The sequence below is a fragment of the Nicotiana tabacum genome, chromosome 6, assembly GCF_000715075.1.
Source record: "Nicotiana tabacum cultivar K326 chromosome 6, ASM71507v2, whole genome shotgun sequence".
Lineage (NCBI taxonomy): Eukaryota > Viridiplantae > Streptophyta > Magnoliopsida > Solanales > Solanaceae > Nicotiana > Nicotiana tabacum.
In genome coordinates, this window is record NC_134085.1 from 111193644 (window position 1) to 111482001 (window position 288358).

The 288358-nt window shown below is 40.9% G+C and overlaps 1 protein-coding gene across 2 annotated transcripts; it reads left to right on the forward strand.

Moving 5' to 3' along the window:
- Positions 1-192704: 192704 nt before the first annotated feature.
- LOC107829077 (uncharacterized) lies at positions 192705-197791 on the forward strand. 2 transcript variants are annotated; one of them, XM_075255158.1, is made up of 8 exons: positions 192705-193110; positions 194557-194696; positions 194820-194919; positions 195143-195241; positions 195571-195918; positions 196501-196593; positions 196705-196911; positions 197176-197791. In XM_075255158.1, exons 1-8 carry the CDS (start codon positions 192793-192795, stop codon positions 197437-197439), a joined length of 1569 nt encoding a protein of 522 aa, XP_075111259.1. In that variant the 5' UTR covers positions 192705-192792; the 3' UTR covers positions 197440-197791. The 2 variants fall into 2 exon arrangements, with proteins under 2 accessions (XP_075111259.1, XP_075111260.1); XM_075255159.1 differs by lacking the exon at positions 192705-193110 and adding an exon at positions 194187-194435 and having other exon boundaries at positions 194806-194919.
- The last annotated feature ends 90567 nt before the right edge of the window (positions 197792-288358 follow it).

Below are 288358 nucleotides of genomic sequence, written 5' to 3' on the forward strand. Positions count from 1 at the left end.
ATTATGGAAAGATGGGGAGTTCCCAAGGCGCACAACTAGGGCTGATTGTCACGACCCTAACTCCAGACCCGGTCGTGATGGCGCCTATCGTGAAACAAGGCCAGCCGATACAACACCCAATTCAATTTTAGCAGTTATAATAATACAAATTAAGTCATTAACATACTATAAATCCCAAAATAAAAGTGAGACAAAACATTTGCGGAAATAAACACAGCCCGACATCGGGGTGTCACCAGTCATGAGCATCTAACATAAGTCTAAGAGTATGGAAAAAGGACTACATTGTCTATTACAGAATCCAGTACAAGGAAAAATAAAGATAAGAGGGAGAAACACTGGATTGCGAACGCCGAGCAGCTACCTAGTGATCTCCAAATAGCCCGCTGGAAGCAATCAACCCTCGCTAGCAGGACCCGAGGCTCCTATATTTGCACATAGGGTGCAAAGAGTAATATGAGTACTCCAACTCAGTGAGTAATAAAAGTAAAAGCAGCTAAGAGATAAGAAATCACGTAAAACACAACAACATGCTATAAAGAGGTAGTATAAAATCAATACTATGAAATAAAATAGTGAAAACTTGTAAAAACACCTCAATTCAGTAGATACCTCTTTAAAACATCTTTTAACAATTAAACAAGTGAATGAAAAGCAGCGATAAAAGATAAACACATAAAATCAGCCCCTCAGACACAATACCAACAGAAATCAGCCCCCCGGGTAATAACATGGAACAACTTCAGCCCCTCGGGCTATATCACATATCACACTAGGTACCCGTGCTCACTGGGGGTGTACAGACTCCGGGAGGGGCCCCTTATGGCCCAAGCGCAATATCAAGTCATTTCGTGGCATAATCAATAGGCTCTCGGCCTCATATCAAGCCACCTCGTGGCATAGCAACTCGGGCCCTCGGCCTTATAATCATAAATCAGTACAACACTGCTGCGGCATGCAGCCCGATCCCACAATAACCTCATAACACAGGCCCTCGGCCATACTCAGTCAGAAATCTCTAAAAGCCACTTGGGGCACAGTAAAATATGATGCTCAGCTCAAAATATCATTTAAGATGTAAAAACAGAGTAAACATGGCTGAGTTGTAAAAATAGTGGAATATAGCATGACTGAGTACAAATAAAAAGTCAAAACAGTGAGGAATAGGAGTAAAAATCCCCTAAGGGTCCAAAATAGTTGGCACGAGGCCCAAATATGTTATTCAGCCCAAAACATGATGATAGCAAACAGTTTTCAATCAAATACGCAGTAAAACAGTCATTCAGGACAGACTAAGTCACAATTCCCAACAGTGCACGACCCCACGCTCGTCATCTAGCATGTGCGTCATCTCAATATAACACAACGATGTGAAATTCGGGGTTTCATACCCTCAGGACAACATTTACAATCATTACTCACCTCTATCCGGTCCAAACTCTAGCCCGCGATGCCTTTGCCTCTCGAATCGGCCTCTGGATGCTCCAAATCTAACCAAAATTAGTGCAAAACCATCAAAATATGCTAAGGGAACATAGCCTACTCGAAAGAAATCAAATTACAACACAAATCCCGAAATTGGCCAAACCCGACCACCGGGCCCACGTCTTGGAATCCGATAAAATTTACATCAATAGACTCCTTATCACCCCCAAGTTCATTCATATCAAAAGCACCAAAATTCAACCACAAACGACCCCTCAAATCTCAAATTTTAGGTCTCCAATTACAAGCCCTAGTTCTTCAATATTTAGGCTTAAATTCTACAAATTCCATGATTAATTAGGTAGGAATCACATTAGGATTGAATATTAAGTCCATAAATCTTACCTCCAAGTGTTCCCCCTTGATTCCCTCTTCAATCCTCTTCAAAAAGCTTCAAAATCGCAAGAAAAATGAGGAACTTAGACCCAAAATCGCTGAAATGAGTCTTTTAAACATTCTGCCCAGCACTTAAAAATCCTTCATTGCGAACGCAATCAACGCCTCGCATTCGCGAAGCACAAATTTGAGTTGACCGATTTTCCCTTCATCGCGAACAAGACCCAACGCATGCAAATGCGAACCTTTAGCTTCACAACTCCTCGCGAACGTGGCCACCTATTCGCGAACGCGAAGACTAATCTGACCTGGACCCAGCTGCTGGCTTTTCCTCTACGCGAACACGACTAAACACACGTGAACGCGATGACCATTGAGCTCAACCCTTTGCGATCGCAGGACCTCCTTCGCGAACGTGAAGGCCAACTTCACAGCCTCCCATCTTAACCCTTTGCAAATGCGAAGGCCAAAAGTCTGCAACACTCACAACAGATTTTCTACAATTTTTCTCAACTTGAAATGATCCGTTTAACCATCCGAAACTCACCCGAGGCCCTCGGGACCTCAACCAAACCTATCCCACAACATCATTCAAACTTGTTCCAACATTTGGAACGCTTAAAACAACATCAAACCACCAAATTTCCATCGGATTCAAGCCTAAGAATTCGAAAATCTTCCAAATTCTGCTTTCGATCAAAAAGTCTATAAAACAACGTCCGAATGAACTAAAATTTTGCACACACATCCCAAATGACAAAACGAACCTACTGCAACTCCCGGAATTCCATTCCGACCACTATAACAAAATCTCACATACCAACCGGGAAACGCTAAAATTCCAATTTCGCCAATTCAAGCCTAAATCTACTCCGCACATCCAAAACATATTCTGATCACGCTCCTTAGAGCCCGTTTGGATTAGCTGATTTGAAGTAGCTGATAAGCATTAGGTGTTGAAAAGAACTTTTAAGTGCTGAAACCGATTTAATAAATAAGCAGTTACATGTTTGGGTACAAGTGCTGAAATTGATAATATATTGCTGCAGTATTTAATAAAAAAGTGCTTATAAGCTCCTTTTTTGTTAAAATGACTTAAATGACCTTAGAACTATTTACACTTATAAGGGCGTATATTATTTCAAAATTTTAGATTCCAGATCGATTCAAATACAAAATATTCTTTTTATCATTTTATTTTAAATATAACTGTGCTTAGATAAGATAATTTTTCTGATAAATATAATTTATTTTATGATAAGCATATAATCATAAGTTATAATAATTAATAAATTGACAAAAATTTCTCAATAAAAAATAAACCTAAATAGGATAAAATATTTGGAGAGAAACAAACATTGTCTTCATCACCACAACACTTAGAAAGCAATACAACAAAAATTTGATGTCCTCATTTATTACATACAGTTCAAAGATTAATACACTATCACATAGATATAAATATGCAAAGGAATAGAGAATTTGCTTATCTTAAATAATCAATGAGAATTGCAGACTCGAAGGAGGGGGGGGGGGGGGGAGGGGGGAGTTTAGGTTGAATACTTGAGGCAGTGAGTATCGATGCAGGAGTTTTGTTCTAAAAAAGAATATTTTAAGGATAAAATGTAAAAATCTTGGTCAAACTTAAAGTGATTATAAGCTAAAAATCCATAAGCTGGGGGTGACCAGCTTATGACTTTTGCCTTATTTTTGACTTATAAGCACTTTTAACTTTACAAACGCGTAGATAAGCTGAAAAGTGCTTACTACTAGTTTGACCTGCTTATAAGCTTAGCCAAACACACTCTAATCCCAAATCACCTCCCGAAGCTATCCGAACCATCAGAACTCACATCCGATCCCTTTAACACATAAGTCAACATCCGGTTGACTTTTCCAACTTAAGCTTACTCAAAAGAGACTAAGTGTCTCAAACCTTACCAAAACCTCTCCGAACAGGGGCCAACCAACCCAATAACATATAGTACCGATAAACAAAGCAATAAGAAGCAGAAATTGGGAAAACAGAGTGGTAACTCATGAAACAACTGGTTGGGTCGTTACATCCTCCCCCTCTTAAACAAACATTCGTCCTCGAACGGGTCAAGAAACATACCTGAAGCCTCAAATAGGTGAGGATATCTGCTTTGCATCTCCCCCTCGGTCTCCCAGGTAGCCTCCTCCACGGGCCGACCGCTCCATTGCACTTTCACTGAAGCTATATCCTTTGACCTCAACTTTCAAACCTGACGCTCCAAGATGGCTACTGGCTCCACATCATAAGTCAAATCCTCATCTAACTGAACCGTGCTGAAATCCAAAACATGAGACGGATCGCCAATATACTTCCGGAGCATAAAAACATGAAATACCGGATGCATACTCGACAAGTTGGGTGGCAAAGCAAGCTCATAAGCTACCTTCTCAATCCTCTGAAGCACCTCAAAAGGCCCAATGAACCGAGGACTAAATTTACCCTTCTTCCCAAATCTCATAACTCCCTTCATGGGTGAAACCTTCAACAGAACCTTTTCACCAACCATATAGGACACATCCCGAACCTTCCTGTCAGCATAACTCTTTTGTCTCGACTACGCTGTACGAAGCCTCTCCTGAATTACCTTCACCTTTTCTAATGCATCCTGTACCAAGTCTGTCCCCAATGGCCTAGCCTCACCCGGCTCAAACCAACCAACTGGAGATCTACACCGCCTCTCATACAAAGCCTCATATGGAGCCATCTGAATACTCGACTGGTAGCTGTTGTTATAAGCAAACTCTGCGAGTGGTAGAAATTGATCCTATGTCCCTCCGAAATCAATGACACAAGCGCGCAACATGTCCTCCAATGTCTGAATAGTACGCTCGGACTGCCCCTCCCTCTAAGGGTGAAAAGCTGTGCTCAACTCAACCTGAGTACCTAACTCTCGCTGCACAGACCTCCAAAACTATGAAGTAAACTGAGTGCCCCTATTTAAAATGATGGAAACTGGGACACCATGCAAACGAACAGTCTCCCGGATATAGATCTCTGCCAACCGCTCTGAAGAATAGGTAGTACACACAGGAAATAAGTGTGCGGACTAGGTCAGCCGATCCACAATCACCCAAATAGCATCGAACTTCTTCAAAGTCCATGGGAGCCCAACTACAAAGTCCATGGTGATCCGCTCCCACTTCCACTCTGGAATGCTGAAGCAAGCCACCCGGTCTCTAATGCTCATATTTCATCTGCTAACAATTGAGACACCGAGCTACAAATCCCACAATGTCCTTCTTTATTCTCCTCCACCAATAATGCTGTTTTAGATCCTGATACATCTTCGCGGCACCCGAATGAATGGAATACCACGAGCTATGGGCCTCCTCCAGAATCAACTCACGAAGCCCATCTACATTGGGCACACATATCCGGTCCTGCATCCTCGACACCCTATCATCACCAATAGTCGTACCTCTAGCATCATCGTGCTGAACTCTGTCCTTAAGGACAAGCAAATGAGGATCATCATACTGGCGCTCTCTGATGCGATCATATAAGGAAGACCGAGAAATCGCACAGGCCAATACCCGACTGGGCTCCGAAATATCCAACCTCACAAACTGATTGGCCAAGGCCTGAACATCAACTGCAAGAGGTCTCTCACCAACTGGAATATATGCCAAACAACCCATACTCACCGTTTTCCTACTCAAGGCATCAGTCACTACATTGGCCTTCCCCGGATGGTACAAGATAGTAATATCATAATCCTTTAACAACTCCAACCATCTCCACTGCCTCAAATTGAGATCCTTCTGTTTGAACAAGTGTTGGAGGCTACGATGATCAGTAAACACCTCACAAGATACAACATATAAATAATGACTCCAAATCTTCAACGCGTGAACAATGGCAGCTAACTCCAAATCATGAATAGGGTAGTTCTTCTCATGGGGCTTCAACTGACGAGAAGCGTAAGCAATAACTCTACACTCCTGCATCAATACACACCCAATACCAACTCTCGAAGCATCACAATACACGGTATATGAACCTGAAACTGATGGCAAAACTAACACTGTAGATGTGGTCAAGGCGGTATTGAGCTTCTGAAAGCTCTCCTCACACTCATCCGACTACCTAAATAGAGCACTCCTTTGAGTCAACTTGGTCAAGGGCGATGCGATAGATGAGAATCCCTGAACAAACCGGCGGTAATAACCCACCAAACCAAGAAAGGTGCAAATCTCTATGGCTGAGGACGGTCTGGGACAACTCTGAACCACCTTTATCTTCTTCGGATCAACCTGAATACCCTCGCTGGACACCACATGCCCCAAGAAGGCCACTGAACTGAGTCAAAACTCACACTTGGAGAACTTTGCATAAAGCTTCTCCTCCCTCAATCTCTACAACACAACTCTCAAATGCTCTGCGTGCTCCTCTTGACTACACGAATACACCAGAATATCATCAATGAAAACTATGACAAACGAGTCGAGATAAGGCCGAAACACGTTGTTCATCAAATGCATGAACGTTGCTGGGGCATTGGTCAGCCCAAAAGACATCACCAAGAACTCATAATGACCTTATCGGGTCCTGAAAGCCATCTTAAGAATATCCGAGTCCCTGATCTTCAACTGGTGATAACCTGAACGAAGATCAATCTTGGAGAACATCCTCGCTCCTTGAAGCTGGTCAAATAAATCATCAATACGAAGCAGAGGATACTTGTTCTTAATTGTTACTTTGTTCAACTGCCTATAATCAATGCACATCCTCATAATGCCATCCTTCTTCTTCTTCACAAATAGAACAAGCGCACCCCAAGGTGACACACTAGGCCGAATGAACCCCTTATCAAGGAGTTCTTGAAGCTGCTCCTTTAACTCCTTCAACTTTGCTAGTGACATACGATACAGTGGAATAGAGATGGGTTGAGTTCCCGGCACCTGGTCAATACCGAAATTAATATCCCTGTCCGGTGGCATGCCTGACAGGTCTACAGGAAAAATATCGGGAAAATCTCTCACAACAGGAAATGAATCAATACTAGGAGTCTCTCCACCGATATCCCTCACAAAGGCTAAGTAAGAAAGACAACCCTTCCCAACCATACGCTGGGTCTTCAAGAATGAAATCACCCTACTGGGAACATAATCAATCGAACCTCGCCACTCAATCTGTGGCACACCCGACATAGCCAATGTCACTATCTTAGCGTGATAGTCCAAAATAGCACGACACGGAGATAGCCAATCCATGCCCAATATAACATCGAAGTCTGCCATACATAACAACAGAAAGTCCACTCGGGTCTCCAGACCCCTAATAGTCACCACACATGAGCGGTATACACGGTCTACAACAACAGTATCGCCCACCAAAGTAGATACACGAATAGGCAAAATAAGAGACTCACGGGGCGTATCCAAATAACGAGCAAAGTATGATGACACATAAAAATAAGTGGAACCGGGATCAAATAATACAGAGGCATATCTGTGGCAGACTGAGACAATACTTGTGATCACGTCGTCTGAAGCAATAGCATCGGGTCTAGCTGGAAGTGCATAGAAACAAGCCTAACCGCCACCTAATCGACCTCCCCCTCTAGGGCGACCCCTAGCTGACTGACCCCACCCCTAGCTGGGTGGGTGGGTCGTGGTAAAGTAACTGGCGCTGAAGCCGATGGCTGACTCCTCTGCTGAGATGAACCCTCAAGACGATGAGGACACTGCCTCCACATATGACCCATCTCTCCACACTCATAGCAACTCCCGGGTGCTGGAGACAGGGACTGAAGGGAACCCCTAGCACCGGAATGACTAGTAGATACACCTGGCATAAGAACAACCCTGAACTGATGGAGCACATGACGAACTCTAAGCTGGAAGGGCACTAAGTGATGACTGGCCCTGATGAGAACTGTGAGAACCATGACCTGATGATGCCCCACGATAACTTGGGTGAGCTGGCTGAGCATGCCTGAATGAACAACCTCTACTGTGCTGAAACTGACCTCTCGAAAGAGCACCACCATAACTACCAAATTCTCGAAGCCTCTTGGCCTCTCTCTCATCTCGCTCCTGGCGACGAACTGACTCAATCTCATAGGCGATGTCAACAACCTCCTCAAAAGTAGCACCAGACACCCTCTCCGTGGTCATGATAATCCGAAGCTGATACATAAGGCCATTAAAGAACCTCCTAATCCTCTCTCTCTCTCCGTAGGAACCAACCAAACAACATGACGAGCTAACTTCGAAAACCTCATCTCATACTCTGTCATAGTCATCTCTCCCTGAAGCAACCACTCGAACTGCCTACGCAGCTCCTCTCTGCAAGACTATGGCACATACTTCTCCAAAAAGAGAACGGAGAACTGCTGCCAGGTAAGGGGTGCTGCATCAACAGGCCTACGCCTTTCATAATACTCCCACCAAGTGAAGGCAGCTCTAGAAAACTAAAAAGTAGTAAAAGCGACCTCGCTGGTCTCTAGAATACCCGTTGTATGAAGAATTATCTGACATTTATCCAAGAAACCTTGGGCATCCTCGCCTTCTGCACCACTGAAAGTCAGAGGCAGAAGTCTACCAAACCTCTCCAACCTGCACTGCTCGTCCTCTGGCATGACAGGAGCTACATAGTCCTGAGCAGCTGCAACCGGATGGGCTGGATGTTCCCTCGGTGTCTGAAGTCCCTGCACGACCTGCTCAGGTGTACGAACGGCGGGAGTCTGAGTGCCTCCCCCCGCCTGAGAAGTAGCTACGGCTGTAGTAACTGAGACCGCCTAAGCTAGGCCAGTGCATACTGATAGAATCGGAGCCAGGGCCTCCTGAAGACCCGAAATCACAATGGGCATAGCTAGTGCCTAAGCTGGTGCTACTGGAGCGTCCACAACTGGGACTTGATCCTGAACTGGGGCGGCTGGTGGATCTGCAGGTGCTACCCTAGCTACTGTGCGAGCTACACCCCTGCCCCTACTGTGACCTCGACCGTGTCCTTGGCCTCTAGTGGCCACAGTTGGGGGTACTAGTGGTCGTCCATCCTGACCAGTCGCTCGTGTCCTCACCATCTGTTAGAGAATAGAATAATAGAAGTTTAGTACACAGACCAATAGATTCACACGACAAGAATTCCAAGAATATGAAGTTTTTCCTAAAGGTTTTACCGCCTCTCAAGGATAAATATAGACGTCTCTATACCGATCCGCGAGACTCTACTAAACCTACTAATGACTCGTGAGACCTATGTAACCTAGGCTCTGATACCAACTTGTCATGACCCGAACTCCGAACCCGGACATGATGGCGCCTATCATGAAACAAGGCCAGCCGACACAACACCCAATTTAGTTTTAGCAGTATAATAATACAAATTAAGTCATTAACATACTATAAATCCCAAAATAAAAGTGAGATAAAACATTTGCGAAAATAAACACAGCCCAACATCGGGGTGTCACCAGTCATGAGCATCTGACATAAGTCTAAGAGTATGGAAAAAGGGACTACACAGTCTATTACAGAATCCAGTATAAGGAAAAATAAAGATAAGAGGGAGAAACACTGGGCTACGAACGCCGAGCAGCTACCTAGTGATCTCCAAATAGCCTGCTGGAAGCAATCAGCCATCGCTAGTAGGACCCGAGGATCCTATATTTGCACATAGAGTGCAGGGAGTAATGTGAGTACTCCAACTCAGTGAGTAATAAAAGTAAAAGCAGCTGAGAGATAAGAAATAACGTAAAACACAACAACATGCTATAAAGAGGCAGTATAAAATCAATACAATCCAATAAAACAGTGAAAACTTGTAAAAACACCTCATTTCAGTAGATACCTCTTTAAAACATCTTTTAACAGTTAAACAAGTGAATGAAAAGCAGCGAGAAAATATAAACACATAAAATCAGCCCCTCGGACACAATACCAACAGAAATCAGCCCCTCAGGCAATAATGTGGAACAACTTCAGCCCCTCACACTATATCACATATCACACTGGGTACCTGCGCTCACTAGGGGGTGTACAGACTCCGGGAGGGGACCCTTACGATCCAAGTGCAATATCAAGCCATCTCGTGGCATAATCAATAGGCTCTCGGCCTCATATTAATCCACCTCGTGGCATAACAACTCGGGCCCTCGGCCTTATAATCATAAATCAGTACAACACTGCTGCGGCATGCAGCCCGATCCTATTATAAACTCACAATACAGGCCTAGGGGTGTGCATTTGATTTATCGATTCGATTTTGACCCTTATCGATAATTACTTATCGATTATCAATTTGTACATATGCTTATCGTTAACGTTTCAATAAGGTTTCGATTTTTTCCATTTCGATTTATCGATTTTTGGGGCTTATCGATTCAGTTATCGATTACACCAATAAGAAAATTTGCGGGATTCTACGGAAAGTATATCGCTATAAACACGCCTAACTAATACGGACAAAAAGAAGCTAAAATAAAATGAACACCGTTTATAACATAAAAATTGTGTCAAGAAGCACATGCAACGAAACTAAAGTAAGGGATCAAATGTATGCCACCAATACTCCAACGGTATAAAAAACAAAACAAAATACATCATCACGGCTAATTCTGTTTTCCATTAATTTGAACTTCATTCCCTTGAGCTTTAAATATGATCATTCCTTAAATGTGGTAGAGGAAATAATAGGGTTAGGAATTTAGGGTAAAGGAAAGGGTATTATAGAATAAGGGTAATTTTTTTTGTCTTTTTAGTATATCTTATCGGTTTATTGATAAACCGATAACCGAAGAGGACAAAATCGAAATCAAAATCGATAACTCAATAAGGAAAATTTCGTAATCGAAACCAATAAATCAATAAACCGATAACAAATAATCGATTCGATTTATCGATAAAACCATTCGAATGTATACCCCTACACAGGCCCTCGGCCCTACTCAGTCAGAAATCTCTAAAAGTCACCCGGGCACAGTAAAATATGATGGTCAACTCAAAATATCATTTAAGATGTCAAAACAGAGTAAACATGGTTGAGTTATAAAAACACTAGAATATAGCATGACTGAGTACACGTATAAAGTCAAAACAGTGAGGAATAGTAATAAAAATCCCCTAAAGGTCCAAAATAGTTGGCACGAGGCCCAAATATGGCATTCAACCCAAAACATGATGATAGAAAATAATTTTCAATCAAATATGTAGTAAAACAGTAATTTGGGACGGACTAAGTCACAATCCCCAATAGTGAATGACCCCACACTCGTCATCTACCGTGTGCGTCATCTCAATACAATACAACGATGTGAACTCCGGGGTTTCATACCCTTAGGACAACATTTACAATCATTACTCACCTCTATCCGGTCCAAACTCTAGCCCGCGATGTCTTTGCCTCTCGAATCAGCTTCTGGATGCTCCAAATCTAACCAAAATCAGTGCAAAACCATCAAAATATGCTAAAGGAACAAAGCTCACTCAAAAGAAATCAAATTACAACACAAATCCCGGAATTGGCCAAACCCGACCCCCGGGCCCACGTCTCGGAATCCGATAAAATTTACATCAATAGACTCCTTATAACTCCCCGAGTTCATTCATATCAAAAACACCAAAATCCAACCACAAATGACCACTCAAATACCAAATTCTAGGTCTCCAATTACAAGCCCTAGTTCTTCAATATTTAGGCTTAAATTCTACAAATTCCATGATTAATTAGGTAGGAATCACGTTAGGATTGAGTATTAAGTCCATAAATCTTACCTCCAAGTGTTCCCCCTTGATTCCCTCTTCAATCCTCTTCAAAAACCTTCAAAGTCGCCCAAAAATGGAGGAACTTAGACCCAAAATCGCGAAAATGAGTCTTTTAAACATTCTGCCCATCACTTAAAAATCCTTCATCATGAACGCGGTCAATGCCTCGCGTTCGCGAAGCAAATATTTGAGTTGACCAATCTTCCCTTGATCGCGAATGCGACCCAACGCATGCGAACATAAACCTTTAGCTTCACAACTCCTCGCGAACGCGGCCACCCATTCGCAAACGCGAAGACTAATCTGACCTAGACCTAGCTACTAGCTTTTCCTCTACGCGAACACGACTAAACACACGCGAACGCGATAAACATTGAGCTCAACCCTTCATGAACACGAGAACTCCTTCTTGAATGCGAATGCCAACTTCACAGCTTCCCATCTTAACCCTTCACGAACGCGAGGGCCCACTCGCGAACACGAAGGCCAAAAGTCTACAACACTCACAACAGATTTGCTGCAATTTTTCTCAACTTGAAATGATCCGTTTAACCACCCGAAACTCACCCGAGGCCCTAAGGACCTCAACAAAACATGCCAACCTATCACATAACATCATTCAAACTTGTTCCATCTTTTGGAACGCTCAAAACAACATCAAAACACCAAATTTGCATCGGATTTAAGCCTAAGAATTCCAAAGTCTTCCAAATTCAGCTTTCGATCAAAAAGTCTATCAAACCACGTACGAATGACCTAAAATTTTGCACACACATCCCAAATGACACAGCGGACCTACTGCGACTCCCGGAATTCCATTCTGACCCCTATATCAAAATCTCACTTACCAACCGGAAAACGCCAAAATTACAATTTCGCCAATTCAAGCCTAAATCTACTCCGTACCTCCAAAACACATTCCGATCACACTCCTAAGTTCTCACCCGAATCATGGTGTCAACTAGCTGTCCCATTCTCATATCTTTGTAATTAATGCCATTGTACTATGTTGGGATTCCCCCTCTTATATAAAGGGGATCCTTGTTATTTTGGAGGGTTCTGTTGCTCCACACTAGACATACAAAAACATTCTCTCTTCTCTCTAACACTTTCTCTTGGTCTCGTTATCTCATTTATTGCTCATATTTATTGTGTTCTATTTATTGTTCATCATTTATTGCTTATTATTGGCCATAAAGAGCCTCCTTTGATCTATTTATAACTATTATTCATCATCGACTGCCTTCGATTACTCCCAGTCGAATTTCAGGCTCGACCCCGTGGCCCTCGAATAGGCAAGCTTGAGACCCCAATTGACAGCGATTCGGTTTGATTAACACCTCGTTCTTAAGCTATTATTTCGTTTCTTAGTCTTTCACATAGCATTTACTACCTAACGATTAGCATATAAATAGATCACGTATTTTTAGAACCACTAAATCAAATTTAATTGTTATTACCATTTTTACGGTAAACAGTTTGGCGCCCACCGTGGGGCTAAAAATAATAGTGATTATTTTCTTGCTGGTTTAACTACATAACACAAGTTATCTTTCACGCTTTTTATTGCCCAAGATCTTTGATTTCCGGTTAAAATGTCTGACTCAGTAAACAACAATCTTGAGAACCACAGAGAAAATGGTGTAGATGTTCCAGGTGCTGGTGTGCCACCACGAAAACCCTGAGAACACACCGGAGCCGATTCCCAAGGATACGACCTCGTGCGCCGCCCGAGACGTTATCGCCAATCCTCACATTAACCAGGAAGCGCGCCGAGAAGCTCAACGGGAAACTCGAAAACACCCATCCTGGGCAAAAAGAAAGATTCCTCGGCATGTCGTTCATATGATTTTTGGCGGGACCAACATTCCCTAAGGACCCGTGATCAAACGGCCAAAACTATCCACTACAATCGAGGGGCCGATCCGAGACCGCATGACCGAAGACACCCTCACATTCAGCGAGGAGGACCTCGAGACCTTGGCAGAACCACATAATGACGCACTAGTAATTTCATTCCTTTTAAGCAACGTTCAAATTAAACATGTACTCGTGGATCCAGGCAGCTCGACCAACGTAATCAGGTCAAAGGTAGTGGAACAGCTCGGGTTGCTCAACCAAGTGATACCCGCCTCCTAGGTCCTCCACGGCTTCAACATGGCTGGCGAAATAACAAAGGGAGAGATCATCCTCTCGGTTGATGTGTCCGGTACAGTTCAGAATACCAAGTTCCACATCATTATTGGTGACATAAGGTACAACGCATTGCCTGGCAGGCCGTGGATACACAACATGAGGGCGGTGCTGTCAACTCTACATCAGATGATAAAATTTCCAACGAAAGATTGCATAACAACCATATATGGTGAACAACATGCGGTAAAAGAAATGTTCGAAGTTTACCAGGAGGCACCAAGCCCCATACACTCCGCCTCGGGTAAGTCTAGGAGCATACAAACCCCCGAGGATGATGAAGAAGATTTCCTCGCCCCTCAAACTTTCGTCGCCCCCAAAGAATCGGATGCAACAAAATCGACAATTGAAGAACTGGAGCAAGATGTTTTGATTGAGCATCTCCCAGATCGGATGGTATACCTGGGAATGGGATTAACCCTCAAACTCAAGGAAAAACTCATTCAATTCCTTATTAACAACATCGACTGTTTTGCTTGGTCCCATTTAGACATGACAGGAATCCCACTGGAAATAACCATCCACCGATTGAGTGTCGACCCCAGGTTTAAATCAGTGAAGTATAAAAGAAGACCCCAGTCCGAGTAAAACACGCATTCATCAAAGACGAGGTATCAAAACTCCTTAAAATAGGGTCTATCAGAGAGGTAAAGTATCCCGAATGGCTGGCCAACGTAGTGGTCGTGCCCAAAAAGGGAAATAAGTTAAGAATGTGCGTAGATTATAAATATTTCAATAAGGCGTGCCCAAAGGATTCTTTCACATTGCCTAACATCGACCGTTTGATCGATTCTACGGCCGGCCATGAGACCCTCACCTTTCTCGATGCCTACTCGAGGTATAACCAAATTAAGATGAACCCCGAGGATAGGGAAAAGACTTCGTTCATCACGAAGTATGGTACCTACTATTACAATGTAATGCCCTTCAGGGTGAAAAATGCAGGGGCCACGTACCAACGTCTAGTTAATAAAATGTTCGAGCATCAAATAGGTAAATCCATGGAATTTTATATTGATGACATTCTAGTTAAATCCCTACGCGTAGAGGAGCATTTGACTCATTTGCAAGAATCATTCGACATTCTCAGAAGTTACAACATGAAGCTTAACCCCGAGAAATGTGCCTTCACAGTGGGTTCAGGCAAATTCTTAGGCTTAATGGTATCAAATAGGGGATCGAGATCAACCCCGATAAAATCAAGGCCATCGAAGAAATCACGGTGGTAAATAATGTAAAAACCGTGCAACGGCTAATGGGGAAAATAACGGCTCTAGGCAGATTCATATCAAGGTTGTCGGACAGGAGTCACCATTTCTTCTCCTTACTCAAAAAGAAAAACAACTTCGAGTGGACTCCAGAATGCCAACATGCCTTAGAGGAACTGAAGAGGTATCTGACTAGTCCGCCTTTGCTCCACACGCCAAAATAGGATAAAATGCTATATCTATACCTACCCGTATCCGAAATAGTGGTAAGTGGTGTGCTGGTTCGAGAAGAGCAATGTACGCAATTTCCTATTTATTATGTAAGTCGGACCCTAGGGGAAGCCGAAACCATGTATCCGAATCTAGAAAAATTAGCTTTTGCATTGATAAGCGCATTGCGAAAGCTGAAACCCTATTTTCAATGCAACCATATCTGTGTTTTAACAACGTACCCTCTCCGAAGCATATTGCATAAGCCCAAACTAGCGGGCCGACTGGCCAAATGGGCCATCGAACTCGGGGGTATGATATCAAATATCAACCCCGAACGTCCATCAAGTCCTAGATTCTAGCGGACTTCATGGCCGACTTCTCACCCTCCCTCGTGCCCGAGGTAGAAAAGGAACTCTTGCTAAAATCAAGCTCGTCTTCTGGGGTATGGATCCTATTCACCAACATTGCCACAAATGTAAGAGGATCCGGGCTTGGTATAGTCCTGAAGCCGCCCACAGGTGGCATAATAAGGCAATCTATAAAAACTGCAAAATTGACTAACAATGAAGCCGAGTATGCGGCTATGATTGCAGGTTTGGAATTGGCCAAAAGCCTGGGAGCTGAGTCTGTCGAAGCGAAATGCGATTCACTCCTGGTAGTAAACCAAGTAAATGGGAGCTACGATGTCCGAGAAGACAGGTTGCAAAGGTATTTGGACAAAATCCAAATCACATTACGCCATTTCAAAGAATGGACCCTGGTCCACATACCTCGTGAGCAGAACAGCGAGGCCGATGCCCTCGCAAATCTGGGATCATCTGTTGAAGAAGATGATCTACTCCCCGGGGCTGTTATTCAGCTCTCCCAAACAGTGGTCGATGATGGACATGCCGAGATTAATTCCACTAGCCTAACATGGGATTGGAGAAATGAATACATTGACTATCTGAAAGACGGAAAATTACTCGCGGACCCAAAGGAATCAACGGCCCTACGAACTAAAGTAGTCCGGTTTTCACTCAATGAAAGCGGGACTTTATACAGAAGAAACTTCGATGGCCCCCTAGCAGTATGTCTAGGGCCGGGGGACACAGACTATGTTTTCCGACAAATCTATGAGGGTACTTGTGAAAATCACTCCGGTGCCGATTCCTTGATCCGAAAGGTGATCAGGGCAGACTACTACTGGGACAATATGGAAAAGGACACTAAGGAATTCATCCGAAAGTGAAACAAATGCCAGAGATTTGCCCTCATGATTCACCAGCCTGACGAACAACTATATTCGGTCTTATCGCCATGTCCATTCATGAAATAGGGAATGGACATCGTCCGACCCCTACCAACGGTGCCAGGTAAAGCTAAATTCATTTTATTTATGACTGACTATTTCTCAAAATGGGTAGAAGCGTAGGCCTTCGAGAAGATAAGAGAAAAAGAAGTCATTGACTTTATCTGGGATCACATTATGTGCCGATTCGGGATTTCTTCCGAGATAACATGCGATAATGGGAGGCAGTTCATCGGAAGCAAAGTAACACAGTTCCTTGAGGATCACAAAATCAAGAGAATTCGATCATCGCCTTACCACCCGTGTGCAAACGTCCAGGACGAATACACAAACAAAACCATCATCCAAAACTTAAAAAAGAAGTTGGAAAGCGCTCAAGGAAAATGGAGAGAAATATTGCCCAAAGTGCTATGGGCATATCGAACAACTTCAAAGTCAAGCACGGGGGAAACGCCCTTCGCTCTAGTGTATGGCACCGAGGCCTTGATACCAATGGAGGTCGGGGATCCAAGCTCCAGATTCCAACACACCACTGAGAGCTCGAACAACAAGGCTATGACCACGACCGTCGAACTATTAGATAAAAAGCGAGAAACCTCGCTAGTCCGAATGGCCACACAAAAGCAAAGGATTGAAAGGTATTACAACAGGAGAACAAACCTTCAACATCTCGGAATCGGGGACTTGGTCCTAAAGAAAGTCACCCTCAACACCTGAAACCCTAATAAAGGAAAGATAGGCCAGAATTGGGAAGGACCGTACCGCGTCTTCGGAGTAATCGACAAAGGGTCCTACAAGCTCGGCACCATAGAAGGCGAGCGACTTCCAAGCAATTGGAACATATCGATGATGAAACGATACTACTGCTAAGGCATGCATTGCACTCTTTTCCTTCAACTGAATTTTATCCCAAAAAGGGTTTTACTGACAAGGTTTTTAACGAGGCAACATCTACATGCTACTTAAGGAAGATCTAAAAAGTATTCAAGGCTTCTTTTGCAATCAACCTCAAATATTGGGGGGCACCTCCTGGAAAGTCACCTACTCGGAGAAGCCAAGATACGCCAAATGGGGGCTCAACAGGAAAGTAATGTACCAGGCCAAACGGTCGAACGAACTGTGTCCGCATAGAACAACCGAACCCACAACATCAAAAACATCTATACTTGTACCAAGTAATCAAAGAATACTTCCCAAAAGCATTTTGCATTTCAAGGAAGCTCGATATTTTTGCAAAAAATGGCTCCAAAGCAGAAAGGTGCCCCAAATACTCGGGGGTTGGCGTCAACAACTCGAAACAATGCGACCCCCGGGTCGGAGATCCTAACTCGTAAGACCTCGATGAAGCAACAACGAGATCACAAAACAATCCCAGAGCCATAAAACTTCCCGAACACTCGGGACTGGCATCGAAAACTCAAGGCTACACGACCTCCGGGTCGGAAACTCCAAAATCATAAGCCCTCAATGAGGCAACACCAAGTTCACAAGTAATGGCTCCCGAGCCAAGAAACCTTCGATGACTCGGGGACTGCCGTCAATCGCCATCTCCATCGACTTATCAAAAAGGCTGTAAGGCCACATGCGGGCAACCTCGGTCTCATAAGACCTATATAAGGCAACAACAATATCTGTAAGACCTCAAGCAAGGCATGAACCATATTTGTACCAAGTATCCAAAACCGTAAGACCTTAAAGACATGTAAAACTTGTAAGACCTTACTAAAGGCATAAACTCGATGTTTCGGCTATATATCGAACTTGTAAGACCCCTAAAAAGGCATACCCTCGATATAGACGCCGAAACTACTTCACTCAAAACTTAAAGGCTCTGGCCAAACACAAATGACTCTGGTCACAAGGCTGTACCAGCTAAACTAGTGCGACTCAGGGACGCCTGACCATCGCTACAAATCATAAGCCTTCAAATACTTTGAATATACTTCGGAAAGAACCGGTTAAAACATGCTACCCTTGACACAAGCAAAAGAGCTTCGACCATGTCAGCTCCTAAACAACTGGCTTCGAGATACTCAGCCTCCGAGCCAAACCTTCCGATGTGCTCGATCATCGACAAAATAACAACTCACAATCGAGGTTTTTTATTATGCCATCGAAGAGTCAGGAAAACATTATTTCAAAAAGTCCTTAACAAGGGAAAATCAAAGTGTATATAAAAGGTCACATCGACCCAAGGCATAAGAGCCATTATCGCCAGCCTTTATAAAAGGTCTCATCGACCCAAGGCATAAGAGCCATTGTCGCCAGCCCACATAAAAGGTCGCATCGACCCAAGGCATAAGAGCCATTGTTGCTAGCCCACATAAAAGGTCGCATCAACCCAAGGCGTATGAGCCATTATCGCTAGCCCATATAAAAGGTCGCATCGACCCAAGGCTTAAGAGCCATTGTTGCCAGCCCACATAAAAGGTCGCACCGACCCAACACATAAGAGCCTAAGGGCCAGGTTGCAATTCAAAAAATTGAGGGCCGAATGAGCTCGAGTCGTAACCCGATTCAGAGACTGAACCCAAAACAGTTTACTGAATATGCCCCAGAGCAAACGCGTAAGAGCCATTGTCGCCATCACTAAAAATTAAAGGTTGCACCGACCAAACGCTTAAGAGACACTGTCGCCAACACTAAAATCGTAGGTCATAGTGACCCAACGTATAAAAGACAGTTCTAAACTGAGAACACTCGGGGATCGACTTTCGACCATCACGGGCCGCTCAAAAATAGTAAAAACCCAAGGTCATAACCCAAGGGCTAAGATCTCGAGTCAATTGTCAAAAGTATCGCTTATTATTCTCAAAAGCCAAAGGGGAAAGAAATGATAAAAGGTGAAAATCCTATTATACATATCCCTCGCGGAGGTACGCTTACAAGGCTTTTGAAAAATCCATACAAAAAAGGGACAAAGAGAACACCAACCTATCATCAAGCCTGCATCTTCGACCACTCCGCCAGAGATTGTGCCCCGACGGCTCCGGCTATAGCCCCAGGACCTTCAATGGCCTCCTCCCCTAGGGGAGTCCCGCTTCCATTCTCGTCATCTTCTAAGACACTACCCAACACATCTCCAGAAGAAAACAGGGCAGATCTCTCTCCTCTAGGGTCTTCACCCTCTCGGCCCCCTCAAACACTCTCCCGGTGTAGGCGTTTATTACAACGGCATCCTCTTTGTGCGCAGAAATAAGTGCCTCAGCTTCAGTTTTGATCCTGGATAGTACAACCACTAACTCGGAGTGAAGACCTCTGTATTTGTAATTGTCTTCCCTCGTATCTTAAAGTTGACGACCGACTGAGGCCATATTTTGCTAAAGAGTATCCCTCTCAGAGGTTATCTCTCTCACATGTCGTTTGAGTTCGAGGATTTCAGAATCTCTGGCTCGGAGCCTCTCCCTCAGTAGGGCACCTTCCTTCTCAAATTGCATGGATCAAATCCGGGACATTAAAACATTAGGATCCGGCAAACATTCAGACAATAGCGAGACAGAAACTACGTAACCTATTTAATAAGGTGAGCCTTATCATGCTCATAAAGCATCAACTCAGCCTGAAACCGGGCAAAAGTCTGGTTGTAAAGCGCCTTGGCCTAAAGCCATGAAAAAGACAAGTTAAAAAGACAAAGACCATCGTGACAAAAATCATTCCGAAGTCAGACCACGACGACATCAAGCTTTGGCTAAAGAGCCATCGTCTTTACGGCCCGAGGATCGGTTAGGTTTTCCCCTCCCTCGAGCACTATCGAGAAATTATTTTCCCCCTCGCCTTCAACTCGGGGACTTCCAGCTTCTCCCAGATTTGGGCTACCGGGCTGGCCTTAGTTTCTTCCACTTTGATCTTCTTGGATTCAGAAGTCTCATTTGATGGCTCCCTTTACCTTTCTTCCCTTCATCGGGACCCAAAGTACTCTATTCACCAAGCAATGTTCCCTTCATCAAAGGGATCTCCCCCAGACCTACACAAATGAGAAAAGTACGCACAAGGAATGAGGGCGCTATAAGTAGCGATTCAGGTCGAAATGTACGGCTGCAACAGGGGCAAAAGCTCACGCGGTCCTTAGCTTCCCACCGAGCTCGAGACAGGTCACGCTACACTCGTTCGGCGTATAGGCGAATTGAGTCCAGCCGACCAACCAACCCAACCCAAGAGGCCCGTGACCCCGCAAGGGTAAATTTCCACGGCTACATCAACGGAGAGAATTAAGCGCATGAAAAGATGTACCTAAAAAGAAGCAAGTAAATGCTAGATAGTGTGTCTACTTACGTCCAATATTACACCTTTCGGGGAACGACATCCTTTCCACCGAGATCAGGTCCGAAGTCCTTACTCGGACAAAGCGGCTCATCCATCCTCCGTTCCCAGCTTCTTCGATACAAGCATAGAGGGCCCTCGGAGTTCGAAATTGGAGCTTAATCAGCCCCCCACGGAAGAGATGGGGGTTGTACATCCTGATCAGGTGATCGAGGGTGAAGGGAATCTCCTCAATCATGTTCACATAGTACCTGATCATGTAGACAATGCGCCAAAATGAAGGGTGAATTTGGCCGAGGGTCACTTGATACCATTGGCAGAAGTCGAGAATCACGGGGTCTATCAGAGGCAAGGATGGCCCCACCAGCCCAAGGGTAAATGGGTAAGTATACACACTGAGGAACGTTTTGTCCTCCTGGATAGGGATATCCACAAGCACCGCGTCCCCCCAACGGCAATCAGTCCTCACCCTTTCGATGTATGATACCGAGCTAATATATTGAGACACGGGTTCGCGACGCCCATGTTTCAAAGAAGGTCTCTCGACCTTGAAATCGGAAGCCTTTGAAAAAAATTCAAGAACACATTCCTCAGCACGAGGAGGCATTGACGTTTTGCCTTTAGATAGAAGCGAAGAGGGGGAGGTCATGCTCTCCTGAGAAATAGAGGAGGAAGTTTTCGCCATTCCTAAAAGATTCCGAAAGAGAAAGGGGAGTTAAGTTTCTAAGAAATAACAAAAGTAAAGAAAGAAAGAACCTTTTTTGAGGGCTTAGTGGTACAGTGAGTTGTAAGGAACGAGAAGAGAAGTATTTATAGAGGCCTCACACGCGCTCTGAAGGATGCTAAGGGACAGCCAACCACCATAATCAATGCGAATGCTTCAGGGGTTGTATGTACGTCGTCTTTTGGCACCTTACGACTACCGTCATTACGGGAATACCCGAAGGGTAGGAGCTCAAGATCGTTTCTTATCACTTTCACTCTAAGAAACGTGGAGACTATCTGTATACGGTAAAATCGGAGGGTCCAATCTTTCGTCATTATAATGGTTCGTAAACATATTTCACAAGGTTCGAGACTAGGGTTGAGGCCCACCCTCGAGGGCTACCGACGCTCAATATCGGGGCAATACAGACCAACGACTATTATGGAAAGGTGGGGAGTTCTCAAGGCACACAACTAGGGCTGATGAAGTCTAGTAAGCTAAGTTCAGACCCGAATCATGGTGTCAACAAGCTGTCTCATTCCCATATCTTTGTAATTAATGCACTTGTACTATATTGGGATTCCCCCTCTTATATAAAAGGGATCCTTGTTATTTTGGAGGGTTCTGTTGCTCCACACTAGATATACAAGAACATTCTCTCTGCTCTCTAACACTTTCTCTTGGTCTCGTTATCTCATTTATTGCTCATATTTATTGTGTTCTATTTATTGTTCATCATTTATTACTTATTATTGGTTATAAAGAGCCGTCTTTGATCTATTTATAACTGTTATTCACCATCGTCCGCCTTCGATTACTCCCAGTCGAGCTTCAGGCTCGACCCCGAGGCCCTTGAATAGGCAAGCTCGAGGCCCCGATTGACAGCGATTCGGTTTGATTAACACCTCGTTCTTAAGCTCTTATTTTGTTTCTAAGTCTTTCACATAGCATTTACTGCCTAATGACTAGCATAAAAATAGATCACGTATTTTTAGAACCACTAAATCAAATTTAATTGTTATTACCATTTTCACGTTAAACAATTATACTATTAATCACATGATTTGTTGGACTCCGTTCAATATAAAAATCACTCTGTTATAAGAAGAGAAAATGAAAAAACATATAAACTCTTACTCTAATTAAAACAATTGAAACTCTCACTCCACTGATTTCAAAAAATAATTGCATACCTTACATATATTTAATTTTGAAATTACTGTCGACTTAATTAAAAATAGAATACAATAAAAAAAAAATCACATAAATAATATATACTAGTCAGAAATATATTTTAGACTTATTAGAAAACTATTATAATGTTATTATTATTTTATTTAATCTATACTATATTAAAAGCATGAAGCCCCTTAGCAAAATATCGTTCGTCTTTTTTATCCTCTAAAAATAAAGTTCACATTGGACAAGATCGTAATTAACTAATTTCTCTAATATTTAGGACAAAAAAATCAAGTAAATTATTATTATTATTATTATTATTAAATTTTTCCCTATTTGAATTATATAGTAACTCCTAATTAATATATGTAATATTTAAGATCAATTACAATTTTCCTTATATATTTCCTTTTATTATTTAAACTACATAACACAATCTTCCTTTTACCCTACAAAATCAAATACGAAGAGGCAGTCGTCTTTTTCTTTTCATATTGCCATACAATTCAGTTTTTAGGAATAAAAAGTTATACCATTGATTCATCAAAGCACCATCGTTTGTTACTTATAAAAAATTTTCTCCAACCACAACATCAAGGAACTCCTCGAGGTATGCTTCGGTACTTTTTCTACTTATCTTTTGTGATATATATATATATATTATTGTAACTATACAAGTCTATAGAATAAGAGAGAGAGAGTACTGAATAGGATTTTTACAACCTAAGAGTTTAATCACAAAAAATGATTTTATTGTTAATGTCCATTAATCGTAATAATTATACCCATCCAGAAAGCTTTGCTAGGAGCCTTACCCAAAGTTTAGAAGAATTTATTTTAGACATAGAAACCGGATTCTATTCGATAGTAGATTTGGCCGTATATTTTATATACCTACAATACAATAGTAGTATCTATTCAGATCTATATAGAAAACAACTGCATCTAATGTTGTTAATATTATCATACCATCAATCAAATCATCTATATCATCTAAGAAGAAGATTTTAACCCTACTAAAGACAGACACTACCAAGACTTTAATTTTTATCAAACCCTTAATTTTTAGATACCAAGACTTTAATTTTTATCAAACCCTTAATTTTTATCAAACCCTCTTATATGATATAGATGATTTGATTGATGGTATGATAATATCTTTTTCTTTAGTAGGGTTAAAATCTTCTTCTTAACAATAGTAGTGCCTGTCTTTAGTAGGGTTAAAATCTTCTTCTTAGATGATATAGATGATTTGATTGATGATATGATAATATTAACAATATCAGATGCAGTTGTTTTCTATATAGATCTGAATAGATACTACTATTGTATTGTAGGTATATAAAATATACGGCCAAATCTACTATCGAATAGAATCCGGTTTCTATGTCTAAAATAAATTCTTCTAAACTTTGGGTAAGGCTCCTAGCAAAGCTTTCTGGATGGGTATAATTATTACGATTAATGGACATTAACAATAAAATCATTTTTTGTGATTAAACTCTTAGGTTGTAAAAATCCTATTCAGTACTCTCTCTCTCTTATTCTATAGACTTGTATAGTTACAATATTATCCAAATTATGAACTGAGATTACCTTTTTTTAATTCACTCTGTTCATCTCTTCTTCCCAATCTTTTAAAGATTTAAATCTTTTCTTAACTCTTATTTCTTTAACCTCACCCCGGCCACGGTTAAACACTTATGCCCTTCTTTTTATTTTCGGGTTTTACTTAACCGATTTCTCTTAGGAATTTACAGGTTAATCTATCATAATTGTTTAGAAATTAGGAAGCTAACCATATACTAAGAGTGATATCTGGTTATTATCAATCGAACATATGATAAAATTATACAGAATAACATAAAACTGTAAAAAAAACAGGGGTAATATCTAGTAGAAACATAATTTAGATAAAGATGAGTAACTTACATGCTTATAGGAGAGAGATTTCTCTTTCGGGAATACGGAAAAGTCTACTGGGCTTTGAGAATTAAAAACGATCACACATAAGCATAAGGATTTATTTATTTTACAAATTTTGAGGAGGAATTACTAAAGTAGTAATAAGGGAATATTTTACAAAGTGTTTTGGAGGATGGTTGGTGATGAAGAGGATGTTGGGATGAGTTTCCTTCTGAGTGTTTTTTCTCTTACTTGTATCTTGTTTTTCTTCTGCTTTCTTCTTCTTTTTGTAGCTAAATTTTGGAACGGAATTGAAAAATGGATTCCAAACTCTTTAGAAATCTATCTTGTCCAGCCGTGCAGGGTACTTCATTGGGCTCCATCTTCACATGGCTTGGTCGGAGATTCCCTTAGTGTTTGTAACTTTTTCTTCCACTCAAAATTTTAGCTTGTCTTTTAGCACAGCTAACATTACCTCTTGTCACATCTTTTCTACTTTATGTCATTTGTCACGCCTGTCATTTAGCACAACTAGCATTTCTTCCTGTCACATCTTCTTTACTTTCTTGTTTTTCTCATTGGCACGCCATCGTTATTGCTTTGTCTTTTACACCAGCATTATTACTCTTCTTTGTCTTTGGTTCTCTTTAATTGTTGTTTAACTGAGACCTTGCTTTTATGTGTCTAAATTATGTATAGCTATTGAATCAAAACTCATTTCTGACTCATCTTCATATGGATCTTGAGCATCTTGATAATTTAGGTTGTCTTGGTTGTCTTCATAGTTATCATCTTCTCCTGAACTTTGGGTCCTTTCTGGATTTGGACTTGGACTTGGACTTGGATTCTTAACCATATGTTTGTCTTGTTCTTCTTTTTCTTGAAAGAAATTTTCTAATGTCTATTTGATTATATTTTCTATTTTTTCATTTTTTTTCTTTTTTGAAATTATACCCTTCTTTTTTAACGCTTCTCCCTGTGTTAATGTTCTGAGTAGTCTTCTTCTCGATGGACCTTCATCTTCACTTTTTGGCAAAGTGACATCCATAAACAGATTTGATGTGTCTTTACCGGTCACCATTTGAAACGGACTAGCTGTATCATTATCCGATACAGTAGATCTTGCTGCATTCATTGGATAATGCACACCCTTCTCATCCATTTTTTCTTGAGATGGAGAACTCTGTTTTGAAATGTTCATTTCTGTGTCCTGTTGAGAAATAACTTGAGTCTGGGATTGTACCAATTCAAATCTCAACGCTTGTATCCTGTGTTCTAATACCTTCACTTGCTCCATAAGTTTTGTCTTTTCTTGTTCCAAGATTTCATTTTTTTGGTTTATTCGTTTAAAGGCTTCTGTCATTGATGAGCAATGGTCACAGAATATTATCTTGTTGTTGTCTTTTCGGATGCTGTATTGGGGGGTTTTTTCTGGGTTTTGTCTAAGTGCTGGGGAGATATAGTAGTTTGGTCCTAGTATTCCTCTGGCATCTAATGCTTCAGTAAAGTCATTAAAACCTTTGAAAAGCGGTTTTTCTATATTTTTAATAGAGTCTAGTACTTCTAACCATGTCGGAAAAATACCATTTGTCTTACCATGTATAACTACATAGTACTTAAATCTTTTGTCTTGGTTTTTATCTGTAAATATTGTCCTAAGGCGTTAAGAGCCGCTATAAAATATTTAGCGTCTTTCTTATTATATGCTATCCATAAGTTATCAATTAGACACTTTGAGGTCTGTCTATGACATATTCTGGTAGAACGCTAAACGACATGTTTGATGGTGGAAAGAATATTAAATTATGTTTTCCAAAACTTATTCTTTCCATATTAGTCTGTTCTGCAAAAGGGTGTGGCTTAAAATGAAGATTACCTAATACTGTCTGCAAGTATCTGTCTGAGGGCGAGGCTTGAATGCCCTTCCCTTTGTCTTCAGTATTGGAAACTGTTGGTCTCATGCTGTACATGTAAAATACTTTTTTATTAATTTACAATAATTTTAAGCCTACTTAACTGATATGCTAAATTATTATCTTGTCCTTTAATATGTTCAAAAACCAAATTATATATTGATATAGTATCAATAAAATTTAACCAACTTCTTCTACTACTATTCTTTGCGTTTATCTTTTGGTAAAACTTAACTATGGCTTCACAATCAGTTCTAATTGTTACTTCTTGTTTATTTAATATATATAATTTAAAACTATTTAATCTGTAAATTACAGCTAGTATCTTTGCATCTATACTACTCATATTTCTTTTTTTCTTTATATTTACCACTTTGATAAGCACATATTTTTTCTATGTTCTTATCACTATATTTATTTGGTTTCGCTTCTAAAACTGCTCCCCATCCTTCACAACTACCGTCTGTTTCTATTACTATTATCAAGTATTCTGTTTCTAGTGGCATGTTTAAATCAGGAATATTTTTTATTTTTTCTTTAACCTTTTGTACTAATTTAATGTCTTCTGTGTTCAAATGTTTTTGTCCTGTAGAGCCTGTCTTAGCATATAATGGTCCTGCTATTTTTTCTAAGTCTTTTATAAAATTTCTCGCATAATTTACTATTCTCAAAAACTTTTGTAGCTCTTTGGTATTATATAATTTATCTAGCATTTCTAGAGCCTTTCTAGCTATATGAGGTTGTAATTTAATTTTCTCATCCCCTAAAATTAGTCCTAGAAAATTTATATAATTTTTACATAGTTCCATTTCTTTTTCCTAATTATTATTCCATTGTCTACAAATAATCTAAATACTGTCTGTAGATGTCCTAAATGTTCCTTAATATCTTTACTAAATACTAATATATCATCTACATATACTAAAACAAATCTCTTATATTCTCCAAATATACTATCCATTTTTCGTTGAAAAATTGGTGGAGCTATTTTTAGTCCGAACGGCATTACTAACCATTCGAAATGTCTTTCTGGACAAGTAAATGCAGTCCACTCAATACTTTCTTCATGCATTTTTACTTGCCAATATCCTGATTTACAGTCAAACTTACTGAATATCCTTTTTCCTTGTATTCTATTTATTAGTTTTGTTTTATCAGGTAACTTATATCCATCTGTTTTAGTGTTATCATTATGTCTTTTGTAGTTTATTACCATTCTTGCTTTTCCTCTTACTATCTCACTATGGTTTCTAACCATAAAGGCTGCTGACCTGTGTTTAGAAGTGGATCTTCTTATTACTCCTAAATTCATAAGTTCTTTAATTTGAATTTTGAAGTCTTCTAAATCCTGATTTGTAGCTTCTATTGAAACTGTTTTAATTATATATTCTGGATTAATTATATCTAATTTACACATAACTTTATTTTTTTCCCTATGTTTTAAAGGTTTTTCTCCTATTATTTCTATTTCATCTAATATTTTTATTATATTATCTAGATCCTTTTCGTTCTTTATTATTCCTATTTTTTGTAATCCTGTTTTAAAAATTGTATAATTCTGTTTCGATATCTATTAAAGTAGTGTTTTTCTAATATATCTCTATCTTCATTTTCTTCTAGTATTAAAGTTTTAGATTATTCTTTAATCTTACACCATGTATTTTTATCTTTACACTCTTTACAACATTCCTTTTGATTTTCTTGCAGGTTTTTCAGGCTTGCCTTCAGTCGTGTCCTTATCCTGGTTGCAGTTTCTATTGTTTGTACTAGCGTTTGTGTAATATTTTTAAAGAATATTATTCCATCTCTACTGAGTAGGCAGCTACCATTATTATGTAATATAAAACTTAATCCTAATACAAAGTCTACATTTATGTTTAAGTCTTTTACCCAGATTTTGTCTACCTTGTAGCTAGGTTTATAGAAATCTAAACATGTATTTATAAAGCTAATATGTGATTTATCTACATAATGTCTGTATATATTATGGGTTCCATCCATTTGCATTGCTGCAACTGGCTTATCTATGGTTTTGTTTAGATTTGGAGGAACTATCTTTTTAGTTATTATACATCTTGTGCATCCGGAATCTACTAGAGCTAATGTTTATATTTCGTAATCTTTTATTTTGATTCTTGCTAAAATCTTTATTGTACTTAATTTTTTATCTTCATTACATATCAGTGTATCATAATTTTCTATACTCATTAGTTCTTCTTCTACTGCTATTATGTTTTCTTTTATATCTTCTAATTTCTCCTTTCCCTTTTCAATTTTTCTGTATTAGAATTCCCTTTTTCATTTTCTGTATTCTTTTTTCTAGTTCATTTATTCTAGCTTCTAATGTCATTATTCTCAAATTCATAGTATGATCATTTATTTCTTGGTATTTTTCTTCTTTATTTATTTTTGTTTCCAAATCTTTTTCTATACATGAAATACATCATTCTAGATAGCATAATTTACATTTAGCTCTTTCATTTCTACTAGGATACCATTTTCATATGAAACACTAATTACTATCTAACCCTTTATTTCTTTCAAAATTATGGGTACATTCCTCCGATATGTTTACAAAAGTATTTTCTTCTAAGTCTAATTTTTCTAATCCTATCTCATTTATTAATTCTTCTTCTTCTGATTCTGATTCTGAGGTATCTATTTGAGTTTTTTCTTCTATATCTACGCTTACTATAGAGTATATACTTTCACTATCTGACATATATTCGTCTACATTTATTAAAGTTTCTTGAAAATCTTCTATTAACTGTGAATTTCTTGTTTTATTATTAATTCTTTTTGGGAACGTATTTGCTAAGTGTTCTAAACTACCACAAGTAGAACATTCTAGTTTATTTTTATAGTTTCTATCTGTTCTATACTTTCTAACATGTCTATCTCTATCCAGTATGGTTTTCTAACTGATGATTTTCTAAGATAATAATTTTTTCGGTTGTATCCCTTATTGTATTTAGGTTTATATTTTCAATATTTCTTCTTTTTATATTGTTCACTTGTTTTAAAAACGAAACTTCTGTGTTCTGAGGCCTTGAAAACCTCATTTAGAGTCAACTCGATTTGCGTGCCCACTCCGGGCGCGTAACCGGAAAGCTTAAATATGAAATTTTGTGAAAAATGAGAAGTTTTGACTGTAAAATGAATACATTTGACTTCGGTCAACATTTTGGGTAAATGGACCCGGATTCGTGATTTGACGGTCTCGGAGGGTCTGTAGGGAAATATGAGACTTGGGCGTATGCCCAGAATAGAATTCCGAGGTCCCGAGCCCGAGAAATAAATTTTTAAAGGAAAATGTTTTATGAAAATTTGTAAGGAAATTTGAAATGAAGTTTGATTAGAAAGAGATGGTATCGGGCCCGTATTTTAGTTTCAGTGCCCGGTACAGGTCTTATATATGGTTTAAGTCATTTCTGTAAAGTTTGGTTGAAAAGGGATGTCGTTTGATGTGATTCAGACCTAAATTGCTAAATTTGATACTTGATGAAGTTTGAGAAAAAGTTCTTGATTTTGAGGTTTGATTCATTGTTATTGAGGTTATTTTGGCGATTTGATCGCACGGATAAGTTCATATGATGTTGTTGAGTTAGTACGTGTGTTTGGTTAGGAGCCCCGAGGGATCGAATGTGTTTCGGCAAGTTTTGAACTTAGGAAAAAGTTGCAGATTCAAAGAAGTTGCAGGTCTCTGAAGCCAGGTTCCGCGGTAGAAACATCATGGTCGTAGTGGGGACTCCACGACCGCGGTGGGATTTGTGCGGTACGTGGTGAGCAAGGCCAAGCCTCCGCAGCCGCACTCGATTTCTTGCGGTCTGCGGTGGAGCTCCACGGTCGCAGTCCGTTTCATGCAGTCCACGGAGAGGGTCTGAGAGGAGTATATTTAAACGGACTTTTCAGTTAGTTTTCACTTTTCAAAACCTCAAAAAACATAAGAGGCGATTTTTCAAATAACCTCTCTTCTCCAAATCAATTGTAAGTCATTTTAAACTAGTTTTCTTCAATCATTAATATCTTTTAACATGATTTCAACTTCAAATCAATTATTTTTCATAGGGAAAATTGGGGGTTTTGGGTAGAACCTAGGTTTTCACAAAAGTGGGGATTGGGACCTCGATTTGAGGTCCGATTTCAAAACAAATTATATATTTGAGCTCGTGGGGGAATGGGTAATCGGGTTTTGATCCGAATTTCGGGTTTGGACCAAGCGGTCCCGGGGTTGATTTTTTGACTTTTTGGGGAAATTTTTATAAAACCTATTTTCATGCATTAGAATTGATTCATTTATCATTTATTGATATCGTTAAGCAAATTGTGGCTAGATACAAGCGAGTTGGTGGTGGAAACAAGAGGTAAAGCGGTAATTGAGGCTTGAATTGTGCTTGTTGCATCGAGGTAAGTGTTTGGTCTAACCTTAGCTTGAGGGATTAGGAGTTGTGTCCTATTTGCTATTTGCTTCCTGTGGAGTACGACGTTTAGGCATGGTGAAAAGTATCTATACGCTAGTGTCAATCATGACTGTGGGTCTTATATTGTGATTTTCATGATTTCGTTGTATTATTCATGCCTTGGTGAAGATTTCTAATTGTTGTATAAAGTTTGTGGAACGAATTGTGACCTATGAATATTGAGGAGCATTGGCTCAGGTTGTATAGCGAAATTGTGAAAGTATAAGTGACTATTGAAATTTTAGAGCTTTGGCTCGAGATGTGAAATGAGTTGTGAAAGTATAAGCGATAATCGAACCTTTAGAGCATTGGCTCGAGTTGTGAAGTGAATTGTGAAGTAAAATTGAGAAAGAGAAGAGATCATTATGTTGTCACCCTTGCCGGGGTATTGTTGATTTATTTGTTGTTCCCTTGCCGAGATTTAATTGGTGACTTGTTCCCTTGCCGGGATTTAATTGGTGACTTGTTCCCTTGCCGAGATTTAATTGTTTAATTGTTGTTCTCTTGCCGGGATTTAATTGGTGACTTGTTGTTCCCTTGCTGGGATTCCTATTGCAAAATTTCCTTTATTTCCTTACCCTATTGCTTTTGATTATTGTTTGGGTGAGGAACAGAGTTAAAGCACGAAGGGTGATGTTGTGCATTGTTATTATTGCGAGGAAATAGAGTAAAATCACGAAGGGCGATGTCGTGAACATTTTTATTTTATGATTGCTTTGGTGAGGACGAGAGTAAAAGCATGAAGGGTGATGCCGTGTATTTGTTGATTTCTGATTCTTTGTTGATATCCGAGTTATGCTGTTTCTTTCATTACTTGTTGTTATTTGATTTACTTCGAGGTTATTGATTCCCTTACCCTATTTGGCTTGTGATTGTTGTTTGGGTGAGGAAGAACGTAAAGCACGAAGGGTGATTCCATGCAAATTATTGATTTCTGCTTCCTTGTTGATATTCTAGTTGTGTTGTTTCTTTCCTTATTTGATATCTTTCTATTCGGAATTATTATCTCCCCCACAGCATGTTTCCCCCTCCCACATTGACTGGCTATTTCTATGTTTCTTTCCCGCTGTATATATATATATGAACTGCCCAGGTTTATTTGGTAGTCTGGTCCTAGTCTCGTCACTACTTCGCCGAGGTTAGGCTAGACACTTACCAGCACATGGGGCCAGTTGTGCTGATACTACACTCTGCACTGTGTGCAGATCCTGGAGCAACTTTCAGACAGTAGTTGGAGGGCTTCCTTTAGTCCACTCGGAGACCCAAGGTAGACCTGCAGGCGTCCGCAAGCCATGACGTCTCCCTCTATCTCTATTTCTTGTTTCATTTCCTTTGTTCAGAAATAGTGTATTGTATTTCTTCAGACATTGTATGTAGTAACTCTTAGACAGTCTGTGACACTATGACACCAGGTTTTGGGGTATTTGAGGTTTCTAAAAGTTGTAATAGACGTAGCCTTAAGATATATAATTGTTGACTTCTGCTTATTTACTTAAAATTCTGCTTTTATCATATTATCGTCTTGTGTTTGTTAAAAGAGGCAAGAAAATGAAAGTGTAGCAAGTAGTTAAGGGTTGGCTTGCCTAGCTCACGTTAGTAGGCACCATCACGACTCCCGAGGGTGGGAAATTCGGGTCGTGACAAGTTGGTATCAGACCTCTAGGTTGCATAGGTCTCACAGTTCACAGACAAGCTTAGTAGAGTCTGAGGGATCGATATGGAGACGTCTGTATTTATCCCCCAAAGGCTACAGAGTTAGGAAAAACTTCACATTTAATCCTTCTTATCGTGCGGTTTTGTTTCTCAATGATAATTGAACTTCTACTCTATTCTTTCGCAGATGGCGAGAACACGCGCTTCCTCATCCTCCGCTCAGTAGCCCGAGCCCCGAGCAGCCACTCCCACGAGGGGTAGAGGGTGAGGCAGAGGCCATGTTAGAGGCTGAGGTAGGGGCAGATCTCAGGCCCGAGTAGCAGCCCCAGTGATGGAGCCTCAAGTTGATTTTGATGAGGAGGTTTCGGCTCAAGCAGTTCTGGTGGGCCCAGCTTAGGTCCCAAAGGGGTTTATTACTATCCTAGTTCTTTAGGATGCTCTGGTCCGATTAGTGGACCTCATGGAGAGTGTAATCCGAGCAGGCTTGCTTCCTGTAGCACCAGCCGTCTCTTAGGCTGGAGGAGGGGCCCAGACTCCTGCTACTCGCACTCCAGAGCAGGTAGCTCCTCAGATTCAGACTCCAGCAGTTCAGCCAGTTGGAGCAGTACTGCCGGGTGTGGTAGCTCAGACCGGTGATGGAGTAGCTATGTCCGCCGATGCTTTGTAGAGACTTGATAGGTTCACCAAGCTCTTCACTTCTACTTTCAGCGGTGCATCTACTGAGGATACCCAGGATTATCTAGACAGTTTCCACGAGATTCTCAAGAACATGGGCATTATTGAGACCAACGGGGTTGATTTTTCTACATTTTGCTTGTCTGGATCCGCCAAGACTTGGTGGAGGGATTATTGCTTAGAGAGACCAGCCGGATCGCCGGCCTTGACTTGGGAGCAGTTCACGAGGCTATTCCTGGAGAAGTTTCTCCCCGTTACTCAGCGAAAGGCTTATCAGAGGCAGTTCGAGCGCCTCCAACATGGTTCCATAATTTTTACCCAGTATGAGACTAGGTTCATCGACTTAGCTTGCCATGCTCTCATTATACTCTCCACTGAGAGAAAGAGGGTGAGGAGGTTTATTGAATGTCTTATCCAGCCGATTCGTCTTCAGATGGCTAGAGAGGCTGGGAGTGAGATTATTTTCAGGAGGCGGCCAATGTGGCCCGTAGAAGTTGAGATAGTTCTGTCATAACGAGGCGGACATGGGTCAGACAAGAGGCCCCATCATTCAGGCCGATTCAGTGGTACCTCATCCGGAGGTTGAGATTCGTATGGTAGAGGCCATCCTCCTAGGCCCTTTCAGTCAGCGCTCCAGTTTCTCATGGTACTTTAGGTGGTCGTGGTCCCCAGATGCAATATCCCGATCAGCAGTCCTACAGAGCACCACCTGCTCCTATCAGTGCATCGCTGCTTAAGAATTTTCGGGGTGGTCATTTAGGCCATCAGGGCCAATAGTCTCAGCAACCGAGGACTTGTTACACTTGTGGTGATACAGGTCACATTGCCAGGTTTTTCCCTCGAGCACTGAGTAGCTCTCAGCATCAGGGTTCTTGTGCTATGGTACAAGCACCAAGTGTTCCACAGCCCACCCAGCCAGCTAGAGGTGGGGGTAGAGGTGCTAGAGTTAGAGATAGAGGTACTAGAGGTGGAGCTCAGGTCGCTAGAGGTGGAAGCCAGCTAGCTGCAGGCCATCCCAGATATATAGTTCAAGGTGGTGGGGCCTAGCTCAATGTTACGCCCTTCCAGCTAGGCCCGAGGCTGAGGCTTCAGATGCAGTCATTACAGGTACTATTCTGGTTTGTGATAGAGATGCTTCAGTATTATTTGATCCAGGGTCTACCTACTCGTATGTGTCATCTTATTTTGCACCGTATCTGGTTATGCCTATTGACTCATTGAGTATTCCTGTTTATGTGTCTACACCGATGGGTGATTCTATTATGGTAGATCGAGTTCATCGTTCTTGTATTGTGGTGATTGGGGGTCTTGAGACTCGTGTGGATTTGTTGCTTCTAGACATGGTCGATTTTGATGTTATATTGGGGATGGACTGGTTATCACCTTACCACGCTATCTTGGACTGTCATGCCAAGACTGTGACCTTAGCCTTACCGAATTTGCTCCATTTAGAGTAGAGAGGAACTCCTGGTCATTCTACCCGCAGTGTAATCTCGTATGTGAAGGCTCGACGTATGGTAGGGAAGGGGTGTTTGGCCTATTTGGCATATTTTCATGATTCTAGTGCTGAGGTCCCTTCTATTGATTCTATGCCCGTTGTTCGAGAGTTTCCTGATGTTTTCCCTTCAGACCTGCCAGGTATGCCACCCGACAGGGATATTGACTTTTGCATTGATTTGGCTCCGGGCACTCAGCCCATTTCTATCCCGCCATATCGTATGGCCCCGCTGGAGTTGAAAGAGTTGAAGGAACAGTTGCAAAACTTGCTTGAGAAGGGTTTCATTAGATCTAGTGTTTATCCTTAGGGTGCGCCAATGTTGTTTGTTAAGAAGAAGGATGGATCGATGAGAATATGTATTGATTACCGGTAGTTGAACAAGGTTACAATCAAGAATAATTATCCATTGCCGAGGATCGATGATTTGTTTGATTAGCTTCAGGGTGCCAAGGTGTTCTCAAAGATTGATTTGAGATCTGGCTATCATCAGTTGAGGATTAGGGCATCCGATGTCCCTAAGACAGCTTTCTGCACTCGGTACGAGCATTATGAGTTCCTGGTCATGTCATTTGGGTTGACCAATGCCCCAGTAGCTTTTATGGATTTGATGAACTGAGTGTTCAGGCCTTATTTGGAGTCATTCGTGATAGTCTCATTGATGATATTTTGATATATTCCTGCAGCCCGGAGGGGTACGAGCAGCATATTAGAGTGGTTTTTCAGACCTTAAGGGATAGTTAGTTATATGCTAAATTCTTGAAGTGTGAGTTCTAGTTGAGTTCAGTTGCATTCTTGGGTCATGTTGTGTAAGCAGAGGGTATTCAGGTTGATCCGAAGAAGATTGAGGCAGTCAAGAACTGGCCTAGACCAGCATCACCTACAGATATTTGGAGTTTCTTGGGATTGGCAGGCTACTACTATCGGTTCGTGGAGGGGTTCTCATATATTGCAGCCCCGATGACCAGGTTGACCCAGAAGGGTGCCCAGTTCAGATAGTCGGACGAGTGTGAGGCGAGCTTTCAGAAGCTCAAGACAGCTCTGACTATGGCACCGGTGTTGGTTTTGCCCACAGGTTCAGGGCCTTATACAGTTTATTGTGATGCATCTCGTATTGAGCTTGGTTCAGTGTTGATGCAGGATGGCAAGGTCATTGCCTATGCTTCGCGGCAATTGAAGATTCATGAGAAGAACTATTCAATTCATGACTTGAAGTTGGCAGCCATTGTTCACGCATTGAAGATTTGGAGGCATTATTTGTATGACATGGCATGTGAGGTGTTCACAGATCACAAGAGTCTTCAATATTTGTTCAAGCAAAAGAAGTTGAATTTGAGACAGAGGAGGTGGTTGGAGTTGTTGAAAGATTATGATATCACTATCTTGTATTATCCAGGAAAGGACAATGTGGTGGCCGATGCGTTGAGTAGAAAGTCAGCCAGTATGGGCAGTCTTGCTTATATTTTGGGCGGTGAGAGACCGCTTGCTTTGGCCGTTCAGGCTTTGGACAATCAGTTTGTGAGGTTAGATATTTCTGAGCCTATTCGTGTACTGGCCTGCACGGTCGCTCGTTCTCTTTATTGGAGCGTATCTGTGATCGGCAGTATGATGATCCCCATTTGTGTGTCCTTAGAGACACGGTGCAACACAGAGGTGCCAAGCAGGCTACCTTAGATGATGATGGAGTTTTAAGATTGCAGGGTCGAGTGTGTGTGCCAAATGTGGATGGGCTCCGAGAGTTGATTTTAGAGGAGGCCCATAGTTCCCGATACTCTATTCATCCTGGTGCCACAAAGATGTATCAGGATTTGCGACAACATTATTGGTGGCGGAGAATGAAGAAGGAAATCGTAGCATATGTGGCTCGTTGTTTGAATTGTCAGCAGGTCAAGTATGAGCAACAGAGCCCTGGTGGTTTATTTTAGAGGATTGAGCTTCCCGAGTGGAAGTGGGAGCAGATCACTATGGATTTCGTTGTTGGACTCCCATAGACTCGGATGAAGTTTGACGTAGTATGGCTTATTGTTGACAGGATGACTAAGTCAGCACATTTCATTCCTGTGGCAGTCTCCTATTCATCCGAGAGGTTAGCTGAGATCTATATCCGGGAGATTATTCGTCTTCATGGTGTTCCTGTATCTATCATTTTGAACCAAGGTACGTAGTTTACCTCGCATTTCTGGAGAGCATTTCAGTAAGAGTTGGGCACCCAGGTTGAGTTGAGTACAATATTTCATCCTCAGACAGACGGGCAGTCCGAGCGGACTATTCAGATTTTGGAGGATATGCTCTGAACTTGTGTCATTGACTTTGGAGGCTCGTGGGATCAGTTTTTGCCTCTACCAGAGTTTGCCTACAACAATAGTTACCAGTCAAGTATCCAGATGGCTCCTTATGAGGCTTTATATGGTAGGCAGTGTCGATCTCCGGTTGGATGGTTTGAGCTGGGAGAGGCTCGATTGTTGGGTATGGATCTAGTTCAGGAGGCTTTGGACAAGGTCAGGATTATTCAGGATAGGCTTCGTACAACTCAGTTTAGGCAAAAGAGTTATGCAGACCGCAAGGTTCGAGATGTGGCTTTTATGGTAGAGAGCGGGTATTGCTCCGAGTGTCGCCGATAAAGGGCGTGATGAGATTTGGGAAGAAGGGCAAGCTTAGCCCTAGGTTCATTGGACCGTTTGAGATTCTTGATCGAGTGGGAGATGTGGCTTATAGACTTGCATTGCCGCCGAGCTTATCAGCCGTGCACCCAGTGTTTCATGTGTCCATGCTCCGGAAATATTACGGCGATCCATCCCACGTGGTAGATTTCAGCACTGTCCAATTAATAAGGACTTGTCTTATGAGGAGGAGCCGGTAGCTATTCTAGACCGGTAGGTTCGTCAGTTGAGGTCGAAGAGTTTTCCTTCTGTTCGTATTCAGTGGAGAGGTCAGCCTCCTGAGGCATCGACCTGGGAATCTGAGTCCGATATGCGGAGCCGTTATCCCCATCTTTTCCCCGACTCAGGTACTTCCTTCTTCTGTCCGTTCGAGGACGAACAACTGTTTTAGAGGTGGAGAATGTGATGACCCAAAAGGTCATCACTTGTTTTAAAAACAAAACTTCCATGTTCTGAGGCCTTGAAAACCACATGTAGAGTCACATCGATTTGCGTGCGCAGTCCATCCGCATAGCTCTTCTGTCGCGACTGCGCTGTACGAAGCCTCTCCTGAATCACCTTCACCTTCTCTAAGGCATCCTGAACCAAATCTGTCCCCAATAGCCTAGCCTCGCCGGGCTCGAACCAACCAACTGGAGATCTACACCGCCTCCCATACAAAGCCTCATATGGGGCCATCTGAATACTCGACTGGTAGTTGTTGTTGTAAGCAAACTCTACAAGCACTAGAAACTTATCCCATGAACCTCCGAAATCAATAACACAAGAACGCAACATGTCCTCCAATATCTGAATAGTACGCTCAGACTGCTCGTCCGTCTAATGGTGAAAAGATGTGCTCAACTCCACCTGAGTACCCAACTCTCGCTTAATAGACTTCCAAAACTGGGAAGTAAACTGAGTACCCCGATCTGAAATGATAGAAACTTGAACACCATGCAGCCGAACAATCTCTCGGATATATAACTCTGCTAACCGCTCTAAAGAATAGGTAGTACAGATAGGAATGAAGTGCGTGGACTTGGTCAGCCGATCCACAATCACCCAAATAGCATCGAATTTCTTGAAAGTCCGTGGAAGTCCAACAATAAAGTCTATAGTGATCCTCTCCCACTTCCACTCAGGAATAACCATCTGCTAAAGTAAGCCACCCGGTCTTTGATGCTCATATTTTACCTGCTGACAATTGAGTCATCGAGCTACAAATCCCACTATATCTTTCTTCATTATTATCTACCAATAGTACTGCCTCAAATCCTGATACATCTTCGCGGCACCCGGATGAATGGAATACTGCGAGCTATGGGCCTCTTCTAGAATCAACTCCCGAAGCCCATCCACATTGGGCACAAAAATCCGGCCTTGCATCCTCAACACCCCATCATCACCGATGGTCACATCTCTGGCATCATCATGCTGAACTCTGTCCTTAAGGACAAGCAAATGCGGATCATCATACTGGAACTCTCTGATGCGATCATATAAGGAAGACCGAAAAACCATACATGCCAACACCCGATTGGGCTCCGAAATATCCAATCTCACAAACCGATTGGCCAAGGCTTGAACATCAACTGCAAGAGGTCTCTCCCCAACTGGGATGTATGCCAAACTCCCCACACTCACTGCCTTTCGACTCAAAGCATCGGCCACCACATTGGCCTTTCCCGGATGGTACAATATAGTGATATCATAATTCTTAAGCAACTCTAACCATCTTCGCTGTCTCAAATTAAGATCTTTCTACTTGAACAAATGCTGAAGACTGCGATGATCAGTGAATACCTCACAAGATACGCCATACAAGTAATGCCTCCAAATCTCCAATGCATGAACTATGGCGGCCAACAAATTATGAACAGGGTAGTTCTTCTCATGGGGCTTCAACTGACGAGAAGCATAAGCGATAACTCTACCCTCCTGCATCAATACACAACCAATCCCAACTCTCGAAGCATCACAATATACAGTATATGAACCTGAAGCTGATGACAAAATCAATATTGGAGCTGTGGTCAAAGCTCTCTTGAGCCTCCGAAAGCTCTCCTCACACTCGTCCGACCATACGAATGGAGTACCCTTCTGAGTCAACTTGGTCAATTGCGATGCAACGGATGAGAATCCCCGAACAAACCAACAATAATAGCCTGCCAACCCAAGAAAGCTACGAATCTCTATGGCTGAGGACGGTCTGGGACAACTCTGAACTGCCTCTATCTTCTTTGGATCAACCTGAATACCCTCGCTAGACACCACGTGCCCCAAGAAAGCCACTGATCTGAACCAAAACTCACACTTGGAGAATTTTGCATAAAGTTTCTTCTCCCTGAGTCTCTGCAATACAACCCTCAAATGCTCTGCATGCTCTTTCGAACTACGAGAGTACACCAGAATATCATCAATGAAGACTATAACGAACGAATCAAGATAAGGCCGGAACACGCTATTCATCAAATGTATGAACGCTGCTGGGGTATTGGTTAGCCCGAAAGACATCACAAGGAACTTATAATGACCATATCTGGTCTTGAAAGTAGTCTTAAGAATATCTGAATCCCTGATATTCGATTGGTGATAACACGAACGAAGATCAATCTTGGAGAACACCCTTGCTCCCCGAAGCTGATAAAATAAATCATCAATGTGAGGCAAAGGATACTTGTTCTTAATTGTTACTTTGTTCAATTGCCTATAATCAATGCATATTCTCATCGTGCCATCCTTCTTCTTCACAAACAAAACCGGTGCACCCCAAGGTGAACACTAGGTCGAATGAACCCCTTATCTAGGAGTTCCTAAAGTTGTTCCTTCAATTCTTTCAACTCCGCTGGTGCCATACGATACGGAGGAATAGAAATGGGCTGAGTGCCCGGCACCAAGCCAATACCAAAATTAATATCCCTGTCCGGTGGCATGCCCGGCAGGTCTGCAGGAAACACATCGAGAAAATCCCTTACAATTGGGACAGAATCAATGCTAGGAGTCTCAGCTCCCACATCCCTTACAGACGCTAAATATGATTGGCAACCCTTCCCGACCATATGCTGGGCCTTCAAGAAATATATCACCCTACTAGGAACATAATCAGTCACACCACGCCACTCGATCTGCGGTACACCCGACATAGCCAAAGTGACTATCTTAGCATGACAGTCTAGAATAGCACGACACGGAGATTGCCAATCCATGCCCAAAACGACATCAAAATCCACCATGCTCAATAGCAGTAGATCTACTCAGGTCTCCAGATCCCCAATAGTCACCACACATGATCGGTACACATGGTCTACAACAACAGTATCACCCACCGGGGTAGATACATGAACAGGTAAAGCAAGAAACTCACGGGGCGTACCCAAATAACGAGCAAAGTATGATGACACATAGGAAAAGGTGGAACCGGGATCAAATAATATAAAGGCATCTCTGTGGCAGACTGAATCAATACCTATAATGACAGCATCTGAAGCAATAACATCTGTCCTACCTGGAATAGCATAAAGACGAGCTTGGCCACCGCCTGATCGACCTCCCCCTCTGGGGCGACCCCTGGCTGCCTGACCCCCACCCTTAGCTGGATGGGCGGGTGGTGAAGTAACTGGAGCAGAAGTCGAGGGCTGACCCCTCTGCTGAAGTTGACCATCACGAAGTCGAGGGCACTGCCTCCTCATATGTTCAAACTCTCCACACTCATAACAACTACCCGTTGCTGGAGATGGGGACTGAAGGGAACCTCTCACATCGGAGTGACCAGCTAATGCACTCGGCATAGCAGAACCCTGAGCTGACGGGGCACGAAATGAACTCTGGGCTGGAAGGGCATTGAGTGAAGGCTGAACCTGTTGTGACCCATGATAACCACGACCTGAAGATGCCCCACGATACTCTGCAGGCCTAAAAGAACGATCTCTACCATACTGAAACTGGCCCCTCAAAAGAGAACCACTGTAACTGCCAGATCCTCGAGGCCTCTTGGCCTCCCTCTTCTCCCGATCCTGACTCCGAACCGTCTCAATCTCGTGAGAGATATCAATCACCTCCTCGAACGTAGCACCCAACACTCTCTCTCTATTCATCAGAATACGGAGATGGTAGTTAAGACCATCAACAAATCTCTTAATCCTCTCACGATCTGTCTAAACCATCCAAACGGCATGACGAGCCAACTCAGAAAACCTTGACTAATACTATGACACAGTCATATCCCCCTATTGCAACCACTCAAACTGTCTACGCAGCTCCTCTCTGCGAGACTGAGGTATGTATTTCTTCAAGAAAAGAGTGGAGAACTCATGCCAAGTAAGGGGCGCTGCTCCAACCGGCCTATGCCTCTCATACGCCTCCCACCAAGTGAAGGCAGTCCCAGTAAACTGAAAGGTGGTAAATGCCACACCACTAGTCTCAAGAATCCCTGTTGTACGGAGCATCCGCTGACACTTATCAAGAAAATCCTGGGCATTCTCGCCCTCAGCACCACTGAATGATGGAGGCTGAAGTCTACCAAACCTCTCAAGAAGTAGCTGAGCTGGAGATGCCCCCAGTGTCTGTAGTCCCTGCACTACCTGCTCAGGTGTGCGAGTAGTGGGGGTCTGATTGCCTCCCTTGGCCTGTGAAGTAGCTGTTGCTGTAGTGGCTGAAACTTCTTGAGTCAGGCCGGTGCAAACGGATAAGATCTTTGCCAAGTCCTCCTGAAGACCCGAAATCACGATGGGCAGAGCTGATGCCTGAACTGGTGCTACTAGAGCATCTATAGCTGGAGCCTGATCCGAAGCTAGGGCAGCTGATGGATCTACAGGTGCTGCGCTCCTTGCTCTACCTCTTCCACGACCACGACCGCGTCCACGGCCTTTGGTGGTCTCAGCTGGTGGTACTGGTGGTCATCCACCTCGTCCGGTAGCTCGCGTCCTCACCATCTGTGAGAGAATGGAATAACAGAAGTTTAGTACTCGGACCACAAGTTCGCACGACAAGAATTTCAAGAATATGAAGTTTTTCCTAAAGGTTCTGCAGCCTCTCGAGGATAAATACAGATGTCTCCGTACCGATCCGCGAGACTCTACTAAACCTGCTCATGACTCGTGAGACCTATGTAACCTAAGCTCTGATACCAACTTGTCACGACCCTAACCCCGAACCCGATCGTGATGGCTCCTTTCGTGAAGACAAGGCCAGCCAAACCAAAGCAGAACACCTCATTTAAACAGCTAAATACAATAAAAGGCCCTTTGTGTCTCACGATGTCATAGACTATCTAAGAGTTACTACATATAGGGTTTGAAGAAATACAATACACTATTTCTAAACGAAAGAAAATGAAACAGAGAAAAAGGGATTGAGGGGGATGCCAGGGCCTGCGGTCTCCCATAGGTCTGGTCTCCTGTAGGTCTACCTTGGGTCTCCGGGTGGACTGAAGGAAGCCCTCCAACTACTGTCCGAAAGTTGCTCCTGGATCTGCACACAGTGTAGAGTGTAGTATCAGCACAACCGACCCCATGTGTTGGTAAGTGTCTAGCCTAACCTCCGCGAAGTAGTGACGAGGCTAGGACCAGACTCCAAATAAACTTGTGCAATTCATATATATATATACAGCGGAAAAAAGGGATAAAGAAATAACCAGTCAATATGAAAGGGGGAAACATGCTGCGGGGGAGATAATAGGTCCGAATAGAAAGGCATCAAGCAAGGAAAGAAACAACATAACTAGAATATCAACAAGGAAGCAGAAATTAACAATTTGCACGGCATCACCCTTTGTGCTTTTACTCTCGTTCTCACCAAAACAATACACGGCATTACACTTCGTGCTTTACGCTCTTCCTCACCCAAACAACAACCACAAGGAAAATAGGGTAAGGGAATCTATAACCTCGAAGTAAATCAAATAACAACAAGTCATGAAAGAAACAACATAACTCGGATATAAACAAGAATTAGAAATCAACAAATGCACGACATCACCCTTCATGCTTTTACTCTCATCCTCACTAAAGCAATCATATGATAAAAATGTGCACGGCATCACCCTTGGTGCTTTTACTCTCTTTCCTCATGATATAATCAATAAAGTCGGCACGGAATGGTACATCGTGCGGCACGTCATCACCCTTCGTACTTTACACTCTTTCCTCACAATAACAAACAATGCACAATATCACCCTTCGTGCTTTAACTCTCTTCCTCACCCAAACAATAATCACAAACAATAGGGTAAGGAAATAAAGGAAATTTTTCAATAAGAATCCCGGCAAGGGAACAACAAGTCACCAATTAAATCCCGGCAAGAGAATAACAATTAAATAATTAAATCCATGCAAGGGAAAAACAAATAAATCAACAATAGCCCGGCAAGGGTGACAACATAATGATCTCTTCTCTTTCTCAATTTTACTTCACAATTCACTTCACAACTCGAGTCAATGCTCTAGAGGTTCGATTATCACTAATACTTTCACAACTCGAGCCAAAGCTCTAAAAGTTCAATTGTCACTTATAATTTCACAATTTCGCCATACAACCTGAGCCAACGCTCCTTAATGTTCATAGGTCACAATTCCTTCCTCAAACTTTATACAACAATTAGAAATCTTCATCAAGGCATGAATAATACAAAGAAATCATGAAAATCACAATATAAGACCCACGATCATGCTTGACACCAATGTATAGATACTCGTCACCATGCCTATACGTCGTATTTGACAAGAAGCAATTAGCAAATAGGACACAAATCCTAATCCCTTAGGCTAAGGTTAGACCAAACACTTACTTCGATACAACGAACACAATTCAAGCCTCAATTACCGTTTTACCTCTTGTTTCCACCACCAACTCGCTTGTATCTAGCCACAATTTGCTTAACGATATCAATAAATGCTAAATGAATCAATTCTAATGCATGAAAATAGGTTTTATAAAGATTTCACCAAAAAGTTAAAAATCGACCCCGGGCCCGCTTGGTCCAAACTCGAAATACGGACCAAAATCCGATTACACATTCCCCCACGAGCTCAAATATATAATTTGTTTTGAAATCGGACCTCAAATCGAGGTCCAAATCCCCATTTTTGTGAAAACCTAGGTTCTACCCAAAACACTCAATTTCCCCCATGAAAATAATTGATTTGAAGTTGAAATCATGTTAAAAGATGTTAAAGATTGAAGAAAACTAGTTAAAAATGACTTACAATTGATTTGGGGAAGAAAGGTTATTTGAAAAATCGCCTCTTATATTTTTGGGATTTTGAAAAGTGAAAAATAACTGAAAAGTCCGTTTAAAAATACTCCTCTCAGACCCTCTCCGCGAACCGCATAAAAAGGACTGCGGCCGCGATGCTCCACCGCGGACCGCATAAAATGGACTGCGGACGTGGAGCTCCATCACAGACCGCAAGAAATCGAGCGCGGCCGCGGAGGCTAGGCCTTGCTCACCGCGGACCGCACAAATCCCACCGCGGACGCGGAGTCCCCACCACGGCCGCGAAGTTTCCACCGCGGACCGCAAGACCTAGCTTCAGAGACCTGCAACTTCTCTGAATCTGCAACTTTTTCCTAAGTTCAAAACTTGCCGAAACACATCCAAAACACACTCGAGCCCTCGGGGCTACTAACCAAACACACGTACTAACTCAACAACATCCTATGAACTTATCTGTGCGATCAAATCGCCAAAATAACCTCAATGTCAAACGGCGTCCGTTTTCAACCAAACTTTACAGAAATGACTTAAACCATATATAAGACATGTATCGGGTGCCGGAACCAAAATACGGGCCCGATACCATCTCTTTCTAATCAAACTTCATTTTAAATTTCCATAAAAACTTTCAGAAAATAATTTCCTTTAAAAATTCATTTCTCGGGCTCGGGACCTCGGAATTTGATTACGGGCATACGCCCAAGTCCCATATTTTCCTACAAACCCTCCGGGATCGTCAAATCACGGATTCAGGTCTGTTTAGCCAAAATGTTGACCGAAGTCAACTTTATTCATTTTACTGTCAAAACTTATCATTTTTCATAAATTTCATATTTAAGCTTTCCGGCTACGCACCCGGACTGTGCACGCAAATCGAGGTGACTCTAAATGATGTTTCAAGGTCTCAGAACACGGAAAATTTGTTTTAAAACATATCAATAAATTATTTCCATTATTCATTTCTTCATACCCTTTAGTCTGTATTCCTATTTTAATATTTTTTCCAAATTCTGCTAGATTTATCATGAAATCTAGGCTAATGGAAAATATTCCTCCATTATTGGTCATGTCTACTTCTGTTAAACCTATTATAGATTTCTTTTGACCTGACCATCTGTCATCATATACTACTACTAGTACTTTAGTTCCTATGTTCTTTCTAGTTAGTCATTTTAATCCGATTACTATTAATCACATATGCATTAAATTCTTTTATAATTTTTTATTTGTCATACTGATTCTAGGTTAATTAAATTTAATGTTGCAACTTTATTTCCTATGGCTAATAATTGCTCTTCTCTATAATGTCTATATAGTTGACAATTATTTAAAAAATATCCTGTATTATATAATATTCTCGGATTGAGTAACCTTAGTTGATTTTGTTGAAAAATTTGTATATCTTTGTCTATATCTATTATTTTGTCTAATTTTTGATTTTCTTCTTGTCTTTTTCTAGTAAAAATTCTTACTAACATATTATTACCTATTCTATTATCTGAAAAACTTATTCGTGATCTTTCTTCGTTTGTTGTTCTTGACACACCTGGAAAAAGGTCCATTTTTGTGGTTTTCTTATTTTTGCTTTATCTTTTTGCGGTGTAAATTCAACTCTTTTTAATTGTTCTATTAAATCGTCTACTTTTGGAATTTCAGTCTTTATCTCCTTTCTAGCTTCTTATTAATTTCTAAAAGTAATACTATTAAAATATTATTCTGTTTTATTATTGTTTGATCCGCTTTCCCTTGAGGAGTATAACTAGTCAGTCCCTCTGGATTGGGTTAAATTCTTTCTGTGAATTTTAATGCTTCCTCATATACTATATCTAGTTCTAGTTGTAAATCACTCATGAAAGAGCGATTTCTTTTATTGTGTCTATCTTTCCTTTTAAGGTACTTATCTAACTTTTTAATACTTCTACTTGATGTATTATTATTTCTACTAATCTGGTTGTTTGTATTTCTAATTCTTTAGGCTTTCTATAATAGTTTTAATTAATTTTTCTATTTCATTTTTCGTAGGTATTTTTTCTAGATTAAACTTATTGTTCAGAAATTGTATTTTTCTGTCTATTTCTAGTTCTTGTGATTTTAGGAAATCCAAATTTTGTTTTAATTTTTCTAAAGTCTTTCTATATTTAGTATGTAATGCTTCTACTAGTTCTAGCGTTCTTATTATGTTTTTATTCTTTTCCTGGGTTTTTTCTCCAAAATTGATTATTAAATCTACTAAAGTATTGTATTGTTTATCTTCGGTATGTAATATATGTTCTCCAATACTAAAATTACACTTAATTACTGTATTATCTTTTAATATTCTATACATGTGATTACCTTTTACTTGTTTTAAAATGAAACTTCCGTGTTCCGAGGCCTTGAAAACCTCATTTTTGAGTTACCTCGATTTGTGTGCACAGTCCGGGCGCATAGCCAGAAAGCTTAAATACGATAATCTGTGAAAAATGATAAGTTTTGATTCTAAAATGAGCTAATTTGACTTCGGTCAACATTTTAGGTAAACGGACCCGGACCCGTAATTTGACGGTCCCGGAGGGTCCGTAGGAAAATATGGGACTTGGGCATATGACCGGAATCAAATTCTGAGGTCCCGAGCCCGAGAAATGAATTTTCAAAGAAAATTGTTTTGTGAAACTTTGTAAAGAAATTTGAAATGAAATTTGATTAGAACATGATGATATCGTGCCCGTATTTTGGTTCCGGCACCCGGTACAGGTCTTATATATGATTTAAGATATTTCTGTGGAATTTGGTGAAAAGCAAATGTCATGTGACGTGATTCGGACTTAAATTGCAAAATTTATGTTTAAAGAAGTTTAGAGAAAATATCATCTATCTCAGGATTTAATTTGATGTTCATGCGGTTATTTTGATGATTTGATTATACGAGTAAGTCCATATGATGTTTTTGAGTTATTATGGCATTTGGTTTTGAGCCCCGAGGGCTCGGGTGAGTTTTAGGATGTTTTTACACTTATGAAAAAAAGTTTCAGATTCAGAGAAGTTGCAGGTCTCTGAAGCTAGGCTTCGAGGTCCACGGTGGAAGCTCCGCGGCCGCGGAGAGGGCTCCGCGACCACGGTGGGAATTTTGCGGTTCGCGGTGAGCAAGGCCAAGACTTCGTGGCCGCGCTCGATTTCTTGCGGTCCGTGGTGGAGCTCCACGCCCGCAGTCCTTTTTATGCGGTCCGCGGAGAGGGCCTGAGTGGAGTATAATTAAACGAACTTTCCAGTTATTTTTCACTTTTCAAAACCCTAAAACATAAGAGGCGATTTTTCAAACAACCTTTCTTCTCCAAATCAATTGTAAGTCATTTTTAACTAGGTTTCTTCAATCATTAACATCTTTTAACATGATTTCAACTTCAAATCAACGATTTTCATGGGGGAAATTGGGTGTTTTGGGTAGAACCTAGGTTTTTCAAAAATTGGGGATTTGGACCTCGATTTGAGGTCCGATTTCAAAATAAATTACATATTTGGGCTCGTGGGGGAATGCGTAATCGGGTTTTGGTTCGAACCACGGGTTTTGACCATGTAGGTTCGGGGGCGATTTTGACTTTTTGGGTAAAACTTTGGAAAACTCATTTTCATGCATTCAAATTGATTCATTTAGAGTTTATTGATGTAATTAAGTAACTTGTGGCTAGATACGAGCGAATTGGCAGAGGAATCGAGGGGTAAAGCTATAATTGAAGCTTGAGTTGTGTTCGTGGCATCGAGGTAAGTGTTTGGTCTAACCTTAGCTTGAGGGATTAGGAGTTGTGTCCTATTTGCTATTTGCTTCTTGTCGAGTACGATGTATAGGCATGGTGACGAGTATCTATACGTTGGTGTCAAACATGACCGTGAGTCTTATCTTTTGATTTTCATGATCTCGTTGTATTATTCATGCCTTGGTGAAGATTTTTATTTATTGTGTAAAGTTGTGGAAAGAATTGTGACCAATGAACATTGAGGAGAGTTGGCTCCGGTTGTACAACAAATTGTGAAAGTATAAGTGTGTCACGACCCCAAACGGGCCCGGTCGTGATGGCGCCTCTCATGAAGACAAGGTCAGCCGATACAACACTCACCTTAACCCTTTAAGCATTAAGAGTCACTTTTAAGTCTTTAAATTAAACAATGTTTCATAATAAAATCCTGGAATAACAGTGCGAAATAAAATACCAGCCCGACATCGGGGTGTCACTAGTCATGAGCAACTATCAAGGTCTGAATACAACAAAAGTCTAAAAATGTAATAAATAAAGTAACAACAATGAGGAGAAGGAAGCGGTGCTGCGAACGTCATGCAGCCACCTTGCTAACTCTGATGACTCCGCGGCTGAGCTATCAACACCCGCTACCGGGTTCTGATATACCTGAATCTGCACACGAGGTGCAGGGAGTAATGTGAGTACTCCAACCCAGTAAGTAATAAGAGTAAATAAAGGCTGAGCAGTAGGAAACAATGAATCCACATTTCCGTTGGGTTCAATAAACACAACAGGCTTTCAAATCATAATACGAGTCAATCTTCCCTTTTAAAATCCAGCTTTTAGTAAAAATCATCTTTGAAATACCTTCCAACAGTTTCAGTAGGGGTTCAATACCATTTAAAATAATAATAGAGATTAAAGTCATAATCGGCCCCTCGGGCAAAGCATAGTTCGTAAAACAGCCCTCGAGCAAAACAGTAATCACAAACACTTCATAACTTGAAAATCTTAGTGGAAATAACCAATGTCAAATCAGTGATTAATTTCTGAACATCTCATAAACCCCAGTTTAAATAAAAGTTGTTTTAAAACATTTGTGCAACTTTCCGACAGAGGCTCAATATAAAAATGAGTGAAAACAGTCAATAAATCAACATATTCGATAGAAACTCATTTTAAGAGGAGTGAAATCAATAAGTCCATAATCAGGCCTCTCAGGCAAAACACCACTCATATGCATGTATATATCTATCGCCCCTCGGGATAGCCTCTCTGTCACTCGTGACTCAACTCTTACCAATCAGTACTCGCACTCAGCATTCACGCTCAATTGGTACCATATAGTAACCGCTGCGGCCTGCAGCCCGATCCGTATATCTCTCACAATAACTAAAATCAAAGTAAACGTTGCGGCGTGCAGCCCGATCCATGCATCGCTGTGGCGCACAACCCGATCCATATAAATAGTCGACTGCTCTCACTGTGGGTGTGCAGACTCCGGAGGGGCTCCTACAGCCCAAGCGCTATATTGCTATGGCGCACAGCCCGATCCATATAAGTATCGCTGCGGCGTGCAGCCCATTCCATATACATATATAACTCGTATACATATATATATCGATGCGGCGTGCAGCCCGATCCATATATATATATACAACCCGATCCATATATGTATCGTTGCAGCGTGCAACCCGATCCATATATATATATATTGTTGCGGCGTGCAGCCCGATCCATAGATATATAATCCTCACAACTAGGCCCTCGGCCTCTCTCAGTCATTAACCTCACCATCAGACTCTCAGTCTATCTCAATCATCAATCTCACAATCAGACCCTCTGTCTATCTCAGTAAAACAAGGAACTTAGCCCAAAACAATTTCCACATGTTAAGAATATAGTGATAAAGCCAGATTTGAGCAATAAACAGGTAAAACATGACTGAGAATATGCTTTCAAACAAATAGAGTGAGGAAAGATAGTAAAAATGCCCCTAAGGGTCTCAACAAGTCGGCACAAGGCCCCAAACATGGCATACAACCCAAAAATATAATAATGTCAAACAATTAACTATCAAATACGCATTAAAATATTCGTTCGGGATGGACTAGGTCACAATCCCCAGCGGTGCTCTACCCCACGCTCGTCATCCAGCGTGCAAGTCACCTCAAAGTAACACAACGACGTATAATCCGGGGTTTCAAACCCTCAAGACAGTATTTACAATCATTACTTACCTCGAACCGGCTAATCCTCTAGCTCGCGATGCCTTTGTATCTCAAATTGACCTCCGAATGCCTCGAATCTAGCCACAATAATTTGATTCAGTTAATAAAAATTATAGGAATTAATTCCATATGAAATTCTACATTTTCCATTAAAAATCCAAAATTGCACTCAAAATTCGCCCGTGGGGCCCACATCTCGAAACCCGACAAAAGTTTCGGAATATAAAACCTCATCCAACCACGAGTCCAACCATACCAATTTTACTAAAATCTGACATCAACTCGACCCTCAAATCTTCAAATTAAACCAAGAGAGTTTTCAAGATTTTCCCAACTAAAATCACCAATTAAATGCCAAAACTAGTAATAGATTCGGGTAATCTAACCAAAATTAAGTTAAGAACACTTACCCCATTGTTTTCTCTGAAAATATCCCGAAAATCGCCTCCCCGAGCTCCAATTTGGTAAAAATGGAAAATGGGATTCGTCCTATTTTCCAATACTTAACATTCTGTCCGGTACTGTTCACACTGTTCACGGGGTACTGTTCATGGGGTACTGTTCACGGGGTACTGTACACGGTACTGTTCACGCAGGTGCGGTCACTGTTCACACGTGCGAAAAAATGCAGAAACTGCCCAGAAAATTGCAACAACTTTTCTTTTCACTAAAAAGGCTCTAACTCCATCATACTAACTCGGAATTCAATGATTCTTGTTCCTATGAGTCACAAATAATAATACGAACATAGTTCTTCATTCGAAACTCATCGCAGAGCTCATTTGCTCAGTTCAATACCCATTTCGCTCGTTAAACAATTAACTCATGTTTCGTGTCAAAAACCCAATCGCGACTTGATGAAATTAGACCAAACTTTCCTGATCAGTCCTATAATTCATTATCAAAATTTCAGAAGTCTCAAAATCAAATTTCGACCTCTAGAACTAAAAATGGATCTTTGGATCATTACATGTTTATGCTCAAAACGGCAAAATCTTCCAAAAACTCTTCCAAAACTTATCCGATACTCATGGGTGTGAGCACGTGATTTTTGTTTTACGCGACAATCACTCCAAAAGAAATAAAAATAATAGCAAATGGTCTTACTGTACAATTTTTGGATTTTTACGTGGTATTTTGTTAGTTATTTGTGATTTTGTCCATTTTTATTTTTATCTAACAAAATACAAAAATGTGTGTCGAGTGTAGTTTGAACCGTGATCCGGTCATTAAAAGGAAAATCACAAAGAAATGCAGCTTTTATTCTATTTTTCGCCATGGTGTGATTTTTACCTATTTAAATATGTTAATGTGAGTGATTAATTGTCGCTTGAGTATCAATTAATATTGGTATGATTTTATCTTGATTTCATAATTTAGTTAGGAATTTTATTTTTTATATACCAAAAATTAAAAGAAGGAAAAAAGAGAATAAGTTAAAAAACGGAATTGGGCCAGTAAGTTGGACCAAAAAATCAGGCCCAAACTCACTAACCCAGTCTGGCCCCAGGCATAAGGGAAAACGACGCCGTTTTCAGGCACCCCTATCTGAACCGTTGGTCAAACGGTTCCAACGGTCCATCTCGGGCCAGTCATTAATCCAAACGGTGTCGTCTCTGTAAGGCAAGAGATCATGGCCGTTGATCGCCAATGATCCAACGGCCAGCAATTCAACCCTTGTCCCGTATATAAACCTTTCCCCTTTACCCCGCGCCCTAAACCAAAGACCCCCCCCCCCCCCCTTCGAGTCGTCTCCTTCACAGACCCAAAACCCCGGAACCCTAGAGCCGCCCCCTTTCCCCTCACCAAAACCCTGGCGGCATGGACGTCGGTGACCCCCACCTTAACACCATAGATGCACCTCACCACCCTGAATCCAAATCCACCAACCGCTTAGTTCGAATCAGCCCCCAGGTTCTCGAATCTTAATTTGAAGATTCGAGCAGAATTCTGATCTACACCGATCTACCCCAGGTTCATACCAGACACTCCCCTGACCTCCCTCGTGACCAAACCATGCTTGGTTTGGTCCGAATCTAACCAAGGAAACACAAATCCCAAATCTTCCCCTTAGGAACCCTAGACACCCTGGGCCCGGTCTGTGTCCGTTTGAACCAGATGATTAGGGTCTAATAGACCTTAATCGAAGTGTTCTCAATTGAGAACACTTCGATTAAAGTCCGTTTAACCCCAAGAAAGGTCGATTCAAATCCGAGTCAGGGTTTGCTGGTTTTCCAAGACTTTAAGGTATTTTTGCTTTCCCTTTTTCTTTATCAGTTCGTGTGTTTGTTGTAGTTAAATGTTTGTTCATTGCCCCAAATGTTTGGTTGATTTTATTTTTGAATTTTGGTCGACTGTCCTGTCCACCTTGCTCGGACCTCTGTACTTGGTCGAGTCCTTCTTCATTCACTGATAATGTGTGTGTATGTAAACTGTATAATCGACTGAATTCGAAATTGGTCGATTAATTAGTTCCCAGGGTCATTCCTGTGTTGACAGTGCAAATCTAAATCCCCTGTTCAATTTTGTTCGATTCCGATCATTGGCTATTGGTTGTATATGTTATAACTAGTATAGTCGATTCGATACGTGTCGTCGATTGGTTTCAACTGTTTGAACGATAAAAATTTGATTTGTTTTCTGCTGAAGTCCTACTTAAATCAAATTAGGAATTGAGTATAGCTACTTATAATTGGTGTATTTGAATCAGAAATCTAAGGATTGGTTTGTTAGCTGCAGTCTGAATTGATGGCATGTGCACTTGTGCACGCACAGCATGTGCATTAAGGCCTTTTTAGAGATTAAAATAACTTGACAGCATGTGCTGTCAGGTTATATTCTTGCTGCCCATGTCTGTTTTTAGTTTAATAAGGTGATTAAAAAGGTTGTCAGGGAATCTCGTGGGAAGGGTTCTACTTTTAAAAGATGAGTGGAAAAACAGCAGAAAAGGGGGGGGGGGGTTCTGATTGTGTTTTACAGACTGTAAAGGGCTGATGCTAGGCTATAAAAAGGGCATAACTTCGATTAGTTAAAGGGGATTGGAAAAAAGAGATAGAAAAGATTTTCAGAGGGATAAGAAGAGTAGGAGATATATACACTAATTTTTGGACACACATACATAGAGAGAGATACCACAAAGACAGGCATATACAGACATACACTGAGTGAGAAAAACACAGATAGAGAGAAAGCAAGAAATAGAAAACATACAGACAAAAATCAGAAACTGTTTCTTCCTATTTTTGTTTGGATTTCACTTGTTTTCAACCTGTTTAATCAATACTTATTCTTCCAAGTCTTTAACTGAGGTTACTGGTTGTGTATTGCATTAGTTTATTCCTAGATTTGGTCTGTTTGGAGTTTCTGTTTCTACTACACTGCTTGCTGCTGTCATTTTGCTACTTTTCCATCGGCTATAGTTGCATCTTGCACTGGGATTTGTTCTGTTGTTACTTGCTGTTACTGCTATTGTTTGGTGTATGCTACTACTGCTCTACTGACTTTCCTGCTTCTTCAATTGTAAGCACTTTCCAGGTACACACTCGAATCTCATACTGATGTAACACTAAAGGCATGAAATGAAAGATGCAAAGGAACCTGGTCATCTGCTGCACTTACAACTTTTAAATGTGTTTGGGTTTGTGTAACTTTCAGTTTGTAGCTCCATAAAAAATATACATTTGTGCAATGTGTACTTAATAGAAGTTTAGTCTATTTAACACTATTTGGTTTCAAGCTGTTAAGTCGTCTGTTTGACGAGGAGTGCGCGTGTGTTTAGTACATTGGCAGTTAAATCTCAGCTTCTATCTTTATTCCTAAACATGTAAGGCAGGATGCTTTTAATTCGACAAAAGTCGCATCATAATTCTGAGTCATTTAAACTAACTCTATCAAATTGGGTTTCGTTAGGCAGTTTATAGGACCACGTCCGAACCCCATTGGTAGTAGCTTATAGTAGTCAATGCTATTAATCTGGTTAAAAGGTCAGCTTAAATAAAAAGGGGACAGATGTCTAGGGTGAGTTTAGCATGCTATTTGTCTTGTATGCAGTTTCTTTTATCAAACTGAAAGCATGTCCAATAAGGTACAAAAATTTCCCGCCTCGCAGAGAATTAATCCAATAACTAATAAGAGGTCAAATTGGCCAAGCATGCAATTTAATTAGCACGTATTTTTTTTCTTCATTTATTTTAGAAAAACAAAAAAAAATAGAAATGTAGTCATGCTAAGATTATCCTTTTAAAAATAATGAGACGAGCCTCGCCAAATAAAAATGCAAATTGCGGGGCCCTCAATAATTGGTCATAATAAATACTTAGAATTTGGGATGGACTGTTTAGTGAATTTTACTGTCTTCCCCAAAGATAATAACGCGTTAGACTCTTTAGGCGCGACTTAATTAAATTACATTCTTAAATTCGGGTGCGCATTTATGTGACCCAAATTCAAATCTCAACGGAGTCGAAATGTGTTAACAACTACGGGTGCATTGATTGTGACGTGGTTCGAGATGCATTATTTACGACGTTGCAATTCTATAAAAATAAATGATAATAAAAGCGGTTTAAACTTAATAAAAGCACATAAGTCACAACATGTATTTAAATCAGATATTTAGCCATTATAACAATTTAAGCGACCGTGCTAGAACCACGGGATTCGAGGGTGCCTAACACCTTCCCTCGGGTCAACAGAATTCCTTACTTAGAATTTCTGGTTCGCAGACTTCATTTGGAAAGTCGAATATTTTCCTCGATTTGGGATTCAAGATAAACCGGTGACTTGGGACACCAAAAGCCAAACCTTTCCCAAGTGGCGACTCTGAATTAAATAAATAATCCCATTTCAAATATTGTCACTTAAATTGGAAAAACTCCCTCGCGCATTTAACCCTTCAGGGCTGGGCGCGCAAAAAGGAGGTGTGACAGCTCTGGCAATTCTGCTGGGGAAATTGTAACCCAGAACCACTGGTTCAGGGTTCAAGAATTCGAGCTTAGAATAATTGTTATATTTCGCTTTATTATCTGATATTTATTACATGTTTTGACATAACGTGCTAAATGTTGTCTTTTACCGCTTTGATATTATCTGAACTGTATATAAACTGTGCTGAAACCCTTCTCTCTTCACCTCCGGGGATGTGCTTACTGGTTGAGACTCCCTATTCTGTTAGTGTCAATACCTGAAATAAGAAAGAGGACGGACAAGTTACGAAGCCGGATGGCCTTTTGGTTCCCGGTAAGTTGCCCCCTCCTCGACTCGAGTCGTCCGCTCGGGTACACAGTCTAGAACATATACTTAGGTTATAAACCTAGTATAACAAAATCTCATGCCGGATCCCTAGTAGGAACGTTTATTTGCATCATGTTGCATTCGACCTAGGGGACTCAACACAGGGGTTGGGTCCGTCTAGGACAGGCAACCTGAAATGAAAAGACCATCATGCTGCATCCCGTTTGTTTTGCGCATCTATTTGCTTCGGGTCTGCATGCTGACCGGTTTCCAAAAGTTTCAAAAAAAAAAAGAATAGCAGCATAGGGAGATAATTACTTATTTTTGGAAAAATAAAACCAATGTCCAAGTAATATTGAAACCTCGCCGGAATTTTCTTTAAAAAAAAAGAGAAAAATGAAAACAAAGTTTGTCTTTAGTTTGATTTATTCCTTTTAATAACTTTCAAAATCCAAAATATATATATAAATAAAAAAAAATTCAAAAAAAAGTTATGGTTTCATTTGTAGTATCTCTTTAAAAGATTTTCGAAATTTCAAAAAAAAAAAAAAGAAGTTTAAATGTATAAATATTTCCTTAGTCTCTTTTCAAAAAAAATAAAAATAAAAAATAAAAAATAAAAAATAAAAATATATATATAATTCCAGAAAAATAGTTATTCCTCTTTTCTTTTAAAAGATTTTATTTGTTTCCCCTATTTCTGATCCGACCGAACTACGCCGGTTTGATTCTCACCGGATGTGAGATACGTAGGCAACCCCCATCGGGTTCAACCCCAACTTTTGCTATGATAGCCGAAACCAATAAAACAAAAAAAAATGACAAAATGCCGCCACTTGTATAAAGAGTCGGGTGAGGCCTTTTTTTTTTTTTTGTAAAAACAGCCGAATGTTCCCAAGCGGGACGCCGGAAGGCTGACATTGCATAAACGGCCATCTTCGGTCATCATTTTTGATCGGTTGGTCCTCGCAGCTTTAAAGTCTTTATTCGAAGTACTAAAAGGCCGCATTTTGGAAATCGAGTTCGTCGTTTTGGAAAAATAATAATAATAAAAAATAAAAATAAAAAATCTTAAAAAAAAAATCTAGATAGTTTTATTTTGAGTCTAATAAAAGTCTTTTCATTAGCATAATCACCCTAATAAATGTGCAGGATGAGCACGATACAAAACGAACCCTTTTCAATAATGACCAAGATCCCTTTTGAGTTGCGATTATGGTGGAACGACTTAGGCAAGGAGGGGCAAGACAAAGTAAGGAAATATCTGAAAAATCTCCCGGATTTACTAGACATTCAGCCTCGGGGTGATATTATCAGATCATTGGTCACTTGCTGGGATTCAGCGCACAATGTATTTCATTTCTTAGACTTTGAGCTCACCCCGACGTTGGAAGAAATAGCGGGATACATTGGAGGTGATGAAGCTCTGTTAAGGTTCAAATACTTGATTGCACCTAGAGCCGTCACGGTACACCAATTTCTGGATTTCTTAAAAATACCCCGAACATTTCACCATCCAGATCTTGCCAAAGGTTTCTGCAGTCTCCACCTCATGTATGCTAGATACAGCCACAAGAGCGGGTTCAATAAGCCGGATTTCAAACTATGTAGTAGAGGCAACCGACGAAAGTGGGACGAACACAGGCTGTTAGCTTTTATGACAGCCTTTTTGGGTCTTATAGTGTTCCCAAGGAAAGACGGAAACATCGATTTAAAAGTAGCTGGGGTCGTCAGTACTTTGCTCACCCAAGATAAAAGTACTCTGGCACCTATGATTATGGCTGACATTTTCCGGGCTCTCACTGCTTGCTGAGTCAGGGCCGACTTTTTCGAAGGATGTAACCTATTGTTGCAAATGTGGATGACCGATCATTTATGCCACCGCTCCCCGCTTTTGGGTTACGGTTCGCCCGAAAAAACTTGTATTGGAGAATTCCACACAAGAATCAAAGGGTTCAGTCTACCAGAGGGAGTCACAGCATGGACCTCATTCCTCCGAACTCTCACTGCCAACCAAATCCAGTGGACGCTCGGATGGTTGCCCGTCGAGGAGATCATATACATGCCGGCAACCAGGCCCCACTTTTTGTTAATGGGACTTAAAAGCATCCAACCCTATGCACCATATCGGGTTTTGAGGGAACTTGGGAGGTATCAAGTAGTACCAAAAGATTAAGATCTGAGTACTCAAGTGATTGAAATCAGCCCGGACGGTCATTTCCCCGAAGAGGAAGTTCGCCAAATCTGGAGCGAGTGCCAACATCTGACAGCAAACACTTGTGTGATGGATACAACAAAAGGGGAAGTAGCCCTAGGGTATCACGCTTGGTTCAGAGGTGACCTGTCATGCGAGAGACCAGCTAAGAGACCTCATCTCAAAGATTTCCTTGAGTCGTCCCAAGGGCAATGGAACTGGTTAGCAAAAGAAAAGGGGTATCGGGCAGAGATCGGTGATTTGAAGCTACAAATTGACAGTTTGAAATTCAATAACAGCATACACATCGCTGCGGATCGAGGCAAAAGGAATAGATTGATCCAAGAGAATGAAGAACTTAAGGCCCAAATCTAGGAATTGATATTGGCTCTTGATGAACAGCCCAGAAGTCGATCAGACAAGCAGTTGATAAAAGGTTTGAAAAGAGAAGTCAGGGAATGGCGAGATGGTTTAGAAGAATCTGAAAATGTCATGGCAGAACTCAAAGCACAGTGGGGTACAAGAACAAATAAGCATCGTCGATACTTGAACCAACTGAAACGTGACCACGAGAAAACTGTTGCTAAAATGAAGAGAGAGATGGCTACACTTGAGGTTAAAGCAGCTAAACGGGCCGAGGATTTCCAATTTGAGAGCAGATACTGTTACGACCTGTTGGCCCAAATGAAGACAGAAGTGCGGCAACTGAAGAATCGGCATATACAAGATTCTCAGGTTTTAAAAACGTGCAGTGATCAGATGAAACGCCTGCTCATAGAAAAGAAACAAACCAGAGATAGGATCAGGACCATTGCCCACGCCATCATCAGACGATGTCTACGTTGTGAGAACATGCCCAGCGTTACCATTCTCTCGGAAGTGATGAGTTATGTCAAGCAGACCATGCATGAGTTGGAGCAACTTGAAAGGGATCTCACACCTAGGACCGCGGCGAGGCCGAACGATGCCCCGCGGGCACCAATTTTAAAAACCATACTGTATTCATAGGTCGAGTCTGTATCTTAACATCTTCTGTCTATCTTTTCGCATCAGGGTGTTTTAGTCTGTTTGAGTCTATGTTTATTTTCAAGTTTTGTTTTTCCTTTTTCGAAATATTTCTTGTAACAGATCATTTCAGTAATAAAATGTGTGTTTCTTTTACATTCATCTGTTTTTGAACTACATAATGATCTGATTCGCGTGGCATCGTGATACGTAGGTAATCCTCATCGGATCCGGTCGCATTTTAACCACAAAAATTGAAAACAATAACAAAAGGAGAAAGAAAGAAAGAAAAACATAATAAAAAATAATAAAAAGAAAAAAGGAAAAAAAGGGGGGAATCCTAAAAGGAAGCTGGAATGACGCATGCTTTCATCGCAAACATGTAGGAATCCACTTAACTGTATAGGTGCATCATTCCCCAACGTGAGATTGCCTATCTGTTATTTGTTTCGAATTAACAGTTCGTTTGTCGTTGAGTTCCTCCAGGCTTTTGGAAAAGGCGGTTGGTTTGGTGAAAGTCTGGCCTCGCACTCATACTTCACGAGGTCGAAAGGGAGTGTTCAATTACCTGTTATTAAGTCAGGAGGCAGTGCTCACACTTATTTCACAAGGTCAAAAGGAAGCATAGAAATATCTGCAGAAATTCCTTTACCAACAGTTCCTGTTTCCGAGGAGAGTTCGATCTCGGCCGTCCTCACGCCCGAGTCCGCAACTGCGGAGGAAAATAGAATCCTGCGGCTCCGCATGTTGGAAATGTTGGACGATTGGAATAACGGAAAAGAGCCACCAAGTGTCGTCCCTGGATTCCCTGAGTTATTCTCCAGGACAAGCGGGACTTCTAATGTCCCCATAAGCTATCCGGCTACCCCGTTTGGATACCCAGCCATTTCGGCCTTCTCTGCTGGATCGCCCTCTGAGTCTCATCCCCGGATATCAACAACAGATGCAAACACAAATATCTTTACTGCACCGCCCTGCCCGATCGCGGCACAACCTGCTACATACAAGCCAAATTTTGACTCATCCTTGTTTACATTCCAAGCACCGTCTTTCTCAATGGAACCAACTCGGTTCGTCACGAGCACTCACCCTCCACAGCCTCAGTGCGAGTTTGCACCTATGCAGGATCAGAACCCCAAAATGGCTGAACAAGAAGAGATGGCCAAAAGAATGAGAAGCCTTGAGCAGAGTTTGAAGAACATGCAAGGTTTGAGCGGACAGAAGAGCGTCTCCTACACCGATCTATGCATGTTCCCTCATGTGCACCTACCAGTGGGTTTCAAGACCCCAAAGTTTGAGAAGTATGACGGGCACGGTGACCCCATTGCTCATCTCAAGAAATATTGCAACCAATTGCGGGGAGCCGGCGAAAAAGAGGAATTGCTAATGGCATATTTCGGGGAAGGTCTGGTAGGAATAGCCTCGGAATAGTACATGGACCAGGACATATCCCGTTGGCATATATGGGATGATCTCGCTTGAGATTTTGTGAGACAATTCCAGTATAACATCGACATTGCACCTGACCAAAATTCTCTGTCAAACTTGAAGAAGAAACCTTCAGATAGCTTCAGAGAATATGCTATTAAGTGGCGCGAGCAGGCGTCAAGGGTGAAGCCTCCCAAGGACGAGATAGAAATGGTCACCACTTTTCTCCAGGCTTAAGAGTCCGACTATTTCCAAAATATGATGTCAGCCATGGGAAAGCCTTTCGCAGAAGCGATTAAGATTGGAGAGATGGTGGAGAATGGGCTGAAAACGGGTTGGATTTTGAGTCAAGCAGCCATAAGGGCAACCTCCCAAGCCGTCCAAAGCGGGTCCAGAGGAATTGCAAGAGGGAAGAAAAAGGAAGAAACGGCCATGGCAACATCAGAAGCAAGAGAATATCGTAATCCCAGGCCCCGTTTTCCAGAAAGGACCCCACAACACTACTACCCCCACCAAAACATGGCATATGCTCCTCAACCCTACATGGTCATGAACACCCAGCCTTATGTCCATCCGCCACAACAAGCCAACCGAGTCCAAGCTCCACCTCCCAGAAATCAGCCTCCATACCGCAACCACTATAACCCACAGCCTCCTCAAAATAATTTCCACCCTCAGGAACCACCTAGAAGGCGGACTTTCACGCCTATCGGTGAGCCATACTCTACTTTGTTCCCGAAGCTAGTCCAATTGGGTTTCCTGCAGCCGGTCCCTCAAACAAGGCACAATTCGGCATCACCTTCTTACAAAGCCGGTGTTAGATGCGCCTATCATTCAGGAGCAGAAGGGCACGATACAAATGACTGCTGGGCTTTGAGAAGGGTAGTCGAGAATTTAATAGAGCAAGGGAAAATAGTGCTAAGGGACGAGGAGGTCCCAAATGTGACTAACAATCCATTACCTGCTCACAACAACGGGCCGTTGATCGGAATGATTTGCGAAGACAAAGAATTTGACCCTGCTTTGAAAGCTATAATCGCCTTTGTCGACGCAGGGAAAAGGCCTGAAACACCCCAGAAACCAGAAAAATGGGAAAAGGCCAGTACTGTAAAGTGCGAGCCCGAAAAGAAGGTGGAGAAGAAGGCGGTGCCTGTGAAGAATGGAGTTCTTTACATCCCACGAGGTCGAGCAGAGAAGCCGCAGAGCTTCGAGGTCAAAAGGGCAAAACCTATATACGTACCAAAGGGGGCCTATGTAGTCCGGGGGATGATTCAACCACCTCGGCTGAATGAGCCAGTGGTTATCGGACGCGTGCCACAAAAGCCGATGACAAACCCGTCCACAGTACCGTGGAACTATCAGAGGACGTTGGTAACGTACAAAGGTAAAGAAGTCACGGGAGAACTTCCGGAAAATACTTTCATTGGAAGGTATTCGAACACCCAAGAGCTAAACAACGCCACACGGAGACGCTTCCCACCAAAGAAGCCTGTAAGCGTTGAAGAAGCGGAAGTTTTCTTCCAACAGATGAAAATGTCGGACTACGAAGTGGTAGATCAACTGCGCAAGTGCCCCGAGCAAGTGTCCATGCTATCATTGCTGATGAGGTCGGTCGAGCATCAAAAGATCTTACTCAAGACCCTGAACGAAGCATACGTGCCAGTTGAAACCTCAGTCGAACAACTGGAACGAATGACAGAAAGGTTCTTCGCCGTTAACCAGGTCTCTTTCAGTAAGAACGATTTACCCCCAGAGGGAGCGGCACACAACAAATCCTTGCATCTAACAGTTAAATGCGAAGACTACTACGTCAAGCGGGTAATGTTGGATGGGGGTTCAGGTGTTGACATTTGTCCGCTCTCCACGCTACAGAGAATGGAAATTGGGACCGGAAGAATCCGCCCCAATAATGTCTGCGTAAGGGCTTTTGACGGCATCAAGAGAGACACCCTTGGGGAAATAGATTTGGTGTTGACCATAGGGCCAGTGGAGTTTGAGGTAACTTTCCAAGTACTTGACATGGATACGTCCTACAATTTCCTCCTCGGCAGACCTTGTATTCATGCGGCAGGAGCTGTGCCTTCCACTCTTCACCAGATGGTGAAGTTTGAGTACGAAGACCGAGAGATTGTGGTCCATGGAGAAGACGAGCATGCTATTTATCGGGACCTATCCATCCCATATCTTGAACCAAGAGAACAAAGAGAACACACGGTCTATCAAGCTTTCGAGATTGTATTAGCAGAGCAGTACGAAGAGGGAAGACCTTGCCCCCAACCTTTCTTGTCTAACGCCTCGGTTATGGTGGCTAAAGAGATGATCCGGCACGGATTCTGGCCAGGGAAAGGGCTCGGGCGAACATTGCAAGGAATAACGGAACCCATCACCTTGCCTTCCGCCAAGAAACTTTTTGGGATAGGCTTTCAACCCACTCCAGAAGATGAAGAATGGGCGAAGAAGAGGAAGAATGCGGGTTGGAAACTGCCTCGGCCACTGCCGAATTTATATGAAACCTTCGTCAGACCAAGATACACTGAAGAAGAAGACGATAAGGTTTTCACGGCTGAGGAAATCGAGGAGATATGTGGGGCAATGAGAGAAATGCTCTATGAGGCTCACATGGTTCAACCAGGAGAAGGCACCAGCACCGCCGAGATGATATATATGGGGCCAAACGCCAAACTTCAAAACTGGGAGGCCACGCCATTCCCGACTAGGCAGAAGTCCGGGTAGACCTGTCCTGCCACCTTTCCTACATCACGAGTCATCCCCAGGATATAACTTGGATATTTTCTTCCCTTCAATTGTTGTTTTGAATTCCTGAGTTGTAAACATTGTTGTCTTCCAAATTCCAAGAAAAATAAAAAAGAAATCATCATTGTTTTCTCATTTTTTCCTTCGTTCTGATTTTCGTTATTTTTTTCCTTTATCTTTTCTTTCAGTTATAATAATGCGGCTTTAAATATGACATGCTTGCGGACTTCACGCCCAGATCACAACGAGCTATTTAATTGTGAAATAATGAACCCAGAACCAGAATATGATGAAAAAGAGGCTTTTAGGGAAATAAACCGAGAGTTGGAACATTTTGAGAATAAACCTAAGCCAAATCTGAATGACACCGAAACGGTTAATTAGGAACTCCTGAAGAAATATGGGAGACCAAAATAAGCATTCATACGGACAAGAAAACGTGAGACGCAATAATTCAACTTCTTTTTGATTCAAAGATGTGTTTGCTTGGTCATACGATGACATGCCGGGACTAGGTGTTGATCTAGTGGTTCATAAATTGCCAATTCACCCTGATTGTCCTCCAATTCAACAAAAGCAACGAAAGTTCAAAACTGAGGTCAATGACAAGATTAAAGAGGAGATCACCAAGCAGCTGAAAACGGGAGTGATTCGGGTAGTCCAGTATACAACATGGTTGGAAAATGTGGTTCCGGTGCCGAAAAAAGATGGGAAGACTCGGGTGTGCGTGGACTATCGAGACCTAAATAGAGCGAGTCCCAAAGATAATTTCCCATTGCCCAACATCCACATCCTTGTTGATAATTGCACCAAACATGAGATCCAGTCTTTCGTAGATTGTTACGCTGGGTATCATCAGGTATTGATGGATGAAGAAGACGCCGAGAAGACTGCCTTCACCACGCCTTGGGGCACTTACTGTTATCGGGTTATGCCATTTGGTCTGAAGAATGCTGGGGCAACTTACATGAGAGCCATGACTGCCATTTTTCATGACATGATGCATCAAGAAATAGAGGTGTACGTGGACGATGTGATAATCAAATCCAGGACGCAGGATAATCACATCCAAGACTTTAGGAAATTCTTCGAAAGACTGAGGAAGTACGACTTGAAGCTGAACCCAGCCAAATGTGCTTTCGGAGTCCCATCGGGCAAGATTTTGGGATTCATAGTGAGCAGGAGAGGTATCGAATTAGATCCAACAAAGATAAAATCTATCAGGTATCTACCTCCCCCAAGAACGAAGAAGGACGTGATGAGTTTGTTGGGCAGGTTGAACTATATCAGTCGATTCATTGCCCAGCTAACTAGCACGTGTGAGCCCATATTTAAGCTATTGAGAAAAGATGCGGCGATCAAATGGACGGCTGAGTGTCAAGAAGCTTTTGACAAAATTAAAGAATATCTTTCAAATCCCCCAGTTTTGGTCCCACCAGAGCCAGAAAGACCACTGTTCTTGTATCTGACAGTCTTGGAAAATTCTTTCGGTTGCGTCCTCGGGCAACATGACATAACCGGAAAGAAAGAACAAGCAATCTACTACTTGAGCAAGAAATTCACCGGCTACGAGGCCAAGTACACTCTGCTGGAAAGAACATGTTGCGCTCTGACGTGGGTCGCTCAAAAGCTGAGACATTATCTCCAAGCCCACACTACTTTCCTCATAAGCAGGCTGGATCCTTTGAAGTATATATTTCAGAAACTGATGCCTACTGGAAGACAGGCCAAGTGGCAAATCTTGCTTACTGAATTCGACATAGTCTATGTCACTCGCACGGCAATGAAAGCCCAGGCGCTAGCAGATCATTTGGCCGAAAATCCAGTCGATGAGGAATACCAGCCATTGAGTACCTATTTTCCAGATGAAGAAATAAACACTGTAGAAGTGGTCTCGGAGAACGCTCATGTTTGGAAGATGTTCATTGATGGAGCCGTAAACGCCAATGGCGTAGGAATCGGGGCAATTTTGATTTCGCCTTCCGGTCAGCATTATCCCGCCACAGCTAGACTGCGTTTCTTTTGCACAAACAATACAGCTGAGTATGAAGCCTGCATCATGGGCATGCATATGGCGATCGATCAGGATGTTGAAGACTTACTAATTATGGGAGATTCTGACCTGATTATCCGGCAAGCCCAAGGTGAATGGGAAACTCGGGATGTCAAGCTTATTCCTTAGCAACAGCATGTGGAGGATCTCGGCAAGCGTTTTAAATCAATAGAGTTCAGGTATATCCCGCGATGTCACAATGAATTAGCGGATGCACTTGCTACCCTAGCTTCAATGCTACCCTACCCAGGCAACGCCCATGTCGATCCCTTGGAAATCCAAATCAGGGAGAGACACGGTTACTGTAACGTAATCGAGGAAGGATCGTGTACACAGCCGTGGTACCATGATATCAAGAGGTTTTTGAAAACGCAAGAATACCCCGAGCATGCTACCGGAGATCAAAAGAGAACCATCAGGCGGCATGCAAGTGGTTTCTTTTTGAGCGGTGAGTTGTTGTATAAGAGGACCCCGGACCTCAATCTACTAAGATGTGTTGACGCCGAGGAGGCAAGAAAGATCATGCACGAAGTACATGCAGGAATGTGCGGACCTCACATGAGCGGGTATGTCTTGGCAAAGAAAATCCTTCGAGCAGGTTATTAATGGATGACCATGGAAAAGGACTGTTTTGGCTTCGTTCGGAAGTGTCATCAGTGTCAGGTGCACGGTGATTTGATTCATGCACCTCCCATGGAATTGCATCCCATGTCTGCACCTTGGCCATTTGTTGCATGGGGCATGGACGTCATTGGACCAATCGAGCCAAAGGCTTCAAATGGACATAAATTTATATTGGTTGCCATCGACTACTTCACAAAATGGGTAGAGGTTGTCACTCTCAAGTCGGTCACCAAAAAAGCTGTAGTGAATTTTGTACATTCAAATCTTATCTGTCGTTTCGGTATTCCTGCAACTATCATCACAGATAATGCAACGAACTTGAATAGTCACTTGATGGGAGATGTATGCGAGCAGTTCAAAATAACGCATAGGAATTCTACTCCTTATCGGCCCAAGGCCAATGGCGCTGTGGAAGCAACAAACAAGAACATCAAGAAGATTTTGAGGAAGACGATCCAGAGTTCCCGACAGTGGCATGAATAGCTACCCTTTGCATTATTGGGATATCGCACTACGGTACGCACGTCAGTAGGGGCAACCCCTTATCTTTTGGTTTATGGGACCGAGGCTGTGATACCAGCAGAGGTAGAAATTCCTTCGCTTTGAACCATTGTCGAAGCAGAAATCGAAGACAGCGAGTGGGTTAAAACTCGATTGGAGTAGCTGACTTTGATTGACGAGAAACGAATGGCTGCGGTTTGCCACGGGCAGTTGTACCAACGAATAATGGCTCGTGCTTACAACAAGAAAGTCCGACCCAGGAATTTCGAAGTGGGTCAACTGGTACTGAGGCGCATTCTGCCACATCACCAGGAAGCAAAAGGGAAATTCTCTCCAAACTGGAAAGGCCCATACATCATCAGGAAGATATTGCCGAGAGGAGCATTGTACCTAGGTGATATTGAAGGAAATGACCCCGAAACAGCAGTAAATGCGGATGCAGTCAAAAGATACTATGTCTGAGTGACACCCCAGCGATCCTGACACATTTGAAATGATGGAGGTTTGATTCCCACTACCCCAAACACTATCAACTCTCTCTACAAGCCTTTGAGCCAGTTACAGTTCTTTGGTTACCAATCAAAAAAAAAAACAAACAAAACAAAGCATTGATCGAGGCCTGAACTACATCTGACTTGATTCCGAAAGGATACGTAGGCAGCCTCTCTCTAAGGTTCAGTCACACCAACAATAAAATCCCATTTACCCTGAAATTGAAGTCGGGGCACGCTAAACGGTTTAAAAGTCATAGTATCATCTACTTCTCTTTGCCAAGCACAAGCATTTCAGGTCAATTACCAAAGGTAGCGGGAAGCCAAGAAGCGTCACGAATGGAGACCGGTACACTGTAAATTGAGAGAAATAAAATGAGAGAGTCTCGTCGGTGAAAACCCTCAGGCACCGCGAGGCGACGGGAGTAGAGAAACCAAAATGAGAGAGCTTGTTTAGTAAAAACTCGCAAAGAGTGCTATCAAGTGACGACAGGAAGAGAAATGAGAGAGGTCAGCCAGCGAAAATCCGCAAAGGGCGTTGTTGGCCGAAAAAATGACTCCACCCCAAGGAGGTCTCGGCAAAGTTCCACCGGTTTGGAAAACACAGATCCATTTTGGATCGGGAGGAAATGCAAGTTCATTGAAGGTCAGGCGTCCAGTCCAAAGAGCATGTCATGTCCATTTAAAGTCTGCATTGTCTTCCTCAGATAAGTCTTTCTCGTCCCGAAAGGGACACTTCTTTTCTGAAGTTTGCTTTCTCCTCTCTTTGTTTTCTTCGAATCCCTTTCATTTTTAACCCTAAGTTCCAGATATATCGGAAAGGACAGGCTGCAGGGTTGGTTTCACGGAATTCCGTTTCACGAAGGAAAACACCTCGTTTCGTTGGTACGTTTGTTCAAACCTGATGAATCATGATATTTGACTGCGTTTAAAGTAAAGTGAAAAAAAAGAGAGAAATTTCCCCAGCAAGTCCGCCTTGTACAAATCCCCACAGAACTTCCCTTTGTGCAAATCCCCACAGAGCCTCCCTTCATAAAAATTCCCCAGTGAGCTTGCCCCAACAAATCCTGGCAAGTCCGCTTTGCAACAAATCCCCAGCAAGTCCGCCTTGTACAAATCCCCACAGAACTTCCCCTTGTACAAATCCCCACAGAGTCTCCCCAATAAAATCCCCGTTGAAAAATCCCCAAGCAAAACCGGATGGAAAAACCAAAGCCTTACAAGGCAAATCATCACAGAATCTGGAAACGCAGGCCTGAGCAGTCTAAAGGGTTTTGCCATTTGAATCCAATCAATGGCAGAGTTTCTCAACAGAAATAAGGACGCAGCAAAGCAACTGGAACAATCAGGGTCACCGAACCAACCGCCATTTCCGAGCTAACAATTGTTCTTTGTTTGAAAAGTTGAAACAGGTATAATCCGAGACAACCGTGCAAGAAGCAGGTGTCACCCAAAGAAGAAAGTACATGAGTACAAGAAACAGTTTGGCAATAAGGAATCCACTCGAAAGGTAAGTTTCCACGAAATTCTCTTTTACCTTTTACTAAAACAAGAAAATTCAAAAAAGGGGGTCAACCCTAAACTGAACTTTTCCCTTTAGTCAGCATTAGGGCTCCAACCCTAAACTGAACTTTTCCCTTTAGTCAGCATTAGGGCTCCAACCCTAAACTGAACTTTTCCCCAGCTAGTCAGCATTAGGGCTCCAACCCTAAACTGAACTTTCCTCCAGTTAGTCAGCATTAGGGCTCCAACCCTGAACCGAGCATTATTCTGTTAGTCAGTATTAGGGCTCCAACCCTAAACTGAACTTTTCCATTTAGTCATCAGGGCTTCAACCCTGAACTGAACTCTTTCCATTTAGCCAGCATTAGGGCTTCAATCCTGAACTGAGCATTGTCTGCTAGTCAGCATTGGGGTTCCAACCCTGAACTAAACTTTTCCATTTAGTCAGCATTAGGGCTCCAACCCTAAACTGAACTTTTCCGTTTAGTCAGCATTAGGGCTCCAACCCTGAACTGAACTTTTTTCCGCCAGCATTAGGGCTCCAACCCTGAACTGAGCATTATTCTGTTAGTCAGCATTAGGGCTCCAACCCTAAACTTAACTTTTCCATTTAGTCAGCATCAGGGCTTCAACCCTGAACTAAACTCTTTCCATTTAGCCAGCATTAGGGCTTCAACCCTGAGCTGAGCATTGTCTGTTAGTCAGCATTGGGGTTCCAACCCTAAACTGAACTTTTCCATTTAGTCAGCATTAGGGCTCCAACCCTAAACTGAACTTTTCCCCAGCTAGTCAGCATTAGGGCTCCAACCCTAAACTAAACTTTTCCATTCAGTCAGCATCAGGGCTTCAACCCTGAACTGAACTCTTTCCATTTAGCCAGCATTAGGGCTTCAACCCTGAACTGAGCATTATCTGTTAGTGAGCATTAGGGCTCCGACCCTAAACTAAACTTTTCCATTTAGTCAGCATTAGGGCTCCAACCCTAAACTGAACTTTTCCCTCTAGTCAGCATTAGGGCTCCAACCCTAAACTGAACTTTCCCCTTTAGTCAGCATTAGGGCTCCAACCCTGAACTGAACTTTTTCCATTCCGCCAGTATTGGGGCTCCAACCCTGAACTGAGCATTGTCTGTTAGTCAGCATTAGGGCTCCAACCCTAAACTGAACTTTCCCTTTAGTCAGCATTAGGGTTCCAACCCTAAACTGAACTTTTCCATTTAGTCAGCATCAGGGCTCCAATCCTGAACTGAACTTTTTCCATTTAGTCAGCATTAGGGCTCCAACCCTGAACTGAACTTTTTCCATTTAGCTAGCATTAGGGATCCGACCCTGAACTGAGCATTTTTTACCTTATGGCAATATTAGGGATCCAATCCCGGAGTTGCATTTTTGTAGACTGAAATTTTCCAATCCCTTCATCAATTCTATAAACTGCCCGGCAATTAACTCGCGAAACTTTCCTAGTGAAACTAGGGCAGAAATTTCATTCGTTTATTTTTTCCCGCAGGTCTAACTTCGAGACGCATGGATTGAGACGACCTACGAGATGAGTCTCGACCCAGAATAAAGAAAAGAAGAAAAAGAAAAAAAAGAGATGTTCCGAGATACTTGGAAAACGAAGGACGGATCGCCCCAAGATTCGATCAAGATCCCGAGTTCTACCTATTTCCTCTCACTCAATATCGCAGAAATAAACAGGCGCCTACAACTTGCAAGCATCAAGATTCGGATCGAAGTCTACAAGCAAAATCAGCTAAGACCCAAGATCAAGTTGCAAAAGAATCATAGATAGGAATCTTGTAACTAGCAATTGACAAGCATAAGTAGTTAGTTCAGTTTCAATTTTCCTTTGGTTGTAATAAGGCGGTCAAGTAAAGCAACAATGACAACAGCAACAGCAGTAACGGCAAGCATTGCAACCCCATGGTAGTCCCAGCTACCAAAGTTTTCCCGAACTACATTGACCTGATTCCTGTTTAGCCCAGGATATGTAGGAAATCTTCGAAGCAAAGATTCGGTCAAATCTTTCAAAACATGCTTCACACGGAGTAGTCCAATAGGCAAAAGTCGCTCATATCCGCTCACTTTATCTTTGCACGAAAACTCTTCGTGTTTCCGAACAAAGAGGGGCAGCTATGAGCACGTGATTTTTGTTTTACGCGACAATCACTCCAAAAGAAATAAAAATAATAGCAAATGGTCTTGCTGTACAATTTTTGGATTTTTACGTGGCGTTTTGTTAGTTATTTGTGATTTTGTCCATTTTTATTTTTATCAAACAAAATACAAAAATGTGTGTCGTGTATAGTTTGAACCGTGATCCGGTCATTAAAAGGAAAATCACAAAGAAATGCATCTTTTATTCTATTTTTCGCCATGGTGTGATTTTTACCTATTTAAATATGTTAATGTGAATGATTAATTGTCGCTTGAGTATCAATTAATATTGGTATGATTTTATCTTGATTTCACAATTTAGTTAGGAATTTTATTTTTTATATACCAAAAATTAAAAGAAGGAAAAAAGAGAATAAATTAAAAAATGGAATTGGGCCAGTAAGTTGGACCAAAAAATCAGGCCCAAACTCACTAACCCAGTCCGGCCCAAGGCATAAGGGAAAACGATGCCGTTTTCAGGCACCCCTATCTGAACCGTTGGTCAAACGGATCCAACGGTCCAACTCGGGCCAGTCATTAATCCAAACGGTGTCGTCTCTGTAAGGCAAGAGATCATGGCCGTTGATCGCCAATGATCCAACGGCCAGCAATTCAACCCCTGTCCCGTATATAAACCCTTCCCCTTTACCCCGCGCCCTACACCAAAGACCCCCCCCCCCCCCCTTCGAGTCGTCTCCTTCACAGACCCAAAACCCCGGAACCCTATAGCCGCCCCCTTTCCCCTCACCAACAACCCAGCGGCATGGACACCGGTGACCCCCACCTTAACACCATAGATGCACCTCACCACCCTGAACCCAAATCCATCAACCGCTTAGATCGAATCAGCCCCCAGGTTCTCGAATCTTCATTTTAAGATTCGAGCAGAATTCCGATCTACACCGATCTACCCCAGGTTCATACCAGACACTCCCCTGACCTCCCTCATGACCAAACCATCCTTGGTTTGGTCCGAATCTAACCAAGGAAACACAAATCCCAAATCTGCCCCTTAGGAACCCTAGAAACCCTGGGCCCGGTCTGTGTCCGTTTGAACTAGATGATTAGGGTCTAATGGACCTTAATCGAAGTGTTGTCAGTTGAGAACACTTCGATTAAAGTCCGTTTAACCCCAAGAAAGGTCGATTCAAATCCGAGTCAGGGTTTGCTGATTTTCCAAGACTTTAAGGTATTTTTGCTTTCCCTTTTTCTTTATCAGTTCGTGTGTTTGTTGTAGTTAAATGTTTGTTCATTGCCCCAAATGTTTGGTTGATTTTATTTTTGAATTTTGGTCGACTGTCCTGTCCACCTTGCTCGGACCTTTGTACTTGGTCGAGTCCTTCTTCATTCACTAATAATGTGTGTGTATGTAAACTGTATAATTGACTGAATTCAAAATTAGTCGATTATTAGTTCCCAGGGTCATTCCTGTGTTGACAGTGCAAATCTGAATCCCCTGTTCAATACTGTTTGATTCCGATCATTGGCTATTGGTTGTATATGTTATAACTAGTATAGTCGATTCGATACGTGTCATCGATTGGTTTCAACTGTTTGAACGATAACAATTTGATTTGTTTTCTGCTGAAGTCTTACTTAAATCAAATTAGGAATTGAGTATAGCTACTTATAATTGGTGTATTTGAATCAGAAATCTAAGGATTGGTTTGTTAGCTGCAGTCTGAATTGATGGCATGTGCACTTGTGCACAGCATGTGCATTAAGGCCTTTTTAGAGATTAAAATAACTTGACAGCATGTGCTGTCAGGTTATATTCTTGCTACCCATGTCTGCTTTTAGTTTAATAAGGTGATTAAAAGGGTTGTCAGGGAATCTCGTGGGAAGGGTTCTACTTTTAAAAGATGAGTGGAAAAATAGCAGAAAAGGGGGGGAGGGGTCTGATTGTGTTTTGCAGATTGTAAAGGGCTGATGCTAGGCTATAAAAAGGACAGAACTTCCATTAGTTAAAGGGGATTGGAAAAAAGAGATAGAAAAGATTTTCAGAGAGATAAGAAGAGTAGGAGATATATACACTGATTTTTGGACACACATACACAGAGAGAGATACCACAAAGACAGGCATATACAGACATACACTGAGTGAGAAAAACACAGATAGAGAGAGAGCAAGAAATAGAAAACATACAGATAAAAATCAGAATCTATTTCTTCCTATTTTTGTTTGGATTTCACTTGTTTTCAACCTGTTTAATCAATACTGATTCTTCCAAGTCTTTAACTGAGGTTACTAGTTGTGTGTTGCATTAGTTTATTCCTGGATTTGGTCTGTTTGGAGTTTCTGTTTATACTACACTGCTTGCTGCTGTCATTTTGCTACTTTTCCATCGGCTATAGTTGCATCTTGCACTGGGATTTATTCTGTTGTTACCTGCTGTTACTGCTACTATTTGGTGTATGCTACTACTGCTCTACTGACTTTCCTGCTTCTTCAATTGTAAGCACTTTCCAGGTACACACTCGAATCTCATACTGATGTAACACTAAAGGCATGAAATGAAAGATGCAAAGGAACCTGGTCATCTGCTGCACTTACAACTTTTAAATGTGTTTGGGTTTGTGTAACTTTCAGTTTGTAGCTCCATAAAAAATATACATTTGTGCAATGTGTACTTAATAGAAGTTTAGTCTATTTAACACTATTTGGTTTCAAGCTGTTAAGTCGTCTGTATGACGAGGAGTGCGCGTGTGTTTAGTACATTGGCAGTTAAATCTCAGCTTCTATCTTTATTCCTAAACATGTAAGGCATGATGCTTTTAATTCGACAAAATTCACATCATAATTCTGAGTCATTTAAACTAACTCTATCAAATTGGGTTTCGTTAGGCAGTTTATAGGACCACGTCCGAACCCCATTGGTAGTAGCTTATAGTAGTCAATGCTATTAATCTGGTTAAAAGGTCAGCTTAAATAAAAATGGGACAGACGTCTAGGGTGAGTTTAGCATGCTATTTGTCTTGTATGCAGTTTCTTTTATCAAACTGAAAGCATGTCCAATAAGGTACAAAAATTTCCCGCCTCGCAGAGAATTAATCCAATAACTAATAAGAGGTCAAATTGGCCAAGCATGCAATTTAATTAGCACGTATTTTTTTTCTTCATTTATTTTAGAAAAACAAAAAAAAATAGAAATGTAGTCATGCTAAGATTATCCTTTTAAAAATAATGAGACGAGCCTCGCCAAATAAAAATGCAAATTGCGGGGCCCTCAATAATTGGTCATAATAAATACTTAGAATTTGGTTTGGACTGTTTAGTGAATTTCACTGTCTTCCCCAAAGATAATAACGCGTTAGACTCTTTAGGCGCGACTTAATTAAATTACATTCTTAAATTCGGGTGCGCATTTATGTGACCCAAATTCAAATCTCAACGGAGTCGAAATGTGTTAACAACTACGGGTGCATTGATTGTGACGTGGTTCGAGATGCATTATTTACGACGTTGCAATTCTAAAAAAAATGATAATAATAAAAGCGGTTTAAACTTAATAAAAGCACATAAAGTCACAACATGTATTTAAATCAGATATTTAGCCATTATAACAATTTAAGCGACCGTGCTAGAACCACGGGATTCGAGGGTGCCTAACACCTTCCCTCGGGTCAACAGAATTCCTTACTTAGAATTTCTGGTTCGCAGACTTCATTTGGAAAGTCGAATATTTTCCTCGATTTGGGATTCAAGATAAACCGGTGACTTGGGACACCAAAAGCCAAACCTTTCCCAAGTGGCGACTCTGAATTAAATAAATAATCTCATTTCGAATATTGTCACTTAAATTGGAAAAACTCCCTCGCGCATTTAACCATTCGGGGCTGGGCGCGCAAAAAGGAGGTGTGACAATGGGACCCCGACCAAACATGCCAACACACCCCATAACATAATTCAAACTTGTTCCAACCTTCGTAACGCTCAAAACAACATCAGAACATCAAATCACCCTCGGATTCAAGCCTAAGAATTCCAAAACTTCTGAAATCCGAATTCGATCAAAAAGTCGACCAAACGACGTCCAAATGACCTGAAATTTTGCACACACATCACAAATGACATAACAAAGCTACAACAACTCTCGGAATTCCATTCCGACCCTCGGATCAAAATCTCACCTATCAACTGGAATTCGCCAAAATATTAACTTTGCCAATTCAAGCCAAATCCTTCCACAGACTTCCAAAATGCATTCCGATAGTGCTCCTAAGTCATAAATCAACCAACGAAGCTATCCAAATCATAAAATTTCCGATCCGAGCTCATATACAAATAAGTCAACTCTTAGTCAAACCTTTCAAATTCAAAGCTTTCAACTGAGACTGTTCCTTCAAATTCATTCCGATTTTTCCTGAAAACCAAAACCAATGATCTACATTAGTCATAATACGTTACACGGGGCAAGTCATGCCCGGGAACTAGCGATCAAAGTGCAAAAGTTCAAAACGACCGGTCGGGTCGTTACATCCTCCCCCACTTAAACACACGTTCGTCCTCGAACGTGCCCAGAGTTGTTCCAGAAGCCAACGAATTGCTGAATAACTTTACCATGCATATACCCGGGGGTGATCCCACGATACCCTACCTCATATAGGTTCGATAACATAATATAACTGAAATTTCACAATCCATCCTAGTCCATAAACCATAGAACCACATTTCTGCTTCTAAAATCCTCAATACAATCAGAACCTCATACCTATACTTTGAATAGACCCGAACTAGATGTAGTAACCCATGCTTGCAACCTCAAGTGTAGTTATCTGATATACCACGTAACTCAAACACATGTAGCGATAACTTCCATTCACAGCAGCTGCACACAACACCCGAATACCGGTAGAAACCTCTTATCAACTAAAGTCTCATTCCAACACTTCCATATACTGCCAATGATAAATGAAACACGCAATAAATCATAACCATCTCTCAGATCCGTCATCCATAAGGTTACTTCTCCTTTGGCAAGGACCATAGCAAATTTCTGAACAAAACCTCGATATTTACCCATCAAACATGCTGAAATCGAATCCGTTTGTATTTATTAATGATCCCCAACGATCTCCGCTAATCCAACACATTACTCTGGTGACATGACACATCCATACAGACCTAAGCCACAACTTGCACAATACACGCATCAATACGCAACAATCCGAACATACTCAAATCATGAAAATGACTCAAATGAAAGAGCTGAACCTCAATTTCACTAGTACCACCACAACACAAGACTGAGAACCCTTCTCACATCATAGGAATAGAACACACGAATCTAACCTGCAAGGTCATACCTCTACATATATTCACTGCAATGCGCAACCTTATTTAAACACTGCTCCACATGGAACCACCTTAAGTCACTATGCTCGAAATCGACAACCACGCACAATTTGATATCTGGAACCAAACCAATTCATCATACTCACGATGAAGCAAATAACATACACCACGCACACCCGATAGGACATGACTGATACGCCGTTCACCAAGCAACACCAAATTACTCTTCCCGCTCGACTTCCATTGTGAAACTCCGATAGAACCGCACCATAGGTGCCTATAACCAACAGATCGTATCATCTCACAACCTCTAATACCCAATCATTCCACTATAGATACTCTAAAATTTCCCTGTGCCACAAAGTGAACCCGAATATCACCAGTCGATCTAAAAAGAAGGTGCCGCAATACTACCGAAGTGTTATCAACTTAACAACATTGCCTTTTTACTAAAACATAGACTCTCGTCAAATCATTTCCAATTAGCAGTACTATTTCCTTAATCATCTGAGGCTACCCGCTGCCTAAGAGTTTTATGAACTTCCTTTCAGAACTGAACTGTAACTCATCTAGCCAAGAACTTCCATTGATACCATCTAGAAGAAAAATCATTACATATCCTATGTTTCTCACACTCGGAGAAATTGCACCTCTCCAACCTCGGTAGAAATCAATAAGAACTCTCCCAATTCCATTTGCACAAATTCAACTACCAGGACTGAATCCTTCTAACTAGACCAAGCTAAGCAAGCCATCAAAACCCAAGAGCATTGTTGCAAAATAGCTGTAGGAACTCATTACCTCAAACACACACAAGGAATTCATCATATCCTTACCATACCGATTTGGTCAACTATCAAGATACCCCATCTATCTAAATTCCTTCTGATTCATCTTCAACTTGATAATCCTTCTTGCTGTAGCACCACAATTTCCTCAACCTAGGCTTATTACATGAAACCCAAACATAAAGCTACACCGTCTAAGGCTCCTAAACTGCTGAATACTCTTTAAGTGTTCCCCAAAGCCATTACCTTCACCTTCCCGATACTGATATATAGAATCCCATAATTAATATAGAAAATACCACAAGTCTTGCCATCTTCCACTGAAAACTCAGTTTCTATCCATAAGTACAACTTAGAAGCCTCCAATTATTTCATGTAGAGTTTTGAACACAATAGGACCATTCTCTAGAGTTATCCACACTACTTAAACCGTAGTTAGATTGATTAAACGAATCGAACAACCTGTGCTTCATTAGCACTCTGACACTGCAGAATGTGACCTCATTACAATATAACCAAGCAACTGCTTGTCCTATGCACCGAGCATTCCTTACCAACCACAAATAAAGTCATTCCCCGATTCTCATACACCCATAAAGCATAACATAGCCTTTATTGAAATCTCCTTTACTCGAGCCATAACTGTGTCACAAATACGCCTCGAACTGGGACCATTAGAGCATATAACTGTGGAATCAACTATTCAATAGCGTACTCCCCCACTTGGCTCAAAGCCATAGGTCAAACACGTACCATAACTCATAACACATACGCTTTATTGTTGCCATAATACCATAGTGAGATTAACTCAATCCTTCATAAGCTCGTGGAACACAGACCATCTGGTACTTCATATCTTCTACAAATCTCGTATTTACTCTCATGACAATTAAACCCACTCTCTTAAGCGACCCAAATTAAATTCACATATATATTTCACTTTTCACTTTTAAATAGGATCTTCTAACGGACAACATAAAGATCACACAACTCCAGAACACTTTGCAGGAGATAACCCACCTGCTCCGCCTTAACTAACATTTATGTATACCTTCCACCATCATAAATTGTACGCAGTCACTTAGTCTTCTTGAGTCTGAACTCATACCGCAACATGATTTTTTTTTAATTCACTCACAACTGTGAAACATGAAAAGATTCTTCACACGCCTATAACTCGGGGCTATACCTCGAATCAAGATGGAATTCAAGCACCTAATAGTTCTTCTATCCTCCAGCAGACCCTTCTTGTCGTTTCCAAATTATATGAATACATCTTGTAGTACTAATATACTCATCACATAGTTACTCAACCGTCACTTCCACTAATAGGGACAATACCGAACATATAAGTTCAAAACACTTGCTCACGCAATCAGCACCTCGGTGCTCAAGCCATAGGCAATGATCCGGCCTCAAGTCCTTCAGACTAGCCCAACATCAACTTACAGAGATCACACCTTGCCCCTCGATCGGGAAATCACAAACCATCAAGGCATATTTGATACTGAGCGATCATGCACGCATACAAACGCGTGGAAGGAATTCAAAGAGTTACATTTCAAGCTGAAACAAAGGACGCACGATAAGAATTCAAGAATGTGAAGTTTTCCTAAAGGTTTTGCAGCCTCTCAAGGATAAATACAGACGTCTCCGTACCGATCCGCAAGACTATACTAAACCTGCTCATGACTCGTGAGACCTATGTAACCTAGGCTCTGATACCAACTTGTCACGACCCCAAACCGCCCCAGTTGTGATGGCGCCTCTTGTGAAGACAAGCCCAGCCGACACAACATTCACCTTAACCCTTTAAGCATTAAGACTCATTTTAAGTCTTTAAATTAAACAATGTTTCATAATAAAATCTTGGAATAACAGTGCGGAATTAAATACCAACCCGACATCGGGGTGTCACTAGTCATGAGCAACTATCAAGGTCTGAATACAACAAAAGTCTAAAAATATACTAAATACAGTAACAACAATGAGGGGAAGGAAGTGGTGTTGCGAACGTCATGCAGCCACCTTGCTAACTCTGATGACTCTGCGGCTGAGCTATAAACACCCCCTACCGGGTTCCGATATACCTGAATCTACACACGAGGTGCAGGGAGTAATGTGAGTACTCCAACTCAGTAAGTAATAAGAGTAAATAAAGGTTGAGCAGTAGGAAACAATGAATCCACATTTACATTGGGTTCAATAAACACAACAGGCTTTCAAATCATAATACGAGTCAATCGTCCCTTTTAAAATCCTTCTTTTAGTAAAAATCATCTTTGAAATACCTTCCAACAGTTTCAGTAGGGGTTCAATACCATTTAAAATAATAGTAGAGATTAAAGTCATAATCGGCCCCTCGGGCAAAGCATAGTTCGTAAAACAGCCCCTCGGGCAAAACAGTAATCACAAACACTTCAAAACTTGAAAATCTCAGTGGAAATAACCAATCTCAAATCAGTGATTAATTTCTGAACATCTCATAAACCCCAGTTTAAATAAAAGTTGTTTTAAAACATTTGTGCAACTTTCCGACAGAGGTTTAATATAAAGATGAGTGAAAACAGTCAATAAATCAACATATTCGATAGAAACTCATTTTAAGAGGAGTGAAATCAATAAGTCCATAAACAGGCCTCTCAGGCAAAACACCACTCATATGCATGTATATATCTATCGCCCCTTGGGATAGCCTCTTTGTCACTCGTGACTCAACTCTTACCAATCAGTACTCGCACTCAGAATTCATGCTCAATTGGTACCATATAGTAACCACTGCGGCGTGCAGCCCGATCCGTATATCTCTCACAATAACTGAAACCAAAGTAACTGTTGCGACGTGCAGCCCGATCCATGCCTCGTTGTGGCGCACAGCCTGATCCATATAAATAGTCAATTACGCTCACTGGGGGTGTGCAAACTCCGAAGGGGCTCCTACAGCCCAAGCGCTATATTGCTGCGGCGCGCAGCCCGATCCATATAAGTATCGTTGTGGCGTGCAGCCCGATCCATATACATATATATATATATATACATATCCATTGTTGCCGCGTGCAGCCTGATCTATAGATATATAATCCTCACAACTAGGCTCTCGGCCTCTCTCAGTCATTAACCTCACCATCAGACTCTCAGTCTATCTCAATCATCAATTTCACAATCAGACCCTCGGTCTATCTCAGTAAAACAGGGAACTCAACCCAAAACAATTTCCACATGTTAAGAATATAGTGATAAAGCCAGATTTGAGCAATAAATAGGTAAAACATGACTAAGAATATGCTTTCAAACAAATAGAGTGAGGAAATATAGTAAAAATGCTCCTAAGGGTCTCAACAAGTCGGCACAAGGCCCGAAACATGGCATACAGCCCAAAAATATAATAATGTCAAACAATTAACTATCAAATCCGCATTAAAATATTCATTCGGGATGGACTAGGTCACAATCCCCAGCGGTGCTATACCCCACGCTCGTCATCCAGCGTGCAAGTCACCTCAAAGTGACACAACGACGTATAATCCGGGGTTTCAAACCCTCAAGATAGTATTTACAATCATTACTTACCTCGAACCGGCTAATCCTCTAGCTCGCGATGCCTTTGTCTCTCAAATTGACCTCCGAATGCCTCGAATCTAGCCACAATAATTCGGTTCAGTTAATAAAAATTATAGGAATTAATTCCATATGAAATTCTACATTTTCCATTAAAAATCCAAAATTGCACTCAAAATTCGCCCGTGGGGCCCACATCTCGGAACCCAACAAAAATTTTGGAATATGAAACCTCATCCAACCACGAGTCCAACCATACCAATTTTACTAAAATCCGACATCAACTCGACCCTCAAATCTTCAAATTAAACAAAGAGGGTTTTCAAGATTTTCCCAACTAAAATCACCAATTAAATGCCAAAACTAATAATAGATTTGGGTAATTTAACCAAAATTAAGTTAAGAACACTTACCCCATTGTTTTCTCTGAAAATATCCCGAAAATCGCCTCTCCCCGAGCTCCAATTCGGTAAAAATGGAAAATGGGATTCGTCCCATTTTCCAGAACTTAACATTCTGTCCGGTACTGTTCACGGGGGCCACTGGTCACGGGGTACTATACACGGGGTACTGTTCATGGTACTATTCATGGGGTACTGTACATGGTACTGTTCACGCAGGTGCGGTCAGTGTTCTCACCTGCGAAAAAATGCAGAAACTGCCCAGAAAATTGCAGCAGCTTTTCTTTTCACTAAAAAGGCTCTAACTCCATCATACGAACTCGGAATTCAATGATTCTTGTTCCTATGAGTCACAAATAATAATATGAACATAGCTCTTCAGTCGAAACTCAATTCGGAGCTCATTTGCTCAGTTCAATACCCATTTTGCTCGGTAAATAATTAACTCATGTTTCGTGTCAAAAACCCAATAGCGACTTAATTAAATTAGACCAAACTTTCTTGATCAGTCCTATAATTCATTATCAAAATTCTGGAAGTCTCGAAATCAAATTTCGACCTCTAGAACTAAAAATGGATCTTTGGATCATTACATGCTTATGCTCAAAACGGCAAAATCTTCCAAAAACTCTTCCAAAACTTATTCGAGACTCATGGGACCCCGACCAAACATGCCAACACACCCCATAACATAATTCAAACTTGTTCTAACCTTCGGAATGCTCAAAACAACATCAAAACATCAAATCACCCTCGGATTCAAGCCTAAGAATTCCAAAACATCCGAAATCCGAATTCGATCAAAAAGTCGACGAAACGACGTCCAAATGACCTGAAAACTTGCACACACGTCACAAATGACATAACGAAGCTACAAAAACTCTCGGAACTCCATTCCGACTCTCGGATCAAAATCCCACCTGTCAACCGGAATTCTCCAAAATATTAACTTTGCCAATTCAAGCCAAATCCTTCCACGGACTTCCAAAATGCATTCCGATCACACTCCTAAGTCATAAATCACCCAAAGAAGCTATCCAAATCATAAAATTTCCGATCCGAGCTCATATACAAATAAGTCAACTCTTAGTCAAACCTTTCAAATTTAAAGCTTTCAAATGAGACTGTTCCTTCAAATTCATTCCGATTTTTCCTGAAAACCAAAACCAACGATCTACATCAGTCATAATATGTTACACGGGGAAAGTCATGCCCGGGAACTGGTGATCAAAGTGCAAAAAGTTTAAAACGACTGGTCGGGTCGTTACAAAGTGATAATCAAAACCTTAGAGCATTGGCTCGAGTTGTGCCGTGAATTGTGAAGTAAACGTGAGAAAGAGAAGAGATCATTATGTTGCCCCCTTGCCGAGCTATTGGTGAGTTGAGGTTCCCTTGCATTGTGTTCTGAATTGATATTACGAACGCTTAAGTTGATTATTCTTCGTGTTAGATGTTGAAACTAGTTGAATTATAGTGGAGATAATTAGATGTTGGAACAGGTTTGGTTATGGCTGTTTCTCCCTTGCCGGGACAGTTAGTTATGATTATTGTTGATTATATATAATGGATCGGGTTGCACGCTGCAACAGTTATATATGTGGATCGGGTTGCATGCCGTAACAGATATTATATTGGATCGGGTTGCACACTGCAATAGTTATATACGTGGATCGGGTTGCACGCTGCAATAGATAGTATATTGGATCGGTTTGCATGACACAATAGTTATATATGTGGATCGGGTTGCACGCCGCAACAAGGTTAAATGATAAGGGATCGGTTGCGCGCTGCAACAATATTGTTATCGTATTGATTGTAGACATCGAGTGTTCTTTCATACTTTATTAAGTTTCTGATAGAATTGGTATATTTCCCCGAAGCATGTTTCCTCTCCCTTTTAAATCGTTATTACCTGTTTATATTTCCGCTGTATATTATATAACTGCACAGGTTTATCTGGAGTCTGGTCCTAGCCTCGTCACTACCTCGCCGGGGTAAGGCCAGGCACTTACCAGCACATGGGGTCGATTGTGGTGATACTACAATCTGCACTCTATGCAGATATCGGAGTAGCCTTTGGTCAGCAGGAGTAGCTCAGGAGCAAGCCTTCAATCCACTGAGACACCGAGGTAGCCTTGCAGGTGTCCGCATGCCTAGCGTCTCCTCTATCTTATTTCATATTCTATTATCTCATGTATTCGAGGCAAACAATGCTATATTTCTTTCAAACGGTTGTATTTAGTACTCTTAGTAGTTCGTGGATATTGTGACACTAGGTTCTGGTTAGAGGCACGTGATGGTCTTTGAGACATTTTTGTTTTCTATTTATTTAAGACTCCCGCTAAATTTTATATTCCGCTGTTATTTAACGGTTTATTTGCTTGTTATTATAATTGGTAAGAAGTCTTAAAATAAAGGAGTTAATGATTTCTAAGTTCATGGCTTGCCTAGCTTCTTCAAGTAGGCACCATCACAACTCCCGAGGGTGGGAAATTCGGGTCGTGACAAGTTGGTATCAAAGTTAGGTTACATAGGTCTCACAATTCACGGATAATCTCAGTAGAGTCTGAGGGATAGGTACGGAGACGTCTGTATTTACCCCCAGAGGCTACAGAGTTAGGAAAACATCACAATTGTTCTTTCTCATCGTGCAGTTTTGTTTCTCGATGCTAACTGAACTTCTACTCTATTCTTCCGCAGATGGCGAGAACACGCGCTTCCTCATCTACTGCTCAGCAGCCCGAGCCCCCAGCAGTAGCTCCCACGAGGGGCAAAGGGTGAGGTCGTGCCAGAGGCCGAGGTAGAGGTAGAGCTCAGCCCCGAGCAGCAGCCCCTAGAGGAGCCTCAGGTTGACTTTAATGACGAGGTTCTGACCCCAGCAGCTTCGGTGGGTCCAACTCAGGTCCCGGGGGGGTTATTTCTACCCCAGTCCTTCAGGATGCTCTTGTCCGATTAGTGGGCCTCATGGAGAGTGTCACCCGAGCGGGCTTGCTTCCTGTAGCACCAGCCGTCTCTCAGGCTGGAAGAGGGGCCCAGACTCCTGCTACTCGCACTCCGGAGCAGGTAGCTCCTCAAACTCAGACTCCAATGGTTCATCCAGTTGGAGCAGTTCAGCCGGGTGTAGTAGCTCAGACCGGTGACGAAGCGGCTATGTCTGTCGATGCTTTATGGAGGCTGGATAGGTTCACTAAGCTCTTCACTTCCACTTTCAGTGGTGTATCTACTGAGGATCCCCAGAATTATCCAGACAGCTGTCACGAGGTTCTCAGGAACATGGGTATTGTCGAGACCAATGGGGTCGATTTTGCTATATTTTGCCTGTCTGGATCTGCCAAGACTTGGTGGAGGGATTATTACTTATCTAGACCAGCCGGATCGCCAGCCTTGACTTGGGAGCACTTCACACAACTATTTTTGGAGAAGTTTATCCCCATTACTCAGCGAGAAGCTTATCGGAGGCAGTTTGAGCGCCTCCAGCAGGGTTCCATGACGGCTACCCAGTATGAGACTAGGTTCATCGACTTAGCTCGCCATGCTCTTGTCAAAATTCCTACTGAGAGAGAGAGGGTGAAGAGGTTTATTGATGGTCTTATTCAGCCAATTCGCCTTCAGATGGCTAGGGAGGCTAGGAGTGAGATCACTTTTCAAAAGGCAGCCAATGTGGCCCGTAGAGTGGAGATGGTCCTATCGTAGGGAGGTGGTCATGGGTCAGATAAGAGGCTCTGTCATTCAGGTAGATTCAGTGGTGCCTCTTTTGGAGGTAGGGATTCATATAGTAGAGGTCATCCTTCTAGGCACTTTCAGTCAGCTCTTCAGGTCTCTCACGGCGCTTCGGGTAGCCGTGGACCACAGATACAGTATTCCGATCAGTATTCCTACAGTACACTACTAGCTCCTATCAGTGTACTACCGCCCCAGAGTTTTCGGTGTGGTCATTCGGGTCGCCAAAGTCAGTCTCGGTTTCCTCATCCACAGCACTCATGTAGGTGTTTTGAGTGTGGTGAGTATGGTCACATCAGGAGGACTTGTCCGAGGTTGGTGGGTACTCAGTCGCAACAGTAGGGTTCCCGTGCTATGGTCCAGGCACTAGGTGTTCCACAGACCGCCCAGCCAGCTAGGGGTGGGGGTAGAGGTGCTAGAGGTAGAGGTAGAGGATTTAGAGGTGGTGCTTAGGCCGCTAGAGGTGGAGGCCAACCAGCTGCAGGCCGTCCCAAAGATGGAGCCCAGGGTGGTGGGGCCCAGCCCCAATGTTATGCTCTTCCAGCCATGCCCGAGGCTGAGGCTTCAGATGTAGTTATTACAGGTACAGTTCTGGTTTGTGATAGAGATGCTTCAGTGTTATTTGATCCAGGGTCCACCTACTCGTATGTGTCATCTTATTTTGCACCGTTTCTAGTTATGCCTAGTAATTCATTGTCCGTTCTCGTTTATGTGTCTACACCGGTGGGTGATTCTATTGTAGTTGATCTAGTCCATCGTTCTTGTATTGTGGTGATTGGGGGTCTTGAGACTCGTGTAGATTTGTTACTTTTAGACTTGGTCGATTTCGATGTCATATTGGGGATGGACTGGCTATCACATTACCATACTATCTTGGACTGTCACACCAAGACTGTGACCTTAGCTTTACCGGGTATGCCTCGTTTAGAGCGGAGAGGGACTCCTGGTCATTCTACCCATATTGTTATCTCTTACGTGAAGGCTCGGCGCATGGTCGAGAATGAGTGTTTGGCCTATTTGGCATATGTTCGTGATTCTAGTGTTGAGGTTCCCTCTATTGATTCTATACCCATTGTTTATGAGTTTCCTGAGGTATTCCCTTGAGACTTGCCGGGTATGCCACCCGACAGGGATATTGATTTTTGCATTGATTTGGCTCCGGGAACTCAGCCCATTTCTATCCCGCCGTACCATATGGCCCCGCCTGAGTTGAAAGAGTTAAAAGAGCAGTTGTAAGACTTGCTTGAGAAGGGATTCATTAGGCCCAATGTTTCGCCTTGGGGTGCACCGGTGTTGTTTGTTAAGAAGAAGGACGGATCAATGAGAATGTGTATTGATTACTGGCAGCTGAACAAGGTTACAATCAAGAAAAAGTATCAATTGTCGAGGATTGATGATTTGTTTGATCAGCTTCAGGGTGCCAAGGTGTTTTCAAAGATTGATTTGAGATTTGGCTACCATCAGTTGAGGATTAGGGCATCTGATGTCCGTAAGACAGCTTTCCGCACTCGGTACGGGCATTATGAGTTCTTGGTTATGTCGTTCGGGTTGATAAGTGCCCCAACAGATTTTATGGATTTGATGAACCAGGTGTTCAGACCTTATTTGGATTCGTTTGTGATAGTCTTTATTGATGATATTTTGATATATTCTCGTAGCCAGGAGGAGCACGAGCAGCATCTTAGAATGGTTCTTCAAACCTTGAGGGATAGTCAATTATATGCTAAATTCTCAAAGTGTGAGTTCTGATTGAGTTCAGTTGCATTTCTGGGTCATGTTGTATCAGTAGAGGGTGTTCAGGTGGATCCGAACAAGATTGAGGCAGTCAAGAACTGGCCTAGACCAGCATCAGCTACAGAGATTCGGAGTTTCTTGGGATTGGCAGGTTACTATCGCCGGTTCGTGGAGGAATTTTCATCTATTGCAGCCCGATTACCAGGTTAACCCAGAGGATGCCCAATACAGATGGTCGGACGAGTGTGAGGCGAGCTTTTAGAAGCTCAAGACAGCTCTAACTACGACACTGGTGTTGGTTTTGCCCATAGGTTCAGGGCCTTATATAGTTTATTGTAATGCTTCTTGTGTTGGGCTTGGTGCAGTGTTGATGCAAGATGGCAATTCCATTGCCTATGCTTCGTGGCAGTTGAAGATTCATGAGAAGAACTATCCAGTTCATGATTTAGAGTTGGCAACCATAGTTCACGCATTGAAGATTTGGAGGCATTATCTGTATAGCATGGCATGTAAGGTGTACACAGATCACAAGAGTCTTCAGTATTTGTTCAAGCATAAGTAGTTGAATTTGAGGTAGAGGAGGTGGTTGGAGTTGTTGAAGGATTATGATATCACTATCTTATATCACCCAGGAAAGGCCAATGTGGTGGCCGATGCCTTGAGTAGGAAGTCAGCCAGTATGGGCAGTCTTGCTTACATTCCGGTCGGTGAGAGGCCGCTTGCTTTGGATTTTTAGGCCTTGGTCAATCAGTTCGTGAGGTTGGATATTTCTGAGCCTAGTCGGGTGTTAGCTTGCACGGTCGCTCGTTCTTCTTTATTGGAGCGTATTCGTGATCGGCAGTATGATGATCCCCATTTGTGTGTCCTTAGAGACACGGTACAACACGGAGGTGCCAAGCAGGTTACCTTAGGTGATGATGGAGTTTTGAGATTGTAGGGTCGAGTTTGTGTGCCTAATGTGGATGGGCTTCGAGTTGATTTTAGATGAGGCTCATATCTCCTGGTACTCTATTCATCCAGGCACCGCGAAGATGTATCAGGATTTGCGGCAGCATAATTGGTGGCGGAGAATGAAGAAGGATATCGTTGCATATTTAGCTTGGTGTTTGAATTGTCAGTAGGTTAAGTACGAGCATCAGAGGCCTGGTGGTTTATTTCAGAAGATTGAGCTTCCCGAGTGGAAGTGGGAGCGGATCACTATGGATTTCGCTGTTGGACTCCCACAGACTCGGAGGAAGTTTGACGCAGTATGGGTCATTGTTGATAGGCTGAACAAGTCAGCGCATTTCATTCCTATGGCAGTCTCCTATTCATCCGAGAGGTTAGCTGAGATCTATATCCGGGAGATTGTTTGTCTTCATGGTGTGCCTGTATCTATCATTTCGGACCGAGGTATGCAGTTTACCTCGTATTTCTGGAGAGTAGTTCAGCGAGAGTTGGGCACCCAAGTTGAGTTGAGTACAATATTTCATCCTCAGACGGACGGGCAGTCCAAGCGAACTATTCAAATTTTGGAGGATATGCTCCAAGCTTGTGTTATTGATTTTGGTGGTTCGTGGGATCAGTTCTTGCATTTAGCAGAGTTTGCCTACAACAACAGCTACCAGTCGAGTATCCAGATAGATCATTATGAGTCTTTATAAGGTAGACGGTGTCGATCTCCGGTGGATGGTTTGAACCGGGGGAGGCTCGGTTATTGGGTACAGATCAGGTTCAGGAGGCCTTGGACAAGGTCAGGATTATTTAGGATAGGCTTCGTACAACTCAGTCCAGGAAAAAGCGTTATGCAGACTGTAAGGTTTGACATGTGGCTTTTATGGTTGGTGAGCGAGTGTTGCTCCGAGTGTCGCCTATGAAGGGTGTAATGAGATTTGGGAAGAAGGGCAAGCTTAGCCCTAGGTTCATTGGTCCGTTTGAAATTCTTGATCGAGTGGGAGAGGTGGCATATTGACTTGCATAGCCGCCAAGCTTATCAGTCGTGCATCCAGTGTTTCATGTGTCTATGCTTCGGAAATATCACAGCGATCCATCACACGTGTTACATTTCAGCATTGTCCAGTTGGACAAGGACTTGTCTTAAGAGGAGGAGTCGGTAGCTATTCTAGACCGGCAGGTTCGGAAATTGAGGTCGAAGAGTTTTCCTTTTGTTCGTGTTCAGTGGAGAGGTCAGCCTCCTGAGGCATCGACGTGGGAGTCCGAGTCCGATATGCGGAGCCGTTATCCCCATCTTTTTTTCCTCGACTCAGGTACTTCCTTCTTCTATCCGTTTGAGACGAACGGTTGTTTTAGACGGACCCGGATCCGTGATTTGACGGTCCCTGAGGGTCCGTAGGAAAATATGGTACTTGGGCGTATGCCCAATCGAATTCTGAGGTCCCGAGCCCGAGAAATGAATTTTTAAAGGAAATTGTTTTCTTAAAATTTTTATGGAAATTTGAAATGAAGTTTGATTAGAAAGAGATGGTATCGGGCCCGTATTTTGGTTCCGGCGCCCGGTACAGGTCTTATATATGGTTAAAGTCATTTATGTAAAGTTTGGTTAAAAACGGACGTCGTTTTACGTGATTCGGACATAAATTTCTAAATTTGATACTTGATGAAGTTTGAGAAAAGGTTTTTGATTTTGAGGTTTGATTCATTGTTATTGAGGTTATTTTGGCGATTTGATCGCACGGATAAGTTCGTATGATGTTGTTGAGTTAGTACATGTGTTTGGTTAGGAGCCCCGAGGGCTCGAATGTGTTTCGGCAAGTGTTGAACTTAGGAAAAAGTTGCAGATTCAGAGAAGTTGCAGGTCTCTGAAGCCAGGTCTCGAAGTCTGCGGTGGAAACTTCACGGCCACGGTGGGGACTCCTCAACCACGGTGGGATTTCTGCGGTCCGCGGTAAGCAAGGCCAAGCCTCCGTGGTCGCGTTCGATTTCTTGCGGTCCGCAGTGTAGCTTCGCGGCCGCAGTCCATTTTATGCTGTCCGCGGTGGAGCTCCGCGGTCGCAGTCATTTTTATGCGGTCCGCGGAGAGGGTCTGAGAGGAGTATATTTAAACGGACTTTTTAGTTATTTTTCACCTTTCAAAACCCCAAAAAACATAAGAGACAATTTTTCAAATAATCTCTCTTCTCTAAATCAATTGTAAGTCATTTTTAACTAGTTTTCTTCAATAGTATAGCTAGGTAAATGTCACGACCCAGATTTCACACCCTCAAGAGCCGTGATGGCGCCTACTGGTGAAAGCTAGGCAAGCCAAATTATCCTAATTACTTAACCTTTTCCAGTTTTAAACCATTATCAGTGATGAGTAGATATCATGCAAATAGCGAAAATAATTAAGCGGAAGATAAAATCTGACAATTTATCTTAATACAAAACTGCGGAAGTCTAAATACAACTCCCAGAATTTGGTGTCACATCTTCATAGACGGTCTAAGAATACTACATACAAAGTCTGAAAGATAAAATATACACTATTTCTGAAATGAGTAAAGGAAATAGGATAAAGGAAAAGATAGGAGGTGACGCCAAGGCCCGCGGACATCTGTAGGACTACCTCGTGTCGCATGTGTGGGCTGAAGACAACACCCTCACTGTGGTCCAAGAACTCCGGTATCAGTATCTACACACAGTGCAGAGTATAGTATCAGCACAACCGATCCCATGTGTTGGTAAGTGCCTAGCCTAACCTCGACGAAGTAGTGACGAGGCTAGGACCAGACTACCAAATAAACCTGTGCAATATAGCGTACAAAATAATAGGAAGCAGATAACAATGATGACAACAATGATCAACCATTGATATAAATAGCAGGCAACAAGAACACCATAAATGTTTCTCAACAAATAAATAGATACAAGTGCAATCAATTTACCAAGTCCTTCAAATATAAATCTTTCGCCTATAAATCCTTCAAGTAATAATCTCTAAGATAATATGCTTTTCAATGAATATATTTAGAATATACTTCCTTTAAATAAATATCTTTCAAATATGCATCTTTTGAATATAATTCGTTCGAGTAAAGGTCACCTTGTGACGCCTCATTCACTTAACATAAAGTAGAGTACAGCTTCCAACCCAATAAGGAAATCAACAAGAAAAGATGATGTTATTTTTAGAAATCATTTGATAAAGAAGATACCCTTTTCAATTAAAGCACAATGTCAAATTAATCATTACCTTTAATAGGAAAAATCAATAAATTAAAACATCGTAGAAATTCCTTTTTAAGTAAAGCACAACCTCAAACGGTTTAAGGAAAATTTAGTTGAGAAATCAATTGAGTTAAAAATGTAACAATTGGTGAAATTTGGAGTATTGAACATATAAAAAAAGGTAAAAACAGAATATCAAGAGAATGATAAAGGAATCAAAATCCAACCACTAACAAGAATAACGAAAACAAAGGCAGATTTCACTTTCTTTTCACATCTTGTTGCAGGCTTGCAACCCGATCCCATTTCCTGTATCTCGTGGCAGGCGTGCCACCCAATCCCATTTCATGTATCTTGTTGTCATGACCCTAACCCCGAACCCGGTCGTGATGGCGCCTCTCGTGAAGACAAGGCCAGCCAAACCAAAGCAGAACACCTCATTTAAACAGCTAAATACAATAAATAGTTCTAAAACATGGTATAATAACCATAATTTGCGGAAGTAACGATAACAACAGTAGAACCATCCCGACACAACCCAAACCGGGGTGTCACAAGTCATGAGAAACTAACAAATCCAGATACAAGTCTACTGAACACTAAATCCGATACAATAGTTCTAAGAACATGAAAATTATAAGATAAGGGAGGTACGGGGTTGCGGAAGCCAACAGCTAACTCGTAGTCTCCGAATCACTGCCTGGACTGGGAGGATCAGCACTCAGGAGCGGACTCTGCGATGCTTGAATCTGCACACAGGGTGCAGGGAGTAATGTGAGTACTCCGACTCAGTAAGTAATAATTATAAATAATTGCTGAAAGCATGAAAACACGTAAGGAACAAAGCAATTTTATATCAAAGCAGTAAAAATCACATAAAGAAGTACATCAGTGAGGAAGTCAAGTGAAATCTATTTAAATCAGGTAAAACAGGTAATTTGGCAGGTAAATAACGAGTAGAAATCAGCCCCTCGGGCACAGTATCTATCACTCAGAATAGTATCAGCTCATCGGGCTCACTCTCATCACTAGTGCTCATTCTCAGCTCTCGACCCATGTATCTCTCATAATAACAGCAATCAGAATAACCGTTGTGGCATGCAGCCCGATTCGTATATCGCTGCGGCGTGCAACCCGATCCATAAAGATAGCCGACTGAGCTCACTAGGGGTGTACAGACTCTGGAGGGGCTCCTACAGCCCAAGCGCTATATTGCTGCGACGTGTAGCCCGATCCATAACATATATAGTATCCTCACCATTGGGTTCTCAACCCCTCTCAGTCATTAACCTCACAGCCTCTCGGGCACAATAATAGAAGATAGGGATCTCAGCACACAAATTCCTCTCATTTAGGAATAATATGACAAAACCGGCTCGAATCGTTTAAAACAGAGAGAAACATGACCGAGGATACGATTTTAAGTATAGTGAGGAAACTCAGTCAAAATCCCCGAAGGGTTCAAATAATTGCCACGAAGCCCAAATATGGCAGTTAGCCCCAAATCATGATGATAACAAATAAGTTTCAGTCAAATACGCAGTAAAATCATCAGTCGGGACGGACCAAGTCTCAATCCCCAGTAGTGAAAGACCTCACGCTCATCGTCCAGCGAGTGTCTCACCTCAATATAGCACTACGATGTGCAATCCAGGGTTTCAAACCCTCAGGACATCATTTACAATCATTACTCACCTCGAACCGGCTAATTCTCTAGCTTGCGACGCCTTTGCCCCTCGAATTGGCCTCTACGCAAGTCGAATCTATCCAAAATCAGAACGAATACGTCACAATATGCTAAGGGAACAAAGCCCAAGCAAAAACATTCGAAAAATATCAAAAATCCCGAAATTAGCAAAACCCGAGCCCCGGGACCACGTCTCGGAATCGGGTAAAATTTACATTTTCAGAATCCTCATACCGTCATGAGTCTAACCATACCAAAATTATCAAATTCCGATACCATTTGGTCCTTCAAAGCATCATTTTATATTTTTGAAAGGTTTCACAATTTTCTTCCCAAATTCCATCCCAATCATAAATTAAATGATGAATTCAATGATAGATTCATGTACTCTAGGTCAAAATATTAAATCAAACCCAAAACCTCGTATTAATAGAGTACCCCTTTGATTTCAACCTCTGCGGTCCGCACAGAACCACCACGGTCCACGCAAAAGCACAGCGGTCCGCACAAAACCACCACGGCCCGCACAAAACCACTGCGGCCGCACTTCATTTTGTGCGGTCCGCGCCGCACATACCGAGGCCTCACTCCTCTTTGTGCGGTCCGCGCGGGTGAGTTCCGAGGCCTGCAACCCTTCTGGACCTGCTACAACTATGATTTTCGGCCTAAAACATCTCGGAACCTACCCGAAACTCCCGGAACTTTAAACCAATTGTACCAACACATCCCATGACATCGTTCAAACTTGTTCAAAACCTCGGGACGCTCACAACAACATCAAATCACCAATTTAATAGGGGATTCAAGCCTAAGAACTCTTAAATTATGCTTTCGATCGAAAAGTCTATCGAATCTCGTCCAAATGACCTAAAATTTTGCACACACATCCCAAATGACACAACGAAGCTACTGACACTCTCGGAATTCCATTCCAACCCCTATATCAAAATCTCGCCTATCAACCGGAACCGCTAAAATATCAACTTCGCCAATTTTATCCTAAATTTTCTCTACAACTCCAAAACTCATTCCGATCGCGCTCCTAAGTCACAAATCACCTCCCAAAGCTAACTGAACCATCAGAACTCACTTCTGAGTCTTCTAACACATAAGTCAACATCCGGTTGACTTTTCCAACTTAAGCCTTCTTAAAAGAGACTAAGTGTCTCATTTCTTACCAAATCCTCTCCGAACTCGAACTAATCAACCCGATCTCATAAAACACGGATAACGAAGCATAAAGAAGCTAAAATAGGGGAAAACACAGCGGTAACTCATGAGACGACTGGCCGGGTCGTCACATCCTCCGTAATTTAAACAAACGTTCATCCTCGAACGAGTCAAGAAACATACCTGAAGCCTCAAACAGGTGAGAGGATATCTGCTCCGCATCTCCCGCTCGGCCTCCCAGGTAGCCTCCTCCACGGGCCGACCTCTCCAATGCACTTTCACTAAAGCTATATTCTATGACCTCAACTTCCGAACCTGACGACCCAAAATAGCTACTGGCTCCACATCATAGGTCAAATCATCATCCAACTGAACTGTGCTAAGTCCAAAACATGAGACGGATCCCCAATATACTTCTGGAGCATAGAAACATGAAATACCGGATGCACACTCGACAAGCTGGGTGGCAAAGCAAGATCATAAGCCACCTCCCCAATCCTCCGAAGCACCTCAAAAGGCCCAATGAACTGCGGACTCAACTTTCCTTTCTTCCCAAATTTCATAACACCCTTCATGGGCGAAACCTTCAGCAAGACCTTCTCACCAACCATGTAGGACACATTTCAAACCTTCCAGTCCGCATAACTCTTCTGTCGCGACTGCGCTGTACGAAGCCTCTCCTGAATCACCTTCACCTTCTCTAAGGCATCCTGAACCAAATCTGTCCCCAATAGCCTAGCCTCGCCGGGCTCGAACCAACCAACTGGAGATCTACACCGCCTCTCATACAAAGCCTCATATGGGGCCATCTGAATACTCGACTGGTAGCTGTTGTTGTAAGCAAACTCTACAAGCACTAGAAACTTATCCCATGAACCTCCAAAATCAATAACACAAGCACGCAACATGTCCTCCAATATCTGAATAGTACGCGCGGACTGCTCGTCCGTCTAATGGTGAAAAGCTATGCTCAACTCCACCTGAGTACCCAACTCTCGCTTAATAGACTTCCAAAACTGGGAAGTAAACTGAGTACCCCGATCTGAAATGATAGAAACTGGAACACCATGCAGCCGAACAATCTCTCGGATATATAACTCTGCTAATCGCTCTAAAGAATAGGTAGTACAGATAGGAATGAAGTGCGTTGACTTGGTCAGCCGATCCACAATCACCCAAATAGCATCGAATTTCTTGAAAGTCCGTGGAAGTCCAACAACAAAGTCTATAGTGATCCTCTCCCACTTCCACTCAGGAATAACCATCTGCTAAAGTAAGCAACCCGGTCTTTGATGCTCATATTTTACCTGCTGACAATTGAGTCACCGAGCTACAAATCCCATTATATCTTTGTTCATTCTTATCTACCAATAGTACTGCCTCAAATCCTGATACATCTTCGCGGCACCTGGATGAATGGAATACTGCGAGCTATAGGCCTCTTCCAGAATCAACTTCCGAAGCCCATCCATATTGGGCACGCAAATCCGGCCTTGCATCCTCAACACCCCATCATCACCGATGGTCACATCTCTGGCATCATCATGCTGAACTTTGTCCTTTAGGACAAGCAAATGCGGATCATCATACTGGAACTCTCTGATGCGATCATACAAGGAAGACCGAGAAACCATACATACCAACACCCGATTGGGATCCGAAATATCCAATCTCACAAACCGATTGGCCAAGGCCTGAACATCAACTGCAAGAGGTCTCTCCCCAACTGGGATGTATGCCAAACTCCCCACACTCACTGCCTTTCGACTCAAAGAATCAGCCACCACATTGGCCTTTCCCGGATGGTACAATATAGTGATATCATAATCCTTAAGCAACTCTAACCATCTTCGCTGCCTCAAATTAAGATCTTTCCACTTGAACAAATGCTGAAGACTGCGATGATCAGTGAATACCTCACAAGATACGCCATACAAGTAATGCCTCCAAATCTCCAATGCATGAACTATGGCGGCCAACTCCAAATTATGAACAGGGTAGTTCTTCTCATGGGGCTTCAACTGACGAGAAGCATAAGCGATAACTCTACCCTCCTGCATCAATACACAACCAATCCCAACTCTCGAAGCATCACAATATACAGTATATGAACCTGAAGCTGATGACAAAATCAATATTGCAGCTGTGGTCAAAGCTGTCTTGAGCCTCCGAAAGCTCTCCTCACACTCATCCAACCATACGAATAGAGTACCCTTCTGAGTCAACTTGGTCAATTGCGATGCAACAGATGAGAATCCCTGAACAAACCGGCAATAATAGCCTGCCAACCCAAGAAAGCTACGAATCTCTATGGATGAGGACGGTCTGGGCCAACTCTGAACTGCCTCTATCTTCTTTGGATCAACCTGAATACCCTCGCTGGACACCACGTGCCCTAATAAAGCCACTGATCTGAACCAAAACTCACACTTGGAGAATTTTGCATAAAGTTTCTTCTCCCTCAATCTCTGCAATACAACCCTCAAATGCTCTGCATGCTCTTTCGAACTACGAGAGTACACCAGAATATCATCAATGAAGACTATAACGAACAAATCAAGATAAGGCCGGAACACGCTATTCATCAAATGTATGAACGCTGCTGGGGTATTGGTTAGCCCGAAAGACATCACAAGGAACTCATAATGACCATATCTGGTCCTGAAAGTAGTCTTAAGAATATCTGAATCCCTGATATTCGATTGGTGATAACCCGAACGAAGATCAATCTTGGAGATCACCCTTGCTCCCCGAAGCTGATCAAATAAATCATCAATGCGAGGCAAAGGATACTTGTTCTTAATTGTTACTTTGTTCAATTGCCTATAATCAATGCATATTCTCATCGTGCCATCCTTCTTCTTCACAAACAAAACCGGTGCACCCCAAGGTGAACACTAGGCCGAATGAACCCCTTATTTAGGAGTTCATAAAGTTGTTCCTTCAATTCTTTCAACTCCGTTGGTGCCATACGATACGGAGGAATAGAAATGGGCTGAGTGCCCGGCACTAGGCCAATACCAAAATTAATATCCCTGTCCGGTGGCATGCCCAGCAGGTCTGCAGGAAACACATCGAGAAAATCCCTTACAATTGGGACAGAATCAATGCTAGGAGTCTCAGCTCCCACATCCCTTACAAACGCTAAATATGATTGGCAACCCTTCCCAACCATATGCTGGGCCTTCAAGAAATATATCACCCTACTAGGAACATAATCAGTCACACCACGCCACTCGATCTGCGGTACACCCGACATAGCCAAAGTGACTGTCTTAGCATGACAGTCTTGAATAGCACGACACAGAGATAGCCAATCCATGCCCAAAACGACATCAAAATCCACCATGCTCAATAGCAGTAGATCTACTCAGGTCTCCAGATCCCCAATAGTCACCACACATGATCGGTACACATGGTCTACAACAACAGTATCACCCACCGGGGTAGATACATGAACAGGTAAATCAAGAAACTTACGGGGCGTACCCAAATAACGAGCAAAGTATGATGACACATAGGAAAAGTTGGAACCGGGATCAAATAATATAGAGGCATCTCTGTGGCAGACTGAATCAATACCTATAATGACAGCATCTGAAGCAATAATATTTGTCCTGCCTGGAATAGCATAAAGACGAGCTTGGCCACCGCCTGATCGACCTCCCCCTCTGGGGCGACCCCTGGCTGCCTGACCCCCACCCTTAGTTGGATGGGCGGGTGGTGAAGTAACTGGAGCAGAAGTCGAGGGCTGACCCCTCTGCAAAAGTTGACCATCACAAAGTTGAGGGCACTGCCTCCTCATATGTCCAAACTCTCCACACTCATAACAACTACCCGTTGCTGGATATGGGGACTGAAGGGAACCTCTCGCATCGGAGTGACCAGCTAATGCACTCGGCATAGCAGAACCCTGAGCTGACAGGGCACGAGATGAACTCTGGGCTGGAAGGGCATTGAGTGAAGGCTGACCCTATTGTGACCCATGATAACCACGACCTGAAGATGCCCCACGATACTCTGCAGGCCTGAAAGAACGACCTCTACCATACTGAAACTGGCCCCTCAAAGGAGAACCACTGTAACTGCCAGATCCTCGAGGCCTCTTGGCCTCCCTCTTCTCCCGATCCTGACGGCGAACCGTCTCAATTTCGTGAGCGATATCAATCACCTCCTCGAACGTAGCACCCAACACTCTCTCTAGTTATCAGAATACGGAGATGGTAGTTAAGGCCATCAACAAATCTCCTAATCCTCTCACGATCTGTCTAAACCATACAAATGGCATGACGAGCCAACTCAGAAAACCTTGACTAATACTATGACACAGTCATATCCCCCTATCGCAGCCACTCAAACTGTCTACGCAGCTCCTCTCTGCGAGACTAAGGTATGTATTTCTTCAAGAAGAGAGTGGAGAACTCATGCCAAGTAAGGGGCGCTGCTCCAACCGGCCTATGCCTCTCATACGCCTCCCACCAAGTGAAGGCAGTCCCAGTAAACTGAAAGGTGGCAAATGCCACACCACTAGTCTCAAGAATCCCTGTTGTACGGAGCATCCGCTGACACTTATCAAGAAAACCCTGGGCATTCTCGCCCTCAGCACCACTGAATGATGGAGGCTGGAGTCTACCAAACCTCTCAAGATGACATTGCTCATCATTCGGCATAACTGGCACAATAAACTCCTGAGCTAGTGGAACCGGCTGAGCTGGAGATGCCCCTAGTGTCTGTAGTCCCTGCACTACCTGCTCAGGTGTGCGAGTAGTGGGGGTCTGATTGCCTCCTCTGGCCTGTGAAGTAGCTGTTGCTGTAGTGGCTAAAACTGCCTGAGTCAGGCCGGTGCAAACTGATAATATCTTTGCCAAGGCCTCCTGAAGACCCGAAATCACGATGGGCAGAGCTAATGCCTGAACTGGTGCTACTGGAGCATCCATAGCTGGAGCTTGATCCGAAGCTAGGGCAGCTGGTGGATCTACAGGTATTGCGCTCGTTGCTCTGCCTCTTCCATGACCACGACCGCGTCCACGGCCTTTGGTGGTCTCAGCTGGTGGTACTGGTGGTCATCCACCTCGTCCGGTAGCTCGCGTCCTCACCATCTGTGAGAGAATGGAATAACAGAAGTTTAGTACTCGGACCACAAGTTCGCACGACAAGAATTTCAAGAATATGAAGTTTTTCCTAAAGGTTCTGCAGCCTCTCGAGAATAAATACAGACGTCTCCGTATCGATCCGCGAGACTCTACTAAACCTGCTCATGACTCGTGAGACCTATGTAACCTAAGCTCTGATACCAACTTGTCACGACCCTAACCCCGAACCCGATCGTGATGGCTCCTTTCGTGAAGACAAGGCCAGCCAAACCAAAGCAGAACACCTCATTTAAACAGCTAAATACAATACAAGGCCCTTTGTGTCTCACGATGTCATAAACTATCTAAGGGTTACTACATATAGGGTCTGAAGAAATACAATACACTATTTCTAAACGAAAGAAAATGAAACAGAGAAAAAGGGATAGAGGGGGATGCCAGGGCCTGCGGTCTCCTGCAGGTCTACCTTGGGTCTCCGGGTGGACTGAAGGAAGCCCTCCAACTACTGTCCGAAAGTTGCTCCTGGATCTGCACACAGTGTAGAGTGTAGTATCAGCACAACCGACCCCATGTGCTGGTAAGTGTCTAGCCTAACCTCGGCGAAGTAGTGACGAGGCTAGGACCAGACTACCAAATAAACCTGTGCAGTTCATATATATATATATATACAGCGGAAAAAAGGGATAAAGAAATAACCAGTCAATATGAGAGGGGGAAACATGCTGCGGGGGAGATAATAGTTCCGAATAGAAAGGCATCAAGCAAGGAAAGAAACAACATAACTAGAATATTAACAAGGAAGCAGAAATTAACAATTTGCACGGCATCACCCTTTGTGCTTTTACTCTCGTTCTCACCAAAACAATACACGGCATTACCCTTCGTGCTTTACGCTCTTCCTCACCCAAACAACAACCACAAGGCAAATAGGGTAAGGGAATCTATAACCTCGAAGTAAATCAAATAACAACAAGTCATGAAAGAAACAACATAACTCGGATATAAACAAGAATTAGAAATCAACAAATGCACGGCATCACCCTTCATGCTTTTACTCTCATCCTCACTAAAGCAATCATATGATAAAAATGTGCACGGCATCACCCTTGGTGATTTTACTCTCTTTCCTCATGATATAATCAATAAAGTCGGCACGGAATGGTACATCGTGCGGCACGTCATCACCCTTCGTACTTTACACTCTTTCCTCACAATAACAAACAATGCACGGTATCACCCTTCGTGCTTTAACTCTCTTCCTCACCCAAACAATAATCACAAACAATAGGGTAAGGAAATAAAGGAAATTTTGCAATAAGAATCCCGGCAAGAGAACAACAAGTCACCAATTAAATCCTGGCAAGAGAACAACAATTAAACAATTAAATCCCGGCAAGGGAAAAACAAATAAATCAACAATAGCCCGGCAAGGGTGACAACATAATGATCTCTTCTCTTTCTCAATTTTACTTCACAATTCACTTCACAACTCGAGCCAATGCTCTAGAGGTTCGATTATCACTAATACTTTCACAACTCGAGCCAAAGCTCTAAAAGTTCAATTGTCACTTATAATTTCACAATTTCGCCATACAACCTGAGCCAACGCTCTTTAATGTTCATAGGTCACAATTCCTTCCTCAAACTTTATACAACAATTAGAAATCTTCATCAAGGCATGAATAATACAACGAAATCATGAAAATCAAAATATAAGACCCACGGTCATGCTTGACACCAATGTATAGATACTCGTCACCATGCCTATACGTCGTATTTGACAAGAAGCAAATAGCAAATAGGACACAACTCCTAATCCCTTAGGCTAAGGTTAGACCAAACACTTACCTCGATACAACGAACACAATTCAAGCCTCAATTACCGTTTTACCTCTTGTTTCCACAACCAACTCGCTTGTATCTAGCCACAATTTGCTTAACGATATCAATAAATGCTAAATGAATCAATTCTAATGCGTGAAAATAGGTTTTATAAAGATTTCCCCAAAAAGTTAAAAACCGACCCCGGGCCCGCTTGGTCCAAACTGGAAATACGGACCAAAATCCGATTACACATTCCCCCACGAGCTCAAATATATAATTTGTTTTGAAATCGGACCTCAAATCGAGGTCCAAATCCCCATTTTTGTGAAAACCTAGGTTCTACCCAAAACACTCAATTTCCCCCATGAAAATAATTGATTTGAAGTTGAAATCATGTTAAAAGATGTTAAAGATTGAAGAAAACTAGTTAAAAATGACTTACAATTGATTTGGGGAAGAAAGGTTATTTGAAAAATTGCCTCTTATATTTTTGGGATTTTGAAAAGTGAAAAATAACTGAAAAGTCCGTTTAAAAATACTCCTCTCAGACCCTCTCCGCGAACCGCATAAAAAGGATTGCGGCCGCGATGCTCCACCGTGGACCGCATAAAATGGACTGCGGACGCGGAGCTCCATCACAGACTGCAAGAAATCGAGCGCGGCCGCGGAGGCTAGGCCTTGCTCACCGCGGACCGCACAAATTCCACCGCGGACGCGGAGTCCCCACCACGGCCGCGAAGTTTCCACCGCAGACCGCGAGACCTAGCTTCAGAGACCTGCAACTTCTCTGAATCTGCAACTTTTTTTTAAGTTCAAAACTTGCCGAAACACATCCAAAACACACTCGAGCCCTCGGGGATCCTAACCAAACACACGTACTAACTCAACAACATCCTATGAACTTATCTATGCGATCAAATCTCCAAAATAACCTCAATGTCAAACGGCGTCCGTTTTCAACCAAACTTTACAGAAATGACTTAAACCATATATAAGACCTGTATCGGGTGCCGGAACCAAAATACGGGCCCGATACCATCTCTTTCTAATCAAACTTCATTTCAAATTTCCATAAAAACTTTCAGAAAATAATTTCCTTTAAAAATTCATTTCTCGGGCTCGGGACCTCGGAATTTGATTACGGGCATACGCCCAAGTCCCATATTTTCCTACGAACCCTCCGGGACCGTCAAATCACGGATTCGGGTCCGTTTAGCCAAAATGTTGACCGAAGTCAACTTTATTCATTTTACAGTCAAAACTTATCATTTTTCACAAATTTCATATTTAAGCTTTCCGGCTACGCACTCGGACTGTGCACGCAAATCGAGGTGACTGTAAATGATGTTTCAAGGCCTCAGAACAGGGAAATTTTGTTTTAAAACATATCAATAAATTATTTCCATTATTCATTTCTTCATACCCTTTAGTCTGTATTCCTATTTTAATATGTTTTCCAAATTCTGCTAGATTTATCATGAAATCTAGGCTAATGTAAAATATTCCTCCATTATTGGTCATGTCTACTTCTGTTAAACCTATTATAGATTTCTTTTGACCTGACCATCTGTCATCATATACTACTACTAGTACTTTAGTTCCTATGTTCTTTCTAGTTAGTCATTTTAATTCGATTACTATTAATCACATATGCATTAAATTCTTTTTATAATTTTTTATTTGTCGTACTGATTCTAGGTTAATTAAATTTAATGTTGCATCTTTATTTCCTATGGCTAATAATTGCTCTTCTCTATAATGTCTATATAGTTGAGAATTATTTGAAAAATATCCTATATTATATAATATTCTCGGATTGAGTAACCTTAGTTGATTTTGTTGAAAAATTTGTATATCTTCGTCTATATCTATTATTTTGTCTAATTTCTGATTTTCTTCTTGTCTTTTTCTAGTAAAAATTCTTACTAACATATTATTACCTATTTTATTATCTGAAAAACTTATTCATGATCTTTCTTCGTTTGTTGTTCTTGACACACCTGGAAAAAGGTCCATTTTTGTGGTTTTCTTATTTTTGCTTTATCTTTTTGCGGTGTAAATTCAACTCTTTTTAATTGTTCTATTAAATCGTCTACTTTTGGAATTTCAGTCTTTATCTCCTTTTCTTTAATAATCTAGCTTCTTATTAATTTCTAAAAGTAATACTATTAAAATATTATTCTGTTTTACTATTATTTGATCCGCTTTCCCTTGAGGAGTATAACTAGTCAGTCCCTCTGGATTGGGTTGAATTCTTTCTGTGAATTTTAATGCTTCCTCATATACTAGATCTAGTTCTAGTTGTAAATCACTCATGAAAGAGCGATTTCTTTTATTGTGTCTATCTTTCCTTTTAAGGTACTTATCTAACTTTTTAATACTTCTACTTGATGTGTTATTTTTTCTACTAATCTGGTTGTTTGTATTTCTAATTCTTTAGGCTTTTCTATAATAGTTTTAATTAATTTTTCTATTTCATTTTTCGTAGGTATTTTTTCTAGATTAAACTTATTGTTCAGAAATTGTATTTTTCTGTCTATTTCTAGTTCTTGTGATTTTAGAAAATCCAAATTTTGTTCTAATTTTTCTAAAGTATTTCTATATTTAGTTTGTAATGCTTCTACTAGTTCTAGCGTTCTTATTATGTTTTTATTCTTTTCCTGGGTTTTTTCTCCAAAATTGATTATTAAATCTACTAAAGTATTGTATTGTTTATCTTCGGTATGTAATATATGTTCTCCACTACTAAAATTATACTTAATTACTGTATTATCTTTTAATATTCTATACATGTGATTACCTTTTACTTGCGTGCATAGTCCGGGCGCATAGCCGGAAAGCTTAAATACGATAATCTGTGAAAAATGATAAGTTTTGATTCTAAAATGAGCTAATTTGACTTCTCTCAACATTTTAGGTAAACGGACCCGGACCCGTAATTTGACGGTCCCGGAGGGTCCGTAGGAAAATATGGGACTTGGGCATATGACCGGAATCAAATTCTGAGGTCTCGAGCCCGAGAAATAAATTTTCAAAGAAAATTGTTTTCTGAAACTTTTCAAAGAAATTTGATTAGAACATGATGGTATCGTGCCCGTATTTTGGTTCCGGCACCCGGTACAGGTCTTATATATGATTTAAGATATTTCTGTGGAATTTGGTGAAAAGCAAATGTCATGTGACGTGATTCGGACTTAAATTACAAAATTTATGTTTAAAGAAGTTTAGAAAAATATCATCGATCTCGGGATTTAATTTGATGTTCATGCGGTTATTTTGATGATTTGATTATACGAGTAAGTCCATATGATGTTTTTGAGTTATTATGGCATTTGGTTTTGAGCCCCGAGGGCTCGGGTGAGTTTAGGATGTTTTTACACTTAGGAAAAAAAGTTTCAGATTCAGAGAAGTTGCAGGTCTCTGAAGCCAGGCTTCGAGGTCCGCGGTGGAAGCTCTGCGGCCGCGGAGAGGGCTCCGCGACCACGGTGGGAATTGTGCGGTTCGCGGTGAGCAAGGACAAGACTTCGTGGCTGCGCTCGATTTCTTGCGGTCCGTGGTGGAGTTCCGCGCCCGCAGTCCTTTTTATGCGGTCCGCGGAGAGGGCCTGAGTGGAGTATATTTAAACGGACTTTCCAGTTATTTTTCACTTTTCAAAATCCTAAAACATAAGAGACGATTTTTCAAACAACCTTTCTTCTCCAAATCAATTGTAAGTCATTTTTAACTAGGTTTCTTCAATCATTAACATCTTTTAACATGATTTCAACTTCAAATCAACGATTTTCATGGGGGAAATTGGGTGTTTTGGGTAGAACCTAGGTTTTTCAAAAATTGGGGATTTGGACCTCGATTTGAGGTCCGATTTCAAAATAAATTACATATTTGGGCTCGTGGGGGAATGCGTAATCGGGTTTTGGTTCGAACCACGGGTTTTGACCATGTGGGTTCGGGGGCGATTTTGACTTTTTGGGTAAAACTTTGGAAAACTCATTTTCATACATTCAAATTGATTCATTTAGAGTTTATTGATGTAATTATGTAACTTGTGGCTAGATACGAGCGAATTGGCGGAGGAATCGAGGGGTAAAGCTATAATTGAAGCTTGAGTTGTGTTCGTGGCATCGAGGTAAGTGTTTGGTCTAACCTTAGCTTGAGGGATTAGGAGTTGTGTCCTATTTGCTATTTGCTTCTTGTCGAGTACGATGTATAGGTATGGTGACGAGTATCTATACGTTGGTGTCAAACATGACCGTGAGTCTTATCTTTTGATTTTCATGATCTCGTTGTATTATTCATGCCTTGGTGAAGATTTTTATTTATTGTGTAAAGTTGTGGAAAGAATTGTGACCAATGAACATTGAGGAGCGTTGGCTCCGGTTGTACAACGAATTGTGAAAGTATAAGTGTGTCATGACCCCAAACGGGCCCGGTCGTGATGGCGCCTCTAGTGAAGACAAGGCCAGCCGACACAACACTCACCTTAACCCTTTAAGCATTAAGAGTCATTTTTAAGTCTTTAAATTAAACAATGTTTCATAATAAAATCCTGGAATAACAGTGCGGAATAAAATACCAGCCCGACATCGGGGTGTCACTAGTCATGAGCAACTATCAAGGTCTGAATATAACAAAAGTCTAAAAATGTACTAAATAAAGTAACAACAACAAGGAGAAGGAAGCGGTGCTACGAACGTCATGCAGCCACCTTGCTAACTCTGTTGACTCCGCGGCTGAGCTATCAACACCCGCTACCGGGTTCCGATATACCTGAATCTGCACACGAGGTGCAAGGAGTAATGTGAGTACTCCAACCCAGTAAGTAATAAGAGTAAATAAAGGCTGAGCAGTAGGAAACAACGAATCCACATTTCCGTTGGGTTCAATAAACACAACAGGCTTTCAAATCATAATACGAGTCAATCTTCCCTTTTAAAATCCAGCTTTTAGTAAAAATCATCTTTGAAATACCTTCCAACAGTTTCAGTAGGGGTTCAATACCATTTAAAATAATAATAGAGATTAAAGTCATAATCGGCCCCTCGGGCAAAGCATAGTTCGTAAAACAGCCCCTCGAGCAAAACAGTAATCACAAACACTTCATAACTTGAAAATCTCAGTGGAAATAACCAATGTCAAATCAGTGATTAATTTCTGAACATCTCATAAACCCCAGTTTAAATAAAAGTTGTTTTAAAACATTTGTGCAACTTTCCGACAGAGGCTCAATATAAAGATGAGTGAAAACAGTCAATAAATCAACATATTCGATAGAAACTCATTTTAAGAGGAGTGAAATCAATAAGTCCATAAACAGGCCTCTCAGGCAAAACACCACTCATATGCATGTATATATCTATCGCCCTTCGGGATAGCCTCTCTGTCACTCGTGACTCAACTCTTACCAATCAGTACTCGCACTCAGCATTCACGCTCAATTGGTACCATATAGTAACCGCTGCGGCGTGCAGCCCGATCCCTATATCTCTTTCAATAACTAAAATCAAAGTAAGCGTTGCGGCGTGCAGCCCGATCCATGCATCGCTGTGGCGCACAACCCGATCCATATAAATAGTCGACTGCTCTCACTGTGGGTGTGCAGACTCCGGAGGGGCTCCTACATCCCAAGCTCTATATTGCTATAGCGCGCAGCCCTATCCATATAAGTATCGCTACGGCGTGCAGCCCGATTCATATACATATATATATGTATATATATTTATATATACATATTGTTGCGGCGTGCAGCCCGATCCATAGATATATAATCCTCACAACTAGGCCCTCGGCGTCTCTCAGTCATTAACCTCACCATCAGACTCTCGATCTATCTCAATCATCAATCTCACAATCAGACCCTCTGTCTATCTCAGTAAAACAAGGAACTTAGCCCAAAACAATTTCCACATGTTAAGAATATAGTGATAAAGCCAGATTTGAGCAATAAACAGGTAAAACATGACTGAGAATATGCTTTCAAACAAATAGAGTGAGGAAAGATAGTAAAAATGCTCCTAAGGGTCTCAACAAGGCGGCACAAGGCCCGAAACATGGCATACAGCCCAAAAATATAATATTGTCAAACAATTAACTATCAAATCCGCATTAAAATATTCTTTCGGGATGGACTAGGTCACAATCCCCAGCTGTGCTACACCCACGCTCGTCATCCAGCGTGCAAGTCACCTCAAAGTAACACAACGACGTATAATCCGGGGTTTCAAACCCTCAAGACAGTATTTACAATCATTACTTACCTCGAACCGGCTAATCCTCTAGCTCGCGATGCCTTTTTCTCTCAAATTGACCTCCGAATGCCTCGAATCTAGCCACAATAATTCGATTCAGTTAATAAAAATTATTGGAATTAATTCCATATGAAATTCTACATTTTGCATTAAAAATCCAAAATTGCACTCAAAATTCGCCCGTGGGGCCCACATATCGGAACCCGACAAAAATTTCGGAATATGAAACCTCATCCAACCACGAGTCCAACCATACCGATTTTACTAAAATCCGACATCAACTCGACCCTCAAATCTTCAAATTAAACCAAGAGGGTTTTCAAGATTTTCCCAACTAAAATCACCAATTAAATGCCAAAACTAGTAATAGATTCGGGTAATCTAACCAAAATTAAGTTAAGAACACTTACCCCATTGTTTTCTCTGAAAATATCCCGAAAATCGCCTCCCCGAGCTCCAGTTTGGTAAAAATGGAAAATGGGATTCGTCCCATTTTCCAAAACTTAACATTCTGTCCGGTACTGTTAACACTGTTCACGGGGTACTATTCATGGGGTATTGTTCACGGGGTACTGTACACGGTACTGTTCACGCAGGTGCTATCACTGTTCACACGTGCGAAAAAATGCAGAAACTGCCCAGAAAATTGCAACAGCTTTTCTTTTCACTAAAAAGGCTCTAACTCCAACATACTAACTCGGAATTCAATGATTCTGGTTCCTATGAGTCACAAATAATAATACGAACATAGTTCTTCAGTCGAAACTCATCGCGGAGCTCATTTGCGCAGTTCAATACCCATTTCGCTCGTTAAACAATTAACTCATGTTTCGTGTCAAAAACCCAATCGCGACTTGATGAAATTAAACCAAACTTTCCTGATCATTCCTATAATTCATTATCAAAATTTCGAAAGTCTCAAAATCAAATTTCGACCTCTAGAACGAAAAATGGATCTTTGGATCATTACATGCTTATGCTCAAAACGGCAAAATCTTCCAAAAACTCTTCCAAAACTTATCCGATACTCATGGGACCCCGACCAAACATGCCAACACACCCTATAACATAATTCAAACTTGTTCCAACCTTCGTAACGCTCAAAACAACATCAAAACATCAAATCACCCTCGGATTCAAGCCTAAGAATTCCAAAACTTCTTAAATCCGAATTCTATCAAAAAGTCGACCAAACGACGTCCAAATGACCCGAAATTTTGCACACACATCACAAATTACATAACAAAGCTACAGCAACTCTCGGAATTCCATTCCAACCCTCGGATCAAAATCTCACCTATCAACCGGAATTCGCCAAAATATTAACTTTGCCAATTCAAGCCAAATCCTTCCACAGACTTCCAAAATGCATTCTGATCGTGCTCCTAAGTCATAAATCACCCAACGAAGCTATACAAATCATAAAATTTCCGTTCCGAGCTCATATACAAATAAGTCAACTCTTAGTCAAAGCTTTCAAATTCAAAGCTTTCAACTGAGACTGTTCCTTCAAATTCATTCCGAATTTTCCTGAAAACCAAAACCAGTGATCTACATTAGTCATAATACGTTACACTGGCGATCAAAGTGCAAAAGTTCAAAACGACCGGTCGGGTCGTTACATCCTCCCCCACTTAAACACGCGTTCGTCCTCGAACGTGCCCAGAGTTGTTCCAGAAGCCAACCAATTGCTGAATAACTTTACCATGCATATACCCGGGGGTGATCCCACGTTACCCTACCTCATATATGTTCGATAACATAATATAACTGAAATTTCACAATCCATCCTAGTCCATAAACCATAGAACCACATTTCTGCTTCTAAAATCCTCAATACAATCAGAACCTCATACCTATACTTTGAATAGACCCGAACTAGCTGTAGTAACCCATGCCTGCAACCTCAAGTGTAGTTATCTGATATACCACGTAACTCAAACACATGTAGCGATAACTTCCATTCACAGCAGCTGCACACAACACCCGAATACCGGTAGAAACCTCTTATCAACTAAAGTCTCATTCCAACACTTCCATATACTGCCAATGATAAATGAAACACGCAATAAATCATAACCATCTCTCAGATCCGTCATCCATAAGGTTACTTCTCCTTTGGCAAGGACCATAGCAAATTTCTGAACCAAACCTCGATATTTACCCATCAAACATGCTGAAATGGAATCCGTTTGTATTTATTAATGATCCCCAACGATCTCCTCTAATCCAACACATTACTCTGGTGACATGACACATCCATATAGACCTAAGCCACAACTTGCACAATACACGCATCAATACGCAACAATCCGAACATACTCAAATCATGAAAATGACTCAAATGAAAGAGCTGAACCTCAATTTCACTAGTACCACCACAACACAAGACTGAGAACCCTTCTCACATCATAGGAATAGAACACACGAATCTAACCTGCAAGGTCATACCTCCACATATATTCACTGCAATGCGCAACCTTATTTAAACACTGCTCCACATGGAACCACCTTAAGTCACTATGCTCGAAATCGACAACCACGCACAATTTGATATCTGGAACCAAACCAATTCATCATACTCACGATGAAGCAAATAACATACACCACGCACACCCGATAGGACATGACCGATACGCCGTTCATCGAGCAACACCAAATTACTCTTCCCGCTCGACTTCCATTGTGAAACTCCGATAGAACCGCACCATAGGTGCCTATAACCAACAGATCGTATCATCTCACAACCTCTAATACCCAATCATTCCACTATAGATACTCTAAAATTTCCCTGTGCCACAAAGTGAACCCGAATATCACCAGTCGATCTAAAAAGAAGGTGCCGCAATACTACCGAAGTGTTATCAACTTAACAACATTGCCTTTTTACTAAAACATAGACTCTCGTCAAATCATTTCCAATTAGCAGTACCATTTCCTTAATCATCTGAGGCTACCCGCTGCCTAAGAGTTTTATGAACTTCCTTTCAGAACTGAACTGTAACTCATCTAGCCAAGAACTTCCATTGATACCATCTAGAAGAAAAATCATTACATATCCTATGCTTCTCACACTCGGAGAAATTGCACCTCTCCAACTACGGTAGAAATCAATAAGAACTCTCCCAATTCCATTTGCACAAATTCAACTGCCAGGACTGAATCCTTCTAACTAGACCAAGCTAAGCAAGCCATCAAAACCCAAGAGCATTGTTGCAAAATAGCTGTAGGAACTCATTACCTCGAACACACACAAGGAATTCATCATATCCTTACCATACCGATTTGGTCTACTATCAAGATACCCCATCTATCTAAATTCCTTCTGATTCATCTTCAACTTGATATTCCTTCTTGCTGTAGCACCACAATTTCCTCAACCTAGGCTTATCACATGAAACCCAAGCATAAAGCTACACCGTCTAAGGCTCATAAGCCGCTGAATACTCTTTAAGTGTTCCCCAGAGCAATTACCTTCACCTTCCCGATACTGATATATAGAATCCCATAATTAATATAGAAAATACCACAAGTCTTGCCATCTTCCACTGAAAACTCAGTTTCTATCCATAAGTACAACTTAGAAGCCTCCAATTATTTCATGTAGAGTTTTGAACACAATAGGACCATTCTCTAGAGTTATCCACACTACTTAAACCGTAGTTAGATTGATTAAACGAATCGAACAACCTGTGCTTCATTAGCACTCTGACACTGCAGAATGTGACCTCATTACAATATAACCAAGAAACTTCTTGTCCTATGCACCGGGCATTCCTTACCAACCACAACTCAAGTCATTCCCCGATTCTCGTACACCCATAAAGCATAACATAGCCTTTATTGAAATTTCCTTTACTCGAGACATAACTGTGTCACAAATGCGCCTCGAACTGGGACCATTAGAGCATATAACCGTGCAATCAACTATTCAATAGCGGACTCCCCCACTTGGCTCAAAGCCATAGGTCAAACATGTACCATAACTCATAACACATACACTTTATTGTTGCCATAATACCATAGTGAGATTAACTCAATCCTTCATAAGCTCGTGGAACACAGACCATCTGGTACTTCATATCTTCTACAAATCTCGTATTTACTCTCATGACAATTAAACCCACTCTCTTAAGCGACCCAAATTAAATTCACATATATATTTCACTTGTAAATAGGATCTTCTAACGGGCAACATAAAGATCACACAACTCCAGAACACTTTGCAGGAGATAACCCACCTGCTCCGCCTTAACTAACATTTATGTATACCTTCCACCATCATAAATTGTATGCAGTCACTTAGTCTTCTTGAGTCTGAACTCATACCGCAACATGATTTTTTTTTAATTCACTCACAACTGTGAAACATGAAAAGATTCTTCACACGCCTATAACTCGGGGCTATACCTTGAATCAAGATGGAATTCAAGCACCTAATAGTTCTTCTATCCTCCAGCAGACCCTTCTTGTCGTTTTCAAATTATATGAATATATCTCGCATTACTAACATACTCATCACATAGTTACTCAACCGTCACTTCCACTAATAGGGACAATACTGAACATATAAGTTCAAAACACTTGCTCACACAATCAGCACCTCGGTGCTCAAGCCATAGGCAAAGATCCGGCCTCAAGTCCTTCAGACTGGCGCAACATCAACTTACAGAGATCACACCTTGCCCCTCGATCGGGAAATCACAAACCATCAAGGCACATTTGATACTGAGCGATCATGCACGCATACAAACGCGTGGAAGGAATTCAAAGAGTTACATTTCAAGCTGAAACAAAGGACGCACGATAAGAATTCAAGAATGTGAAGTTTTCCAAAAGGTTCTGCAGCCTCTCAAGGATAAATACAGACGTCTCCGTACCGATCCGCAAGACTATACTAAACCTGCTCATGACTCGTGAGACCTATGTAACCTAGGCTCTGATACCAACTTGTCACGACCCCAAACCGCCCCAGTTGTGATGGCGCCTCTTGTGAAGACAAGCCCAGCCGACACAACATTCACCTTAACCCTTTAAGCATTAAGACTCATTTTAAGTCTTTAAATTAAACAATGTTTCATAATAAAATCCTGGAATAACAGTGCGGAATTAAATACCAACCCGACATCGGGGTGTCACTAGTCATGAGCAACTATCAAGGTCTGAATACAACAAAAGTCTAAAAATGTACTAAATACAGTAACAACAATGAGGGGAAGGAAGTGGTGTTGCGAACGTCATGCAGCCACCTTGCTAACTCTGATGACTCCGCGGCTGAGCTATAAACACCCGCTACCGGGTTCCGATATACCTGAATCTGCACACGAGGTGCAGGGAGTAATGTGAGTACTCCAACTCAGTAAGTAATAAGAGTAAATAAAGACTGAGCAGTAGGAAACAATGAATCCACATTTACGTTGGGTTCAATAAACACAACAGGCTTTCAAATCATAATACGAGTCAATCTTCCCTTTTAAAATCCATCTTTTAGTAAAAATCATCTTTGAAATACCTTCCAACAGTTTCAGTAGTGGTTCAATACCATTTAAAATAATAATAGAGATTAAAGTCATAATCGACCCCTCGGGCAAAGCATAGTTCCTAAAACAGCCCCTCGGGCAAAACAGTAATCACAAACACTTCATAACTTGAAAATCTCAGTGGAAATAACCAATCTCAAATCAGTGATTAATTTCTGAACATCTCATAAACCCCAGTTTAAATAAAGTTGTTTTAAAACATTTGTGCAACTTTCCGACAGAGGCTTAATATAAAGATGAGTGAAAACAGTCAATAAATCAACATATGCGACGTGCAGCCCGATCCATGCCTCGTTGTGGCGCACAGCCTGATCTATATAAATAGTTAACTACGCTCACTGGGGGTGTGCAAACTCCGGAGGGGCTCCTACAGCCCAAGCGCTATATTGCTGCGGCGCGCAGCCCGATCCATATAAGTATCGTTGTGGCGTGCAGCCCTATCCATATATATATATATATATATATATATATATATATATATATATATATATATATATATATATATATATATCCATTGTTGCGGCGTGCAGCCCGATCCATAGATATATAATCCTCACAACTAGGCTCTCGGCCTCTCTCAGTCATTAACCTCACCATCAGACTCTCAGTCTATCTCAATCATCAATTTCACAATCAGACCCTCGATCTATCTCAGTAAAACAGGGACCTCAGCCCAAAACAATTTCCACATGTTAAGAATATAGTGATAAAGCCAGATTTGAGCAATAAACAGGTAAAACATGACTAAGAATATGCTTTCAAACAAATAGAGTGAGGAAAGACGGTAAAAATGCTCCTAAGGGTCTCAACAAGTCGGCACAAGGCCCGAAACATGGCATACAGCCCAAAAATATAATAATGTCAAACAATTAACTATCAAATCCGCATTAAAATATTCGTTCGGGATGGACTAGGTCACAATCCCCAGCGGTGCTCTACCCCACGCTCGTCATCCAGCGTGCAAGTCACCTCAAAGTGACACAACGATGTATAATCCGGGGTTTCAAACCTTCAAGACAGTATTTACAATCATTACTTACCTCGAACCGGCTAATCCTCTAGCTCGCGATGCCTTTGTCTCTCAAATTGACCTCCGAATGCCTCGAATCTAGCCACAATAATTCGGTTCAGTTAATAAAAATTATAGGAATTAATTCCATATGAAATTCTTCATTTTCCATTAAAAATCCAAAATTGCACTCAAAATTCGCCCGTGGGGCCCACATATCGGAACCCAACAAAAATTTCGGAATATGAAACCTCATCCAAGCACGAGTCCAACCATACCAATTTTACTAAAAATTCGACATCAACTCGACCCTCAAATCTTCAAATTAAACCAAGAGGGTTTTCAAGATTTTCCCAACTAAAATCACCAATTAAATGCCAAAACTAATAATAGATTCGGGTAATCTAACCAAAATGAAGTTAAGAATACTTACCCCATTGTTTTCTCTGAAAATATCCCGAAAATCGCCTCTCCCCGAGCTCCAATTCGGTAAAAATGGAAAATGGGATCCCATTTTCCAGAACTTAACATTCTGTCCGGTACTGTTCACGGGGGCCACTGTTCACGGGGGCCACTGTTCACAGTACTATTCATGGGGTACTGTACATGGTACTGTTCACGGGGTACTGTTCACGCAGGTACGGTCACTGTTCACACCTGCGAAAAAATGCAGAAACTGCCCAGAAAATTGTAACAGCTTTTCTTTTCACTAAAAAGGCTCTAATTCCATCATACGAACTCGGAATTCAATGATTCTTGTTCTTATGAGTCACAAATAATAATATGAACATAGCTCTTCAGTCGAAACTCAATTCGGAGCTCATTTGCTCAGTTCAATACCCATTTCGCTCGTTAAATAATTAATTCATGTTTCATGTCAAAAACCCAATAGCGACTTAATGAAATTAGACCAAACTTTCTTGATCAGTCCTGTAATTCATTATCAAAATTTTGGAAGTCTCGAAATTAAATTTCGACCTCTAGAACTAAAATTGGATCTTTGGATCATTACATGCTTATGCTCAAAACGGCAAAATCTTCCAAAAACTCTTCCAAAACTTATTCGAGACTCATGGGACCCCGACCAAACATGCCAACACACCCCATAACATAATTCAAACTTGTTCCAACCTGCGTAACGCTCAAAACAACATCAAAACATCAAATCACCCTCGGATTCAAGCCTAAGAATTCCAAAACATCCGAAATCCGAATTCGATCAAAAAGTCGACCAAACGACGTCCAAATGACCTGAAATTTTGCACACACATCATAAATGACATAACGAAGCTATAAAAACTCTCGGAACTCCATTCCGACCCTCGGATCAAAATCCCACCTATCAACCGGAATTCGCCAAAATATTAACTTTGCCAATTCAAGCCAAATCCTTCCACGGACTTCCAAAATGCATTCCGATCACGCTCCTAAGTCATAAATCGCCCAACAAAGCTATCCAAATCATAAAATTTCCGATCCGAGCTCATATACAAATAAGTCAAATCTTAGTCAAACCTTTCAAATTCAAAGCTTTCAACTGAGACTGTTCCTTCAAATTCATTCCGATTTTTCCTGAAAACCAAAACCAACGATCTACATCAGTCATAATATGTTACATGGGGCAAGTCATGCCCGGGAACTGGCGATCAAAGTGCAAAAAGTTCAAAACGACCGGTCGGGTCGTTACAAAGTGATAATCAAAACCTTAGAGCATTGGCTCGAGTTATGCCGTGAACTGTGAAGTAAAAGTGAGAAAGAGAAGAGATCATTATGTTGCCCCCTTGCCGGGCTATTGTTGAGTTGAGGTTTTCTTGCATTGTGTTCTGAATTGATATTACGAACGCTTAAGTTGATTATTCTTCGTGTTAGATGTTGAAACTAGTTGAATTATAGTGGAGATAATTAGATGTTGGAACAGGTTTGGTTATGGTTGTTTCTCCCTTGCCGGGACAGTTAGTTATGATTATTGTTGATTGTATATAATGGATCGGGTTGCACGCTGCAACAGTTATATATGTGGATCGGGTTGCATGTCGTAATAGATATTATATTGGATCGGGTTGCACACTGCAATAGTTATGTGCGTGGATCAGGTTGCACGCTGCAATAGATAGTATATTGGATCGGGTTGCATGCCACAACAGTTATATATATGGATCGGGTTGCACGCCGCAACAAGGTTAAATGATAAGGGATCGGTAGCGCGCTGCAACAATATTGTTATCGTATTGATTGTAGACATCAAGTGTTCTTTCATACTTTATTAAGTTTCTGACAGAATTGGTATATTTCCCCGAAGCATGTTTCCCCTCCCTTTTAAACCGTTATTACCTATTTATATTTCCGTTGTATAATATATAACTGCACAGGTTTATCTGAAGTCTGGTCCTAGCCTCGTCACTACCTCGCCGGGGTAAGGCCAGGCACTTACCAGCACATGGGGTCGATTGTGCTGATACTACAATCTGCACTCTATGCAGATATCGGAGTAGCCTTTGGTCAGCAGGAGTATCTCGGGAGCCAGCCTTCAATCCACTGAGACACCGAGGTAGCCTTGCAGGTGTCCGCATGCCCAGCATCTCCTCTATCTTATTTCATATTCTATTATCTCATGTATTCGAGGCAAACAATGTTATATTTCTTTCAAACGATTGTATTTAGTACTCTTAATAGTTCGTGGATATTGTGACACTAGGTTCTGGTTAGAGGCACGTGATGGTCTTTGAGACATTTTCGTTTTCTATTTATTTAAGACTCCAGCTAAATTTTATAGTCCGCTGTTATTTAACGGTTTATTTGCTTGTTATTATAATTGGTAAGAAGTCTTAAAATAAAGGAGTTAATGATTTCTAAGTTCATGGCTTGCCTAGCTTCTTCGAGTAGGCGCCATCACGACTCCCGAGGGTGGGAATTCGGGTCGTGACAAGTTGGTATCAAATCTTTATGTTACATAGGTCTCATAATTCACGGATAATCTCAGTAGAGTCTGAGGGATAGGTACGGAGACGTCTGTATTTACCCCCTAGAGGCTACAGAGTTAGGAAAACATCACATTTGTTCTTTCTCATCGTGCAGTTTTGTTTCTCGATGCTAACTGAACTTCTACTCTATTCTTTCGCAGATGGCGAGAACATGCGCTTCCTCATCTACTGCTCAGCAGCTCGAGCCCCCAGCAGTAGCTCCCACAAGGGGCAGAGGGTGAGGCCGTGCCAGAGGCCGAGGTAGGGGTAGAGCTCAGCCCCGAGCAGCAGCCCCTAGAGGAGCCTCAGGTTGACTTTAATGACGAGGTTCTGACCCCAGCAGCTCCGGCGGGTCCAACTCAGATCCCGGGGGGGTATTTCTACCCTAGTCCTTCAGGATGCTCTTGTCCGATTAGTGGGCCTCATGGAGAGTGTCACCCGAGCGGGCTTGCTTCCTGTAGCACCAGCCGTCTCTCAGGCTGGAGGAGGGGCCCAGACTCCTGCTACTCACACTCCGGAGCAGGTAGCTCCTCAAACTCAGACTCCAGCAGTTCATCCAGTTGGAGCAGTTCAGCCGGGTGTAGTAGCTCAGACCGGTGACGGAGCGGCTATGTCTGTCGATGCTTTATGGAGACTGGATAGGTTCACTAAGCTCTTCACTTCCACTTTCAGTGGTGTATCTACTGAGGATCCCCAGAATTATCCAGACAGTTGTCACGAGGTTCTTAGGAACATGGGTATTGTCGAGACCAATGGGGTCGATTTTGCTATATTTTGCCTGTCTGGATCTGCCAAGACTTGGTGGAGGGATTATTACTAAGCTAGACCAGCCGGATCGCCAGCCTTGACTTGGGAGCACTTCACACGACTATTTTTGGAGAAGTTTATCCCCATTACTCAGCGAGAAGCTTATCGGAGGCAGTTTGAGCGCCTCCAGCAGGGTTCCATGACGGCTACCCAGTATGAGACTAGGTTCATCGACTTAGCTCGCCATGCTCTTGTCAAACTTCCTACTAAGAGAGAGAGGGTGAAGAGGTTTATTGATGGTCTTATTCAGCCGATTCGCCTTCAGATGGCTAGGGAGGCTAGGAGTGAGATCACTTTTCAAAAGGCAGCCAATGTGGCCCGTAGAGTGGAGATGGTCCTATCGCAGGGAGGTGGTCATGGGTCGGATAAGAGGCCCCGTCATTCAGGTAGATTTAGTGTTGCCTCTTTTGGAGGTAGGGATTCATATGGTAGAGGCCATCCTTCTAGGCACTTTCAGTCAGCTCTTCAGGTCTCTCACAGCGCTTCGGGTAGCCGTGGATCGCAGATGCAGTATTCCGATCAGTAGTCCTATAGTACACTACCAACTCCTATTAGTGCACTACCGCCCCAGAGTTTTCGGTGTGGTCATTCGGGTCGCCAAAGTTAGTCTCAGTTTCCTCAGCCACAGCACTCAGGTGGGTGTTTTGAGTGTGGTGAGTATGGTCACATCAGGAGGATTTGTCCGAGGTTGGTGGGTACTCAGTCGCAACAATAGGGTTCCCGTGCTATGGTCCAGGCACCAGGTGTTCCACATACCTCCCAGCCAGCTAGGGGTAGGGGTAGAGGTGCTAGAGGTAGAGGTAGAGGATTTAGAGGTGGAGCTTAGGCCGCTAGAGGTGGAGGCCAACCAGCTGCAGGTCGTCCCAAAGATGGAGCCCAGGGTGGTAGGGCCCAGCCCCGATGTTATGCTCTTCCAGCCATGCCCGAGGCTGAGGCTTCAGATACAGTTATTACATGTACGGTTCTGGTTTGTGATAGAGATGCTTCAGTGTTATTTGATCCAGGGTCCACCTACTCGTATGTGTCATCTTATTTTGCACCGTATCTAGTTATGCCTAGTAATTCATTGTGTGTTCTTGTTTATGTGTCTACACTGGTGGGTGATTCTATTGTAGTTGATCGAGTCCATCGTTCTTGTATTGTGGTGATTGGGGGTCTTGAGACTCGTATAGATTTGTTGCTTTTAGACTTGGTCGATTTCGATGTCATATTGGGGATGGACTGGCTATCACGTTACCATACTATCTTGGACTGTCACACCAAGACTGTGACCTTAGCTTTACCGGGTATGCCTCGTTTAGAGTGGAGAGGGGCTCCTGGTCATTCTACACGTATTGTTATCTCTTACGTGAAGGCTCGGCGCATGGTCGAGAATGGGTGTTTGGCCTATTTGGCATATGTTCGTGATTCTAGTGTTGAGGTTCCCTCTATTGATTCTATGCCCATTGTTTATGAGTTTCCTGAGGTATTCCCTTGAGACTTGCCGGGTATGCCACCCGATAGGGATATTGATTTTTGCATTGATTTGGCTCCGGGAACTCAGCCCATTTCTATCCCGCGGTACCATATGGCCCCGCCTGAGTTGAAAGAGTTAAAGGAGCAGTTACAAGACTTGCTTGAGAAGGGATTCATTAGGCCCAGTGTTTCGCCTTGGGGTGCACCGGTGTTGTTTGTTAAGAAGAAGGACGGATCAATGAGAATGTGTATTGATTACTGGCAGCTGAACAAGGTTACAATCAAGAAAAAGTATCCATTGCCGAGGATTGATGATTTGTTTGATCAGCTTCAGGGTGCCAAGGTGTTTTCATAGATTGATTTGAGATCTGGCTACCATCAGTTGAGGATTAGGGCATCTGATGTCCGTAAGACAGCTTTCCGCACTCGGTACGGGCATTATAAGTTCTTGGTTATGTCATTCGGGTTGACAAATGCCCCAGCAGATTTTATGGATTTGATGAACCAGGTGTTCAGACCTTATTTGGATTCGTTCGTGATAGTCTTTATTGATGATATTTTGATATATTCTCGTAGCCGGGAGGAGCACGAGCAGCATCTTAGAATGGTTCTTCAAACCTTGAGGGATAGTCAATTATATGCTAAATTCTCAAAGTGTGAGTTCTGATTGAGTTCAGTTGCATTCCTAGGTCATGTTGTATCAGTAGAGGGTATTCAGGTGGATCCGAAGAAGATTGAGGCAGTCAAGAACTGGCCAAGACCAGCATCAGCTACAGAGATTCGGAGTTTCTTGGGATTGGCAGGTTACTATCGCCGGTTCGTGGAGGAATTTTCATCTATTGCAGCCCGATGACCAGGTTAACACAGAGGGTGCCCAATACAGATGGTCGGACGAGTGTGAGGCGAGCTTTTAGAAGCTCAAGACAGCTCTAACTACGACACTGGTGTTGGTTTTGCCCATAGGTTCAGGGCCTTATACAGTTTATTGTGAAGCTTCTCGTGTTGGGCTTGGTACAGTGTTGATGCAGGATAGCAATTCCATTGCCTATGCTTCGTGGCAGTTGAAGATTCATGAGAAGAACTATCCAGTTCATGATTTAGAGTTGGCAACCATAGTTCACGCATTGAAGATTTGGAGGCATTATCTGTATAGCATGGCATGTAAGGTGTACACAGATCACAAGAGTCTTCAGTATTTGTTCAAGAATAAGTAGTTGAATTTGAGGTAGAGGAGGTGGTTGGAGTTGTTGAAGGATTATGATATCACTATCTTATATCATCCAGGAAAGCCCAATGTGGTGGCCGATGCCTTGAGTAGGAAGTCAGCTAGTATGGGCAGTCTTGCTTACATTCCGGTCGGTGAGAGGCCGCTTGCTTTGGATTTTTAGGCCTTGGCCAATCAGTTCGTGAGGTAGGATATTTATAAGCCTAGTCGGGTATTAGCTTGCACGGTCGCTCGTTCTTCTTTATTGGAGCGTATCCGTGATCGGCAGTATGATGATCCCCATTTGTGCATCCTTAGAGACACGGTGCAACACGGGGGTGCCAAGCAGGTTACCCTAGATGATGATGGAGTTTTGATATTACAGGGTCGAGTGTGTGTGCCAAATGTGGATGGGCTACGAGAGTTGATTTTAGATGAGGCTCATAGCTCCTGGTACTCTATTCATCCGGGCGCCGCGAAGATGTATCAGGATTTGCGGCATCATAATTGGTGGCGGAGAATGAAGAAGGATATCGTTGCATATGTATCTTGGTGTTTGAATTGTCAGTAGGTTAAGTACGAGCATCAGAGGCCTGGTGGTTTATTTCAAAAGATTGAGCTTCCCGAGTGGAAGTGGGAGCGGATCACTATGGATTTCGCTGTTGGACTCCCACAGACTCGGAGGAAGTTCGACGCAGTATGGGTCATTGTTGATAGGCTGAACAAGTCAGCGCATTTCATTCCTATGGCAGTCTCCTATTCATCCGAGAGGTTAGCTGAGATCTATATCCGGGAGATTGTTTGTCTTCATGGTGTGCCTGTATCTATCATTTCGGACCGAGGTATGCAGTTTACCTCGCATTTCTGGAGAGTAGTTCAGCGAGAGTTGGGCACCCAAGTTGAGTTGAGTACAATATTTCATCCTCAGACGGACGGGCAGTCCAAGCGAACTATTCAAATTTTGGAGGATATGCTCCGAGCTTGTGTTATTGATTTTGGAGATTCGTGGGATCAGTTCTTGCGTTTAGCAGAGTTTGCCTACAACAACAGCTACCAGTCGAGTATCTAGATAGATCCTTTTGAGGCTTTATATGGTAGACGGTGTCGATCTCCGGTGGATGGTTTGAACCGGGGGAGGCTCGGTTATTGGGTACGGATCTGGTTCAGGAGGCCTTGGACAAGGTCAGGATTATTTAGGATAGGCTTCGTACAGCTCAGTCCAGGCAAAAGCGTTATGCAGACCGTAAGGTTCGAGATGTGGATTTTATGGTTGGTGAGCGAGTGTTGCTTCGAGTGTCGCCTTTGAAGGGTGTAATGAGATTTGAGAAGAAGGGCAAGCTTAGCCCTAGGTTCATTGGTCCGTTTGAAATTCTTGATCGAGTGGGAGAGGTGGCATATAGACTTGCATAGCCGCCGAGCTTATCAGCCGTGCATCCAGTGTTTCATGTGTCTATGCTTCGGAAATATCACAGCGATCCATCACACGTGTTACATTTCAGCATTGTCAAGTTGGACAAGGACTTGTCTTATGAGGAGGAGCAGGTAGCTGTTCTAGACCGGCAGGTTTGGCAATTGAGGTCGAAGAGTTTTCCTTTTGTTCGTGTTCAGTGGAGAGGTCAGCCTCCTGAGGCATCGACGTGGGAGACCGAGTCCGATATGCGGAGCCGTTATCCCCATCTTCTTTTCCTCGACTCAGGTACTTCCTTCTTCTGTCCGTTTGAGGACGAACGGTTGTTTTAGAGGTGGATAATGTGATGACCCAAAAGGTCATCACTTGTTTTAAAACAAAACTTCCGTGTTCCGAGGCCTTGAAAACCTCATTTAGAGTCACCTCGATTGGCATGCGCAGTCCGGGCGCTTAGCCGGAAAACTTAAATACGATAATCTGTAAAAAATAATAAGTTTTGATTATAAAATGAGCTAATTTGAGTTCGGTCAACATTTTGGGTAAATGGACCCGGACCCATGATTTGACGGTCCTAGAGGGTCCGTAAGAAAATATGGGAGTTGGGCGTATTCTCAGAATCGAATTCTGAGGTCCCAAGCCCGATAAATAAATTTTCAAAGAAAATTGTTTTCTAAAACTGTTTAAAGAAATTTGAAATAAAAATTTGATTAGAACATGATGGTATCGGGCCCGTATTTTGGTTCTGGCACCCGGTACAGGTCTTATATATGATTTAAGACATTTCTGTGGAATTTGGTGAAAAACGGATGTCATGTGACGTGATTCAGACTTAAATTGCAAAATTTATGTTTAAAGAAGTTTAGAGAAAATTTCATCGATCTCGAGATTTAATTTGATGTTCATGAGGTTATTTTGATGATTTGATAACACGAGTAATTTCATATGATGTTTTTGAGTTAGTATGACATTTGGTTTGGAGCCCCGAGGGCTCGGGTGAGTTTCGGGGTGTTTTTACACTTAGGAAAATAATTGCAGATTCAGAGAAGTTGTAGGTCTCTGAAGCCAGGCTTCGTGGTCCGCGGTGGAAGCTTCACGGCTGCGGTGGGGGCTCCGCGACCGCGGTGGGAATTGTGCGGTCCACGGTGACCAAGGACAAGCCTTCGCGACCGCGCTCGATTTCTTGCGGTCCGTGGTGGAGCTCCTCGGCCACAGTCCTTTTTAGGCGGTCCGCGGTGGTGCTCCGCGGCCGCATTCCTTTTTATGCGGTCTACGGAGAGGGCCTGAGTGGAGTATATTTAAACGGACTTTCCAGTTATTTTTCACTTTTCAAAACCCTAAAACATAAGAGGCGATTTTTCAAACAACCTTTCTTCTCCAAATCAATTGTAAGTTGTTTTTAACTAGTTTTCTTCAATCATTAACATCTTTTATCATCATTTCAACTTCAAATCAATGATTTTTATGGGGGAAATTGGGTGTTTTGGGTAGAACCTAGGTTTTTCAAAAATTGGGGATTTGGACCTCGATTTGAGGTCCAATTTTAAAATAAATTACATATTTGGGCTCGTGGGGGAATGGGTAATCGGGTTTTGGTTCGAACCTCGGGTTTTGACCACGTGGGCCCGGGGTGATTTTGACTTTTTGGATAAAACTTTGGAAAACTCATTTTCATGCATTCAAATTGATTCATTTAGCGTTTATTGATGTAATTAAGTAACTTGTGGCTATATACGAGCAAATTGGCGGAGGAATCGAGGGGTAAAGCTATAATTGAAGCTTGAGTTGTGTTTGTGGAATCGAGGTAAGTGTTTGGTCTAACCTTAGCTTGAGGGATTAATAGTTGTGTCCTATTTGCTATTTGCTTCTTGTCGAGTACGACGTATAGGCATGGTAACGAGTATCTATACGTTGGTGTCAAATATGACCGTGAGTATTATCTTGTAGTTTTCATGATCTCGTTGTATTATTCATGCCTTGGTGAAGATTTCTATTTATTATGTATAGTTGTGGAAAGAATTGTGACCTATGAACATTGAGGAGCGTTGGCTCCGGTTGTATAAAGAATTGTGAAAGTATAAGTGATAATCGAAACCTTAGAGCATTGGCTCGAGATGTGCAGTGAATTGTGAAGTAAAAGTGAGAAAGAGAAGAGATCATTATATTGCCCCCTTGCCGGGCTATTGTTGAGTTGAGGTTCCCTTGCATTGTGTTCTGAATTGATATTACGGACGCTTAAGTTGATGATTCTTCGTGTGAGATGTTGAAATTAGTTGAGTTACAGTGGAGATAGTTAGATGTTGGAGCAGGTTTGGTTATGGCTATTTCTCCCTTGTCGGGACAGTTAGTTATGATTATTGTTGATTGTATATAATGGATCGGGTTGCACGCCGCAACAACTATATATGTGGATCTGGTTGCATGCCGCAACAGATATTATATTGGATCGGGTTGCACGCTGCAACAGATATTATATTGGATCGGGTTTTATGCCGCAACAAGGTTAAATGATAAGGGATCAGGTTGCGCGGTGCAACAGTATTGTTATCGTATTGATTGTAGGCATCGAGTGTTCTTTCATACTTTATTAAGTTTCTGATAGAATTGGTATGTTTCCCCGAAGCATGTTTCCCCCTCCCTTTTAAACCGTTATTACCTGTTTATATTTCTGCTGTATATTATATAACTGCACAAGTTTATCTAGAGTCTGGTCCTAGCCTCGTCACTACCTCACCGGGGTTAGGCCAGGCACTTACCAGCACATGGGGTCGGTTGTGTTGATACTACACTCTGCACTCTGTGCGAATACCGGAGTAGCCTTTGTTCAGCAGCAATAGCTCGGGAGCCAGCCTTCAGTCCACCAAGACACCGAGGTTGCCTAGCAAGCGTCCACAGGCCCAACGTCTCCTCTATCTTATTTCATATTCTGTTATCTCATGTATTCGAGACAAACAGTGCTATATTTCTTTCAAACGGTTGTATTTAGTACTCTTAGTAGTCCGTGGATGTTGTGACACCAGGTTCTGGTTAGAGGCACGTGATGGTCTTTGAGACATTTTCGTTTTCTATTTATTTAAGACTTTCGCTAAATTTCATATTCCGTTGTTATCTAACGATTTATTTCCCTGTTATTATAATTGGTAAGAAGTTTTAAAATAAAGGAGTTAATGATTTCTAAGTTCATGGATTGCCTAGCTTCTTCGAGTAGGCGCCATCACGACTCCCGAGAGTGGGAAATTAGGGTCGTGACAATACTTCTTTTTTGGGTATATTTTTAAATCTAAATATTCTAGGTTCTTTAGTTTATCTATTTTGTTTAACCTAATGGTATCCAAATTTTTCAGTTCCCTTATGAGTATTTTGGTAATTCCTCCTATAAGTTTGTAAAATAAATAAATCATTATGCTTATGTGTGATCATTTTTAATTCCCAAAGCCCAGTAGACTTTTTTCGGGTTTCCCGAAAGGGAAATCTCTCTCCGATAAGCATGTAAGTTACTCATCTTTATCTAAATTATGTTTCTACAAGATATTACCCCTGTTCTTTTACAGTTTTATGTTATTCTGTATAATTTTATCATATGTTCGATTGATAATAACCAGATATCACTCTTAGTATATGGTTAGCTTCCTAATTTCTTAACAATTATGATAGATTAACCTGTAAATTCCTAAGAGAAATCGGTTAAGTAAAACCCGAAAATAATCAAGAAGGGTATAAGTGTTTAACCGTGGTCGGGGTGAGGTTAAAGAAATAAGAGTTAAGAAAAGAGTTAAATCTTTAAAAGATTGGGAAGAAGAGATGAACAGAGTGAATTAAAAAAAAAATGGGGGGTAATCTCAGTTCATAATTTGGATAATATTATAACTATACAAGTCTATAGAATAAGAGAGAGAGTACCGAGTAGGATTTTCACAACCTAAGAGTTTAATCGCAAAAAATAATTTTATTGTTAATGTCCATTAATCGTAATAGTTATACCCATCCAGAAAGCTTTGTTAGGAGCCTTACCCAAAGTTTAGAAGAATTTATTTTAGACATAGAAATCGAATTCTATTCGATAGTAGATTTGGTCGTACATTTTATATACCTACAACACTGTGATGACCCAAAGGGTCATCACCTTTTTTCTTACCCATTATGCGCTTCTGAGGCCTTGAAAACCTCATTTAGAGTAGCTTCGATTTGCGTGCGCAGTCCGGGCGCGTAGCCGGAAAGCTTAAATATGAAATTTTATGAAAAATGCTAAGTTTTGATGTTAAATTGAATAAATTTGACTTTGGTCAACAGTTTGGGTAAACGGACCCGGACCCATGATTTGACGGTCCCCGAAGGTCCGTAGAAAAATATGGGACTCGGGCGTATGCTCGGAATCGGAATCCGAGGTCCCTAGCCCGAGAAGTGAATTTATTTTTAGGAAATTGTTTTTCTGAAAGTGTGTAAGGAAATTGAACTGAAATTTGATTAGAACGAGTTGGTATCGGACCCATATTTTGGTTCCGGCGCCCGGTACAGGTCTCATATATGACTTGAGTCATTCCTGTGAAATTTGGTTAAAAACGGACGTCGTTTGACGCGATCCGGACCTTAATTGATAAATGTGATGTTTAAAAGAGTTTTGAGAAATTCCATTGTTCTCGAGCTTTAATTCGATGCTCGTGGTGTTATTTTTGTAATTTGATGACACGAATATGTCTGTGGGAAGTTGCCTTAGGCTTAGAAAGTCAAATGTTGCAGGTTCAGGAAGTTGCAGGCCTTTGAACCCTTTAGTGCGGTCCGCAAGAAATCGCGTGCGACCGCGGAGCGTCCAGCCCGGCCGCGGTCGCCTTTGTGCGGGGCACGGTGGAGGCTGTGCGGCCGCAATTGCCTTTGTACGGTTCGCACAGGGTGCTGAACTGCAGGTCTTCAGGGAGACCTGTGCGGCCGCAGTTTGTTTAATGCGGTCCGCAGTGGAGCTCCGCGGCCACAGCCCTTTTTTTGCGGTTCGCGGTGAGGGTTTAAGAGGGGTATAAATAGACAGGATTTTCAGTTATTTTTCATTTTTCAAAACCCCAAAAACATAAGAGGCTATTTTTCAAACAACCTTTCTTCTCCAAATCAATTGTATGTCATTTTTAACTAGTTTTCTTTAATCATTAACATCTTTTAACATGGTTTCAACTTAAAATCAAAGATTTTCATGGGGGGAAATGGGTGTTTTGGGTAGAACCTAGGTTTTTCTAAAAATTGGGGATTTGGACCTCAATTTTGGGTCCGATTTCAAAACAAATTATACATTTGGATTCGTGGGGGAATGGGTAAACGGGTTTTGGTCCGAACCTCGGGTTTCGACCATGTGGGCCCGAGGGTAATTTTGACTTTTTGGGTAAAACCTTGGGAAAACTCATTTTCATGCATTGGGGTTGATTCATTTAGCACCTATTGATGTAATTAAGTAACTTGTGACTAGATTCGAGCGGATTGGTGGTGGAATCAAGGAGGTAAAGCTATAATTGATGCTTGAGTGGTGTTCAAAGTTTCTAGGTAAGTGTTTGGTCTAACCTTAGCTTGAAGGATTAGGAGTTGAGTCTTATCTGCTATGTGCTAATTGTCGAGTACGACGTATAGGCGTGGTGACGAGTATCTATACGTTGGTGTCTAGCATGACCGTGAGTCTTTATATTACAGATATTCTGATCTTGTTGTATCTTTCATGCCTTAATGATGATTTCTATATGTTGTAAAAAGCATGTGAGAGAAATGGTGATCTTTGAACTTCGAGAGTATTGGCTCGAGTTATAATACGAATTGTGAAAGTATATGAGATAATTGAACCCCTTTAGAGCATTGACTCAAGTGGTAAAATGAGTTATAAAGTATGAAGTGAAAGGAAGAGAAAGAGTTATTGAATTGTCCCCTTGCCGGAATGTCTGTTGCTTTGTTGACTATCACCCTTGCCGGGATTTTTTTGTTGTTTAATTATATTCCTTTGCCGGAATTTCTACCATTATTTGTCTACTCCCTTGCCGCTTTGTTTGTGATTGTTGTTTGGGTGAGGAATAGTGTTAAAGCATGAAGGGTGATGCCGTGCATTATTTGCTATTGTGAGGAAATAGTGTAAAGCACAAAGGGTTATGTTGTGCCGTACGATGTACCATTCCATACCGATATTCATTGACTATGTGGTGAGGAAAGAGAATAAAAGCACGAAGGGTGATGTCGTGCACATTATTATGATACGATTGATTTGGTGAAAACGAGAGTAAAAGCACGAAGGGTGATGTCGTGCACATTTTTATTATAAATATTGTTTGGGTGAGGACGATAGTAAAAGCACGAAGGGTGATGCCGTGCAAATCGTTGAATTCTGATTCTTTTTGGTATTCTGGCTTTTTTGTTTCTTTCTTTTATTGTGGTTTTCTATTTGGAATTGTTACCTCCCCACAGCATGTTTCCTCTCCCACATTGACTGATTATTTTCTGTATTTCTTTTCCTGTACATATAGATATTTGAACTGCAGGGGTTATTTGGTAGTCTGGTCGTAGCCTCGTCACTACTTCGCCGAGGTTAGGCTAGGCACTTGCCAGCACATAGGGTCGGTTGTGCTGATACTACAATTTGTGCTCTTTTGCACAGATCCAGGTATTGGACAGCAGCAGTAGCGCAGGAGCCAGCCTTCAGTCCACTGAGACACCGAGGTAGCCTTGCATGCGTCCGCAGGCCCGACGTCTCCTCTATCCTATATTTCATTTTGTTATCTCATATATTCGAGACAAACAGTGTTATATTTCTTTCAAACGGTTGTATTTAGAACTCTTAGTTGTTCGTGAGTGATGTGACACCAGTTCTTTGGTAGAGGCATATGTTGACTTTCGCATTATTATTCAACTTATTTAATTTAGGTCTTCTGCTTATTTATTTAATTTCGTTGTTTTCATGCTATCACTGATAATTGTTAAAAGAAGTAATTTGTTAATGAAAAAGGTAGTTAAGGGTTGGCTTGCCAGCTCTCATTAGTAGGCGTCATTACGACTCCCGAGGGTGGGAAAATCCAGGTCATGACAAGTTGGTATCAGAGATCTAGCTTACATAGGTCTCACAACTCACGGACAAGCTCAGTAGTGTCTGAGGGATCGGTACGGAGATGTCTGTATTTATCCCCTAGAGGCTACAGTGTTAGGAAAATTTCACATTTGTTCTTTCTTGCTGTGCGGATTTGTTCCTGAAATGCTAATTGGATTTCTACTCTGTTCTTTCGCAGATGGCGAGAGCACGCGCTTCCTCATCTACCGCTCAGCAGCCCGAGCCCCCAGCAGCAGCTCTCACTAGGGACAGAGGGCGAGGACGAGGCCGTGCTAGAGGCCAAGGTAGGGGCAGAGCTCAGCCCCGAGCAGCAGCACTAGTGGCGGAGCCTCAGGTTGATTTTGAGGAGGAGGTTCCGGCCCCAGCAGTTTCGGTGGGCCCAGCTGAAGTCCTAGAGGGGTTCATTGCCGCCCCAGTTCTTCAGGATGCTCTGGTCCGATTGGTGGGCCTCATGGAGAGTTTCACCCAAGCGGGTTTGCTTCCCGTAGCACCAGCCATATCTCAAGCTGGAGGAGGGGCTCAAACTCCTGCTACGCGCACTCCAGAGCAGGTAGCTCCCCAGGTTCAGGTTCCAGTAGTTCAACCAGCTGTGGCAGTTCAGCTGGGTGTAGTAGCTATACCGTCAATGGAGCGGCTATGTCCGCCGATGCTTTGTGGAGGCTGGATAGGTTTACCAAGCTCTTCACTTCTACATTCAGCAGTGCATCTACTGAGGATCCCCAAGATTATCTGGATGGTTATCACGAGGTTCTTCGGAACATGGGGATCGTTGAGACTAATGGAGTTGATTTTGCTACCTTTCATCTGTCTGGATCTGCCAAGACTTGGTGGAGGGATTATTGCTTAGCTAGACCAGTCGGTTCGCCATCTTTGACTTGGGAGCAGTTCACAGCATTTTGTTTGGAGAAGTTTCTCCCCGTGACTCAGAGAGAGGCCTTTCGGAGGCATTTTGAGCGCCTCCAACAGGGATCCATGATGGTCACCCAGTATGATACCAGGTCCATCAATCTAGCTCTCCATGCTCTTCTCATACTTCCCACCAAGAGAGAGAGGGTGTGGAGTTTTATTGATGGTCTTATTCAGCCAATTCATTTTCAGATGGCCAAGGAGGCCGGGAGTGAGATCACTTTCCAAGAGGCGGCCAATATGGCCCGCAGAGTTGAGATGGTTCTGTCGCAGGAAGGTGGTCATGGGTCGGATAAGAGGCCCCGCCATTCAGGAAGATTTAGTGGTACCTCATCTGGAGGTAGAGATTCATATGGTAGAGGCCATCCTCCTAGGCCCTTTCAGTCAGGTCTCTCATGGTAATTCAGGTGGTCGTGGTTCTCAGATACACTATTCTGATTAGCAGCCTTACAGTGCACCACCAGCTCCCATCATTGCACTGCTGCTTCAGAGTTTTTGAGGGGGTCATTCAGGTCGACAAGGCCAGCATTTTTAACAGTCGAGGCTTGTTACACTTGTGGTGATCCCGGTCACATTGACAGGTTTAGCCCTCGAGCATCAGGTAGCTCTCAGCATCAGGGTTCTCGTGTTATGGTACAGGCACCAGGCGTTCCACAGCCCACCCAGCCAGTTAGAGGTGGGGGTAGAGGTGCTAAAGGTGGAGGTAGAGGTCCTAGAGGTGGAGCTCAGGCCGCCAGAGGTGGGGGCCAGCCAGCAGCAGGCCGTCCCAGAGAGGTTGTTCAGGATGGAGGGGCACAGCCCCGATGTTATGCCCTTCTAGCTAGGCCCGAGGCTGAGGCTTTAGATGTAGTAACTACAGGTACCATTCTAGTTTGTGATAGATATGCTTCAATGCTATTTGATCCAGGGTCTACGTATTCGTATGTGTCATCTTATTTTGCACCGTACTTGGTCATGCCTAGTGATTCATTGAATATTCCTGTTTATGTGTCTACACCGGTGGGTGATTCTATTGTGGTCGATCGAGTTCATCGTTCTTGTATTATGGTGATTGGGGGTCTTGAGACCCGTGTTGATTTGTTGTTGTTAGACATGATCGACTTCGATGTTATATTGGGGATGGACTGGTTATCCCCATACCACGCCATCTTGGACTGCCACGCCAAGACTGTGACCTTAGCCTTACCGGATTTGCCCCGTTTAGAGTGGAGAATGACTCCTGGTCATTCTACCCGCAGTGTTATCTCGTACGTGAAGTCTTGACGTATGGTCGAGAAGAGGTGTTTAGCCTATTTTTCTTATGTTTACGATTCCAGTGCTGAGGTTCCCTTTATTGATTCGGTGACCGTGGTTCGTAAGTTTCCTGATGCTTTCCCTTCAGACCTGTCGGGTATGCCACCCAAAAGGGATATTGATTTCTGCATCGATTTGGTTCCGGGCACTCAGCCCATTTCTATTCCACCATATCTCATGGCCCCGCCAGAGTTGAAAGAGTTGAAGGAGCGGTTGCAAGACTTGCTTGAGAAGGGTTTCATTAGACCCAGCATTTTGCCTTGGGGTGCGCTGGTGTTGTTTGTGAAGAAAAAGTATGGTTCGATGAGTATATGCATTGACTACCAGCAGTTGAACAAGGTCACCATCAAGAATAAGTATCCACTGCCAAGGATTCATGATTTGTTCGATCAGCTTCAGGGTGCCAAGGTTTTTTCAAAGATTGACTTGACATCTGGCTACCATCAGCTGAGGATTAGGGCATCTGATGTCCCTAAGATAGCTTTCCGCACTTGGTACGGGCATTATGAGTTCTTGGTTATGTCATTCGGGTTGACAAATGCCCCAGCAGCTTTTATGGATTTGATGAACCGGGTGTTCAGGCCTTATTTGGACTCATTCGTGATAGTCTTCATTGATGATATTCTGATATATTCCCGCAGTCGGGAGGAGCACGAGCAACATCTTAGAGTGGTTCTTCAGACCTTGAGGGATAGTCAGTTATATGCTAAATTCTCAAAGTGTGAGTTCTGCTTGAGTTCAGTTGCATTCCTGGGTCATATTGTGTCAGCAGAGGGTATTCAGGTTGACCCAAAGAAGATTGAAGCAGTCAAGAACTAACCTAGACCAGCATCAGCTATAAAGATTCGGAGTTTCTTGGAATTGGCAGTCTACTATTGTCGGTTCGTAGAGGGGTTCTCCTCTATCGCAGCCCCGATGATCAGGTTGACCTAGAAGGGTGCCATGTTCAGATGGTCGGACGAGTGTGAGGCAAGCTCTCAGAGGCTCAAGACAGCTCTGACTATGGCACTAGTGTTAGTATTGCCCACGGGTTCAGGGCCTTACACAATCTATTGCGATGCTTCCCGTATCGGGCTTGGTGCAGTGTTGATGCAGGATGGCAAGGTCATTGCCTATGCTTCGAGATAGTTGAAGATTCATGAGAAGAACTATCCAGTTCATGATTTGGAGTTGGCAGCCATTGTTCACGCATTGAAGATCTGGAGGCATTATCTGTATGGCGTGGCATGTGAGGTGTTCACTGATCACAAGAGTTTTCAGTTTTTGTTAAAGCAAAAGGAGTTGAATTGAGGAAGAGGAGGTGGTTGGAGTTGTTGAAGGATTATGACATCACTATCTTATATCACCCGGGAAAGGCCAATGTGGTGGTCGATGCTTTGAGTAGAAAGTTAGCCAGTATGGGCAGTCTTGCTTATATCCCAGTCGATGAGAGGCCGCTTGCTTTGGATGTTCAGGCCTTAGCCAATAGATTCGTAAGGTTGGATATTTCTGAGCCTAGTCGGGTATTAGCTTGCACGATCGCTCGTTCTTTGTTATTGGAGCGTATCCGTGATTGGCAGTTTGACGATCCCCAATTGTGTGTCCTTAGAGACAAGGTGCAGTGTGGAGGTGCCAAGCAGGTTAGCTTAGATGTTGATGGAGTTTTGAGATTGCAGGGTCGAGTTTGTGTGCCTAATGTGGATGGGCTTCGAGAGTTGATTTTAGAGGAGGCCCATAGCTCCCGGTACTCTATTCATCTGGGCGCCGCGAAGATGTATCAGGATTTGCGTCAGCATTATTGGTGGCGTAGAATAAACAAGGATATTGTGGCATATGTGGCACGGTGTTTGAATTGTCAGCAGGTTAAGTACGAGCATCAGAGGCCTGGTGGATTGTTTCATAGGATTGAGCTTCCCGAGTGGAAGTTGGAGCGGATCACTATGGACTTCGTTACTGGACTTCCGCTGACTCGTAAGAAGTTCGACGTAGTTTGGATCATTATTGATAGGCTGACCAAGTCAGCGCATTTCATTCATGTGGCTGTCTCCTATTCATCCGACAGGTTAGCTGAGATCTATATCCGGGAGATTGTTCGCCTTCATAGTGTGCCGGTATCTATCATTTCGGACAAAGGTACACAGTTTACTTCGCGTATGTAGAGAGCAGTTCAGCGAGAGTTGGGCACCCAGGTTGAGTTGAGTACAAGATTTCATCCTCAGACGGACAGGCAGTCCGAGCGGACTATTCAAATATTGGAGGATATGCACCGAGCTTGTGTTATTGACTTTGGAGGTTCGTGGGATCAGATTTTGCCTTTAGTAGAGTTTGCCTACAACAACAGTTACCAGTCGAGTATCCAGATGGCTCCTTATGAGGCTTTATATGGTAGGTGGTGTCGATCTCCGGTTGGATGGTTTGAACTGGGAGAGGCTCGGTTGTTGGGTACGGATCTGGTTCAGGAGGCCTTGGATAAGGTCATGATCATTCAGGATAGACTGCGTACAGCCCAGTCTAGGCAAAAGAGCTATGCAGATCGTAAGGTTCGAGATGTGGATTTTGTGGCTGGTGAGCGGGTATTGCTCTGAGTGTCGCCTATGAAGGGCGTGATGAGATTTGGGAAGAAGGGCAAGCTTAGCCCTAGGTTCATTGGTCCGTTTGAGATTCTTGATCGAATGGGAGAGGTGGCTTATAGACTTGCGTTGCCGCCGAGCTTATCAGCCTTGCATCTAGTTTTTCATGTGTCCATGCTTCGGAGGTATCATGGCGATCCATCTCACGTGTTAGATTTCAGCACTGTCTAGTTGGACCAGGACTTGTCCTATGAGGAGGAGCCGGTAGCTATTCTAGACCGGCGAGTTCGTCATTTGAGATCCAAGAGTTTCCCTTCTTTTCGTGTTTAGTGGAGAGGTTAGCCTCCTGAGGAATCGACCTGGGAGTCCGAGTCCGATATGCGAAGCCGTTATCCTCATTTATTCCCCGACTCAGGTACTTCCTTCTTCTGTCCGTTCGAGGACGAATGGTTGTTTTAGAGGTGGAGAATGCGACAACCCAAAGGGTCATCACCTGTTTTCTTACCCATTATGTGCTTCCGAGGCCTTGATTCGATTTGCGTGAGCAGTTCGGGCGCGTAGCCGGAAAGCTTAAATATGAAATTTTGTGAAAAATGCTAAGTTTTGATATTAAATTGAATAAATTTGACTTCGGTCAACATTTTGGGTAAACGAACCCGGACCCGTGATTTGACGGTCCCGGAGGATCCATAGGAAAATATGGGACTCGGGCGTATGCCCCGAATCGGAATCCGAGGTCCCTAGCCCGAGAAGTGAATTTTTTTTTTAGGAAATTGTTTTTCTCAAAATGTCTAAGGAAATTGAAATGAAATTTGATTAGAACGAGTTGGTATTGGGCCCGTATTTTGGTTCCGGCGCCCGGTACAGGTCTCATATATGACTTGAGTCATTCCTGTGAAATTTGGTTAAAAATGGACGTCGTTTGACGCGATCCGGACCTTAATTGAGAAATGTGATGTTTAAAAGAGTTTTGAGAAATTCCATTGATCTCGAGCTTTAATTCGATACTCGTGATGTTATTTTGGTAATTTGATGACACGAATATGTCTGTAGGATGTTTTTGAGGTTGTGTGTATACTTGGGTTGGTGTTTCGAAGGCTCGAGTGAGTTCGAGCAGGTTCCGGGTGCCTTAGGCTTAGAAAGTCTGATGTTGCAGGTTTAGGAAGTTGCAGGCCTCTGAACCCTTTAGTGCGGTCTGCGAGAAATTGCGTGCAACCGCGGAGGGGCGAGCGTGGCCGCGGTCGCCTTTGTGCGGGGCGCGGTGGAGGCTGTGCGGCCGCAATCGCCTTTGTGTGGTCCGCACAGGGTGCTGAACTGCAGGTCTTCAGGGAGACCTGTGCGACCGTAGTTCGTTTAATGCGGTCCGCGGTGGAGCTCCGCGGCCACAGTCCTTTTATTGCGGTCCGCGGTGAGGGTTTGAGAGGGGTATAAATAGACAAGATTTTTAGTTGTTTTTCATTTTTCAAAACCCCAAAAACATAAGAGGTGATTTTTCAAACGACCTTTCTTCTCTAAATCAATTGTAAGTCATTTTTAACTAGTTTTCTTCAATCATTAACATCTTTTAACATAGTTTCAACTTAAAATCAAAGATTTTCATGGGAGAAATTGGGTGTTTTGCGTAGAACCTAGGTTTTCCAAAATAAATGGGGATTTGGACCTCAATTTGAAGTCCGATTTCAAAACAAATTATACATTTGGATTCGTGGGGGATTGGGTAATTGGGTTTTGGTTCGAACCTCGGGTTTCGACCACGTGGGCCCGGGGGTGATTTTGACTTTTTGGATAAAACCTTGGGAAAACTCATTTTCATGCATTGGGGTTGATTCATTTAGCACTTATCGATGTAATTAAGTAACTTGTGACTAGATTCGAGCGGATTGGTGGTGGAATCTAGGGGTAAAGCTATAATTGAGGCTTGAGTGGTGTTCAAATCTTCGAGGTAAGTGTTTGGTCTAACTTTAGCTTGAAGGATTAGGAGTTGAGTCTTATTTGCTTCGTGCTAATTGTCGAGTACGACGTATAGGCATGGTGACGAGTATCTATACGTTTGTGTCTAGCATGACCGTGAGTCTTTATATTGCGGATATTTTGATCTTGTTGTAGGAGGATGGTGGAACAATACAGGGATAAGAAGAAGGATCTCCACATGGTGTTTATCGATCTAGAGAAAGCGTACGACAGGGTTCCTAGGGAGGTCTTTTGGAGATGCTTAGAGGCTAAAGGGGTCCCGGTTGCCTACATTAGGGCGATTAAGGACATGTATGATGGAGCTAAGACTCGGGTTAGGACAGCAGGAGGCGATTCCGATTATTTTCCGGTTATTACGGGGTTGCACCAAGGGTCTGCGTTCAGCCCTTTCCTATTTGCCCTGGTGATGGATGTTATAACACATCATATTCAAGGGGAGGTGCCATGGTGCATGCTATTTGCTGATGACATAGTCCTAATCGACGAGACACGACGCGGTGTCAGCGAGAGGTTAGAGGTTTGGAGACATACCCTTGAGTCCAAAGGTTTCAGGTTGAGCAGGACGAAGACGGAATACCTTGAGTGCAAATTTGGGGCAGAGCCGACGGAAGCGGGAGTGGAAGTGAGGCTTGATTCTCAAGTCATCCCTAAGAGGGGTAGTTTCAAGTACCTGGGGTCGTTTATTCAGGGGTCCGGGAGATCGACGAGGATGTCACACACCGTATAGGGGTGGGGTAGATGAAATGGAGGTTAGCGTCGGGAGTCCTGTGTGACAAAAAAGTGCCATTGTTACTGAAAGGTAAATTTTATAGGGCAGTGGTTAGGCCTGCTATGTTGTATGGGACCGAGTGTTGGCCGGTGAAGATCTCACACATCCAGAGGATGAAAGTTGCAGAGATGAGGATGTTGAGGTGGATGTGCGGGCATACAAGGAAGGATAAGATTAGAAATGAAGATATTCGAGAGAAGGGGGTGTGGCCCCCATGGAGGACAAGATGCGGGAAGCAAGACTCAGATGGTTCGGGCACATTCAAAGGAGGAACACTGATACACCGGTGAGAAGGTGTGAACGACTGGCGGTGGTGGGTACGAAGAGAGGTAGAGGGAGACCTAAGAAGTATTGGGGAGAGGTGATCAGGCAGGATATGACGCGACTTAGGGTTACTGAGGACATGGCCCTAAACAGGGAATTGTGGAGATCGAGCATTAAGGTTGTAGGGTAGGGAAATTGTGATGTCTTTTTTACAGCATACTAGAGTGAGACTAGCCAGTTAAGAGTTAGTCTTAAGATGCTATTGATCAACTACTGATGATGGGCTTTATCTGCTGTGTATTAATACCTTACATCTTTCTCGTATTTCCTATATCTCTTATATTGATGTTACTTTGTTTTTATGGTATTTATTGGAAACAACCTATCTGCCCCTTGGGTAGAGGTAAGGTCTACGTACATATTACCCTCCCCAGACCCCACTTGTGGGATTACACTGGGTTGTTGTTGTTGTTGTTGTTGTTGTTGTATCTTTCATGCCTTAATGATGATTTCTATATGTTGTAAAAAGCATGTGAAAGAAATTGTGATCTTTGAACTTCGAGGAGCATTGGCTCAAGTTATAATACGAATTGTGAAAGTATATGAGATAATTGAACCCCTTTGGAGCATTGACTCAAGTGGTCAAGTAAGTTATAAAGTAAGAAGTGAAAGGAAGAGAAAGAGTTACTGAATTGTCCCCTTGCCGGAATGTTTGTTGCTTTGTTGATTATCTCCCTTGCCGGGAATTTTTTGCTGTTTAATTATATTCCCTTGCCGGGATTTCTACCATTATTTGTCTACTCTCTTGCCCCTTTGTTTGTTATTGTTGTTTGGGTGAGGAAGAGTGTTAAAGCACAAAGGGTGATGTCGTGCATTGTTTTCTATTGTGAGGAAAGAGTGTAAAGCATGAAGGGTGATGTTGTGTCGTACGATGTACCATTCCATACCGATATTCATTGACTATGTCGTGAGAAACGAGACTAAAAGCACGAAGGGTGATGCCGTGCAAATCGTTGAATTTTGATTCTTGTTGGTATTCTGGCTTTGTTGTTTCTTTCTTTTATTGAGGTTTTCTATTTGGAACTATTACCTCCCCACAGCATGTTTTCCCTCCCACATTGACTGATTATTTCCTGTATTTCTTTTCCTGTACATATAGATATTTGAACTACACAGGTTATTTGGTAGTCTGGTCCTAGCCTCGTCACTACTTCACCGAGGTTAGGCTAGGTACTTGCCAACACATGGGGTCGGTTGTGCTGATACTACACTTTGTGCTCTTTTGCACAGATCCAGGTATTGGACAGTAGCAGTAGCACGGGAGCCAGCCTTCAGTCCACTGAGACACCGAGGTAGCCTTGCAGGCGTCCGCAGGCCCGGCATCTCCTCTATCTTATATTTCATTCTGTTATCTTATATATTCGAGACAAACATTGTTATATTTCTTTCAAACGGTTGTATTTAGTACTCTTAGTAGTTCGTTAGTGATGTGACACCAGTTCTTGGGTAGAGGTATATGTTGACTTTCGCATTATTATTCAGATTATTTAATTTAGGTCTTCCGCTTATTTATTTAATTCCGTTGTTTTCATGCTATCACTGATAATTGTTAAAAGAAGTAATTTGTTAATGAAAAAGGTAGTTAAGGGTTGGCTTGCCTAGCTCTCATTAGTAGGCACCATCACGACTCCCGAGGGTAGAAAAATTCGGGTCGTGACAAACACAATAGTAGTATCTGTTCAGATCCATATAGAAAACAATTGCATCTGATGTTGTTAATATTACCATACCATCAATCATATCATCTATATCATCTAAGAAGAATATTTTAACCCTACTAAAGACAGACACTACCATTTTAGACACTACCAAGACTTTAAGTTTTATCAAACCCTTAATTTTTATCTAACCCTCTTATGTTTGTATCAGTTAATAGAAGATTTTCAAGAAACTTTAATAAATGTTGACGAATATATATCAGATAATGAAATTATATACTCTATAGTAAGCATAGATATAGAAGAAAAAACTCAAATAGATACCTCAGAATCAGAATCATCAGAAGAAGAAGAAGAAGAAGAAGAAGAAGAAGAAGAAGAAGAAGAAGAAGAAATAATAAATGAGATAGGATTAGAAAAATTAGACTTAGAAGAAAATACTTTTGTAAACATATCGGAGGAATGTACCCATAACTTTGAAAGAAATAAAGGGTTAGATAGTAATCAGTGTTTCATATGCAAATGGTACCCTAGTAGAAATAAAAGAGCTAAATGTAAATTATGTTATCTAGAAGGATGTATTTCATGTATAGAAAAAGATTTTGAAACAAAAATAAATAAAGAAGAAAAATACCAAGAAATAAATTATCATACTAATTTGAGAATAATGACATTAGAAGCTAGAATAAATGAACTAGAAAAAAGAATACAGAAAATGGAAAAGGGAATGCTAATACAGAAAATGGAAAAGGGAAAGGAGAAATTAGAAGATATAAAAGAAAACATAACAACACTAGAAGAAGAACTAATGAGTATAGAAAATTATGATACACTAATATGTAATGAAGATAAAAATTAAGTACAATAAAGATTTTAGCAAGAATCAAAATAGAAGATTATGAAATAGAAACATTAGCTCTAGTAGATTCCGGATGCACAATATGTATAATAAATAAAAAGATAGTTCTCCCAAATCTAATCAAAACCTTATATAAGCCAGTTGCAGCCATGCAAATGGATGGAACCCATAATATATACAGACATTATATAGATAAATCACATATTAGCTTTATAAATACATGTTTAACGACATGTTTGATGGTGGAAAGAATATTAAATTATGTTTTTCAAAACTTATTCTTTTCCATATTAGTCTGTTCTGCAAAAGGGTGTGGCTTAAAATGAAGATTACCTAATATTGTCTGCAAGTATCTGTCTAAGGGTGAGGCTTGAATGCCCTTCCCTTTGTCTTCAGTCTTGGAAACGGTTGGTCTCATGCTGTACATGTAAAATACTTTTTTATTAATTTACAGTAATTTTAAGACTACTTAACTGATCTGTTAAATTATTATCTTTTCCTTTAATATGTTCAAAAACCAAATTATATATTGATATAGTATCGATAAAATTTAACCATCTTCTTCTACTATTATTCTTTGCGTTTATCTTTTGGTGAAACTTAACTATGGCTTCACAATCAGTTCTAATTGTTACTTCTTGTTTATTTAATATATATAATTTAAAACTATTTAATCCGTAAATTACAGCTAGTATCTCTGCATCTATACTACTCATATTTCCTTTTTATTTATATTTACCACTTTGATAAGCACATATTTTTTCTATATTCTTATCACTATATTTATTTGGTTTCGCTTTTAAAAATGCTCCCTATCCTTCAAAACTACCGTCTGTTTCTTTTATCAAGTAGTCTGTTTCTAGTGGTATGTTTAAATCAGGAATATTTTTTATTTTTTATTTAACCTTTTGTACTAATTTAATGTCTTCTGTGTTAAAATATTTTTGTCCTGTAGAGCATGTCTTAGCATATAATGGTCCTACTATTTTTCCTAAGTCTTTTATAAAATTTAGAGGAGGAATTACTAAAGTACTGTCTGTAGATGTCCTAGATATTCTTTAATATCTTTACTAAATACTAATATATCATCTACATATACTAAAATAAATCTCTTATATTCTCCAAATATACTATCCATTTTTCGTTGAAAAATTGGTGGAGCTGTTTTTAGTCCGAACAGCATTACTAACCATTCGAAATGTCCTGCTGGACAAGTAAATGTAGTCCACTCAATGCTTTCTTCATGCATTTTTACTTGCCAATATCCTGATTTATAGTCAAACTTACTGAATATCCTTTTTTCTTATATTCTATTTATTAGTTCTATATATATATATACTAGTCTCTACGTTCGTGCGATGCACGAATATCTTATGTCAAATATTATCAAACACTTTTCAAAAGTAATAAATATTCTAAAATGACATAAATATGCAATTGAAGTTGTGAATCACTTAAAGAATACAAAAATACTTAATATTATTTTTTTGATTGAATGATTCACTTTAATTTAGTTAAGCCTTAATGATCCAGGTACATAAAAGTCATATTTTTTTAAATTAAGATACATTAATAACGAATAATACAAAGATAAAAAGTTATTAGGTAATAATTCAATTTCAAGATTTAACTCCAACTGTGATTAATTAAACTCCAATCATGTGTCTCTTCCATAAGCGTAAATGCTCGTACATAAAATAGTTTAGTATATCCAAATATCGATTATCACTCGTGTATCTATATATACGTGTTCTTATTTTTTCCCCTCAAAATAATCAATGTGGTTGTTCATTATTTGCATTATATTTGAACAATTATTTTATATTGGTAAACTATTTTATTATATCAGTATTGAGTTGTGACTTTTTGGTTCAACTCCATAGTGGCTAAAGCTTTATATATTATGATCCATCCAACAAAAGGCATTATTTTCTAGAAGAATATATAATTTTCGGGCCTAAATAATTCGGGTTTTTTTTCTCTTCAGAATTTTGGAATTAATATTGACCATATATTTTTCTTTCCATGTAAATTTAGAGGAGATTGAAAAATCGCAAAAAAAAAAAAAAGAAGAAGAAGAAGAAGGAAGAGTGATTAGACGAAAATTTATTAATTGTTAAATTTCCTTAATTTTAAGAAAGTTAATAAAAGATCATAAAGTTAGTAAGTTGTGTACTTTAGCAAGTTGTATGAGCAAATATTTTTTAACTTTTTTCCATGCAAATCTATGGCACGAATAACCCATTATTTATTTAAGAAAAATATAAAAAATATAGTAAGCAGAGGCAAACATGTAAAAAAGTAAAATCGAAAATAAGCATATTCATGATTGAGAAATGTCTAAAAAAGATGTTTTAAACATTTATTTTAAACATATAACTAAATAAAAACTTAAAAAATTAAAGTCTAATATATTAATATTCAAAAGACTGCGTACTATCCAAATAAAGCTAACCATTTAAAATATTGTACAATACTCTCGGAAGTCGGAACCACGTTACTCAATAAAGAAAGAAGGAAAAAGATTTTAAAAGTGTGATGACCTTGTCATCACTTGTTTTAAGACGAAACTCCGTGTTCTGAGGCCTTGAAAACCTCATTTAGAGTCACCTCGATTTGCATACGCAGTTTGGACGCGTAGCCGGGAAGTTTCAATATGATAATCTGTGAAAAATGATAAGTTTTGATTATAAATTGAGTTAATTTGACTTCGGTCAATATTTTGGATAAACAGACCCGAACCCGTGATTTGATGGTCCCGAAGGGTCCGTAGAAAAATATGGGACTTGGGCGTATGCTCGGAATCGAATTCCGAGGTCCCAAGCCCGAGAAATGAATTTTCAAAGAAAATTATTTTCTGAAATTGTTTAAAGAAAATTTGAAATGAAATTTGATTAGAACATGATAGTATCGGGCTCGTATTTTGGTTCCGGCACCCTGTATAGGTCTTATATATGGTTTAAGTCATTTCTGTAAAGTTTGGTTGAAAACGGACGTCGTTTGATGTGATTCGGACCTAAATTGCTAAATTTGATACTTGATGAAGTTTGAGAAAAAAATTTTGATTTTGAGGTATGATTCATTGTTATTGAGGTTATTTTGGCGATTTGATTGCACGGATAAGTTCGTATGATGTTGTTGAGTTAATACGTGTGCTTGGTTTGGAGTTCCGAGGGCTCGGGTTGAGTTTCGGGTAGGCTTCGGGATGTTTTAGGCTAAAAACAAGAAAAAATTGCAGGTCTCTGAACCCCACCAGTGCGGTCCGCGGTCAACCTTGTGCGGTGCGCGGTGAAGGCTTTGCCACCGCGGTCGGCTTTGTGCGGTCTGCACAGGGAGCTGCAGTGCGGTCCGCGGTCGGTTGCGTGCGGAGTGCGGTGGAGGCTTGTGCTGCCGCGGTCCATTTCGTGCGGTCCGCACAGGGTACTGGACCGCAGCACTTCAGGAAGGCCTGTGCGGTCGCAGTCCATTTTGTGCAGTCCGCACAGGGGGTCTGAGAGGGGTATAAATAGACGGGATTTTCAGTCATTTTCATTTTTCAAAACCTCAAAAACATTAGAGGCGATTTTTCAAACAACATTTCTTCTCCAAATCAATTGTATGTCATTTTTAACTAGTTTTCTTCAATCATTAACATCTTTTAACATGATTTCAACTTCAAATCAATGATTTTAATGGGGAAAATTAGGTGTTTTGGGTAGAACCTAGGTTTTTTTCAACAATTGGGGGGTTTGAACCTCGATTTGAGGTCCGATTTCAAAACAAATCATATATTTGGGTTCGTGGGGGAATGGGTAATCGGGTTTTGGTTTGAACCTCAGGTTTTGACCATGTGGGCCTAGGGGCAATTTTTGACTTTTGGGGAAAACTTTGGAAAAACTCATTTTCATGCATTGGGGTTGATTCATTTAGCGTTTATTGATGTAATTAAGTAATTTGTGACTAGATACGAGCGAATTGGCGGTGGAATCAAGGGGTAAAGCTATAATTGAAGCTTGAGTTGTGTTTGAGGCATCGAGGCAAGTGTTTGGTCACACCTTAGCTTGAGGGATTAAGAGTTGTGTCATATTTACTATTTGTTTCTTGTCGAGTACGACGTATAGGCATGGTGATGAGTATCTATGCGTTGGTGTCAAGCATGACCGTGAGTCTTATCTTGTGATTTTTATGATCTCGTTGTATTATTCATGCCTTGGTGAAGATTTCTATTTGTAGTGTAAGGTTGTGGAAAGAATTGTAACCTATGAACATTGAGGAGAATTGGCTCCAATTGTATAACGAATTGTGAAAGTATAAGTGATAATCGAAACTCTAGAGCATTGGCTCGAGTTGTGAAGTGAATTGTGAAGTAAAAGTGAGAAAGAGAAGAGATCATTATGTTACCCCTTGCCGGGCTATTGTTGAGTTGAGGTTCCCTTGCATTGTGTTCTTAATTGATATTACGTACGTTTAGGGTGATGATTCTTCGTGTTAGGTGTTGTAACAAGTTTAGTTATAGCTGGGTAGTTAGGTGTTGTAACAAGTTTAGTTATAGCTAAGGTAGTTAGATGTTGAAACTAGTTGAGTTATAGTTGAGATAGTTAGGTGTTGGAACAAGTTTGGTTATGGTTGTTTCTCCCTTGCCGGGACGTATATACTTGTACTATTGAGTTCCCTTGCCGGGATAGTGTAGTCTATTGTTGATCCCTTGCTGGGACGGTTAATTATGATTATTGTGGACTGTATATTTGGAACGGGTTTTGCGCCGCAACATTATTAGATATTATATGTGGATCGGGTTGCAAGCCGCAACAGATATTATGTTGGATTGGGTTGCACGCCGCAACAACTATATATGTGGATCGGGTTGCACGCCGCAACAAATATTATATTGGATCGGGTTGCATGCCGCAATAGTTATATATGTGGATCGGGTTGTACGCCGCAACAATATTAATTGATAAGGGATCGGGATGCACGCCGCAACAATGTTAAATGATAAGTGATCGGATTGCACGCCGCGACAGTATTGTTATTGTATTGATTGTAGACATCGAGTGTTTCTCCATACTTTATTAAATTTCTAATAGAATTGATATGTTTCCCTGAAGCATGTTCCCCCCTCCCTTTAAAACTGTTGTTACCTATTTATATTTCTGTTGTATATTATATAACTGCCAGATTTATCTGGAGTCTAGTCTTGGCCTCGTCACTACCTCGCCGGGGTTAGGCTAGACACTTACCAACACATGGGGTCAGTTATGCTGATACTACACTCTGCAGTCTGTGCAGATACCGGAGCGGCACTTGATTAGCAGCAGTAGCTCGGGAGCCAGCCTTCAGTCCACCGAGACATTGAGGTAGCTTTGCAGGCGTCCTAGGCCCGGCGTCTCCTCTATCTTATTATATATTCTGTTATCTCAAGTATTCGAGAAAAACTGTATTATATTTCTTTCAAACGGTTGTATTTAGTACTCTTAGTAGTCTGTGGATGTTGTGACACCAGATTCTGGGTAGAGGCATGTATTGACTTTTGAAACATTCTGGTTTTATATTTATTTAAGACTTCCATTTAAATCTCATATTCCGCTGTTATTTAACTGTTTATTTCCTGGTTAACATAATTGGTAAGAAGTTTTAAATTGGAGTTAAAAATTTCTAAGTTCATGGCTTGCCTAGCTTCTACGAGTAGGAGGCATCACGACTCCCGAGGGTAGAAAATCCGGGTCGTGACAAGTTGGTATTAGAGCTTTAGGTTACATAGGTCTCACAATTCACGGACAAGCTCAGTAGAGTCTAAGGGATCGGTACGGAGACGTCTGTATTTACCCCCCAGAGGCTATAGAGTTAGGAAAACATCACATTTGTTCTTTCTCATCGTGCGGTTTTGTTTCTCGATGCTAATTGAACTTCTACTTTGTTCTTTCGTAGATGGCGAGAGCACGCGCTTCCTCATCTACTGCTCAGCAGCCCGAGCCCCCGGCAGTAGCTCCCACGAGAGGCAGAGGGCGAGGTCGAGGTCGTGCAAGAGGCTGAGGTAGGGGTAGAGCTCAACCCCGAGCAGCAGCCCTAGTAGCGGAGCCTCAGGTTGACTTTGATAACGAGGTTCCGGCTCCAACAGCTCTGGTGGGCCCAGCTTAGGTCCCAGAGGGGTTTATTGCTACCCCAGTCCTTCAGGATGCTCTCGTCCGATTAGTGGGCCTCATGGAGAGTGTCACCCGAGCGGGCTTGCTTCCTATTGCACCAGTCGTCTCTCAGGATGGAGGAGGGGCTCAGACTCCTGCTACTCGCACTCCAGAGCAAGTAGCTCCTTAGATTTAGACTCCAACGGTTCAGCCAGTTGGAGCGGTTCAGCCGGGTGTGGTAGCTCAGATCGGTGATGAAGCGGCTATGTTTGCCGATGCTTGTGGAGGCTGGATAGGTTCACCAAGCTCTTCACTTCCACTTTCAGCGGTGCATCTATTGAGGATCCCTAGGATTATGTAGACAGCTTCCACGAGGTTCTCAGGAACATGGGTATTGTTGAGACCAATGGGGTCGTTTTTGCTACATTTCCCTTGTCTGGATCCGCAAATACTTGGTGGAGGGATTATTGCTTAGCTAGACTAGCCTTATCGCCAGCCTTGACTTGGGAGCAGTTCACACAGCTATTTCTAGATAAGTTCCTCCCCATTACTCAGCAAGAAGCTTATCGGAGGCAATTTGAGCACCTCCAGTAGGGTTCCATGACGGTTACCCAGTATGAGACCAGGTTCATCGACTTAGCTCGCCATGATATTGTCATACTTCCTACCGAGAGAGAGAGGGTGAGGAGGTTTATTGATGGTCTTATTCAGTCGATTCACCTTCAGATGGCTAGGGAGGCTGGGAGTGAGATCACTTTTCAAGAGGCAGCCAATGTGGCCCGTAGAGTGGAGATGGTCATGTCGCAGGGAGGTGGTCATGTCGCAGGGAGGTGGTCATGGGTCGGATAAGAGGCCCCGTAATTCAGGTAGATTCAGTGGTGCCTCGTCTGGAGGCAGGGATTCATATGGTAGAGGCCATCCTCCTAGGCCCTTTCAGTCAGCTCTTCAGGTCTCTCACGGTGCTTCAGGTAGCCGTGGTCCGCAGATGCGGTATTTCGATCAGCAGTCCTACAGTGCACCACCAGCTCCTATTATTGCACCGTAACTCCAGAGTTTTTGGGGTGGTCATTCGGGTCACCAGGGTCAATCTCAGTTTCCTCAGCCACAGCACTCAGGTGGATGTTTTGAGTGTGGTGAGTATGGTCATATCAGGAGGACATGTTTGAGGTTGGTGGGTACTCAGTCGTAGCAGTAGGGTTCCCGTGCTATGGTCCAGGCACCAGGTGTTCCACAGACCCTCCAGCCAGCTAGAGGTGGGGGTAGAGGTGCTAGAGGTGGAGGTAGAGGATTTAGAGGTAAAACTCAGGCAACTAGAGGGGGAGGCTAGCCAGCTGCCGGCCGTCCCAGAGATGGAGCCCATGGTGGTGGGCCCAGCCCCGATGTTATGCTCTTCCAGCCAGGCCTGAGGTTGAGGCTTCAGATGCAGTTATCATAGGTACTATTCTGGTTTCTGATAGAGATGCTTCAGTGTTATTTGATACAGGGTCTACCGACTCGTATGTGTCATCTTATTTTGCACTGTATATGGTTATGCCTAGTGATTCATTGAGTGTTCATGTTTATGTGTCTACACCGGTGGGTGATTCTATTATGGTAGATCGAGTCCATCGTTCTTGTATTATGGTGATTGGGGGTCTTGAGACTCGTGTGGATTTATTGCTTCTAAACATGGTCGATTTCGATGTTATATTGGGAATGGACTGGTTATCACCTTACCATGCTATCTTGGACTGTCATGCCAAGACTGTGACCTTAGCCTTACCGGGTATGCCTCGTTTAGAGTGGAGAGGGACTCCTGCTCATTCTACCCGCAGTGTCATTTCGTACGTGAAGGCTCGGTGTATGGTCGAGAAGGGGTATTTGGCGTATTTGGCATATGATCGTGATTCGAGTGTTGAGGTTCCTTCCATTGATTCTTTGCCCGTTGTTCGTGAGTTTCCTGAGGTTTTCCCTTCAGACCTGCCGGGCGTGCCACTTGACAGGGATATTGAATTTTGCATTGATTTGGCTCCGGGCACTCAGCCCATTTCTATCCCGCCGTATCGTATAGCCATACCTGAGTTAAAAGAGTTGAAGGAGCAGTTACAGGACTTGCTTGAGAAGGGTTTCATTAGGCCGAGTGTTTCGCCTTGGGGTGCGCCGGTGTTGTTTGTTAAGAAGAAGGACGGATCAATGAGAATGTGTATCTATTACCGGCAGTTGAACAAGTTTACAATCAAGAATAAGTATCCATTGCCGAAGATTGATGACTTGTTTGATCAACTTCAGGGTGCCAGGGTATTTTCAAAGATTGACTTGAGATCTGGCTACCATCAGTTGAGGATTAGGGCATCCGATGTCCCTAAGATAGCTTTCCGCACTCGGTACGGGCATTATGAGTTCTTGGTTATGTCATTCGGGTTGACAAATGCCCCAGCAGCTTTTATGGATTTAATGAACCGAGTGTTCAGGACTTATTTGGATTCGTTCGTGATCGTCTTCATTGATGATATTTTGATATACTCCTGCAGCCGGGAGGAGCACGAGCAGCATCTCAGAGTGGTTCTTTAGACTTTGAGGGATAGTCAGTTGTATGCTAAATTTTCGAAGTGTGAGTTCTGGTTGAGTTCAGTTGCATTCCTGGGTCATGTTGTGTCGGTATAGGGTATTCAGGTTGATCCGAAGAAGATTGAGGCAGTCAAAAACTGGCCTAGACCAGCATCAGCTACAGAGATTTGGAGTTTCTTGGGATTGGCAGGCAACTATCGTCGGTTCGTGGATGGGTTTTCATCTATCTCAGCCCCGATGACCAGGTTGACCCAGAAGGGTGCCCAGTTCAGATGGTCGGACGAGTGTGAGGTGAGCTTTCAGAAGCTCAAGACAGCTCTGACTACGGCACCAGTGTTGGTTTTGTCCACAGGTTTAGGGCCTTATGCAGTTTATTGTGATGCTTCCCGTATTGGGCTCGGTGCAGTGTTGATGCAGGATGGCAAGGTCATTGCCTATGCTTCGCGACAGTTGAAGATTCATGAGAAGAACTATCCGATTCATGATTGGGAATTGGCAGTCATTGTTCACGCGTTGAAGATTTGGAGGCATTATCTGTATGGCATGGCATGTGAGGTGTTCACAGATCACAAGAGTCTTCAGTATTTGTTCAAGCAAAAGGAGTTGAATTTGAGGTAGAGGAGGCGGTTAGAGTTGTTAAAAGATTATGATATCACCATCTTATATCATCCGGGAAAGGCCAATGTGGTGGCCGATGCCTTGAGTAGGAAGCCAGCCAGTATGGGCAGTCTTACTTATACTCCGATCGGTGAGAGGCCGCTTGCTTTGGATGTTCAGGCCATGGCCAATCGGTTCGTGAGGTTGGATATTTCTGAGCCTATAGTCATGTATTGGATTGCGCGGTCGCTCGTTCTTCTTTATTGGAGCGTATTCGTGATCGGCAGTATGATGATCCCCATTTGTGTAACCTTAGAGACACGGTGCAGCGCGAAGGTGCCAAGCAGGTTACCTTAGATGATGATGGAGTTTTGAGATTGCAGGGTCAAGTTTGTGTGCCCAATGTGGATGGGCTCTGAGAGTTGATTTTAGAGGAGGCCGATAGCTCCTGGTACTCTATTCATCCGGGCGCCGCGAAGATGTATCAGGATTTACGGCAGCATTATTGGTGGTGGAGAATGAAGAAGGATATTGTTGCATATGTTGCTCGGTGTTTGAATTGTCAGCAGGTTAAGTATGAGCATCAAAGGCCTGGTGGTTTATTTCAGAGGATTGAGCTTCCCGAGTGGAAGTGGGAGCGAATCACTATAGACTTCATTACTGGACTCCCGCAGACTCGGAAGAAGTTCAACGCAGTATAGGTCATTGTTGATAGGCTGACCAAGTCAGCGCATTTCATTCCTGTGGCAGTCTCATATTCATCTGAGAGGTTAGCTGAGATCTATATCAGGGAGATTGGTCGTCTTCATGGTGTGCCTGTATCTATCATTTCGGACAGAGGTACGCAGTTTACCTCATGTTTCTGGAGAGCGGTTCAGTGAGAGTTGGGCACCCAGGTTGAGTTGAGTACAGCATTTCATCCTTAGACGGACGGGCAGTCCGAGCGGACTATTCAGATTTTAGAGGATATGCTCCGAGCTTGTGTCATTGACTTTGGGGGTTCGTGGGATCAGTCTTTGCCTTTAGTAGAGTTTGCCTACAATAACAGCTACCAGTCGACTATCCAAATGGCTCCTTATGAGGATGTATATGGTAGGCGGTGTCGATCTCCGGTTGGATGGTTTGATCAGGGAGAGGCTCGATTATTAGGTACGGATCTGGTTCAGGAGGCTTTGGACAATGTTAAGACTATTCAAGATAGGCTTCGCACAGCTCAGTCCAGGCAAAAGAGTTATACATACCGCAAGGTTCAAGATGTGGCTTTTATGGTTGGAGAGTGGGTATTGCTCCGAGTGTCGCCTATGAAGGGCGTGATGAGATTTGGGAAGAAAGGCAAGCTTAGCCCTAGGTTCATCGGTCCGTTTGAGATTCTTGATCGAGTGGGAGAGGTGGCTTATAGACTTGCATTGTCGCCGAGCTTATCAGTCGTGCATTCGGTATTTCATGTGTCCATGCTTCGGAAATATCACGGCGATCCATCCCACCTGTTAGATTTCAGCACTGTCTAGTTGGACAAGGACTTGTCTTATGAGGAGGAGCTGGTAGCTATTCTAGACCGGCAGGTTCGTCAATTGAGGTCGAAGAGTTTTCCTTCAGTTCATGTTCAGTGGAGAGGTCAGCCTCCTGAGGCATTGACCTGGGAGTCCGAGTCTGATATGCGGAACCATTTTCCCCATCTTTTCCCCGACTCAGGTACTTTCTTCTTCTGTACGTTCGAGGACGAACGGTTGTTTTAGAGGTGGAGAATGTGATGACCCAAAAGATCATCACTTGTTTTAAAATGAAACTCTGTGTTTTGAGGCCTTGAAAACCTCATTTAGAGTCACCTTGATTTGTGTGCACAGTCCGGGCGCATAACCAGAAAGCTTAAATATGATAATATGTGAAAAACGATAAGTTTTTATTATAAAATGAGTTAATTTGACTTTAGTCAATGCTTTGGGTAAACGGAACTGGACCCGTGATTTGACGGTCCCGGAGGGTCCGTGGAAAAATATGGGACTTGGGTGTATGCCCGGAATCGAATTCCGAGGTCCCAAGCCCAAGAAATGAATTTTCAAAGAAAATTTTTTGAAGAAAATTTGAAATGAAATTTGATTAGAACATGAGAGTATTAGGCCCGTATTTTTGTTCCAGCGCCCGGTACAGGTCTTATATATGGTTTAAGTCATTTCTATAAAGTTTAGTTGCAAACGGACGTCGTTTGACGTGATTCGGACCTAAAATGCTAAATTTGATACTTGATGAAGTTTGAGAAAAAGTTCTTGACTTTGAGGTTTGATTCATTATTGTTGAGTTTATTTTGGCGATTAGATCGAACGGATAAGTTTCTATGATGTTGTTGAGTTAGTACGTATGCTTGGTTTGGAGTTCCGAGGGCTCGGGTGAGTTTCGGGTAGGCTTCGAGATATTTTAGGCTTAAAACCAGAAAAAAAATTGCAGGTCTCTGAACCCCACTAGTGCGGTCCGCGGTCAACCTTGTGCAGTGCGCGGTGAAGGTTGTGCCGCCGCGGTTGGCTTTGTGCAGTCCGCACAGGGCACTGCAGTGCGGTCCGCGGTCGGTTGTGTGTGAAGCGTGGTGGAGACCTGTGCGGCCGCGGTCCATTTCGTGCGATCCGCACAGGGTACTGGACCGCCGCACTTCAGGAAGGCCTGTGCGGCCGCGGTCCATTTTGTGCGGTCCGCACAGGGGGTCTAAGAGGGGTATAAATAGATGGGATTTTCAGTCATTTTCATTTTTCAAAACCCCAAAAACATAAGAGGCAATTTTTCAAACAACATTTCTTCTCCAAATCAATTGTAAGTCATTTTTAGTTAGTTTTCTTCAATCATTAACATCTTTTTAACATGATTTCAACTTCAAATCAATGATGGGGGAAATTGTGTGTTTTGGGTAGAATCTAGGTTTTTCAACAATTGGGGGGTTTGGACCTCGATTTGAGGTCCGATTTCAAAACAAATCATACATTTGGGTTTCGTGGGGAAATGGGTAATCAAGTTTTGACCATGTGGGCCTGGGGGCGATTTTTGACTTTTTGGGTAAAACTTTGGAAAAACTCATTTTCATGCATTGGGGTTGATTCATTTAGCATTTATTGATGTAATTAAGTAATTTATGACTAGATACGAGCGAATTGGCGGTGGAATCAAGGGGTAATGCTATAATTGAAGCTTGAGTTGTGTTCGAGGCATCGAGGTAAGTGTTTGGTCTAACCTTATCTTGAGGGATTAGGAGTTGTGTCCTATTTTCTATTTGTTTCTTGTCGAGTACGACGTATAGGCATGGTGACGAGTATCTATGCGTTGGTGTCAAGCATGACCGTGAGTCTTATCTTGTGATTTTCATGATCTCGTTGTATTATTCATGCCTTGGTGAAGATTTCTATTTGTAGTGTAAGGTTGTGGAAAGAATTGTAACATATGAACATTGAGGAGCGTTGGCTCCAATTATATAACGAATTGTGAAAGTATAAGTGATAATCGAAACTCTAGAGCATTGGATCGAGTTGTGAAGTGAATTGTGAAGTAAAAGTGAGAAAGAGAAGAGATCATTATGTTACCCCTTGCAGGGCTATTGTTGAGTTGAGGTTCCCTTGCATTGCGTTCTTAATTGATATTATGGACGTTTAGGGTGATGATTCTTCGTGTTAGGTGTTGTAACAAGTTTTGTTATAGCTGGGTAATTAGGTGTTGTAACAAGTTTAGTTATAGTTGAGGTTGTTAGATGTTGAAACTAGTTGAGTTATAGTTAAGATAGTTAGGTGTTGGAACAAGTTTGGTTATGGTTGTTTCTCCCTTGCCGGGACGTATATACTTGTACTGTTGAGTTCCCTCGCCGAGATAGTGTAGTCTATTGTTGATCCCTTGCTGGGACGGTTAACTATGATTATTCTGGACTGTATATTTGGAACGGGTTGCGCGTCGTAACATTATTAGATATTATATGTGGATCGGGTTGCACGCCGTAATAGATATTATGTTGGATCGGGTTGCACGCCGCAACAGCTATATATGTGGATTGGGTTGCATGCCGCAACAAATATTATGTTGGATCGGGTTGCATGCCGCAACAGCTATATATGTGGGTCGGGTCGCACGCCGCAACAAATATTATATTGGATCGGGTTGCACTCCGCAACAGTTATATATGTGGATCGGGTTGCATGCCGCAACAATATTAAATGATAAGGGATGGGGTTGCACGCCGCAACAATGTTAAATGATAAGGGATCGGATTGCGCGCCGCAACAGTATTGTTATTGCATTGATTGTAGACATCGAGTGTTTCTCCATACTTTATTAAGTTTCTGATAGAATTGATATGTTTCCCCAAAGCATGTTTCCCCCTCCTTTTAAAACTGTTGTTACCTATTTATATTTTTGTTGTATATTATATAACTGCACAAATTTATCTGGAGTCTGGTCCTAGCCTTGTCACTGCCTCGCCAGGGTTAGGTCAGACACTTACCAGCATATGGGGTCGGTTGTGCTGATACTACACTCTGTACTCTGTGCAGATACCGGAGCGGCACTTGATCAGCAGCAGTAGCTCGGGAGCGAGCCTTCAGTCCACTGAGACACCAAGGTAGCATTGCAGGCATCCGCAGGCCCGGCGTCTCCTCTATCTTATTATATATTCTGTTATCTCAATTATTCGAGAAACAATGTTATATTTCTTTCGAACGGTTGTATTTAGTACTCTTAGTAGTCCGCGGATGTTGTGACACCAGGTTCTGGGTAGAGGCATGTATTGACACCAAGGAATCCTACATGATATAACTTTTTGTCCGCTTAAATCTCATATTCCGTTGTTTAACTGTTTATTTCCTTGTTAACATAATTGGTATGAAGTTTTAAATTGAAGGAGTTAATGATTTCTAAGTTCATAGCTTGCCTAGCTTCTATGAGTAGGCGCCATCACAACTCCCGAGGGTGGGAAATCCGGGTCGTGACAAAAAGCTATTACTACAATATTTTTGAAATACCTGAAACAATCACAAGTCTTATTTTGTAGTCCTACTTGAAAAGTTATAGAAAATGTAGAGCCCGTTTGGACATAAGAAAATATTTTTTTTTCAAAAAAATTTTACTTTTTTTCGAAATCAGCGTTTGTTCATAAAATTTTCACTTGAATATGCATTTTGAAAATTTTCAAAAATTTGAAAAACTTCAAAAAGTTGTTTTTCAAAATTTTCACTCAAATCACTCACAAAACTTCAAAAACAACCCAAAATTATATTCATGTCTAAACACAACTATAAATTTCAAATACCATTTTTCACTTGGAAAATTTTTCACCATATTTTGGAATTTTACAATTCTTATGTCCAAATGCCTTATTCTTTTTTTCCCTTACATAATAAACCCAATTCTTTTACTGTTGCAATTGATTATTAATAATAAAACATATGGGCTGGCATTTGTATAATTGAACGCAACGTTTTTGTTGAAATTAATTGCCTTGTATATATTCTATAATTTATTATATTAGATAGTCCGAAAGTAGTTATAATAATAGGATTCTAGGATTCCTAAATCTATATCATGTAGGATTCCTAACATGTAGTATTATGTCCTAAACTTAATAGGATTAGAAGGCTAATATCTAGAATTCCGGTTATGTCCTTTTATTATGAGTTATTATGCTTAATATTATAAGGTTATTTTTGTAAATCGACATTGTATTCATGCTTTTATAATAATAATAATAATAATAATAATAATAATAATAATAATAATAATAATAATAATAATAATAATAATAATAATAATAATATATGATAAAAGCATGAATAAAATGTTGGATTACAAAAATAACCTTTTAATATTAAGCATAATAACTCACAATAAAAGGACATAATCAGAATTCTAGACATTAGCATTGTAATCCTATTAGTTTTAGAATATAATACTACACGTTAAAAATCCTATATGATTACCTTTAGGAATCCTATTAATATAATTATTTTCGGGCATAGATATTAGTCTTGTTGTCACGACCCGGATTTTCCACGTCGGGAGTCATGATGGTGCATACTAATGTGAGCTAGGCAAGCCAATTATTGAACCATCTACATTTTTACCAATTTTATTCTCTTTAACAATTACGAAGAAATAACATTTAAACAACGGAATATAACATAAGCGGAAGAAAACAATAAGCCATCTGAACATGAATATCTATTACAACTGTTGAAGTCTCGACTACCCAGAACTGGTGTCACAGTTTCACAGACGGTCTAAGAATACTACAAATAAAGGTCTAAAAGAATTAATTACAACATTGTCTCTGGAAATACATGTAAGAAATAGGAAAGTAGATAGAAGGAGACACCAAGGTCTGCGGACGCCTACAGGACTACCTCGGGTTGCCTGATGATCAAGAATCAGCAATCTCACTGCGGTCCAAAGTCCACAACACTGGGGTCTGCACAAAAGAGTGCAGAGTGTAGTATCAGCACAACCGACTCCATGTGTTGGTAAGTGCCTAGCCTAACCTCGGCAAAGTAGTAACGAGGCTAGGACCAGACTACCAAATAAACCTGTGCAGTTCAAATATATACAGCGGGAAAGAAATACAGAATAAACAAGTAAAGTTGGGAGGGGGAAACATGCTTCAGGGAATAGCAGGTAAAATAGAATATCAAGAGAATTATTAAGGAATCAAAACCACCCACTAACAAGAAAAAGGGAACAAAGGCAGATTTCACTTTCTTTTCATATCTCGTGGCAGGCGTGCCACCCGCTCTCATTTCACCTGTCTTGTGGTAGGTGTACCACCCTCTCCCATTTCATTATATCTTTGTTGCGGCGTGCAACCCGATCCACATATAATATTGTTGCGGCATGCAACCCGATCCATATATAATGTTGTTGCGGCGTGCAACCCGATCCATATATAATGTTGTTGCGGCGTGCAACCCGATCCATATATAATATTGTTGCGGCGTGCAACCCGATCCATATATAATATTTACAATTATAACGAGGGTCCCGACAAGAGATCAATAAGGTCTACACTGTCCCGGCAAGGGATTCGACAGCATAAGCAATCACGTCCTGGCAAGGGAGAAACAGCTATAACCAAACTTGATACCACACCTAACTACCTCAGCTATAACCAAACTCATTACAACATCTAACCACCTCAGCTACGACCAAACGCGTCACCACACCTAACTACCTCAGTTATAACCAACCTCACTCCGACAACTAACTACCTCAACTATAACCAACCTCATTCCGACACCTAATGTCACGACCCTAACCCCGAACCCGGTCGTGATGGCGCCTCTCGTGAAGACAAGGCCAGCCAGTCCAACACAGTACACTTCTTTAAGCAGTTAATTACCATAAAATAATTTAAAGCATGATTTAATAGCAATAATTCGCGGAAATATAGATAACAATAGAAGAAACCATCCCGACACAGCCCAAATCGGGGTGTCACAAGTCATGAGCAACTAATAATTCCGGATACCAGTCTACTAGATACGAAATCCGTTACAGAGGTTCAAGAACATGAAAATAGTAAGATAAGGGAGACACGGGGGCTGCGTATGCCAATAGCTACCTCGTAGTCTCCGAAAACACTGCCTGGACTGGGAGGATCAGCACTCAGGAGCGGACTCTACGATGCCTGAATCTGCACACACGGTGCAGGGAGTAATGTGAGTACGCCCCAGTGAGTAATATTCATAAATAATGGCTGAAAGCGAGAAAAAACGTAAAGGCACAAAGCAATTATATATCAAGCAGTAAAATTACTTAAAGCAGTAAATCAATGAAGAAGTCAAATAAAATCACTTTAAACCAAGTAAAAAAGGTAATTTAGCAGGTAATTAACAAGTAGAAATCCGCCCTCGGGCATAGTAGCAATCGCTTAAAATAGTATCATCCCCTCAGGCTCACTTTCATTACAGTATCAGCCCCTCAGGCATACTCTCAGATCATAATAGGCACCCACGCTCACTGTGGGTGTGCAGACTCTGGAGGGGCCCTTTACGGCCCAAGCGCTATATCAAGCCACCTCGTGGCATTATCTCTCGGCACTCGGCCTCATATCACTCAGCATATACTCATATATGACCCTTGGCCTCACTCAGTCCAAAAATCATCGCAAGCCCCTCGGGCATTAGTAAAACAGTAGTTCTCAGCCCAAAAAATCATTTAGAAATATCATTTAAGTCTTAAAACTGAGTAAGAGTAACTGAGTTATAAAACAGTATGAAACAACATGACTGAGTTCAAGTAATAAATCAATACAGTGAGGAAATAGTGATAAAAATCCTCGGAGGGTTCAAATAGTTGGCACGAAGCCCAAATATGGAAATTAGCCCAAACCATGATGATAACAAATAGGTTTCAGTCAAATACGCAGTAAAATCATCAATCGGGACGGACCAAGTCACATTCCCCAATGGTAAACGACCCCACGCTCATCATCAAGCGCGTGTCTCACCTCAATATAGCACTACGATGTGCAAATCCGGGCTTTCAAACCCTCAGGACATTATTTACAATCATTACTCACCTCGAACTGGCTAATTATCTAGCTCGCGACGCCTTTGACCCTCAAATTGGCCTCCACACACGTCGAATCTATCCAAAATCAGAGCGAATACGTCACATTATGCTAAGGGAACAAAGCCCAAGTTAAAACAATCGAATTACCACAAAATTCCAGATATTGGTCAAACCCGACCCCCGGGCCCACATCTCGTAATTTGACAAAATTTACAAAACTAGAATCCTTATACTCTCACGAGTCTATCCATACAAAAATTATCCAATTCTGATACCGTTTGGTCCGTAAAATCATCATTTTACATTTTTAAAAGATTTCACAATTTTCTTCCCAAATTCCATCCCAAATCACGAATTAAATGATGAATTCAATGATAGATTCATGTACTCTAGCCAAATCTGAGTTAGAATCACTTACCCCGATGAATTTCTTGAAAAACCTTCAAAAAATCGCCAAAATCTGAGCTCTCTAGGTCAAAAAATCAAATAAAATTCAAAACCTCGTATTTATTGAGTACCCTAAAGATTTCCACCTCCGCGGGCCGCATAAAATCGACCACGGTTCGCACAAAACCAGTGCGGTCCGCACAAAAATGACCGCGGCCGCACAGGCTTTCCTCTGCAGTGATAGGCTATAGTATTTTGGCTATAACATTCACTACGGATGTCCAAATTATTATATCTTTACCTTTCTGGAAACTAGATATGAAGGGCTACAAATTTCGTTTTTGAATCATCTCAAAATTCCTTGCAAATCAAAAGATATGAGCTTCCAAAGCAGGACCAGCGAAATGTTCTTCACCACGGCCGCACACCATTTTATGCGGTCCGCACAGCACCTACCGCGGCCGCACACCATTTTGTGTGGTCCGTATAGCACTCACCGCAGACGCACTTCATTTTGTGCTGACGGCTTTGGTAGTTCCGAGGCCTGCAACCCTTCTGGACCTGCTACAACTATGATTTTTGGCCTAAAACATCTTGGAACCTACCCGGAACTTGCCCGAATCCCCGAGACTTCAAACCAATTGTACCAACACATCCTATGACATCCTTCAAACTTGTTCAAAACCTCGGGACACTCACAACAGCATCAAATCACCAATTTAACATGGGATTCAAGCCTAAGAACTCCAAGAACTCTTAAATTATGCTTTCGATCAAAAGCCTATCAAATCTCACCCGAATGACCTGAAATTTTGTACACACATCCCAAGTGACACAACGAAGCTACTACAACTTTTGGAATTCCTTTCCGACCCCTATATCAAAATCTCGCCTATCAACCTGAAATCGCCAAACTATCAACTTCGTCAATTCAAGCCTTAATCTTCTCTACAACTCCAAAACTCATTCCGATCGCGCTCCTAAGTCACAAATCACCTCCCGAAGCTTACCGAACCATCGGAACTAATATCCGAGCCCTCTAATACATAAGTCAACATCCGGTTGACTTTTCCAACTTAAGCCTTCTTAAAAGAGACTAAGTGTCTCATTTCTTACCAAAATCCTCTCTGAACTCAAACTAATCAACCTGATCACATAAAACACGGATAACAAAGCGTAAAGAAGCTAAAATGGGGGAAAACGGAGAGGTAACTCATGAGACGACTGGCTAGGTCGTCACATCCTCCCCAACTTAAACAAACGTTCGTCCTCGAATGAGTCAAGAAACATACCTGAATCCTCGAATAGGTGAGGATATCTGCTTTGCATATCCCGCTCGGTCTCCCACGTAGCCTCCTCCACGGGCCGACCTCTCCACTGCACTTTCACTGAAGCTATATCCTTTGACCTCAACTTCCAAACCTGACGACCCAAAATAGATGTTGGCTCCACATCAAAGGTCAAATCATTATCCAATTAAACCGTGCTGAAGTCCAAAACATGAGACGGATCCCCAATATACTTTCAGAGCATAGAAACATGAAATACCGGATGCACACTCGATAAGCTGGGTGGAAAAGCAAGCTCATAAGCCACCTCCCCAATCCTCCGAAGCACCTCAAAAGGCCCAATGAACCGAGGACTCAACTTCCCTTTCTTCCCAAATCTCATAACACCCTTCATAGGTGAAACCTTCAGCAGAACCTTCTCGCCAACCATGTAGGACACATATCGAACCTTCCTATCAGCATAACTCTTTTGCCTCGACTGCGCTGTACGAATCCTCTCCTGAATTACCTTCACTTTCTCTAATGCATCCTGTACCAAATCAGTCCCCAATAGCCTAACCTCTCCGGGCTCGAACCAACCAACTGGAGATCTACACCGCCTCTCATACAAAGCCTCATATGGAGCCATCTAAATACTCGAATGGTAGCTGTTGTTATAAGCAAACTCTGCGAGCAATAGAAACTCATCCCATGATCCTCTGAAATAAATTATACAAGCACGCAACATGTCCTCCAATATCTGAATTGTACGCTCTGACTGCCCGTCCATTTGAGGATGAAAAGTTGTGCTCAACTCCACCTTAGTACCCAACTCACGCTGCATGGCTCTCCAAAATTGCGAAGTAAACTGAGTACCTCTGTCTGAAATGTTGGAAACCGGTACACCATGCAAACGAACAATCTCCCGGATATAAATCCCTGCCAACCGCTCTAAAGAATAGGTAGTACACACCGGAATGAAGTGCGTGGACTTGGTCAGCCGATCCACAATCACCCAAATAGTATCAAACTTCTTCAAAGTCCGTGGAAGTCCAACAACAAAGTCCATAGTGATCCTCTCCCACTTCCACTTAGGAATAACCATCTGCTGAAGCAAGCCACCTGGTCTCTGATGCTCATACTTCACCTGCTGACAATTGAGACACCGAGCTACAAATCCCACAATATCTTTATTTATTCTTCTCCACCAATAGTGTTGCCTCAAAGCCTAATACATCTTTGCGGCACCCGGATGAATGGAATACCGCGAGCTATGGGCCTCCTCCGGAATCAACTCCCGAAGCCCATCCACATTGGGCATACAAATCCAGCCCTGCATCCTCAACACCCCATTATCACCAATGGTCACATCTTTAGCATCATCATGCTGAACTATGTCCTTAAGCACAAGCAAATGCGGATCATCATACTGGCGCTCTCTTATGCGATCATATAAGGAAGACCGAGAAACCACACACGCCAACACCCGACTGGGCTTCGAAATATCCAACCTTACGAATCGATTGGCCAAGGCCTGAACATCAACTACAAGAGGTCTCTCCCCAACTGGAATATATGCCAAACTCCCCACATTGGCCTTCCCCGGATGGTAGAGTATAGTGATATCATAATCCTTAAGCAACTCCAACCATCTCCGCTGCCTCAAATTAAGATCCTTTTACTTGAACAAATGCTGAAGACTACGATGATCGGTGAATACCTCACAAGATAAGCCATACAAATAATGCCTTCAAATCTTCGATGCATGAACTATGGCAGCCAACTCCAAATCATGAACATGGTAGTTCTTCTCATGGGGATTCAACTGACGAGAAGTGTAAGCAATAACCATACCCTCCTACATCAATACACAACCAATCCCAACTCTCGAGGCATCACAATACACGGTATATGAACCTGAAGCTGATGGCAAAACCAATACTGGAGTTGTGGTCAAGGCTGTCTTGAGCTTCTAAAAGCTCTCCTCACACTCACTTGACCATACAAATGAAACACCCTTCTAAGTCAACTTGGTCAAGGGCGATGCGATAGATGAGAATCCCTGAACAAACCAGCGATAATAGCCTGCCAACCCAAGAAAGCTACGAATTTTTATGGCTAAGGATGGTCTGGGACAACTCTGAACCGCCTCTATCTTCTTCGGATCAACCTGTATACCCTCGCTGGACACTACGTGCCCCAAGAAAGCCACTGAACTGAGCCAAACTCACACTTGGAGAATTTTGCATAAAGATTCTCCTCCCTCAATCTCTGCAACACAACTCTCAAATGCTCCGCATGCTCCTCCTGACTACCTGAGTACACTAGAATATCATCAATGAATACTATAACGAACGAATCAAGATAAGGCCGGAACACGCTGTTCATCAAATGCATGAACACTGTTGGGGCATTGGTCAGCCCGAAAGACATCACAAGGAACTCATAATGACCATATCTAGTCCTGAAAGCAGTCCTAAGAATATCTGAATCCCTGATCTTCAACTGGTGATAATCCGAACGAAGATCAATCTTGGAGAACACCCTCGCTCCCTGAAGCTGGTCAAATAAATCATCAATGCAAGGCAAAGGATACTTGTTCTTAATTGTTACCTTGTTCAATTGCCTATAATCGATGCACATTCTCATTGTGTCGTCCTTCTTCTTCACAAATAGAACGGGCGCACCCCAAGGTGACACACTAGGCCGAATGAACCCCTTATCTAGGAGTTCCTGAAACTGCTCCTTCAATTCTTTCAACTCTACTGGTGCCATACGATATGGCGAAATAGAAATGGGCTGAGTGCCCAGCACCAGGTCAATACCAAAATCAATATCCCTGTCTGGTGGCATGCCTAGTAGGTCTACAGGAAACACATTGGGAAAATCCCTCACAACTGGGACAGAATCAATACTGGGAGTCTCAGCTCCAACATCCCTCACAAACGCTAGATATGAAAGGCAACCCTTACCAACCATTCGCTGGGCCTTCAAGAAAGAGATCACTCTACTAGAAACATAATCAGTCACACCACGCCACTCGATCCGCGGTACACCCGGCATAGCCAAAGTAACTGTCTTAGCATGACAGTCTAGAATAGCACGACATGGAGATAACCAATCCATGCCCAAAATGACATCAAAATCCACCATGCTCAATAGTAATAGATCCACTTGGGTCTCCAGACCCCTAATAGTCACCATACATGACCGGTACATACGGTCTACAATGATTGTATCGCCCACTGGGGTAGATACATAAACAGTTAAATCAAGAAACTCACGGGGCGTACCCAAATAACAAGCAAAGTATGATGACATATAAGAAAAGGTGGAACCGGGATCAAATAATACAGAGGCATCTCTGTGGCAGACTGAAACAATACTTGTGATAACAACATCTGAAGCAATAGCATCGAGTCTGCCTGGGAGTGCACAGAAACGAGCCTGGCCACCACCTGATTGACCTCCCCCTCTGGGGCGACCCCTGGTTGCCTGACCTCCACCCCTAGCTGGCTGGGCGGGTGGTGAAGTAACTAGAGCAGAAGTTGAGGGCTAACCCCTCTGCTGGGATGAACTAGCAACACGACGAGGATATTGCCTCCACACATGCCCAAACTCTCCACACTCAAAATAACTCCCAGGTGTTGGAGAAGGGGACTGAAGGGAACCCCTCGCACCGGAGTGACTAGCTGATGCACTCGGCATAGAAGAACCTTGAGCTGACGGGGCACGAGATGAACTCTGAGCTGGGAGGCGCTGAGTGAAGGCTGGCCCTGCTGAGACCCATGATAACTATGACCTGAAGATGCCCCGTGATACTTTGGACAAGCTGAATATGTCTACCTGAAAGAACGACCTCTACCATGCTAGAACTGGCCCCTCGAAGGAGCACCACTATAACTGCCCAATCCTCGAGGCCTCTTGGCCTCCCTCTCCTCTCGATCCCGACGGCGAACTGTCTCAATCTCGCGAGCGATATCAACCACCTCCTCGAATGTATCACCCAACACACTCTCTCTCTGGTCATAAGAATACGGAGATGATAGTTAAGGCCATCAACAAATCTCCTGATCCTCTCACGATCTGTCGGAACCATCCAAACAGCATGACGAGCCAACTTAGAAAACCTTGAATCATATTGTGACACAGTCATATCCTCTATCTCAACCACTCAAACTGTCTACGCAGCTCCTCTCTGCGAGACTGCGGTACATACATCTCCAAGAAGAGAGCGGAGAACTGCTGCCAAGTGAGGGGCGTTGCTCTCATAGGCCTATGCCTCTCATACGCCTCCCACCAAGTGAAGGCAGCCCTAGAAAATTGAAAGGTAGTAAATGCCACACCACTAGACTCAAGAATCTCTGCAGTACGGAGCATCCGCTGGCATGTATCCAAGAAACCTTGGGCATCTTCGCCCTCTGCTCCGCTGAATGTCGGAGGATAGAGTCTACCAAACCTCTCAAGAAGACGCTGCTCATCATCCGGCATAACTGGCACAACAAACTCCTGAGATAGTGCAACCGGCTGGGGTGGAGGTGCCCCCAGCGTCTGAAGTCCCTGCACTACCTGCTCAGGTGTGCGAGCAGCGGGGGTCTGATTGCCTCCCCCGGCCTGTGAAGTAGTTGCTGCTGTGGTGGCTGAAACTGCCTGAGCCAGGCCTGTGTAAACTGTCAAGATCTGTTCCAAGCTTCCTGAAGACCTGGAATCACGATGGGCATAGTTGGTGCCAGAACTGGTGCTACTGGGGCATCCATAGCTGGAGTCTGATCCGGAGCTAGGGCAACTGGTGGATCTACAGGTGCTTCCCTCGCTGCTCTACCTCTGCCACGACCACATCCACGACCTCTGGTGGTCTCAGTGGGTGGCACTGGTGGTCGTCCACCTCGTCCGGTAGCTTACATCCTCACCATCTGTGAGAGAATGGAATAACAGAAGTTTAGTACTCGGACCAACAAGTTCGCACGACAAGAATTTCAAGAATATGAAGTTTTTCCTAAGGGTTCTGCAGCCTCTCCAGGATAACTATAGACGTCTCCATATCGATCCGCGAGACTCTACTAAACCTGCTCATGACTCATGAGACCTAAGTAACCTAGGCTCTGATACCAACTTCTCAGACCCTAACCCCGAACCCGGTCATGATGGCGCCTCTCGCGAAGACAAGGCCAGCCAGTCCAACACAGTACACTTCTTTAAGCAGTTAATTACCATAAAACAGTTTAAAGCATGATTTAATAGCAATAATTCGCGGAAATATAGATAACAATAGAAGAAACCATCCCGACACAGCCCAAACCAGGGTGTCACAAGTCATGAGCAACTAATAATTCTGGATACCAGTCTACTAGATACGAAATCCGTTACAGAGGTTCAAGAACATGAAAATAGTAAGATAAGGGAGGCACGAGGGCTGCAGACACCAACAACTACCTCATAGTCTCTGAAAACACTACCTAGACTAGAGGATCAGCACTCAAGAGCGGACTCTACGATGCCTGAATCTGCACACACGGTGCAGGGAGTAATGTGAGTACTCTGACCCAGTAAGTAATATTCATAAATAATGGTTGAAAGCGAAAAAACACGTAAAGGCACAAAGCAATTCTATATCAAGCAGTAAAATCACTTAAAGTAGTAAATCAATGAAGAAGTCAAATAAAATCCCTTTAAACCAAGTAAAACAAGTAATTTAGCAGGTAAATAACAAGTAGAAATCCGCCCCTCGGGCATAGTAACAATCGCTCAGAATAGTATTAGCCCCTCGGGCTCACTCTTAGATCATGATAGGTACCTGTGCTCACTATGGGTGTGCAGACTCCGGAGGGTCCCCTTACGGCCCAAGCGCTATATCAAGCCACCTCGTGGCATCATCTCTCGGCACTCAGCCTCACATCACTCGGCACTCGGCCTTACATCACTCAAGCCATCTCGTGGTGTATAAAAATATCTCAGGCCCTCGGCCTCATATCACTCAGCATATCCTCACATATGGACCTTGGCCTCACTCAGTCCGAAAATCATCACAAGCCCCTCGGGCATTAGTAAAACAGTAGTTCTCAACCCAAAACATCATTTAGAAATATCATTTAAGTCTCAAGAGTGGCTGAGTTATAAAACAGTAGGAAACAACAGGACTGAGTTCAAGTAATAAATCAATACAGTGAGGAAATAGTGATAAAAGTCCCCGGATGGTTCAAATAGTTGGCACGAAGCCCAAATATGGCAATTAGCCCAAACCATGATGATAACAAATAGGTTTCAGTCAAATACGCGGAAAAATCATCAATCGGGACGGACGAAGTCATATTCCCCAATGGTAAACGACCCCACGCTCATCATCAAGCGCGTGTCTCATCTCAATATAGCACTACGATGTGCAAATCTGGGGTTTCAAACCCTCAGGACATCATTTACAATCATTACTCATCTCGAATCGGCTAATTCTCTAGCTTGTGACACCTTTGCCCCTCGAATTGGCCTCCACGCGCGTCGAATCTATCCAAAATAAGATCGAATACGTCACATTATGCTAAGGGAACAAAGCCCAAGCGAAAACAATCGAATTACCACAAAATTCTAGAAATTGGTCAAACCCGACCCCCGGGCCCACATCTCGGAATTTGACAAAATTCACAAAACTAGAATCCTTATACTCTCACGAGTCTATCCATACAAAATTTCTCCAATTCCGATACCATTTGGTTCGTCAAATCATCATTTTACATTTTTGAAAGATTTCACAATTGTCTTCCCAAATTTCATCCCAAATCACGAATTAAATGATGAATTCAATGATAGATTCATGTACTCTAGCCAAATCTGAGTTAGAATCACTTACCCCGATGAATTTCTTGAAAAACCTTCGAAAAATCGCCAAAATCCGAGCTCTCTAAGTCAAAATATCAAATAAAACCTAAAACCTCGTATTTATAGAGTACCCCACATATTTCCACCTCCGCGGGCCACACAATATTGACTGCGGTCCGCACAAAAACGACCGCGGCCGCACAAGCTTTCCTCTACAGTAATGGGCTTTAGTATTTTCACCATAACTTTCGCTACCGATGTCTAAATTGCATTATCTTTACCTTTATGGAAACTAGACATGAAGGGCTACAACTTTCGTTTTTGAATTATCTCAAAATTCCTTGTAGATCAAAAGATATGAGCTTCTGAAGTAGGACCAGCAGAATGTTCTTCACCGCGGCCACACACCATTTTGTGTGGTCCGCACAGCACCTACCACGGCCGCACACCATTTTGTGCGGTCCGCACAGCACTCACCGCGGACGCACTTCATTTTGTGTGGACCGCGATGCTGAGATCCGAGGCCTGCAACCCTTCTGGACCTGCTACAACTATGATTTCTGGAACCTACTCCGGAACTCGCCCGAATCCTCGAGACTTCAAACCAATTGTACCAACACATCCCATGACATCCTTCAAACTTGTTCAAAACCTCAGGATGCTCACAACAACATCAAATCGCCAATTTAACATGGGATTCAAGCCTAAGAAATCCAAGAACTCTTAAATTATGCTTTCGATCAAAAGCCTATCAAATCTCACCCGAATGACCTAAAATTTTGTACACACATCCCAAGTGACACAACGAAGCTACTGCAACTCTCGGAATTCCTTTTCGACCCCTATATCAAAATCTCGCCTATCAACCTGAAATCGCCAAACTATCAACCTCACCAATTCAAGCCTAAATCTTCTCTACAACTCCAAAATCCATTTCGATCGCGCTCCTAAGTCACAAATCACCTCCCGAAGCTAACCGAACCATCGGAACTTACATCCGAGCCCTCTAACACATACGTCAGCATCCGGTTGACTTTTCCAACTTAAGCCTTCTTAAAAGAGACTAAGTGTCTCATTTCTTACCAAAATCCTCTCCGAACTCAAACTAATCAACTCGATCATATAAAACACGGATAAGAAGTGTAAAGAAGCAGAAATGGGGGAAAACGGAGCGGTAACTCATGAGACGACTGGGCGGGTCGCCACACCTAACTAGCTCAACCATACCTATAATCCCTACCCAACACAAATGATCATCAACCTAAGCATATGTAATATCAATTAAGAACACAATGCAAGGGAACCACAATTCAACAATAGCCCGACAAGGGGGCAACATAATGATCTCTTCTCTTTCTCACTCTTACTTCACAATTCACTTCACAACTCGAGTCAATGCTCTAGAATTTCAATTATCACTTATACTTTCACAACTCATTTCACAACTCGAGCCAATGCTCTAAAAGTTCAATTGTCACTTATACTTTCACAATATAAGACTCATGGTCATGCTTGACACCAACGTATAGATACTCGTCACCATGCCTTTACGTCGCACTCAACAAGAAGCAAATAGCACATAGGACACAACTCCTAATCCCTCAAGCTAAGGTTAGACCAAACACTTACCTCGATGCCACGAACACAATTCACGATTCAATATAGCTTTACCCCTTGATTCCACCACCAATTCGCTCGTATCTAATCAAAAGTTACTTAATTACATCAATAAACGCTAAATGAATCAACTTGAATGCATGAAAATGGATTTTCCAAAGTTTTACCCAAAAAGTCAAAATCGCTCCCGAGCCCACATGGTCAAAACCCGAGGTTCGAACCAAAACCCGATTATCCATTCCCCCACGAACTCAAATATATAATTTATTTTGAAATCGGACCTCAAATCGAGGTCCAAATCCCCAATTTTTGAAAAACCTAGGTTCTACCCAAAACACCTGATTTCCCCCATGAAAATTATTGATTTTGAGTTGAAATCATGTTAAAAGATGTTAAGGAGTGAAGAAAATGAGTTAGAAATCACTTACCAACATTTTGGAGAAGAAAGGTTGTTTGAAAAATCGCCTCTTATGTTTTTGGGGTTTTGAAAAATGAAAAATAACTGAAAATCCCGTCTAAATATACTATTCTCAGGTGCCCTATGCGGACCGCACAAAACTAACTGCGGTCGCAGGGCCTACTTGTGTTTTGCAGTGACAGGTCTTAGTATTTTAGCCATAACTTTCTCTACAGATGTCCAAATGCCTATTCTAATATCTTTCTAAAAACTATATTTAAAGATCTACAACTTTTGTTTTTTAATCATCCCCAAATTCCTCGTAGATCAAAAGATATGAGCTTCCAAAATCGGATCAGTGAATTTGTGCGGAATGCACAAAATGGACTGCGGCCACACAGTCACCACTGCGGATAGCACAAAAATTAATGCGGTCAGCAATGCAGATTTAGAGGTTTGCACTTCTCTGAATCTGCAACATCCATGTTTTTAATCCTAAGAAATCCCGGGACCTACCCGAAACTCACCCGAGCCCTCGGAACTCTAAACCAAGTGTGCATACTAACTCAAAAATATCATATGGACCTACTCGTGTGATCACATCATCAAAATAACATGCAAAATCATGAATTAAACCTCAAAACTCAACATTTTAATCAAGAACTCTCAAAGTTCATAACTCTTCAACCGGAAGTCCAACTCACGTCAAATAAACTCCATTTTTTTACCAAATTTCACAGTTATCTTTCAAATACTATAACAAGTTTGTACCAGGCTCCGAAACCAAAATACGGGCCTGATAACAATGGTTTCAAACGTTAATTCTTTTCTTAGATAATTTAGTAAAACAATTTCTTTCAAAAATTGATTTCTAAGGCTTGGGACCTCGGAATTCATCTCCGAGCATACGCCTAAGTCCCATATTTTATTGCGGACCTCTCGGGATCGTCGGAACATGAATCCGAGTCTGTTTGCTCAAAATATTGACCAAAGTAAATCATAATCAAATTTTTAACTCTAAAAATTTCTATTTCTCACATTTTCACATAGAAGGCTTTCCGGATATAGGTCCGGACCACGCACGTAAATCAAGGTGGGATAAAAAGGAGGTTTTTAGGCCTCGAAACACTTGTAATCCTATTAATTTTAGGATATACTTATGAATTTTAATTAATATCCATGGAATTGAAAACAATTAGGTTGACCATCATTGGTTACCAACGCATAATAAAATATTTTAATAATATTTCGTTAATTGCAACTTTTAAATAATAGAATCTGATACAACCATAATATAACTATAGATACCAAGTTGTACATTAAGCACTTGACTTTAATCATTATATTCCACTTTTTATTTTATTTTTTTATTTTTTTATTTTTTTATTTTTTTGTATTTATTTAACAAGCGATTCTTTGAATAAAACGAAAAGAATGTGGAGGATTTCCATGAGCATGTTAGCCCCAAGCTCGCGGATGGAGAGTAACCATCAGTGATAAGGTAAAATTAAAAACAAAAATAAAAATCTATCTATCTATATCTATATCTATATTATTATAAAGGCATAAATAAAATGTTGGATTACAAAATTAACCTTTTAATATTAAGAATAATAACTCACAATAAAAGAACATAATCAGAATTCTAGACATTAGCATTGTAATCTTATTAGTTTAAAGACATAATACTACACATTAGGAATCCGACATGATTACCTTTAGGAATTCTATTAGCATAATTATTTTCGGGCATAGATTAGCCTTGTAATCCTATTACTTTTAGGATATACTTCTTAAAAATTCCTATTACTAATTTAATTTGAAAACGTATTATATTGTCCAAATTCATTAAGAAATTATATTATTATAAAAGTACAAATATAATATTAATAGACCAAATAGCCCTAAAATATTAAATAGAAGAACTCATATGGAAAGGACATAGTTATAATAGCTTATTTTTTTGGACTACAATAATTTCTATATTAATTTTTTAATATTTTTTAAAATTAATACAATCTTGTCTATTGAATTCTTATTAAAAATATGTAGGAAGGTTTAATAAAATCAATTCATAAGAATTCTCCATATTGGTAATACATTACCACTTTATAATATTCAATACCAAAAAAATAAAAGTAATGCTAAACAGACTGCATAAAGCGTTGAAATTGAGAAAAAAATCCTCACGATAATATATTATATTTGAATTGCTTTCTTACTCAAACAAAAATAATTATTAATTTTTTGTGTAATATAGAAAATTATACCCAATTATTAAAGAACATCTAAGAAAATTTTTAGGAATATAAATGTGTGAGAAAAGAAAGAAAAATGTTGGTAAAACTCAATACCACTAATGATTTTGCAAACATAATGTGATGACCCAAAAGGTCATCACTTGTTTTAAAACGAAACTTCCGTGTTCTGAAGCCTTGAAAATCTCATATAGAGTCACCTCGATTTGCGTGTATAGTCCGGGCGCGTAGCCGAAAAGCTTAAATATGAAATTTTATGAAAAATAATAAGTTTTGACTGTAAAATGAATAAATTTGACTTCGGTCAATATTTTAGGTAAACGGACCCGGATCCGTAATTTGACGGTCCCGGAGGATCCGTAGAAAAATATGGGACATGGGCGTATGCCCGGAATCGAATGCCAATGTCCCGAGACCGAGAAATGAATTTTTAAAGGAAATTATTTTCTGAAAATTTTTAAGGAAATTTGAAATGAAGTTTGATTAGAAAGAGATGGTATCGGGTCCGTATTTTGGTTCCGGCACCCAGTACAGGTCTTATATATGGTTTAAGTCATTTCTGTAAAGCTTGGTTGAAAAAGGATGGCGTTTGACGTGATTCGGACCTAAATTGCTAAATTTGATACTTGATGAAGTTTGAGAAAAAGTTCTTGATTTTGAGGTTTGATTCATTGTTATTGAGGTTATTTTGGCGATTTGATCGCACGGATAAGTTTGTAGGATGTTGTTGAGTTAGTACGTGTGTTTGGTTAGGAGCCCCGAGGGCTCGAGTGTGTTTCGGATGTGTTTCGGCAAGTTTTTAACTTAGGAAAAAGTTGAAGATTCAGAGAAGTTGCAGGTCTCTAAAGCCAGGTCTGCGGTGGGGACTCTGCGACCGCGGTGGGATTTGTGCCGTCCGCGGTGAGCAAGGCCAAGCCTCCGCGGCCATGCTCGATTTCTTGTGGTCCGCGGTGGATATCCGTGGCCGCAGTCCGTTTTATGCGGTCTGCGGTGGAGCTCCGCGCCCGTAATCCTTTTTATGCGGCCCGCGGAGAGAGTCTGAGAGGAGTATATTTAAACGGACCTTTCAGTTATTTTTTCACTATTCAAAACCCCAAAAACATAAGAGGCGATTTTTCAAATAACCTTTCTTCCCCAAATCAATTGTAAGTCATTTTTAACTAGTTTTCTTGAATCTTTATCATCTTTTAACATGATTTCAACTTCAAATCAATTATTTTCATGGGGGAAATTGGGTGTTTTGGGTAGAACCTAGGTTTTCACAACAATAGGGATTTGGACCTCGATTTGAGGTCCGATTTCAAAACAAATTACATATTTGAGCTCGTAGGGGAATGGGTAATCGGGTTTTGGTCCGAATTTCGGGTTTAGACCCAGCGGGCCCGGGGGTCAATTTTTGACTTTTTGGGGAAATCTTTATAAAACCTATTTTCATGCATTAGAATTAATTCATTTAGTATTTATTGATATCGTTAAGAAAATTGTGGCTAGATATAAGCGAGTTGGTGGTGGAAACAAGAGGTAAAGTGGTAATTGAGGCTTGAATTGTGTCGTTGCATCGATGTAAGTATTTGGTCTAATCTTAGCATGAGGGATTAGGAGTTGTGTCCTATTTGCTATTTGCTTCTTGCCGAGTACGACGTATAGGCATGGTGACGAGTATCTATACGTTAGTGTCAAACATGATCGTGAGTCTTATATTGTGGTTTTCATGATTTCGTTGCATTATTCATGCCTTGGTGAAGATTCCTAATTGTTGTATAAAGTTTGTGGAAAGAATTGTGACCTATGAACATTGAGGAGCGTTGGCTCAAGTTGTATAGTGAAATTGTGAAAGTATAAGTGACAATTGAACTTCTAGAGCATTGGTGTCACGACTCTAACATCGAACCTGGTCGTGATGGTGCCTCTCGTGAAGACAAGACCAGCCAGTTCAATCCAGCTCAACTTTTAAAGCAGTTAATCAACATAAAAATAGTCTAAATATGATTTAAACAATACTAAATAGCGGAAATATCGTTAACAATGCGGAAAGTTCAACCCGACACAGCCCTAATCGGGGTGTCATAAGTTAGGAGCATCTACTAGGGTATAAATACAACTGAAAGTCTGAGTGTACAAATATAGACTAATGAACGAAGAGAGAGAGAGAGAGAGAGAGAGAGAAGCAGTGTTGCGAACGCCGACAGCTACCTTGCTAAACTCTGATGACTTTGCCTCCGATCAGCCAAAACCAGCTCCTTGGGCTCAATGTCAACAACTCTGCCCCTCAGGCAATATCTTAGAACAATATCAGCCCCTTGGGCAATCACATAGAACGGTACCAGCCCCTCGGGCAATCACATAGAACAATACCAGCCCCTCGGGCTATCACATAGAATAATATTATCCCCTCGGGCTATATCTCACATCACAATGGGTAGCCGCGCTCACTGGGGGTGTACAGACTCCTGGAGGGGCCTCTTATGGCCCAAGCTCAATATCAAGCCATCTCGTGGCATCAAATCTAGGCCCTCGGCCTCATATCAGTCAAGCCACCTCGTGGCATATATATCTCAAGCTCTTGGCCTCATAAACAATATCAACAAGTCACCTCGTGGCGTACATATCTCAGGCCCTCGGCCTCAAATCAGTATCAGTGTTTCCTCACAACTAGGCCCTCGACCTTACTTAGTCAAAAATACTCACAAGCCCCTTGGGCATTAGTAAAATAGTATTTTTCAGCCCAAAACATCATTTAAAATATCATTTAAGTCTCAAAACGGTATAAGAATGGCTGAGTAGTAAAACATTGGAAAATTACATAACTGAGTTCAATTAATAAGTCAAAACAGTGAGGAAATAGTAATAAAAAAATCCACGAAGGATTCAAATAGTTGGGACGAAGCCCAAATATGGCAATCAGCCCAAATCATGATGATAACATATAAGTTTCAGTCAAATACGCGGTAAAATCATCAGTCGGGACGGACCAAGTCACAATCCCCAATAATACACGACCCCACGTTCGTCATCAAGCGTGTGACTCACCTCAATATAGCACTACAATGTGCAATCCGGGGATTCAAACCCTCAGAGCAACATTTACAATCATTACTCACCTCGAACCGGCTAAATCTCTAGCTCGCGACACCTTTGCCCCTCGAATTGGCCTCCACGCACGTCGAATCTATCCAAAATCAGAACGAATACGTCACAATATGCTAATGGTACAAATCCCAAGCAAAAACAATCAACAAAGGGCGCGATTCCTAAAATTACCAAAACCCGAGGCCCGGGCCCACGTCTCGGAATTTGAAAAAATTCACAAAACTAGATTCCAATTCCTATACCATTTGGTCCTTCAAATAATCATTTTATATTTTTAAAATATTTCACAATTTTCTTCCCAAATTCCATCCCAAATCACGATTTAAATGATGAATTCAATGATAGATTCATCTACTCTAGGCAAATATGAGTTAGAATCACTTACGCCGATGAATTTCTTGAAAAACCTTCGCAAAATCGCCAAAATCCGAGCTCTCTAGGTCAAAATATCAAATAAAACCTAATACCTCGTATATATAGAGTACTCCACAGATTTCCACCTCCACGGACCGCACAAAATCGACCGCGGTCCGCACAAAAACGACCGCGGCCGCACAGCTTTCCTCTACAGTGACAGACTTTAGTATTTTGGCCATAACCTTCTCTACATATGTCCAAATTGTGATATCTTTACCTTTATGGAAACTAGAGACGAAGGTCTACAACTTTCATTTTTGAATCGTCTCAAAATTCCTTGTAGATCAAAAGATATGAGTTTCCGATGTAGGACCAGTGAAAAGTTCCCCACTGCGGCCGCACAGCATTTTGTGCGGTCCGCACAACACATACCGCGGCCGCACTTCTTTTTGTCCAGACCGCGCGGGTGGGTTCCGAGGCCTGCAACCCTTCTGGACCTGCCACAGTTATGATTTTCGGCCTAACACATCCCGGAACCTACCCGGAACTCCCGGAACTTCAAACCAATTGTACAAACACATCCCATGACATCGTTCAAACTTGTTCAAAACTTCGGAACGCTCACAACAACATCAAATCACCAATTTAACATAGGATTCAAGCCTAAGAACTCCAAGAACTCTTAAATTATGCTTTTAATCAAAAAGTCTATCAAATCTTATCCGAATGACCTAAAATTTTGCACACACATCCCAAATGACACAACGAAACTACTGCAACTCTCGGAATTCCATTTCGACCCCTATATCAAAATCTCAGCTATCAACCGGAAAGCGCCAAAATCTCAATTTCGCCAATCTAAGCCTAAACCTTCCACGGACTTCCAAAATGCATTCCGATCACGCTTCTAAGTTCCAAATCACCTAATGGAGCTAACCAAATCATAAAAATTCCAATTCGAGATCATATACAAACAAGTCAAATATTGGTCAAACCTTTCAAATTTTAAGCTTTCAAGTGAGACTGTTCTTCCAAATTAAGTTCTGATTAACCTGAAACCCAACACCAATGATTTACATAAGTCATATTGCATCACACGGGGCAAGTCATGCCCAAGGACTGGCGAGCGAAATGCAAAAGCTCAAAATGATCGGTCGGGTCATTACAATTGTCTTGAGTTGTGGAAGAATAAATGATAATCGAACCTCTAGGGCATTGGCTCGAGTTATGAAGTGAATTGTGAAGTAAAAATTGAGAAAGAGTTATTAAATTGTTCCCTTGCCGGGATATTGTTGCTTTGTTAATTATCTCCCTTACCGAGATGTTGAGATTATTGATGTTGTTCTTTTGCCGGGATTTAATTGTTTAATTGTGTTCCCTTGCCGGAATTTCTATTATTATTTTGTTTATTCCCTTGCCCCTTTGTTTGTGATTGTTGTTTGGGTGAGGAAGAGTATTAAAGCACGAAGGGTGATGCCGTGCATTGTTCGTTATTGTGAGGAAAGAGTGTTAAAGCACGAAGGGTGATGTCGTGCATTGTTTGTTATTGTGAGGAAAGAGTGTAAACGCACGAAGGGTGATGTCGTGTCGCACGACGTACCATTCCGTGCCGATTCTATTGATTATATGTTGAGAAAAGAGAGTAAAAGTGCAAAGGGTGATGTCGTGCACCTTTTGATTATATGATGGTTCTGGTGAGGACGAGAGTAAAAGCACGAAGGGTGATGTCGTGCACGTTTTTATTTTATAACTATTTTGGTGAGGCTGAGAGTAAAAGCACGAAGGGTGATGCCGTGCAATTGTTGATTTCTGCTTCTTTGTTGATATTCTAGTTATGTCGTTCTTTCCTTACTTGATGCCTATCTATTCGGAACTATTGTCGCCCTCACAGCATGTTTCCCCATCCCACATTGACTGGTTATTTCTGTATTTCTTTTCTGTTTATATAATTGACTGGTTATATATATATATATATATATGAACTGCACAGGTTTATTTGGAGTCTGGTCCTAGCCTCGTCACTACTTCGTCGAGGTTAGGCTAGACACTTACCAGCACATGGGGTCGGTTGTGCTGATACTACACTCTGCACTATGTGTAGATCCAGGAGCAGCTTTCGGACAGTAGTTGGAGTGCTTCCTTCAGTCCACCCGGAGACCTAAGGTAGACCGGCAGGCGTCCGCAGGCCCTGGCGTATCCCTCTATCTCTATTTCCTGTTTTATTTCCTCTTGTTCATAAACAGTGTATTGTGTTTTCTTCAGACCTTGAATGTAATAACTCTTAGACAGTCTGTGACACTGTGACACCAGGTTTTGGGGTATTTGAGGTTTTTAAAAGTTGTAATAGACATAGCCTTAAGATTTATAATTATTGGCATCCACTTATTTATTTAAATTTCGCTTTTATCATATTATCGGCTTTTGTTTGTTAAAAAAGGCAAAAATAAAAAGTGTAGCAAGTAGTTAAGGTTTGGCTTGCCTAGCTCCCATTAGTAGGCACCATCACGACCCCCGAGGGTGGGAAATCCGGGTTGTGACAAGTTAGTATCAGAGCTCTAGGTTACTTAGGTCTCACAGTTCACAGACAAGCTTAGTAGAGTCTGAGGGATCGGTACGGAGACGTCTGTATTTATCCCCCAGAGGCTACAGAGTTAGGAAAAACTTCACATTTATTCTTTTCTATCGTGCGATTTTGTTTCTCAATGCTAATTGAACTTCTACTCTATTCTTCGCAGATGGCGAGAACACGCGCTTCCTTATCCTCCGCTCAGCAGCCCGAGCCCCCAACAGCCGCTCCTATGAGGGGCAGAGGGCGAGGCCGTGTTAGAGGCTGAGGTAGGGGCAGATCTCAGCCCCGAGCAGCAGCCCCAGTGACGGAGCCTCAGGTTGATTTTGATGAGGAGGTTCCGACTCCAGCAGTTTCGGTGGGCCCAACTCAGGTCCCAGAAGGGTTTATTGCTACCCCACTTCTTCAGGATGCTCTGGTCCGATTAGTGGGCCTCATGGAGAGTGTCACCTGAGTGGGCTTGCTTCCTATAGCACCAACCGTCTCTTAGGCTGGAGGAGGGGCCCAAACTCCTGCTACTCGCACTCCGGAGCAGGTAGCTCCTCAGATTCAGACTCCAGCGGTTCAGCCAGTTGGAGCAGTACAGTCAGGTGTGGTAGCTCAGACTGGTGATGGAACGGCTATGTCCGTCGATGCTTTGTGGAGACTGGATAGGTTCACCAAGCTCTTCTCTTCTACTTTCAGTGGTGCTTCTACTGAGGACCCCCGAGATTATCTAGACAACTGCCACGAGGTTTTCAGGAACATGGGCATTGTTGAACCAATGGGGTCGATTTTGCTACATTTTGCTTGTTTGGATTCGCCAAGACTTGGTAGAGGGATTATTTGTTAGTGAGACTAGCCAGATCGCCAGCCTTGGCTTAGGAGCAGTTCACGTAGCTATTCTTGGAGAAGTTTCTCCCCGTTACTCAGCGAGAGGCTTATCGGAGGCAGTTCGAGTGCCTCCTGCAGGGTTTTATGACTGTTACCTAGTATGAGACCAGGTTCATCGACTTAGCTCGCCATGCTCTCATTATACTCCCCACCGAGATAGAAAGGGTGAGGAGGTTTATTAACGGTCTTATCCAGCCGATTCGTCTTCAGATAGCTAGAGAGGCTAGGAGTGAGGTTACTTTTCAGGAGGTGGCCAATGTGGCCCGTAGAGTTGAGATGGTTCTGTCATAGGGAGGCGGATATGGGTCAGACAAGAGGCCCCGTCATTCAGGCCAATTCAGTGGTACCTCATCCGGAGGTCGAGATTCGTATGGTAGAGGACATCCTTCTATGCCCTTTTAGTCAGCGCTCCAGGTTTCTCATGGTACTTCAGGTGGTTGTGGTCCCCAGATGCAGTATCCCGATCAACAGTCCTACAATGCACCACTTTCTCCTATCAATGCACCACCGCTTCAGAGTTTTCAGGGTGGTCATTCAGGTCGTCGGGTCCAACAGTCTCAGTAGCCGAGGGCTTGTTACACTTGTGGTAATACGGGTCACATTGCTAGTTTTGCCCTCGAGCACCGAGTAGCTCTCAGCATCAGGGTTCTTGTGCTATGGTATAGGCACCAGGTGTTCCACAGCCCGCCCAGCCAGCTAGAGGTTGGGGTAGAGGTGCTAGAGGTAGAGGTAGAGGTGCTAGAGGTAGAGGTGCTAGAGGTGGAGGTAGAGGTGCTAGAGGTGGAGGTAGAGGTACTAGAGGTGGAGCTCAGGCCACCAGAGGTGGAGGCCAGCCAGCTGCAGGCCGTCCCAGAGATGTAGTTCAGGGTGGTAGGGCCCAACCCCGATGTTATGCCCTTCCAGCCAGGCCCGATGCTGAGGCTTCAGATGCAGTCATTACAGGTACTATTCTGGTTTGTGATAGAGATGCTTCAGTGTTATTTGATCCAGGGTCTACCTACTCGTATGTGTCATCTTATTTTGCATCATATCTGGTTATGCCTAGTGATTCATTGAGCATTCTCGTTTATGTATCTACATCAGTGGGTGATTCTATTGTGATAGATCGATTCCATCATTCTTGTATTGTGGTGATTGGGGGTCTTGAGACTCGTATGGATTTGTTGCTTCTAGACATGGTCGATTTCGATGTTATATTGGGGATGGATTGGTTATAACTTTACCACGCTATCTTGGACTGTCATGCCAAGACTGTGACCTTAGCCTTACCAAATTTGCCCTGTTTAGATTGGAGAGGAACTCCTGTTTATTCTACCCGCAGTGTTATCTCGTATGTGAAGGCTCGACGTATGGTCGGGAAGGGGTGTCTGGCCTATTTGGCATATGTTCGTAATTCTAGTGCTGAGGTCCCTTCTATTGATTCTATGCCCGTTGTTCGAGAGTTTCCTGATGTTTTCCCTTCAGACCTGCCGGGTATGCCACCCGACAGGGATATTGACTTTTGCATTGATTTGGCTCCGGGAACTCAGCCCATTTCTATCCCGCCGTATCGTATGGCCCCGCCTGAGTTAAAAGGGTTGAAGGAGCAGTTGTAAGACTTGCTTGAGAAGGGTTTCATTAGGCCGAGTGTTTCTCCTTGGGGTGCGCCATTGTTGTTTGTTAAGAAAAAGGACGGATCGATGAGAATGTGTATTGATTACCGGCAGTTAAACAAGGTTATAATCAAGAATAAGTATCCATTGCCGAGGATCGATGATTTGTTTGATCACCTTCAGGTTGCAAGAAGATTACGGCATCCGATGTCCCTAAGACAGCTTTTCGCACTCGGTACGGGCATTATGAGTTCCTGGTCATGTCATTTGGGTTGACCAATGCCCCAGCAACTTTTATGGATTTGATGAATCGAGTGTTCAGGCCTTACTTGGACTCGTTCGTGATAGTCTTTATTGATGATATTTTGATATATTCCCGCAGCCGGGAGGAGCACGAGCAGCATCTTAAAGTGGTTCTTCAGACCTTGAGGGATAGTCAGTTATATGCTAAGTTCTCGAAGTGTGAGTTCTAGTTGAGTTCAGTTGCACTTCTGGGTCATGTCGTATCAGCAGAAGGTATTCATGTTGATCCGAAGAATATTGAGGCAGTCAAGAACTGGCCTAGACCAGCATCAGCTACAAAAATTCGGAGTTTATTGGGATTGACAGGCTACTACCGTCAATTCGTGGAGGGATTCTCATCTATTGCAGCCCCGATGATCAGGTTGACCCAGAAGGGTACCCAGTTCAGATGGTCGTATGAGTGTGAGGCGAGCTTTCAGAAGCTCAAGACAGCTCTGACTACGACACTGGTGTTGGTTTTTCTCACAGGTTCAGGGCCTTATACCATTTATTGTGATGCATCTCATATTGGGCTTAGTGCAGTGTTGATGCAGGATGGCAAGGTCATTGCCTATGCTTCGAGGCAGTTGAAGATTCATGAGAAGAACTATCTGATTCATGACTTGGAGTTAGCAGCCATTGTTCACGCATTGAAGATTTGGAGGCATTATCTGTATGGTGTGGCATGTGAGGTGTTCACGGATCACAAGAGCCTTCAATATTTGTTCAAGCAAAAGGAGTTGAATTTGAGACAAAGGAGGTGGTTGGAGTTGTTGAAAGATTATGATATCACTATCTTGTATCATCCGAGAAAGGCCAATGTGGTGGCTGATGCGTTGAGTAGGAAGTCAGCCAGTATGGGCAGTCTTGCTTATATTCCGGTCGGTGAGAGACCGCTTGCTTTGGATGTTCAAGCTTTGGCCAATCAGTTGTGAGGTTGGATATTTCTGAGCCTGGTCGTGTATTGGCCTGCACGGTCGCTCGTTATTCTTTATTGAAGCATATCCGTGATCGGTAGTATGATGATCCCTATTTGTGTGTCCTTAGAGACACGGTGCAACGCAGAGGTGCCAAGCGGGTTACCTTAGATGATGATGGAGTTTTGAGATTGTAGGGTCGAGTATGTGTACCAAATGTGGATGGGCTCCAAGAGTTGATTTTAGAGGAGGCCCATAGCTCTCAGTACTCTATTCATCCGGGCGCCGCGAAGATGTATCAAGATTTGCGGCAGCACTACTGGTGGCAGAGAATGAAGAAGGATATCGTACCATATGTGGCTCGTTGTTTGAATTGTCAGCAGGTCAAGTACGAGCATCAAAGGATTGAGCTTCCCGAGTGGAAGTGGGAGCGGATCACTATAGATTTCGTTGTTGGACTTTCGCAGACTTGGAGGAAGTTCGACACAGTATGGGTCATTGTTGATAGGCTGACCAAGTCAGCACATTTCATTCCTGTGGCGGTCTCCTATTCAACCGAGAGGTTAGCTGAGATCTATATCCGAGAGATTGTTCGTCTTCATGGTGTGCCTGTATCTATCATTTCGGACAAAGGTACGCAGTTTACCTCGTGTTTTTGGAGAGCGGTTCAGCGAGATTTGGGCACCTAGGTTGAGTTGAGTACAACATTCCATCCTCAGACGGACAAGTAGTCCGAGCGGACTATTCAGATTTTGGAGGATATACTTCAAGCTTGTGTCGTTGACTTTGGAGGCTCGTGGGATCAGTTTTTGCCTCTATCATTATTTGCCTACAACAACAGTTATTAGTCGAGTATCCAGATGGCTCCTTATGAGGCTTTATATGGTAGGCGGTGTCGATCTCCGATTGGATGGTTTGAGCCGGGAGAGGCTCGATTGTTGAGTACGAATCTGGTTCAGGATGCCTTGGACAAGGTCAGGATTATTCAGGATAGGCTTCGTACAGCTCAGTTCAGGCAAAAGAGTTATGCCGACCGCAAGGTTCGAGATTTGGCATTCATGGTATGTGAGCGGGTATTTCTTCGAATGTCGCCTATGAAGGGCGTGATGAGATTTGGGAAGAAGGTCAAGCTTAGACCTAGGTTCATTGGCCCGTTTCAGATTCTTGATCGAGTGGGAGAGGTGGCTTATAGACTTGCGTTGCCGCCGAGCTTATCAGTTGTGCATCCAGTGTTTCATGTGCCCATGCTTCGGAAATATCACGGTGATCCATCCCACGTGTTATATTTCAGCACTGTCCAGTTGGACAAGGACTTGTCTTATGAGGAGGAGCCGGTAGCTATTCTAGACTGGCAGGTTCGTCAGTTGAGGTCGAAGAGTTTTCCTTCTGTTCGTGTTCAGTGGAGAGGTCAGCCCGCTGAGGCATCGACCTGGGAGTCCGAGTCCGATATGCGGAGCCGTTATCCCCATCTTTTCCCCGACTCAAGTACTTCCTTTTTTTGTCCGTTCGAGGACGAACGGTTGTTTTAGAGGCGGAGAATGTGATGACCCAAAAAGTCATCACTTGTTTTAAAACGAAACTTCCGTGTTCTAAGGCCTTGAAAACCTCATTTAGAGTCCCCTCGATTTGTGTGCGCAGTCTGGGCGCGTAGCCAAAAGCTTTTATGAAATTTTGTGAAAAATGATAAGTTTTGACTGTAAAATGAATAAATTTGACTTCGGTCAACAGTTTGGATAAACGGACCCGGATCCATAATTTGACGGTCCCGGAGGGTCCGTAGGAAAATATGGGACTTGGGCGTATGCCCAGAATCGAATTCCGAGATCCCGAGCCCGAGAAATGAATTTTTAAAGGAAATTATTTTCTGAAAATTTTTAAGGAAATTTGAAATGAAGTTTGATTAGAAAGAGATGGTATCGGGCCCGTATTTGGTTCCGGTGCCCGGTACAGGTCTTATATATGATTTAAGTCATTTCTGTAAAGTTTGGTTGAAAACGGACGTCGTTTGACGTGATTCGGACCTAAATTGCTAAATTTGATACTTGATGAAGTTTGTGAAAAAGTTCTTGATTTTGAGGTTTGATTCATTGTTATTGAGGTTATTTTGGCGATTTGATTGCACGGATAAGTTTGAAGGATGTTGTTGAGTTAGTATGTGTGTTTGGTTAGGAGCCCCGAGGGCTCAAGTGTGTTTCGGATGTGTTTCAGCAAGTTTTGAACTTAGGAAAAAGTTGCAGATTCAGAGAAGTTGCAGGTCTCTGAAGCCAGGTCTCGCAGTCTACGGTGGAAACTTCGCGGCCGTGGTGGGGACTCCGCGTCCGCGGTGGGATTTGTGCGGTCCGCGGTGAGCAAGGCCTAGCCTCCACGGCCGCGCTCGATTTCTTGCGGTCTGTGATGGAGCTCCGCGTCCGCAGTCCATTTTATGCGGTCCGCGGTGGAGCTCCGTGGCCGCAGTCCTTTTTATGCGGCCCGCAGAGAGGGTCTGAGAGGAGTATATTTAAACGGTCCTTTCAGTTATTTTTTCACTATTCAAAACCCCAAAAACATAAGAGGCGATTTTCAAATAACCTTTCTTCCCCAAATCAATTGTAAGTCATTTTTAACTAGTTTTCTTCAATCGATAACATCTTTTAACATAATTTCAACTTCAAATCAATTATTTTCATGGGGGAAATTGAGTGTTTTGGGTAGAACCTAGGTTTTCACAACAATAGGGATTTGGACCTCGATTTGAGGTCCGATTTCAAAATAAATTACATATTTGAGCTCGTGGGGGAATGGGTAATCGGGTTTTGATCCAAATTTTGGGTTTGGACCAAGCGGGCCCGGGGTCGATTTTTGACTTTTTGGGGAAATCTTTATAAAACCTATTTTCATGCATTAGAATTGATTCATTTAGCATTTATTGATATTGTTAAGCAAATTGTGGCTAGATACTAGCGAGTTGGTAGTGGAAATAAGAGGTAAAGCGGTAATTGAGGCTTGAATTGTGTCGTTGCATCGAGGTAAGTATTTGGTCTAACCTTAGCTTGAGGTATTAGGAGTTGTGTCCTATTTGCTATTTGTTTCTTGCCGAGTACGACGTATAGGCATGTTGACGAGTATCTATACATTGGTGTCAAGCATGACCGTGGGTCTTATATTGTGGTTTTCATGATTTCGTTGCATTATTCATGCCTTGGTGAAGATTCCTAATTGTTGTATAAAGCTTATGGAAAGAATTGTGACCTATGAACATTGAGGAGCATTGGCTTAAGTTGTATAGTGAAATTGTGAAAATATAAGTGACAATTGAACTTCTAGAGCATTGGCTCGAGTTGTGAAATGAGTTGTGGAGGAATAAGTGATAATCGAACCTCTAGAGCATTGGCTCGAGTTGTGAAGTGAATTGTGAAGTAAAAATTGAGAAAGATTTATTAAATTGTTCCCTTGCCGGGATATTGTTGCTTTGTTAATTATCTCCCTTGCCGGGATGTTGAGATTATTGATGTTGTTCCCTTGCCGGAATTTTATTGTTTAATTGTGTTCCCTTGCCGGAATTTCTATTATTATTTTGTTTATTCCCTTGCCCCTTTGTTTGTGATTGTTTTTTGGGTAAGGAAGAGTGTTAAAGCACGAAGGGTGATGCCGTGCATTGTTTGTTATTGTGAGAAAATAGTGTTAAAACACGAAGGGTGATGTCGTGCATTGTTTGTTATTGTGAGAAAAGAGTGTAAAAACATGAAGGGTGATGTCATGCCGCACGACGTACCATTCCGTGCCGATTCTATTGATTATATGTTGAGAAAAGAGAGTAAAAGCACGAAGGGTGACGCCGTGCACATTTTGATTATATGATGGTTTTGGTGAGGACGAGAGTAAAAACACGAAGGGTGATAACGTGCACGTTTTTATTTTATAACTGTTTTGGTGAGGCTGAGAGTAAAAGCACGAAGGGTGATGTCGTACAATTGTTTATTTCTATTTCTTTGTTGATATTCTAGTTATGTCGTTCTTTCCTTACTTGATGCCTATCTATTCGGAATTTTTGCCTCCCCCACAGCATGTTTCCCCCTCCCACATGGACTGGTTGTTCCTGTATCTCTTTCCCAATGTCTGTGTCTATATATATATATATATGAACTACACAGGTTTATTTGGAGTCTGGTCCTAGCCTCGTCACTACTTCGCCGAGGTTAGGCTAGACACTTACCAGCACATGGGGTCGGTTGTGCTGATACTACACTCTGCACTATGTGCAGATCCAGGAGCGGCTTTTGGACAGTAGTTGGAGTGCTTCCTTCAGTCCACTCGGAGACCTAAGGTAGACCGGCAGGCGTCCGCAGGCCCTGGCGTCTCCCTCTATCTCTATTTCCTGTTTCATTTCCTCTTGTTCAGAAACAGTGTATTGTGTTTTCTTCAGACCTTGAATGTAGTAACTCTTAGACAGTCTGTGACACTGTGACACCAGGTTTTGGAGTATTTGAGGTTTTTAAAAGTTGTAATAGACATAGCCTTAAGATTTATAATTGTTGACATCCGCTTATTTATTTATTTAAAATTCTGCTTTTATCATATTATCGGCTTGTGTTTGTTAAAAGAGGCAAAAATGAAAGTGTAGTAAGTAGTTAAGGTTTGGCTTGCTTAGCTCCCATTAGTAGGCGCCATCACGACCCCCGAGGGTGGGAAATTTGGATCGTGACACATAAAGATCTAAAAGTGGAATGTCATCGATCTTTTTACTCTTTGAAATAAAATTTGAGGTGGATAAAATTATAATCACGGTTAAATATTCAAATATGAAGCTGAACTAATTTTAAGAATCTAATTCAATAGAAAATAAATTATATTTTATGTTAAAATCAAATAATTAAATCTTTCAATTAATTATTTAGGACGAGAATCTAATTAAATTATTTTTTAAATTCATCATATGAGTAAAATTATTTTTCAAGTTGAAAAAAATATAATATTAAGAAGGCCATACAAGTGTTTGAGGAAGCACAATCAAAGCTAAATACTGAACAAGAGTAAGCTTTCAAGACTATATTATAAAAAATCGATCCTAGTATAGCGAGATTATCCTTTTTAGATGCCCCTAGCGGAATCGAAATAATATTCCTATGTCATGCATTACTTGCAAATGTCAGATCAAGAGGCATGACGTTGTTAGCAATAAGAACAAGTGGTGTACCAGCAACGATTTTATTATGAGGTCGTACGACTCACTTTAGATTTAATATACCTCTTCAAATAACTGAAATAACCTTCACAAATATATTAATCAGATCAATAGTACTAAATTTACAAGGAAAGCAAAAGTGATAATTTGGGATGAAATGCTTTTGGCTAAGCGTTAGACGATCGAATCAATCCCACATAGTTTAGTGATATATTGGATATCAATGAACCGTTTGGTAGAAAAGTAATAGTTTGGGAGGTGATTTCTGTCAAGTGCGATCAGTAGTTCCAAAATTGACCAAAGCAGAAACTGTAAAAGCTAACTTGCCAATTATACTTATGATCTCAAATAAAAAATATTCAAACGACAAGAAATATAAAAGTAAGAACCGATCCAACATTCACTGACTTCTTGGCTCACGTCGGAAACAAAGAAGAGCATCCAATAAAAGATGATTTGGTTCTTGTAGAACACTTGATTATCAACCCCAATGATAATAGTACTGCATTTAATAAGGAAAATATCTTCATCATTAGATTCAAAAACGCAATTTGTGCAAATTACATGATAGAAATTAAAGAGTTATCTTAGCTAGCAAAAATTAATATGCTAATCAACTAAATAAAAGGTTGATTGCTAAGTTTTATGGTAAAAATAAAATATTTTTTAGTTTTGACTCAACAGAAGATGATACCAACAATAACTACCAAAAAGAATACTTAAATAAATTAATATCAATTGGCCTTCTACCGTACATGTTTGTTGTCAAGTTCATTATTACTTACGTATGTTAATGTCACCATATATATAATAGACTAAGTTAAAATTGATCTTCCATTTAATATAGGTTTATGCCTGTCATGCTACTGAAAACTTAGATTTGCTAAATAGCTTATGTAATAGGACACATATGGTATATAGAAGTCTTGACAATAATGTCATACATGTGGAACTTGTGATAATGGTCAATGTGCGTCTAAGTATGTGTTTATCCCCAAATTCAACTTTCGTCTTCCGAAACTAAAGAATACTGCTTTAAAGTTGTGTGAAAATAATTTTAGTATGTTTATGTTTTGTAGTTATAATAAATAAAGCACAAGGACAAACATCCTAAATATTGAACTATATTTATCACAATATGTGTTCTTACACGAATAACTATATGTTGCACTTTCAAGAGAGATATCAATATCGACAACAAGAGTTCTGGTTATGGTAGAGTAACCAAAGCATTAGAAGGAAACATATACAAAAAAATACCTTTTATAAAGAAGTGTTCGATAAGATACCATCACATTAGATACATTTATGCTACAATACATAATTATCTACTTAACATGACTAAAATTGATCGTTTATGTAAGTTCCGATGATATCCTTTCATTTTGAATTCACGTATTATGCTAACGTAATAATATTTTTTGGGATTTAGATGATTGTTGTAGTATTACATATAAATTTTCTCTCATTAATTAAATTTTATTATTTCTTCATATAAATAAATATTTAAACCATCATGTGCCATTATTATATATATATTGATCAACAATATGTATATTTGTGTTGTATGATATATTCTTAACTTACTATTACAAAATCTCATACGAATATACCTTTTTATTTATTCTTTTGTTTAATTATTATTTCTAAAAAGTTTGTGTGGTCTCATTGTAGGTGCATACAGGTACATCCAGTATCAATGATTGTAACTTTTGGTCCAAAAGTAAATTTTTAATCATATATCTATTTTTGGCATAATTTTGAGTTACAAAAGTATATAAAAAATTAATGGTTATTTAATATTAGAACATGTGAATTTGATGTTTCTTGGTATTGGAAGTGATTGATCTGAAACATAAAGAGGAATAGTTAGATTACGCTAGATAGATATTTTTACAATTACATAACTTTTATTTTATAAGGTACAAAATGTTACTTAGTTGTATCTCATCAAGTCCAGATAGTCCATTTTTTCATGTAACAAATTTCTTCATAGTGAAGTTCTTAAAATTTAAGGATGTATTATTGATAGTGATGAATACATGGATTTGGTACTATAAAGGAAGCATGATAACCTGCTATACTGAAAGTGATAAAATTATATAATTAGGAAAAAATTAAGTTGAATATACTATTAAGTAAGTTGATTTAGCATCATGCTGATGAGAATGACACATGACCATCTTTAGTGCAAAACCATTTTGTAATTTGTAGACCAATTTTTTTTTCGAAAGTTTGCTTTATGCATGCGTTTTACATGAAAACTTCAAAAAGAATTTTTTGTATAAATAATGTGCCATGTCTTTTGTGGTACAAACTATGAAACTTATCCATAATTCAAAATACTCAAATTAAAAATTTATTTTTGATTATATGAAATAAATTTATATGAAGTACAACCATCATTTTTCCCAATTAGACGCAGGAGAAGATATATTTTGCCTATCATGTTCTAGCAATAGAGGATTCTTAGTGCTTTTAGTGTCTGTGTTTTAATTTATTTTGAAACTTAATTTTTAGATTATTACATTAGACATGATTAACATTCAACTCATTTACAAGTACAATAAGGTCCACTTGATCACATGCTTCGAACAGTATTATTAATATATTGCATTTAAAAGTTTTGGTAGCTAGATATAAGATTTGGACATAAAGCTGGTAGGAGTGAGACTGTTAAGGAATGTTTCACAAAGATCATAATTATATGATTTCATAAAGTTGTTTGTCGAAAATATTTTAAATTTTAAAGATATAATGACATCTTTAGGATGTATTGTTGGTTATTACAAAACTAGAAAAAGAAAATTAAGTTAGAATATGATAACTGTTATGAATAGTTTGTACATTTGATACTACTTTGGATACTACATTGGATGCTACATTGGATGTCCATGTTGTGAATAACTTAAAGATTAAATTTCCTATTTTATGTCCATCATCTTTACTTTTTATGCCTATAAAATGCCATGTAATTGCAATGAAAAATTACACCAAAGTGAAAGAAGAAAACACTTATCCATTCTCTCTATCTCTTCTTGTTTACGTTTTACTGCATTACTTTTATTTTATAACACGTTATCAGCACGAAGCTCTAATTTTATTCTTAACTCCCGCTAAGTTGAGCCATATTTTATTAAGGTATGTATCATTATAATCATCTTATTTATGGCAGTACATATCATATGCTCACTGTTTGCAGATTACTTGTGCGCTTGGGCATCTTAAATAGTTTAAGTACATTGCAGTGATTAAATAACTATTTCCTTCCGTGCTCAACTCTTAGAGGACCTCAAAGTCATCAAACTAGCTGTGCACTAATGTCATGGACTCCCTAGATCAAAACATATCTTTAAGGCATTTTGAAGAACTGTGAGAAATGAATTGACAAACAATAATTTTTTAATTACTTTATATTTATTGGAACATATAAATAATGTTAGTCACGTTCAATTCTATTAACACATATATATCAATAATATAAAGTGAAATGAAACAAGTATGTAATTTCTACTTTATGGCAAGAATAAAATGAAATATAGATTGTTAACATGATATAGCTCTATTTTCATTTCTTTTACCTTAATCGTTTTGTTTTCATTAATTGTTTATTATTATAATTATTTCTCTAACTTATTCATCTTTTATGATAGTTTTTACTATGTCAAATTTATCAAAACTTGAATTTGTGGCACTTGACATCACCGGAAGGAATTATTTATCATGGGTTCTTGATGCTGAAATTCACCTTGACGCTAAAGGTCTTGGAAATACTATTATACAAGGAAATGAAGCATCAAATCAGGATAAATCGAAGGTCATGATTTTCCTTCGTCATCATCTACATGAAGGGTTAAAAACTGAATATTTAACCGTAAAAGATCCACTTGAATTATGGATTAATTTGAAGGATCGATATGACCACCTAAAACTTACGGTATTACCGAAACCTCGGTATGAGTGGATACATTTAAGGTTGCAAGACTTTAAAACCGTAAGTGAGTATAATTCTGCTATATTTAAAGTAAGTTCTCTATTAAAATTATGTGGAGACACTATCACAGATGAGGACTTATTGGAAAAAACATTTTCTACTTTTCACGCTTCAAATGTGGTGCTACAACAACAATACCGTGAAAAAGGTTTTAAGAAATATTCTGAGTTAATCATATGCCTACTTGTGGCTGAGCAGAATAATACTCTATTAATGAAAAATCATGAAACCCGTCCCACTGGGTCAGCTCCATTTCCGGAAGTGAATGTTGTAGCAACATATGATAAGTTTGAAAGAAAACAAAATAATTACCGTGGTCATGGACATGGTCGTAAACGTGGACGTGGTAGGGGGCGAAACAATTATCGTCATTATGGTGGAAATAAATTGGAGAACAATAAAGGTTCTCAAATTAATCATTCAAAAGGTAAAGCTAGTATGTGTCACCGATGTGGTATGAGAGGTCATTGGGCACGCATTTGTCGTACGCCAGAACATTTTGTCAAACTTTATCAAGCTTCCCTCAAGAAAAAAGAAAATAATGTGGAAGCACACTTGACCTTTCAAAATAATAATGATGAAGCAGGTCCCTCAAATAAATATGATTCTAAGGCACATCTTGCATATAAAGATGATGATTTTGAAGGCATAACAAATATTACTCATTTAGAAGTTGGGGACTTCTTTGAGGATATTGACTGAAGAACTAATCATCTTACTGGGGAATGAAGTTATAAAAGTTGTTATGTTTATGTTTGCAACTAGTTTATTTTTCTTGAGTGTATTTTCCTAATGCATCATGTGTTGCTAGTTTCTACATTTCTAATGTATTTCTTAATGTTTTTTTCCTGCTTGTCTTTCATATTTCTTATGATGTATTATTTGTCTTCTTTTATGAAGAATATGAAAATTCCCCAGACTTCAGTTGGACTCAAGATTAATAAAGATGATATATGTCTTCTGGATAGTGCTACAACACACACTATTTTAAAAGATAAGAGATATTTCTCGTATTTGGTAATGAAAAACCTGAATGTTAATACAATATCTGGTAGTACAAGATTAATTGAAGGTTCTGGAAGAGCCAATTTATTACTACCAGGAGGAACGAATTTGGCTATTGATGAAGCACTATATTGTAGTAAATCTCAAAGAAACTTATTAAGTTTCAAAGATATTCGCCAAAATGGCTATCATATTGAGACTACAAACGATGAAAAGATTGAATATCTTTATATTACTACAATAAGTCCGGTAAAAAATATGTCTTGAAATGTTACCTGCTCTTTCCTCCAGCTTATACTACACAAGTATTAGCAGGATTGAAACACATGCCGTAGTAAACAAGAAGTTTACTAATCAAGATAATTTTATTATTTGGCATGACCGGTTGGGCCATCCTGGTTTTAATATGATGCGTAAAATAATTGAGAATTCACATGGACATGCAATGAAGAATCAAAAGATTCTTCAATTTAAGGAATTCTCTTGTGCTGCGTGTTCTCAAGGAAAATTAATTATTAGACCATCAACTATTAAAGTTAGGATGGAATCCCCTGCATTTCTGGAACGTATACAGGGTGATATATATGGGCCCATTCACCCTCCATGTGGACCATTCAAATATTATACGGTTTTGGTAGATGCATCTACAAGATGGCCACATGTGTGCTTACTATCAACTCGCAATATGGCATTTGCGAGATTGTTGGCTCAAATAATAAAGCTAAGAGCACAATTTCCAGATTATGCAATTAAGACAATTCGTCTTGATAATGCCGGTGAATTTACATCCCAAGCCTTTAATGATTATTGTATTTCAACTGGGATAACAATTGAGCATCCGGTTGCTCATGTTCATACACAAAATGGTCTAGCAGAATCATTGATCAAACGCCTCCAATTAATTGCTAGACTAATGCTTATGAGAACAAAACTTCTCATTTCAGTATGGGGTCATGCTATTTTGCACGCAGCAGCACTTGTGCGGATAAGGCCCACAAGTTATCATAAAGTCTCTCCATTGCAATTGGCTTTTGGTCAGAAGCCAAATATTTCCCATCTTAGGATCTTTGGTTGTGCGATATATGTTCCAATTGCTCCACCACAACGCACAAAGATGGGTCCTCAAAGAAGGTTGGGGATATATGTTGGATATGAATCTCCTTCTATTATAAAATATCTAGAACCGATGACTGAAGATTTATTTACGGCAAGATTTTCTGATTGCCATTTTAATGAATCAGTATATCCAACATTAGGGGGAGAAAATAAGCAGCTGAAAAAGAAGATAGATTAGAATACATTATCACTGTTTCATTTAGATCCTCGAACAAATCAATGTGAACAAGAGGTTCAAAAGATTATTCATTTACAAAATATTGCAAATCAATTGCCAGATGCATTCACTAACCTACCAAGGGTGACTAAGTCACATATTCCAGCTGCTAATGCTCCAATTCGAGTTGATATCCCGACAGAACAATTAATTAAAGCAAATGAGTCTAAGCCATGCTTGAAACGTGGTAGACCAATCGGTTCTAAAGATAAAAATTCTCGAAGAAGAAAAGGAGCAAGTGATCAAGGTGAACATAACACAGAGGTAGTGGCTCAAGAAGAGCCCCAAGACGTACCAAATGATAAGACCTTAGGGGAGGTCCAGGTACCTAAAAATAATAAAAATGAAGAGATATCAATAAGTTACGTCTCAACCGGGAAAAGATGGAACCGAAATAATATTGTTATCGATAACATTTTTGCTTATAATGTTGTTGTTGCAATAATACAACAAGATGAGGATCTTGAACCAAAATCTGTCAATGAATGTAGACAGAGAAATGATTGGCCAAAATGGAAAGACGCTATCCAGGCAGAGTTAACTTCACTTGGAAAACGTGAAGTCTTCGGACCCATAGTTCGAACACCTGAAGGCATAAAGCCAGTAGGGTATAAATGGGTTTTTGTGCAAAAACGAAATGATAAAAATGAAGTCGTTAGATATAAAGCACGACTTGTGGCACAAGGGTTTTCCCAAAGGCCTGGAATTGATTATATGTAGACATATTCTCCTGTAGTGGATGCCATCACCTTCAGGTATCTCATAAATATGGTAGTACAAGAAAAACTTGATATGCATCTAATGGATGTTGTTACAGCTTATTTGTATGGATCATTAGATAACGAAATTTTTATGAAAGTACCTGGGGGATTTAAAGTGCCAGAAGCATATAAAATTTTTCGAGAAACTTGTTCAATAAAGCTTCAGAAATCTTTATACGGATTGAAACAATCAGGACGTATGTGGTACAATCGCCTGAGTGAATACCTGTTGAAAGAAGGGTACAAGAATTATCCAATTTGTCCCTGTGTCTTTATAAAAAGGTTTGGATCTGAATTTGTTATAATCGTCGTGTATGTTGATGATTTAAATATCATTGGAACTCCTGGGAGCTTCCAAAAACAGTAGACTGTTTGAAGAAAGAATTTGAAATGAAAGATCTTGGAAAGACAAAATTTTGTCTTGGTCTACAAATTGAGTATATGAAAGATGGAATATTTGTCCATCAATCGACATACACCGAAAAGATTTTAAAGCGATTCTATATGGATAAAGCACATCCATTGAGTACCCCGATGGTTGTGAGATCACTTGATATAAAGAAAGATCCATTCCGACCTCATGAAAATGATGAAGAGATTCTTGGTGCCGAAGTACCATATCTTAGTGCAATTGGGGCATTAATGTATCTTGCCAATAATTCCCGACCAGATATAGCTTTCTCAGTAAGCTTATTGGCAAGATTTAGTACTTCGCCAATACAAAGACACCGGAATGATATTAAACATATATTCAGATACCTCCAAGGGACCATTGATATGGGTTTATTTTATTCAAATGAATCCAAACCATCATTGATTGGTTATGCAGATGCAGGATATTTGTCTGATCCACACAAAGGTCGATCTCAGACAGGCTATTTATTTACAAGTGGAGGTACAGCCATATCATGGCGTTCGACAAAACAAACTATGGTTGCTACTTCTTCAAATCATGCAGAGATAATAGCCATTCACGAAGCAAGTCGAGAATGCGTTTGGTTAAGATCTATAACTCAACACATTCAGCAAACATGTGGTCTTTCTTCGAAAGAGAATATTCCAACAATATTGTATGAAGACAATGCTGTATGCATAGCTCAATTGAAAGGAGGATATATCAAAGGAGATAGAACAAAACACATTTCACCGAAATTCTTTTTCACTCATAATATTCAGAAGAATGGTGAAATAGATGTACAACAAGTTCGTTCAAGTGATAATTTGGCTGATCTGTTCACTAAGGCATTACCAACCTCAATATTTGAAAAGCTGATATATAAGATTGGAATGCGTCGTCTTTGAGACATTAAGTGATTTTTCATCAGGGGGAATAACTACACGCTGCACTCTTTTCCTTAACCAAGGTTTTGTCCCACTGGGTTTTCCTTGTAAGGTTTTTAATGAGGCAGCAAGCAATGCATATTATAAATAACTATGTACATCCCAATATTTTTTTTGTAAGTTTTTAATGAGGTACATTATCTTACATGGACATCCAAGGGGGAGTGTTATGAATAGTTTGTACATTGGATACTACTTTGGATATTACATTGGATACTACATTGGATGCTACATTGGATGCCCATGTTGTGAATAACTTAAAGATTAAATTTCTTATTTTATGTCCATCATCTTTACTTTTTATGCTTATAAAAGGCCATATAATTGCAATGAAAAATTATACCAAAGTGAAAGAAGAAAACACTTCTCCATTCTCTCTATCTCTTCTTGTTTACATTTTACTGCATTGCTTTTATTTTATAACAATAACTTCTATTTTCAGTTTCTTCCTTTATTGAGTTAACTTTAGGATCGATCCTTATCATTTTCAGGAATTTACATTTTTATTTATAACTCAAACATATTTTTATATACTCCATCCGTTGCAATTTATGTGAACCTGTGTGACTGGACATGAAATTTAAGAAAAAATGAAAACTTTTGGAATTTGTGGTTCTAAACAAGTCAAAAAGGTGCCCAGAGTATTTGTGTGGTTATAAAAGTTTCTCTTTAAGAGTAGAATTGTAAGTTTAAGCTAAATTGTTGCCAAATTTAAAAAGAGATCATTCTTTTTGAAACAAACCAAAAAGTAAATAGGTTCACATGAATTAGAAGAGAGAGAGCAATATTTATGTGAGTTTTGCAAAATATTAATACTCATTGAATATAGAGTACAAGCACAATGGTCCACTGAGAGTAGCATGGTAATGATATGAGCTTAGCCTAAAAATAAAGTAAGAATTCTTATAGTGGACGATTTTAATTTCTTACATTTTATGACCAAAACAAACACATTAGTCCTAACCTAAAATGGGACAAAGAGATTACAATAATTCGAATTATTACATCATCAATATAAAATTGTTCAATAGCTGCACACCTTTCGAAGAGAAAAAAGTAGCGGAAATCAACTCGTTTCTTTCTCTAGATGCGAGAACCCTCATCAATCGCCCTCTCCGTAAAATGCATCCTCTGTCCTCTTCTTCCCCGCCGCAGTTACCTAACGACTCCAGTGACAGTGGTGTCTCCGCCGAGCGCCGTCTTCGTGAGGCGGAGGAACGCTTGAGAGAGGCAATTGAAGAGCTTCAGCGCCGGCAACGTCGTGCCCGGGGTTTATACCCGCCCTGTGACCATGCCGACGAATCCTGTGTTGCCAACGCTATCGGCAACGTTTGCCAAAGTTTTCTTCTCTCTTACGGTGTGCGCGTTGGCATCGGAATTCTCCTCCGCGCTTTTAAGCTGGCTCGCGGCCAATCCTATTCCTCCCTACTTGATCTCAAGGTTCTATAAATTCTGAAACTCTGTTTATTTATCTGTCTACTTCTGCATTTCTCAAATACGTACGTTAGATTAATTTTATCAATTGTTTGATTGATGATTCTTTGGTTTTTCTTTCATTTTGCCTTTTACTGATCTCAACTGTGTTACATTTCTGAAATTGCTTCTATTCTGATGAAATTTGTTTTAGGTTTTATATTTTATTTCTGAAATTGCTTAAGTTTTTATGAAATTTGAATGAAATAATTTTGGGAAATACATGATATAGTTCATGGAGAGGAAGGGCATTTCGGCCTATAAGCATCCACGTCCTACTTAGCTTTGCGTTCTATATGTTTTTTTTAATTTATTTCAGCACTTGAGGAATATTGACTCCAGGTCTGAATAGATAGAATGGTTATGAATTCCTCGATATTTCTGGATTGAGCCTTAGTTGATTGATTGATAAATTGATGGAATGGTTATCAATTCCGAGACAGGATATGTTGGTTCTTTAGTGCCCTGGAGTACCATACTAGATGATTATTCTCCAAGTGGTTTATGACTTTGTTCTGGCAGTTATGTATTGTGTTTCATCAGCTACTGGGACATGTGGGTTTAGCAAAACGCTTGGCCTTAAGGATATTTAGTCAATCAAAGATTAAAGAGTAAAACGATTTACTTTCTGTGTGCGTGCTCGTGTGGCACACATACATGTGTGCCCGCAGGTTTTGCTTACCCTCCCCCTTTCCTTTCTCTTTTTATCTTTTTAGGATAAAGGTCATTTTTTCTTTCTGTCAATGGTGAATCATGTGGGGTTTTCTTCCGATCACTCTTTAAACCCAATTTTACCTTTGTCCCAATGTATGTTCCTTGTGCTTGTAGCTCAATGTCAATTAATTTACTCTTTAGTGGTGAAATATATTTACCGATCGAGTACACTTTGTGCGCTGCCCACAACAATTGTTTTAGGAGAAAACATATTTCAAGTTGGTCTAATATTTCATGCTGCAGATTATTCTTAATTCAGGGGTTTATTTTTTTTAAAACTCTATAAATTACTGTGATTCCCCACTTGTGGGATTACACTGGGTTGTTGTATAAATTACTGTGATTGATAAGCATTGGAAGGTTGAAGGGGCCTCTTGATAAGTTTTCTTGTAGTTTCTAACCTCAGGAAGTTTAGTGAAATAATTTAGCAATTACACTGGGGCATAAATGCTGAATGGAGGTTATTCAGATCTTTGAACTACCTCCTCCCCCACCCCAAATGCACAACTCGCAAGATCCTGAGCGAAGAAGTAAAAGAAGATTTTCTGGAAGGAGGATAAAACAATTTCAGAGTACATGTATGCGGATTTCTGTCTGTTCATCTGTTTGTCCATCCGCCCGTCAGTGGTCTCATCTATGAATACATGAGAGGGTTCATTTTTTTGTTCTGTGCATTTTACAATCCTTGTGTTTCTGCAGCAACTTGTCTCCGAAAAAGATCTAATTGTAAGAGAGGAAGCATGTCGAATTGGTTTGCTCTTTGGGGGATTTACTGGTTCCTATCATGCTCTGAGATGCTTGCTGAGAAAGCTGAGGAGAAAAGAGACACCCCTAAATGCGTAAGTGTAGAATGCTGAACTTAAAAGTTTTGACTTACGTTTCGTTGCTGTTGCTTTGAGAAGCTTTTGATGCTTGATATCCTATCCGATATATTTGACTTGTCTAAAGGGGATGATGGGCAGAATTTTAGCAGGTTCAGTGGCAGGTCTGGCTATATTAGCATTAGATGATTCCAACAGGCGGAGAACGCTTGCCTTGTATCTTTTGGCAAGGCTAGCACAGGTAATTGCATGCCTTGCCCCCCCCCCCCCCCCCCCACCAAAAAAAAAACCAACACACACACCGGGCCAAAATAAGAAAAAAAGAACAAGCGAAACACAAAAAAGGAAAGGGAAAACAAATGAATACAGATAAAAGCTGCTACTACTAGTTACTCCTATTACTTGAAGTCTTCCTTTTGTGTTTTTCTACTGGCTCCTATTTTGATGACTTTACATATGGTCAGTGTGCATATAATTCTGCCAAAACCAAGAACCGGTTTCATCTGTGGGGAAGTCACTGGAGTCACGGAGATTCTTTACTCTTTGCATTGGCATGTGCCCAGGTAATTTACATGGTGCTTAACCTTTTTGGCAAATGTTTAAGAGCCTTTATTACCCTTGTTTCAAATTCCTTGTACTTACCTTAGTTTGGTGGACTGGAAGGGGGTGGCTGGGATATCATAAATGTTCAAATATCCAATTTTAAACACTAGGAGATTGAACTTCTTCTTCTGTACTTTCTTCTTTTTTCCTTTTTTTTAAAGATCATTTAAATATGCATAGGAGATTGAACTTCTCATATGATACTAATGATGCTAGATAACTTGTTCTCTTTTACATCCGGACAAAGTTGTCACAAATCTAGTTTTGTTCTTAATAAAATGTTTTGCAGGTCATGTATTCCTTCATAATGCGTCCTGAGAGTCTTCCAAAAGCATATAAAGATTTCATTCAGAAGACTGGGCCAGTTGCAGCACCTGTCTACAAAGCCGTTAAGGATTGCTGCAGAGGCTCTCCAGTTGATGTTGCTTCATTACATGCTTATTTATCCAAAGCAAAGGGTTCTAACACTATGAAGTTGGAAGAATTTCCATCTATTATCCCGTGTTCTGTAATTCATCCAGGCACCAACTCTTGCTTAGTTCATAATGCTAATGCAGCAGCAGCTACTTTCCGGAAGACATTTCCTCTTTACTTCTCTTTGACTTTTGTGCCCTTTGTCGTTCTACGCTTGCAGAAGGTAATATTGGTCTCTGTTACTCCTATCTTTCTGCTTTGATTTCTTGTTAAATCATATAGCTGAGCTGCTGGTACTTCTGTTAAACAAAATGGGATCATCATAGACCCACAAGATTGTGTTTTCCTTGCTATATATGTTGGACTTTGTAGTGGTCAAATGCAGTTACATGGATAAATATGAATTATTCAAGCTATATTTTGACTAAGAAGACCCCCCCCCCCCCCCCCAAAAAAAAAAAAAAAAGAAGATAAAATAAAATAAAAAGGAAAATGAAAAAGAAAAGACAAAGTTTATACTTTATACACTAGAGAAACAAGAAGAAAAAAAAAGGAAAAGAACAAGAGAAAAAAGAAAGGAAACTTTGTCTCTGGTAGTTGAAGTATGTTTTTATCAATTCTGTAGTACTTGCCTTGTGTTTTTTAAGTTGCCTGGGTCCAGTATATAGCAGTATTACGAGGACCATGTGATGAACAATTACGAAGGTCTACACTTTAAGTTATGTTATTGTTACCTAGAGTAGTAGAATTGCTACTAAAGTAATTCTTTTGAAAACTTGCTGATCTTATTTTAATGTTATCCCAGTTTATGGATGCTCCTACGCGCACCTGTTGGTATGCTCTTACAGGGGCTGTTCGTTCAACAACCTTCTTGTCCGCTTTTGTTGGAATCTTTCAGGTAGTTTATGTTCTTGATGCCTCATACCTCTGGTAGTCCTTGGGCTCTTTTTGTGATGCCGCTGGTTGAGTCGCTTAGCTTTACTGATTAACTTCTCTATCTCAATAAAAGGCTGCCATATGTTCCCACCGGAAGGTGGCGTCAAAGGACCATAAGCTTGTATATTGGGTAGCTGGGGCACTCTCAGGCCTCTCTGTGTTGCTGGAGAAGAAAGCTAGACGTGGCGAACTTGCCTTATATGTTCTTCCTCGAGCTGCAGATTCTTTATGGTATATACTAGTGAATCGCCATTTGCTTCCGGCTATCAAGAATGCAGAGGTATCTTGTTTCACCTTTAATGCAATTTGGTGCTTTGCGGTGTTAAACCACTCATAAAATTTGCTCAGAGTTTATGACTACTTTAATAGCTTACTTGTATAAATTTAAGCATATATCCTGGATAAACATTGAAAGAATTGAACTACTTACGGGAAGTTTGTTCATGAAATATTGGGTTTCTCTGAAAGTACAGTTTTTTCAAATATTAAAATTTCATGAAATGAAACTTCTCAAGCAAATATGCGGTGTCTGATTGTTATACAGGTGCCCTTGTTTTGTGCCTGTATGGGTGGTATTATGTACTACTTGGAGCATGAACCAGACACCATGGCTCCCTTCCTCAGGGGCCTGATCCGCCGCTTCCTTGCTAGCAGAATCAGCAATCCTACTCCTCCGTCAAATAGAAGTGCCTCTTATACATATCTACACACTCTCGATGCCATGAAGGAGCCAAAAGTGCCAGATAACCGAGAGACTGAAACTTTAACTGCAGAGAAATACAATCTTGAATCAATTCCAGGACTTTGAGCAACTTTTTGACGCTCAGGCCAAGCTATGTTTTTCCTATTCATTATACCATTTATTGGTTATCAGGCAGTTATTCCATGCTCATTTCGATTAAACTAGAATTTTGATCAAGTTTGATTCTTTCCCCTTCTTTACATAATTGATACATGGCATAAAGTTCTCATTGTATGTAGGTGAAAGCTAGTAGTTCTGATGAGATACAAAATCTGATCTGATCTTGTAAATAAATGTAGCTAGTTTAGTTCCTGCTTTGACTGTCATGGATGGTATAGTAACTATACAATAGTTGTGTTTAACTGTTGAAGTTGATACAACTTAGTTTGACATCATAATTAATCCATTTTTGATCCCCTGAGAATCAATGTTCATCATGGCGATTTACTTTGCAGAGTCGCTCGTGCAGCTGAATTTCAGCCAAGTCATTGCACCATTATTATGATCACAGCGGCAGTCTTCTCCCCCATTTATTGACATTACTGTTATTTTCCCGGTAAGAATCAGGCTGCTTGGGCTGGTATGTTCAGACAGAAGCTTGGGATTATTGGGAAAGCTGCGTTCGAACCTCACCAATTTAGATGATCAAATATGGGGGGAATGATCATGGGCTTCATCTGTGCCAAGTTGCATATGGCTGATGGTAATGGGCCTTACATTTCCCATGAGTTGGGACTGTTGTCATCCTTACCATTGTATGTCACATGAAATAAAGAAGAGAAAGAGAAAGGCGAGAGGTGAACTTGTTACTACTAATTAGGCAAGTTAAGTGCCGAGTCTATAAAATACGTGCTTTATACACCAACCAGAGTCTTAATCAGTAAACGCACGTTCTGTGAGTTAACAACTATGCGAGCTTGGTGAAGACTATCCACCTTATCACATGTTCTTATTAAAAGATAATTTTAAAATTAAGGATTAATTAAAGATAAGGAGCTATAAATGATCTAGGTTTGAAATCTTTAAACTAATTTAACACGGATATAGACATAGTGAATTCTTAATGGTTTGATTTTCCACCTTGTAATTCCCTCCCATTTTCCCTCCCCTCCCTCATATGTATAAAAAAAAATTGAAAAAAAAGAAGAAGGAATTCATAGTCATAATTGATTAAGCTGCTAAATAATGAAACAATCTCACTTCGATAGGTTGGAGTGCAGCCCTTGCTGGTCAAATCAACTGTATAATTACTCCAAACGAGTAAGCTGCATTTTGGTTTCCAAAGGATGCTTGTCTTTTATTTAATTAATTTTCGACAGATATTCTGAAAGGTGGTGAATATGTTCCGTCTTGGCTATCCTTCAGTAGTAGCACCTGGATACTATATGTAAAGTGAACTTTTCGAGGTTATTGTATATTGGGATCTTGTTTGGAAGTAGTTCAACTGAAAAACAAAAGGCTATTAAGAGAAAAATTGTTGTGTCAATTTTCCCTTTATTGGTATAAGCAGATGCATTGCCGTCTAATTAATTATACCTTCCCTTCTGTGGAGTAAAGTTGCTGAAAATTATTCTTCAATTTAATCAAAATATACTCATCATTTCTGTTGATGTTTATAAAATATTAGCCATTTTCTTTTGATGTTTATACAACTTATAATCAGCTGCTTAACTAGGATCAGCAATTCTCGTCGTCAATGACGCCAAGTTAGTTCAATTGTCCCACCATACGACACCTTTAATTTATTAACCATCTATCTTAATTTTCAATTTTGCGTTATTTTGTTTTATTTCCTTAAGTTTTCTCCAGACGTGAGGTTGATCATAGTTCACAGGTTTGCATTTTTTCCCCTCCTTTTTCTTAAAGGGGACATTAATTGTTCAGCAGGCAAAAGCAAACTAGCTAGTGTATGGGGTAAAATCGGTTTGTATTAAATACTCGAATAGTAGAGCGACGTGTGGAACCGGTGACAGACGAAAAGCAAAGCAAGTAGAAACCAAGACCGGGATAGCATCTTTGGTTGGCACCGGAAAGATCCCGAAGAGAATGTTGCTAATGAAGACAAACGAATGTTTGCCACTCGATGACATTCAATGAGGAATATTATTCAGTATTAAATACCCAATTCGTTATAAAGAATTTTGGCATTCATAGCGTGCCGTTACACATTAATCAATGTCTCCCATAATTGTCATTTAAGAGGGGCTTGATCCTGGGATCTTGTACCGTAGGTGCAGCTATAAATAGTGACTTCAACAGCCATTGTAAGGACACGAATTTTCTGACAAATCTATGCTACATATTATTCAAAAGCTCAATAATAATTTATTTCTTGTCTATTGATATTCTTATTACTGCCTTCAGAAGCTCTTCTCTCAGAACAAATCTATTTGATGTCTTATCTCGATTTCAACGCTGAGTCTTGTATTTTATTTAATTTATTTATTATTTTTAGGATCAAATCGATTCGCTTGTCTATAAAACAATGTTACAAATTCAACTGTATCGTTTTACGGGTAAACAGTTTAGCGCCCACCATGGGGCTTAGACAGTTGCGTAATTGAGTTGATCTTTGCATCTATTACTAATATGTTTAATTCTTATTTCTTACCGAAAAATCGTAAAAAATGGCAGATAACGATGTCAACATTATACACAACGTTGAGGCACAAGGAAATACTTCTCGACATGAAGATTCGATCAGTGATACCCGCAACGAGGAGGACGTAGCCATGCCGGTCCATGGCGGGCAATATCCATGACATGTTAGGGAGGAAACTCTTAATGATGCTGAGGACGAGCATGTTGTGGAAACGGTGAGAATCCTCAGGGAGCAACAAAAGGCTATAATGGGCCATCTCACACGACAAGATCAGGCCATGACAGAGTTGAGGCAAGCGTTGTCGGGTGCTTCTAACAATGTGAATGGAAGAGGTCCACTTCCTCCTGGTGCTCCCGCAAACCAAACAGCATAAAAGGTCGATAACAACACCCCGAGAGGCCAAATCGGCTTTAACAGAACCGGGGGGAATGGTAGCGGATCTGGTAATAACAATGAGAATGATCCCTTTAAAACTGAACTCATGCGGTTTATGAGGTAAATAAATGCCTAAATGGATCAAATTCTGGGCGCAACACCAATAAAGGACCGGACTCAAAGAAATACACCTAGTTGCCGTTCAAACTAAGCGCGACACTAGAGTTAATCATGAAGCGGTTCAAAATGCTAGACGTGCCGAAATATGATGGGACTTCGGATCACTTACACAATGGCGGTGAAAGGAAACGACTTAGCTCCGCACGAGATTGAGTCGGTCTTGCTGATGAAGTTTAGAGAAACCCTCACAAAGGGGGCCCTGACATGATATTCACTTCTACCTGAGTACTTAATAGATTCCTTCGAGATGCTCGCAGATTCTTTTATCAAGGCCCATGCCAGGGCCAGGAAGGTACATGACCAAAAGGCCGACATATTCAGAATTGCACAAGAAGAGTTTTAGTTGCTGCGGGAGTTTGTGACCAGATTTCAGAAGGAAAGGATGCTGCTACCGGTCGTGCCAGATGAATTAATCAGCTGAGGCATTTACTAAGGGGCTGAATCCGAGGAGCTCTGATGCTTCCCAAAAAATGAAAGAAACTCTGCTCGAGTTCCAGGAAACAACATGGCAAGATGCCCACAAACGCTACGAATCGAAGATAAGAATAGAGGATGACCAACTCGGTTTCCCGACATCAACCAAGGGTCAGGACCTAGAGAAGAATAAGGAAAAGTTAAATGATGATTTCAGCGCAGATCGACTATCTTCTAAAGGTCGATTTTTGCCATTCGAAAGGGCCGATGGATGCGACAGAGGTTTCCGGTTGGCAAACAGGTTCGCTACCGATAGGAGAGTTAACCATGGCCGGAATAACAAATCATTGCAAGACAAAGAGACGACAAGCTCCCGGGATTGCACCTACCCCAGATTGTCCTAGTATAATTTCAATATTAGCGTGGTAGAACCGGTAACGACAATGAGGAACATTTAAGGAAGCACGATTCCCGAGGCCGATGAGATCCGATCTCTGTCAGAAGGATCCTAATCTATGGTATGTGTATTATGGGACTAACGGTCACTAGACTGGGGATTGCCGACATCTGCGTGAGGAGATGGCAATATTGCTGAAAAACGGCCATCTCAAAGAGTTCTTAAACGATTGGACTAAAAATAACTACAGTCGCAACCGAGAAAACACGGAGCCCTCAAAGACGGGAGAAGATCCTCCTCGTCTAAAGATCAACATGATTTTCGGGGGCAACGAGACTAATTGTGTAACCTTTTCGGTAGCAAAAAAGACAAAGGTATCTATGACCCATAGCAAGAGGTTCAGGGAAGTCATCGAGGATGATGCCGATGGACTCCTACTAGCACACACTATGCCTTGGTAATTTCTCTTAATGTTTTAGATTTTAAAATTAAACGTGTTTTGGTGGACCCAGGAAGTTCAGCTAATATTATTCAATGGAGAGTGCTGGAGCAAGCCAAGCTAACTGGAAGCATCATTCCGGACACAAAGCTCCTCGCCGGGTTCAGCTTAGCTAGTGTGACAACCCGCAAGGAGATCCTGCTGCCCACAAATGCTGAAGGGGTCATGAAGACGACCTTGTTTGAAGTAGTAGACGACTACATGGGCTATAGCATTATTCTTGGAAGGCCATGGCTACACGAGATAAAGGCTGTGCCATCAACATACCATCAACTCCTGAAATTTCCAACTCCAGAGGAAATTAAACAAATAAGAGGAGATCAACCAGCGGCAAGGGAGATGAATGCAATCTCGGTTTCTAATAGTAAAGGGAAGGAACATGCGACATAGCAGTTATAGGAACCGACTCCTACTCTTGAGCCGAACGAAGTCGACAATGGGGAGGAGTCTTCGAAATCCTATCAGGTACCAAGATATTTCCAAGTACCAGAAGAAACGGACGCAACCAAATCCATAGCGGAAGAACTCGAACAAGTCCCATTGTTCGAGAAGTTTTAAGAGAGGAAATTCCACTTAGGGACACGATTAAACCCCGAGCTCAGGCCAGATTTTGAAGAATTTCTTAAATTTATCGTTGATTGTTTTGTGTAGTTGCATACAGATATGACAGGTATTCCGTCAGAGGTGGCCGTGCTCAAGTATAGCCTAGATCACAACTTCCCCCCGATAAGGTAGAAGAAATGCCCTATTACCGAGGTCAGAAATAGGTTTGTCAAAGAAGAGGTAACTCGATTGCTTGATATCGGTTCAATCCGGAAGGTAAAGAATCTCGACTAGCTAGCTAACGTAGTAATAGTTCCAAAAAGGAATAATAAATTTCTCATATGCGTAGATTATAAGGATCTGAATAAGGCGTGCCCAAAAGACTCGTTTCCTTTGCCAAACATTGATCAAATGACTGATGCGACACCCGAGCACGAGTTGATGAGTTTCCTTGAGGCTTATTCCGGGTACTGTCACGATCCGAAATTCCCACTTTCGGGACCGTGATGGCGCCTAACATTTCACTTTCTAGGCAAGCCAACGTTAGAACAATTTATCCATTTTCAACAGTTCAAATTAAATGATAGAAAGAACTAAAATAATTGTAATAGTCTAAAGTGAAAATACGGAAAACCATAACAACTGCAATATTTAATACAACTCTGGACCTGGTGTCACAAGTGCACGAGCTGCTAGAATAGTACAAATAAGGGTCTAAATAAAACATAAAGTTGTCTGAGGAAAAAAACACAGCTAATAAAAGGAAAGAGGACTCTAAGAGCTGCGAGCGCTGAGAAGTTGTACCTCAAGTCTCCGCAAGCTAGCCAACCCAAGCATGCTAATAACCGCCACTGGGACCGACTCCAAAATCTACACAAGAAGTGCAGAGTGTAGTATGAGTACAATCGACCCCATGTACTCTGTAAGTGCCAAGCCTAACCTCGATGAAGTAGTGATGAGGCTAAGGCGGGTCACCTACACTATAACTTGTACGCAATACAAAATAAAATTAGGAAAGGAAAATATAGAACGAAATAAAGCAGTTAACTGAAGATAATAGTTAAATCCTCGAAGAGAAACTAGCGACGATCAGAATTACCAATACTTAGAGTTTCGTATGGAGAATACCGAAAAACCAACAAAACTCAATGAAATAGAAACACATAGATTGTTGCGGCGCGCAACCTGATTCCACCGTACAACACAATCCTTCCTTGTTACACTGTAACACTATCAACAATCATAAATAAATATATATGTTACGACACACAACCTAACCCCACCATATAACAAAATCAACATCATAATTTTCCCTTATTTCACCGTATCAATCCACACTTATTTCACCTGTTGTGGCGTGTAACCCGTTCCCACTATATTAGTATCAATATTCAATACGTACAAGCAAATCAATAACTCAAATCACAAGAACCTCTACGAGTGACGAATATGAAGCTGAATCAGAAAGGAAGCTTCGTACCAAATTGAGGACTCACATATGTAATATTACACGGCAAGACAAGTCCGGTCAAGGACAATTAAAAGGTGCAAGTAAGTCAGTTAAGGCAATAACAACGAATCATAAAAGCATGGAAAGCTCTAATATTTTTAACAGGAGAAACAATGTCTAACAAGTAGCAAATAAATCATGAAAGTTACTTAGATCACATAATAGTTAAGGCAGGGACAGGAAAAATAGAAAATCAGGGAAAACAAGTAATTCGGTGGTGTATAAGCACTCGTCACCTTGCATATACGCCGCAACACATGAAATTCACATAGCACATAGTCCGAGGGTTCCTCATTCCCTCAAATCAAGGTTAAACTCAACACTTACCTCACTCCGCAGTCAACTCAGGGCTCTACTGGGCCTTTCCCTTAGAATCCGCCTCCAAACAACTCGTATCTAACCACAATTGACTCAACAATGTCAAATATGCCATGTTAGGCAAGCTACTATGTTATGCTATAATCGGGTAGGCAATAGCGAGAGAGGCTTAATAAGGTAAGAAGATCATCAATGGATTCCATATCCGGTTGGAATCGAAGAGAGATTGGGGTGACGATGCTAGGGTTTCAGAAGAGGAAGAGAGGAGAGAGTTTAAGGGTGGAATTTTGGGGATAATGGGGAATTAGGGTTGAGGGAGTTAAATTAAAAGGGTGGTATTGAATGAGGGTCGTTGATCTTGAGAGATCAACGGCCGGGATTGAAGGAGGGGTTTTAGGTCCGGTAAAAACGGGTATTGGGTTAGGGGTTATTTGGTTTGGGCTGGGTGGACTGGGCGGACTGGGCTAGTATATTTAGGTGGTTGGTCTGGGGGTAGTTGGGTTGGTTTGGTTAGCTTAGGTCCGGCAATTTAACTAAAAATTGGGGCCAGATTTTAAATACCCAATTTATTAAATAAATAATTTATAAAAAATAATAAATAAATAACAAAAATATCATTTGTGCATAAAAATGGTTAATAACAATTATTCAACACTTTAAAAATATAAAAAGTTATTTTTTGCATAAATAAAGTAATTATAAGTATATATGGACTATTATTGCAAAATGTGCAATTTTAGCCTTTAAAATGCAAATGTATTCATGATAAATATGTTAAAAATATTTAAAACCTGATCTGGGTGTGAATGATGAAATTAGATTATAAAATCATCATAAAAATAATTTGTGATGCAATTAATGAATATTTACATAATAAAATGTAGGAATAGATTGATTTTAAAAACCTTTTAAAATTATAGAAAATTATAAAAAATGCTTGTATGTGTTTATAAATCAAGTGATAACGCATATGCACTACTTTGAAGGTATATATGTATATTTAAAATATGAGAGAAAAATTAGGTATCAACAGCTGCCCATCTTTACCCGGGAAGGATGAAAAAGTTGTCGGAAAAAGAAATGATGACTGATTTTGACCGAATGAAGTGATTTGAAAGATATAAGTCACACTCTGGCTTTTTAGCTGCCTACATATCCCTATTTTTACGGGAATCAGGCCATGTGTAGTTCTGGATCCAACGGTGAACGAAACCAATGGAATTGTTATAGGAACGGCCGTGTGTTTCGGCAAGGTTCTTTTAGGTAGGCTAGTATTGGATGACGTTATGAATGTGAATTCACGATGTCTTATATGTACCACAAGGAAAATATCTGAATGGTCATAGAGTAGAGCGGGTAATTAATGGGAGTTGGTTACGTTTGAAATAATGGCAAGGTGTGAATAGTATGAGCGGAAACCAAAGTGAAAGTTGCTCCTGTTCAAAGAATGGTTACCTCTAGAATTACCTGAGAAAAACTTAAAACAAGATGCATGCAAGTGTATAGATTACTGCGGGAATTTAAACATGATGCAAATTCCCTTTGGACCATGAAGGTTGTCTTTGGACGGAGAGGATGACATCCATAGACCATGACGTCCTGGGTCATGAATCATGAGATAGGGGATTCGGAGGCCATGAAATGATGTTCTCGGGCCATGAGAATGGTGCCTCTGAACCATGACGCCTTTGAATAATGATGTGCAATATTAAGAGATCCTCAGGCCATGACATGGTGTCTTCAGGCTCTGAGGATGATGCCTTCGGACTATGATGCCTTTAGATAGAGACATGATGATGGGTCATATGAGCAAAACAAGACAGAGCTTAGTCTTGCATAGGATCGGGACAGAGCTCAGCCCCAGAAAAGGTAAAATAGTGTAACATTCAGCATTAGACAAAGAAAGGCAGAGCTTAGCCTTATGCAGAAGGAGGAGGCACGGCCTAGCCTCATGCAGGATTCGAGACAGTGCTTAGTCTCATGCAAGGAAAGGTAGTGCTTAGCCTTATGCAAATGGGGAGGTAGGGCTTAGCCTCATGCTAGATTCGAGACAGTGCTTAGTCTCGTGAGAAAAAGCAGTGCTTAGCCTTATGCAAATAGGGAGGCAGGGCTTAGCCTCACGCAAGATTCGAGACAATTCTTAGTCTCATGCAAGGAAAGGCAGTGATTAGCCTTATGCAAATGAGGAGGCAGGGCTTAGCCTCATGCAAGATTCTGTAACTACCCGACCGGTCGTTTTGAGCTTTTGCATTTCGCTCGCTAATTCTCGGGCATGCCTTGCCCCGTGTGATGCAATATGACTTATGTAAATCGTTGGTGTTGGGTTTCAGGTTAATCAGAATTTAATTTGGAAGAACAGTCTCAGTTGAAAGCTTAAAATTTGAAAGGTTTGACCAATATTTGACTTGTTTGTATATGATCTCGGATTGGAATGTTTATGATTTGGTTAGCTCCATTAGGTGATTTGGGACTCAAAAGCGTGATCGGAATGCATTTTGGAAGTCCGTGGAAGGTTTAGGCTTGGATTGGCGAAATCGAAATTTTAGTGCTTTTCGTTTGATAGGTGAGATTTTGATATAGGGGTCGAAATGGAATTCCGAGAGTTGCAGTAGTTTCGTTGTGTCATTTGGGATGTGTGTGCAAAATTTCAGGTCATTCGGACGAGATTTGATAGACATTTTGATCGAAAGCATAATTTAAGAGTTCGTGGAGTTCTTAGGCTTGAATCCTATGATAAATTAATAATTTGATGTTTTTGTGAGCGTTTCGAAGTTTTGAACAAGTTTGAATGATGTCATGGGATGTGTTGGTACAATTGGTTTGATGTTCCGGGAGTTCCGGCTAGGTTCTGGGATGTTTTAGGCCGAAAATCATAGCTGTAGCAGGTCTAGAAGGGATGCAGGCCTTAAAACTCACCCGCAGTCCACACAAAAAGGAGTGAGGCTGCGGTATGTGCTGTGCAGACCGCACAAATGAAGTGCGGCCGCGGTAGGTGTTGCGCGGACCGCACAAAATGGTGTGCGGCCGTGGTGAAGAACATTCCGCTGGTCCTACTTCGGAAGCTCATATCTTTTGATCTACAAGGAATTTTGAGATGATTCAAAAACGAAAGTTGTAGCCCTTCGTGTCTAGTTTCCAGAAAGGTAAAGATATCACAATCTGGAAATTTTTAGCAAAAGATATGGCCAAAATACAAAAGCCTATCACTGCAGAGGAAGCCTGTGCGGCCGAGGTGGTTTTGTGCGGACCGCAGTGCTTTTGCACGGACTGCGGTGGTTCTGTGCGGACCGCGGAGGCTGAAAGCTGAGGTTTTGGGTTTTATTTAATATTTTGACCTAGAGAGCTCGGATTTTGGCAATTTTTCGAAGGTTTTTCAAGAAATTCATCGGGGTAAGTGATTTTAACTCAGATTTGGCTAGAGTACATGAATCTATCATTGAATTCATCATTTAATTCATGGAATTTGGGAAGAAAATTGTGAAACCTTTCAAAAATATAAAATAATAATTTGAAGGACCAAATGGTATCAGAATTGGATAATTTTGGTATGGTTAGACTCGTGAGGGTATGAGGATTCTGAAAATGTAAATTTTACCTGATTTCGAGACGTGGTCCCAGGGTTTGGGTTTTTCTAATTTCGGTATTTTTGATATTTTTGAATGTTTTCGCTTGGGCTTTGTTCCCTTAGCATATTGTGACATATTCGTTCTGATTTTGGATAGATTTGACGCGTGTGGAGGCCAATTCGAGGGGAAAAGGAATCGCGAGCTAGGGAATTAGCCGGTTCGAGGTGAGTAATGATTGTAAATGATGTCCTGAGGGTTTGAGACCCCAGATTGCACATCGTAGTACTATATTGAGGTGAGACATGCGCTGGATGATGAGCATAGGGTCTTTTACTTCTGGGGATTGAGACTTGGTCCGTCCTGACTGGTGATTTTACCACGTATTTGACTGAAACTTATTTTTTATCATCATGATTTGGGGCTAATTGTCATATTTGGGCTTCGTGCCAACTATTTGAATCCTTCGGGGATTTTGACTGATTTTCCTCACTATATTTGTTAAAAATCGTATCCTCGGTCATGTTTCTCTCTGTTTTAAACGATTCGAGCCGATTTTGTCATACTATTCCTAAATGAGAGGAATTTGTGGGCTGAGATCCCTATCTTCTATTATTGTGCCCGAGAGGCTGTGAGGTTAATGACTGAGAGGGGTTGAGAACCCAATGGTGAGGATATTATATATGTTATGGATCGGGCTGCACACCGCAACAATACTTATATGGATCGGGCTGTACGCCGCAACAATATAGTGCTTAGGCTGTAGGAGCCCCTCCGGAGTCTGCACACCCCCAGTGAGCGCAGTCTACTATTTACGGATCGGGCTGCACGCCGCAGCGATGTACGGATCGGGCTGCACGCCGCAACGGTTATTCTGATTACTTTTTATATGAGAGATACATGGGTCGAGAGCTGAGAATGAGCTCTAGTGACGAGGGTGAACCTGAGGAGCTGATATGTTCTGAGTGATTGATATTGTGCCCGAGGGGAAGATTTCTACTCATTATTTACCTGCCAAATTACCTGTTTTACCTGATTTAAAGAGATTTCACTTGACTTCCTCACTGATATACTGCTTTACGTGATTTTTACTACTTTGATATAGAATTGCTTTGTGCCTTACATGTTTTCATGCTTTCAGCCATTATTTATAATTATTACTCACTGAGTCGGAGTACTCACATTACTCTCTGCACCCTGTGTGCAGATTCAGGCATTGCAGAGTCCGCTCCTGAGTGCCGATCCTCCCAGTCCAAGTAGTGTTTTCGGAGACTACGAGGTAGCTATTGGAGTCCGCAGCCCCGTGCCTCCCTTATCTTACTATTTTCATGTCCTTGAGCTTCTGTATCGGATTTCGTATCTAGTAGACCTGTATCCGGATTTATTAGTTGGTCATGACTTATAACACCCCGATTTGGGCTGTGTCGGGATGGTTTCTTCTGTTGTTATCGTTACTTCCGCAAATTATGGTTATTATATCATGTTTTAGAACTATTTATGGTATTTAACTGTTTAAATGAGGTGTTCTGCTTTGGTTTGGCTGGCCTTGTCCTCACAAGAGGCGTCATCACGACCGTGTTTTGGGTTAGGGTTGTGACAAGTTGATATCGGAGTCTAGGTTACATAGGTCTTACAAGTCATGAGCAGGTTTAGTAGAGTCTCGCGGATCGGTATGGAGACGTCTGTATTTATCCTTGAGATGCTGCAGAACCTTTAGGAAAACTTCACATTTTTGAATTCTAATCATGCGTCCTTGATTCAGCTTGAAAAGTAACTCTTGAATTCCTTCCACGCGTTCGTATGCGCGCATGATCGCTTAGTATCAGATGTGCCTCGATGGCTTGTGATTTCCTGATCGAGGGGAGAGATGTGATCTCTGTGAGTTGATGTTGGGCCTGTCTGGAGGACTTGAGGCCAGATATTTGCCTATAACTTGAGCACCAAGGTGATAATTGTGTGAGCAAGTATTTTTGAACGTATATATTCGGTATTGTCCCTATTAGTGGAAGTGATGGCTGGATAACTATGTGATGAGTATGTTGGTACTGCGAGATGTATCCACATGATTTGGGAGCGACGAGAAGATCTGATAGAGGATAAAAGAACTATTAGGTGCTTGAATTCCATCTTGATTCGAGGTATAGCCCCGAGTTATAGGCGTATGAAGGATCTTTTCATGTTTCCCAGTTGTGAGTGAAGTAAATTTCATGTTGCGGTATGAGTTCAGACTCAGAAAAACTAAGTGACTGCGTACAGTTTATGACGGTGGAAGGTATACAGAAATGTTAGTTAGAGGCAAAACAGGTGGGTTGTCTCCTGCGAAATGTTCTGAGGTTGTGCGATCCTTTTGTGTTTGTTAGAAGATCTCATTTGCGAGTGTAGGATATGTGTTGCAATTTAAATTGGGCCGCTTAGAGAGTGGGTGTAACTGTTGCGCGAGTGGAATGCGAGATTTGCAGAAGAGTTAAAATTCTAGATGAACTGTGTTTTCACGGGCTTATAAATGATTTGAGTTTAATCTCACTATGGTATCATGGCATCAATAGAGTATAATTGTTATGAATTATTGAGTGTGTGCTGATCTATGGCTTCGAGCCAAGTGGGGGATCCTGCTATTGATTAGGCGATTGCACGGTTAGGTGCTATGTTGGTTCCAGTTTGAGGCGCGCTGGTGAATCAGTTATGGCTTGCGAAAATTGAGACTGAGGATGGCTCGAGTAAAGGAAAATTTTGACGAAGATTATATTATGCTTCATAGGTGTGTGAGAATCACGAGATGTCTTGAGTTGTTATTGGCAAGAATGCTCGGTGCATAGAGCAGGAAGTTGCTTGGTTGTATTGGGATGAGGTTACATTCTGCGGTGACAGAGTGCCAATGAGGCACGGGTTGTTCGGTTCATTTGATTAGACTAATTGCAGTTGAATAGAGTGAATAACTCTCGAGAATGGTTCTAATGTGTTCAAGGTTCTACATGTAGTAATTGGGTATTTTAAAGTTGTATATGTGGTTAGGAACTGAGTTTTCATTTGGAAAATGTCAAGACTTGTGGTACTTTCTACATTAACTATGGGATTCTATATATCAGTATTAGGAAGGTAATGGTTCCAGATTCACAGGAAGTCCTTTCGGGGTAGGTATTTTGAACGTGGTGCTTTTGAAAACATTTAAGAGAGTACTCAACGGCTTATAAGCCTTAGACAGTGTGGTTTCATGTTTCGGACTCACGTGGTGAGTCTGGGTTGAGGAATTATGGCATTGTAGCAAGAATAAGTGTCAAGCTAACGGTAGATCATAGGGAAACTCGAATAGATGGGATATCGTGGTAGTAGGCTAGATCAGTATGGTAAGGATATGATTAGTTCCTTGGGTGTTTTCGAAGTAACAAGTATCTGCAGGTGTTTTGCAGCAATTCTTTTGGGTTTTAGTGACATGCGTAGCTCGGTTGAGTTAGAAGGATTCAGTCCTGATGAGTTAGTGTCGTGCAAAAGGAATTGAGGGAGTTCTAGATGGTTTCTACCACAGTTAGAGAGGTATAGTTTTCCTATTGGCATGATGAGCATGGGATGTATAGTGGTTCTCTTCTAGATGGGATCAATGGAGAATTCTTGTCGATTTCTACCGTGGTTGTATAGTGATTTTCTTCCAGGTTGGGCTCAACGGAAAGTTCTTGGTTGGTTGAGTGCATAGTTGCTTGTGGTTCGGAAGGGATATGAAGTTCTCATGATTATCCTAGGATGGTATGGTATATGCGGTATGTGTGGAGGATCGAGATTTGCGTGTGTAAGGTTACAGTTCAGTTCTGAAAGGAAGGTCACAAATCTTAGGTGGCGGCAGTTTCAGATAATTAGAGGAACGAGCTTCAGATAATTAGAGAAAGGGTCTTCGGATGATTAAGGGAATGGTATTGCTAATTTGGGGTGATTTGACTAGGGCATATGTTTCAGAAAGGGCAATGTGATTAAGTTGATGATACTTCGGTAGTATTGCGACATTTTCTTGTTAGATCGACTGCTGATATTCGAGTTTGCTTGGTTGCATAGAGGAATTCTAGATTTTCTCTCGTGGAATGATTGGGTATTTGAGGTGTGGTATTATTCGGACGGCGGAATTGGGACCAGATATGTTGATTCATGGGCCATATTGAGTTGGAGACGTGAAGTTCTCATAGTCAGGCTATGTTGTGATTGTGAGTCGTGTGTATCGGCACTGTTTAGTGACTATCGGGATTTGGAGACCCGAGCGGATCTTTTGTTGCTTGGTATATTAGATTTTGGATGTGATATCGGGTTCAGATTGTTTATCTCTATGTGGTGTCATTCTGGACTATTACGCTAAGGCGACGCCGTTGGCTATGCCGAAAATGTCACGGATTGAGTGGCGAGGTTCGACAGATTATGTCCTAGTGGAGTGGTTTTATATTTTGAAGACACAACAGGTGGCTAGGAAAGATTATTTTTTTGTCGGGTTTCGTGATAGATGTCAGTGCAGAAGCTCCTACCATTGATTTAGTTCCAGTGGTGAGGGACTTTTCGGATATGTTTCTTGTGGCTGGGCATGTCGTCGGGCAAGGTTGTTGATTTCGATATTGATTTGATGCCGGGCACCGTATTATATGGCAGCAGAGTTAAAGGAGTTGAAGAGCAGCTCCAGGATTTTTTGTGATAAGGAATTCGTTGGCAAGCCAATGTGGATGTGTGTTCTAACTTGAGTCGGATTGGTTGGCTCCGAATTGTATTATTGAGAGAGGTGTTGATTCGTCGGTTATTAAGCTTATTAGTAATCCGAGGAGGCCTATGAGTTACCTTTCTGTGTTGCGAGATGTTATGATTTGTTGGTTATAGGCACATATGGTGCGGTTCTATTGGGGTTTCATAGTGGAAGTCGAGTGGGAAGAGTAATTGGGTGTTGCTCGGTGAACGGCATATCGGTTATGTCTTATCGGGTGTGTGTGGTGTATGTTATTTGTTTCACTATGGGTGTAATGATTGCTTGGGTTCCATACATCAAATTGTGTGTGGTTGTCGATTTCGAGCATAATGACTTGAGGTGGTTCATGTAGAGTAGTGTTGGATAGTATCGCGCATCGCAGCAAAGTTATGTGGAGGTATGACCTTGCGGGTTAGATTCATGTGTTCTGTTCCTATGATGCGAGACGGTCAGTCTTGTGTTGTGGTGGTACTGGTGAGCTTAAGGTACAACTCTTTTATTTGAGTCATTTTCATGATTTGAGTATGTTCGGACCGTTGCTTATTGGTGCGCGTATTATGCAAGTTATGGCTTAGGCCTGTATTGATGTGTCATGTCACCAGAGTAGTGTGTTGGAGTAGAGTAGATTGTTGGGATCATTAATGAATACGAACGGATTCGATTACAGCATGTTGGAAGGATAACATCGAGATTCGGCTTGGAAATTTGTTGTGGTATTTGCCAAAGGAGGAGTGGCTTCTTGAATGGTTGATCTGGGAAATGGTTATGGCTTACCGCGTGTCTTAGTGATCATTGGCGGTATATGAAAGTGTTGGGATGAGACTTTAGTTGATAAGAGTTTTTCTATCGGTATGTGGATGTTGTGTGCAGCTGCTGTAATTAGAAGTTATCACTACAAGTGTTGAGTTATGTGGTATATCATGTGATTGCACCGGAGATAGCATATATGGGTGATTACAGCTTGTTTGGGCTTATTCGGAAAATAGATGTGAGATTCTGATCTTGTGAATGATTTCAGAAGAGGAAATGTGGTTCTATGGCTTATGGACTAGGATGAATTGTGAAAATTCAGTTATATTGTGTTATCGAACCTATGTCAGATAGGGTGACATGGGATCACCCCCGGGCATGTGCATGGTGAGGTTATTCATCAATTGGTTGGCTTTTGGAACAACTCTGGGCACGTTCGAGGACGAACGTATGTTTAAGTGCGGGAGGATGTAACGACCCGACCGGTCGTTTTGAGCTTTTGCATTTCACTCGCCAGTTCTCGGGCATGACTTGCCCCGTGTGATGCAATATGACTTATGTAAATCGTTGATGTTGGGTTTCAGGTTAATCAGAATTTAATTTGGAAGAACAGTCTCAGTTGAAAGCATAAAATTTGAAAGGTTTGACCAATATTTGACTTGTTTGTATATGATCTCGGATTGGAATTTTTATGATTTGGTTAGCTCTGTCAGGTGATTTGGGACTTAGGAGCGTGATCGGAATGTATTTTGGAAGTCCGTGAAAGGTTTAGGCTTGGATTGGCGAAATCGAGATTTCGGCACTTTCCGGTTGATAGGTGAGATTTTGATATAGGGGTCGGAATGGAATTCCGAGAGTTGCAGTAGTTTTGTTGTGTCATTTGGGATGTGTGTGCAAAATTTCAGGTCATTCAGACGAGATTTGATAGATTTTTTGATCGAAAGCATAATTTAAGAGTCATGAAGTTCTTAGGCTTGAATCCTATGTTAAATTGGTGATTTGATGTTGTTGTGAGCATTTTGAAGTTTTGAACAAGTTTGAACAATGTCATGGGATGTGTTGGTATAATTGGTTTGAAGTTCCGGGTAGGTTCCGGGATGTTTTAGGCCGAAAATCATAGCTGTAGCAGGTCTAGAAGGGATGCAGGCCTCGAAACTCACCCGCGCGGTCCGCACAAAATGGGTGCGGCCGCGGTATGTGCTGTGCGGACCGCACAAATGAAGTGCGGCCGCGGTAGGTGTTGTGCGGACCGCACAAAATGGTGTGCGGCCGCGGTGAAGAACATTCCGCTGGTCCTACTTCGGAAGCTCATATCTTTTGATCTACAAGGGATTTTGAGATGATTCAAAAACAAAGGTTGTAGTCCTGCGTGTCTAGTTTCCAGAAAAGAATGCAATTTGGACATTTGTAGCAAAGGTTATGGCCAAAATACTAAAACCTTTCACTGCAGAGGAAGCCTGTGCGGCCGCGGTGGTTTTGTGCGGACCGCGATGCTTTTGCGCGGACTTCGGTGGACTGTGCGGACCGCGGAGGCTGAAAGCTGAGTGGTACTCTATAAATACGAGGTTTTGGATTTTATTTAATATTTTGACCTAGAGAGCTCGGATTTTGGTGATTTTTCGAAAGTTTTTCAAGAAATTCATCGGGGTAAGTGATTCTAACTCAGATTTGGCTAGAGTACATAAATCTATCATTGAATTCATCATTTAATTCATGATTTGGGATGAAATTTGGGAAGAAAATTGTGAAACCTTTCAAAAATATAAAATGATGATTTGAAGGACCAAATGGTATTGGAATTGGATAATTTTGGTATTGTTAGACTCGTGAGGGTATGAGGATTCTGAAAATTTAAATTTTACACAATTTTGAGACATGGACCCGGGGCTCGGGTTTTGCTAATTTCGGGATTTTTGATATTTTTCGAATGTTTTCGCATGGGCTTTGTTCCCTTAGCATATTGTGATGTATTCGTTCTGATTTTGGATAGATTCGACGCGCGTGGTGGCCAATTCGAGGGGCAAAGGCGTCGCGAGCGATAGAATTAGCCAGTACGAGGTGAGTAATGATTTTAAATGATGTCCTGAGGGTTTGAGACCCCGGATTGCACATCGTAATGCTATATTGAGGTGAGACACGCATTGGATGATGAGCGTGGGGTCTTTTACTACTGGAGGTTGAGACTTGGTCCGTCCCGACTGGTGATTTTACAACGTATTTGACTGAAACATATTTGTTATCATCATGATTTGGGGATAATTGTCATATTTGGGCTTCGTTCCAACTATTTGAACTCTTCGGGGATTTTGACTGATTTTCCTCACTATACTTGTTAAAAATCGTATCCTCGATCATGTTTCTCTCTGTTTTAAACGATTCGAGCTGATTTTGTCATACTATTCCTAAATGAGAGGAATTTGTGGACTGAGATCCCTATCTTCTATTATTGTGCCCGAGAGGCTGTGAGGTTAATGACTGAGAGGGGTTGAAAACCCAGTGGTGAGGATATTATATATGTTATGGATCGGGCTACACACCGCAGCAATACTTATATGGATCGGGCTGCACGCCGCAGCAATATAGCGCTTGGGCTGTAGGAGCCTCTCTGGAGTCTGCAAACCCCCAGTGAGCGCACTCGACTATCTATATGGATCAGGCTACACGCCGCAGCGATGTACGGATCGGGCTGCACGCCGCAGCGGTTATTCTGATTGTTGTTATTATGAGAGATACATGGGTCGAGAGCTAAGAATGAGCACTAGTAATGAGAGTGAGCCCGAGGAGCTGATACTATTCTTAGTGATTGATACTATGCCCGAGGGGCAGATTTCTACTCGTTATTTACCTGCCAAATTACCTGTTTTACCTGATTTAATGAGATTTCACTTGACTTCCTCTGCTTTACGTGATTTTTACTGCTTTGATATAGAATTGCTTTGTGCCTTATGTGTTTTCATGCTTTCAGCCATTATTTATAATTATTACTCACTGAGTCGGATTACTCACATTACTTCCTGCACCCTGTGTGCAAATTCAGGCATCGTAGAGTCCGCTCTTGAGTGCTGATCCTCCTAGTCCAGGTAGTATTTTCGGAGACTACAAGGTAGTTGTTGGCGTTCGTAGTTCCGTGCCTCCCTTATCTTACTATTTTCATGTCCTTGAGCTTCTGTATCGGATTTCGTATCTAGTAGACCGGTATCCAGATTTATTAGTTGCTCATGACTTGTGACACCCCTGTTTGGGCTGTGTCGAGATGGTTTCTTCTGTTGTTATCATTACTTGTACAAATTATGGTTATTATATCATATTTTTGAACTATTTATGGTATTTAACTATTTAAATGAGGTGTTCTGCTTTGGCCTGGCTGGCATTGTCTTCACGAGAGGCGCCATCACAACCGGGTTTGGGGTTAGGGTCGTGACAGATTTGAGATAGTGCTTAGTCTCATGCAAGGAAAGGTAGTGCTTAGCCTCATGCAAATAAGGAGGCAAGGCTTAGCCTCATGCAAGATTCGAGACAGTGCTTAGTCTCATGTAAGGAAAGGCAGTTCTTAGCCTCATGCAAATGAGGAGGCAGGGCTTAGCCTCATGCAAGATTTAAGATAGTGCTTAGTCTCATGCAAGTGGAAGGCAATGTTTAGCCTTATGCAAATAAGGAGGCAGGGCTTAGCCTCATGCAAGATTCGAGACATGGATTAGTCTAATGCAAGTGGAAGGCAATGCTTAGCCTTATGCAAATGGGGAGGTAGGTCTTAGCCTCATGTAAGATTCGAGACAATGCTTAGTCTCATGCAATGAACACATAGCAAGTAGGAGCAAAATATTTCTTAGCTGAAGATATATTTGTGTTTGGCAGCCTTGTCATTATGAAGATAGTGATTATGATGTGTTTACTCATTCGCGAATATTCCTCGTTTCTACATCAGAAGAAAATTTGTGAGTTTTGCGGGGGAAAGGTCAGTTCGTGCCTTTGCCTGCTTGTTTTGCTTTGCTTTGCTCTGGGGATCCTGTTCGAATTACCCTTAGTAACATCTGGCTGCCATAGAAAATAAAGTTTTTGAAAAGTATGCATGCATTCGATAGACATAGTTATTTTAAAAGTACACGACATCAAGTAAATTAAATGAACTAATGACTGTGATATTTTTAGAGACATTGCGACTTCTTTGCACTAGAATTTTGAAGGCCCTCCTCAAAATTCTGCCTAGTTTAGTTTAGCAAGTGATCCTTCGACCGTTATGCATGTGACGAAGTTTGTTGGACTTGCTCCAGAATTTTGAGAATCCTTCTCAAAATTCTGCCCCAGTTACTTAGCCAATTATCTGACTGTCTTGCATATGATGATGTTGGCTGGAATTGTTCCAGAATTTTGAGGGTCCTCCTTAAAATTCTGCCACATTTTCTGGTTGTAGGGAAAATGAAAATTTTATTGAGATGTGACCGAACCCACAGGGCTGCCTACGTATCCCCTCTTAAATGGGAATCAGGTCAACCGTTGTTCAGTTATATCAGATGAAAAAAATGTAAACAATTTAAATATGGTATCTCTTGAATACGTCCGAATTGATAGGATTTGGCCAAACTTCTCCGTCCATTTATGTAAGTATGAGTGCTCATCCTGTTAGTACCATGTGAACCATGTAGGGCCCTTACCAGTTGGGTGAAAACTTTCCTTTGGCTTCATCTTAATGCGGGAAGATTCGTTTCAGCACCAGCTGCCCCGGTGTGAACTGTCTTGGTTTGACCCTTTTGTTGAAAGCTCTAGACATTCTGTTCTGATAAAGTTGACCATGACATACTGCGTTCATTCTTTTTCCATCGATAAGAGCCAACTGTTCATAGCGACTCCTTATCCATTCTTCAATACTGAGTTCTACTTTCTATATAATTCTCAAAGAAGGAATTTCAACCTCGGCGGGAATGACAGCTTCAGTATCATAAACCAGCATGCAAGGAGTTACTCCGGTAGATGTGCTAACTGTGGTACGATATCCCAATAAGGCAAATGGTAATTTCTCGTGCCATTACTTGTGGTTGTCTACTATTTTTCTTAGAAATTTCTTGATGTTTATGTTGGTGGCTTCCACGGCTCCATTCATTTGAGGTCTGTATGCTGTGGAATTCTTATGCTTGATCTTGAAGATTTCACACCTAGCTTTCATTAAATCACTGTTGAGGTTGGCGGCATTGTCGGTAATGATGGATTCCAGTACCCCCAATTCGACAAACAATACGATCCCTAACAAAATCTGCGATGACTTTCTTGGTTACAGCCTTGTAAGATGCATCCTCAACCCATTTTGTGATGTAGTCTATGGCTACCAAAATGAACCTATGCCCGTTTGAAGTGGCAGGCTCGATCAGACCGATGACATCCATTCCCCAAGCGGTAAAAGGCCAAGTTGCACTTGTTGCATTGAGTTCATTTGGTGGTATCCTTATCATATTTGTGTGTACCTGACACTGGTGACACTTTTGGATGTACCTAATGCAGTCTGTTTCCATAGTCATCCAAAAGTATCTTGCTCTTAGTATCTTCTTGGCTAGAACGAAACCATTCATGTCTATCCTGCAGGTTCCAACGTGTATTTCCTCGACCAATCTGGAAGATTCTTTGGCATCAACACACCCTAATAATCCTAGGTCTGGAGTCCTTCTATAAAGAATTCCTCCACTTTGGAAGAAATGATTGGACAATCTCCGAAGCGTGCATTTCTAAGTATGTTTTGCATGCTCCAGGTATTCTCCTTTCGCCAAATATTTCTTGATATCATGGTACCATAGATTTCCATCTATTTCTTCTTCAACATTAGCACAATAAGCTGGCTGACTATGGATCCTCACTGGAATAGGATCGATGAAATTCTTATCCGGATGTTGTATCATGGAGGACAAAGTGGCTAGTGTGTCTGCAAACTCGTTCTGGACTCTTGGAACATGTTTGAATTCTAACTTCATGAACCTCTTCATCAATTCTTGCACATGATATAGATATGGTAGTATCTTAGTATTCTTTGTAGCCCATTTTCCTTGAACCTGATGTACCAGAAAATCTAATCACCAATTACCAGCAACTCTTATATATTCATGTCGATGGCCAAATTGAGTCCTAATATGCAGGCTTCATACTCTGCCATGTTGTTGGTGCATGGAAACCTGAGCTTTGTGGATACCGGATAATGTTGACATGTCTCTGACACCAAAATTACTCCAATACCCACTCCTTTAAAATTTGTAGCTCCGTCGAAAAACATTCTCCAACCATCGTAGGCTTCGGTAATATCTTCTCCTGTAAATGACACTTCTTCATCGGGAAAATACATTCTCAATGGTTCATATTCCCCTCCCATAGGATTTTCTGCAAGGTGATTTGCAAAAGCCTGTCCCTTGACTGCCTTCTAAGTCACATAGATGATATCAAACTCACTCAATAGTATCTGCCATTTGGCTAGTTTCCCTGTAGGCATGGGTTTCTTAGAGATGTATTTCAGAGGATCCATCCTTGATATGAGGTATGTAGTGTAGGCGTAGAAGCAATGCCTCAATTTTTGAGCTATCCATGTCAAGGCGCAACAAGTATGCCACATCAAAGAAGACCATGCTTCATAAGGTGACAACGTCTTACTCAAGTAATATATGGTCTGCTCTTTTCTTCCCGTCTAGTCATGTTGTCCCAAAACATAACCGAAAGCTCCATCTAGTATGGACAAATAGAGTAGCAGAGGTCTACCAGGTTCCGCTAGGACCAAGACTAGTGGCGTGGATAGGTATTCCTTGATTCTGTCGAATGCTTTCTGACATTCTTCAGTCCAATTTGTTGTAGCATCTTTCTTCAGCATTTTGAAAATTGACTCACAGATCACGGTCGATTGTGCTATAAATTGGCTGATGTAGTTGAGATGCCTCAAGAAGCTCATCACATCTTTCTTGCTCTTTGGAGGTGGCAAATCTCGTATGGCTTTGACCTTTGAAAGGTCCAATTCAATTCCCCGGTGACTTACGATGAAACCTAGCAATTTTCCAGCAGGGACTCCGAAGGCACACTTTGCAGGATTCAATTTCAGATTGTACCTTCAAAGCCGATTAAAGAATTTCCTTAAATATGCTATATGATCTGCACTTCTTCTGGATTTGATGATGATGTCATCCACATATAACTCTATTTCTTTGTGAATCATGTGATGGAAAATGGTCGTCGTGGCTCTCATATAAGTTGCCCAAGCATTTTTAGGCCAAACGGCATCATTTTGTAACAATACATTCCCCACGAAGTGATAAAGGCTATTTTCTCGGCATCTTCCTCATCCATCCAGATCTGATGGTATCCCGCGAAGCAATCCACAAAGTATTAGAGTTCATGCTTGGAATAGTTGTCAATCAATATATGTATATTGGGTAACAGAAAATCATCTTTGAGACTTGCTTTGTTTAAATCTTGATAGTCGACACATACTCTGACCTTCCCATCCTTCTTTGGAACTAGCACGATATTGGCCAACCAAGTAGGATATTCGACCACTCTGAGAACTTTGACTTTGATCTGCTTGGTGACTTCTTCTTTGATTTTCAGGATCATATCAGGTTTGAACTTTCTAAGTTTCTATTTTACAGGCGGACACATCAGATCGGTAGGTAGTATATGAGCCACTATAGACGTGCTCAGACCAGTCATATCATCATAAGACCATGCAAAAATGTCCTCATACTCCTTCAGGAAACGGTGTATTCTTCTTTTTCTGATAGGGACAAATGATACTTATACGGGTTTCTTTGACCATTTCAGAATCTCCCAAGTTGACTATCTCAGTTTCGTCCAGGTTAGACTTAGGCTTATTCTCAAAATTCTCAACTTCTCTAACAATTTCCTTAGGGATTATATCTTCTTCTTCTTATGCTTCTTCTGAATAACTATCCTTATGTTATGTTGTCTCATTACATGTCACAGTCATTGGTTCATCAGAATAAGTAATACTAATGCCAGAAACTTGATGGGCCCGGGATGGTGTAGCAGTCCAATTCTTGAGAACAACTCCCTTCTCCATGGTCTAAATGGTGAGGTCTTCTTCCTCTCCTCTTTAACTATTGCATTGCAGTCCATGTATTCATCATCCAGAAATAGATCCCTTAGGCCAGCTAATGCCTCATCTTCTTCAGATTCCCATATCATGTCAGTCTATTGAAATGTCTGATGCAGATACAGTATTGGCTATTCAAAAGGGTAATAGGGGCATACCATGGCGGTGACCAATCATTGTACTCCTGCCAGGTGTATTGATACCTAAGTCCAAAGGTGGTACCGTGACGTTTTGGTTGTATTGGCTTAGTGATACCCTAGAGATTCTTACCGAGACCTTTACCGGGTTCATACCCTGTCCATAACAGTATGCTTTCGATCTTATTACTCCACCACTTGTCTTTCTCTATGGCATTGACATGCTCGACGCGATGATATGTTTCTCCACCTAACTTCCTTCCATTCTCGACAACCGAAACAGTTTGATTAGTATAAATGGGATTACTTTTGTCTCCATGAATGACCACCTCCTAATGGTTCCATTTACGGCCTGGTGTAACGTAGTAGCTACAGCTCCAGCAACATGTATCGTCCAACAAAAGATTGTACGTAGCAGATATGTCCAATACTTGAAATTCAACATCAAACCAAGTCGGACCCATCTGCAAACAAAGGTTGATTTCCCCAATTATGTCCCTTTTAGACCCATCAAATTCTTTCACATTCATACTCCCTGCTCGTATCTCATGGAAATCTTTGCCCAACCTTTTCAAAGTAGTCAACGGACAAATGTTGAGGCTTGAACCCCCATCTATTAGGACTCTAGATATGAATTTATCCTCAAACTGTACTGTGATGTGTAGTGCCCTATTGTGACTCAGTCCTTTGGGTGGTAGTACGTCTTCCTGAAAGGTGATCTTGTCGCTTTCCAGTACTTGCCCTACCATGTTGGCCATCTCTCCACTGGTGATGTTGTTGGGCACATAAGCTTCATTCAACACTTTCATTAACGCATTCCTATATGTCTCAGAATTCTGTAGCAACGACAGAATGGAAATCTGAGCAGGGATTTTGTTCAAATGATTAACTACAGAGTACTCCCTTACTTGCACCTTTCTCCAAAGATCATCTGGGCCGGTTTCAATGACTAGTTGTTTGGGAGTGGCTTCTTCACTTGTTTCTCCCAAATGCTCGGGTGTGTAAACCCTGCCGGTCCTGGTCATGCCTTGTGTGACACCTGTTTCTTCCATCTTCCCTTTTCCTTTCCTTCGTGCCTCTGTAGCATAGTCCCATGGTATGACATTGGAATTAAACGATAGTGTGGGGGCTACAGTCATAGTGAAGGGTGTGGTCACTTCTACCTTAAATGGAGCTGGTGTAGTTGAGGGCGTTGTTGTTTTAACCTCAAATGAAGCTGGCGTAGCTATTTCAACCTCAATTGGTGACTGAATTTGCACTGTAATGGGTGAGAGAGTGACTGGAGGTATTATGGTTTCGTCCCCTTCACGAATGAGTCCAATTTATCCTTCCGGATCCCATTCTTCATCAGTTTCTATCACATTTACCCCTCGCCCCTATGATTTAGGAGGGGATTGTTGCGGAAATTTGGTGCGGCCTCTTTTTCTTGTATAACCTTGGTGTCAATTAGAGTCTGGATCTTATCTTTCAAAGTGAGACATTCATCAATAGTGTGACCCTTCATGCCTAAGTGATAGGCGCATGTCTTTTTCGGATTAACCTACTGGTAAGAGTTTTTTATAGTAACATCGGGAATGGGGGTGACATAACCGACATCCTTCAGTCTTTTATAGAGCTGATCAATGGGTTCAGAAATAGGAGTGTATTATTTAGGTGGTCTGCGGTCGAAATTTAGTCTGATTTTCTGGTAGTTTTGGCGGACTGGTGATGGTGAATGGTAATATGCAGGTTGTGTGTTATAAGCATAGTAGGTGGTGGCGGGGATGTTGGTATCTGGGAGGTGAATGGTGATATGTAGGTGGTGGGGTTTAGTATGTGAGGGGAGATTTTGGCCCTTGGGCTACCATCACGACTCTTACTTCTTTCTTTTGGAATACCTCCTAACTGCAAAGCTTTATTCGTAGCCTGTAATGCCTCAAAATTAGTTACCATTACGCTCTTGATTACTTCTTCAATTCTTTCCCCCAATTTAATGATGTCAGAGAACTTGTGATTCTCAATAACCATTAACCTTTCGTAGTATTGTGGATCCTAGGCCTAAACAAAGTATTTGTTCATTTGCTCTTCTTCCAATGTCGGCCTTACTTTCGCAGCTTCCGATCTCCACCGAGTAGCATACTCGCGGAAGGTCTCCGTTGGCTTCTTCTTGAGATTTTGGATATAGAAGACATCTAGTGCATTCTCTGTATTAAACCTTAACCGATCCATGAAATCCGATGCCATGTTTTCCCAACTAACTCATTTCTTTGGATTTTGACTGATGTACCAAGATAGGGTGTCTCCAGTGAGGCTCCTCATAAACAATTACATGCGAATCCTTTCATCCTTTCCAACTCCCATGAGCTTTTCATAGTATGTCCTTAGATGCACTTTTGGGTCACATGTTCCGTCAAACATCTCGAACTTAGGAGGTTTGTAACCTTCTGGCAATTCTATGTCCGACTGAATGAACAAATCCTCGTAGTTCAATCCTTTAATGCCTTTACCCCCTCCTACACCTTAGACTCGATTTGTGAGCTTTTTAAGTTCTTCTGCCATATTCTTGATGAGCAGGTCCTTTTCGGTGGATTTAGGTATGCATAAGGTTTGTTGAGGAGTGTGGGGTAAGGTCTCCACAGATATGGGGTTGCTTTGATGGATTCTAGGGATTTAGGTGTAGTGGTGGTCGTTGGTCGAGTTTTGAGGATCGGGAATAGGTTGTGGTGCATTCTGAGGAGTGTGATAGGTAGTGGTTTGTGGGTACTAGGTTTATTGATGATGGTGTTGTAGAGGAGTTGGTACCGGTGGAGGATTGGGATTCTGAGGCGGTGTGACATATTGGTGAGGTGCGGGAGGATTTTATGGATGCTGGTTCGGTGTATTTTCGGGAGATGTTAGGTTTTTGGTGTTCTGTTGGTTGATGTCAGGAACGTTCTGGGTAAGGGAGATATTTGCCAAGTTCCGGACCTGCTCAAGCTCCCTTGTAACTCCAATATCTTTTGTTCCAATCGCAAAACCAAATCATTTGGTGCTGGAGTGCTTCGGCCATATGAAGTTTCGGTATTGTCTTCATGCGTGGCATTGTCTTTCCTGATATTGCTTGTATCATCCATTCTGGCCTTTGCTTTGCTTTTAGGATCACTTGGAGGAGGGGAAGGTGGAGGACCTCTTGATCTGGTGTGATATGCTGATGATGCACAAACCTTAGGGTATAGGAATAATCAAAGTAAAGAAAAAAAGGTAAACAAGTCAATAAAGGGGTTTTGAAAAGATATTTGAAGTATTTAAACACGTATTGCAGAAGTATAAATTCGCATCCTAATTTGGGAACCTTGTTGTACCCGAGGTAGGCCTAGCAACACGTAGATTTGGAGAAATTTAATGTCGATAACTTCCTCATTCCATTAATGTAGTAAATAAGACGAAATTTTAAAACGATGATAAATAAATGAGTCACTAATAGCATTTTCCTTATTACATTCGAATTCCAAAACGACTCTAGAAAAGCAAATAATCCTAATCTACTTGGTCCCTGAGGGACCTTCTCCAGGCTTGGCCTTCTTGGCTCCATCAATCAGATTCCCCAGGTTCCGCATGTCCAGCAGTATATACGCCCTTGTTAGGTGTCCTCCTTCGTTGCCTTCTACATTCTGATAGTCTACGACCCTTTTCCTCATCTTCCCTTCCAGTTCCATCAGAACCTGCTCCAAATATTCCATCCTTTCCATCGACTTCATAGCCATTTCCTTCCACTCGTTAATTGATTCCATGTCTATCTTGTGCTGCTCCAAATGCCTGGCCTCAGACTCAAGGACTCTTTTGCGTAACCTCTTATACTTCACTTGTGCTTCAGTAGCTTCATCTATGACCCTGTTTCCTCGACCGACCCCTGGCTCGACTATTCCTGCTATGTTATCATCCAACCACGATAGGTAGAAGTACATATGACCTGCGGGGTATCAATCTGGCTCAATGGTATCCTTTTCCACAATAATATTCAAATGCCACATGTGTTGGGCCTCACATTTGTAACGAATGGCATCATCTTGAAAACCGACTTTGTAATGACTCATTTTGGAGACTCGCGATATGACTTGTTTTCTACCAGCTTGTCTCATGACCCTGATAGGAACATAGGGATATATGCCCCTTAACCCAATCAGCACCAAATGCGTAACATCCCTGGATTTGATGATGAATTCGTTAGTAGGGAATCATTCGAACATCCAATGGACCTTGTCTTCAGTCATATTGCTGAAAAAGTGTACCCAATCTATAGCACTCTCCGGTTGTGCAAACCTATCTAGGATGAGGGTCATTCTTTTCGGATGATGGAAAGCTATGTGGTTATTCCATGGTCTTCGTGGAAATTCCTGATGGTACTGGCCTCTTTGAAGATGCTCCAACAACCAAATCTGCAGCAACAAGTTGCAACCCTCAAAATATCTGAACCCCTTCTTATAACGATCAAGAGCTCGGTACATTTCTGCTACGATCATTGGGACAATAGTGTATGTGTGTCCCTCAATTCCTTCCATTAAAGCATTGGTTACTATAGACAACCTAGTGTGAATCCTGTCTCCTTGGATTGGAAATACTGTCATACCTAGAAAACAGACGATGAACACAAAAACCCGACGATGAGTCCAACCCAGGGAAGTGATGGAGAACTCATCATGAAAAATACGATAGGATTTGTTGTGTCCATATCATTCGTAGAGGAAGTCGAAAGGTATGTAGGGCTTCTTCAGGCACACTAAATCATCATTCTTTCTCAAACCATCATTTTCAGAAACCTCCTAGGAGTGCGATTTTCTGGCACCAACAAACTAGGACTATCCCAGGGTAACCCAGCGAATCCTCCTATTTCCTCTAGGAAAGGAGTCATTTCTACATTGCTAAAATGGAATACAACCTTTTCCCCATCCAAGAACATAGTAGCAACCTCGATCAACATGTTATTTGGCTGGATGTCTAACGAGGAGGGTAAATTTCCGAGAATCCTCTTCACATGATTTTTGTCACTTGGTGCGAGATTTTCCCACCAATCCAGTAGAAAAGGTGGGATATTTCGAACCATTTCGAACCTGGGGACCCCATGCCTCATTTTCTGCAAAATAAACAAAGTTAGACCCTTTCCCTCTCCGGATTCAACTACTTACACATTAACGATTAGCATATCGGCATGTTTTCTCCAAATAATGCATATATCGTGATTACATCCCTTTGGGATTAAGGAAATCTCGGCGGACTTTGGACAAGGTTTGTCTTAGTGAGTTATTACGCGGACAGCGTTCTAACTCATACTAGGTTTAGGCATGATGCAAGCACAACTGATTTTAGAATGGGGTTTCTAAAAGAGTCTAGACTGGTACCCTCAAGCGGACAACTTGAGAGGGAAAGGCACGGAACCGACGATTGCACTGGTGATCGACTAGTTTACCGCAAATAAGCCTTTCCAAATTAAAAGGGATAATATAGGAAGAGCGCAGATATCTATCAAGTGCCGCTATGGTATTAATTACGCACGAGTGGAATATGATGTCGATCATATATTTATACAAGAAGAAAATAACATGTTGTCAAGTACTTTGCATGATGAAAATGATAAAATACAGTATTTAATAATTATAAAGACAGAAAAGAAAGAAAAACAAGAAAATGAGTTAGTTCTCATAACGAATAAGCGATAAAACAGGAAAGACATGACAAAAGAGGGAGTTTAGTGAGCATAATTGAGATAAAAGCAGAGAAAATGCATGTTGCAGCCAAATCAAAGGAAAGATGGCAAGTAAGTCCATATAAAGGAAAATGGGAAAGGGGTGTGCATGTTGCAATGACAAGGGTAACTTGGAGGTGGATTTTTAAGTATTAACAGAATAATAAAGACATGCTTATCGTGGAAGACTAATTCACAAACCAAGTTCATTAAGGTAAGAACCTAAGGGTATCCCCAGCAGATTGGCCCATGCTATCGCACCCCCGTTTCTCGCGAAATCGGGTTTCGACGTTGATAACTCTTTTAAAGGAAGAGTTAAAAAAGAGAGAGTCGCCACCTAACGGATTAAGGTGCGTTAGATCACCTATTTGCAGATAACTTAGATTATACTAGCTTGCATCACCAGAGATCGGTAAGGCCTCAAATAACCTCGAGGGGAAGGCACTCGAGGTCCACAACGGTGGGTTCCGCCCGAACTTAACTTATGTGAATTAGTCTAATAAAGAGAAGCGAAGGAATTGTTTAATAGGGATGGCGGTCCTAAGTTTTTTAGCCTATAGTATCACCCCGTGCAACATAAATAATACTTCGTAACTTTCCCAAGACGGGGTGTTACTCATATTATTTAGCGAGCACAGACTATTATCTCCTGCTACCCGATTACTATCTTTGAGTTTTTACCTAAAACGCTCTAATCAATTCTAACTCGTGTCCTATATGTGCACTACCGGTCCCTTACCTATGATCCTGGAGGCATTAGGACCTCTATTTTGGGATGGTTCTAGACTCAGCTTAGGTTGCTCAAAATTGTAAAACTAAGTGACATACAAAACATATTGGAGTTTTCATGCAAAAGCAAATAAAGTCTCAATTTAGCCTCCACACATAAGGCAGCAAGTGCACGCAAAACATATTGGCGTATTGACAGTTTAATCAGTTAAGGATATTGGGTCCTATAAATATGATTTCTATGTGATTCTGGATTTTAAACATGCTAACAGTAATTTTTAGGTGATTCTATAATTGCCATTGATTTCAATTAAAGCATTTGAACCTATAGGCAGGTTATCTAAGTGACAGTTGACAATAGAAAAGCTCAGAATTATTACTTACTCCTATAGGCATGCTTTCCAATGGTAATTGACAAGGCATTAGGCATGTTCCAGTTTTAGTATTTGACACAAATGGCAGTTATCCCTATGAGCGTGTGTTCTACTTTAGTGATTGAGTCTGTTTATTAATTCCTAAAGACATGCATATTAACTAAGCGATTGTGACGATTGATTAAGGCCAATAAACATGATTTCTAAAGAAACAGATGTGAGTATGCTGTAATTTAAACAAGATTATTGCATTTCCTATAGGCATGGTTTCTAATCGTATGAAGTAAAGTAAACAAGATATTCACAAAATTTGTTTGAGCCAAAATGAAATCCCTATAGGCAGGTTTTCTAACATGCAATGGCAGACTTAACATTTACACAAATTTTAGCACGCAATTTCTGGGTATAAAATAAAAACCTATGGGCATGTTATCTAACATAATAATAGCAGAAAACCTATAGGCATGTTATCTACCCACAAAAAATCCAATAAACCCATATCCGAATTTCATTATCACCCCCGAATTGTTATTACAAAAAATTATTACAGACCAGAATCAACAGAATAAATTATAAAGTATGTAAACTATAGGAAGTCTTCAGCGGGCCTAAAACAACATCTGGATGGGCCAGGCCCTTCAATCCACAACTTCTCCAAAAGTCAGTGTTCATAGAACCACAAAGTGATTGACTCACTTCTATTTTAAAGCACAAGCTTACCAAGCCCAGTCTTCTAGTGTGTCAGAGTTCCCAAGGGCTTCATGAAAATCGGTTAGGGCTCACACTAGAGTGAAGAATCAGAACCAATTCAAGGGAAGATTATGGACTAAATCCTAGTGTGTCATAGTTCACGAGGGTCTCATAGGAAACCTGAGTAGTGCTCACACCAATAAGGCCAAGGACAGTACTCAAATTAGTTTAGCAAATATTTTTGGGATTTAAAAGAGTGCAGGGCAGGATTTGGAGTCAGGCTTAGGGGTAGAGCCACAAACAGAAACAAAGACAAACATTTTGAAACCAATAAGTTGGATATTGGCAAGTTTAAAATTCTAACAAGGGATCAAAACATACTTCAACACAGACAGTAAAGGATTCAGATTAGGATAAGTTAAGGAAACATCATGCTGGTGATTAGTAAGAGCTAATAGCAAAGTGAGCACAGGAGTCAATGGGATGACATACTAACAAATTCGAAAATAAATATAAGAGATACATGTTGAACCAGTTTTAAGAAAAGATAGTAGACATGCCTAAAGATATACATAATTAACAGGTCTCACCTATTAATCTACTATGTTAAACGAGTCTACCACATAGAGCAGTGAGCATATTGAACAACTGTGATGGAGAAGAGTCTTAGTGACTTACTAGTTCGAATGGAACAGGAAAAGGTTAAGCAATGAGGCAATGACCATCAATAGCAGCAAGCAACATTACAGCTTTCTGGCCTTGGCTTCCAGCCAGCCAGGAATCAATATATAGTAGTATAGAGTTTAGTAGTAAAAGTAGTTCGAGTTCTTAGTCATCTCTAAGGGGAAAGAGGGGAGGGGTTTAAATAGAATTAGACTAGGGTACGTAAACATGGAAATAATCAATTAATTAATTTAAGGAAAAACTCAGAACATTAATAAGGCAAGCCAAAAAGAACAGTACATAAACGCATAGTCGCAGTAATCAAAACAGGTCTGGGAATCAAAGATTCTCAGGTAGTAATTAAGGCAAGAACAGATAGACAGAATCGGTATGAAAAATGAAATAAGAATCAGAACCCTAATTTTTAGGATAAGTAAAATCAGTCAGAATAATCAAAGGAAAATAACATGCATATAGATATCTATAGGAAAATATTGAAGAAAACATGTTAACAAGATAGGAATCATAACAGATCTAAGCTCAAAATTTAGGGAAAATAAACTGGTCAGCAAATTCACAAAAAATCGCAATAGAATGCACATAGACAGGTATACGGAACATTAAAGAAGATATTCAACAAAAAATAGAACCAGGACATATCTTAAAAGATCTGAGCCTTAATTTTAGGGCAAAGTAAATTAGGCAGAAAACTTTTAACTAAAAATCGCAAAAATATTCATAGATAGACATGCGAAAATATAAATAAAATAAGAACATAATTTTAACAGATCATAAAAGATCTAAACCCTAATTTTTAGGGTGAATAAAGAATCAATGGAATCTCAGAGATTCATATCCAAAGAGATGAAAAATGAACATAGATGAAAAAAGGGGGAAGCTTCAAACCGGATTTGGTCCGAAATGAGGAAATCGGCTTGCCATGTTAGGCAAGCCACAATGTTATGCTATAATCGGGTAGCCAATAGAGAGAGAGGCTTAATAAGATAAGAAGATCATCAATGGATTCCATATCCGGTTGGAATCGAAGAGAGATTGGGGTGACGACGCTAGGGTTTCAGAAGAGGAGGAGAGGAGAGAGTATAAGGGTGGTGTTTTGGGGATAATGGGGAACTAGGGTTGAGGTAGTTAAATTAAAAGGAGGGTATTGAATGGGGGTCATTGATCTTGAGAGATCAACGGTCAGGATTGAATGAGGGGTTTTGGGTCGGGTAAAAATGGGTATTGGGTTAGGGATTATTTGGTTTGGGCTGGGCGGACTGGGCTAGTATATTTAGGTGGTTGGGCTGGGGTAATTGGGTTGGTTTGGGTAGCTTAGGTCCGACAATTTAACTAAAAATTGGGGCTAGATTTTAAATACCCAATTTATTAAACAAATAATTTATAAAAAATAATAAATAAATAACAAAACTATAATTTGTGCATAAAAATAGTTAATAACAATTATTCAACACTTTAAAAATATAAAAAATTATTTTTTGCATAAATAAAGTATTTATAAGTATATATGGACTATTATTGCAAAATATGCAATTTTAGCCTTTAAAATGCAAATATATTCATGATAAATATGTTAAAAATATTTAAAACCTAATCTGGGTGTGAATGATGAAATTAGATGATAAAATCATCATAAAAATAATTTGTGATGCAATCAATGAATATTTATATAATAAAATGTAGGAATAGATTGATTTTAAAAACCTTTTAAAATTATAGAAAATTATAAAAATGCTTGTATGTGTTTGTAAATCAAGTGATAATGCATATGCACTATTTTGAAAGTATATATGTATATTTAAGAATATGAGGGAAAAATTGGGTATCAATAGTACTCAAGGCCAAAACACAGGCAAGCAAGGATCCACGGGAAGGAAAGCTAGGAACAAATTGGCAGGGCACATACAAAATTGCGGCGACTGTGAGCAAAGGGTCGTTTCAACTGGAAACGGTGGACGGAAACCTACTACCAAATAACTGGAACATCGCCCACCTCAAGTATTTCAACTTCCTAAGGAAAGATGTTCTTCGATCCATATTCTTTTTCCCTTACCTGAGTTTTGTCCCAATTGGGTTTTCTTGGGGAGGTTTTTAATGAGGCGGCATGGAGGAAATTTCTGAGTTAAGCACAAGCAGGTGAGAACACAAGTTAATAAGTTCATTGCTCGACCCCTTGAATATTTCTCCAAGTCGACCAATGAAGGAACTAGATAGACTGGGACTGGAATGTCAGCCCGGAAAATATGTAAATTTCTCCAAGTGTTTGAACAAAGCAAAAATACATGAAGTTCACCAATATTTTCGCCAAACGTATACAAACACATGATGTTCGCCTATGTCTCCACCAAGTTTTAACACTGCACCAATCAAGATATTCGCATTCGACCTCGTTCAAATTAACTAAGAGTAACATTCGGCCTCGTTCGAATTAATTAAGAGTAACATTCGACCTTGCTTGAATCAACTCACATTCGTCCTCGTTCGGATTAATTAAGAGTAACATTCGACCTCGCTCGAATTTAACTAGCTTTCGACCTCGTTCGAATTAATTAAGAGTAACATTCGACCTCACTCAAATTTAACTCGCCTTCGACCTCGTTCAAATTAATTAAGAGTAACATTTGACCTCGCTCGAATTTAACTCGCTTTCGACCTTGTTCGAATTAGTTAAAAATAACATTTGACCTCGCTCGAATTTAACTCTCTTTCGACCTCGCTCGAATTAATTAAGAGTAACATTCGCCTCGCTCAAATTTAACTCGCATTCGACCTCGTTCGAATTAATTAAGAGTAACATTCGACCTCACTCGAATTTAACTCGCTTTGACCTCGTTCGAATTAATTAAGAGTAATATTCGACCTCGCTCGAGTTTAACTCGCTTTCGACCTAGTTCGAATTGATTAAGATAACATTCAACCTCGCTCGAATCCAACTTACTTTCGACCTCGCTCGAATTCAACTTACTTTCGACCTAGCTCAAATTTGATTCACATTTTACCTCGTTCGAGTTAATTATGGCGATGTTTGATTTCGTTCGAACTAATCAAAGACATACTTGATCACGTTTGAGATAACGCCTACCAGCACAGTTCTTTTAATCAAAGCAATCAATTGAGGAAAATATTCAAGGAAAAAATAGAAGACTCGGAAATAAATAGCAGAAATAGCATTCCAAATTAAGAGGTATCTTACAAGGGCCGAATAGACGCCCACAAAAGTAAAAATAAAAGATTACAGAAAGCATTACTCAGTAGCATCGCCCCCACTATCGTCCACACCATTGTCCTCGCCGTACGAGTACTCATCATCATACCAAGCACCTTGATTGATCCCATCCAATTCATCTCCACCATTTCCCATCCGCGGCATGGCGGGATCATAACCACATGCGACTAGAGCTACGCACGCCTTGGCACAAGCATCCTCGAACTCAACCTCAGAAACTCTCCCTGCCGTCATCAAGTCCCTGAATATGTCTAGTTGGGCCTCGGCATGGATTGACTTCTCGTACAAATCCCGCACAACCTCGAGATAAGAGGAAGTGTGAGAGGAGGACGGTCAAGCCAACAACTACGCCCTTTCTGCCTCAAGAGCGGCAACCTGATCATTTAAATTCGAAACCTCTTTCTCAAGCCCGCCAATCCGCTCATCAAGCCTTGCCTCCCTGAGCTCATCTATTTCCGCTTCACTCGCTTGTTCAGAATGGAGGACATGAATGACCTCATCCAATGCCGCCACCTTCGCTAAAGCCACCACCCTGGCTTCTTTGATTTTTTCCAACTCCCTTGTTTTCTCAATCAACTCATTGCTCAAGTCGTTGGCTCTAGTCAAACTCTGCTCAAGTTCGGCCCGCAGGGATGCCACTTGAGCTTGAAGATCGGCACACTCAGCGTAGACCCCCTTGCTCACTTCGAGCTCGTCCTCCTTGATTCTAAGCGCTCCCTCGAGCTCACTACATTTGCAGATGACCTTCATGAGTTTATCTTCCTTCTACTTCAACTCGTCCCTAAGAGACTGGAATAACCGTTCGTGCCGAATCGGGTGCATATCTCACGATGCTTGGCACGGTACTCACGGTACTTCAACTCTATTTTCTTGAAAATAGCCCTCTGCTTCTCTTCTCGGCATGCACTCTCAATCTCCAAAATGAGGGTCTAATGAAAAAGGAAGAGCAGAAAAAAAAAGTCAGTAAAAACAAAAAAGAGAGAGATAACGCAAGGTACGAGAACAAAAAAAAAACACAACAAAAACTTACCCTCAAAGCCATTCCAGATATGCCTAACGATAGATCGACATCGTCAAACATCCGTAAAGTCCTTTTCTCGGTGCTAGAGTAGAGAGGAACCACGCTTTCTGTATTCACCAACAAATCACGATCCAAGGGAATGACTATGGTACGAGTAGATCCCTACGTCCTCACTTTAACCCGAGTAAACCCCTCATTGAACATCTTTACCTCTTCTAGGTCTATGCCAGAACCGATTTCATAGCCGTCCACGGCCACACTCTTCCCTCTCTCCTTTGATAATGAAAGAACGTCAGCCTGCCCTAACGGTGACGGATCACTCCTAGGAATGGCCTTTGCAGCCTCTGATCGCCCCTTCTTCGGCAATGACTTCGGGCGAAGGAGCGATTTTTACAACCTCTGCAAGCGGCAAAGTCTCAGTGTTCAAACCCACGTCGTCCTCAAATGCAGCCATGGCCAGCTTAGGAACGCCCTTTTTTGACCCTTCGGCTCCAGCTATCACGTCGCCAATCTCTACTCTCCGCCTTTTTTGTAGAGCTAGCTCCTCCTCCCCCACGATAATTCTTCTACCATGTGCAGTACAGGTGAAATCGGAGTTTGCATTGATAGGGTAGCCGCCCATCGGCTTGGCCTACACAGGCCCGGGGTCTGAGAAGAAGCAGTAGTCTGTACAGACTTGCCTGTAGCTGTAGCAAGTAGAGACCTGATCAAGGCACCTGATTGACGAAAAGCGGGGGTAGGAGCCTTTACTCTTCTCGGAGCCCTCCGACCTAACAGCAAAAATAGAAGTTAAAACTGACCTTCTTCAAAAAAGAAGAGAGTGAAAAAGAAGGCGGCACGTATGTCAAAGCAACAGAAGATCGAAATGAATGACTTACCAGTCGAAGAAGATTTACGTCCAAACTTCTTATAGAACAATGACCATTAATTTGATTCTCCCAGTAGTGAATGTCGACGACCAACATAGGAGGCTCCTTCTTGGCTACACAAAAGAAGAAGAAGAAGAACGATTAAGTCGTTGGTGAGAGATAAAATAAGCAATCAGTTAGCAAAATAACTTACAGGCAAAGTTCCATGGTTCAGGGAACCCACTGGGGTTCACCACCACGTGCTCGGTCTTAATTTAGAAGAAGTTAAACCAAAACCGACGATTTGCCTTATCGTCCATCTTCACCACCAATCCCCTGGTCTCTCACGGTGGAGGTGTAACATCGTACCCCTGTGAAAGCTTGGCGCGAATAGGTGTAGCAGATGGCGGATAAAAATACGCGGTTGGCCAGCTCCGCATACTTTATCAACATGAGAAATAGTTTATAAATATTGAGGGAGAGCTGGGCCAGACAGATGCCGTAGCAATGACAGAATTCCTCTACCAACGGGGGAAGAGGAAGAGAATAACCCACTTGGAATGGGTACGTGTAAAATGCGCAATACCCAGGACGATGAATATGGATTATGTAGTTCCCAGATGGGACTAGGTTGATATTGGTCGGGATGTTATACTTAGCCCTAAGCTCGGCGAGATCGGTTGCATCTATTTCAGACTTTACAGGTTTGTGCTCTTCCGTAGGTGACTTCGAGAAGTCCGACTTGGCTTTATCATTACGAGGAATGACTTCCTCTATGGTGGGAAAGCTCTCGCCCTCGGTAGCGACAACAACATCATCATCATAAGAGGGCATTCTCACTGCTAGTGGGGTTGGTTTAGGAGCCTCATCAGAGGCAAGGGGTGCATTAACCATTTTTGGTTGGTTGTAAATACAGAAGACATGAACTCGAAAGAGGCAAAAATAACAAAAATCATTCGAACCAGAAAGGAGAGTAAGAGTGCAAAAAGTGGAAGTAATTGGAGCAGGAACACAGGAAGAAGAAGAAGAGAGGAACATATGCAGGTTCAAAGGCTAAAAAATATAAAGGTTTACTCAAAGGGTCCCCCACCCTTATTCATAGATAACATCAGCACTCAGATCGAGATAATCAACCGCCAAATGCATAGGGATCGAAACAACAAGGGCACCGAAAGCGATGTAACGCATTGGGAAGATGTGTAATAATAACGCGCGAGGCCGTGACGTCATTTTGAACCAACGTCATTAAGTGTGGTTCTCAAAATGTCACGTCACCCTCTCGGCCACGATCCTCACTACTCAACCTCCCCGTACGAATTTTTCAAACTACTACTAATGAAGTCCTCTCACCGAGATCGATCCAAAAGACAACCTCTATAAGCGGAGGGACTAACTGTATGGGTTAAAATTAGAACGAAGAAATTCGGCACATGGAGATGATTATCATGAGTGATTTTCAAATCAACACGGGTAGTTTGGCCGAGGTCGACCACTGATCAATAGAACGAGCCGCTGAGCGGTCCATCAGGGCTGAGGTCGAGTATCATAGATAGAAGTAATGGTTAGTTTTGTATTGGGATCTTCAGAGGAAATATTCTCACTACTAGAAAATAGGCCTATCGAAATAGTTTTTCTGGAACGGTTCTAAAACCGTGGCAATAGACTGGATATTGTAACTGTTACAACCGTTGCAACAGCATTTGGATGAAACTAGCACAATTTAGAAACTAAACCGTTCCAGTTGACACTTAACCGTTACCTTATGTATTTTTTCTATAGGAACGGTTTTATAAACCGTCCCAATATACCTATTTATAGGAACGGTGTTTGAAAATTTTGTTATTGGAACGAGTATTTGTTCCCTCCTCGTTCCCCCCCCCCTCAATTTTGCTAAACCCGCCAATAACCCCTTTTTCCTTTTTTTTATTTTATTAATGTAAATGTAATACTGAAATTAAAGAGTACTCTATCGTCTATTCTCCACAAAACTATCGTTGTTGACACGTCCAAAGTCCATCCATCCACAAAACTCAATTCACCATTGAAATCAGTCATCTCTATCAAATGGCTAACCTTAAATTCCCAAGGTCCATTCGTTAACCCCAAAACCCCCTAATCTCGACAGTTAACCCTAAACTCCCAAATCCTCAAAGTCCCAATGTCACGACCCAATTCCCGAACCCGATCGTGATGGCGCCTCTCATGAAGACAAGGACATCCAGACAAAACAGAACACCTCTTTTAAACAGTTAAATATCATAAATAGTTCTAAAACATGATATAATATCCATAAATTGCGGAATTAACGATAACAATAGTAGAAACCATCCCGACACAGCCCAAACCGGGGTGCCACAACTCATGAGCAACTAAGAAATCCGGATACAAGTCTACTGAACACTAAATCCAATACAATAGTTCTACAAACATGAAAATGATAAGATAAGGGAGGCACGGGGCTGCGAACGCCAACAGCTACCTCGTAGTCTCCGAATCACTGCCTGAACTGGGAGAATCAGCACTCAGGAGTGGACTCTGTGATGCCTGAATCTGCACACATGGTGCAGGGAGTAATGTGAGTACTCCGACTCAGTGAGTTATAAATATAAATAATGGCTAAAAGTATGAAAACACGTAAAGGCACAAAGCAATTCTATATCAAGCAGTAAAATCACTTATATCAGTAAATCAGTGAAGAAATCAAATGGTATTCATTTTTAAAAACAAGTAAAATAGTTAATTTAACAGGTAAATAACAAGTAGAAATCTGCCCCTCGGGCACAATATCAATCGCTCAGAACAGTATCAGCCCCTAGGGCTCACTCTTAGGATAGTATCAGCCTCTCGGGCTCAGTATCTATCACTCAGAACAGTATCAGCCCCTCGGGCTCACTCTTAGTACAGTATCAGCCCTCGGGCTCAGAATCAATCACTCAGAACAGTATCAGCCCCTCGGGCTCACTCTCAGATAATAATGGGTACCCGCGCTCACTATGGGTGTGCAGACTCCAGAGGGGCCCCGTACGACCCAAGCGCTATATCAAGCCACCTTGTGGCAACATCACTCGGCCTCACATCACTCAATCCACCTCGTGGCATATAAAGTATCTCAAGCCCTCGGCCTCATATCACTTAGCATATCCTCACATATGGCCCTCGGCCTCACTCAGTCCAAAAAAATCATCACAAGCCCCTTGGCCATTAGTAAAACAGTAGTTCTCAGCCCAAAACATGATGTAGAAATATCATTTGAGTTTCAAATCTGAGTAAAAGTGGCTGAGTTTGTAAAACAATAGATATTAACAGGACTAAGTTCAAATAATAAGTCAAGTAGTGAGGAAACAGTGATAAAAGTCCGCGAAGGATTCAAATTGTCGGCACGAAGCCCAAATATGGCAATCAGCCCAAATCATGATGATAACAAATGAATTTCAGTCCAATACGCGGTAAAATCATCAATCGGGATGGACCAAGTCACAATCCCCAGTAGTAAAAGACCCCACGCTCATCATCTGTTGCGTATCTTGCCTCAATATAGCACTACGAGGTGCAATCCGGGGTTTCAAACCCTCAGGACATCATTTACAATCATTACTCACCTCAAGCCGGCCAAAACTCTAGCTCGCTATGCCCTTGCCTCTCAAATCGGCCTCCTCACGCGTCGAATCTGACCAAAACCACAATGAATACGTCATAATAGGCTAAGGGAACAATACCCAATCGAAAACAATCGAAAATATCAAAAATCCCAAAATTGGCAAAACCTGAGCCCCGGGCCCACTTCTCGAAACTCAGAAATTTTTACATCATTAGATTTCTTATTTCGCCACGAGTTCATACATATAAAAATCACAAGAATCGGAGTTCAATTGACCCCTCAAATCCCTAATTTTAGATCTCTTAAGTTCAAGTCCTAACCTCCATTTTTAGTCCATGATTTTCTTAAATTTCCAGCTCTTAATTCATGTAATAACACCATAGAATTGTGTTTTAGGTCCAAAAATCCTTACCTTATCGAAGCTCCTTGAAATCCCTCTTCAAAATCTTCCAAAATTCTCCAAGTCCGAAGATAGAAATGAGAAACCCTTCAAAATTCGCGAAGAAGAACTTAAATACCTTCTGCCCAGCCATAACCGCATCTGCGGTCAAATAGCCTCTTCTGCGGTACAGCTCCTGCGGTTGAAACTCTGCATCTGCGGAACCTCATTAAGTCCCGCCTGGCTACATCTGCGGTCCAATAGCCACATTTGCGGCTCCCTATCCGCATCTGCGGTCCCAGCCAATCCTTGCCTTTTTTTCTTCTGCAACACCTCACCTGCGGTCCCCAAACCGCAGGTGCGAAAATACCTGAAGCACCAGAAAATCTGCAACAACACAAGTCCAAACTCTTCCCGTTAGCCATCTGAAACCACCCCGAACCTCCCGGGACCTCAACCAAACACACCAACGCATCTTAAATCATCATTCAAACTTGTTCCAATCATCAAATCACCTCGAACAACACCAAAACCGTCAATTCACATCGAATTCAAGCCTAAGTTCTTCTAAAACTTCCGAAACACGCATTCGATAAAAAACCCGACCAAATCACCTCCGAACGACTTGAAATTTTACTCACACATCCCAAATCACCTAACGAAGCTACTGCAACTCTTGGAATTCCGTTCCGACCCTTGGATCAAAATCTCACCTACCAACCGGAAATCGCCAAAATACTAACTTCGTCAAAACAAGCTAATTTCTACACCGGACCTCCAAAACCACTTCTGATCACGCTCCTAAGTCAAAAATCATCCCCTGAAGCTAACCGAATCACTGGAAATCACATCCGAGCTCTCTAACTCATAAGTCAACATTTGGTTGACTTTTCCAAACTAAGCCTTCCTTAAAGAGACTAAGTGTCTCATTTCCTACCAAAACCAATCCAAATCGACTCGATCACACCAATTACAGATAATGAAGCATAAAGAAGCTAAAAATGGGGAAAATGGAGCGGCAACTCATGAGACGACGGGTTGGGTCGTCACATCCTCCCCAACTTAAACAAACGCTCGTCCTCGAGCGAGTCAAGAAACATACCTGAAGCCTCAAACAGGTGAAGATATCTGCTCCGCATCTCCCGCTCGGTCTCCCAGGTAGCCTCCTCCACGGGCTGACCTCTCCATTGTATCTTCACTGAAGCTATATCCTTTGATCTCAACTTACGAACCTGACGACCCAAAATAGCTACTGGCTCCACATCAAAGGTCAAATCATCATCCAACTGAACCGTGCTAAAGTCCAAAACATGAGACTGGTCCTCAACATACTTCCGAAGCATAGAAACATGAAATACCGGATGCACATTCGACAAGCTGGGTGGCAAGGAAAGCATATAAGCCACCTCCCCAATCCTCCGAAGCACCTCAAAAGGCCCAATGAATCGCGGACTCAACTTCCCTTTCTTTCCAAATCTCATAACACCCTTCATGGGTGAAATCTTCAGCAAGACCTTCTCGCCAACCATGTAAGATACATCTCGAACCTTCTGGTCTGCATAACTCTTTTGATGCGACTACGCTGTACAAAGTCTCTCCTGAATCAACTTCACCTTCTCTAAGGCATCCTGAACCAAATCTTTCCCCAATAACCTCGCCTCGTCGGGCTCAAACCAACAAACTGGAGATCTACACTATCTCCCATACAACGCCTCATACGGGGCCATCTGAATACTCGATTGATAGCTGTTGTTGTAGGCAAACTTTGCAAGCGGCAAAAACTCATCCCAAGAACCTCTGAAATCAATAACACAGGCACGCAACATGTCCTCTAATATCTAAATAGTACGCTCGGAATGTCCGTCTATCTGCGGATGAAATGTTGTGCTCAACTCCACTTGAGTACCCAACTCTCGCCGAAAAGTACTCCAAAACTGAGAAGTAAACTGAATACCTCTATCTAAGATGATGGAAACCAGAACACCATGCAACCGAACAATCTCCCGGATATAAATCCCTGCCAACCGCTCTAAAGAATAGGTAGTACACACAGGGATGAAGTGTGCGGACTTGGTGAGCCAATCCACAACCACCCAAATAGCATCAAACTTCTTCAAAGTCCGAGGAAGTCCAACCACAAAGTCCATAGTGATTCTCTCCCACTTACACTCGGGAATAACCATCTGCTGAAGCAAGCCACCAGGTCTCTGATGCTCATATTTTACCTGCTGATAGTTGAGACACCGAGCTACAAATCCCACAATATCTTTCTTCATTCTTCTCCACTAATAGTGCTACCTCAAATCCTAGTACATCTTCGCGGCACCCAGATGGATAGAATACCGCGAGTTATGGGCCTCCTCCAGAATCAACTCTCTAAGCCCATCCACATTGGGCACACAAATCCGGCCCTACATCCGCAACACACCATCATCATCGATTGTCACATCTCTGGCATCATCATGCTAAACTCTGTCCCTAAGGACAAGCAAATGCGGATCATCATACTGGAGCTCTCTGATGAGATCATACAAGGAAGACCGAGAAACCACACATGCCAACACCCGACTGGGCTCCGATATATCCAATCTCACAAACCGATTAGCTAAGTCCTGAACATCAACTGCAAGAGGTCTCTCCCCAACTGGGATGTATGCCGGCTCAAAGCATCGGCCACCACATTGGTCTTTCCCGGATGGTACAATATAGTGACATCATAATCCTTAAGCAACTCTAACCATCTTCGTTTCCTCAAATTAAGATCTTTCTGCTTGAACAAATGCTGAAGACTGCGATGATCAGTGAATACCTTACAAGATACGCCATACAAGTAATGCCTCCAAATCTTTAATGCATGAACTATGGCGGCCAACTCCAAATCATGAACAGGGTAGTTCTTCTCATGGGGCTTCAAGTGACGAGAAGCATAAACAATAACCCTACCCTCCTGCATCAATACACAACCAATCCTAACTCTCGAAGCATTACAATACGCGGTATATGAACCTGAAGCTGATGGCAAAACTAACACTGGAGCTGTGGTCAAGGCTGTCTTGAGTTTCTGAAAACTCTCCTTACACTCGTCCGACCATACGAATGGAACACCCTTCTGAGTCAACTTGGTCAAGGGCGATGCGATAGATGAGAATCCCTGAACAAACCGGCGATAATATCTTGCCAACCCAAGAAAGCTACGAATCTCTGTGGCTGAAGACAGTCTGGGCTAACTCTTAACCGCCTCTATTTTCTTCGGATCAACCTGAATTCCCTCGCTGGACACCACGTGCCCTAAGAAAGTCACTGAACTGAGCCAAAACTTACACTTGGAGAATTTTGCATAAAGCTTCTCCTCCCTCAATCTCTACAATACAACTCTTAAATGCTCCGCGTGCTCCTCCTAACTATGCGAGTATACCAGAATATCATCAATGAATACAATAACGAACGAATCTAGATAAGGTCGAAATACACTGTTCATCAAATGCATGAACGTTGTTTTGGCATTGGTTAGCCCGAAAGACATGACAAGAAACTCATAGTGACCATATCTAGTCTTGAAAGCAGTCTTAAGAATATCTGAATCCCTGATCTTCAACTGGTGATAGCCCGAACGGAGATCAATCTTAGAGAACACCCTCGCTCCCTGAAGCTGGTCAAATAAATCATCAATGAGAGGCAAAGGATACTTGTTCTTAATTGTTACTTTGTTCAATTGTCTATAATCAATGCACATTCTCATCATGCCATCCTTCTTCTTCACAAACAAAACTGGTGCACCCCAAGGTGACACACTAGGCCGAATGAACCCCTTATCTAGGAGTTCCTAAAGCTGTTCTTTCAATTCCTTCAACTCTACTGGTGCCATACGATATGGCGGAATGGAAATGGGCTGAGTGCCCGGCACCAGGTCAATACCAAAATCAATATCCCTATCCGGTGGCATGCCCGGCAGGTCTGCAGGAAACACATCGGGAAAATCCCTCACAACTAGGACGGAATCGATACTAGGAGTCTCAGCTCCAACATCCCTCACAAATGCCAAATATGAAAGACAACCCTTCTCAACCATACGCTGGGCCTTCAAGAAAGAAATCACTCTACTAGGAATGTAATCAGTCATACCACGCCACTCGATCCTCGGTATATCTGGCATAGCCAAAGTGACTGTCTTGGTATGACAGTCTAGAATAGCATGACACAGAGATAACCAATCCATGCCCAAAATAACATCAAAGTCCACCATGCTCAATAGCAATAGATCAACTCGGGTCTCCATACCCCCAATAGTCACAACACATGACCGGTACACATGGTCTATAACAATAGTATCGCCCACCGGGGTAGATACGTGGACAGGTAAAGAAAGACACCTTCGGGACGTACCCAAATGATGAGCAAAATATGAGGACACATAAGAATAGGTGGAACCGGGATCAAATAAGAAAGAGGCATCTCTGTGGCAGACTGAAATAAAACCTGTAATGACAACATCAGAAGCAATAGCATCGGTCCTCCCTGGAATAGCATAAAAACAAGCCTGGCCACCGCCTGATCGACCTCCACCTCTGGGGCGACCCCTGTCTGCCTGACCTCCACCCCTAACTGGCTGGGCGGGTGCTAAAGTAACTGAAGTAGAAGACGAGGGCTGACCCCTCTACTGTGATGAACTAGCAGCATGACGAGGACATTGCCTCCACACATGTCCAAACTCTCCACACTCAAAACAACTCCCAGGTGTTAGAGAATGGGACTGAAGGGAACCCCTCACACTGGAGTGACTAGTTGATCCACTCAGCATGGAAGAACCCTGAATAGATGGGGCACGAGATGAACTCTGAGCTGGAAGGGTACTGAGTGAAGGCTGACCCTACTGTGAACCATGATAACCACGGCTTGAAGATGGCCCACGATACTCGGGACGGGCCGACTGAGCGGACCTGAAAGAACGGCCTCTACCATGCTGGAATTGACCCCTAGACGGAGCACCACTGAAACTGCCAGAACCTCAAGGCCTTTTGGCCTCCCTCTCCTCTCTATTCTGCCGGCGAGCCGTCTCAATCTCACGAGCGATATCAACCACCTCCTCAAATGAAATACCCAAGACTCTCTCTCTAGTCATCAGAATACGGAGATGATAGTTAAGGCCATCCACAAACCTTTTGATCCTCTCACGATCTGTCGAGACCATCCAGGCGGCATGACGAGCCAACTCAGAAAACCTCGCCTTATACTGAGACACAGTCATATCCCCCTGCCGAAGCCACTCAAACTGCCTACGCAGATCCTCCTTGCAGGACTAGGGTACATACTTCTCCAAGAAGAGGGTGGAGAACTCCTACCAAGTCAAAGGCACTGCAACTGCTGGCCTACGCCTCTCACACGCTTCCCACCAAGTGAAGGCAGCCCTAGTGAACTGAAAGGTGGTAAATGCCACACTACTAGACTGAAGAATCCCTGTCGTACGGAGCATCCGCTGACACTTGTCGAGAAAACCCTGGGCATCCTCTCCCTCAGCTCCACTGAATGAAGGAGGCTGGAGCCTACCAAACCTCTCGAGACGACGCTGCTCATCGTCTAGCATAGCTGGACCTACGCACTCCTGAACTGGTGCAACCAACTGAGCTGGAGGTGCTCCCGGCGTCTGCAATCCCTGCACTACCTGCTCAGGTGTGCGAGCAGTAGTGGTCTGATTCCCTCCCTCGGCCTATGAAGTAGTTGCTGCTGTGGTAGCTGAAACTGCCTGAGCCAGGCTAGTGCAAACCGATAAGATCTGATCCAGGGCCTCCTAAAGACCCGGAATCACGATGGGCACAGCTGGTGCCTGAATTGGTGCTGCTGGAGCATCCATAACTGGATCCTGGTCCTGAACTGGGGCAGCTGGTGGATCAACGGGTATTGCCCTCGCTATTCTACCTCTACCACGACCACATCCACGGCCTCTGGTGGCCTCAGTGGGTGGTACTGGTGGTTGTCCACCTCATCCGGTAGCACGAGTCCTCTCCATCTACGAGAGAATAGAATACAGAAGTTTAGTTCTCGGACAAACGAGTTCGCACGACAAGAGTTTCAAGAATACGTCTCCGTACCGATCCGCGAGACTCTACTAAACCTGCTCATGACTCGTGAGACCTAAGTAACCTAGGCTCTGATACCAACTTGTCACGACCCAATTCCCGAACCTGATCGTGATGGCGCCTCTCGTGAAGACAAGGCCAGTCAGACCAAATAGAACACCTCTTTTAAACAGTTAAATATCATAAATAGTTCTAAAGCATGATATAATATTCATAAATTGCGGAATTAACGATAACAATAGTAGAAATCATCCCGACATAGTCCAAACCATGGTGTCACAAGTCATGAGCAACTAAGAAATCCGGATACAAGTCTACTGAACACTAAATCCGATACAATAGTTCTACAAACATGAAAATGATAAGATAAAGGAGGCACGGGGCTGCGAACGCCAACAACTACCTCGTAGTCTCCGAATCACTGCCTGAACTAGGAGAATTATCACTCAAGAGCGGACTCTGCTATGCCTGAATCTGCACACATGGTGCAGGGAGTAATGTGAGTACTCTAACTCAGTGAGTAATAATTATAAATAATGGCTGAAAGTATGAAAACACGTAAAGGCACAAAGCAATTCTATATCAAGCAGTAAAATCACTTAAAGTAGTAAATCAGTGAAGAAATCAAATGATATTCCTTTTTAAAAACAAGTAAAACAGGTAATTTAATAGGTAAATAACAAGTAGAAATATGCCTCTCGGGCACAGTATCAATCGCTTAGAACAGTATCAACCCCTTGGGCTCACTCTCAGTACAGTATCAGCCTCTCGGGCTTAGTATCAATCACTCAGAACAGTATCAGCCCCTCGGGCTCACTCTCAGTACAGTATCAGCCCCTCGAGCTTAGTATCAATCACTCAGAACAATATCAGCCCCTCGTGCTCACTCTCAGATCATAATGGGTACCCGCGCTCACTGTGGGTGTGCAGACTCCGGAGGGGCCCCTTATGGCCCAAGCGCTATATCAAGCCACCTCGTGGCATCATCACTCGGCACTCGGCCTCACATTACTCAAGCCACCTCGTGGCATATAAAGTATCTCAGGCCCTCGGCCTCATATCACTCAGCATATCCTCACATATGGACCTCGGCCTCACTCAGTCTAAAAAAATCATCACAAGCCCCTTGGGCATTAGTAAAACAGTAGTTCTCAACCCAAAACATGATGTAGAAATATCATTTAAGTTTCAAATCTGAGTAAAAGTGGCTGAATTCGTAAAAGAGTAGATATCAACAGGACTGAGTTCGAATAATAAGTCAAGTGCAATCCGGCGCGTATCTTGCCTCAATATAGCACTACGATGTGCAATCCAGGGTTTTAAACCCTCAGGACATAATTTACAATTATTACTCACCTCAAGCCGGCCAAAACTCTAGCTCGTTATGCCCTTGCCTCTCATATCGGCCTCCTCGTGCGTCGAATCTGACCAAAACCACAATGAATACGTCACAATAGGCTAAGGAAACAATACCTAATCGAAAATAATCAAAAAATATCAAAAATTCCGAAATTGGCAAAACCCGAGCCCCGGTCCCACTTCTCTAAACTCAGAAATTTTTACATCATTAGATTCCTTATCTCGCCACGAGTTCATACATATAAAAATCACAAGAATCAGCGTTCAATTGACCCCTCAAATCCCTAATCTTAGCTCTCTTAAGTTCAAGCCCTAACCTCCATTTTTAGTCCATGATTTTCTTATATTTCCAGTCTTAATTCATGTGATAACACCATAGGATTGTGTTTTAGGTCCAAAAATCCTTACCTTATCGAAGCTCCTTGAAATCCCTCTTCAAAATCGTCCAAAATTCTCCAAGTCCGAAGTTAGAAATGAGAAACCCTTCAAAATTCGCGAAGAAGACCTTATATACCTTCTGCCCAGCCATAACCGCATCTGCGGTCAAATAGCCACTTCTACGGTTGAAACTCTACATCTGCGGAACCTCATTAAGTCCCGCCTGGCCGCATCTGCGGCTCCGCAGGTGCGGCTCCCTATCCGCTTCTGTGGTCCCAGCCAATCCTTGCCTTTTCCGCTTCTGTGACCCCCAACCCGCATCTGCGACACCACACATGCGGTCCCCAAACTGCAAGTGCGAAAATACCTGAAGCACCAGATAATTTGCAACAACACAAGTCCAAACTCTTCCCGTTAACCATCTGAAACCACCCCGAGCCTCCCGGGACCTCAACCAAACACACCAACGCATCTTAAATCATCATTCAAACTTGTTCCAATCATCAAATCACCTCGAATAACACCAAAACCGTCAATTTATATCGAATTCAAGCCTAAGTTCTTCTAAAACTTCCGAAACACGCATTCGATCAAAAACCAGACCAAATCACCTCCGAACGACCTGAAATTTTACACACACATCCCAAATCACCTAACGAAGCTACTGCATCTCTCGGAATTCCATTCCGACCCTCGAATCAAAATCTCACCTACCAACCGGAAATCGCCAAAATACTAACTTCGCCAAAACAAGATAATTTCTACACCGGACTTCCAAAACCACTTTCGATCACGCTTCTAAGTCACAAATCATCCCCCGAAGCTAACCGAATCACCGGAAATCACATCCGAGCCCTCTAACTCATAAGTCAACATCCGGTTGACTTTTTCAAACTAAGCCTTCCTTAAAGAGACTAAGTGTCTCATTTCCTACCAAAACCAATCCAAATCGACTCGATCACACCAATTACAGATAATGAAGCATAAAGAATTTGAAAACGGGGAAAACGGAGTGGTAACTCATGATACGACGGGTCGGGTCGTCACACCCAAAATCCCCAAAGTCCTAAACTCCATTTGTTTCACTCGAAGGAGATGAAGAACATAGGAATAATTAAAGGCAGCGATTACTGGTGAAGAAAATATTCCAATCACGAGAAATTTTCGACCCAAAAGGCAATCTGTGAGTAATCATTTTCAGGTAATTTTTTTTTCTAATTTGGGCATTATCTTCTATATAATCATTCTTTTTTTTTCTTTAAGCATTATGGTGTGAGCAGTGTATATGATTTATTGCTCTCTTTTGATGTTTAGAACCCAAATTGTTTGGGCTTAATTTTCATTTAGATATGGTTAACGTGAGTCAAAATTTATTTCAGTAAATATTGTGAATTCTTATATGAACTAAATTTCTCCGAAAAGTTACATTGAATTTTCTATTGCATGAGGTATTAAGCTGGGTAGTTTGGGTTATCAATTCTGAATTTCATGAGCTATGTCAGTGAGGTACATCCCCTGCAATTTTGATTGTAGAATGTCGTCTCCTTGTTTCGATAAAAACTGTCCTCAATAGCACACAATGCATAATTCCTGTAACATCTTTTGTAATGCTAAGCCTTTTGGTTTAGGGATCAAACTCTATAAGAGAGGTCTCCCATATTCAATTTGAGCTGTTTTAGATCCTTCGTAGTTCGACTAACCTACTATATATATGTTCAACTAGTTAATTTGTCCGCGCTTTGTGCAGTCGGACATAATTTCTTTATAAATTTAATTTATAGGGAAGCCATAAAGTCGCATGTGCGTGGGCCAGGACATGATCCCCATTTGCTATTTTTTCTTTTAAACAAAGATGCAAATATTACAATAGCTTCCTCAAAATGTTGCAGCTTCCTTTTGTTGTCTTTTACCTGTGTGAATGTGCCTCGGCTAGTGGAATACAAAATCTGATTTTAGCTTAATGGATCTCATGTATGGTATGATGGTCATCAAAAATGATGTATCAGTTTGTCTTCGGTTTCCTTTTGCCTTCTTTCCTTTCTTCTTATTGATAATGCTTTCTCTTAACTAGTAAAACTGTAGAATAAGTTTTATAACACTTGTCATGTTAAATGCTTTTCATTCTTTTACTTTCTATTAGTACATTATGTCTTTTTATTTTGTATAACAATGTATATGCTAAAATTAGCAAACTTGTTAGAAAAAAAGTTTTCTATTTCCAGGTTGATGTGGATTCTGGAAAAGGGGTTGGGTGTGAGATAGGATTGATCGTGAGTACATGGGATTTTTTGTGGGCATCTCTGATTCTTGATGAGCAACTTTTGAGGCAGCATTGTGGTGTGGGGATAACTGGGAGGGAGTTGATTGCACTCCACCGGGAGTTTGTAACAAAAGGATATGGGGGTGTTCTAGTGAGATACTTAGAGTTGCAAGTGGAATAGCTGCTTTGTTCTTGACAGTGGTGGGTATTTTATAAAGGTCTATCTGTATATAGCAATCTGAAGGCATTCTGCTTCAATTAATTGATATATCTCTAGGAGAATGAGCATCATAGATGCTAATACCACACTCTGAAAATATACCAATAGATTGAGCATAAAGAAGATGAAACCTGCAAAAAAGAAAATAGTATTAGAGAAAGAATGAGCCTTGGTGCTTAGATTCTTGGTTCTGTTGTTTCTATGAGGTTCATGGGTGTTTGCATTCAGGTTCTTGTGTTTACTGATGCATTTAGGGAGAAATGGAGAATTATTTGGCTGATGTTGGTTGAGGGTGCTTAGTATGGGATGGGGTGAAGTTTATTTGTATGTTTTTGTGGATTTTGCTCTATCAGTTACCTGAGGATCTTTGAAGTCTTAGCTAAGTCAAAAACAGAAACTCAAGTTTATAAGAGATCCGTTCTTATAAACTTTTTTTTTTCATTTCAAAAGTTTATAAGAACGGATCTCTTCTCTAATGATTTTATAATTCTTTCTCAATGCAAAAATTGCTTTACTCTTTGACTTCATCCCCTTTAAGTTTTGGTCATGTCAAATTAGTATGTATCTTGGTTTATTGAGTTAATTTTGTTGATTACTTTTGTCGTATAGGATTACCATTTTCAAGCCTATGAGAATGACGAGCTTCGAATGGAGAAAAGGCCGGTTGATGTTCCTGAATCTCAATTTAGGGATCTTCTTAATTATTGGAACTCTGATGCCTACAAGGTAAAAGTAAGTATTGTCCTATGATTTGCTAAGAATGTTTGGTTTATGTTTAATTAGAAATCACTGAACTATCTTTATACATCAAATGCACTTAAGTTACATAACTTAAGTGCACAATTTAAGCTTTATTTGAATCTGTTGGGAAAACTGAACTGGAGAACTCTGTATTCATTGACTGATTTGCAGAAAATGTCCAAAACCAATACCGAGAATTGCAAAAAGTTGAAATATCCACACACTGCTAGCAAAAGAAGTTTCGCTTGAATATGCGAGGTTTGATATTTTTTCTTCTTATTATTCTTTTAAGTATGAACTTACTAACTTTAATCTGAAATATTTTTATGCCACGTTTTATATAATCAGAAAAAAAAAGAAACTTTTGAACCTCTATCAAGCAAGGATATCTTTGTGGCTACGAGAAAAAGAAAACTCGATCGAGTATACAAGGCCTTGTATGTGGATACTCTTAATAAAATTGTACGAGGGGTTACCTGAGCATCCAGGTCGCATAAGATTGTATGGACGTGGTTACCAAAACTTCCTTAAAAAGAAAAGTGGAAAATTTTGGATCCCCTTTTAAGTTCGACTATTGAGATGATGCAACAAAAATTGGAGGAAATGGAATAAAGGATGCAATAGGATGCAAGAAAAGGTTAACGCACAAAAAGATGTCGTGGAACTACAAGTTGCAGTTAACATCATTTCACAACTTAAGCATCTGAATACAGATTTACGGGTTGATCCCAGCATGCTAGCATTCAATGCTCGTTAACCCGAAGAAGCTTCCTCTGCACAGCAAGCTGTTGTGCAACTAAAATCGTTCATCTACTGGGAGTAATAATCAAGGTCAGTACGTACTCCAAATGTTACACCCCTTCTTTTCTTTGTTTCTTTCTTTCTTCTTCTCCTCCTTCTGCTGCTTTGCTAAGGTTACACTTGAACTTATTCTTCTCTCTTTAAGGTTATTTCTTCATCTAACTTATATATGTTAATCAAGAAAGTGTCTAGTTTTCTGCCAGCTTCGTCCCTCCCTTATATATTTGATTATCTCATTTTGGAAAGAATATTTCTGTTGTGCGTATATAATAAATAGATGATTTAGAGTTGACTGTTGTGTGATTATCTCATTTTGGAAAGACGATTGAAATTAGACTTCAGATGATTCTCTGAGATTAATCGTAAATGTTAATATTACTCTCTTGTTTACTAGTGTAAATATGTGCTGTGAATGTAGTAGAATTACTTCTATTGGTTTGTGTGAGGAAACTATGTCTATACCACTGGTGACTTTGTAACAATTTGCAATATTGACTGATACTATTATTTCTCTTTATTTTGCATTTAGTTTTTTTTGCTTGATTAAGTTCTTATTGTCTTTTTATATGTGTTTGCTCTCTAATTTTTATATTTAGACATGGTTAAACAGCCTAAAGATATGTACTGATCCTTTCATATTGTTGAAGGGAAAACAAATGTATAGGATGATTCATGTGTTGCCTGCATGTGTCTTTAATCTCTACATTAGAAGTACGAGGCTTTGTACTATTTTAGAACATCAAGTAGGTTGACACTTTGACCTATTTTAGAACTTCAAGTATATAATTTTTGTCTGATCAATAGCATTGAGAGTAGATGAGGTGCTTTTTTGAAGGGTTGTATTGCTTGGAGTTCTGAAGGTTTTCATCCCTATCATAGTGCTAAACTCTGATTTCAATCCTATATTTTCCATTCAAGTTAGATATAATGGCAGCAGGACTATCCGACTATGGATAAAGTGAAGTGTTCTTTGTAAAAAGTACTGCAGACCCAATCATTTCTTAATTCTTACTAGTAATTCATGATTCTATCTTAGGTTAAGACTTATTCTTACTAGTAAGTGGTCAACTATTCCACTCAACTGTAGCAGGTAAACCAAAACAATTGTCTGTTGTACCATATGTACCCTATGACATATCTACTATTTGATTCCTTAGTATTTTTGGGACCTCTTGTTTCAATTAACCAATTAGTTGTAGTTTTATATATATTGATGTGAATTTGTGAACTGAGCATGTATAATGCTCCTCTTAGACCTACTCTTCGCAAAATTAGAGTTTGGTATATGACTACAGTATTTGTTGCTTTATTTTGGCATCCTGCTTTCCTGCTTTATGTTCAGATATATAGCTTCTTGAAGATTAGAAGTTATTTACGTTGTGTTTGATCTAATAGGGTGTTAGGATGTTAAATGCAAGGGTAGTTGTTAGCAGCTTTTTTTGGGTGGTGATTATTTTGAGACTGGTCTTGCTGGTGAAACTTGGAAGTCTAGGGAAACTAGTTTAGTTTGTAAATTTCCAGTTCTTGGATTTTTATCACTTGACATATGTTAATGAAGCTGTTGTTGTTGTGTTATCAGAAATTAATTTTGTTCTAAGGATGCTTTTGTACTGATTGGAGATTCTGGTTCCAAATGGGCTTGAGCTCTACTTGAAAGTGAACCTGAATCAGTAGTGATCTCTTCTTCTCTTGATAATAAACCAACTCTTGAAGGATAATGACTTTATTTATCGTCTTTTGTAGGTCGAGCAATTGAAGAAGGGGAAGATGGAGATTTTGAAGATCTAGACCTAACTTAAGAACTTTGAATTGTTGTCCATGTTCTAGGAATCTTTTGTTATCAACATTTGAAATTACTCTAACTCTTGTAGTGTTGAAATGTTTAACTTATGTGAATGGGTTAAAACATTTTGGTTTTATGGATATATTAGCTTATTGGACAATATAGATTATGAAGTGTTTTATCTTTTTATTTATATAAATTTCAGGTTATTACAAATTTTTATATATGTAAATATTCATTTACAACCAGGGCATAATAGTCTAATAAAACTGTTGTAATAATCGTGCAAACCGTTTCAATAGGTCTTGCAAATCGTTCCAAAATGTGCGACAAATTGATGCAATTGGTAGTTAAAATTGTTGCAATAGGAATAAAACCGTTACAATAGCATAATGAAACCGTTAGAATATTTGTTAATAAACGTTGCAATAGCTTACACAATCGTTGCAATAAATGATATGGTAATGGTTTCTAACTGTTGTAGTAAATAATGTGGTAACAATTTTCAGGCGTTGTAAACTCTATGGTAACGGTTTTTAACCGTTGGGACTGGGAAGAATACTCATTGCTTCAGACAGAGGAAAAACCGTTGCGATAGATAGCCCTCTAGCAACAGTTTTGATAACTGTTGCACGAACCATTAACCGTTACTCTAGATCTATTGGCACGCCAGCGTATGTAACGGTTGCTAAACCCTTCCAATAACTCTATGGCAACAGTTTACCTGTCTGTTGCAACGATTTTCCAGTTGTTGCAATAGGCTCATTTTCCAGTAATGTCTATTGAATATTCTCTCTATTTGTACTTTTTAGGGTTCTTTGGGAATATTCTATATAAATAGTATGAGAGATAAGGCGAAAGGCGTGTAATATTACATATGATACAAACTCTTTTGAAAGGAAAACTCTCTAGATAAATACAAAGAACAATTTTCGGAAGAGATTCGACCTTTTTGGATTATCCATTGTCATTTCCACTAAATTCGAGAAAGTGCTCACTATTTTCGTTATATTCCTGTCATTCAGCACTGTTAGAGGAAGGATTCCTGTCATTCAGCACTGTTAGAGGAAGGAATCATCCACCTCATTCAATATTGGGTAAATCTTCCTCTTTATTTACATTCAACACCATTTATTGATATTTAGTATCTAATACCTCTAACATCTTATTACATTAGACGCATTTAATATTGGAGTATTAAATCCGTTTCTTCACTGCCCACATTTTTCACTTTATTAAGTTAAGATATGTAGTTATTACTTTAACTAGGATTAACTCCCCTTAATAACTGATTGATTAGTTTAACCAAAGATTATCGTTTTTTGGCCAAACAGACATCATACATGCTTCTAAAGGTTGTTGTCATTAGGCTTAATTACACATTCAAAAATTCTGTTTCTTTTAGTTATACAATCAGGGTGCAATTAACATTATTATAGATTTTATTGGACGCGGGGAAGAGAGGGATGATTTAGGGTGAATAAAAAGAGAGAGTGTGGACACTCGATGGTTATCATTATTTATTAGGAATATAAAATTGAGAGCTTTATTGGTGAGGGTGTACATATTTGATATGAAGGAAAATATTTTTTGATGTTCCGTTGCCAATAATTTATTTGGAAAACATCTCAAACCAAACACACCGTGAGTCATATTCATTTGCATATTGTAACTTTGAGTTAAAGTTTGGAATTGACTTTAATTTCTTGGACCAAGCACCTGCTTCAGTACCCCTTCCTTTTTAATCCATTCTAGTAAGTAAGATATTTCTCTTATATATTTTCAGGTCTTACATCAGAAAACATACATCAGCTCTTGCTATTTGTTTCTTTCTTTCCCCTTCTATGGAATATTTTATTGCTCTTAATTAATTCCGATCCCATACAAAAAAACCATTATCATTTACTGTTTTTTGCTCTATCCTAAGACAAGTAAATGGAATAGATCAGAAAAGGTTATCTAGCTATATACAATTAACAAAGATTCTCAAGAAAATTAGTTTATTTAGTCCTTGAGAGGTAGTATGAAGTAAGCTTTGGCCATAGGCAAGTAGATTTGTTTTCTTAGATGCTACTCCTATTTGATTAACTTTCTCCAGTTTACTGTAAAACATGTACATCATTTGGTCCATGCAAAAAATAATATTCTGACCACCATTACCAAATTAAATTAGCAAAATCTAGTTATACAAGCTTGCATTAACTTTGACCACTTCCATGCTCTACTATGCAACTACAGAAATTTTACTGGTTTCATCTTGTGAACTATAGTGTACAAATATATTTTCCTTTTCTGTCTGATCTTTATGATTTCATTTGGGGGGGGGGGGGAAGCAAATCTAGAATCCTCGAATACGTTTAATCTCTAGCGAAAACTTATTCTTTCTTCGTATTTTTAAAAATCTACTTAAGAAGGGTCATTCTTCTGAAACTAATGAAGTCAGAATATTTTTTCTTGTTCCTACTGTTTCTCTCTCCCTATTGACCAGCTCAAGCCAACTCCTCCTTCAAAGAATTAGTAGTATTAAAATTAGCAGAAATACCATAAAAACACAAGAAACACAAAAGACAAACCAATGAAGTAGTTGCTGAGAGTACTCTATTTCTTGGAAAGAACACTTTAAATTGACTAAATAATCTCACACACTATGTTGGAAATATCTATATAATGCTCAATTACTTTCCAATAGAAAGTTGACAGTACAGCACTAGTACTGAAGTAGGTAAATTCAAATCCAGGAACAGTCCTTCAGCTTATCCGCAATCATGTCAAGTGTGTTAGACCTGATTTTAATGATGCAAATAATATATCTGTACAGGAACTCAAGGAAGCATTCAAGATTGAAGGAATCAAGAGGCAGGAAAGCATCCAATATTGAAGGAATCAAGAGGAAGAAATCAATTAACCATATGAAGATTCAGAATCAATCAGAGATTGATTTAAATGGAAAAGAAGCAATCGAAGATCTTGCTAGATAATCAATCAAGTTGTTGCTTTCAGATAGAACAATAATCAAGGAGTAAAACTCGCGTTATCAAAGCCTGTAGAAGGAAAGTTGTTAATGAGGAAGAGAAACGACAAGCTGCTAATTTCGGAAGGACCAACAATCAAGGAGTAAAACTCGCTCATCAAGATCTGTAAAAGGAAAGCTATCAATGCCCTCACATCAAGGAAGATCAACGACAAATAACATTATTCTTGGAAAGAATCAATCTCTTTCCAAGGATCAAATCTCTTGGGTTGTCAAATCTCTTCAGTAAACGGCAGAGAGAACAACACTGGTGAGGCATTCTATTAAAAGAGACGAGTGATATAAGAACTGAGCTATCACGTCATTTCCATTGTACTCGAAGAAACGCATTTACTAAAGAGAACTCCCTTGCAACCCAAGGGGACTGGACTAGGATTCATATTGAATCCGAACCAGTATAAAAATTTCGATGTCTTTAATTCCTACATTTACTTTCAGCATCTTATATTCTGTTATTACAACTGTTAGTTTAGTACATCTAGTCGACTAATTGAAAAATCAGTCAACTAATAGAGATTAAGTTTAAAAATATACAATTCACCCCCCCCCCTCTTGTACTTTCAATTGGTATCAGAGCAAGGCTTACATTTTTCTTTTGCTTAACAGCTTGTGAAAAAAGATCATGGCAAATCAAGTTATCATGGGAGCTCTTTTCCAGGAAGAAACTTCACAAGTTAGACCATCATACTTCACTGGACAACATTTGTCTCACTGGAAAGTGTGTATGGAGATCTATGCCAAGGCATACGATGTTAAAGTTTGGAGAGTCATAAAAAATGGGAACTATCCCCTACCAGCTGCTACTTCATCACTTACTGATCCTGAAGATATAGACTCATATACAAAAGAGAAAATGGAAGTGGTACAAGTTAACAATAAAGCGAGAAACCTACTTTATAATGCCATAAGTGGTGAAGAGTATGAGAAAATCTCTAGCTGTGACACAACCAAAGAAATGTGGGACAAGCTTGAGGTTACATACGAAGGAACCAGCAAAGTAAAGGAAACACATATCAACATGTTGGTTCATGATTACGAACTCTTTTCAATGAAAGAAGGAGAGTCTATTGAAGAGATGTTTGCTAGATTCAGCAAAATAATTAGTGATCTAAAAGTATTTGGCAAACCATATACGAGTGGTGATCAAGTCAGAAAAATTCTCAGAAGCCTACCAACCACTTGACAGACCAAAGTAGTCACACTTGAATCTCAGGATCTAAATAAGTTATTCTATAATGAACTACGAGGAGAACTCATAGCCTTTGAAAAGACACATCTCAAGAAGACTAGTCAAGAAGAAAGAAGGAAAACAGTAGCATTCAAGGCCTCAACTGAAATAGCTGAAAATGAAATCGTTGATGATCCTGAAGCTCTATAAGAAGAGATTGTTGTGCTAGCAAGAAACATAGATGGCTTAATGAGAAGATTCAGAAATACGAGAAAAGGAAGAATTCCACCGAGGCGATCCAGGAAATACAATGAACAAGACAAGAATGATGGAAAATGTTATGAGTGTGGAAGATTTTGACACATTCAAGCTGAGTGCCCAGATCTAAAAAGAAAAATTTCCAGGGGCTTTAACTAGAACAAATATTTTGGAAATTGGAGCAATGAAGACAGTTCAGAACATGAAGAGATAGCAAATCATTGCTTCATGATGATTCTGGAAAATGAGATGAACAAATCCTCAGGATGCTGGACAGATGAGGACACCTCAGATGACAAATGCAAAGATGACAATAAGAATTGTTTCATGGCACGAGGTGAAACAAGTGAGGTAAGATCTTATAACTGTGAAAGATGCAATAAATTACAGAATATTCTTGATTTAACTTTGAAAGAGTCTCAAAAAAATGATGAATGAACTTAAGAGACTAAATAAAGAAGTTAAAGACTGGAAACTCAAAAATGAAGTATGTGAAATTGAAAAAGAAGTACTTCAAGAAGAGTTTGAGGAATTGCAAATGCAACTCAATGGCATGTGCAAATCCACCAGTCACAGTTCTGCCAGGTCAAACCAGGTGACTTACAAGTCAACTTGAAAAGGACCAGCCAGAACAGAGTCCACTAGTACTAACACTAATGAAAGACCTAAAAGTGGGTCAGGAGTTACGTGTCACTACTGTAACAAAAGTGGACATAAATATTCTTTTTGTCATTTTCGTAAAGCAAATGTTTCAGGATGGGTTTGGAAACAAAAAAATAATTCTGAATCTAGAAATGCTAACCCTCCAGGACTCAAGCAAGCTTGGGTACCTAAAAGAAAGTAATCACTATGTTTTGCGAGAACACAACAGAATAAGCCGCAAAAAAATGGTACTTAGACAGTGCGTATTTCAGTCACATGACAGGTGATAAAAACCTATTCAAAGAAGTTACAAAAATTGATGGAAGAAGTATTAAGTTTGGGGATGACTCAAAAGGAAAGATAATTAGTATTGGAACAATTCCCTTCAATAACAATTGTGACATTACTGAAGTTTATCTCGTCGATGGACTCAACTACAATCTCCTGAGCATAAGTCAATTATGCGACTCAGGATATGAGGTAAATTTTAAGAAAACAGGCTATGCTATTGAAGATGAGACAAGTAAAACAATCCTCTCAGGAAAAAGGTATGGAAATGTTTATATCCTTGATGGTTTTGAAAATATAGATGGTCATATTTGCTTAACATCTATGTCTGATGATCCATGATTATGGCATAGGAAACTTGGACATGCAAGCATGTATTTGATAGAAAAATATTCCAAACATGAGTTAGTTATTGGTCTACCCAAACTGAATTTTTCTAGAACTCATATCTGTGATGCATGTCAAATAGGTAAGCAAACCAGAAACTCTTTCAAAAATAAAGATATTGTATCTACTTCTAAACCTTTGCAATTGCTTCATATGGACTTATTTGGGCCTACTAGAACTGCTAGTATAGGAGAAAAAAATATGCTTTTGTTATTGTTGATGATTATTCACGTTTCACTTGGGTAATTTTCTTGTCTCATAAAGATGAAGCATTAAGAAATTTTGAGATTTTCTGCAAAAAGGTTGAAAGAGAAAATGGATATCTGATTTCAACAATTCAGAATGATCATGGGGGAGAATTTGAAAGTAGAGCATTTGAAGACTTCTATAATGATCAGGGATACACTCATAATTTCTGTGCACTATGATCACCACAGCAAAATGGGGTTGTTGAAAGGAAAAACAGAAACTTCCAAGATATGGAAAGAACTATGTTACTAGATCATTCACTGCCAAATCACTTTTGGTAGAAGGTGTAAGTACAACATGTCACATTCTCAACCGATGTCTCATAAGGCCCATTCTGAAGAAGACTCCTTATGAACTATGAAAAAGTAAACGTCCCAATGTCAGTTACTTTCATCTCTTCGGAAGTAAGTGTTTTATTCACAATAACGGTAAGGACAACCTTGGAAAATTCGATCCAGAAAGTGATGAAGGTATTTTTCTGGCTATTCATTAAATAGTAGATCTTTTAGAGTCTATAATAAATGTACATTATGTGTGGAAGAATCTATACATATTATATTCGACGAAAATAACCCTTTGGTCCAGAAAGGAATTACTGTAGGTGATGAAGATCAAGCTCAAGAAACTCTGGAGACAAGCAAATCTCAAGAGTCAACTAATAAATATACTACGATAGAGTCAACTAATGAAATCAACAACAATGTAATAGATCATCCGATCGAGTCGACTACTAATGTAGTGCGTCCAAATGAATGGAGAAGCGAACCTGAATATCCTAAAATATTCATCATAGGGGATCCAAATGAAGGAATGAAAACCCGGGGAGCTCTCAAAAAGAAAGCATATTTAGAATTTATCTCTCAAGTTGAACCAAAGAAGATAGAAGAAGCTCTAAAATATTCAAGTTAGGTACAAGCAATGTAGGAAGAGTTAGATCAGTGTGGTAAAAATAAAGTGTGGAAACTAATACCCAAACCTGAAAATGTTTCTGTAATTGGAACAAAGTTGGTCTTCAGAAATAAATTGAACGAAGATGGAAAGGTCTTAAGGAATAAAGCCAGATTAGTTGCTCAGAGATATTCACAACAGGAAGGAGTCGACTATGACAAAACTTTCGCTCCAGTAGCTCGCTTGGAGTCTATACGAATCTTTCTGGCATATGCATCGTTTAAGGGATTTAGGTTGTTTCAGATGGACGTCAAAAGAGTCTTTTTGAACGAATTTATTGAGGAAGAAGTATATGTGAAACAAATGCCTAGGTTTGTAGATTCAAAGTTTCCCTATCATGTATATAAGCTCACTAAGGCATTATATGGACTAAAGCAAGCTCCACGTGTATGGTATGATTGACTTAGTTCTTTTCTTATTGATCATGGTTTCACAAGAGATAAAGTAGACACTACCCTGTTTATTAAAAGATCATCAAAAGATAATCTTATTATTCAGATTTATGTCGATGATATTATATTTGGTAGTGCTAACACTCTTATGTGCAAGGAATTTTCAAATCGTATGCAAACTGAATTCGAAATGAGCATGAAGGAGATCCAACATTCTTCCTTGGACTTCAAATTCAATAATCTGAAGAAGGAACCTTTATATGTCAGACCAAATACACAAAGGAACTGATTTAAAAATTTGGCATGAGAAATGCAAAATCCATTAGCGCACCAATGAGTCTTTCAACGAGTCTAGACAAAGATGAACAGGGAATCCCTGTTGATGAAACTAAGTATCGTGGAATGAATGACTCATTATTATATTTGACTGCAAGTCAACCGGATATTATGTTCAGTGTGTGTAAATGTGCCAAATTTCAGTCAACTCCTAAGGAATATCATCTGACTGTAGTAAAGAGAATCATTCGATATCTCATTGGGACTGTCTCCCATGGACTATGGTATCCTTGCTCTAACTCTTTTAAATTAGAAGGTTTTTCAGATGCTGACCTTGCAGGTGATAAGGAAGATAGAAAGAGCACAAGTGGTACATGTCAATTACTTGGAAAGGCATTAATATCCTGGAACAGTAAAAAATAAGCATCAGTTGCATTATCTACTACTGAAGCTGAATACATTGCTATTGGACAATGTTGTGCACAATTATTGTGGATGTCCCATCAACTGGGTGACTATGAACTTTCCTTTAAACCTATACAATTTTTTTGTGATAATTCAAGTGTTGTTTATCTTTCAAAAAATCATGTGCATCATTCTAGAGCAAAGCATATAGATATCAAGCATCATTTGATTAGAAATAATGTTCTAAAGGGAGACATAGAAATATATTTTGTTGGAACAACTGATCAGTTAGCAGATATTTTTACTAAGCCGTTATTAGATGATAGATTTTGTTCTTTAAGAAAATTACTTGGCATTACTTGCTTGAATAATAACCTGTAGGACCTATGTGTAATACAGTTACTTTTGTAGGTTTAATAATTGTCTTTTACTCTTGCATTAATTACGCCTTTGTTTTCCCTCTCTTTTCCTCTTCTTTCACATCAGTTCCGTCGTTCAAAGTTGGAAAGCCAATCATCACGTCTATTCAACTGACGCCTTTTCCTTTTCTATACTCAACCGTCAGAAGGTTCTCTACTTAAGGTGGAGATCTCTTTTCAATTACTTTCATTCCTATCATCCAGAAAACCCTTCTCCAAAGCTCTGCTCAAACCACTATACTTCAATGGCCAAACAACCCAAGAACCCATCCGCCTCCACCAGAAAAAGTACCTGCTCCAAAGCAAAACTCCTTCTATGCCCCCAGAACAAGTAGACCTAGGGTCCGACCAATCTGAGGGTTTCGCCTCCTCGCAGGGAGATTTGTCTGATCATTCTCAAATCTTAGGAGAAAAGCCCTAGGAAAATGACCTATGGAAGACCCCCCATGTTTCCTCTACTCCAAAGAAACACAAGATAGATCTTTCAGGCTCTCTAGAATCTGACCTGAATTTCTGGGATTCTCCAAACAGGGATCTCTTCATTGCCTTGAAAGACAAGCCCATTGCTCATGGAAGGGTAGTCGATCTCGACGACATGGAAGCTCTAAATTGTAAGGTAAAAAATCTTTTTGTTCAGCAAGGGTGGTATAAGTTCCTCTCTATTCCTCCTCCTAAGGTCTATGAACCCCTGGTAAAGATGTTTTATTCACTCTTTCAGTGTAAATGTTCTGGTTTTCCTATACTTTTCAAAAATACCTGGCCTGATGATTTTGAAATTTCTTTTGATCAAGAAAAACAGTGTATTACTGAGTGTCCCTATGAATCCCTTCCCAACCAGTTGGGCCCTAGTGATGTTAGTTTCGAAACTCGAGTCCTGGCTCACATTGTAGCAACTACTTTGCTTCCCCGCACTAGTTCTTTTTCCACCTTCTCTCAAAGAGACACTTTCTTAGTATACTTCCTTGTGACCAAACTCAAAGTCAAGTTATCCTCATGGGTCATCAATTTCATGATTGAAAGTGTAGAAGATCCCACCAGTCTACCCTATGGCATGGCCATCACTCACATCTTAGAAGCTCAACAAATTTCCCTATCCGCTTATCCCTTTATCACTGTTTCAAAATCTTACAATTCTAGAGCTTTTGCAAGTATGGGATATGTGAGTGTGAAGGGCTCCTAGGTTAAGAAGCACGAAGGTGATGTAAATCATGCTCCTGTAAATCCCAAACCTAAACCCCCTGCCTCTCATCCCAGCCCTGGTGATCTTGATCTTGGTGAGAAGTTTCAAGCCATTGACTTGAAATCAAATATCTCCTCACAGCTACTCAGTCAACTATTGGTGACATTCATGCCATCTCCAAAAAAAATAGGGTCTGATGTGTCTAAGATAAGAGTTGTCGTTCTCAGAGTAAGGGAGAACGCTGTCAAGGCTTTCGGGGAAATTCATGACAGGTTGAATGGAGTGGGCATCTCAGCCAATGCTAGCTTTGAACAACTGAAGGAGCCCATCTGCAACACTCTTACCTATTTTCTGCGTCGTTAATATGGTTGTTTAAGATAATTTTTTTGTGCTGAGTTTGGGCTGTTAATTCAGCCATTGGACAATTTCTGTTTTTGTTTTGTTCTATTTGTCTCTTTTGAACTATAACTCTATTGCATAATGCTATATGTTCTGTTTCAGTTTGTGGTTTGTTCTGTCTATTCCCTCTTTACTGATGCCAAAAAGGAGGAGAAGAGTATATATATTTGTACAGGTATAGTCAACTGAAGGGTAAATGTAAGCTAGCATCCTCTACGACAGGAATCGACCACAACATCTAACCATGGACTAGTCAATTGCATACACTGAGAGGGAGTACCATGAACCAGTCAACCCAGTCCGCATATATTGAGGGGGAGTAAAAATAGGGAAGTCAACTGTTGTTTATACATATATATTATTTTGTCATCATCAAAAAATCAGAGATTGTTAGACCTGGTTTTAATGATGCAAATAATATATATGTGCAGGAACTCAAGGAAGCATCCAAGATTAAAGGAATCAAGAGGCGGGAAAGCATCTAAGATTGAAAGAATCAAGAGGAAGAAATCAATTAACCATCTGGAGATTCAGAATCAATCAGAGATTGATTTAAATGAAAACGAAGCAATCGAAGATCTTGCTAGATAATCAATCAAGTTGCTGCTTTCAGAAAGAGCAATAATCAAGGAGTAAAAGTTGTGTTATCAAAGCCCGTAGAAGGAAAGTTATTAATGAGGAAGAGCAATGAGAAAACTGCTAATTTCGGAAAGACCAACAATCAAGGAGTAAAACTCGTTCATCAAGATCTGTAAAAGGAAAACTATAAATGCCCTCGCATCAAGGAAGAACAACGGCAAATAATATTATTCTTGGAAAGAATCAATCTCTTTCCAAGGATCAAATCTCTTGGGTTGTCAAATCTCTTCAGTAAACGGCCTCCTACAAAGTATTTATTCACATCCTTAAGGCTTAAAAAAATATACCTTGATCAAACCAAACACCCTCTCTTTGTTCTATTGCAAACAAACATTGTAGCTCTCTAAGACCTGATGTGTAACAAGTTAGAGAAGAAAGAGAGAACAACACTGGTGAGACATTATATTAAAAGAGATGAGTGACATAGGAATTGAGCTATCACGTCATTTCCATTGTACTCGAAGAAATGCATTTACTAAAGAGAACTCCCTTGCAACCCAATGGGACTGGACTAGAATTCACATTGAATCCAAAACAGTATAAAAATTTCGGTGTCTTTAATTCCTGCATTTACTTTCAGCATCTTATATTCTGTTATTACAACTATTAGTTTCGTGCATCTAGTCGACTAATTGAATAACTAGTCAACTAACAGAGATTCAGTTTAAAAATATACAACTCACCCTCCCCCTCTTGTACTTTCAAAGTATACTACAACAACATCAGGAGAGTACAAACAGGTTCCACCACTAATAAAAGCATTACTATTTGATTCATTTCAAATCATTTCTATAAATCTCATATAATATGTTACTCCCTCTATCCTAATTTATATGTCATGCTTTCTTTTTAATATGTCCAAAAAATACTTTCTTATTTAGAAATAATTTCATTTTAAACGTCCTACTTTACCCTTAGTGAAATAATTTACAACTATACAACTATTTATGGTTTGTTTTAGACCATATGTTTCAAATATTTTTTTTCTTAAACTCTATGTTGAGTCAAACACAGTCACATAAATTGGGATGAAGAGAGTATGATAATTCATTCTTTGAGTTCCATGCACTAAAGAACTTTTAAACAATTTCTTGTCTAAGTTCACTAATTTAATTAGTCTTCTGAACTTGGGTTCAGGGGCGGCCCTTCCCTAAAGCAGTGCCCCAGGTTCATGGGGGTCCCTTTTTTTACACCTAATAGGTTATATATAAGTTTTTAAAAAAAGTTATATGAAGTGAAAATGTTTGATTCCTTGCTTTAACAAATATAGAGAAGAAGGATTTACAATTATAATTTCTGCCAAGGAAAATTTGCATTTGAAATGAATATAGAACCTGAATTTCGTAAGAAACGTGTGATATATAGAAAGAAACAATTTCATGAAAATGTTGAAAATAAAATCTCAAAATCTCTCGAAGAGTCTTTTGGAGTTGATTGCTTTTATACATAGTAGACAAGGCTATTTTTCACTTCATAATAGATTTTAACAATTCGAAGCATATGAAAATATTTTTGGTTTTCTATTTAGCAGTAAAAAATGAGATCACTAGATGATGGAAAATTGAAAAAGCATTGCCTTAATCTTGAATGTTCTTACAACATAATAATCTATCTGATATTGATGATTTAGATTTATTTTCTGAATTAAAAGTGTTAAGGAAAATAGTACAATTAAAATATAAAGTTTATTTGATATACTCAATCAAATAAGAAGATTTGATTCTTTTCGAAATGTCTATATTGCTTATAGAATAATGTTAAAAACTTGTGTTACCATTGATTCAGCGAAAAGAAGAAGTTTTTCAAAACTAAAATTGATAAAATCTTACCTAAGATCAATAATGTCTCATGAAAGGTTAAATGAATTAGTTATATTGTCAACTGAGAAAGACTTATTAGGAGCAATTGATTATAATAAAATTATTAATAACTTTGCATCTATAAAAAAAACCAAAAAATAGACTTTAAATAAAAAATAATATTTTGTTTTTAAAAAAAAAAGTTAAGCCCCTCAAAAAATTTGGCTTTAGGCCACAAAATTCGTTGCCCCTACTTGGGTTGTGCGTCGTTGCAGGGCTTTCAAGAACGGGAAAAAGTTGTAGACTTAATGGGTGGATTATCTCCACCCTGATGTTAAGAAAGGACCCTTTAGCATAGAAGAAAGAGAAGCAGTCATCAAAATGTATCAGGAATTTGGAAGTAGGTAAGAAGTCCTAGCTTTAGATTTACCTATGTGTATTAGTAATATTTTTTTAGTAAGTATCTATTTATTTAAAACATGTCGATTCTTGTTATCAAATTATCCTATATATGTTTAAAATAAATTAGGTGTACTACTTCTAATCAGCGAATTAATTTCATTGTGTTAATATAGATGGTCAGCTATTGCTGCAAACTTACCAGGAAGAACAGATAAGGAAGTTAAAAACTTCTTCTACACACACTTAAAGAAGTATCCGGCCGGGTATGAAAAATGATGCCCTAGTGAAATCTAAGGCAAGACGCAAAAGGGTGGAGAAAACCCAGAAAAGTGATCGGAAGATAAATGCAGAAAAAGCTCAAGAAAGACCCGTATTATTTCTGGCTATTAATAATCTAACGATAGGAAAATCCAGCAACAACAGTTTGGTATCACCTGATGTTTCTTCATCCTGCAGCAGCAGCATTATTACATTCGGGGAAAACCAAAAGATGAATATTGACATGGAAAACACAGTTATCTTGGAGAACAATCCTGAAACTCATTATAGCCAGTTTGGCCAAGCTGTAAAAATCAACTTATTTTGAAAAGTATTTTTTTCAAAAGTGCTTTTCTCAAAAATATTTTTGGTGAGAAACAGTTTGTGTTTAGCTAATTAGTTTGAAAAGTACTTCTGAGCAGCAATTAGTGTTTGGCCAAGCTTTAAAAAATTGCTTCTAAGTGTATTTTTCTCAAAAGTGATTCTCAAAAAAGTGTTTTTGAAGAGAAGCTATTTTTTTCTGCTTCTACAAAATTGCTTCTGTTTCTCCTCAAAAACACTTTTTTCCTTCCAAAAGCTTGACCAAACACCTCAATTTTTATCCAAAAGTGATTTTGGCCCAAAAAAACACTTTTGGCTAAAAAGAATCTTGGCCAAACAGGCTGACCACAGTTTGAACACTGAGTCATTGGATCAGTTCGATAGGAGTTCACTCTGGTTTCATCTACTTAATGATGCCCATCGTCTTATTTTATGTACAACTAATTAGAATTCACATCTGCGACGTCTAGATACGGATCCAAAATTTGATTTTTATGGGCTGGTTCGAGTTCACGATTCTACCACGGCCTATAGATTTTGAATATTGATTTAGTGGATTCAAAATCTATTATATTTACTGAATTTATATATCATTTACTGGATTCACATGAACTCATAAATATTAGTCCCTCCGTTTCATATTATATGAAGTAGTTTGACTCGGCATGAAGTTTAAGGAAAAAAAAATTTTTAAACTTGTGGTAGAAAGTCCTCAATGGTCCTACCCACTTCAATTAAATTAAGACGCTTTGATTTGTTTTGGTAGAAAGTCCTTAAAATGTGCTTCCTCGAGACAATATATTGCTATAGTGCTAATATTTAATTTGATCGATGAGGTTCCTTGTGATTTTTCTTTCATATTGTAGCCGCTATGAAATTGGATTTTCTTGTGAATCAAAGTATACAAGTTAAACATTTGAATCTCTGGAATAGTTTTGAAAGTGCGTGATTTGCTATACAATATACATGATTTTTACAATGTTTGTGCTATGTTATGACATCTGTTAATGTGAATTACTACTTGTGTACTTTGACAACATGAGATGCTATTATTTCGATACGAAATGGCCTTGATAGCTACAAAAGAATATTTCGTGATGACAAGACCATAGTATGAGTTGTTATGTGTATCTATTGAAATGATCAAAACGAATAGACTATGCATATTTAATTAAATGTGTTGATTGATTCCCAATTCACTAGTAGGATGATATATACTCGACTTTTTCCCACCACTAGTAGGGTGTATATACTAGCTAGGGCGTGGTATAAACATTTTGTTTCCCTCGCGTAAAGTGCATGTGGTTATAATATAACTTTTGGTCATGGAGCTTATAGATGTACCCTCTCAAAAGAGGGTGGTATATATAGATGATGTTAAGTTTCATATGTCCTTTATTACGATGCATTGTTACAAGCCAAATACATATACATACCATTAAACTTGGCCCAATTTTTTATTTTGGTACTTTAACTCAGCCTTGTTTCATTTTGACCCTCCAACCCCATTTCTTTTGTTCCACTTTGACACAAAAACATTTCTCCCAGGTAAAAATGCAGCGCGTGCAAATACCCAGTTGCTACCCCCACCCCCATCCTACTGCCCCTCCTTTCCCCCCGCAAAATGTAATTTCAAATTATTATTTTTTTTGTTTTTTCTGCCCACATTCCGGGGAAAATTATTTTTTTATATATATTTTCAGTAATAACTACGGGTTCAACTTGAACCCATAACTTTCGACGCGGAGTAAAAATTCATTAAAATTGTAAAAATAATAGATATAAATCCATAACATTTAAAAATATAATGGGTTCTTTTGTTCCGCTTTGACACAAAACTTTTATCCCAGGTAAAAATGCAGCGCTGACAAATACCCAGCTGCTACTCCCACCCCCACCCCATCCCCCCCACCCCACCCCCCACAATTTTTTTTTTTTTGTAATTTCAAATTATTATTTTTTTCGTTTTTTCTGCCCTCTCCCGTGGAAAAAATATTTTTTTATATATATTTTCAGTAATAACTACGGGTTCAACTGAACCTATAACTTTCGACGCAGAGTAAAAATTTATTAAAATTGTAAAAAAATATATATAAACCCATAACATTAAAAATATAGTGGATTCAATGTTAAAAATATTAAAATTGAATCCATAGGATTTAAATTCTGGATCCGCCTCTACGTTGGGAGTATGAAATTTGGCTTAAAAAATGGCTCTCACGCGTCTACAAGGGTAAGGAAAATCACACATGGAATCAAGTTAGCTTTTGTGTCAAAGGGGAACAAAAAGAAATGGGGTTGGAGGACCAAAATGGAACAAGGCTGAGTTAAAGTGCCAAAATAAAAAATTAGGCCAAGTTTAATGGGATGTCTAAGTATTTGACCATTGTTATATATGTGTTTGATCTAAAGATATCAAAACCTTTTTGATTAAAACAATTAATGATAATGAAGAAGTAAATTTTAGCCAAGCATAATAAATTCCAGATTTGAAGATGAATTGGAAAATAATGAGTAAAACAAAATAAGAGTGATCAATCTTTATTGATGTTTGCACTACTTCACGAGACAAAGAGGATGATCAATTTTGCCTCCTTTTCAGAAAGAAATTGATGGAGAAATCAAAGAGTTTGGACATGCTAATGAGCATCGTTTGGATATGCTAATGAGACAGTAAACAAGCAATGTAGTTTGGACATGCTAATGAGCAAACAAGATGCATGCAGTTACCACAAGAAAGGATCGGGCATGCTAAACAAAACAATAAGCAGATCATTGTGGGTAAATAAACTAGTCACAGATCCTAACAAGATAAACTCTAACATGCTAAGTGAGACAATAGTTAGGTAGTGTGATCTAGACATGTTGGTTATACATTGAGCAACATGATAGTAAACAATAAACAGGATGGGAAATCACAACTAATGGACTGAAACAATAATGAAAACACATAGAGTTTTGGACTTTGAATTGAATCAGGACATACCAGTTAAGTAGAGAGAATGCAGAGTATACAACAGATATGGTGCAAATAGCTAGCCTTGACTTATAGCCGGCTTGGACAGTGAGAATTGCAAGTAACAGAGAAGAATAGAGAGAGAGAGCTTTTAAGAGTGTGAGAGTACTTTTTGAACCAATGTTCGTGTCTTGAACTGAGAGTAGAGGAAAGTATACATATCAGTTTAAGAGTGGAGCAGAATTAGGTAAAAGAAATCAAATCTCAGCAATTAGGGAAATTACAAAATCAATCACACACGAAATTAGCGTAGTCTTCCTTTAATTAAGAACAACTGCTTAACGGTTAAAGGACAGGAATCACTTAAGGAAAGAGAATCAAATCAAGCCTAAGTAAAGATGTAAACAAGCAGGAGTTTAATTAAGGAAATAATCGTGAGGAATCAGTAACATTACAGGCAATAAGGTAACAAGAATAATTGAAGTCGTAAACAAGGGAATGAATCACGAATCAACACATAATTTTTAACCAAGCAAATCAATAAATCGAAATTCAAAATAATATTGATTTAAAGAGAGGAAAAAATATCAGTTTTCACAAATAGATGAGTAGGCTGAACAAAAATTCATAAACACACATAAATTAGCCAAGAGACCGACTCAGAAACCCTAGTAGAGATGAACTAGGGTAAAAGTCACATGATACTGAATTAGACTAAGAAAAATCATGAAAGTCAAAGCACATAAATAAACAAGGTAACAGGTAACACGGAAAGACTCAAAATCAGAGTAAAAATGTAAGAAATTAGGCTTTAGCATAGATCGACTAGGGTCCAAAATAATATTAACACGAATCAGTCAGTAACGCTTAAGAACCACGATTAAACACTCAAAAATCAGAAAGTCTTTGAAAAAGTGAGTTTAGTAAACCCTAGTTTTTTAGGAAAAACGGAGAATCGATTGAAAACCATAAGACTTTCGTGAAAACATGTGAAATGGGTTCGATTCATCTTAGATCTGGATAGATCAAAAGGTAAAAAATAGGGTTTTTAGAAAAGCAACAGAGACATGCACAGACATATGAAATCATAGATCCAAGACAAAAAAATGAGAAAGATCTTACTCAAGATCAAGCTAAATAGCCAGAAACCAGCAAGAAAACCCAAGGTGTAAACAGACCGCCTAGGTCCCTTGAGGATCTCTTCAAGGATCCAAGAAATAGAGACACCATAGCAGGCAAGAGGCCATTAGAGGCCTGAGGTGGTGGAGAACCACCATAGGAGGGCGGTAGGTGAGTGACATCGTTTGGAGATTAGAGTTTAGGTAGAGAGCATTTGATAGAGGAGAGGAACAAATGATGGCGAGGAAGGGTCCGAAAATGATTAGGGTTTTGGGGGTATAGGTTAGTTTAATTATGGTAAGGAAAAATCTGGACAATTGATCAAAATAATCAATGGCCAGGATTGGCCAGGGTATTAGGTCAGGTAGGCTTAAATTGGGTTGGGGTCAGATGGAATTTGGGCCTAGGTAGATTTGGGCTGGTGTGGGGTTGAATTTGGGCATTTAATTAGGCTAGGATCAAAATAGAAAAGGGGCTATTTGTTAAATACATATTTAATCGCTAAAACAATTTTTTTAAAATGCTTAATAAAATATAAAAAATAATTTTCATGCCTGAAAATGTTTTAAAATAATTACTTAATCTATATTATATTAAAAGTGAGAAGCCCTTAAGACAAAAGCTAAATTACTAAGATACCCTTCTAATTAACTTAAATACCCTATTAATAAAAATTTAAAAATATCTAAGGGCAAATAACCTACGTACCCCTTCATGAAGGGTCAGAAGCCACAACTATTAGATGCATAACCCCTTTTAAATGCAATGTTAAAATATTTTTTGGTTTACCTGAATACCCTAAGAGTCCCAATTAATAACCTAAGGCCTCGTCCGAACAATCACAATGCTTCACATTTAAAAAAAGTACGTATGGAGGCTCTTCACAGGATTTCAACTTTTCCTCACTACTTACAAATTTAGATTCTTTTTAAAGCACAACCATAAAATTCTTATTCATCCATTATTTTTTTCATGTCAGGATAATTTCTTCCACTATTCTTTCATCTTCCGTAAAGATAATCTTTTAATGAGTGTCTTCAACATTGAATATATGAAAACTAATTATCATGTCTGCCAGATGATAACTCTTCAATAATGCAAGACTAACTTGGATATCCTATTGTGAAATTAAAACGTGAGCAATAAGTCAGTGACATAAACTTTCAAGCAACCAAAGGAATTGACAAAAATTTGGTTACGTAATATCATCAATCTACCTTCCAAATGGTCGTCGTTTCGAATATTATAGGTAATCATTTTAATTTAATTATTTTTCTTTTCATATAGATATTTCAATATGAGACTTTAAAGATTTTCCTTTCAAAAGTTTTTGCCGTTATACCATAGATAAAACATGAGTACTCTTGACCAATAATGCTTCTTTTTTAGTAATATTTTGTTTCAACCTTTTTTGATATGGAAAAATCCTTGGTAGGGAGTGCTTCTCTCCGAATTGGGCCCTACGCGGTGCGAATCCAGATATAGTCCGGCTCCAATGCAAGTATCGGACACCGGGTGGGAAACCAAAAATAAAAAAAAGCTTTTTTTGATGTATTTTTTATTTTTTCTCACCTATGTTACATATCCTTCTCTTTTAACTTTCAAACCTAGAATGATATGCCTCGTCCACAAAAATATTTGACGTTGATGTAATAAATTTTTTCTTCTGCAGGAGGATAGATTATCCTCTAAAATTTATTATTTTTCCTCTCATCTATTAGTTTTAAAACACAACACTAACACACACACTATTATATTCCTACAAGTTTTATTTTATCTTAATTTTCCTCTCAAGTAAAGTTTATTATTTAATTAATTTCATGTTAATCACCATTTATATTTTGATACATAAAATTATTACGCATATTGGAACTTAAAATATTTTAGTATTACTTTGAATTTAAGCACAATTCTTTAGTGTGTATTATGTAAAAAATTAACGTGCTACAAAAATTGTTTGCTCTTTATTCACTCAATGAGACATTGCAATTCAAAGTCGAAAGTAATTTTCACCAGTAAGCTTTCCTCTTTTATAGAAGGACCTATAATATTATAAAGTTGATAATGCTTTCTTTTGTAAAAGACCTAAAAAAACTTTTATTTTTCATCTAAAGTAAAGTTGGATATGGTAAGTTTATTATTTCTAACAAATACACACTATTATGCTTCTACTCATGAGTTGCCCGTCTTAATATATCTGTTATAACTTTAAACCTCATCATTTTTTCTTAATTATGTTAAAGAGGGAATCTTTCAATTAAAGGTGCGACTTACATTGTACAATTACTTTCTTTTTGTTTAGTCTTATATGATAGTATGGAGTAAGGAACACCACACGTAAAATTCTAATCAATTTTTAAATTTAATACTTGGGCTTTATACCTTGTGTTTATGGTGATTATAACATTATTTAATCATGAAAATTTGGGAGAAATTAGAGGAAGAGTTGGGAATTTAGGGCTTGAAATTGGAGAGTGAATTTTTAGAACTTGAGTGACCAGATGAGGTCATATTTTGGTAAATTTGATATGTATGAACTCGTGAGAGGATGAGGATTCCATTGATGTTAATTTTATCGAGTTTTGAGACGTGGGTTCGGGGGCCAGGTTTGAGCAATTTCGGGATTTGGATGTAAATTGGATATTTTCGAGTGGGCTTCATTCCCTTTGCATATTTTAATGATTATGTACTGATTGTGGCTAGATTTGGAGCATTCGGAGGTCGATATGTGTGGGCGAAGGCATCGCGGGCTAGAGGTTGGACCGGATCAAGGTAAGTAATGATTGTAAATGATGTTCTGAGAGTTTGAAACCCTGGATTGCACATCGTAGTGCTAAATTGAGGTGAGGCACACGCTTGATGACGAGCGTGGGGTCGTGCACTTTTGGGGACTGTGACTTGGTCCGTCCCGATTGATGATTTTACCGCATATTTGACTGAAATCTATTTGCTATCATCATTATTTGGGCTGAATGCTACATTTGGGCTCCGTGCCAACTATTTAAACTCTTTAGGAATTTTTATTGATATTTTCTCACTGTTTTTGACTTTAAACTTGTACTCAGTCATGCTATATTCTACCGTTTTCAAAACTCAGCCATGTTTACTCTATTTTAACACTTATATTTTAGGCTAAGCATCATGTTTTACTGTTGCCAGAGTGGCTTATGTGATTTTTGACTGAGTAAGGTCGAGGGCCTGTGTTGTGAGGATACTTTTGGGTCGGGTTACATGCCGCAGTGGTGATATACTGATTTGATTACGAGGCCGACGGCCTGAGATATGTACTCCACGAGGTGGTTTGTTGATATTGATATGAGGCCGAGAGCCTGTTTGTGATGCCACGAGGTGGCTTGATATTGTGCTTGGGCCGTAAGGGGCCCCTCCAGGAGTCTGCACACCCCCAGTGAGTGCGAGTACCCATTGTGATGTGAGATATAGCCCGAGGGGCTGGTATTTTCTGAGATATTGCCCGAGGGGCGGATTGCCCGAGGTAGAGTCATTGGAGTTTAGCAAGGTAGCTGTCGGCGTTCGCAGCACTGCTTTTCTCCCTCTTTATTTCATTAGTCCGTATTTTGTACGTTTCAGACTTTTCAGTTGTATTTAGACCCCAGTAGATGCTCGTGACTTGTGACACCCCGGTTAGGGCTGTGTTTGGTTGTACTTCCGCATTTTTATCGATATTATCTGCTACTTTGTTTTATTAATCATGTCTTAGACTCTTTTACTGCTATTTTTTTAACTATTTAACGTCGAGTTGGGAATAGTTGGCTGGCCTTGTCTTCACGAGAGGTGCCATCACGACCGGATCTGGGTTAGGGTCGTGATAAGTTAGTATCAGAGCCTAGGTTACATAGGTCTCACGAGTCATAAGCAAGTTTAGTAGAGTATCGCGGATCGGTATGGAGACGTCTGTATTTATCCTCGAGAGGCTGCAGAACCTTTAGGAAAAACTTCACATTCTTGATTTCTTATCGTGCGTCCTTGATTCAGCTTGAAATATAACTCCATGAATTCCTTCCACGCATTCGTATGCACGTATGAGCGCTCAGTATCAGATGTGCATTGATAGCTTGTGATTCACTGATCGAGGGGCAAAATATGATCTCTATGAGTTGGTGTTAGGCCAGTCCGGAGGACTTAAGGCCGGATCTTTGCCTATAGCTTGAGCACCGAGGTGCTGATTGTGTGAGCAAGTATTTTTGAACTTATATGTTCGGTAGTGTCCCTATTAGTGGAAGTGACGACGAGATGGCTATGTGATGAGTATGTTAGTACTACGAGATGTACCCATATGATTTGGAAGCAATGAGAAGGGTCTGCTGGAGGATAGAAGAACTATTAGGTGCTTGATTTTCATCTCGATTGGAGGTATAGCCCCGAGTTGTGGGCGTGTGAAGAATTTTTTCATGTTTCCCAGTTGTGGGTAAAGTAAATTTCATGTTGCGGTATGAGTTCAGACTTAGGAATACTAAGTGACTGCGTACAGTTTATGACGGTGGGGAGGTATACAGAAATGTTAGTTGAAGGTAAAGCAAGTGGGTTATCTCCTACGAAGTGTTCTGAGGTTGAGCGATCCTTATATGTCTGTTAGAAGATCTCATTTGCGAGCGAATGATATGTGTTATAATTTAAATTGGGTTGCTTAGAGAGTGGGTGCAATTGTTGTGAGAGTGAATGCGAGATTTGCAGAAGAGTTAAAATTCTAGATGATCTGTGTTTTCACAAGCTTGTAAAGGATTTTAAGTTTAATCTCACTATGGTATTATGGCATCAATAGACTATAATCGTTATGAGTTATTGAGTGTGTGCTGATCTATTGCTTCGAGCCAAGTGGGGGAGTATGCTATTGATTAGTTGATTTCACGGTTATGTGCTATGTCGATTCCGATTTGAGGCATCTAAGTGAATCAGTTATGGCCTACGGAGATTGAGACCTAGGATGGCTCGAGTAAAGGAAAATTCTTAACAAAGATTATAGGATGCTTCACAAGTGTGTGACAATCACAGGATGTCTTGAATCGTTATTGGTAAAGGATGCTCGGTGCATAGAGCAGGAAGTTACTTGGTTGTAATAGAATGATGTCACATTCTGCGGTGTCAAAGTGCCAATGAGGCACGAGTTGTTCGGTTCGTTTGATCAGGCTAATTGTAGTTTGAGTAGAGTGGATGACTTTCGGGAATGGTTCTAATGGGTTCAACATTTTACATGTAACAATTGGGTATCTTCAAGTTGTATATGTGGCTAGAAACTGAGTTTTCATTGGAAGATGGCAAGACTTGTGGTATTATCTATATTAATTATAGGATTCTATATATCAGTGTCAGGAATGCAAAGGTAATAGCTTTGGATTCGTAGGAAGTCTCTTCAAGGGAAGCATTTTGAACGTGGTGCTTTTGGAAACATTTAAGAGAGTACTCAGCGGCTTATGAGCATTGAACAGTTTAGTTTTATGCTTGGGTCTCGTGTGGTAAGTCTGGCTTGAGGAATGGTGATGTTATAGCAATAAAGAGTATCAAGTCGAAGATAAATCAAAAGGGAGCTTGGATAGATGGGATAACTTGATAGCAGGCCGGACCGGTATGATAAGGATATGATTAGTTCATTGGGGGTGTTCTAGGTAATGAGTTTTTACGGGTATTTCGCGGCAATGCTCTTGGGTTTTAGTGGCCTGCGTAGGTTGATTGAGTTAGGAAGATTCAGTCCTAACGGACTTGTTTCTGCAAAGGGGAGGCAGTGAGTTCTTGTTGATTTCTACCGTGGCTAGAAATGTATATTTTCTACTGGCATGAGGGGCATGTGATGTGTAGTATTTTCTTCCGGATGAGTTCAATGGAAAGTCTTGGTTGGTTGGGTACATAGTTGCTGGTGGCTCGGAAGAGATATGAAGTCCTCATGTTATCCTAGGATGTTATGGTATATGCGATATGCTGTGGAGGATTGAGATTGCATGTGTAAGGCTACGGTTCAGTTCTGAAAGGAAGGTCATAAAACTATTAGGCAGCGGGCAATCTCAGACAATTAGAGAAATGAGATTCAGATAATTAGAGAAAGGGTCTTCGGATGATTAAGGAAATAGTATTGCTAATTTGGGGTGATTTGATGAGAGTTTATGTTTCAGAAAAAGGCAACATGATTAGGTTGATGGTACTTCGGTAGTATTGCGGCACTTTCTTGGTAGATCGACTGCTAATATTCGAGTTTTCTTGGTGGCATAGAAGAATTTACAGTATCTCTCGTGGAATGATTCTATCTTATCAATATATTTACAAAAAAGCCTTCGATGTAGTGATGAAATTGTGATACATAATCAATCCTATTTGTTTTGTTCATTACTAAAATGAATCGAATCCATTGGGTATTTGTGGTGTGGTATACCTTCGGACGGTGGAATTGGGATCAGGTATGGTGATTCGTGTGCTATATGGAGTTGGAGACTGGGAATTCTCATGTTCAGGCTATGTTGTGGTTGTGGGTCATGTGTATCAGCACTGTCTAGTGACTACCGGGGTTTGGAGACCCGAGCAGATCTTTTGTTGCTTGATATGTTAGAATTTGGATATGATATTGGGTTCAGACTGGTTGTCTCCATGTTGTGTCATTCTGGACTATTGCGCTAAGGCGGCGTTGTTGTCTATGTCAGAAATGCCACGGATTGAGTGGTGCAGTTTGACGGATTATGTCCTAGTGGAGTGGTTTTATATTTCGAAGACCCAACGGATAGCTGGGAAGGATTGTCTTTCTTAATGGGGGCTTTCATGATAGATGTCAGTGTAGAGGCTTCTATTATTGATTCAGTCCCGATGGTGAGGGGCTTTTCGGATATGTTTCTTGTGGTCGGGCATGTTGCCAGGCAAGGTTGTTGATTTCGGTATTGATTTGATGTCGGGCACCGTATCGTATGGCCCAGCAGGGTTAAAGGAGTTGAAGGAGCAGCTTCAGGATTTCCTTGATAAGGAGTTCATTGGCAGGCCAATGTGGATGCGTGTTCTAACTTGGATCGGCTTGGTTGGCTCCAAATTGTATGGTTGAGGGATGTGTTGATTCGATTGTTATTGAACTTATTAGTAATCTGGGGAGATCTATGAGTTACCTTTCTGTGTTGCGAGGAGTTAGGATTTGTGAGTTATAGGTACATATGGTGCGGTGTTACGTATTTTCTTTACCGTGGTTATGATGATTTACTTTGGTTCTAGACATCTATTGTGTGTGGTCGACAATTTCAAGAAGAGTGACTTGAGGTGTTTCATATGGAGCAGTGTTTGGATAGGATCGCGCGTTACAGTGAAGTTATGTGGAGGTATGACTTTGCGGATTAGATTCGTGTGTTCTATTCCTATGATGAGAGACGGGTTCTCAGCCTTGTGTTATGGTGGTACTGGTGAGCTTGAGGTACAACTCTTTCATATGAGTCATTTCATGATTGAGTATGTTCGGACAATTGCTTATCGGTGCGGGTATTGTGCAATTTATGGATTAGGCATGTATTGATGTGTCATGTCACCATAGTAGTGTGTTGGATTAAAGGAGATCGTTGGGATCATTAATGAATACGAACGGATTTGATTTCAGCATGTTGGAAGGATAATATCGAGCTTCGGCTCAGAAATTTGTTGTGGTATTTGCCAAAGGAGAAGTGGCTTCATGAATGGTTGATCTGGGAAATAGTTATGGCTTACCGCGTGTTTTAGTGATCATTGGCAGTATATGAAAGTGTTGGGATGAGACTTTGGTTGATAAGAGTTTTCTATCAGTATTCGGGTGTTGTGTACAGCTGTTGTGATTAGAAATTGTCACTACAAGTGTTTGAGTTATATGGTATATCATGTGATTGCACCTGAGATAGCAGATGTGGTTTGTTATAGCTTGTTTGAACTTATTCACAGTATAAATGTGAGATTCTAATCGTATGGATGATTTCAAAAGTGGAAATGTGGTTCTATGGTTTATGGGCTAGATTGGGATATGAAATTTCAGTTACAATGTGTTATCGGACCTATATGAGATAGGGTAACGTGGGATCACCCACGAGTATATGCATGGTAGGGTTATTCAGCGATTGGTTGGCTTTTGGAACTATCTGGGCACGTTCGAGGACGAACGTATGTTTAAGTGGGGGAGGATGTAACGACCCGACCGGTCGTTTTGAGCTTTTACATTTGGCTCGCCATTTCTCGGGCATGACTTGCCCTGTGTGATGTATTATGACTCATGTAAATTGTTGGTTTTGATTTTCAGGGTAATTGGCATGAAAGTTTGAAGAAGAGTGAGCGCTCTTACATCGACGATGAACGGGGCTAAGCGATCCAGCCGAAGATATGGGATGTCAAAATACATCGGCAGGGATATTTTAATTCCTTGTCCACTCTTTCCAGTATTTTCCAAAAAGGAGTTCTCAGTTTGAAGCTTGTAATTTGAAAGGTTTGACCAAGATTTGACTTGTTTGTAGATGATCTCAGATCAGAATTTTTATGATTTTGTTAGCTCCGTTAGGTGATTTGAGACTTGGGAGCGTGATCGAAATGCATTTTGGAAGTCCGTGGAAGGTTTAGGCTTGAATTGGCAAAATAGAGATTTCAGCGTTTTTCGGTTGATAGGTGAGATTTTGATATAGAGGTCAGAATGGAATTCCGGAAGTTGCAGTAGTTCCGTTGTGTCATTTGGGATGTATGTGCAAAATTTCAGGTTATTCGGACGTGGTTTGGTTGGGTTTTTCATCAAAAGCGGAATTCGGAAGATTTTAGAAAGTTTGGCTTGAATCTGATGTGTTTTGGGTGATTTGATGATGTTTGAGGTGTTTCGATGATCGAAACAAGTTGAATAAGGTATTCGAATATGTTGGTGCATTTGGTTGAGGTCCCGGGGGCCTCAGGGTGATTTTGGATGGTTAACGGAGAAGTTTGGATTTTGTTGCAGCTGCTGAATTTGCTGCTTCTGGTATTTTCGCACCTACGGATTGGGGACCACAGGTGCGGCACTAGATAGTGGAGTTTTAGTCGCAGAAGCGGAAAAGGGATTGAGGAGCAGGAACCGCAGATGCGGAAGTGCGATCATAGATGCATAATTTCGGTTGTTTAGTGATTTCTACAGAAGCGGGCGAGAGACCGGAAATGCGGTACCACAAGTGTGTGGATTGACCGCAGATGCGGGTCCTGGTATCATATGTGAAATCCGCAGAAGCGGATGTTTTTCTGCAGAAGCGGAGGCGCATATGGGCTTATAGGATCGCAGGTGTGAAAGAGCTGGGTAGAAGGTACAAAAATGTCCCTTTGCGATTTTCAGTCATTTGTTCACCATTATTGTGCGATTATGGAACTCCAAGTTGTGATTTCAATAGGGGATCACGTGTATCCATAGAGGTAAATTGGAGAGTGAATTTTTAGAATTTGCGTGACCAGATGAGGTCGGATTTTGATAAATTTGATATGTATGAACTCGTGAGAGGATGAGGATTCCATTGATGTTAATTTTATCGAGTTTTGAGATGTGGGCGGGGGGGCCGGGTTTGAGCAATTTCGGGATTTGAATGTAAATTGGATATTTTCGAGTGGGCTTTGTTCCTTTTGCATATTTTAATGATTATATACTGATTGTGGCTAGATTTGGAGCATTCGGAGGTCGATTTGTGCCGGCGAAGGCATCGCGGGCTAGAGGTTGGACCGGATCGAGGTGAGTAATGATTGTAAATGATGTTCTGAGGGTTTGAAACCCCGGATTGCACATCATAGTGCTATATTGAGATGAGGCACATGTTTGATGACGAGCGTGGGGTCGTGCACTATTGGGGATTGTGACTTGGTCCGTCCCGTTTGATGATTTTACCGCATATTTGACTGAAATCTATTTGCTATCATCATTATTTGGGTTGAATGCCATATTTGGGCTCCGTGCCAACTATTTGAACCCTTCAGGGATTTTTATTGATATTTACTCACTGTTTTGACTTTAAACTTGTACTCAGTCATGCTATATTCTACTGTTTTCAGAACTCAGCCATGTTTACTCTGCTTTAACACTTATATTTTGGGCTGAGCATTATGTTTTACTATTGCCCGAGTGGCTTATGTGTTTTTTGACTGAGAAAGGTCGTGGGCCTGTATTGTGAGGATACTTTTGGGTCGGGTTGCATGCCGCAGCGGTGATACACTGATTTGATTACGAGGCCGAGGGCTTGAGATATGTACGCCACGAGGTGGCTTGTTGATATTAATATGAGCCCGAGAGCATGTTTATGATGCCACGAGGTGGCTTGATATTGTGCCTGGGCCGTAAGGGGACCCTCCAAGAGTCTGCACACCCCTAGTGAGCGTGGGTACCCATTGTGATGTGAGATATAGCCCGAGGGGCTGGTATTGTTCTGAGATATTGCGTGAGGGGCGGATTGGTTGACATTGTGCCCGAGGGGCGAACCTTATGTGCTTATCTTTCTTATTTGTTTGTCATGTACCTGTTTAATTTTGTATTTGTGCTGGAGGGACGGATTTCTATGCTTATCTGCACTAATTGTTTTGCATTCATTTGCGCAACTGTTGAAAAAGTCATTTTCAAAGAAGTTTAAACTAAGCTAAGATATTTGAGGAGATTTTAGAGCTTCATTGCTTTCTTACTGGTTTTTGAACTACTTCTATACAACATGTTGATGCATTTTTTTTGATTTCTTACTATTCAGACTTTAGTTATGATTATTACTCACTGAGTTAGAGTACTCACTTTACTCCCTGCACCTTGTGTGCAGATTCAGGTATTTCTGAATCCCGGTAGCATGTATTGGATGATCGGAGGCAGAGTCATCGAAGTTTAGCAAGGTAGATGCCGGCGTTCGCAGCACTGCTTTCTCCCTCTTTATTTCATTAGTTAGTATTTTGTACGTTTCAGACTTTTCAGTTGTGTTTAGATCCCATTAGATGCTCGTGACTTGTGACACCCCGGTTAGGGCTGTGTTGGGTTGTACTTCCGTATTTTTATCGATATTATCTGCTACTTCGTATTATTAATCATGTCTTAGACTGTTTTACTGCTATTTTTTAACTATTTAATGTCGAATTGGGAATAGTTGGCTGGCCTTATCTTCACGAGAGGCGCCGTCATGACCGGGTCTGGGTTAGGGGCGTGACAAGTTGGTATCAAAGCCTAGGTTATATAGGTCTCAGGAGTCATGAGCAGGTTTAGTAGAGTCTCGCGGATCGGTACGGATACGTTTGTATTTATCCTCGAGAGGCTGCAGAACCTTTAGGAAAAACTTCACATTCTTGAATTCTTATCGTGCGTCCTTGATTTAGCTTGAAATGTAACTCCTTGAATTCCTTCCATGCATTCGTATGCGTGCATGAGCGCTCAGTATCAGATGTGCATTGATGGCTTGCGATTTCCTGATTAAGGGGCGAGATGTGATCTTTGTGAGTTGATGTTGGGCCAGTCCAGAGTACTTGAGGCCGGATCTTTGCCTATAGCTTGAGCACCGAGGTGCTAATTGTGTGAGCAAGTGTTTTTGAACTTATATATTCGACAGTGTCCCTATTAGTGGAAGTGATGACGGGATGGCTATGTGATGAGTATGTTAGTACTGCGAGATGTACCCATATGATTTGGAAACGATGAGAAGGGTCTGCTGGAGGATAGAAGAATTATTAGGTGTTTGATTTTCATCTCGATTGGAGGTATAGCCCCGAGTTATGGGCGTGTGAATTTTTTTTTCATGTTTCCCAGTTGTGGGTGAAGTAAATTTCATTTTGTGGTATGAGTTTAGACTCAGGAAGACTCAGTGACTGCGTACAGTTTATGACGGTGGGGAGGTATACAGAAATGTTAGTTGGAGGCAAAACAGGTGGGTTATCTCCTGCGAAGTATTCTGAGGTTTGCGAGCGAAAGATATGTGATGTAATTTAAATTGGGTCGTTTAGAGAGTGGGTGTAATTGTTACGAGAGTGAATATGAGATTTGCAGAAGAGTTAAAATTCTAGATGATCTGTGTTTTCACAAGCTTGCAAAGGATTTTGAGTTTAATCTCACTATGGTATTATGGCATTAATATAGTATAATCGTTTTGAGTTATTGAGTGTGTGTTAATCTATGGCTTTGAGCCAAGTGGGGGAGTCTGCTATTGATTAGTTGATTGCACGGTTATGTGCTATGTCGGCTCCAGTTTGAGGCATCCAGGTGAATCAGATATGGCCTACGAAGATTGAGACCGAAGATGGCTCGAGTAAAGGAAAATTCTTAACAAAGATTATAGGATGCTTCACAGGTGTGTGACAATCACGAGATGTCTTGAGTCATTGTTGGTAAAGGATGCTCGGTGCATAGAGCAAGAAGTTGATTGGTTGTAATGGAATGATGTCACATTCTGCGGTGTCAAAGTGCCAATGAGGCATGGGTTGTTCGGTTCGTTTGATCAGGCTAATTGTAGTTTGAGTAGAGTGGATGACTTTCGGGAATGGTTCTAATGGGTTCAATATTTTACATGTAACAATTGGGTATCTTCAAGTTGTATATGTGGCTAGAAACTGAGTTTTCATTGGAAAATGGCAAGACTTGTGGTATTTTCTATATTAGTTATGGGATTCTATATATCAGTGTCAGGAAGGCGAAGGTAATGGCTTTGGATTCGTAGGAAGTCTCTTCAGGGGAAGCATTTTGAAAGTGGTGCTTTTGGAAACATTTAAGAGAGTACTTAGTGGGTTATGAGCCTTGAACAATGTGATTTTATGCTTGGATCTCGTGTGGTAAGTCTGGGTTGAGGAATGGTGATGTTATAGCAAGAAGGAGTATCAAGTCGAAGGTAAATCAAAAGGGAGCTTGGATAGATGGGATAGCTTGAGAGCCGGCCGGACCGGTATGATAAGGATATGATTAGTTCCTTGGGGGTGTTCGAGGTAATGAGTTTTACGGGTATTTTGCGGCAATGCTCTTAGGTTTTAGTGGCCTGCGTAGGTTGATTGAGTTAGGAAGATTCAGTCCTGACGGACTTGTTTCTGCAAAGGGGAGGTGGAGAGTTCTTGTTGATTTCTACCGTGGCTAGAAATGTATATTTTCTACTAGCATGGAGGTGTGGGATGTGTAGTGATTTTCTTCTAGATGAGCTCAATAGAAAGTCTTGGTTGGTTGGGTACGTAGTTACTGGTGGCTCGGAAGAGATATGAAGTCCTCATGTTATCCTAGGATGGTATGGTATATGCGGTATGCTGTGGAGGATTGAGATTGAGTGTGTAAGGCTATAGTTCATTTCTGAAAGGAAGCAAAAACTCTTAAGCAGCGGGCAGTCTCAGACAATTAGAGAAATGAGCTTCATATAATTAGAGAAAGTGTCTTCAGATGATTAAGGAAATGGTATTGCTAATTTGGGGTGATTTTACGAGGGTTTATGTTTCAGAAAAAGGCAATGTGATTAGGTTGATGGTACTTCGGTAGTATTGCGATACTTTCTTGGTAGATCGTTTGCTAATATTCGAGTTTGCTTGGTGGCACAATAGAGTTTTAGAGTATCTCTCGTGGAATGATTGGGTATTTGAGGTGCGGTACACCTTCGGACAGTGGAATTGGGATCAGATATGGTGATTCGTGTACTATATGAAGTTGGAGACTAGGAATTCTCATGTTCAGGCTATGTTGTGGTTGTGGGTCGCGTGTATCAGCATTGTCTAGTGAATATCGGGGTTTGGAGACCCGAGCAAATCTGTTGTTGCTTGATATGTTAGAATTTGGATATGATATTGGGTTCAGACTGGTTGTCTCCGTGTTGTGTCATTCTGGACTATTGCGCTAAGGCAGCGTTGTTGTCTATGCCGGAAATGCCACAGATTGAGTGGCGAGGTTCGATAGATTATGTCCTAGTGGAGTGATTTTATATTTCGAAGGCCTAACAGACGGCTGGGAAGGATTGTCTTTCTTAGTGGGGGCTTTCATGATAGATGTCAGTGTAGATGCTTCTACCATTGATTCAGTCTCGGTGGTGAGGGACTTTTCAGATGTGTTTCTTATGGTTGGGCATGTCGCCAGGCAAGGTTGTTGATTTCGGTATTAATTTGATGATGGGCACCATATCGTATGGCCTAGCAGGGTTAAAGGAGTCGAAGGAGCAGCTTCAGAATTTCCTTGATAAGGAGTTCGTTGGCAGGCCATTGTGGTTGCATGTTCTAACTTGAGTCGGCTTGGTTGGCTCCGAATTGTATGGTTGAGGGATGTGTTGATTCGATTATTATTGAGCTTATTAGTAATCTGGGGAGATCTATGAGTTACCTTTCTGTGTTGCGAGGTGTTAGGATTTGTAAGTTATAGGCACATATGGTGCGGTGTTACGTATTTGCTTTACCGTGGTTATGATGATTTACTTTGGTTCTAGACATCTATTGTGTGTGGTCATCAATTTCGAGCAGAGTGACTTGAGGTGTTTCATATAGAGCAGTGTTTGGATAGGATCGCACGTTGCAGCAAAGTTATGTGGAGGTATAACCTTGCGGGTTGGATTCGTGTGTTCTGTTCCTATTATGTGAGACGGGTTCTTAGCCTTGTGTTATGGTGGTACTAGTGAGCTTGAGGTATAACTCTTTCATTTGAGTCATTTTCATGATTGAGTATGTTCGGATAGTTGCTTATCGGTGCGCGTATTGTGCAAGTTGTGGCTTAGGCATGTATTGATGTGTCATGTCACCAGAGTAGTGTGTTGGATTAGAGGAGATCGTTGGGATCATTAATGAATACGAACGGATTAGATTTTAGCATGTTGGAAGGATAATATTCAGCTTCAGCTCAGAAATTTGCTGTGGTATTTGCCAAAGGAGTGGCTTCATGAATGGTTGATCTGGGAAATGGTTATGGCTTACCACGTGTTTTAGTGATCATTGGCAGTATATGAAAGTGTTGGGATGATACTTTGGTTGATAAATGTTTTCTATCAGTATTCGGGTGTTGTGTACAACAACTGTGATTAGAAATTATCACTACAAGTGTTTAAGTTATGTGGTATATCATGTGATTGCACCTGAGATAGCAGATATGGTTTGTTATAGCTTGTTCAGACTTATTCACAGTATAAATGTGAGATTCTGATCGTATTGATGATTTTAAAAGTGAAAATGTGGTTCTATGGTTTATGGGCTAAATTGGGATGTGAAATTTCAGTTACAATGTGTTACCGGACCTATATGAGATAGGGTGATGTGGGATCACCCCTAGGTATATGCATGGTAGGGTTATTCAGCGATTGGATGGCTTTAGGAACAACTCTATGAACGTTCGAGGTCGAACGTATATTTAAGTGGGGGAGGATGTAACGACCCAACCGGTCGTTTTGAGCTTTTGAACTTGGCTCGCCAGTTCTCGGGCATGACTTGCCCCGTATGATGTATTATGACTCATATAAATCGTTGGTTTTGGTTTTCAGGGTAATCGACATGAAATTTGGAAGAAGAGTTCTCAGTTTGAAGCTTGTAATTCGAAAGGTTTGACCAAGATTTGACTTGTTTGTAGATGATCTTAGATCGGAATTTTTATGATTTGGTTAGCTCCGTTAGGTGATTTGGGACTTAGGAGCGTGATCGGAATGCATTTTGGAAGACCTTGGAAGGTTTAGGCTTGAATTGGCGAAATTGAAATTTCGGCATATTCTAGTTGATAGGTGAGATTTTGATATGTCAGAATGGCATTCCGGAAGTTGCAGTAGTTCCATTGTGTTATTTGAGATGTGTGTGCAAAGTTTCAGGTCATTCGAACGTAGTTTGGTTGGGTTTTTTATCAAAAGCAAAATTCGGAAGATTTTAGAAAGTTTGTTTGAGGTGTTTGGATGATCGGAACAAGTTGAATAAGGTATTAGAATATGTAGGTGCTTTTGGTTGAGGTCCCGGGGGCCTTAGGGTGATTTCGGATGGTTGACGGAGAAGTTTGGATTTTGTTGCAGCTGCTGAATTTGCTACTTCTGGTATTTTCGCACCTGCGGATTAGGGACCGCAAGTGCGGCACCGCATAAGTGGAGTTTTAGTCGCAGAAGTGGAAAAGGGATTGAGGAGCAGGAACCGCAGAAGCGGCTATGTGGACCGCATCTGCAGAGCCACAGATGCGGAAGTGTGATCGCAGATGCGTAATTTCGGTTGTTTAGTGATTTTCATAGAAGAGGGCGAGAGACCGCAAATGCGATACCACAGGTGCGTGGATTTACCGCAGATGCAGGTCCTGGTGTCATATGTAAAATCCGCAGAAGCGGATGTTTTTCCGCAGAAGCGGAGGCACAGATGCGCTTATAGGATCGCAGGTGCGAAAGAGCTGGGCAGAAGGTACAAAAATGCCCCTTCGCGATTTTCAGTCATTTGTTCACCATTATTGTGCGATATTGGAGCTCCAAGCTGTGATTTCAAGAGGGGATCAAGTGTATCCACAGAGGTAAGCTACTTGGGCTTTATACCTTGTGTTTATGGTGATTATATCATTGTTTAATAATGAAAATTTGGGGGAAATTAGAGGAAGAGTTGGGAATTTAGGGCTTGTAATTGGAGAGTGAATTTTTAGAATTTGAGTGACCAGATGAGGTCGTATTTTGGTAAATTTGATATGTATGAACTCGTGAGAGTATGAGGATTCCATTGATGTTAATTTTATCGAGTTTTGAGACGTGGGCCCGGGGGCCGGGTTTGAGCAATTTCAGGATTTGGATATAAATTGGATATTTTCGAGTGGGCTTCGTTCCCTTTGCATATTTTAATGATTATGTATTGATTGTGGCTAGATTTGGAATATCCGGAGGTCGATTTGTGCGGGCGAAGGCATCGCGGGCTAGAGGTTGGACCGGATCGAGGTGAGTAATGATTGTAAATGATGTTCTGAGGGTTTGAAACCCCGGATTGCACATAGTAGTGCTATATTAAGGTGAGGCACACACTTGATGATGAGCGTGGGGTCATGCACTATTAGGGATTGTGACTTGGTCCGTCCCGATTGAGGATTTTACCGCATATTTGACTAAAATCTATTTGCTATCTTCATTATTTGGGCTGAATGCCATATTTGAGCTCCGTGCCAACTATTTGAACCCTTCAGGAATTTTTATTGATATTTCCTCACTGTTTTGACTTTAAACTTACACTCAGTCATGCTATATTCTACTGTTTTCAAAACTCAGTCATGTTTACTCTGCTTTAACACTTATATTTTGGGTTGAGCATCATGTTTTACTATTGCCCGAGTGGCTTATATGATTTTTGACTGAGTAAGGCCGAGGGCCTGTATCTTGAGGATACTTTTGGGTCGGGCTGCATGCCGCAGCGGTGATACACTGATTTGATTACGAGGCCGAGGGCCTGAGATATGTACGCCACGAGGTGGCTTGTTGATATTAATATGAGGCCGAGAGCATGTTTATGATGCCACGAGGTGGCTTGATATTGTGCCTGCGCCGTAAGGGGACCCTCCAAGAGTCTGCACACCCCTAGTGAGCGCGGGTACCCATTGTGATGTGAGATATAGCCCGAGGGGCTGGTATTGTTCTGAGATATTGCACGAGGGGCGGATTGGTTGACATTGTGCCCGAGGGGCGAACCTTATGTGCTATCTTTCTTATTTGTCTGTCATGTACCTGTTTAATTGTGTATTTGTGCTGAAGGGGCGGATTTCTATGCTTATCTGCACTAATTGTTTTGCATTCATTTGCGCAACTGTTGAAAAAGTCATTTTCAAAGAAGTTTAAACTAAGCTAAGATATTTTAGGAGATTTTAGAGCTTCATTGCTTTCTTACTAGTTTTTGAACTGCTTCTATACAGCATGTTGATGCATTTTTCGTGATTTCTTATCATTCAGACTTTAGTTATGATTATTACTCACTGAGTTGGAGTACTCACTTTACTCTCTGCACCTTGTGTACAGATTCAGGTATTTTTGAACCCGGTAGCGAGTATTGGCTGATCGGAGGCAGAGTCATCGGAGTTTAGCAAGGTAGCTGCCGGCATTCGTAACACTGCTTTTCTCCCTCTTTATTTCATTAGTCCGTATTTTGTATGTTTCAGACTTTCAATTGTATTTAGACTTTATTAGATGCTCGTGACTTGTGACACCCCGGTTAGGGCTGTGTTGGGTTGTGCTTCCGCATTTTTATCGATATTATATGCTACTTCGTATTATTAATCATGTCTTAGACTGTTTTACTGCTGTTTTTTTAACTGTTTAACGTCGAATTGGGAATAGTTGGTTGGCCTTGTCTTCACGAGAGGCACCATCACGACCGGGTCCGGGTTAGGATCGTGACACTTATGAGAACATCCTATCAAAGTCAGTTTTGTTTCTTTTAGAACAACAAAATCATTCAATAATTGCATTTTGACTCAGCAAATAAATACTATATATTTTGACATGTCATGTCATATTAAAATTTTATTTTTATTGATACAACTCATTTAATCCATAACCCATATTTCTAATAAACTTATATAGTGACTTTTTTTCGTAAATCTATATGAGTTATTTATATTCAAGGTTATCTATATAATTAATTCAGTAAATCAAATGATATACCTTTGGGGGTGGGGGTGGGGGGTGG

What these genes read in the sequence shown, in the direction of transcription:
- LOC107829077 (XM_075255158.1), top strand. Translation starts at nt 192,793, where the DNA reads ATGCATCCTCTGTCCTCTTCTTCCCCGCCGCAGTTACCTAACGACTCC. An exon ending in AAAGAGACACCCCTAAATGC is followed by an intron (nt 194,697 to 194,819) that starts GTAAGTGTAGAA and finishes GATGATGGGCAG; the next exon opens with AATTTTAGCAGGTTCAGTGG. An exon ending in CGGCTATCAAGAATGCAGAG is followed by an intron (nt 196,912 to 197,175) that starts GTATCTTGTTTC and finishes ATTGTTATACAG; the next exon opens with GTGCCCTTGTTTTGTGCCTG.